Source organism: Trachypithecus francoisi, unplaced genomic scaffold, assembly GCF_009764315.1.
Source record: "Trachypithecus francoisi isolate TF-2019V2 unplaced genomic scaffold, Tfra_2.0 Lachesis_group20, whole genome shotgun sequence".
Taxonomy (NCBI): Eukaryota; Metazoa; Chordata; class Mammalia; order Primates; family Cercopithecidae; genus Trachypithecus; species Trachypithecus francoisi.
The window spans coordinates 23,330,599-23,614,139 of record NW_022681466.1 but is presented as its reverse complement, the minus strand read 5'-3'; the positions used below and the strand labels follow the sequence as shown (position 1 = coordinate 23,614,139).

Genomic DNA, 283,541 nt, shown 5'->3' with positions numbered 1-283,541 from the left:
CTTTCTGGAAGACATTAGCCACATTTCAAGAATCTTTTAAGAGAATGGGGAATGAACAAGACTTAATTTAAATTCTAACAGCTGGGAAAATGTCCGTTCTTCAAATGCCTTTGGTTTATACATTTATTCTAACAACCCCATCACCACCACCACTACCACCCCACACACAAAAATCAACAGATCTAACCACTAAATAACTCTTCACAAAACCTTTAAACTTCAACAAATAGCACTTGCTGTTCCCCACTTCTCACTCAACTAAACCAGACCTGAATTTTAAAATGTTTTAAAATTGTATACTCACTAGACTATCTCAATAGTATCTTTGTCAACTGGCTGCTACACATTAAAGTATAGTATAAATACACTCTTAAAAAGTAAGCCTTAAAAGTACCCACACACATAGATTAAAATGATACATATTAAGGTAATTTTAAAAGATTAGAAGCTCAGAACCTTTGAATCAAGGTTCCTCCAACTGCTAATGTCATGTATTTCATCTCTGAAACATAATTATAAGAATTTTTTTCCACCAAAAGCTGCGCCATTAAAACTTTTAAAAACTTTACCTTTTCAACAATTAACAATACTTTGAATAAATTAGTGATGGGAATTGCAGTTCTTCCCCTTTTTTACTAAAAAGTTCTCCATCTGAGGAGCCATTATGGTAAAATTTCATCTTTTTAATTTGGGTCAGAAAAATAAGGGGTTCTAGAAATCTACAATTCTTCTAAGGGACTTAGTTGCCACTGCCTTAGTTGCCACTGCCTTCTAAGGCACTTAGTTGCCACTGCCCTTAGTAAACTCTCATCTTGAAATACTGACCACCGAAATCAGAACAGTTAAGGACTTCTACCAGCAGTGAAGGCAACTAATTTATGAATTTGCAAAGTTTTTTAGGTGGAAATTAAAATAGGGAAAGAATGTACCCCAGTTTCCACCTTTCCTCCAAACAGTGCACAAAAACTTAACATTCAACCATTTTTTTCACTTATGTAAAGCAAAAAAAAAAAAAAAAATTCTAACCTAATATTAATAAGAAAACCTTTTTAAATGAGTAATCAATTGTTTCTACTTCAAACTTTCTTGTTGAATAGCAGTCACATGTATCTTTTACCTCGTATGAGTTAAAAACTTTTTCATTTGGATACTAATCCATAATTACAACCATTAAAGTAAAAGTGCCTGAAAACCCTGCTGCTCTAATAGTTTTCATTCCCTTGTTTTTTAACCCCTCTTCATTCATTTTCAGCCCCAAAGTACAAGGTGCGTTTGTTTTTGGTTTTTTTTTTCTTAAGTGCAAATCCATTTCTGAAGGCAATTTTTAGGTTGTTTTGAAAATGTTTAGTGATCCAGTGATTTCTTCAGAACCTCGAGAAACCACTGTTAAAATATATTTAAAATATTTTTTGCCATTTATAAGACATCCCCTCACAGATTTTTAAAGCTGTTAACTTCAGAAAATTAAACTGTAAAAATAGGAATCAAGTTTGGACACTTTCTTTTGAGAGTTCTCAATTTTATGAATGGTTTATAAAACTAATTTTGTTTAATAGGTGGAAATTTAAGGGAGTTAGCCCACCTCATTTTAAGTCAACACAGAGGAAAAGGAAAGGAGGACCATTAATCTGCCTAAAGAAATAACCAAACTTAGAATTCCTTATTGTGAACACATTTCACCTTTAAAAAAATGATTCAGTGCATCTCTTGCTTTTTTTTCTTAACAGTAACACCTTTTATTTTGATGACACCAGTTGACAGTGAATATGCTATCTTTAGGTCACATTCCTCTAGAAAAAGGCACACCACAGTGGCAAGCGTAACAAAGGTTTAATTCCCTTAAAAAGCAAATCATGTCTCAAAGTAATCAAGTCACATTAAAATGGTACCCCCTTTACCTCAACTACTCCTCAGTCTCCCAGAATAAAACATATACAAGCCCTTTCCACAACTGTTTTTAAATGCATTTGGTTTTTCTCTTTTGTCTCAATATCTGGCAGTGAACATAAACAAATTCTCAACAAAAAAGCACAAATTGTTAACCAAATTCCAACACTAAAAGGGGGTTTGAGATGGTGATCGCTGAGAAATTTAATATCACCTCATTTAAAAAATTCAAGTTAATTGCTGTTTTCAGTTGAAATGCATAGTGTTCGGTCTCTTGAGTTCTTAAAAAGGTACAAATTATATGTATCAAATAAATTCAAACTGAGAACAAAATACATTAAGAGATATTGTTACAGCGTATCTTTTGTTTGATTTCCCCCTCTTAAAAAAAAAACCACCAGGAACATTTTGTTGTTGGGTTTTTATGAATTATCTTAGAAATTGAAATCATAGTTCATTTGGAACTGAATGCCTCAAGAAGAGTTCCTAAGGAAAATACAAGAGTATACATATATACAAAATATTATTTGTGTAGTTCATTTTGCTTAGAATGTGTTAGTCATAATTAACTAGTTCCTGTTCTATACATCCATGAGATGATGGAAAAAGTCAGTAACAAACCTAACTGACGAAATACTTTTCAGACACAGACTAAAGACACATACCACAACATACTTCCTCAAAGACACAAAATGATAGAGCAAACTGACTTAATGAAAACAAACTCTTTCTTTTTTAAATCTTGAGACTTCAAAAATTGATTCATTCTAGAAAAATGAAGTGCCTTCTCACCACCAACCAAAATAAAAAGCAAAGAAAACACAATTGACTCAATGTTTGGGCCAAAAAAATTATTTCAGGAAGGGGGAGAACACACAAAAGATCTAATTTAATATGGGTGTGGACAGAGATTTTTTTTAACCCAGTCTTCTCACAAACCCCCTCTCCATTCCAACTCAAAAAAGAGCCCTGAGTAATGCATTTTGGAGGCAACAAGAAGGAGCCTAGAAATGGCTTACAAGCAAGCAAATGGCTTGGGGGAAAAGATCCATAAATACAGGGCACCATGAAAATTAAAATATAAATGTTTTGAGTTCCATTTCATCACATTTTGCTATTTCTCTTGCTTTTCACTTTATTCTCTAAAATTTAAACCATCCTCAAGAGCAAAAGAAAAAATTCATATATCTTAGAATTCCATTTGTTCTGGACATTTTTCATCAACACTCAGCTTTCAGTTAAAATATCCATATCCTTTTCAATAAACCTGCTGGTGTCAGTGTATGTTCCTTGGTCACGTCTCCAGAAAATGTTTCAAAATAGCAAATAAGACTTCTTTTCTTCCTTCCCATTTTATTACCTCTTTACACCTAACTCTAATTGCCTTTCCAATAACACTGTATTTCAAGCATTTGAAGTTAAATCGCAAGCTCTATAAATGTAATAACAAGCCATATTGATCTATAGACACAACAGTTCCAAGTTACTTAAATATCAAGATAAACCACTAAATAGATTTTTATCCCACATTATACTTTCTAGGCCCTCTTAATGGTCCCCCAAAAAAAGCAGTCACCACCCCCCATCTACCCACCCCGAAAAGGCCAGAGACTATTCTGAATTTTACCAAGTTTTCAGTTGAAATGGGGGTGAGGAGGATCAAAGATTTACTGGGGGCTGCTTTCCAACTTGGGACATGAGAGCAAACTCTACACTGTCAACATGTTTAAAGTCTGATTTGAGAAAAGTGGAAAGACTCTGCCCTTACACTTCCCAGCCAGAGTTCAAGGAAAGATTTCAGAGTTCAATGCAATATTTGAAATCCACCATGAATTCTCGGTAAGCATGATGGAGGTACCCCATTTTGCTGAAGAGAGAGAATAGAGGGTACTGGAACACACACACACACACACACACACACACACACACACACACCATTCATCCACGGAGTTCTAGACCCTCCAAAGAGCCCCAGCTCACAGCCTCAACACAAAGCTCTCACCCCAGATGGTCCCCTTGTAACAATGGGCTGAAGGAGTGGGGGTAGGGGGGCTCGAAAAGGATAGTACAGCCAAGGCATATTCTTTGGAAAATCCAGTTGGGGAGAGGGATGATGTGAGATATGAGGGATTGGGGGTGGGGGGTCCATGGAAAATAAGAAGTCTTTGCCTGTTGCAGAAATATAAATAAAATACAAGCTATAAGGGGATTCTTTGGGGCACGGGAAACTGATTCCACATCACTTAGGAGTAGAAGGGCAATCTACTTAAGAATTATGGTGTGGAAAGAGTGGGAAAAACAGAAAATGAGGCCTGTACGAAGTTGCAGAAATCGCTCTGAGTCTGAACTCTTCGAAGATTTTAAGGTTCCCCACAAAAAACGGCCCCACAAGTTGAACAAACTCCAAAAGGTTTCTCTCCTATTGATTTTCTTTCCCCTTTAATTCTGCAAGCAACATCTTTTAGCCCACCCCAGCCCCAACTTCTTTTTTTTTACAAGCTGTAAACCACCCATTACAAGATCTTGGCCAATCTTCCCTCCCTGCCCCCAACATCCGGAGTTGGGGGTGGGAAAGACCAGTAATGGGTTTCTTCCACTGGAGACGCTATGGACCCCTGAACACAGCTTCTCAGCACACCCCAGCAGCCCCCCCACCCCCCCCCAGAAAAGAGCTCTTTCCTACCTTTGTTTTTTGGGCACCGAATGTTCGATCTCTAGGCGTTTTCCTTGTAATTCTACTTTCCCTAAAGATTAAAAAAGAAAAAAAATTACCATGAGAGCGTGAACAGGGGTTGGGGTGGGAAGAGGAAGGGGAAAGACACTAGGCTAATTCAGGAGTTACTGGGATTCGAGATCTTCCTAGGAATCCAGGCAGTGGCTTCCGCAGCCAGATGGGAAAAAGGTTGCTCTAGGAATGGTGGAGTCTATAAATTCGTTATTATTCATTTTTTAATTTTTGCTTTATTTAATCATTAAGGCTTGTTGAGTGGATCGCTCTGGAATCCTGATTTGGGAAAGGTGCGAGGCCATTTGTGTGGCTGCGCTGCCTACATTGCTCCCAGATGTGGGGAGAAGGAGCCAGGAGAGAAAGGGCTCCCCGTTCCTCAGAAAGTGGGGCGCGGGCCGGGAGGCAGTGTGCAGAACGAAACTTTGTTTTTCTCTGTTGGCCAGGAAGAAGGGCTTCGAGCCGCGGAGCGGTCACCTGTCGGGACTGGTTTGGGAAGGGGTGGCCGTGGACCTGGGGGAGCAGAGCGGGGCCCGGCGGGGAGGGTGCCTCGCTGCCGCCGCGCGCGCCTCTCGGCCCAACCTCGGCGTCTCGGGAAGCAGCATGGCGACCCGGCGCCGCCGCCGCCGCGCCACCCCGCTCACGCCCCACTTTCAAATCAAAACGGCTCAAGCCCCAGGCCCTAGGCAGGAGGCAGGACCCCCTTCCTTGCAAGTCCTGCTAGAGGGCTGCATTCCCCACGCGAAACGGAGAGATCGCAAGCGGTCCGGGGGACCCCTTCCACGCCTGGAAAGGCCTAAGACTGAGGAAGGGGAGCCAGGGTTTTCTAGCTGGGGGGCCGTCCACCGGCGGACAGGGAGGGGCTGGAAGTGGAAATAACGCCCAGCCGGGGGTCATCTCCGTGTCCCTAAATCCACCCCCCCACTACTGCCAGTGGGGGCTCCCGCCCCGTCGGTGGGGAGGAGGAATGGGGGAAGCCAGAGCTGCTTATCTCCGGCTGGGAGGAAGGGATGAGGAAATCCCGAATGTTTCTGCGCGGGGGTGGGGGGCGCAGAGCGAGGGAGGGGGCATCGAAGAGGGTAGGTCGAGGGTGGGTACAGCGGCCAAGCCCCGCAGGCCCGGGAAGAGAGGAGTTGGCGGGAGAGGAACCGGAAGGTGCGGGTCTCCGTTGTTCGGGGCTTTCGTTGTGGCTTTTCCGGGAGGTGGCTGTGCTCTTACCGGAGAAAGTTTCGATGGCCTTCATCGCCCAGTGCTCGTCTGGGCAGTCCACGAAGGCGTAGCCGGATTTGACCAAGAACTGGCCGCTGTAGGAGATCTTGTGCTCCGCAAACACTTTCTCCAAGTCCGCGGGGGTCACGCTCTCGTTGAGGTTGCCGATGTAAAGCTTGTTCATGGTGGCGGTCTCGGAGCAGGACGCGGTCCCGGGCAAGGCCAAACGAGCGGACGCGGGCGGCAAGCCTCTTAGGCCGAGAGGCGGGGAGGCCGGCGGCAGGAGCCGCAAACTTTCTTTGCACCCCACCCCAGAAGTTGTCCCGAGCCCAAGGGGGGGAAGGCGGCCTGAGGGCGCGCAGAGGTCGCGGGAGAGTTCGGGGAGAGCCCGGGAGAAGTGCCCGCGGCGCGCAGGGAGACGGACGACGCGGCGCAGCTCCTTCCCTTCGGTCCGAAACCCCTCCGAGAGGGCTGGTGTGTCACGTTTCTCCGCGGCCGCCCTGGCGCCGCCTCTAAATAAAATCGACTTGAAAAAAAATGGAGCGGAAAAAAAAAAAAAAAAAAAGGAGAAGCCACGTGGTGACAGCCCCCACCCACCCTGCAGGGGAAGACCCCCGACGCCACAGGGCCCCTCGGCCCTCCGGCCAAACCCAGTAATCTCCCGCCTGAGGGTGGGGAACTCAACTCACCCCCGCGGTAAACTGGGGCGGTGGGGCAGCGTCCCTGAAGCTCTATGGCCCCTTCCCCCTTTGCAAGAACCTGGCCCCTAGGGAAGCGCCCCGCCCCCACCCATCCCCCTACCCCAGCCCGAACTGGGGGAGGATGGTCCAGCCCACATCTCCCAGGTCTTAAAGGGTAAAATGTACGGTTATTTTTTATTCGTTTTGGGGGGCGGGGTTGCTCACCCCACCCCGGTTAACTGCTAGCGACTGACAGGCGGGGGACGGCCGAGATAGACAAAGAGAAGCCGAAGACTCTGGGGTCTTCAGGAGAGGGTCGCACGAGCTGGTGATTTAAAAAGAAAGCCACCTTTTCCCTAGATGTTTAAATGGGGGGGGTCTCCGCCTTCACCACCCCAGCCCCACGAAACTCCCCCGCCTCCGGGGATGCAGGACCGGGGGACCCTGCGAGCGCGGGACTGGGAAGCTGGGAACACGGGGGATCCCAGTGGAGAACGAGGAAGCCGCAGGAAATCATGTTTTGAGATCCCCACGGGAGAAAGGGTGGTTCGCACCCGGGGTCCGGCTGTTAAATGATAACGTTTCGGGGTCCTGGGGGAACTCGCGGAACTGGCCGGAGATGACCCTAGGAGAGAGGAACGGTGGGAGAGAAGGAAGAGGGGTGATAGCTAGGGCTAACCCGAGCGAACCGAATGGGGAGGTCTCAGGGAGGGAGTGACCGGGTGGAGATTTGAATGGTCCCCTTTTCCCTCCGAGTCGGGGACAGACAGGTGGAGTTTCCGGCGCCCGCACCACCCGGGACACCGCTGGCAGCTCTCTAGGCCCTAGGTTCGGGTCTCGGAACTTTGTTTGGGGTGCAGGATTCCGATCCCGGCGGGAAGGCGGGAGAGGGACGGAGGGCGGGGGGCTAAGCGCGAAGCCCCGCCCACGTCCCCAGGTCAGACCCGCGGGGGGAGGGGGTAATTTCCGCTCCGCGCACTGGGAAGCGAGGGGCGGGAGCTTAGGGGAGGGGGCGGTGGCCCCTCCCCTCCCCCTCCCGCTGTTCCTGGGGAGGGGGAAGCGGATCCGCCCGGGTCCCTTCCCTCGGCTTTGACCAACTCATTCCGGATCCTCCGGCTCCGGGAGCCCGAGGGAAGGGACCCGACTGGGCAAGGGGCGACACGTGGGCGGTCGCACCCCCGTCTGGGCGGTGGGGGAGGGGGCTGCTCGCCGCGCGTTTCGGAGTCCCGGATACGCGGCGGAGAGCGGGACGCGCGGTCCACTCGCAAGCCCTGGCTCCACGGCGGAGCGGCAAGCGAGACCAACGAGTTTCTAGCGGCGGGGGCTGGGATGGCGCCAGGGGTGGCGGAGAGCGCGGCCCGGAGACCCTGGAACCCCCTCGCCCAGGGAACGGGGAAAAAGGAGGGGTCGACCCCCAGAAATTGTGGAGTCCCCTTAACAAGGCGGAAACTGGGGTGTTACTCCGGACTCTGCAGGAGGGAGAATAATTCTGTCGGGGGCACGCGTGCTGGAAGGGCAGGTGAGGAAGGGGGTCACTCCCCTTCCCCAGTCCCCGACCCCATTGTCTCAGTCGCCGGCGGCCCGGGCAGACTCCGCAACACGTGTTGACTACACCGATATGAATGCCTTGAATTTTTTTTATTGTTATTATTTTTCGTTTGCAGAGTCTGAGCTGACTCCGACTTCGGCTCACCGCTCTGCTGCCGGACGATTGTATGCCATTCAAAAAGTCGGGAGTTGAAAGACAGCGCGCAGCACCTTTGTCCCCCTCCCCGTTTTCCCGGCGCACTGAAAAGAAATGGGGCTGGGACTTGGGGGCGGGGGAGGGCTTCCAACTCGGTTTCTCTATGTCCTCCACCACCTTAGAGCCCACCCTCCCCAGTGAGCGTTTTGTTCTACCCAGCCACGTGTTTGTCGGATTTTTGTTTTTGTGGGGTTTTTTTCCCCATGGAACAACAAGAATTAAAGTACTAGAAGCTATTTGTTGTTGAGTAGAAAGAGAATATTTTCTGTCCAACAAGGTGGGAAGATATCTGTGTCCCACCCCCACACACACACCTCCGACCCTCCCCCCTTATCTGACTCTTAATACTTAGCTCTTGATCACAAGCATTATTTTTAAACAAACCAATGAGCTGACAACAGTGCCTGCCACATAGTAGGCACTCAATAAACATTTTTTAAATGAAAAGCAAGCTAGTACAAACAGCACTGCAAAGAGAATTCATGAAAATTAGAGTCCAGGGAGGGAAAAAATTATCTTGGCCAGAACGTGTGGCTCTGTTGCCCGGGAACTTTTCTTGGTGATGTGTGTAGACTTTTGAAAGGGCTAAAAGATGGTCTCAAAAAGGCTGTTGTATTTCTTGGCCTTTTCCTAAAGAGGAGCCCCAATCTTCTTAACTCTTTTATGTTATATAGGAGGAGGGCAACTAGGCAGAGCATCCCAGTTCTCAGAAACTTTAAGTGCTGTTGCCTTCATTTTATTTGAATCTTTAGGTGCTAATAAAAGCACTGCTCAGATTGTCTCCCTGGGGGACATATCCACTACTCTGCCTCTGTATGCCTAAAACAAAAGCAAGTTACACCCCACAAAAATCTCCATCCAGACCTCTAAACTCCTATAAAATGCAGTCCACTTTTTACTATCCCAGAGTCAATGGGAAACAAAATTTTTAAAAATAACCATTGAATTCAGTTCACTTTTAGGTTGATTTTTTTCCATTTAAAAATACACTAGCTAAATGTTAGCTGAAATCAGTTTTAATGTATTTAAGATAACGTTAGAAGAGAGCAGATAAATTCACTTGAACAATCTTTTAAAATCCTTTTAAATATTTAATTAAAAATTACCAATTATTGCTAAATTGAAACTGATTAGTTCTTTTTAAAAATCAGCTGTTTTACTGAATTCTAACCCTCTCCACCCCCCCCCAAAAAGGCTTATGTGAGTATAGTCAGAAGCTGCAAAGTCTGCAGGAATACAAGAGAGGAGACAACAGGAGTGAGATACAGATCTTTTTAACCCCCAAATCAGTTTTGCCTTAGTGACCTGGGTATCTTAGGCTGGGGTTGGGGGAACTAAATCACGTTGATTGGTGTTTTAGCTCTCCCTTCTGAAGGAGCCCAGCACTCACGTTAAGGGTTATTTCTTGTCTAGACTGACATTCCTAGGTTAGGGATAAAAGTGGGCAGACTTGAGGTACCATAACTTTTCATCTTTCTTTGTTTTTGTTAACATTAAAGACTACTATCAAACACTGTATTTATTTTCAAATTTTTTTCTACCTTGCTTCTTTGGGACAGATAAATCTTTAGTGCAGAGTTACACTTAACTTGGGTAAGAGTTAAAAATATAGCTACAGGATTAAATGTTCTTTTTTTCTTTAATAATTATTATCCTTTATAATACATATCCTATATAATATATAGTATGTTCTACACAGTAATGTTAATACTGTTACATTTCTTCCTCTTGTTCTCCTCTTCCTCCTCTTCCTTCTTTATTTTTCCTGGAGAACAGTTTGGTCTAGTTATGAAATTTAATTATCTGAATTCAGAAACACTGACATTTGACTCAATTTTAAAGATAGGATTCTAATCCATTTTCCTCCAATGTGAACACAGAAATACATGCAGAGAGAAAAAAAAAGTTTGAGAGAATAAAACAACTTTTTTAAAGATGAAAATAAAATAATATTTTTTTCTTGGAGAAATAAGCCAAGTTAAAAAAGGAAAAACAAAAAGGAAAGAAAAAAAAGTTTTAAAAAATGAAAAAAATAGAAAATCAATAATTTCACTGTCATAGAAAATTAATTTTACTTGTAAATATTTATTTTTCAGCATTTGTCCATTTATAATGATTTCAAATTTTTTCATTTTTATGTCTTCATTGTTCACTTGCATTTGTACATAAGTATTCCCCCAGGCTGCCTCCAAGTTTTCATAACTATCATTTTAATTCAGTCCAGTTATATATGTAAATTATTAATCATGATATTTAGATATACATTTCATCAAATTTTTTACTTTTGTAAACAATGCTGAACAGATATTTTGGTGAATATAAATTTTTCCTTTTTTGGGTTAGCTCCTTTGCATAAATCCCCAGAATATATATTGCATTTTAAATCTAACACTTATTGACTCTTCTATTTTTAAAGTTTAGCATGTTTTACAAAAATGAAGAACAAAACAAATGGAAAGCAGCTAGGAGGGAAACACATTAAAATACACTTTATTTTCTAATGAATACATCGATTTTGGAATAAAATTATGGTTGCTACAAAATACAGAAAAAGAAAAGCTCACGTTTCCTGATACATTGCTGCTTTAACCTCAAAGTTTTTAGAGGAATTTGTTTTTTGTTTGGTTGGTTTTTGTTTATTTACTTTTGTTGTTGCTTGCTTGTTTTTTTACTGTTACTACTTTGGGATGTTTTGTTTCTTCCTGCAACTTAAAGTCTTAGTGTGGTTCTTTTAAATGCCTATAAACTTTGAGAAAGTGTAAATTAGTTCCAGTTTAAAAGCACATGCAGCTTTTTCTCCTGTCAAATAAATAAGGATAAGTATGTGTTTAGGATATCTCATAAAATGTAAGCAAACTGTAAGCAGAAAAGGAAATTTTTCTCCTTCAAATTGTTGTTCATTCAAAAGTGTTCAGTGTTTAAGACCTGAGAAAGAAATGTATTTATTCCAGAGATAGAAGAGGCTCAAGGGGAAAAAAGAACTTTAAGTACAATCGTTTGTTTTTCTGTGGGTCACACAGTGTGTTTGACAAAACCTCTCAATTTTTTGTTTTGGTTCAGGTTTACAATGTAGAAACTTTTAGGTAAGGGGGGGATCATTTATTTTATTAACTTTAAAAATAGATGTTTTCAAATTCATTTTGTTAGTAAATTAAGCTACTCCACCCAACCCCTATTAATACATGTAGAAGAAATGGTCAGTAACATCCTTCACATTACATTCTTATTAACTTTTGCAATTTTTTGTACTCCAAAGTCATTGGATTAAAAGATAATGTACAATTTTGTTTGGTTCCTGCAGCACAAAATACAAAATAAGACTGATTCATTTGGGGGGAATTGTGTAATTCAAGAAAAGACAAGAAAGAAATGTTATTTTTCAAAATGAAACAACTTGTAAAAAGCAACAAAAGAGAAGGAATCCATATATAAATATTAAGGTGGAAACAGTAATGAGACAATTTTGTACTTGAAATCAACATGTCTTCTAAATATTTAAATTACTTTAATTTAAAATGAATCAGTTACATGTCAAACTGCATGAAGTTTCCATTTTAGCTACACAACATCTATACATTTTAAGACTAAAAGAAATTTTTAACTCAACACAAATTATTTTCGTTTGCTTTTTTAAAAATTTTACCCCTAATGATGAGATTAATTGACTTTACTCCTGTTCAGAATTTTTTTTTTTTTCAGGAGCTGCCACAAGTATTTCAGAGTTACCAGGGATAATGTTGCTATGTTGGGGTTTTTTGTTGTTGTTTTAAAATTTAAAAATTAAGACATATTATTTCACTAGTAATTTTATCACCAAAAAATTAATTTAAAACAGTTCAATCTGTCTTCATATACAAACCAGATTTACAAAGAAAAGAGACTCAGCCTAATAGTATGGCATTTTTGTTTAAAATGGTTGTTTGACTAAACTGAGATACAATTCTAAAAGTGACTCCTAATTTTCATGAGTTAACAATCTACAGAGAATTTTGGTTCACCCAGTTGTCCTATAAACACCCCCACCTTTTTTTTTTTAAAGAATTATTATCGACACAACTTAATTTCCGCTCTTAAACACAATCTAAAAATATTTCGTGAGCATTTATATAATAAATTGTTGAGTACATTGTTATAATTTTCTTTTCATTTCTAAAATGTGTTTATAAAGTGTCTAGGTAAAAAATTTAGAGTTATTTCTAAATTGCTTTAAAATGAGGTTCCTGATCCATCTTTTTTCCTACCTTCCTCTTCCTCCCTGCCCCTCCCCCTGCCCCTCCCCTCTCTCTTCCTCCCCCTCTCCTTTTGTTCCTCCATTTTTCTTCCCGCTCCGGACACTGTCAGTTCCTTTCCTCCTCCCCCTTTACCTTTACCCTCTTTTCAATTTTTCTTTTTCTTTGTTGATCTTTACTCTTTTATTCTTCTCCTGCTCCTCTGCCCCTCAACTCATTTCTTCCTTCTTTTAAATCAATATACCTATCCAAACTTTCTGTCCTTTTTCTTCTCCCTTTCCCACTATCACTAACTTGTTCTCATTCAAAGTTATTTCTAGTGAAAGGGAAGGATGCAGAGATGCTTGAATTATTTTATACACCAAAAGGGGAAACTTGTTACATTTTTTAGGAGAACCTCAGGGTGATTCAGGTCCCAGAACAACTCCGCCCCAATACTGCCAGTTTTTATTGGCTGAACATTCATCAGACACTTTTACTTCTTTGTGTCATTTTTCCATGTCCTGCTTTGCTTATAACTAAATTTGTAATTAGCATTTTATGTACCAAATCCTTGAGGGCAAAGACTCTGTATCACCCAGGGTGTCTAACAGTGCTGACAGATGTCCAATAAAAATCTATGGAATAAGTATATTTGATACTATCTGAGAAGATGTGATCGTTGTGATCAGGTAAGATGCTGTTTTCAGCCTGTGAGCACCTTTTTCTTTTAAATAAATACAACACAAACAGATGAAATACAGTTAAATGCAGTCATTTAAAAGAATAATTGGTCTGCATCAAAACTAGCAACCAAGAGTCATCTCTGAGCTTGAGCTTGTTGCTCCCTGGTTCTGTTCCCATGACAGTTTTGTACCCATGGCAGTTCTGTGCCCAATGTCAGCAACCGCTTTCCTCTGTGTCTGATCATATTGGCTCAGAATTTTCAACTGAGGGCTTCAGGCTGTCACAGCCACTATCAGAATTAGTTGCAGAGCCCTTTGCCATTCTGATATCCTCTAGTGCCACACAGCCAGGATGACAATCTCAAGAAGGTAACCCACATACACCTACTGGTGAGAGAGAGCACTCTCTTAGGTTCTTCCTTCTGGGAATGTAACTGGCACCCCACTAACTACATAAAGATTTCTTACTCCACTAACTACATACATAAAGATTTCTTACTTTGTATATCATCCAAAGCAAAAACGTCACCCCAAGACAGCCCTTCTCATTGGTCCCCAGGTCATCTGTTATAGCCCCTCAGCCAGAGCTTATGTCCTTAGTTCACCTTATGTCCTACCTGTCAGTACAGCTATGAACACCCAAGGAGAAAGCAAACCAATTTTTATAGCAGGCTAAATTAAAACAAAAACTAAGCAGTTCATGAAAATAGTAAAGTTGCATGTTTTTAAATATATTTATAATACTCATTACTAGCAAGAATACAGTGAAACATTCCATATGGCTGTGTGGGAGGACAATTTTAAAGCGACAAGAACCTTTAAAAATTAATTTCTCTTTCACTTAGAAATTGCACTATTGAGTAACCTCTCTACAAAAATATCCAGTATGTAAAAAAAAAAGAAAAAAGTATTCAGCCTTAAAGAGGAATGAAATTCGGCCGGGCGCGGTGGCTCAAGCCTGTAATCCCAGCACTTTGGGAGGCCGAGACGGGCGGATCCCGAGGTCAGGAGATCGAGACCATCCTGGCTAATACGGTGAAACCCCGTCTCTACTAAAAACTACAAAAAACTAGCCGGGCGACGAGGTGGGCGCCTGTAGTCCCAGCTACTCGGGAGGCTGAGGCAGGAGAATAGCGTAAACCCAGGAGGGGGAGCTTGCAGTGAGCTGAGGTCCGGCCACTGCACTCCAGCCTGGGCGACAGAGCCAGACTCCGTCTCAAAAAAAAAAAAAAACGAGGAATGAAATTCTGATACTTGCTACAATATAGAAGAACTTTGGAAACAATATGCTAAGTAAATAAGCCAAAGCAAAAGGATAAATGTATTCTTAGTTGGCACAGAATTTCAATTTTGGATGAAAAAATTCATGAGATGAGTAGTGTAATGGCTGCACAACAGTGTGAATGTACTTAAAGCCACTGAATTTTATGCTTCAAATGGTTAAAATTGTAAGTTTTATTATGTATATTTTGTCTTTTTTTTTTCTTTTTTTTTTTTTTTTTTGAGACGGAGTCTCGCTCTGCCGCCCAGGCTGGAGTGCAGTGGCCGGATCTCAGCTCACTGCAAGCCCCGCCTCCGGGTTTACGCCATTCTCCTGCCTCAGCCTCCCAAGTAGCTGGGACTACAGGAGCCCGCCACGTCGCCCGGCTAGTTTTTGTATTTTTTTTTTTTTTTTTTTTTTTTTTTTGAGACGGAGTCTCGCTCTGTCGCCCAGGCTGGAGTGCAGTGGCCGGATCTCAGCTCACTGCAAGCTCCGCCCCCCGGGTTCCCGCCATTCTCCTGCCTCAGCCTCCAGAGTAGCTGGGATTACAGGCGCCGCCACCTCGCCCGGCTAGTTTTTGTATTTTTAATAGAGACGGGGTTTCACCGTGTTAGCCAGGATGGTCTCGATCTCCTGACCTCGTGATCCGCCCGTCTCGGCCTCCCAAAGTGCTGGGATTACAGGCTTGAGCCACCGCGCCCGGCCGTTTTTTGTATTTTTTAGTAGAGACGGGGTTTCACCGGGTTAGCCAGGATGGTCTCGATCTCCTGACCTCGTGATCCGCCCGTCTCAGCCTCCCAAAGTGCTGGGATTACAGGCTTGAGCCACCGCGCCCGGCCTGTCTTTTTTTTTTCTTAAGAGACAGAATCTCACTGTCGCCCTGGCTAGAGTTCAGTGACACAATTAGAGCTGACTATAGCGTTGACCTCCTGAGCTCAAGTGATCCTCCCACCTCAGCCTCCTGAGTAGCTGGGACTACAGGCAAGTTCCACTATGCCCAGCTAATTTGTATTTATTTATTTATTTTTAATTTTTTTTGTAGAGACAGGATCTCACTATATTGCCCAGGCTGGTCATGAACTGCTGGCACCAACAGATTCTCCCACCTTGGCCTCCCAAATGGGATTGCAGGCATGATATCCTGATTTTTTTTTTAAAGGCAAAAAAAAAAAGGGGGTTTGTTTAAACAAACAGGGTCGGGTGCGGTGGCTCACACCTGTAATCCCAGCACTTTGGGAGGCCGAGGTCGGTGGATCACCTGAGGTCACGAGTTCGAGACCAGCCTAACCAACATGGCGAAACTCTGTCTACTAAAAATACAAAAATTAGCCGGGCATGGTGGTGCATGCCTGTAATCCCAGCTACTCGGGAGGCTGAGAGAGAAGAATCATTTGAACCGGGAGGCAGAGGTTACAGTGAGCCGAGATTGTGCCACTGCACTCCAGCCTGGGCAACAAGAGTGAAACTCTGACTCAAAAAAAAAAAAAAAGAATTAAGATGTGTTATTAATAACTGTCAAAAAAAAAAAAACCTTTCAGCTGGGCAAGGTGGCTCATGCCTGTAATCCCCCCACTTTGGGAGGCTGAGACCAGAGGAGCACTTGAGCTCATGAGTTCGAGACCAGCATGGGAAACACAATGAGACCTCATCTCTACGAAAAATTTTAAAAATTAGCCGTGCTTGAGGGCCAGGCGCGGTGGCTCACGTCTGTATTCCCAGCACTTTGGGAGGCTGAGGCGGGCGGATCACAAGGTCAGGAGATCGAGACCATCCTGGCTAACACGGTGAAACCCCGTCTCTACTAAATATACAAAAAATTAGCCGGGCGTGGTGGCGGGCGTCTGTAGTCCCAGCTACTCGGGAGGCTGAAGCAGGAGAATGGCGTGAACCCAGGAGGCAGAGCTTGCAGTGAGCCCAGATCACGCCACTGCATTCCAGCCGGGCGACAGAGCAAGACTCCGTCTCAATAAATAAATAAATAAATAAATAAATAAATAACAACAAAAAATTTGCTGGGCTTGGTGGCACATGCCTGTTGTCTCAGCTACTCGGGAGACTGAGGTGGAAGGATCACTTGAGCCCAGGAGATCAAGGCTACCGTGAGCCTAGATGGTGTCACTGCACTCCAGCTTGGGCAACAGAATGAGTTCCTGTCTAGAAAAAGAAAAAGAAAAAAGAAAAGAAAAAACTTTAACAATGTAAATATTGAAAGAGGAATATTCAAATAACTTCTAGCATAACCACTTGAAATATTATATTCCGGCCGGGCGCGGTGGCTCAAGCCTGTAATTCCAGCACTTTGGGAGGCCAAGACGGGCAGATCACGAGGTCAGGAGATAGAGACTATCCTGGCTAACATGGGGAAACCCCGTCTCTACTAAAAAATACAAAAAACTAGCCGGGCGTGGTGGTGGGCGCCTGTAGTCCCAGCTACTTGGGAGGCTGAGGCAGGAGAATGGCGTAAACCTGGGAGGTGGAGCCTGCAGTGAGCCGAGATCCGGCCACTGCACTCCAGCCTGGGCTACAGAGTGAGACTCCGTCTCAAAAAAAAAAAAAAGAAAGAAAGAAATATTATATTCCAAAGGGTTTAAAGAAATTTGAGGAAAAGGTTACAGAAAATGAACATAAAATTGAGTATTTATGTTCATACAGTTCATATGATTGGAGCCTTTTTTTTTTTTTTTTGAGACGGAGTCTCGCTCTGTCACCCAGGTTGGAGTGCAGTGGTGTGATCTCGGCTCACTACAAGCTCCGCCTCCTGGGTTCTCGCCATTCTCCTGCCTCAGCCTCCCAAGTAGCTGGGACTACAGGCGCCTGCCACCACATCCGGCTTTTTTTTTTTTTTTTTTTTTTTGGTATTTTTGGTAGAGACAGGATTTCACTGTGTTAGCCAGGATGGTCTCGATTTCCTGACCTCGTGATCCGCCCGCCTCGGCCTCCTAAAGTACTCGGATTACAGGCCTGAGCCACCGGGCCTGGCCTGATTGAGGCCTTTTTTAAAAAACTTTGCCGGGCGCGGTGGCTCAAGCCTGTAATCCCAGCACTTGGGGAGGCCGAGACGGGTGGATCACGAGGTCAGGAGATCGAGACCATCCTGGCTAACACGGTGAAACCCCGTCTCTACTAAAAAATACAAAAAACTAGCCGGGCGAGATGGCGGGCGCCTGTAGTCCCAGCTACTCGGGAGGCTGAGGCAGGAGAATGGCGTAAACCCGGGAGGCGGAGCTTGCAGTGAACCGAGATCACGCCACTGCACTCCAGCCTGGGCGACAGAGCTAGACTCCGTCTCAAAAAAAATAAATAAATAATAAATAAATAATACATAAAAATAAATAAATAAAAAACTTTAACTACATGTGCATAAAAGACTAGAAATCACCTGCAGAAATTCGTGCCCAGAGACATGTTGTACAAGAATATCCACAGCAGCATTGCTTATAATAACAAAACTAGAAACCATACAAATGTTCAATAGGAGAACAGATAATAAAGCCTGGTATAGTCATGCAGTAAAGTACTAATAAACGCTGTCAATGAATGAACTTCAGCAACACAAGCCAAGATGGATGAATCTCACAGTGTTGATCTAAAACCCTAGGAAGCAAAGGTGCGCACCAGTAGTTCCAATTGCTCAAAAGGCTGAGGAGGGAGGGTCTCTTGAGCCCAGGAATTTGAGTCCAGCCTGGGCAACATGAATCTCTCTCTCTTAAAAAAATTATTTAAGGAAAAAAGCAAAACAAACAAAACAAAACCTAGAACTGAAGAATAGACACATTATGGTTTTGTTTACATAAGTTCAAAAATATGGAAAACTAAACAATGTATTGTTTAGGTATACATTCACAAAAGGTAACACTTTAACAAAAGTAAAAAGAATGATGAACAGAATTCCAGAGTGTGGTTAATTCTGGGGAAGTAGCACAGTGCTGATTGCAGAGGGGCACAGAAGGCACTTTAAAGATACTGAGGATGTTCTAGTTCTTAATCCACGTAGCAACTACACAGCGCTTGTTTTATCATTCTTAAAACAGCACAGGCCAGACGCAGTGGCTCACGCCTATAATCCCAGCAGTTTGGGAGGCTGAGGCGACAGATCACTTAAGGTCAGGAGTTTGAGACCAGCCTGGCCAACAAAGTGAAACCCTGTCTCTACTAAAAATACAAAAATTAGCTGGGCATGGTGGCAGACGCCTGTAATCCCAGCTCTTCGGGAGGATGAGGCACAAGAATCACTTGAACCCAGGAGGCAGAGGCTGCAGTGAGCCAAGATCATGCCATTCCACTCCAGCCTGGGCTACAGAGCAAGACTCAGTCTCGAAAAGCAAAGTAAAACAAAAAAACTGCACATGTACATTTTATATTATGAATATTACATTTGTTAGGTGTAAATATGTCATAATAAATCTAATTGAAATAGCCGGGCGCGGTGTCTCATGCCTGTAATCCTAGCACTTTGGGAGGCAGAGGCAGGTGGATTGCCTGAGCTCAGGAGTTCAAGACCAGCTTGAGCAACATGGTGAAACCCTGTCTCTACTAAAATACAAAAACAAAAACAAAAAATTAGCCGGGCTTGGCAGCGTGCACCTATAATCCCAGCTACTTAGGGGGCTGAGGCAGGAGAATCGCTTGAGCCCAGGAGGAGGAGGTTGCAGTGAGCTGAGCTGAAGCCATTGCACTCCAGCCTAGGCAACAGAGCCAGACTCCATCTCAAAAAAAAAAAAAAAAAAAACTAATTGAAATAGCAAAAAGTCTAGGAAGGAATTGTTAACAGTCATTCTCTTTGGCTTTCGGACCATGAATGTTCTCTTTCTTTCCCCGCTGTGTGTTTCTCTTCCTCTTAACTCATATTTTTCAACATTTCTAGATCCTATTTTTATATAGCAAATTATTAAAAAGTCAAATGAATATTTGAATGAATCATCCCAGAATACCTGTGTAAACCAAATAGCAAATAGTTTTGGATGATCTCCTGCCCCAAGATTTGATGCCACGAGGAATTCTTCCATTAGCAACCAGTAAGCAATGAGGGTTAGCTGCAACACACCCTGATCAATCATGGATGTGGACTGACTTTAGCTAAAGGTCTGATTAATTATACATGTATTCATAATAAATTGAGAGGGCATGTGCTGAAACTTAGGACCACCATGGTAAACAGCAGTGAGCACGCACTCAGATTCACACCTGGCCCGTCTGTCCTGGATCTGGCAGACGCGTTGCTCCTTTCCACTGCCAAGCTAGAGCATTTCATTTGCATTCACTGGAAACCTCTAAGGATGAAGCCCACTTCTCCCTCATCAGTCTGAGAGTTTCTTGCTGTGGGATCATGTCTTAGAACACACTGGAAACCACAGAGCAAGATCCATATTGCTGCTTTTTGTTTTGTTTTGGTTTGTTTTTTAGACAGAGTCTTGCTCTGTCGCCCAGGCTGAAGTGCAGTGGCTCAATCTCGGCTCACTGCAACCTCCGCCTCCCAGGTTCAAGTGATTCTGGTGCTTCAGCCTCCCCAGTAGTTGCTGTTACAGGCGCATGCTACCATGCCTGGTTAATTTTTTGTATTTTTAGTAGAGACAGGGTTTTGCCAGGTTGCCCAGGCTGGTCTCAAGCTCCTGAGATCAGGCAATCTGCCCTCCTCAGCCTCCTAAAGTGCTAGGATTACAGGCATGAGCCACTGTGTCTGGCCATATTGCTTCATTTATCTAAGTGAGTCATTTCCATTATTTTCATCACTTCACATTTATTTTATTATTTCTCCATGAGCCCAATGTTTTGAAAAATGTTGCCTATCAAAAAATTCCATTGATCAAGTAATAACAAATTATGCCTGTTATAATTGTGTAGAGCAGTGCTTTTGCCCTGCATAAATGGCAAGAGTTTGTACAGCTGGGCATTATGGCTAATGTCTGTAATCCCAGTATTTCGAGAGGCCAAGGCAGGAGGATCGTTTGAGCCTAGGAGTTCGATTCGAGTCTGGGCAACATAGCAGAGATCTCATCACTACTAAAAGTCAAAAAAGCTGGGTGTGGTGGCCCGTGTCTATAGACCCAGCTACTAGGAAGGCTGAGGCAGGAAGATCTCTGGAGCCCGGGAAGTTGAGGCTGCAGCAAGCTATGATCACTCCACTGCACTCCAGCCTGGGCAACAAAGGGAGACCTCATCCCTAAAAAGAAAAAAAGGCCGGACGCTGTAGCTCACACCTGTAATCCCAGCACTTTGGGAGGCTGAGGTGGGCGGATCATGAGGTCAGGAGTTCAAGACCAGCCTGGCCAATATGGTGAAATGCCGTCTCTGCTAAAAATACAAAAATTAATTGGGCATGGTGGTGCGTGCCTGTAGTCCCAGCTATTTGGGAGGCTGAGGCAGAAGAATTGCTTGAACCCGGGAGGCAGAGGTTGCAGTGAGCCGAGATCGTGCCATTACACTCCAGCCTGGGCGACAGATGAGACTCTGTCTCACAAATAAATAAATAAATAAATAGCCAGGTGCAGTGGCTCACGCCTATAATCCCAGCACTTTGGGAGGCCGAGGCTCATGGATCACGAGGTCAGGAGTTCAAGACCAGACTGGCCAACATGGTGAAACCTCGTCTCTACTAAAGATACAAAAAAATTAGCTGGGCGTGGTGGCACGTGCCTGTAATCCCAGCTACTTGGGAGGCTGAGGCAGGAGAATCACTTGAACCTAGGAGGCGGAGGTAGCAGTGAGCTGAGATCACGCCATTGCACTCCAGCCTGGGCAATAGGGCGAGACTCTGTCTTAAATAAATAAATAAATAAATACATAAGAAAAAAAAGATTGTGCACAAATTCACTGAAAGCAAAGACACTTTGCATCGGGATCTGCCTGTATAGTCTTGCCCAGAGCAAATGGCTGATTTGTGTTGGATGTCCTATAGATACCACTGTACCCATTATCTGTACCTTCTTTCCTTCCTTTTTTTTTTTTTTTTTTTTGAGACGGAGTTTCACTCTTGTTGCCCAGGCTGCTGGAGTGCAATGGCACCATCTTGGCTCACTGCAACCTCCACCTCCCAGGTTCAAGTGATTCTGGTGCTTCGGCCTCCCCAGTAGTTGCTATTACAGGCACAAGCCACCATGCCCAGCTAATTTTTTGTATTTTTAGTAGAAACGGGGTTTTGCCAGGTTGCCCAGGCTGGTCTCAAGCTCCTGAGCTCAGGCAATCTGCCCTCCTCAGCCTCCTAAAGTGCTGGGATTACAGGCGTGAGCCACTACACCTGTTTCTTTTTTGTTTTGTTTTGTTTTTTGCTTTTTTTTCTTCTTTGCTTCCTAGAGCTCTGAATCTGGGGACCCTAGGGATTAAGAGATGTTATTCAGGACCAGGACCAGCTTTCCCAGTCCCCTACTTTACCTGGGAGGACAGCAGAAAAGGAAAGAAGAAATCCAGGAGAACATTGTAAAACATGGCAAACATCCGGAGGCGCCAGTACTATTGTTTCTACTTCATAGGTCAACTGTGCCTCATGTAGGTGGCAAGACCAGGAGTCTAACCCAGCTGTTGCCTACAGCCCAAGTCCTTGCTTTTGCCTTGATACCAGTGCTTCATGACCTTTGAAGCATTTAAAAATCCAATGCAGGTCAGGTACAGTGGCTCACGCCTGTAATCCCAGCACTCTGGGAGCCCGAGGCGGGTGGATCGCCTAAGGTCAGGAGTTCGAGACCAGCCTGACCAACATAGAGAAACCCCTGTCTCTACTAAAAATACAGAATTAGCCCTGCATGGTGGCACATGCCTGTAATCCCAGCTACTAGGGAGGCTGAGGCAGGAGAATCGCTAGAACCTAGGAGGTGGAGGTTGAGGTGAGCTGAGGTCGCACCATTGCCCTCCATCCTGGGCAGCAAGAGTGAAACTCCGTCTCAAAAAAAAAAAAAATCCAATACAACACACATGTATCACAACTTATTTTATACAAAGCCATAAAGACAACTCAATGGACAAAGCATCTGTTCAACAAATAGTGCTACAACAATTAAGCATCCATATGCAAAAAAAAAAAAAAAATCTTCTGTTCATACCTCACCTTGTGTATAAAAATTAACTCAATCACTGGGTGTGGTGGTTCACGCCTGTAATCCCAGCACTTTGGGAGGCCGAGGCAGGTGGATCACCTGAGGTCAGATCATCTGAGGCTGGGAGTTTGAGACCAGCCTGACAAACATGCAGAAACTTTGTCTCTACTAAAAATACAAAATTAGCCGGGCATGGTGGCTCATTCCTGTAATCCCAGCTACTTGGGAGGCTGAGGCAGGAGAATCGCTTGAACCCAGAGGCGGAGGTTGCAGTGAGCCAAGATGGTGCCATTGCACTCCAGCCTGGGCAACAAATGAAACTCTGTCTCAAAAAAAATAAAATTAACTCAATCATATGCTTAAATGCAATTATTTAAGTCACATACATAAATGTGAGACCAAAAACTATAAATCTTCTAGGAGAAAAATTGGTGATCTTGGGCTGGGTGCAGTGACTCATGCCTATAATCCCAGCACTTTGGGAGGCCAAGATGGGTGAATCATCTGATGTCAGTAGTTTGAGACCAGCCTGGCCAACATGGCAAAACCCCCTCTCTACTAAAAATACAAAAATTAGCCAGGTATGGTGGCACACACATGTATCCCCAGCTACTCAGGAGCTGAGGCAGGAGAATTGCTTGAACCTGGAAGGCAGAGGCTGCAGTGAGCTGAGATTTTGCCACTGCACTCCAGCTTGGGCGACAGAGTGAGACTCAGTCTTAAAAAAAAAAAAAAAAGATGGTGATTTTAAGTTAGCAAAGACATTCCAGATAGATATGATGCCAAAAGCACAATCCCTAAAAGGCTGAACTGAGCCAGGTGTGGTGGCTCATGCCTGTATACCAAGAACTTTGGGAGGCTGAGGCAGATGGGGAGGATTACTTGAGGTGAGGAGCTCCACACCAGCCTGGGCAGCATAGTGGATCCCATCTCTAAAAAAAATACAAAAAAAAAATAATAATAATTTAAAAAGATACTGTTAAGAGAATGGGGAGATGAGACACAGTGAGACTCTGACTCTATAGAAAAAAATGAAAGAAAGAAAGAAAGAGAGAGAGAGAGAGAGAGGGAGGGAGGGAGGGAGGAGGAAGGAAGGAAGGAAGGAAGGAAGGAAGGAAGGAGGAAGGAAGGAAGAAGGAAGGAAGGAAGGAAGGAAGGAAGGAAGGAAGGAAGGAAGAAGGAAGGGGAAAAAAAGCCAAATTGATAAATTGAACTTCATCAAAATTTAAAACTTCTGCTCTTGAAAAGATATTGTTGGCCAGGCGTGGTGGCTCATGCCAATAATCCCATCACAACACTTTGAGAGGCCAAGGCAGTAGGATCGCTTTAACCCAGGAGTTCAAGACCAGCCTGTGCAACATGATAAAACCCCATCTCTACCAAAAATACAAAAAATTAAGCCGGGCGCGGTGGCTCAAGCCTGTAATCCCAGCACTTTGGGAGGCTGAGACGGGCGGATCACGAGGTCAGGAGATCGAGACCATCCTGGCTAACATGGTGAAACCCCGTCTCTACTAAAAATACAAAAAACTAGCCGGGCGAGGTGGTGGGCGCCTGTAGTCCCAGCTACTCCGGAGGCTGAGGCAGGAGAATGGCGTAAACCCGGGAGGCGGAGCTTGCAGTGAGCTGAGATCCGGCCACTGCACTCCAGCCCGGGCGACAGAGCCAGACTCCGTCTCAAAAAAAAAAAAAAAAAAAAAAAAAAATTAGCCAGTGGAGTGCACCTGTAGTCTCAGCTACTTGGGAGGCTGAGGTGGGAGGATAGTTTGAGCACAGGAGGTGGAGGTTGCAGTGAGCCAAGATTGCACCACAGCTCTCCAGCCTGGGCGACAGAGCCAGACCCTGTCTCAGAGAACAAACAAAAAACTGAGTAACAAGGAAACAAACAACCCCGCTCCAACCAAAATGAGCACAAGATTTAAACAGATGCTTCACCAGAAAAGGTATACAGATGGCAAATAAGCCCATGAAAAGATACTCAACATCATTAGTCATTAGAAAAACACAAATTAAAATAACAAGGAGATAGCACTACATAACTATTAGAATGGCTTAAAGTTACAAAGACTGATCCTACTCAGTGTTAGCAAAACTTTGGAGGAACTAGAACTGTCACACAAGAGGTGGGAATAGAAAATGTTACAATGGGCCGGGCGTGGTGGCTCAAGCCTGTAATCCCAGCACTTTGGGAGGCCGAGACGGGCGGATCACGAGGTCAGGAGATCGAGACCATCCTGGCTAACACGGTGAAACCCCGTCTCTACTAAAAAATACAAAAAACTAGCCAGACGAGGTGGCGGGCGCCTGTAGTCCCAGCTGCTCGGGAAGCTGAGCCAGGAGAATGGCCTAAACCCGGGAGGCGGAGCTTGCAGTGAGCTGAGATCCGGCCACTGCATTCCAGCCTGGACGACAGAGCAAGACTCTGTCTCAAAAAAAAAAAAAAGAAAAAGAAAAAAAGAAAATGTTACAATGACTTCAAAAAACATTTTGGCAGTCTTAAAAAGTTAAACATACCTCATTCGTAAGTATTTTATTCAACAAAAATAAAAGGAGGAAGCCAAGGTGGACAGATCACCCAAGGTCAGGAGTTCGAGACCAGTCTGGCCAACATGACAAAAACCCCTCTCTACTAAAAATACAAAAATTAGCTTGGTGTGGTGGCAATCGCCTATAATCCCAGCTACTCAGGAGTCTGAGGCAGGAGACTCACTTGAGCCCAGGAGGTGGAGGTTTCAATGAGCTGAGATGGTGCCACTGCACTCCAGCCTAGGCAACAAAGGGAGACTGCTCAAAAAAAAAAAAAGAAAATGCAAACAAATCTACAGTGACAGACAGCAGATCAGTGGTAAGGAGGGGAGAGAATATTAGAACACAGCAAATGTAACAGGGCTTAAGGATACTTTTGGAGGTGGTAGATATGTTCACCATCTTTTTTTTTTTTTTTGAGACAAAATCTGTGTCACCCAAGCTGGAGTGCAGTGGCGCGATCTCGGCTCACTGCAAGCTCCGCCTCCCGGGTTCCCGCCATTCTCCTGCCTCAGCCTCCTGAGTAGGTGGGACTACAGGCGCCTGCCACTGCGCCCGGCTAATTTTTTGTATTTTTAGTAGAGACGGGGTTTCACTGTGGTCTCTATCTCCTGACCTCGTGATCTGCCCGCCTCGGCCTCCCAAAGTGCTAGGATTACAGGCCTGAGCCACCGCGCCCAGCTTATGTTCACCATCTTTTTAAAAACCTTTTTTGTTTATTTTGGGACAGGGTCTGGCTTCATCGCTCAGGCTGGAGTGGAGTGGCACTAAGCAGCTCACTACAGCCTCAACCTTCTGGGCTCAAGCAATCCTCCCACCTCAGTCTCCCAACTAGCTGAGACCACAGGTACTCAACAACATGTCCAGCTAATTATTCAAAAAATTGTTATTAGGCCGGGTGCGGTGGCTCATGCCTCTAATCCCAGCACTTTGGGAGGCCAAGGCAGGCAGATCACCTGAGGTCAGGAGTTCGAGACCAGCCTGGCCAACATGGTGAAACCCCATCTCTACAAAAAATACAAAAATTAGCCAGACATGGTGTCAGGCGCCCGTAGTCCAAGCTACTCAGGAGGCTAAGGAATGAGAATTGCTTGAACCCAGTAGGAGGAGGATACAGTGAGCTGAGATCATGCCACTGTTCCCCACCGTGGGTGGCAGGGCAAAACTGAGTCTAAAAAAAAAGTTTTAAAATAATATTAATTAATTAATATATTACTATATAAAGTACATATTTTATATGCAATATAATTAATATAATATTGCATTTTGTATAACATCATTATATTGCATATTGCACACATACAAATATATGCAATATAATGCATATATGGATTTAAGCAATATAATGATGTTACATAAAATATAATGTAAATAAATTAATTAAATATTTTGGGAGGCAGAGGCAGGAGAACCATTTGAAGTCAGGAATTGGAAAGCAGCCTGGGCAACATAGGGAGATTCAGTCTCTACAAAAAATAAAAAAGTTAACCAGGAGTGACGGCGAGTACCTGTGGACTCAGCTCCTTGGGAGGCTGAGGTGGGAGGATCGCTTGAGCCCGGGAGTTTGAGGCTGCAGTGAGCTACGATCATGGCACTGCACTCCAGCCTGGGTGAGAGAGGGAGAGACCCTGTCTCAATAAATAAATAAATAAATAAATATCCAAATACCATGGAGGGAATGGTGAGTTGGAAAATGACCATTTTCTTTCTTTCTTTTTTTTTTTTTTTGAGATGGAGTTTCGCTCTTGTTGTCCAGGCTGGAGTGCAATGACGTCATCTCAGCTCACCGCAAACTTCGCTTCCCAGGTTCAAGCGATTCTCCTGCCTTGACCCCTGAGTAGCTGAGATTACAGGCATGCGCCACCAAGCCTGGCTAATTTTGTGTTTTTAGTAGAGACGGGGTTTCTCCGTATTGGTCAGGCTGGTCTCGAACTCCCGACCTCAGGTGATCCGCCTGCCTCGGCCTTCCAAAGCGCCGGGATTACAGGCGTGAGACACCACACCTGACCCAAAAATGACCATTTTCAAGCATCGTAGTAAAAATTGATTCAAGGAACAGTCATCAATGGCTGCTAAATCTCGTGAGGAGGTCTAATGAGGGACAGGTAAATGTCTCCTTGTAAATTGCTTATTCTTTATAAGGTGAAAAATAGTAACTATACAGTGGGGTAATCAAGCAAAGCCTTGACTGGGTGAGCAAGATTATCATTGCTCAGGGGCAGATAGACATCTTATTCCTCCAGGTATGATATTCTGAAAAAAATACACTTTCATTTTTCTGGTATTCTGGCCCAAATGCCTAACTTGAATCTAATTGGAAGGAAACATTAGAAAGACCCAATTGAGAAACATTCCATAAAATAATGGGTATGCACTCTTAAAAATTACAGTATCATGAAAGACATTTCTCATTGCAGAAATGAGGAAATAGGAAGAAAGAAGAAGGAAGGGAGGGAGGGAGGGAGGGAGCCAGGCATGGTGGCTCACGCCTGTAATCCCAGCACTTTGGGAGGCCAAGGCAGGTGGATCATCTGAAGTCAGGAGTTCGCGACCAGCCTGGCCAACATGGTGAAACCCCGTCTTTACTAAAAACACAAAAATTAGCTGGGCGTGATGGCAGGCACCTGTAATCCCAGCTACTTGGGAAGCTGAGGCAGGAGAATTGCTTGAACCCAGGAGGCATAGGTTGCAGCCAAGCCAAGACTGCACCACTGCACTCCAGCCTGGGCGACAAGAGCAAGACTTCATCTCAATCAATCAATAAAACAAAATAAAGTGAAAGCAATTAAGAAAGTAAAAAAATAAAATAAAAGGCCAGTCGCAGTCACTCACGTCTGTAATCCCAGCACTTTGGGAGGCCAAGGCGGGTGGATAACTGGAGATCAGGAGTTCCAGACCAGCCTGGCCAACACAGTGAAATCCTTCTCTACTAAAAGTACAAAAACTAGCCGGGCATTGTGGCAGATGCCTGTAATCCCAGCTACTCAGGAGGGTGAGGCAGGAGAATCACTTCAGCCCAGGAGGTGGAGGTTGTAGTGAGCCAAGATCGTGCCACTGCTCTCCAGTTGGGCAACAGAGCGATACTCCGTCTTTTCTTTTTCTTTTCTTTTTTTTTTTTTTTTTTTTGAGATGGAGTCTTGCTCTGTCACCCAGGCTAGAGTTCAGTGGCATGATCTCAGCTCACTGCAACCTCTACCTGTGGGGTTCAAGTGATTCTCCTCCCTCAGGCTCCTCAGTAGCTGGGATTATAGGCGCCCACCATGGCGCCCAGCTAATTTTTTTTTTTTTTTGTAGTTTTAGTGGAGACGGGGTTTCACCATCTTGGCCAGGCTGATCTTGAACTCCTGACCTCGTGATCCACCCACCTCGGCCTCCCAAAGTGCTGGGATTGCAGGCATGAGCCACCACACCTGGCCAATTTTTGTTTTTTTCTTTTTTCTTTTTTTTTGAGGCGGAGTCTCGCTCTGTCGCCCAGGCTGGAGTGCAGTGGCCGGATCTCAGCTCACTGCAAGCTCCGCCTCCTGGGTTTACGCCATTCTCCTGCCTCAGCCTCCCCAGTAGCTGGGACTACAGGCGCCCACCATCTCGCCCGCTAGTTTTTGTATTTTTAGTAGAGACGGGGTTTCACCGTGTTAGCCAGGATGGTCTCGATCTCCTGACCTCGTGATCCGCCCTTCTCGGCCTCCCAAAGTGCTGGATTACAGGCTTGAGCCACCGCGCCCGGCCTTTTTTTTTTTTTTTTTTGAGACAGAGTCTCGCTCTGTCGCCCAGGCTGGAGTGCAGTGGCCGGATCTCAGCTCACTGCAAGCTCTGCCTCCTGGGTTTATGCCATTCTCCTGCCTCAGCCTCCCGAGTAGCTGGGACTACAGGCGCCCGCCACCTCGCCTGGCTAGTTTTTTTTTGTATTTTTTAGTAGAGATGGAGTTTCACTGTGTTAGCCAGGATGGTCTCTATCTCCTGACCTCGTGATCCGCCCGTCTCGGCCTCCCAAAGTGCTGGGATTACAGGCTTGAGCCACCGCGCCCGGCCCCTTTCTTTCTTTTCTTTCTTTCTTTCCTTTATTCTTTCTTTTTTATAGACAGAGTCTCTCTCTGTCACCCAGGCTGGAGTACAAAGGCGCAATCTCAGCACACTGCAACCTGCGCCTCCCAGGTTCAAGCAATTATCCTGCCTCAGCCTCCCGAGTAGCTGGGACTACAGGTGCACACCACCACACCCAGCTAATTTTTTGTATTTTTAGTAGAGACGGAGTTTCACCATGTTGGCCAGGATGGTCTCGATCTCCTGACCATGTGATCTGCCCACATTGGCCTCCCAAAGTGTTGGGATTACACGCGTGAGCCATCGCGCCAGGCCCAGCCTGGCTTTCTTAATTCATTGTATTTAATTTTCTCCATAGCCCAAGCACAGTGGCTCACACCTCTAATCTCAGCACTTTGGAAAGCCAAGGCATGGGGATTACTTGAGCCCAGGAGTTCAACCAGCCTGGGGCAACATAGCAAGACCTGTACTTAAATAAAATGGCTGGGCATGGTGGCTCACACCTGTAATTTCAGCACTTTAGGAGGCTGAGGCGGGTGGATCACGAGGTCAAGAGATTGAGACCATCCTGAACAACATGCTGAAACTCTGTCTCTACTAAAAATACAAAAATTACCTGGGCATGGTGGCACACACCTGTAGTCCAGCTGCTCAGGAGGCTGAGGCAGGAGAATCTCTTGAACCCAGGAGGCGGAGGTTGCAGTGAGCTGAGATTGCGCCACTGCACTCGAGCCTGGTGACAGAGGGAGACTCTGTCTCAAAAAAATAATAATAACAAAATAAAAAAAAACTAGCCAGGCATGGTGGTGTGCGCCTGTAATCCCAACTACTCAGGAGTTGGAGGAGGTCAGGCTAGAGTGAGCTGTGATTTTTTATTTTTTATTTTATTTTTTGAGATGGAGTTTTGCTCTTGTCCCCCAGGCTGGAGGGCAATGGCGCTATCTAGGCTCACTGCAACCTCCACCTCCGAGGTTCAAGTGATTCTCCTGTCTCAGCCTCCTGAGTAGCTGGGATTACAGGTGTGTGCCACACACCTGGTTAATTTTTGTAATTTTAGTAGAAATGGGGTTTCTCCATGTTGGACAGGCTGGTCTCGAACTCCTGACCTCAAGTGTTCCTCCCACCTCAGCCTCCCAAACTGCTAGAATTACAGGAGTGAGCCACCATGTCCGGCCAGTGAGCTGTGATTGTACCACTGCATTCCAGTCTGGGCGACAAAGTGAGACCCTATCTCAAAAATAAAAATCAATAATTTAAAAAATAATGATGATTTTCAGCACAGAGTGATGCAAGGGAGATCATTGCAGAGAATACTGCCAGCCAACACTAGCAGGATGCCTTCAAGTTAACAGTAAGGTAGGATGAGAAGGTTTTGTTGTCTTATGTCCAGTTTAGAAATGGGCAAGTGAGTTAAGCCTCAGAGTGGTTAAGAGCTTTGCCCAAAGCCAAACATAGCCTTGGTAGTGGGGACAGGTGGAGCTGGGGCTTGAACTCCAGTCTAATCCTCTCTCTCTGCCCCACCAAGCTGCTCCTTAATCTAATTAAGGAAGTATATGTTTTCCGAAGTTGCAGAAGCCCCACCCACCCACTCACCCATTGCAGGACTCAGATACCAGGGACAGGAGGGAGCGCAAGGGTCAGGGAGTATACACTGGGGACTCTGGAAACTGCTCCATCCTTCATGCCCCCACACAAGGAAAAGGAAGAGAAAACCCTCCCTTCTCACCACTGTCTTCCTTTCTCCAGGATGTGCCCCTACCAGGAAAACAGAGGAGCTCAGGAATTCTGCTCTTTCAGGGAGGCCCGGCTCTCTCTCTCTCTCTCTCTCTCTCTCTCTCTCTCTCTCTCTCTCTCTCTCTCTCTCTATTTCTCTCTTTTCTTTCTTGTCTCGTTCTGTTGCCCAGGCTGGAGTGAAGTGGCGTGATCTCAGCTCATCACAACCTCCACCTCCTGGGTTCAAGCAATTCTCCTGCCTCAGCCTCCCAAGTAGCTGGGACTACAGGCACGCACCACCATGCCCAACTAATTTTTTGAATTTTTACTAGAGACAAGGTTTCACTATGTTGGCCAGGCTGGTCTCAAACTCCTGACCTCATGATCTGGCCACCTCAGCCTCCCAAAGTGCTGGGATTACAGGCGTGAGCCACCATGCCTGGCCCCCTTTGGCCTTTATCATAAATGCACAACCAGTTTTTTCCCTCCAGGAGGACTCCCTGGAAGTGAGGACCTTGTGGCATCTTCTCCCATTCCAACTCTTCACTGCAGCCCTCCTCCCATGGATTAGGCAGCAACTACTAAGAGCTTGAGCTCTTTTCCCGACAAGCAAAAGCCTTTGAAAACAGCAAGAGGGATTGGGGTTAGAATTCAGAGAGGACTTCCAAACTGCTTCAAACTGCTTGTAGCAGATGGCCAGAAAAGGCTTTAGATAGTATATTCTTCCTTTTTCTTTTCTTTTCTTTTTTTTTTTTTTTTGAGACAGACTTCCACTCTGTCGTCCTGGCTGGAGGGCAGTGGCACGATCTCAGTTCACTGCAGCCTCCTCTGCCTCCTGGGTTCCAGTGATTCTCCTGTCTCAGCCTCCCAAGCAGCTGGGATTACAGGTACCTGCCACCACACCACACCTAGCTAATTTTTGTGTTTTTAGTGGGGATGGGATTTCACCATGTTGGCTGGGCTGGTCTCAAATTCATGACCTCAAGTGATCCGTTCACCCAGGCCTCCCAAACTGCTGGGATTACAGGTAGGAACCACTGTGCCTGGTCGTGTATTCTTCTTAAAGACCCCTCTGGAAAGTATCTATCATGACCTAAGAGAAATGCAGTCCACAAAAATGGGAGCATGACTGTGTGTGTGATTTGACTGTGGGGAAAAGCTGGAGATAGTCCCGCTAGGCATCAGGACAGACCAGAGGACTTGACAATGTTGCTGGGTATCAAGTCAACTCTTGTTTCCTCCTCTGCCTAAGAAGAAATCTGTTGACTGGTATGAGAGGAGTCAGGGAAGTTGGCTTTCTCAGTCAGATAGTGAGTTTGAAGACTTAGTGAACTTCAAAAGCAGGGTCCATGGCGGGGAGGCAGCAACCAGCCCTCTGAGTCACCCTGACCTGGCTTCAGAGCTGGGCCGGAATGTCTGCACCAGCGAGGGGAATGGGGATGGTGGTGGGGGTGGCGGTGAGTCACCAGTGGGGACTGGAAGAGCAAGCAAACCCCAGATGCTCTTCTGCTGTTACAGTTCTCATTCCTGACAGCCCAATCAGAACCCAGGAAGGGCTGGGAAATGGGACCTGGGGTTCTCTTGCGATGGTGCTGCCCATCACCCCTTCTCTGAATCTCACTCCGTTGATTACCTAACTCTTGTAACTCCTCAGAAACCCCCCAACCCAACCCAACACACTCTTTCTTTTTGTTGGCGGGGAATGGAGTCTCGCTCTGTCGCCCAGGTTGGAGTGCAGTGGAGCAATCTCGGCTCACTGAAACTTCTGCCTCCTGTGTTCAAGTGATTCTTCTGCCTCAGCCTCCCAAGTAGTTGGGACTATCAGCATGTGCTACCACACCCGGCTAATTTTCATATTATTAGTAGAGACGGGGTTTTACTATATTGGCCAGGCTGGTCTCGAACTCCTGACCTTGTGATCTGCCCTCCGTGGCCTACCAAAGTGCTGGGATTACAGGCGTGAGCCACTGTGCCCGGCCCCCACACACTCTTTCTACCTGTGTGGGTGTTGGACTAGTTGGGGTGTACTCCTGATCCCCATCCCCTGTGTCCTCTCTGACCCCTCACATGCTAGCAATTCTCCACAGTGAAATTGGAAGAGGGAGGCTCTGAAATTAGCCTCCCCATCCCCAACCGCAAACCTGCACAGAACTCTGCACACCAGGGCGCTTCTCCTTATGGTGTGGACAGGCTGGCTGAACTGCCAGCTGGATTTATTGAACGATTTTGATCAAGTCCAGCAGGCCCTTCCAATCCTCAGAAACTTTCTGGGGTCATCTTCGATTTCCTGCCTCCCAATATGCCTTTTGGGGGAGCTGTGGAACCCCCTAGGAGTTTGGCTTCATCTCTGATCTCCCCTGGCCCTCCCCACATGTTCTGTTGCTTCTGGGGAGTGTGGAACTTACAGACTTGAGCAGGAGCTCTGGGCTTGGGGGCCCTCCCCTTATTCCCTGTTCCTGTCTATCCTGCTCTTCCCTGCCTACAGGGTCCAGGCCATATTCTCTCTTGTCTGTCCACTGCAGAGCAGGAGGGCCAAAGATCAAAGAGAAATTGGGATGGGCTGCAGAGAAGGGGATGGGGTGGGGACTTAAAGTACACTGGCTTGTCCAGGCACGGTGGCTCATGCCTGTAATCTCAGCACTTTGGGAGGCCGAAGCGGGCAGATTACTTGAGGTCAGGAGCTCAAGACCAGCCTGGCCAACATGCTGAAACCCCATCTCTACTAAAAATACAAAAATTAGCCAGGCATGGTGGTTCTCGCTTGCAATCCCAGCTACTTGGGAGGCTGAGGCAGGAGAATTGCTTGAACCGGGAGGTGGAGGTTGCAGTGAGCCAAGATCGTGTCATTGCACTTCAGCCTGGGAGACAGAGTGAGACTCCGTCTCTAAATAAATAAATAAAATAAAGTACATTGGCCTTCAGAGCAGCCCACCCCAAAACAAATCCACAGAGTACAAGGCAGGGGCTCATGGCTGCTGGAGCCCATCAGAGTCTTCCTTGACTCCAATCTGGCCCCAGACTCAGGGTTCCCAGGGAATGCTGTCCACTTTTCTTGGATACCGCTGCCTCCAGGCAGGAGGTAGGTTTGGACACAAGCCCTTCTGAGCTCATTAACTTTGTTGCTCAGCAGAAAACAAGATCACAAGCAGCCCCCACATCTCCCTTGGAGGTCAAATCTGAATCGATGTCTAATCTCTGCCCATTGGTAGCTGGGAGATGGAATCTGGAGAGCTTGCTAAGGGAGGAGTTTTTCTAGATGGTGAAGAATGGGTGGGTATGCGGAGGAGGTTTCCAGGAGGCAGAGGTAAGTGACCCTCCTAGTCCAGGTACCTCTCATCCCACACACACACTTAATTTCATGCTGAATCTCCTCCTAGGCTAGGGTGTTCACCTGGAAAGGAAGGTGGCCTTCATTAGGACCTGGAGCTAATAGGCAGAGCACGAGCTTGGCTGTTTATGGTCCCAAGTACCCGTGGCGGCGGCAAAGGAGGAGCCTGGAAAGAAGGTCTTGGAGTTCTGCCAAAAATGCAATCTGTGCCCTAGCCCTTCTGGACTGAGAGCCCCTATGGACAGAGTCATGTGCTTAAATACTTGGAGAAAGGCAACGGGAGTATCCCAAGGAGTCTCCAGTCTGTGGGGGAGACATAGCCCTTAGCCTCAGAAAGCCTCAGTGTGCTGGGGGGCATCACCTCCAGCTCTCATCCTCTTCTCAGAGAGCCCCCAGGCAGATCAGGGACAGGAAGCCCCTGCCTTGTAGGGGTTCCTGTATAATAGAGAGGCACAGCATAACTCCAGGGTCCTCACTCTGATAGAAGAGACAGGATGACATACTTCTCTTGTACAGGACAGGAGGACATATGAGGAGAGGGGCTCCAAAATCTCTATGGATAGAGTTGTAGCTACCCCACCCTCCTCTGAGCCCGCGAGGTACAAACATGTCTCTTTCTCCCCCTATATCCTGCCCCTGAGCAGGAAGACAGCTTGAATGTACGTTCTCACTTTATCCAGCTGTCACTAGGAAACCCCCATCCTTCATGTTCCCTCAACGTTCTTGAGCCCTTGGGACACCTCTCTAGATAATGTGATGGGGGCATTGCCACATCACCAAAGCCATGTCCAGAGTTGGGGTTCAGATGACTGTGGACCTACTCTCTCCCACCCAGAAGTAGCCTATTGCCTTGTGGGAGTGTCCCCTGCCAGTTAGTGCCACCCTATCCCAAGTCTGTCCTCACTACAAGTACCCTTTTTTTCTTTTCTATTCTTTTTTTTTTTTTTTTTTTTTTGAGACGGAGTCTTGCTCTGTCACCCAGGCTGGAGTGCAGTGGTATGATCTTGGCTCACTGCAACCCCTGCTTCCCAGGTTCAAGTGATTCTCCTGCCTCAGCCTCCTGAGTAGCTGGACTACAGGCATGTGCCACCATGCCCGGCTAATTTTTTTTTTTTTTTTTTGAGATGGAGTCTCGCTTTGTTGCCCCAGCTGGAGTGCAGTGGCGCCATCTCGGCTCACTGCAACGTGCGCTTCCCGGGTTCACACCATTCTCCTGTCTCAGTCTCCTGAGTAGCTGGGACTACAGGCGCCCACCACCACACCTGGCTAATTTTTTGTATTTTTAGTAGAGACATGGTTTCACTGTGTTAGCAAGGATGGTCTTGATCTCCTGACCTCATGATCCACCCACCTCGGACTCCCAAAGTGCTGGGATTACAGGTGTGAGCCACTGCGCCCAGCCCCCTTTCTTTTTTCTTTTCTTTTTTTTTTTTTTGAGACAGAATCTCGCTTTGTTGCCCATGCTGGAGTGTAGTGAACTCGACTCACTGCAACTTCTGCCTCCCAGGTTCAAGTGATTCTCTTGCCTCAGCCTCCCGAGTAGCTGTGATTACAGCTGTGCACCACCATGCCCGACTAATTTTTGTATTTTTAGTAGAGACAGGGTTTCAGCATGTTGGCCAGGCTGGTCTCGAACACCCTGACCTCAGGTGATCCACCTGTCTCAGCCTCCCAAGTGCTGGGATTACAGGCGTGATTCATTGTGCCTGGCCTATAAGTACCCTTTCTAACTGAGGGCAACTGTAAAGGAAGTAGGGCATAGAAGAAGAGTAGTGGGCCCTTTGCCCAGAAGAGAGGAGGAGGAAGAAAAAAGGGGATACTTAGGGTACCCTACCCACAGGCAAGCCCCAGACAACAGCTGGAGATAGCCAAATGTTAATCACCAATTAGCACAGTTCAGGTGGAAAGGGCAACTCTATTATGTGTAAAATGGACTTAATGTGGCAGGAGCTGTGGGCTTAATTTCTTGAGATAAGATGCTTTTAGGCTAATCAGCAGGTCTATGCCTAATATAAAGGAGCTGGGGCCTGATTTCTTCAGCAGGCTCAGAAGGTCCAGAAGGCAGGGAAAGGAGACCCCTATCTGTCCTTCTTCTGGAAGAGCTGGAAAGGAAGTCTGGTAAGAGAAGTGGAGACAGGGATGGATGAGATGACCTGAGAGTGGGTGGATCTTGGCAACCCTGAGATGCTCAGCAGCCCTGGCATCTTACTTTTCTCTTCCTCTATATGAGACGTGAGAAGATAGCCAGGTGTGGTGCCTCATGCCTGTAATCCCAAAACTTTGGGAGCCGAGGTAGGAGGATCATTTGAGCACAGGAGTTCAAGACCAGCCTGGGCAATAGAGGGAAACTCGATCTCTATACAAAATTTAAAAAATTAGCTGGCCATGGTTGTACATGCCTGTGGTGCTAGGTACTTGGGAGGGTGAAGTGAGAGTTTTGCCTGAGCCAAGGAGGTTGAGGCTGCAGTGAGCCATGATTGTGTCACTGCACTCCAACCTGGGTGACAGAGCGAAACCCTTTCTCAAAAAAAGAGAAAGAGAAATGAGAAGCTAGCCCTGATGGTTTGTTTGTTTGTTTGTTTAGAGATGGAGTCTCGCTCTGTCACCCAGGCTGGAGTGCACTGGCCCGATCTTGGCTCACTGCAACCTCTTCCTCCCAGGTTCAAGCGATTCTTGTGCCTCAGCCTGCTGAATAGCTGGGATTACAGGCGCACACCACCACACCTGACTAATTTTTGTCTTATGTAGAGACAGGATTTCACCATGTCGGCCAGGCTGGTCTCAAACTCCTGATCTCAAGTGATCCACCCACCTGGGCTTCCCAAAGTGCTGGGATTACAGGCATGAACCACTACACTCAGCCTGGTCCATCTCTTGGTCAGGTTCCATGTCCCTTCTAGTCACTAACTCCAGCACACAGCACCCCTCACCTTCCCCCAAGGTGTTGCCCCAGGCTCTTAGAAAAAGTTCAAAGTGGCCCAATGCGATGGCGCACGCCTGTAATCCCAGCACTTTGGGAGGCCCAGGTGGGCGAATCACGAGGTCAGGAGTTCGAGACCAGCTTGGCCAATATGGTGAAACCCTGTCTCTACTAAAAATACAAAAATTAGCCAGGCGTGGCAGCACATACCTGTAGTCCAGGCTACTCGGGAGCCTGAGGCAGAAGAATGGCTTGAACCCAGGAGGTGGAGATTGCAGTGAGCCAAGATTGTACCACTGCACTCCTGTCTGGACAACAGAGCAAGACTCCGTCTCAAAAAAAAAGAAAAGGAAAAGAAAAGGTCCAAACCTCAAGGCTTTGCCCCTCCCCAGCTTTCAGAGCCCCTACTGGTTGCTCTCTCAGCATGTCCTGGCTTTTTTCTGTCTTAGCTCAGGAAATAACCTTGGAAGATGGTGGCCATGAAGACCTTCGCTCTGCTGCTGCTGTCCCTGTTCCTGGCAGTGGGACGAGGAGAGAAGAAGGAGGGTCACTCCAGGTAGGAGTGGTGAGAGGGAAGGGATGGGGAAGAGGAGGAGCTAGGATGACAGGTTCTGGATTTGTTTCAAGTGGGAGGTGAGAAAGGGACGGAATCCAGGCTAAGAAGTAGGAAGCTCCAGGGAAATACCTGCCGGCAATGTGAGTGCAAAGTGAGCACTGAGCCAGAGAGGATTTATTGTGTGCCACTGTTACAGTGGGAGAGACTATGGTTAGATCTCTGGAGGGACTTCCTGGTGGTTAATTGTCCGAAGACGAGTCTCCCTTCCCAATGAATGCTTTATTCATTTATGCCTGTTTGCTTCTTTCTTTTCTTCTTTTTTATTTTTTTGAGACAGAATCTTGCTCTGTCGCCCAGACTGGAGTGCAGTGGTGTTATCACAGCTCACTGCAGCCTCTGCCTGCCAGGCTCAAGTATCCTCCCACCTCAGCCTCCCGAGCAGCTAGGGCCACAGGCGTGAACCAACATGCTCGGCTACTTTTTGAATTTTTTGTAGAGATGAGGTTTCGCCATGTTACCCAGGCTTATGAACATTCTTTCTTTTTTTTTTTTTTTGAGATGGAATCTCGCTCTGTCACCCAGGCCGGAGTGTGGTGGCATAATCTCAGCTCACTGCAACCTCTCCCTCCTGAGTTCAAGCAATATTCTCTGCCTCAGCCTTCCCGAGTAGCTGGGATTACAGGTGCCTGGCAACACACTTGGCTAATTTTTGTATTTTTAGTAGAGATGGGGTTTCACTATGTGGGCCAGGCTGATCTTGAACTCCTGACCTCAGATGATCTCTCTGCCTGAGCCTCCCAAAGTGCTGGGATTGAAGGCATGTAATCCTGTGCCCGGGCTTTTTTTTTTTTTTTTTTTTTTTTGAGTCGGAGTCTCACTCTGTCGCCTAGGCTGGAGTGCAGTGGTGCAGTCTTGGCTCACTGTATCCTCTGCCTCTCCGGATCAAGCAATTCTCCTGCCTCAGCCTGGGATTACGGGCACCTACCACCATACCCAGCTAATTTTTTGTGTATTTTTAGTAGAGACGGGGTTTTGCCATGTTGGCCAGGCTGGTCTTGAACTCCTGTCCTCAAATCATCCACCCGCCTCAGCCTCCCAAAGTGCTGGGATTACAGGCGTGAGCCACAATGCCCGGCCACTATGCATGCTTTCAATCAAATTTTAGAGAGGGCCTCCTCTGTACCAGGCACAAGGGATGTATGTGAACATTGGTCCACAAATGCCTCCTGCCTTCATGAAGCACACAGACCCAAGGGGGAAATAAACCAAGAACCATATAGGCATGTTGCAAATCATCATGAGTACTGTGTGGAAAAGCGGAGAATATGACCAGCGAATATAGCAGGGGGCTCAGACTGTGTTTCCAGGACCAAGAAATAACTAGTTTGAGTAGAGTTGGGCTTTCTCAGGTGCAAGGACAAACCATATGCCCACATAAATTTGGCATATGTAATTTGTAAATTTGAGGCACAGATGTCAGAACACGTACAAGAAGAGAACAGTATCATGTAGATGTTTCTTTCTTTTTTTTTTTTTGAGATAGAGTCTCGCTCTGTTGCCCAGGCTGGGGTGCAGTGGCTCAATCTCGGCTCACTGCAACCTCCGCCTCTCGTGTTCAATCTATTCTCTGCCTTAGCCTCTCAAGCAGCTGGGATTACAGGCACCCACCACCACGCCCTGCTAATTTTTGTATTTTTAGTAGAGATGGGGGTTTCACCATCTTGGCCATGCTGGTCTTGAACTCCTGACCTTGTGATCCACCTGCCTGGGCCTCCGAAAGTGCTGGGATTACAGGCGTGAGCTACTGCGCCTGGCCCGTATCACATACATGTTAAGAACATAGATCTGAGCCCAGATGGCCTGGGGTAAATCCTGGATCTGTTACCTATACGGAGTGGCAGATAATAAGATAATAATAAGGTAATCTCTGCACCTTGGTTTCTCCACTCACAAAATGGGGATATAACTAGAACCCACCTCATAGGATGTTGTGAGGATGAAATTATTTTATGGATTCAAGGGCTTATAAAGTGCCAGAGTCACAGTCAGTGCTTTTGTATGAGTTGACTATTATTACGGAATGTGAACCAAGAAATTGAATCAGGAAGGGCCAGGGCAGGAGGAATAAAGGAGGGAATTGTGTGACTCAGTCCTTTCAGATCGAGGGGGGACCTCGATCCCTTTTTTTTTTTTGAGATGGAGTCTTGCTTTGTCACCTAGGCTGGAGTGTAGTGGTGTGATCTCAGCTCACTGCAAGCTGTGCCTCCTGGGTTCATGCCATTCTCCTGCCTCAGCCTCCCAAGTAGCTGGAACTACAGGCGCCCACCACCACGCCCGGCTAATTTTTTTGTCTTTTTAGTAGAGACGGGGTTTCACTGTGTTAGCCAGGATGGTCTTGATCTCCTTACTTCATGATCCGCCCGCCTTGGCCTCCCAAAGTGCTAGAATTACAGGTTGTGAGCCACTGCGCCCAGCTTTCTTTCTTTTTTTTTTTTTTTTTTGAGACAAAGTTTCACTCTTGCTCCCTAGGCTGGAGTGCAATGGCACAATTTCGGCTCACTGCAACCTCCACCTCCCGGTTTCAAGTGATTCTCCTGCCTCAGCCTCCTGAATAGCTGGGATTACAGGCATGTGCCACCACACCTGGCTAAATTTTGTATTTTTAGTAGAGACGGGATTTCTCCATGTTGGTCAGGCTGGTCTCGATCCCGACCTCAGGTGATCAGCCTGCCTTGGCCTCCCAAAGTGTAGGGATTACAGGCATGAGCCACCGCGCCTGGCCCCTGATCCCTTTTTGGCCAGAATCTAGAGCCACACACACTGAGGCTACAGGAAGTAGGCCCTGGAGCTGAGGATAAAGCCTGGGGTGGGGTGGGGTGGGGTGGGGGAGTGGATCTGCAGGGAGTCTCCATAAAAACGGACTCGTTTGTTTTCAAGCGTCTGCCTGCTGTTAGTGATAGTCATTTATCCTAGCATTGTGATTCTCCCCCCATCTCTGCCCCTTCTCTGCACCCTTATTTCCAGCCTTCTCCCCTCCCTGCCTGTCGGATCTCATGCTAAGGTGAGCAGCCCTCAACCTCGAGGCCCCAGGTACGCTGAAGGGACTTTCATCAGTGACTATAGTATTGCCATGGACAAGATTCACCAACAAGACTTCATAAACTGGCTGCTGGCCCAAAAGGGGAAGAAGAATGAGTGAGTTGTTGCTTATGCTCCTCCTGTTCCCTGTGCTGGGCTCTGGGCTCTGCCTTCCTACCTTCAGAGGAGGCCATCGGCTGTGGCCACACAGGCCACGTGATGCACAACCCCAGGCGGCATCTTTCTTTTTCTTCTTTCTTTTCTTTTCTTTTTTTTTTTGAGACAGAGTTTTGCTCTTGTTGCCCAGGCTGGAGTGCAATAGCACAATCTTGGCTCACCACAACCTCCACCTCCTGGATTCAAGCGATTCTCCTGCCTCAGCCTCCCGAGTAGCTAGGATTACAGGCATGCATCACCATGCCCAGCTAATTTTTATTTTTTTTTCTTTTGAGATGAAGTGTAGCTCTGTTGCCGAGGCTAGAGTGCAGTGGCTCGATTTTGGCTCACTGCAACCTCCGCCTCCTGGGTTCAAGCGATTCTTCTGCCTCAGCCTCCTGAGTAGCTGGGACTACAGGCGTGTGCCACCATGCCTGGCTAATTTTTTTTTTTTTTTTTTTTTTTTAGTAGAGACAGGGTTTCACCATGCTGACCAGTCTGGTTCTCGAACTCCTGACCTCATGATCCACCTGCCTCAGCCTCCCAAAGTGCTGGGATTATAGGCATGAGCCACCGTGCCTGGCCTAATTTTGTATTTTTAGTAGAGATGGGGTTTCTCCATGTTGGTCAGGCTGGTCTCGAACTCCTGACCTCAGGTGATCTACCTGCCTTGGCCTCCCAAAGTGCTGGGATTACACTCGTGAGCCACTGCACCCACCCTGGGTGGCACCTTTCACTAGGCAAGGATGGGGAGTTAGACATGGTAGCTCTGGCCAGGACCCTGACTTGGGCACTAGTCTAGGCTAGGGGTAGGGACCAGGGCTATTCCCTAATCCTTTACTTCTTTTATTTTTCCCTCTTTTTTTTTTTTTTTTTTTTTTTTGAGATGGAGTCTCGCTCTGTCGCCCAGGCTGGAGTGCGGTGGCACGATCTCGGCTCACTGCAAGCTCGGCCTCCCGGGTTCATGCCATTCTCCTGCCTCAGCCTCCCGAGTAGCTGGGACTACAGGCGCCCACCATGCACGGCTAATTTTTTTGTATTTTTTTAGTAGAGACGGGGTTTCACCATGTTAGCCAGGATGGTCTCGATCTCCTGACCCTGTGATCTGCCCGCCTTGGCCTCCCAAAGTGCTAGGATTACAGGCGTGAGCCACCGCGCCCAGCCTCCCTTCTTTTTTTGAGACAGGATCTCTCTCTGTCACCCAGACTGGAGTGCAGCGGCACCATCATGGCTCACTGTAGCCTTGACCTCCTGGGCTCAAGCAATCCTCCCACCTCAGCCTCCCAAGTAGTTGTGACTACAGCCTCACAACACCATGCCTGGCTAATTTTTAAAATTATTTGTAGAGACAGAGTCTTACTATGTTGCCCAGGCTATTCTCAAACTCCTGGGCTTAAGTGATCCCCACTCACATTGGCCTCCCAAAGTGCTGAGATTACAATTGTGAGCCACTGTGCTGGCCCTAATCCTTTACTTCTAAGGGAAGGAGTCAGAAGATGTATGGGAGCTCAGAGAGGAGCCCCAGGGGTCTGAGGATGAAGGGAGGGAGAGATGAGCTCCTAATGACTGCTTGCTTGGCGATGGCCACTTCAGACTTTGAAAACAGGATTGGCTAGGGCCGGGCCCAGTAGCTCACACCTGTAATCCCAGCACTTTGGGAGGCTGAGGCGGGCAGATCATGAGGTCAGGAGATTGAGGCCCTCCTGGCCAACATGGTGAAACCCCGTCTCTACTAAAAATACAAAGATTTAGCTGGGTGTGGTGGCACATGCCTGTAATTCCAGCTACTCAGGAGGCTGAGGCATGATAATTGCTTGAACCCTGGAGGCGGACGTTGCAGTGAGCTGAGATCGCACCACTGTACCCCAGCCTGGCAACAGAGTGAGACTCTGTCTCAAAAAAAAAAAAAAAGGAAAGAAAATAGGATTGGCTGTGCACCGTGGCTCACGCCTGTAATCCCAACACTTTGGGAGGCCCAGGTGGGTGGATTGTTTGAGCCCATGAGTTCATTCGAGACCAGCCTGGGCAACATGGCAAACAAAAAGTACAAAAATTAGCTGGGTGTGGTGTGGTAATGCCTGCCTGTAGTTTCAGCTACTCGGGAGGCTGAGATGGGAAGATGGCTTCAGCCTGGGAGGCAAAGGTTGCAGTGAGCCGAGATGGTGCCCCTGCACTCCAGTCTGGGCAATACAGCCAGACCCTATCTCTCTCTCTCTCACACACACACACACACACACACACACACACACACACACAAAAGTGAAGAGAAGATGAACTGTCCTTATCCTTCTCCCTGCTCTATGCCAAGTCTCTTTCCCCGCTTGGTAGATTTTGAAAAGCTGTTCACTGGTGGAGGCAGCTGAAGACCACCATTGGGTGGGCTTGAGTGGAGAAAGGTACCCTCTGCTTTTGGGGTTGAGGTACTAAAAGATTCAAGAGTCTCTAGACTGGAGTCTCCACAGCTTGCCCGCTCTCTAATCTTTATCTTCCCAGCTGGAAACACAACATCACCCAGAGGGAGGCTCGGGCACTCCAGCTGGCCAGTCAAGCTAATAGGAAGGAGGAGGAGGCAGTGGAGCCACAGAGGTGAGTCAAGGCGCAGAGGGAAGGGAGGCAGCCGAGCCTCCTGCCCCGCTCCCACCTCATTGTTCCCTCTCCCTGACCCCAGAGCAGAGCAAGGACCCGTGATAAGCATCCTCTTCCTCTCAAGAGTTCAAAGAGGGGTCTTCATTGAGCAAACTCCTGGAGGTCAGCCCAAGCTTAAGGAAGAAGCCTTGGAGGAACAGGGGAGGGGTGCCAGGAGGGGTTTCAGGGACAGGGTTTCTAAGATTGATGACTTCATACACAGCAGAGTCACTGAGTCAGGAGAAGGGCAGGAAAGAAGAGACCTCAGGTTCTGGCCTCACCACCTCTCCCTGCCAAACTTCGGGAAGGCTGTTTGTGAAAGAGTGGGGGATCTTCCCAGGCCCACTCCCCTGAAATCAATTATCCCCTCTCTGAATGGCACAGGTCATTTCAAAAAGTGAATGTGCCCAAAGTACTCTCTGCATTCTGGAACACTTGCAGAGGTGGATGGGCGGAATATCTCACACCAGAATTCTGTTTGACTCTCCCTGTAGGAAGAGTCCCTATTCCTCAGGCAGGCAGCGCTGGGTGGGGCTGGCAGAAAGGAGGCTCCAGATCTCAGAGCTGAGCCAACAGAGAGGCAGCTGTGTTGGCTCCCTCCCCCCATCCGTGGCTGCCCCTCAGTGGTGTCCCCAGTCCTGTGTTTACTCTCTTTGGGCGCGGCTCAGGCTAAAACAGTCAGCCAGAGGCTGTTACCTTGCAGCTCCCCACCCAAGAACCCCAGCGATGAAGATTTGCTGCGGGACTTGCTGATTCAAGAGCTGTTGGCCTGCTTGGTGGATCAGAAAAACCTCTGCAGGTGCAGGTAGGGGAACGTGGTGTTGCACAGCAGTTCTAACTTGAGCTTGGGCATCAGACATGGATTCAGATCTTTGCCCCTCCACATGCTGGCTGTTTACGTAGCCTTTCTGAACCTCAATGTTTTCATTAAAATCAGAGGTATAGAATCATTTAACGGGATGTTGTGAGCTTTAAGTAAGAGAATGCAAGTGGAAAAATACAAAGAAAAAAACTAAAGAAAAATAAAGACAATTCAAATGGAGACCTGAGGGCCACCTTTGAGGAATAATAAGAGCTCTGCAAGGTTAGCAGCTCTGATTACTATTTGTTCTTTCTCACTCCTCCAGGTGAGGTGCTGCTCTCCCCTGCCTATCCCTACCCACTGAGCTGAGCCCATCCTTTGCCCTGCCTGTCCCCAGTCCTACCCACCGAGCTGAGCCCCATCCTGTTCTCAGCTTTCCCTCTTGTACCCTTGGGCCATGGCACCTTCCTGGTGATGGGAAACTGCATAGTTGGAGGCATGTTTCCTTTCTCTGTGGCCATTGGTGGCTTCAATGGTCTCTTGAATCCACCTCATCAGCTAGAAAATTCTTCAGTCCATTCCTTATGTCTCAGAATTGAGGGACTAAATATTATGAAGAGACCTGTCCTCCTAAAGGGTGAGACAGGATCCTCATGATGCAGACAGGGGGGCACGGAAACCAAAACACTTCAGACACTGATACTGAGCAGCTAGGGAGGGATTGAGGGAGCAAATCTGGAACAGGAACCTCAGGAGGGGAAGAAGGGACAGGAGCGTGAGTAGATCCATGAAGAGGGTGTGAGAAAATCTCCGTAGGAAGGTGGGTAACGGTCTCTGTACTTTTGTGAATTATTCAGATTACTTATCATTAAAATGGTGATTTGATGGGGCAAAGGTGGGAGCACTGCTTGAGGCCAGGAGTTCAAGACTGCAGTGATCTATGATTACATCCGTAAATAGTCACCGCACTCCAGTTTGGGCACCACAGTGAGACTATCTCTTAAAAAATAAGTAAAATTGGCCGGGCGCGGTGGCTCAAGCCTGTAATCCCAGCACTTTGGGAGGCCGAGAAGGGCGGATCACGAGGTCAGGAGATCGAGACCATCCTGGCTAACCCGGTGAAACCCCGTCTCTACTAAAAAATACAAAAAACTAGCTGGGCAAGGTGGCGGGCGCCTGTAATCCCAGCTACTTGGGAGGCTGAGGCAGGAGAATGGCGTAAACCCGGGACGCGGAGCTTGCAGTGAGCTGAGATCCGGCCACTGCACTCCAGCCTGGGCGACAGAGCAAGACTCCGTCTCAAAAAAAAAAAAAAAAAAAAAGTAAAATGAGGCCGGGCACAGTGGCTCAAGCCTGTAATCCCAGCACTTTGGGAGGCCAAGGCGGGCAGATCACGAGGTCAGGACATCAAGACCATCCTGGCTAACACGGTGAAACCCCGTCTCTACTAAAAATACAAAAAATTAGCCGAGCATGGAGGCGGGAGCCTGTAGTCCCAGCTACTCGGGAGGCTGAGGCAGGAGAATGACATGAACCCGGGAGGTGAAGCTTGCAGTGAGCTGAGATTGCGCCACTGCACTCCAGCCTGGGTGACAGAGAGAGACTCCATCTCAAAAAAAATAAAAAAAAGTAAATTGATAAAAATTAAAATATTTAAAAAGGTGATTTGAAGGTAGGAGGGGTTCAACAATGGCTGGGTCCCAGGATAAACGTGCTTGGCCAACTCCAAGTCCATAACTTTCCTCTCCTTTCCCCACTCTCCCCAGGTCTCGGTGACTGACCACACCCAGCTCAGGACTGGATTCTGCCCTTCACTTAGCTCCTGCCTCAGCCCCACTCCAGAATAGCCAAGAGAAGCCAAACCAATAAAGTTTATGCTGAGATAAGTCGAGTGCATTGTGAAAATTTATTCAAATGACTACTGAGCACTAACAGGGCATGTTTGTCTTTGTGTATCTCTGTGTGTGTGGGCACCACCCAGTGGAAAGGAAATATGGTCTGGGCATGGTGGTATATGCCTGTAATCCCAATACTCTGGGAGGCTGAGTCTGGAGGATTGCTTAACCCCAGAAGTTCCAGTCCAGCCTGAGTAACAGAGTGAGACCCCATCTTTGTTTTGTTTTGTTTTTTTTCTTTTTTTTGAGATGGAGTCTCACTCTGTCGTCCAGGCTGGAGTGCAATGGTGCAATCTCAGCTCACTGCAACCTCCGTCTCCTGGGTTCAAGCGATTCTTCTGCCCCAGCCTCCTGAGTAGCTGGGATTACAGGCGCCCTCCACCATGCGTGGCTAATTTTTTTTTTTTTTTGAGATGGAGTCTCGCTCTTGTTACCCAGGCTGGATGGAGTGCAATGATGAGCTCTCTGCTCATTGCAACCTCTGCCTCCCAGGTTCAATTGATTCTCTTGCCTCAGCCTCCCGAATAGCTGGGATTACAGGCATGTGCCACCACACCGGGCTAATTTTGTATTTTCAGTAGGGTTTCTCCATGTTGGTCAGGCTGGTCTTGAACTCCTGACCTCAAGTGATCCACCCACCTCCACCTCCCAAAGTGCTGGGATTACAGGTGTAAGCCACCGTGCCCACCCTAATTTTTGTAGTTTTAGTAGAGATGAGGTTTCGCCATGTTGCCAGGCTGGTCTTGAACTCCTGACCTCAGGTGATCCGCCTGCCTCGGCCTCCCAAACTGCTGGGATTACAGACATGAGACATCGTACCTGCTGGAGACCCCATCTTTAAAATAAAAAAAGAAAAGAGGGCCTGGTGTGGCGCAAGCCCGTCATCCCACCACTTTTGGAGCTTGAAGTGGGCAGATCACCTGAGGTCAGGAGTTTGAGACCAGCCTGGGCAACATGGAGAAACCTCGTCTCTACTAAATATACAAAAATTAGCTGGGCATGATGACAGGCACCTGTAGTCCCAGCTATTCGTGAGGCTGAGGCACGAGAATCGCTTTGACCCAGGAGATGGAGGTTGCAGTGAGCTGAGATTGCACCACTGCACTCCAACCTGGGTAACAGAGCAAGACTCTGTCATGCACAAAAAAAAAAGAAAAGAAAAGAAAAGAAAAGGATCATTTGAGGTCAGGAATTCAAGACCAGCCTGGCCAACATGGTGAAACCCTGTTTCTACTAAAAATACAAAAAAAAAAAAAAAAAAAAAGAGCCAAGCATGGTGGTACATGCTTGTAATCCCAGCTAATTGAGAGGTTGAAGCACGAGAATCGCTTGAACCCAGAAAGTGGAGGTTGCATTGAGCCGAGATCACACCACTGCACTACATCCAGCCTGGGTAACAGAGTGAGACCCTGTGTCCAAAAAAAAAAAAAAAAAAGAAAGAAAGCAAGAAAAGGAAATAACAGTTTTTACTTGCATCTGTTAATTCATCTATTTATTCTACAAACACTTATTGGAAAGTTAATATTGGCAGGGCTGTGCTAAACACTGTATATACAGCAATGAAGCAAATGGACACAATCCTTGCCCCCGAAGAGCTTAAAGTCTGGTGACAAAGAAAGACCTCTAGTTTTTCTGTGGTTTTGTGTGTTTTTCTGGGAGAGTCTTGCTGTGTTACCCACGCTGGGGTACAGTGCTGTAATCATAGCTCACTGCAACCCCAAGCTCCTGGGCTCAAGCGATCTTGCCACTTCAGCCTCCCGAGTAGCTGGAAAAAGTTGGGACTACAGGCACACGTCCAGGTAACTAAAAAAAAAAAAAAAAAAAAAATGTATAGAGAAAAGTTCTGATCCTCTGATACTTTTGTAACGCATGAGTGTGATGATTGGGTGTTCACGGGCATGTGTGAGATGTGCCACCCTTGAACCTTGTTACAATGTTGGCACATTACCCTTCTGACATGAAGAAAAGAAAAAAAGAGAAAAAAGGAGTCTCAGCCAGGCATGGTGGCTCATGCCTGTAATCCCAGCACTTCGGGAGGCCAAGGCAGGTGGATCACCTGAGGTCAGGAGTTTGAGACCAGCCTGGACAACATGGCGAAACCCCATCTCTACAAAAATACAAAAAAAATTAGCCAGGCATGACAGTGGGTGCCTGAAATCCCAGCTACTCAGGAGGCTGAGGCGGGAGAATGGCGTGAACCTAGGAGGAGGAGCCTGCAGTGAGCCGAGATTGTACCACTGCACCCCAGCCTGGGTGACAGAGTGAGACTCCGTCTCAAAAAAAAAAAAAGAAAAAGAAAAAAGGAGTCTCCCCATCTGGTTCAGAATGGTCTTGAACATCTGGCCTCAAGTGATCCTCTCGCCCCGGTCTCCCAAAGTGTTAGGATTACGGGATGTGGGCTGCTGTGCCAGGCCCAGACTTTCATTTTTATATTTATATACTTATTTAAAAGATCCTTGAGTCATAAAGACCTTCCTCTTTTTTTTTTTTTTGAAACAGAGTCTCGCTCTTGTCGCCCAGGCTGGAGTGCAATGGCGTGATCTCGGCTCACTGCAACCTCCGCCTCCTGGGTTCAAGTAATTCTCCTGTCTCAGCCTCACAAGTAGCTAGGATTACAAGTGTGCACCACCACACCCAGCTAATTTTTGTATTTTTAGTAGAGACAGATTTCACCATTTGGCCAGGCTGGTCTTGAACTCCTGACCTCAAGAAATCTGCTTGCTTCAGCCTCCCAAAGTAGTGGGATTACAGGTGTGAGCCACTGTATTACAGCCTGGGTGAGAGAGCAAGACTCTGTCAAAAATAAATAAATACATAAATACATACATACATACATAAAATAAAATAAAATAAAATCAGGGAGTGAGTGGCCAGGCGTGGTGTCTCATGCCTGTAATCCCAGCACTTTGGGAAGCCAAGGCAGGTGGATCACTTGAGGCCAGGAGTTCGAGAGCAGCCTAGCCAACATGGCAAAACCCTATCCCTACTAAAAATACAGAAAATTAGCTGAGTGTGGTGGCATACACCAGTATTCCCAGCTACTTAGGAGGCTGAGGCAGGAGAATCACTTGAATCTGGGAGGCGGAGGTTGCAGTGAGCTGAGATTGCAGCACTGCACTACAGCCTGGATGACAGTGAGACTTGATCTCCAAAAAAAAAATATATATATATATATACACACACACACACACACACACATACACACATACATATACATATACACACACACACACACACACACACATATATATTTATCATGGAGTGGGTTTCTTGCTCCAATCAGAGCTCCATCCTGTCTTCACTGCTCCTTATCCTCTGCTCTGGGAGGTCCAGGTAACTGTGCTGCAGCTTCTGTCACCCTGTGACCTGTAGATGTTGGGAGATCCATAGCTAAGACACCAGGACACCCCAGAAGCCTGGAAAGCAACTGCCTAGTGTACTCTTTTCCAATCCAGAGGATGGGCCATCAACCCACAAAAGACACAAAGCCCAGGACCAGCTGTAAAGCTCCTAAAGTCACTTGGCCAGGTTTCATTGTTTGTATTGTTGGTGTGGCCTCTGCTAACAAGCATAAAACAAATTAATGCAACCTGTCCACCCATGCCATGGAAATGACTACATCACCCCCTTCTCTACAGGCTGAGGAACCATCTTGGAAGAGGTGGGTGCATGAGATTGTATGAGCCGGATTAGATGAGTGGAGTGGTCACGAGAGGGACTTTATTTTAAATCCTAATCTGACATGTAATTTCTGATTTACCCAGAAGTGCCTCCAAAATGTCTATTTGATGTATTACGCTTTCTGTAGGAACACTTATTCACTGTAAGTTTCCTCCAAAACAACCCTTGATGCTGTTGCAGAAATCATAGGCTGTGAAGTTTGTAAACATCTATACATTCCTACCAAAGCACTTATACTTTTCCCCAGGATATAAGCCCTGGGTCTGGGGGTTGTTGTGTGGAGCTGTACCCGTCTTGTGGCCACCCAAGACCACCCTTCTGTCTGTAAGTTAACCTAATAAATTACCTAAAACCAAAATTAATAAATAAAATCAAATCAGGGAGAGAGTGGCAACCAGATTGGCCCAAGGGCTGGCAGTGAGCAAAATGGGGAGAACACAAGACAATGGGAGGGGTAGGATTGTGCCTCAAGGTATTCTGCTAATCAAACAAAACTCCTTTTTTTTGAGACAGAGTCTTGCTGTGTCACCCAGCCTACTTTAAATTTTATTTTATTTTATTTTATTTATTTTTATTTTTATTTTTTTGAGACGGAGTCTCGCTCTGTCGCCCAGGCTGGAGTGCAGTGGCCAGATCTCAGCTCACTGCAAGCTCCGCCTCCCGGGTTTACGCCATTCTCCTGCCTCAGCCTCCCGAGTAGCTGGGACTACAGGCGCCCGCCACCTCGCCCAGCTAGTTTTTTGTATTTTTTTAGTAGAGACGGGATTTCACAGTGTTAGCCAGGATGGTCTTGATCTCCTGACCTCGTGATCCGCCCTTCTCGGCCTCCCAAAGTGCTGGGATTACAGGCTTGAGGCACTGCGCCCGGCCGATTTTCTTTTATTTTTATTTTTATTTTTTATTTTTTATATTTTTTGAGACAGTCTCGCTTTGTCTCCCAGGCTGGAGTGCAGTGGCAAGATCTCAGCTCACTGCAACCTTCACCTCCCGGGCTCAAGCAATTCTCCTGCCTCAGCCTCCCAAGTAGCTGGGATTACAGGCATGTGCCACCACACCCAGCTAATTGTACTTTTAGTAGACCATGTTAGCCAGGCTAGTCTCGAACTCTTGACCTCAGGTAATCTGCCCGCCTTGGCCTCCCAAAGTGCTGGGATTACAGGTGTGAGCCACCACGCCCAGCCCAATTTTCTTTTTGAAAAAAATTTTCAACTTTTATTTTAGATACAGATATTTATGTGCAGATTTGTTACATTGGAACATTGCATGATGTTGGGGTTTGTAGTACGGGTCCTGTCACCCTGGTAGTGAGCATAGAACCCGATAGGTAGTTTTGTAGGCTTTTTAAGGCTTTTAATTTTCTACCTCATGGAGGCAGTGCAGTGCATGGTTAATAACAATTATTATATTATATTTTTTAAAAGGGTTATGATAAGGCTTTAAATGAGACCACCATGATATATAAAGAAAAAGAAGACAATGTTTACAAAATGCTTAGCACAATGCTGAGCCCATAGTAAGAACGTTGTACAAATGGAAAAAAACTAACTTCTTTTTTAAGAGTTGGGGGTTTCCCTCCGTTGCCTAGGCTACAGTGCAGTGGTGTGATCATGGCTTACAGCAGCCTCAAACTCCTGGGCTGGAGATCTTCCCGCCTCAGTACTCCACCCACTTCTGCTTGTGGCTGGAATTGTATTAATAGGTGTGAGCCATCATGTCCAGCTCAAAACTAACTCTTTTTGATTCACCAACCTCCCCCGAAGACATCCAAGACCTCAGAAATGTAGATTCAAATTTCTCCCCTAGACAATCAGTTCTTTTTTTTTTTTTTTTTTTGAGGTGGAGTCTCGCTCTGTCGCCCGGACTGGAGTGCAGTGGCCGGATCTCAGCTCACTGCAAGCTCCGCCTCCCGGTTTACGCCATTCTCCTGCCTCAGCCTCCTGAGTAGCTGGGACTACAGGCGCCCGCCACCTCGCCCGGCTCGTTTTTGTATTTTTAGTAGAGATGGGGTTTCACCGTGTTAGCCAGGATGGTCTTGATCTCCTGACCTCGTGATCCGCCCATCTCGGCCTCCCAAAGTGCTGGGATTACAGGCTTGAGCCACCGCGCCCGGCGACAATCAGTTCTATCATGGAGAATCACTAAAATAAACCCTCTAAACAAAGACTTGCTCTAAATTGTGTGTATAGATTCCAGGAGCTCCAGGAATTTAAAGGAATAGAAACCAAGAATGTCAGAGCTGAAAGAAATCTTAGAGGTCAACTGGAGGCTGAGTGCACTGGCTCACACCTGTAATCCCAGTATTTAGGGAGGCCAAGGTGAGAGAATCGCTTGAGCCCAGGAGATCAAGACTAGCCTGGGAAACAAGGCCAGACCCTATCTCTATGACAATTTAAAAAAATTAAAAAGGCATGGTGGCATGCATCTGTAGTCCCAGCTGCCTGAAAGGCTGAGGTCACAGGATCCCTTAAGCCCAGGAGTTCAAGGTTACAATGAGCTATGATGGCACCACTGCATTCAAGCCTGTGTGACATAATGAGGCCCTGTCTCAAAAAAAAAAAAAAAAAAAAAATTAAAAGACCATGTTCTGGCTGGGCGCGGTGGCTCGCGCCTGTAATCCTAGCACTTTGGGAGGCCGAGGCAGGTGGATCACATGAGGTCAGGAGTTCAAGACCAGCCTGACCAACATGGAGAGACCCTATCCCTAGTAAAAATGCAAAGTTAGACGGGTGTGGGGGCACATGCTTGTGGTTCCAGTTACTCAGGAGGCTGAGGCAGGAGAATCGCTTGAACCCGGGAGGCAGAGGTTGTGGTGAGCCAAGGTTGCGCCAGTGCACTCCAGCCTGGGCAATAAGAGCGAAACTCTATCCCCCAACAAAAAGGACCATGTTCTTAGCCACCCTGCCACGAAGCCAATGAGTCAGTTAAAGCAAATGAGGGATTCCGTAATGGTCAGCATTCAGTGATGTGCTGGAAGCAGGCACAGTGGCAAGTGCCTTTGTCTCATCTACTTGAGAGACTGAGGCAGGAGGATCACTTAAGCCCAGTTGTTCAAAGCTGTAGTGCCCTGTGATGGCACCTGTGAATAGCCACCATACACCATCCTGGCAACATATCAAGCCCATGAACAGAGTATTTACACCATGGACATAGGCAAATGCTACAAATCAGGGTTCCCCTCTCCCAACGTGGCAAGGTAGTTGTTAAACCCTTACCAGGATATCACTGGTCAGCATATTTTCCCTAAAATTATAAAAGGGTACAAATGTATCTGCATAGTAGGATGAGCATGTCTGCTGGAGTGTGGCCACAAGTGTAGCTATTGAGGTCCACTTTGTGCATCTAAGGGACTAGGCACAACTGGGTGCAGTGGCAAGCCAGGCGTGGTGGCTCACGCCTATAATCCTGCACTTTGGGAAGCCGAGGCAGGCGGATCACCTGAGGTTAGGAGTTCAAGACCAGCCTGGCCAACGTGGTGAAACCTCGTCTCTACTAAAAAGCCAAAATTAGTCGGCCACAGTTGTGGGCACCTGTAATCCCAGCTACTTTGGGAGGTTGAGGCAGGAGAATCGCTTGAACCTGGGAGGCAGAGGTTGCAGTGAGCTGAGATCACACCACTGCACTCTAGCCTGGTCAAAAAGAATGAAATTCGGTCTCAAAAAAAAAAAAAAAAAAGTCAGGCGCACAGTGGCTCAAGCCTGTAATCCCAGCACTCTGGGAAGCCGAGGCGGGCCAATCACCTGAGGTTGGGAGTTCAAGACCAGCCTGACCACCACGGAGAAACCCCGTCTCTACTAAAAATACAAAAACTTGGTCAGGCTTGGTGGTGCATGCCTGTAATCCCAGCTACTCCGGAGGCTGAGGTAGGAGAATCGCTTGAACCTGGGAGGCAGAGGTTGCAGTGAGCCGAGATCGCGCTATTGCACTCTAGCCCAGGCAACAACAGTGAAACTCCATCTCAAAAAAAAGAAAAAAAAAAAAAAAGGAACTAGGCATGTGTGCATGCATTTGAAGGCATGAATTATTAAATCTAAGGTCTTCATTGTCAGTGAGCAGATCAGTGTGCATACCTTAGGGCATTGTATAACGAGTCAAAGAGTAAGGGAGGAAGCAGGTGTATCTAGATGGTGTCAGTGAGTACCTAAGGGACCAAGTTTTGTGTTTGGAGGTTATGTAGTTAAGACCTCTTATGATGGCTGGGGGTGGTGGCTCCTACATAGAATCTCAGCACTTTGGGAGGCCAAGGTGGGTGGATCACTTGAGGTTAGGAATTTGGAACCAGCCTGGCCAACATGGCGAAACCCTGTCTCTACTAAAAATACAAACATTAGCCAGGTGTGGTGATATGCGCCTGTAGTCCCAGCTACCGGGGAGGCTGAGGCAGGAGAATCGCTTGAACCCAGGAGGTGGAGATTGCAGTGAGCTGAGATCACGCCATTGCACTCCAGCATAGGCAACAAGAGTGAAACAACATCTCAAAAAAAAAAAAAAAAAAAAAAAAGAAAAAAGAAATAGATTTGGCTTCAAATAACAGGAAAATACAAAATAATAGTGGCTTTAGTAAGACAGAACATTATTTCTCTTTCTCATAAACACTCAATACTTTCCTGGCAGGGGAGATACCATTATCCTGAAGGTGGTTTTCTCAGGGCGAGGCTCATCCATTGCACTCCGAATGTGCCGACTCCTGCGATTTCCCCAAATGTGGGAAACTTGACTGTGTAATTTGTGGTAGTGGGGGACTGTGTTTGTGCTCTAGTAAAATAAAAAATAAAAATAAAAAATAGGCTGGGCATAGTAGCTCACGCCTGTAATCCTAGTACTTTGGGAGGCCAAGGTGGGCGGATTGCCTGAGCTCAGGAGTTCGAGACCAGCCTGGGAAACATGGTGAAACCCTGTCTCTACTATAAAAAAAAAAAAAGAAAAGAAAAAAGCTAGGTATGGTGGCGTGCGCCTGTAGTCCTAGCTACTCAGGAGGCTGAGGCAGAATTGCTTGAACCTAAGAGGCAGAGGTTGCAGTGAGCCAAGATCATGCCACTGCACTCCAGCCTGGCGACAGAGCGAGACTCTGTCTCAAAATAAATAAATAAATAAACACTCAGAGATTGGTGGCGTAGGGCTGGTATGACAGTCTGCTCCGTAAAATCCTTGGGGATTGAAGCTCATTGGACTCATGGTTCCACCATTCCTTTAGGTCCAAAATGGCAGCTACATTTTGAAGCTCATCGGAACCTCCATCTCCCGAGTTCAAGCAATTATCCTGCCTCAGCCTCCCGAGTAGCTAGGATTACAGGCATGCGCCATCATGCCTGGCTAATTTTTTGTATTTTTAGTAGAGACAGGGTTTTACCATGTCGGTCAGGCTGGTCTCAAATTCCTGACCTCAAGTGATCTGCCTGGCCTTATGCTTGGGCCCACTCCCACACTGTAGAGTTTTCTTTCTTTTTTCTTTTTCTTTCTTTCTTTTTTTTTGAGATGGAGTTTCCCTCTGTTGCCCAGGCTGGAGTGTAATGGTGCGGTCTTGGCTCACTGCAACCTCCGCCTTCCGGGTTCAAGTGATTCTCTTGCCTCAGCCTCCCAAGTAGCTGGGATTACAGGTGTGTGTCAACACACCTGGCTACTTTTGTATTTTTTTTAGTAGATCGAGGGTTTCATCATGTTGACCAGGCTGGTCTCGAACTCCTGACCTCAAGTGATTCACCCGGGTCAGCCTCCCAAAGTGCTGGGATTACAAGCCTGAGCCACCGTGCCCATGCTACTTTCATTTTCAATAAATCCCTTAATTCCTTCCTTGCTTTGTTTGTGTGTTTTGTCCAGTTGTTTTTTCAAGACCCCAAGAACCTGGACACCCTCCACCGTTAACATATTTTGGCGAGACAGCCAGGAGGAAAACGTAAGCCCAAAGTTTGGGATTTATTTTCCCCCTTTTTCCTTTTCCTTTCTGCTCCATAAAGGGGAATCTCTCTCTCTCGCTCGCTCTCTCTCCGTTTCTCTCTTTTTCTCTCTTCCTTTCCAACCCGGGACCCTTGGTGGTCAGCGCCTAAACATGGAAACAACTGCAGGTTTTTGGCCATGCCAGTGAAACTAAGGGGTTTCCATGTGGAGAAGCCTAACTACCACCTCCTGGTTCGCTTAAGGAACCTAGGTCTTTTTCATTGTTTTTCCGTTTTTTTTTTTTTTTGAGACGGAGTCCCGCTCTGTCGCCGAGGTTCGAGTGCATCGGCAGGATCTCTGCTCACTGCAACCTCTGCCTCCTGGGTTCAAGGAATTCTCTGCCTCAGCCTCCGGAGCAGCTAGGATTACAGGCACCAGCCACCACACCCGGCTAATTTTTTGTATTTTTAGTAGAGACAGGGTTTCAACATCTTGGCTGGGCTGGTCTTGAACTCCTGACCTCGTGATCTACCCACCTCGGCCTCCCAAAGTGCTGGGATTACAGGCGTGAGCTACCGCGCCCAGCCACAGATGACTGATTTTATCTCAAACAATGAATAACAATCATAACTGACATTTATTTGTGTGCCAGGCATTGCACTATATGATTTACTACATTTTTTTTCTTTTTTTTTGAGACAGAGTCACGCTCTTGTCGCCCAGGCTGGAGTGCAATGGCACAATCCTGGTTCATCACAACCTCTGCCTCCTGGGTTCAAGCGATTCTTCTGCTTCAGCCTCCCGAGTACCAGGGATTACAGATGCGCACCACCACGCCCTGCTAATTTTTTTTTTTTTTTTGAGACGGAGTCTCACTCTGTCGCCCAAGCTGGAGTGCCGTGGCCAGATCTCAGCTCACTGCAAGCTCCGCCTCGCGGGTTCACGCCATGCTCCTGCCTCAGCCTCCCGAGTAGCTGGGACTACAGGCACCCGCCACCTCGCCCGGCTAGTTTTTTGTATTTTTTAGTAGAGACGGGGTTTCACCGTGTTAGCCAGGATGGTCTCGATCTCCTGACCTCGTGATCCGCCCGTCTCGGCCTCCCAAAGTGCTGGGATTACAGGCTTGAGCCACCGCGCCCGGCCTATTTTTTTGCATTTTTAGTAGAGATGGGGTTTCGCCTTGTTGGCCAGGCTGGTCTCGAACTCCTAACCTCAGGTGATCCACCCGCCTCAGCCTCCCGAAATGCTGGGATTACAGGCTTGAGCCACCGCGCCCGGCCATGAGTAGATATTATTCTATTTCACTACTGTGGATAGTGAACCATAAAGACATTAAAATAATTTGCCTTAAGTTCCTGTACCGTATGTAGTGGAACTGAGCTTCGCAGCCAGGCAATCTGACTTCAGAGTTCAACTTAACTTAAAGGCCCTTCGTAGTCAGAATCCTTTGTATGTGATTCCAACAGGTTAACTCCGTTAGGGCAGAGGGCTATTTTATGCTCAATATGGAACCCTTGATGGCCAACACAGCGTTTGGCACATAAGAGGTGGTCCAAGGGCATTTGAAGACCTCCAGGCAGTGGAGGGGCAGTCGAGGAAGACCAGGGCCCCAGGCGCCTACGTGGGCGGAATGCACAAGCTTGGGCCTTGGCGGCCGGGGCTCCACGTCCCAGCACTAGCCAACAAAGGCCTCGGCCGCGCGCGAATATTCGTGCCTTCCTCGCCGCGAGGCTTTGAGAATCTTGGCCACTAGCTAAAGGCGGGGTCGCCTAACCGGTAGCAACCGGAGACACTCAGCCCCGCGGCAGGAAATGCGCCTCGTGGCTTCCGGCGCGTGCAGATGACGCGCGGCTCGGGCTTCCGCCTTGGGGAGCGGGCGGCGGAGCCCGGGACGCGGAGACCTGGGGTCGCTGCAGCTGGGCGGCCCGCGGGCCCAGGGTGGGAATGCACCGCCGTGGGGTGGGAGCTGGCGCCATCGCCAAGAAGAAACTTGCAGAGGTGAGCAGGAAGAAGGCCGACCCACAACCTGCCCCTGACCCGTGCGAGACTGAAATCTCCCGGAGCCGAGTCCTACCCGTTAATCACCTCCCAGCAGAATCTGATGGCTGCTTGGCCCCGGGATACAGAATGTCTCCAGCTTCCGGTGGATTGGCAGCGTTCCCAGATGCCCAGCCCTTTCTCCCACTTACCCAAGTTTTAACTACAAATGGGACTCTACTCACAAATCTACAGTCGTCGATTCTACTCCTTCACCCTATCCTTCTCCCTAAGAAAACCATTTAAGAAAAACCCTCCTCTTTTCATCCCAAAGCTGTGGCAGCACAAGTGGGGGACCCCAGCGCCTACTCTCTTGTTTTTCTTTTTCTTTTTTTGAAACGGAGTCTTGCTCTGTCTCCCAGACTGGAGTGCAGTGGCGCGATCTCGGCTCACTGCAAGCTCCGCCTCCCGGGTTCACGCCATCCTCCTGCCTCAGCCTCCCGAGTAGCTGGAACTACAGGCGCCCACTACCACGCTCGGCTAATTTTTTGTATTTTTAGTAGAGACGGTTTCACCGTGTTAGCCACAATGGTCTCAGTCTCCTGACCTCGTGATCCGCCCGCCTCGGCCTCCCAAAGTGCTGGGATTATAGGCATGAGCCACCGCGCCCGGCCCCCAGCGCCCACTCTCTTAACTCATGCTGGTCTCTTTGTCTGACAGGCCAAGTATAAGGAGCGAGGGACGGTCTTGGCTGAGGACCAACTAGCCCAGGTGAGTCGGCTGGGGGGCCCCAGGCGGGGAGGGAGACCTAACAGGGTTGGCCAAAACACCTTGGATACGAATTTGATTGTGTAGATTGAACTAGAAATAGGGTGTTTGGCAAATTTTGATTTCTGAGCCGCTGAGATCTTTTAGGTGACTTGCTAATAACAATAATGGCCAACATATTTGAGTGATTACATGCTTGTAATGTCCCAGGCATTTGTCTATTTTTTTTTTTTTTTTTTTTTTGAGACGGAGTCTTGCTCTGTCGCCCAGGCTGAGTGCAGTGGCCAGATCTCAGCTCACTGCAAGCTCCGCCTCCCGGGTTCACGCCATTCTCCTGCCTCAGCCTCCGGAGTAGCTGGGACTACAGGCGCCCGCCACCGCGCCCGGCTAGTTTTTTTTGTATTTTTAGCAGAGACGGGGTTTCACCGTATTAGCCAGGATGGTCTCGATCTCCTGACCTCGTGATCCGCCCGTCTCGGCCTCCCAAAGTGCTGGGATTACAGGCTTGAGCCACCGCGCCCGGCCAATATTTTCTTTACATATACTGTCTTGTTCAGTCCTCATTACAGCTCATTACAGTCCCATAAGGAGGGAACCCCTATTATTCTGAGGGTTTTTTTTTTTTTTTTTTTTTACGGAGTCTTGCTCTGTTGCCCAGACTGGAGTACAGTGGCATGATCGCAGCTCACTGCAGCCTCCGTTTCCCGGGTTCAAGTGATTCTCCAACCTCAGCCTCCCGAGTAGCTACAACTACAGGCATGCGCCACCATGCCCAGCTAATTTTTTTTTTGAGACGAAGTGTTGCTCTGTCTCCCTGGCTAGAGCGCAGTGGCGCGATCTCCGCTCACTGCAACCTGCGCCTCCCAGGTTCAAGCGATTCTCCTGCCTCAGCCTCCCGAGTAGCTGGAATTACAGGCACCTGCCACTGCACCCTGCTAATTTTTGTATTTTTAGTAGAGACGGGGTTTCACCATCTTGCCCAGGCTGGTCTCGAACTCCTGACCTCATGATCCACCTGCCTCGGCCTGTCAAAGTGCTGGGATTACAAGCGTGAGCCACCACGCCCAGCCAATTTTTGTGTTTTTAGTAGATACAAGGTTTCTCCACATTGGTCAGGCTGGTCTCAAATTCTTGACCTTGTGATCGACCCACCTTGGCTTCCCAAAGTGCTGGAATTACAGGTGTGAGCCACCGTGCTCGGCCCTAATTTTTGTATTTTTTGAGTCCGGGTTTCGCCATGTTGGCTGGGCTGGTCTTGAACTCCTGGCCTCAGGTGATCCGCCCGCCTCAGCCTCCCAAAGTGCTGGGACTACAGTCGTGAACCACCGTGCCTGGCCGTATTCTGAGTTTAAAATTGAGAGCTGGGCGCTGTGGCGTATGCCTGTAATCCCAGCACTTTGGGAAGCTGAGGAAGGCTGATCACCGGAGGTCAGGAGTTCGAGACCAGCCTGGCCAACATGGTGAAATCCTGTCTCTACTAAAAATACAAAAATTAGCCGGGTGTGGTGGCGGGCTCCTGTAGTCCCAGCTACTGGGGAGGCTGAGGTAGGAAGATTGCATGAACCCAGGAGGCAGAGGTTGTAGTGAGCCAGTATCTTGCCACTGCGTTCCACCTTGGGGGACAGAGCAAGACTCCGTCTCAAAAAAAAAAAAAAAAAAAAAGCCCGGCGTGGTGGCTCACGCCTGTAGTCTCAGCACTTTGGGAGGCCGAGGTGGGCGGATCACCTGAGGTCAGGAGTTCAAGACCAGCCTGACCAACATGGAGAAACCCCACCTCTACTAAAAATACAAAATTAGCCGGGCATAGTGGCGCATGCCTGTAATCCCAGCTACTCAGGAGGCTGAGGCAGGAGAATGTCTTGAACCCGGGAGGCAGAGGTTACAGTGAGCCGAGATTGTGCCACTGCTCTCCAGCCTGGGCGACGAGCAAAACTCTGTCTCAAAAAAAAAAAAAGAAAAGAAAAAGAAATTGGGACACTGGAGTGTTAAGTCATATATCCAAGGTTGTATGGGTAGTAAGTGGTAGAGCTGTTATTGATTTACGTCCTCTGGGGCTTTTCATTTTAAATACCTCAGAATAAAATGAAAATATTGCCTAACCTGTGGCACCCACACCACCATCATGACATCTAGGCACACACCAGGACAGTGTGTGAGTGATGGGGGTGCAGCTCCTGTGCAGTTTTCTTTTCCAGCCCTTCCCTGCTCTTTACATGCTCCAAGTTTACGCAGTGATTGTGATTGGGGAAGAAGAGGAGGAAGCTGTTAAGCAGGAAAACGGGGCTGTGAGCTGAAGAAAAATAGTAGGCCCAGGCTGTGCTCTTCAAAAGCTCCCACTCACAGGGGAGATGGCTGCAGGAATCAACTGAAAATTGTGATTAAAAGAATGTGGAGGTTTCTGACAGTTTTGTGTGAGAAATATTGGGCTAGGAGTGCTTATTCTTGGTGGGATAGAAGATGGTAGGAAAAGAGAAGGGGTAATACAGAGTCAGAAAATCCCCAAGTCTTTTGTATTTAACATGAAATGCAATTTGGCAAATTAAAGTCCCAGAGCAGTTCTTTAGCTGGAATTGATCCCCAGGGAGGTTCATGACTCAAAAGTTTTTTTTTTTTTGAGACGGAGTCTTGCTCTGTGGCCTGGACTGGAGTGCAGTGGCCGGATCTCAGCTCACTGCAAGCTCCGCCTCCTGGGTTTACGCCATTCTCCTGCCTCAGCCTCCCGAGTAGCTGGGACTACAAGTGCCCGCCACCTCACCCGGCTAGTTTTCTATTTTTTAGTAGAGACGGGGTTTCACCGGGTTAGCCAGGATGGTCTCGATCTCCTGACCTCGTGATCCGCCCGTCTCAGCCTCCCAAAGTGCTGGGATTACAGGCTTGAGCCACCGCGCCCGGCCAAAAGTTTTGTTTTAAATTTATATTGGTTGATTGATTGATTGGCCCTGCGCGGTGGCTCACATCTGTAATCCCAGCAGTTTGGGAGGCTGAGGCAGATGGATTGCTTGAGGTCAGGAATTCGAGATCAGCCTGGCCCACATAATGAAATCCTGTCTTCACTAAAAATACAAAAATCAGCCAGGTGTGGTGGTGTGTGCCTGTCATCCCAACTACTCAGGAGAGGCAAGAGAATCGCTTGAACTGGGAGGCTAAGGTTACAGTGAGCTGAGATTGTGCCAGTGCACTCCAGCCTGGGCGACAAAGCAAGACTCTGTCTCAAAAAAAAATTAGAAAAAATATATACATATGTTGACTGAGACAGAGTCTTGCTATGTTGCCCCAGCTAATCTCGAACTCCTGGGCTCAAGTGATCCATTGTGGGATTACAGGTGTGAGCCACCATTCCTGGCCAGACTCAAAGGTTAAACAGATTCATGCCACACTTCATTTTTTTTCCCGTCCACCCTTTCCAATCGGGGGGTAAAGATTTTCTAATGGGTGAACACTGCATTCCCTCATTTCTAAGATACAATGAATTATTAGGTACATCATCAAATTAATAAGTTTTTCTGGGTAAAAGAAAAGGAATACCACATTATATATAACACTTTGTTCTTTTTTTGTGCATGTATTTGGTTGTATATATGTGCACCTTGATTATTAGATGCATCCTGATTTTAGAATAGGAACGCACAAAAAATGGTCTATTTTGGAAGTGAGAAAACAGTACAGCATCCCATTTCTACTGACAATAGAACTGTGAAGGAGAGGCAGGGATAAAAAGAGAGATAGATGGTAAACAGCATAATGGTAGGCTGAGAGAGACTGGTTATTTCAGCCTTTGCCATGCCACAGGACTGGGCACCTATTTTTGGCATCTGATTATCATCTGGCTGGGCTGCCCTTCACCACTCCCTGTCCATCCAACAGATGTCAAAGCAGTTGGACATGTTCAAGACCAACCTGGAGGAATTTGCCAGCAAGCACAAGCAGGAGATCCGGAAGAATCCTGAGTTTCGTGTGCAGTTCCAGGACATGTGTGCAACCATTGGCGTGGATCCGCTGGCCTGTAAGAAGTTGTCTGTAGGGGTCCAGTGTTCTTATAGAGAACCTTAGGGACAGAAGCTCACATAGTTGTTGTTACCACTGTTGGGGCATCCACTAGAAAGGCCTACAAGAAGACCCAGAGGGTGTCGTCTTTAGGGTGTACCTAGCAGGATGGCCAGTTACTGTCTGATATGGAAGATAGACCAACTATAGGCTGAGTAGCCAGTGTCCATGATCATTCCTTGAATGATCTACAGTAGATTTTTTTTTTTTTTTTTTTTGAGACGGAGTCTTGCTCTGTCACCCAGGCTGGAGTGCAGTGGTGCGATCTCAGCTCACTGCAAGCTGTGCCACCTCCCGGGTTCACGCCATTCTCCTGCCTCAGCTTCCCTAGAAGCTGGGACTACAGGCGCCCGCCACCACGCCTGGCTAATTTTTTTGTATTTTTAGTAGAGACGGGGTTTCACTGTGTTCGCCAGGATGGTCTTGTTCCCCTGACCTCGTGATCCGCCCGCCTCGGCCTCCCAAAGTGCTGGGATTACAGGCGTGAGCCACCGCGCCCGGCTACAGTAGAATTTTTTATGACATTTTCCCTCTTTATTAAAAAATACTTAATTTTGGCCGGGTGCAGTGGCTCATGCCTGTAATCCCAGCACTTTGTAAGGCCAAGACAGGCGATCACTTGAATCCAGGAGTTCAAGATCAGCCTGGGCAACATGGCGAGACCCCATCTCTACAAAAACTATAAAAATTTGCCATGTGTGGTGGCATGTGTCTATAGTCCAGCTACTTGGGAGGCTGAGGTAGGAGGATTGCTTGAGCCTGGGAAGTTGAGGCTGCAGCAAGACCTTGTTTAAAAAAAAAAAGTTGTTTTTTTTTTTTGAGACAGAGTCTTGCTCTGTCACCCATACTGGAGTGCAGTGGTGCCATCTTGGCTCACTGCAACCTCTGCCTTCCAGGTTCAAGTAATTCTTGTGCTTCAACCTCCCAAGTAGCTGGGATTACAGGCCTGTACCACCAAACCTGGCTAATATTTGTATTTTTTGTAGAAAGGAGGTTTCACCATGTTGTCCAGTTTGGTTTTGAACTCTTGGGATCAAGTGATCAGCCTTTCTTGGACTCCCAAAGTGCTGGGATTACAGGCATAAGCCTCTGTACTGAGCCCTTCCTCATACTTATAAACTTTAAAAAAAATTATTGGCTGGGCATGGTGGCTTACGCCTGTAATCCTGGCACTTTGGGAGGCTGAGGCAGGCAGATCATGGGGTCAGGAGATCGAGACCATCCTGGCTAACACGGTGAAACCCTGTCTCTACTAAAAATACAAAAAATTAGCCAGGCGTGGTGGCACGTGACTGTAATCCCAGCTACTCAGGAGGCTGAGGCAGGAGAATTACTTGAACCCGGGAGGCGAAGGTTGCAGTGAGCCAAGATTGCGCCCCTGCACTCCAGCCTGGGCAACAGCGAGGCTCCATCTCAAAAAAAAAAAAAATTACTAATTTATTATTTTTTAGTGTTGAGGTTTCTGTCACCTAGGCTGGAGTGCATTGGTGCCATCAGCCCACTGCAGCCTTCAACTCCAGGGTTCAAGTTACTTTCCTGCCTCAACCTCCCGAGTGGCGCTGGGACTAGAGGCGTGAGCCACCGTGTCTGGCCCCACTGTTTTTTTTTTTTGAGACAAGAGTCTCGCTCTGTTGCCCATGCTGGAGTACAGTTGTGCTGCAGTCTTGGCTCACTGCAACCTTCTCCTGGGTTCAAGTGATTTCTCCCGCCTCAGCCTCCTGAGTAGCTGGGACCACAGGTGTGTGCCACCATGCCTGGCTAATTTTTTGTATGTTTAGTAGAGACAGGGTTTCAGCGTGTTAGCCAGGATGGTCTTGATCTCCTGACCTCGTGATCTACCTGTCTCAGCCTCCCAAAGTACTGGGATTACAGGCGTGAACCACCGCTCCTGGCCTGGCCCTGACTTTTTAAACATACATGGGATTATAATTCCTACTGCTCTACAACTTGCATTTTTCTTTTCTTTTCTTTTCTTTTTTTTTTTTTTGAGGTGGAGTTTTGCTCTTGATGCCCAGACTGGAGTGCAATGGCATGATCTTGGGTCACTGCAACCACCCAGGTTCAAGCGATTCTCCTGCCTCAGCCTCCCGAGTAGCTGGGATTACAGGTGCCTACCACCACGCCTGGCTAATTTTGTATTTTTAGTAGAGACAGGGTTTCTCCATGTTGGTTAGGCTGGTCTCAAACTCCTGACCTCAGGTGATCCGCCTGCCTCTGCCTCCCAGAGTGCTGGGATTACAGGCGTGAGCCACTGCGCCCAGCCCGCATTTTATTTTTTATTTCTACACTCCTGGTAACTCGCAGAACATTCAGTGGATTTTTGAATGCTGAGTCTGCATATTCTTTCTCTTAGTCTTGTCTAGACGATATTTCCCATTATATTTTACTGTATGTTGTGTGAATAGAAACTCGTTTTTTCAGTATCCTGAGCCAGAATTAGCCATAGAAATGACTTTTGTTTTATTTTTTTAATTTTAATTTTTTTTTTTGAGACAGTTGCGCTCTTGTTGCCCAGGCTGGTGTATGTTGGTGTGATCTTGGCTCACTGCAACCTCTGCCTCCTGGGTTCCAGCAATTCTCCTGCTTCAGCCTCCCAAGTAGCAGGGATTACAGGCGCACGCCACCACTCCTGGCTAATTTTTTTTTTATTTTTAGTAGAGATGGGGTTTTGCTGTGTTGGCCAGGCTGGTCTCGAACTCTTGGTCTCAAGCGATCCGCCCACCTCGGTGTCCCAAAGTACTAGAATTACAGGCATGAGCCACTGCGCCCAGCCAGAAATGACTTTTAGATTGCCTACCCTCTGGAACTGTCTGACCCTGTTCTTCAGCAGGAATTACTGTAATAAGTCTGATTGTTTCCTGAGTAGCAAATGGAGCAGAAGAACTTCATGCCATGCAGGGAAAACTTCCCATATGATAGATATTTTAATGCAGCTTTGAAAGAAAAGAAGGGATGTAAATTAATCAATAACCAAGACTTTGTTTTTCTGTCTTGTAGCTGGAAAAGGATTTTGGTCTGAGATGCTGGGCGTGGGGGACTTCTATTACGAACTAGGTGTCCAAATTATCGAAGTGTGCCTGGCGCTGAAGCATCGGAATGGAGGTGAGGGTGGCTAGGTCCTGTGAACTGGACTCTGGACTTCTCTGAGAGGGAGAAAACCGTAAAAGATTATCGTTTCCGTCCTGCAGTCTACAGGCCTCTAAGGACTTGAGAGACATCTTAGCTGTTTCATGCAGTTGAATCCATGGCAAGTCTCCATGGCCAAGGGTAAATAGAATTACCTGAACGATTGTCTCTGTTCTCCAAAGATCTTTGGCCAGGAAGGTCTAGTTCCTACTCAGTACAGAAAATAGTAGGGAGGTAGGAAATAGGCCTTTTCCCCTGATGTCTGACGTGTCTGGAGTGATTTTCTCATTAGTGACTATAGTCCTGCACTGTCTCTCTGACGTATGGGAATGCCAACTGAGTCTCTGTGTTCCCTCAAATTTGACCTTAAAATTTGTCATTTGGTGATGCTATCCTTCTTAGTAAGCACATTAAATGGTTTGGATTGAAGTTGCAGAAAGAAAACTTAAAACCATTTACAAATCATCATCGACTATAAATAGACACGGCCTTGATGTCAAGAGGACATTTATAGTTTTTCAAAGATGACATTGCTTTTGTTTTTAGATTTTCATGGCTCTCACTCTGTTGACAGGCCTAGCAAGGTCTCAGAATTCATTTCTCATATTATGGCCAGTTATTTCATAAGAAGAGTTTTTTTTTTTTTTTTGAGACGGAGTTTCCCTTTTGTTGCCCAGGCTGGAGTGCACTGGTGCGATCTTGGCTTACGGCAACCTCTGCCTCCCAGGTTCACGTGATTCTCCTGCCTCAGCCTCCCTAGTAGCTGGGATTACAGGCATGTGCTACCACGCCTGGCTAATTTTGTATTTTTAGTAGAGATGGGGTTTCTCCATGTTGGTCAGGTTGGTCTCAAACTCCCAACCTCAGGTGATGCGCCCACCTCGGCCTCCCAAAGTGCTGGGATTACAGGCGCGAGCCACTGTGCCCGGCCAAGGAGAGAGTTAAAAAAAATTAGGAACTAGAATGTTACTTGCTATTCATAGGCCACTGGAATGTAATGGCTGTGGACTTATTTTAAAGCGGGTAATCTCTTTTTCTGATTTCTGTTCCCTGTCTCCAATAGGTCTGATAACTTTGGAGGAACTACATCAACAGGTGTTGAAGGGAAGGGGCAAGTTCGCCCAGGATGTCAGTCAGTAGGTCTTGTCTTTCAATCCCTTGGAGTACAGAAAGAGGTCTTTAAAATTCAGATGGGGGCCGGGCGTGGTGGCTCACACCTGTAATCCCAGCACTTTGGGAGGCTGAGGTAGGTGGATCATGAGGTCAGGAGATCGAGACCATCCTGGCTAACACAGTAAAACCCCATCTCTACTAAAAATACAAAAAATTAGCCAGGCGTGCTGGTGGGCGCCTGTAGTCCCAGCTACTCAGGAGGCTGAGGCAGGAGAATGGCGTGAACCCAGGAGGCGGAGCTTGCAGTGAGCCGAGACCACGCCACTGCACTCCAGCCTGGGCAACAGAGCAAGACTCCATCTCAAAAGAAAAAAAAATAAAAAAATTCAGATAGAACTCTTTTCTCCCTATTCCTCATGTCTAGGCTAGCTTAGAAATCTGTATGATCTCCATATTGTACAGAAAAAAAAAAAAATGAAACAAAAAATAAGAGACAAGGTCTGACTGTTGCCCAGGCTGGAGTACAGTGGCACGATCGTAGCTTACTGCTACCAAGATCGTTGCTTGCCTGCAGCCTCAAGGAATCCTCCCACCTCAGCCTCCCAAGTAGTTGGGATTATAGGCGTGGGCCAGTACGCCTGGCTATTTTTAGAAAACAGAAAATAGGGAGATATAAAAAGGGAAACAAAAACCATTATTTCTCAACTAAGAGATTACAACTGCTATATATTTTAATGTAGTTCCTTCCAAGCATTTTTTCATGTATTATTTTTTGACAAACTTGGGGCTATATATAGTTTTTGTTTTTCTTTGAGAAAGAGTCTTGCTGTCACCCAGACTGGAGTGCAGTGGCCTGATCTTAGCTCACTGCAACCTCTGCCTTCTGGATTCAAGCAATTCTTGTGCCACAGCCTCCCCAGTAACTGGGATTACAAGGTGTGCACCACCATGCCTGGCTAATTTTTGTATTTTTAGTAGAGATGGGGTTTCACCATGTTGGCCAGGCTGGTTTTGAACTCCTGGCCTCAAGTGATCTGCCCGCCTCAGCTTCCCAAAGTGCTGGGATTGCAGGTGTTAGACTGTATCCAAGGGCTGTGTATAGTCTTGAGATTATTTGAGGCCAAGGAGACCAGAGTAGGTGCCTAGAAAGGCTGGGGAAGGAGGTGGTAGTGAGATGATGGAATATAAATTGATCTAGTTCACCAGCTTCTATGTGTGAGTCCAGTTTGAGAAAAGATAAAAGGCTGTTTTTGATGTAACTTCCAAGGAGTCAGCCTACTATGAGATCTTGAAGACCTAGAATATTCAAAGAAAAGTAGCGAGGCTGGGTGCAGTAGCTTACACCTGTAATCCTAGCCCTTTGGGAGGCTGAGGTGGGAGGATTGCTTGAGGACAGGAGTTTGAGACCAGCCTGGGCAGTGTAGTGACACCTTGTCTCTACAAAAAATAGTTGGGTGTTGAGGCATGCACCCATAGTTCTAGGCTGCAGTGAGCTATGATTGCAGCTGGGACACAGCAAGATGTCATCTCTACTTTTCTTTTTTTTTTTTGAAATGGAGTCTCACTCTGTTGCCCAGGCTGGAGCGCAGTGGCGCAATATCAGCTCACTGCAACCTCTGCCTCCCCGGTTCAAGTGATTCTCCTGCCTCAGCCTCCCGAGTAGCTGGGATTACAGGCACCTGCCACCACGCCCTGCTAGTTCTTGTATTTTTAGTGGAGATGGGGTTTTTACCATGTTGGCTAGGCTGGTCTCAAACTCTCAGCCTCCCAAAGTGCAGGAATTACAGGTGTAAGCCACCGCACCCGGCCAAGACCTCATCTCTTTTTTTTTAAAAAACGAAAATGATAACAAAAGATTACTAGCCATACTCATTGCAAATTCTCATGAAGAGAGGGTGAGCATTTGAAGCATTTCAGTTTGCTATTCTTGAGGGTTGGAGAATGCATTCCAATCTACCTAAAAGTGCCCTTTCCCTTGCTGTTTGGGTGATATATTTTTGAGCTTTGGCAGAGGTTTTAAACTCTGTGTGTGGGCTGGATATGTGATCTACACACTGTTTTGTAGGTTTTCTTCTTCTCTGATTTCAGTTAGAATCAGAAAACTTGGCAGTATTGGGCTTGAATTTCCACTTGGCAATAATCAGCTGGGTTGCCCCCTTTAAAATAGATAAGCATTCTCTAGTTTGCCACAGGTGACACTACCCCCTATTGCCTCTTCAGCTCATTCACGTTTCCTGATGGGCATCTGCAGGTGTATCTTTGACCTCTGTCTGGGTGTTGGAATGAGTGGTTTGCTGAGCAGAGAGCCTGACTCCTATGATTGTCAAAGCATCACTTACTGCTCCTTGACCCTGTCTTTTTACTGACATAGTTGAGTGTTGTGCAGCCTTTTATTATTTTAGAGGCAGGGTCTTGCTCTGTCACCCAGGTTGGAGTACAGTGGTGCACAATCACAGCTCACTGCAGCCTTGAACTCCTGGGCTCAAGTGATCCTCCCACCTCAGCCTCCCAAGGACTATAGGCAATTGCCACCATGCCCTGCTATTTATTTTTTTATTTTTTAGTAAAGACAAGGTCTTGCTGTGTTGCCCAGGCTGGTCTCTAACCGCTGGGCTCAAGCAGTCCTCTCATGTGGGCATCCCAAAAGTGTTGGGATTATGGGTATGAGCCACTGCGCCTGGGAGTTGTGCAGTCTTTTAAATTTTCTGTCAGTGTCCTGCCCAGGGCAGAGCTGAAACTGTGTTGTTAGGTCTGATCTGCCAAGGGTCGTTAAGCAACTCTTCCTCACCTCAGAGACGACCTGATCAGAGCCATCAAGAAACTAAAGGCACTTGGCACTGGCTTCGGCATCATCCCTGTGGGCGGCACTTACCTCATTCAGTCTGTTCCAGCTGAGCTCAATATGGATCACACCGTGGTGCTACAGCTGGCAGAGGTACTGGTGCACCTTCGAGTGTGTGTGTGTGTGCAAGGGACAGTCTGGGATGCAAGGCTGTCAGCAGTTCTGAGCTCCTGCTCCCCATTATGCAGGTCTTTTGCTGAGACTACCCAATGGATGAACTAGTCAGGCCTGTTCTTGTTCAGCAGACATTTATTGAGCAGCTACAGTGCAAAGCACTGGGCCAGGCTGTGGGGCATATAAAGATAGGAATAAAATTCCTGCTCTCAAGGAGCTTACAGTCTAGTTAGGTAGACAGACATGCAGACAACTAACTAGATTTCTTTGGGTAGCCAGACTCTTCTATGTCTTTTGAAACTACTTTATGGATTCTTCAAAAACAGATTTTGAAAAGTCTTGTTTGCCATGCCTCTGTCCCTCATCATGCCTTAAGCATATGCCATCTTCCCCCAAATCCCCATCAAGTATTTAGGGTAGATATGTTCAGTTTTCTTTATTATTTTTGAGATGGAGTTTCACTCGTTGCCCAGGTCGAAGTGCAATCGCGCAATATTGGCTCACTACGATCTCAGCCTCCTGGGCTCAAGTGATTCTCCTGCCTCAGCCTCCCAAGTAGCTGGGATTACAGGCGTGTGCCACCATGCCCAGCTAATTTTGTATTTTTAGTAGAGATGAGGTTTCTCCATGTTGGCCAGGCTGGTCTCGAACTCCCGACCTCAGGTGATGTGCCCGCCTTGGCCTCCCAAAGTTCTGGGATTATAGGCGTGAGCCACCTCGCCTGGCCCAGTTTTCTTTATAATGTAAAACAGAACTAAATAAGGGAGGGGCTTTTCTGTATTGGAGGATGAGTAGAATGAGGCAGGGCAAGGGCTGAATATTTAAATAATGGAGATTATTAGCAGTTTATGATTCTTCTTCCTATCAGTTAATTGTTCAGAATCTTCCCTTGTCATGCTCTAGAGTGCTTTGCAGAAGTCTAACTTAACATGTTAGTACAAGGGACTCACTTTTTTTTTTGGGGGTGGAGTCTCACTCTGTCACCCAGACTGGCATGCAGTGGCGCAATCTCTGGCTCACTGCAGCCTCCACCTCTCAGGTTCCAACTATTCTCCTGCTTCAGCCTCCCGAGTAGCTGGGACGACAGGCATGTGCCACCATGCCGGCTAATTTTTGTATTTTTAGTAGAGATGGAGTTTCACCATGTTGGCAAAGCTGGTCTCGAACTCCTGACTTCAGGTGATCCCCCCACCTCAGCCTCCCAAAGTGCTAGGATCACAAGCATGAGCCACCGTGCCCGGCCTGGACTCCACTTTTAAGATTGAACCCACCAACCTACCTCTGTCATGCTGAAAGTCACTTGTCTCTCTCCCCGCTGGAACCTTTAAACATTTTCTGTGTTCTCTCATGCTTGACAGCTTTTCCTCCTGTCTGGATAAGTCTGTTGTTCCTGGGCAGGTCCTGGGTTCTAAGGGAAGGTGCACTCTTTAACTGATTAAATCCCCATTCCTCCTTCCTTCAGAAGAATGGCTACGTGACTGTCAGTGAGATCAAAGCCAGTCTTAAATGGGAGACCGAGAGAGCGCGGCAAGTGCTGGTATGCAACTTTCGAACAGTCCAGAAAAGACAGGCCCCAGTTGGGAGGATGTGGGTTTCACAAAGGCAGGAGCTTCAGGATTGCTTTGCTGGCCTTCTGCCTTGAAGGCTATTGCTGCCATGCTAGAAGGAAGCCCAGCACTTCTCTTCATGCTACCAAGAAGGTAGAACTCAGGAAGGCAGGTTCCTAACTCTGGTGTGCACACAATACCAGGCTGCCCCTGCTACTTGGGGAACTGACACTCTCTCTCCTGAACATGCTGAGCCTGGACTGGTCAGGAGATGAATGTAGTTTCTACTGAAATTAACACTGTTAGCACAGTGATGGGAATTATTAACTATGTTAATTACATATCTGTAATTATCCACTAAGCATTATATTGCATAGTATATACTCTAGCTTTATACATACACATTTCGTGGTACTGATGAATGAATGATGATAAGAGGGAGCAATGTAAGAACTCTGGCTTCAGTACCTTTTTTCCTTATCCAAGCAATTCAACTGTCTAAACCTTCCATTTCATCTGTAAAATGGGGATAATGTATTTATCTACCTAATGATACCGTACAGAACCAATCCATTTTGAGCATATTTCCAGCTCTAGGAACTGAGTCTATTCTTGCGTAAGTATGGTCAATTATGTTTGTTACCTGGTGTAAGTTAACTCAAAGGTAGCTAAACAGTGATCTCTGTGTTGTTTCTGGGAAAATGGAGGCAGTGATTTGCTGAAGGCCATACTGCAAATATTTCTGTAGCCATGTATTCTTTCCACTATATCCCACTATGCTAGGCTTACCCCTCTTCCTCAGCAGCACAAGTTAAATGACTTCGTAGCATTTTTCACATTCAGGCAAAGGCCAAGGCCAAACAGCTCATTTAGTTGGTTGTGTCAATGTTTGAAGGCACTTAGTAGATTTAGTTTGAAAACCTCACTGAAGGCAAAATAGGTTTGGGGGTTGCTTACCTACCCTTTGTCTACGGAACCTCCCTGTTCTCAAACTGCTCTTCTTCCCTTTTCCCTCCAGGAACACCTGCTGAAGGAAGGGTTGGCGTGGCTGGACTTACAGGCCCCAGGGGAGGCCCACTACTGGCTGCCAGCTCTCTTCACTGACCTCTATTCCCAGGAGATTACAGCTGAAGAGGCCAGAGAAGCCCTCCCCTGACTGCGTGTGGAACGGCACACAGCAGCAGGCAGGGAGGAGGAGGAGGGCAAATAAACCTGGGTAGTTTTGTTTATAAAAAAAAAAATAGAAAAACGTTCCAAGTTTTTCTTTCTTCCCCCATTCTTTTATTTTTGAAAAGTGCCTTCACATTGCATCTTTATTGGAGAAAACCTTGCTCATTCAGTAAGGATAATCTGATTAACACAGAAAACGGCAAGCACATATAAAATGATTTGTGCAAGTCATCTGCAAGTTCATGGAAGAGCTGGGCCTGGAATGCAGGTTGTTTCCTGGCCTGTCTAGTCTTTGTAGCTATGAGACATAGGTTACAGCCTATGCTAATTCAAACGTTTTTAATAAAATGTTCCTTATCTCAAACTAGCTGGTCCTAATGGACCAGTAAATACTATTCACTCTTTCAGCTTCTTCTGGCTTCCTCTGTAGAGGCTCTAGGTTATGACAAAGTTAGCTGTGAATGTGAAGGAAATAGAAGTCAATGTCCAATCGTGGCTAAATTGAAGGAAAGAAAACAATGGACTCTGAGGGGACTCAAACAATAGTTAGGGAATGTTCTAGTTTCTCAAATTCCCTACTAGCTTTCTCACCCTCCTGTACTAGATTGCCAGGTCCCTCTAGCCTCAGTAGTGGGAAAGGGAGTCATTTACTGAACACCTACCCTGTCCCATTTTATATACAGCTCACTTAAATTTCACCAAGTAGGCAGCCTTCAGCGTCACAGGTGATTGAATCAAAGTAATTTGCCAGGGGCCGCCAGCTTCAGCTGAGCCAAAGCTGGAGCCTAGGCCCATTAACCCGAGCCCATGCCTTCATGTATCACTGCACAGTACAGAATGGCAGCACATACTGTGCGTAGACATTTTTCTACACACATGGTCAGCCAAGAGTAAAAGCTTCTGCAACAGAAAGCAAGAATCTCCTACAGCAAGTAGAAGTGATGAGGGAAGAGGCCAGAGTTGTTTAAGGCTCCCAAAGTCGTTACGATCTAAAGGCTAAGATCCTTAAAAAGTGCTACCGTACTGGAAATCTGAACTCAATGGTTTTTCCATACTGAGACCCTTTAGCAGGATATAGCCTGGGCCCATCTCTACCTCTGCCTGTCTTTGTAGGACATGCTCACTCCAAGTTCTGGAATAGGTCTTTGGAAGCCGCTGAAACTAAGATGTCACTGACTGCCAAAGCCTTAAAAAATGAACCCCATTTCCAATGAGAAAACTTGTCCTGCTCTCCTCACCCGGTCCCGCCCTTCCACCATGTTATGCAAGTCTTTGGCTTCCAGACAATTCACAGCACTTTCCTTCTCCCTAACAGTTCCAGGCCTCGGTGAGGTGTAGTTACCAAGATGATCCCATTCCTCCTTTACACAAGCCCTCCCATGCCCACAGGCACTTCTTCCTTCTGCCAAAACAAACTTTTATTGCACCAAAAAGGAAAAAAAAAAAAAAGAAAACTTCATTTATGTACAGTCAGATATAAAGACATCTCTTTGACTCCTGTGCATATATTTCCTCAAGATTAGGGCATAAAAGTCAGGCTGCTATGCCAGACATGCTCTGCCCTATGGCAGGGCCAAGGAGAGGATTGTCACTTGAAAGTGGGAACACTTAAATGGATGACAGACAACACTGGACCCACAGTCCAAGGGCATTTTTCTAAGCCCTGGAGTAGCTCGAGGAATGGAAGAGGGAAATTGGAAGCAGGGTCCCTTTTCAATCTTCATGTGAAGAGACCCAGCCTCTTCATGGGTATCCAAGATAAACTTCCGTTCCCCAAGCCCACCAATCCCTGTCCAGTTCCTTTGCTTCCTGCCCTCCCAGGTAGGACATTCTCCTTTGTGCCCAGCCCCCCTTTGCACAGATCCTCCAAGGGGAGTCCCATGATCCACAAGCCAGAGACCTTCATAGCAGCGGGCAGGGCAGGTACACACTATCCTCTCCCTTATGCATGGTTAGACACTGACTGAGGCCCTGCATCACAAGAATTGCCAATACCCACTGGGAGCCATAACAATAAATCTGGAAGTATTGGGAGAACATATCAAAAAGGGGAAGGATGGATTCCCTTGATGCCCAGGATTACAGGGCACCTAAAGCACATTTTTTTCTGAGCCAACCAGCTAAAGGATCACTGCAGCTAAATACAGAGAAGCAACACAGCCAGGCAAACACCCATCAGAGTCATGAGCATCTGGGGGCAGAGGGGAGGCGGAAGGAGAAAGAAGGGGAGGAGCCTCCAGAGCCCCAGCCCCAATTCCCTCTGCCATTGGCTACCCTTGCTCCCCACAAACCCCTGGGGCTGAAGTGAGGACTACAGGCTGGGGTGAAAATACACAAGGACAGCCCAACAAAATACAAGGACTAGCATCAGTCTCCCACTTACTCCACCCTCAAAAGAAATACCCTCATTGTGACTAGTATTTATGAAAATCTGTAAGACTATTCTATGTAGTGGCTCTAATCCCATATACACAGCAGCTGCCTGTGCCGGGAACTTTTCAAATCAGTGATTGTGGGAACGAACAGTATTTTCAGCTTCTTATGGTGCCTCTGCAGGCTTTACCAAGACCTTGGTTAAGTCCCAGTCACATTTACCTTCTGTCTTACATCTAGAAAAGGGTGAGGAAAGGGGGGAGGGGAGAAAGGTGCTCAGGTGCTAGGTAAAGCTTACTGATCAGCAGCCTAGACTCCACCACTGTTCCTTTTCTTTGGTCTGTCTAGAACAGTGACTATAAATTAGGAAAAACAAAATTATGCTGGCCTGTGGGAAATAATGGGGGAAGGCAGGCAGGGAGGAAAAGGGCATTGGGAAGCCCTGCTTCAAGACTGAAGACAGACAAATAGACAACCACCCAGACTGCTTAAGTGTCACAGACAGCCCCCACCCCAAGCTCCCTTCCAGGTATCCCCATAAATCATTTGGGCACACTCCCTCTTGGAATTGCAATTTCCATCTTCTACTTATCCCTAAGGAGCTGGCCCTGTGGAGAGGTGTGTTGGTTGTTTTGTTTTTGCCAGAGGCCCTCGCTCTAGGTGCTCCTGTAAAAGTACCTTGGCCCCTGATATGGGATGAACAGATGAACGTCGCCCCAGATGCTCCAGTGCCAAGAAGGTCAGACCGGGAACAGGCCCCCCACTCCCACACCCTGGGATCCGAGCTTGCTTGGTTCTCGCCATCTTGCAGGATGACTTCGAGTCTGGAGGGAGATACACAGTGCCTCTCCATCCCTGGGGTGGGGGGAAGGAATTCTGCTGGGACTCTTGAGTTGGGGGAAAGGGGAGATGGGAGCAGGGTCTAAACCCTCAGGCTCCCGTGAAGGTCTGTCTCTGTCCCAGATGAGCTGCTATCAGAGTCCATTTCTGCATTCTCATTATGGAGCCTCTCCAGCACTTTCTGACGAATCAGTCCCAGGCGCATCAAGAGGGACTGGTAGTCAAAGTGGCCCCGCTTCTCTCCAAAAGGGTCCTATGGGGGAAAGGAGACAAGGGGATAGAAGATTCAAGTCTGGGTGGCTGATCCTAGAGAAAGCAGCTTCGGGTTCATGTGAAATGCAAGCTCAACTTCTGAGCCACGGGAGCAGGAAGGCCTAACAGCATAGGCAGTCCCAAACAGCAGACAAAATAACCTTTGCTTAAAAATATTTTTGACACCTAGGCCAGGCGCGGTGGCTCATGCCTGTAATGCCAGCACTTTGGGAGGCCGAGGAGGGCAGATTCCCTGAGGTTGGCAGTTTCAGACCAGCCTGAACAACAAGGTGAAACTCCGTCTCTACTAAAAATACAAAATTAGCCGGGCATGGTGAAGCATGCCTGTAATCCCAGCTACTTGGGAGGCTGAGGCAGGAGGATCACTTGAACCTGGGAGGTGGAGGTTGCAGTGAGCTGAGATCGAGACCCCACCATTACACTCCAGCCTGGGCAACAAGAGTGAAACTGTCTCCAAAAAAAAAAAAAAAAAAAAGACACCCTTACTGCTCCAAATAGGTGTAGCTTGGGCTAGAGTGAATATGTATTGGTATTCCTCAAAAGCAAACCAATATCCGGAAGAAGGGACAGTAAGGGTGAGATAGATAGGGAAGAGAAATTCAAGACCAGAATTATAATTACTAAGTATACCTATGTTTTTAATTAACCTCATAAAAACCACAGAAAGTAAAAGTTGCCCTTTATTCTCTGTACTCAAAAAAGGCAATTTGCTTTTCTAAGGTCACAGGCAGGTCTAGAACTCAAGAGTTCTGACTTTCAGATAAGCACCTGTACTCCTCCCCAGGGACTCGTCACTCCATTCCTGTCCAGGTTTCTGGGCATTGCTCCAGGGCCACCTAGCCTTGATGTTAGTCCTTCTCATTCTAGATTAAAGATCCCTAAACATTTTACAGAAAGGTTTAATTGTCCCCAAAGTCTCAAAAACAACTAGTTGAGTGGATGGTATAAAAAAGAGTTTAAAATACTATATAGGGACTTAAGCAGCAAAGTAGTGCAACAGCCCCCAAAAGGTACACAACTTTCCCTCTCACATTGTTTGCCTCTCTCACAAAAACTCCTTCCACACTTCTGCCCACACATTACCCTCATCCTGAGTGCGATGACAGTGGGTGCTAGTCACAGTCACTGGGACTACAGCCTGCACTTCTCATTCATGAAAGTTAACTCCCTCATGACTGAGCTCCACATTTATCTATGCAGCTGTCAATTCTACAAATCTTCTTTCATCCGTGGCTCCAACTCCTCTAATTCTCCTTCTGCCCAGATGCTGTCCTCCTTCCCATCCCTCATCACCAGTTGTTTTTCCTTTACACACTGATATCGCTAATGCTGTTGGACACCAGCAATTAGAATTCCTGATGGGGAACAAACTAGGACATATGTCATTGAGATACTCTCAAAAAGGCTTTAGGAGACAACTTAGCCCTAAGCCAACCCTGCCCTTTGTGCTTAAATGAGACAGGTGGGTGGAAAGTCCTTGAAGGAAGGAAGGGAAAACTACCATTTATAAGTAGCACTGGAGAGAATAAGTCATCTCCTCCCACTGCTGTTGGTGCTGGGTGGGTGAATAGACGTAGTATGAAAGCTGGAGAGAGCCTTAAGAAATCTTAAGTCGGCCGGGCGCGGTGGCTCAAGCCTGTAATCCCAGCACTTTGGGAGGCCGAGACGGGCGGATCACGAGGTCAGGAGATCGAGACCATCCTGGCTAATACGGTGAAACCCTGTCTCTACTTAAAAAAATACAAAAAACTAGCCGGGCGAGGTGGCGGGTGCCTGTAGTCCCAGCTACTCAGGAGGCTGAGGCAGGAGAATGGCGTAAACCCGGGAGGCGGAGCTTGCAGTGAGCTGAGATCCGGCCACTGCACTCCAGCCTGGGTGGCAAAGCAAGACTCCGTCTCAAAAAAAAAAAAAAAAAAAGAAATCTTAAGTCAATTATCCAAGTCACCCATTTTTTTTTTTTTTTGAGGTGGAGTCTGGCTCTGTTGCCAAGGCTGGAGTGCAACGTGATCTTGGCTCACTGCAACCTCCGCCTCCTGCGTTCAAGCAATTCTTGTGCCTCAGCTTCCCAAGTAGCTGGGATTACAGGCATGAACCACCACATCTGGCTTATTCTATTTTTAGTAGAGGCAGGATTTCACCATGTTGGCCAGGCTGGTCTCAAACTCTTGACCTCAGGTGATCTGTCTGCCTCGGCCTACCAAAGTACTGGGATTACAGGTGTGAGCCACTGTGCCGGGCCCCACAAGTCTCCCGTTTCTAAGCAAGACCACCAGTAAGATGATCCAAACACACAGAACTGATTCTCCAGGACAGGAGAATTCTCATCTTCTTATCAACCAGGTGGTAAAGTTTACATTAGTCTATCAATAATGTTTTTTTGTTGTTGTTATTGTTTTTTCTGGAGACAGAAATCTTGTCCTGCTGCCCAGGCTAGAGTGCAGTAGTGCTATCTCAGTTTACTGCAACCTCTGCCTCCCAGGTTTAAGCATTTCTCATCCCTCAGCTTCCCAAGTAGCTGGCATTACAGGCATGAGCCATCAAGACTGGGTAATTTTTGTCTTTTTAGTAGAGATGGGGTTTCACCATGTTGGCCAGGCTGGTCTTGGATTACTGGCCTCGAGAGATCTGCCCACCTTTGCCTCCCAAAGTGCTGAGAGTACAGGCATGAGCCACTGCACCTGTCTATCTACAATTTGGTCAATGATAGCCTCCTTCCTTAAAACAAGCCCAAATTCTGAGTTCTTTTTTTTTTTTTTTTTTCGTTGTTGTTGTTGAGACGGAGTCTCGCTCTGTCGCCCAGGCTGGAGTGCAGTGGCCGGATCTCAGCTCACTGCAAGCTCCGCCTCCTGGGTTTACGCCATTCTCCTGCCTCAGCCTCCCGAGTAGCTGGGACTACAGGCGCCCGCCACCTCGCCCGGCTAGTTTTTTGTATTTTTTTAGTAGAGATGGGGTTTCACCGTGTTAGCCAGGATGGTCTCGATCTCCTGACCTCGTGATCCGCCCGTCTCGGCCTCCCAAAGTGCTGGGATTACAGGCTTGAGCCACCGCGCCCAGCCCTGAGTTCTTATTGGAAGCAAAAGCACACTTTTGCCAGTAGAGGCAAATGAACAATGGCCAGCTGTAGGGCTTCTACAATTAGCAGCAGGGGTTGTATTACCTGCATAGTTTGGCCTTGAAGGTGCAGGCGATCTTTGCAGGCCACCTCATAGAAGTCATAATACTCCAGAAAGGACTTTTCCATCACCCCTCTGGAAAACAAGCAGAAAAGTTAAGTCAGAAACCTAGGGGTACAGGTCACCCCTTCCTCACCTAACCTTTTTTTTTTTTTCCCCAGATGGAGTCTTGCTCTGTCACCCAGGCTGGAGTGCAGTGGCGCAATCTCAGCTCCCTATGACCTCTGCCTCTTGCGTTCATGCAATTCTCCTGCCTCAGCCTCCTGAGTAGCAGGGATTACAGACATGTGCCACCACGCCTGGCTAATTTTTGTTTTTAGTAGATATGGGGTTTCACCATGTTGGTCAGGCTGGTCAGGAACTCCTAACCTCAAGTGATCCGCCTGCGTTGCCTCCCAAAGTGCTGGGATTACAGGTGTGAACCACCACGCCTGGCCTCCTTACCTAACCTTAATGCCAAATTAAACACCTACCATTCCCAAGTCCAAATCTGTTTTCTACAAAGATCTTTTTATTTTATTTTTTATTTTTTAAGTTTTTTGAGACTGAGTCTCGCTCTTTTGCCCAGGCTGGAGTGCAGTGGCACAATCTTGGCTCACTGCAACCTCCACCTCCCGGGTTCAAGTGATTCTCACGCCTCAGCCTCCTGAGTAGCTGGGATTACAGGTGCGTGCCAACACACCCAGGTAATTTTTGTATTTTTAGTAAAGATGGGGTTTCAGCATGTTGGTCAGGCTGGTGTTGAACTTCTGACCTCGTGATCTGCCCTCCTTGGCCAGTCAAAGTGCTAGGATTACAGGCGTGAGTCACCATGCCCTGCCTCTACAAGGATCTTTAAATGGAAAATGGAAAAAGGAACATCTAATTGCCTGTGGTTGACTTCCCCGACACGTTGGGAATTATGAGAGTGACTGTAAATATTCACCATTTGTTTTCTTTTTGAGACAGGGTCTTGCTGTTACCCAGGCTGGGGTACAGTGGTGTGATCACAGCTCACTGCAGTCTCAACCTCCTAGGCTCAAGCAATCCTCCCACCTCAGCCTCCTGAGTGGCTGTGACTGCAGGAGCATGCCATCACACCTGGCTAATTTTTAAATTTTTGTAGAGATGGGGTCTCCCTATGTTGCCCAGGATGGTCTCAAACTCCTGGGCTCAAGTGATCCTGCCTCCTCAGCCTCCCAAAGCACTAGGATTATAGGTATGAGCCACCACCAGGCCAGTACTCACCATTTGAATCCCAACTTCAACTCATGACTTGCTTCAGCTCAATTGTTTTTCATCGGCCATCCCTAATCGCAAACCCTACTCAAAATTCTCCTAGAAGTTTATTTATCTAACCCTGACATTGCTCATCCAGTTTTGGCACTTAAAAATAAACTTCAGGCCAGGCACAGTGGCTCAAGCCTGTAATCCCAGCACTTTGGGAGGCCGAGACGGGCGGATCACGAGGTCAGAAGATCGAGACCATCCTGGCTAACACGGTGAAACCCCATCTCTACTAAAAAAACACAAAAAACCAGCAAGGTGAGGTGGCGGGCACCTGTAGTCCCAGGTACTCAGGAGACTAAGGCAGGAGAATGGCGTAAACCCGGGAGGCAGGGCTTGCAGTGAGCTGAGATCCGGCCACTGCACTCCAGCCTGGGCGACAGAGCGAGACTCCATCTCAAAAAAATAAAAAATAAAAAAATAGGCCGGGCGCGGTGGCTCAAGCCTGTAATCCCAGCACTTTGGGAGGCCGAGACGGGCGGATCACGAGGTCAGCAGATCGAGACCATCCTGGCTAACACGGTGAAACCCCGTCTCTACTAAAATATACAAAAAATTAGCCGGGCGAGATGGCGGGCGCCTGTAGTCCCAGCTACTCGGGAGGCTGAGGCGAGAGAATGGCGTAAACCCGGGAGGCGGAGCTTGCAGTGAGCTGAGATCCGGCCACTGCACTCCAGCCTGGGCGACAGAGTGAGACTCCGTCTCAAAAAAAAAAAAAAAAAAAAAAAAAAAAAAAAAAAAATAATAATAATAATAAAAATAAACTTTAGCACTAAGAAATGAGTTTATTATGAAGTGCTCTACACATTTGGCTGGAAGAAAAGTACATCCAAGCCTTCATCAAACTGGAAACTCCCTGAGGGTGTGGACTGCCTCTCCCAAAGGCTTGGCGTTCTCCAACAGAGTAGCTCTCTGAACTTCCTCTTGGGTAACCCTCAGCCACTTGTTCTTTAAAAGCAGGAACCACATCTTTCCTTCTTCTCTATCTCCCTCTGGTGCCCAACACTGTCTCTGCCCCAAAGTTCCTCAAAGGTGCCAACTACGCAAGTGCCCCAAAAGAATAATACCAAGCAAGCCCTCTTGACACATACCGTAGGGGTTCAGGACAGGGACACTTTCCTTCCATCATGTCACAGACTGCAACTCTGATGGTCTCGTGCCGGATACATTCATTATAGTTTTTGCTGTCTCCTGGATGTCTCTCCTGTAATGTAACAGATGCCAGAGTATCCCAAAATTTAAGCAGAAAGAAAGCCAATGGGAAGAGACTTCAAGATTAGTATGGGGTATGTAAGCCAGTCATACAAACTAAAAAGATACCTTTCCCACTGTATGGCAGATCCATGAAGAGCAACCACACCTTTATTTTTGACACCATTCACCCCCACCACCCTCCAAATATACCATCAGGTTGCAGGTCATTTGGCCTATAACCAGCAAACTAGATCCACATTATTTTCCTGAATGTGAAATGAAAGGCCTATCAAGTAAAGATTACAAGGGAAATAACCAAACATAAGAATGATGGTAGGGTTGCTAAGCCTTGTGGCATGCACCAGTAGTCCCAGCTACTCAGGAAGCCGAGGTGTGAGGATCACTTGAGCCCAGGAGTTTGGGTCCAGCCTAGACAACAAAGTAAGATCCTGTTTTTTCAGTTTTTCTTTTTGGAGACAGGGTCTTTGCAGTTGCCCAGGCTGCAATGCAGTGGCACAATCATAGCTAACTGCAGCCTTGACCGCCTGGGCTCTAGGGATCCTCGAACTCCTGGGCTCTAGCAATCCTCCCACTTCGGCCTCCTGAGTAGCTGGGACTAAAGACATTAGTCACCACAGCAGGTCCCAAGTTTTTATTTTTTATTATTTATTTGTTTTTTGAGTTTTGCTCGTCGCCCAGGTTAGAGTGCAATGGCACGATCTCAGCTCACTGCAATCTCCGCCTCCTGGGTTCCAGCAATTTTCCTGTCTCAGCCTTCCAAGTAGCTGGGATTGTAGGTGCCCGCTACCATGCCCAGCTAATTTTTGTATTTTTTAGTAGAGACAGGGTTTCACCATGTTGGCCAGGCTGGTCCTGAACGCCTGACCTCAGGTAATCCACCCGCCTCAGCCTCCCAAAGCGCTGGGATTACAGATATGAGCCACTGCACCCGGCTTATTTGTCTTCTATTTTAAAAATTTTTAAGAGGCGGGCTCTTGCTTTGTCGTCCAGGCTGGAAAGTGGTGGCATGATCAGAGGTTACTGCTGCCTTGAATTCCTGGGCTCAAGCGATGCTCCTCTCCTCAGCTTCCCAAGTAGCTGGGACTCAAGATGCATGTCATAATGCCCAGCTATTTTTTTTTTTTTCGGTAGAGACAAGGTCTCACTAGGTTGCCCAGGCTGGGAAACACTTGTCTTTTTAGGGGCAGAAAAAAAAAGAAAGAATGATGGTGGGACAAAAAGGTATAAATGAAGTAAAGAGTCTCAGTGTGGAAAACCTTTAGGCATCAACAAGTAAAGGATGCTTCCTGGTTAACCCCTTTACCTGTTATATGTCTCTAGGGTCCCACCATCATTGAACCAATTATTATAAATCAGAAGTAGGGCTGGGCCCGATGGCTCATGCCTGTACTTCCGACACTTTGGGAAGCCAATGCAGGCGGATTGCTTGAGTTCAGAAGTTCAGGATCAGCATCGGCAACATGGTGAGATCCCGTCTCTATAAAAAATACAAAAATTAGCTGGGCATTGGTGGTGTGCACCTGTCGTCCCAGCTACTCAGGAGGCTGAGGCAAGAGGATGGCTAGAGCCCAGGAGTTCCAGGCTTCAGTGAGCTATGACTGTGCCACTGTACTCCAGCCTGGGTGACAGAACAAGACTTTGTCTCAAAGAAATAGTAAAATTAGAAATAACTCTATCAGAAGCAGAACTTAAAACTTTTTTTTTTTTTGAGACGGAGTCTCGCTGTGTCGCCCAGGCTGGAGTGCAGTGGCGCGATCTCGGCTCACTGCAAGCTCCGCCTCCCGGGTTCCCGCCATTCTCCCGCCTCAGCCTCCTGCTGGGACTACAGGCGCCCGCCACCGCGCCCGGCTAGTGTTTTTGTATTTTTAGTAGAGACGGGGTTTCACCGTGTTAGCCAGGAGGGTCTTGATCTCCTGACCTCGTGATCCGCCCGCCTCGGCCTCCCAAAATGCTGGGATTACAGGCTTGAGCCACCGTGCCCAGCCAAGAACTTAAAACTTTCAAAAGATAAACTTCAACTTTGGTCTAGAAAGCCAATATAAACAGGGTCTCACTATGGTGTGAATGGAAGGGGAGTACAGTCTCCTCTTCTTTACTTTTTCCTGTGCTCTTCTCCTCTTACCACCAACCCCAGTCAATTAGAGCCGTGGCCTCTGATAAAAGCAGCTGATGGGCCAGGCGCGGTAGCTCACACCTATAATCCCAGCACTTTGGGAGGCCGAGACAGGTGGATCACGAGGTCAGGAGTTGGAGACCAGCCTGGCCAAAATAGTGAAACTCCGTCTCTACTAAAAATATAAAAATTAGCTGGGTGTGGTGGTGCGTGCTTGTAAATAAATAAATAAAATACAAAATAAAAACAACTGCAAGTCATTGTAGAAGTAAAAAATAAAAAACACAAGGCTGGGCAGGGTGGCTCACACCTGTAATCCCAGCACTTTGGGAGGCTGACGTGGGCAGACTGCTTGAGGCCAGGAGTTCAACACAAGCTTGGCCAACATGGCGAAACCCCATCTCTACTACAAATACAAAAATCAGCCAGGCGTTGTGGTGTGTGCCTGTAATCCCAGCTACTTTAGGAAGGCTGAGGCACTACAATCGCTTGAACCTGGGAGGCAGAGGTTGCACTGAGCTGAGATCACACCACTGCACTCCAGCCTGGGTGACAGAACGAGAGCCTGCCTCCAAAAAAAAAAAAAGACAAGACCTACAAATCAGCTCCTGCTAATGAGGTCTATTTCTTTTTTTTTTTTTTTTTTTGAGACAGAGTCTTGCTCTGTAGCCCAGGCTGGAGTGCGGTGGCCAGATCTCAGCTCACTGCAAGCTCCGCCTCCTGGGTTCACGCCATTCTCCTGCCTCAGCCACCCGAGTAGCTGAGACTACAGGCGCCCGCCACCTCGCCCGGCTAGTTTTTTTGTATTTTTAGTAGAGACGGGGTTTCACCGTGTTAGCCAGGATGGTCTCGATCTCCTGACCTCGTGATCCGCCCGTCTCGGCCTCCCAAAGTGCTGGGATTACAGGCTTGAGCCACCGCGCCCGGCATGAGGTCTATTTCAATTAGAATCTCCTCCTGAAATGACTGTTTGGAGAAAGGATGGATTAGGAAATAATTTTAGTTAACTTTTGAAGACAGACTCGGTGGTTCACGCCTGTGATCCCACCACTTTGTGACGCTGAGGCAGGCTGATCACCTAAGGTCAGGAGTTCGAGACTAGCCCGGCCAACATGGTGAAACGCCATTTCTACTAAAAATACAAAAATTAGCCAGGCGTGGTGGTGTGTGCTTGTAGTCCTAGCTACTCGGGAGGCTGTGGCAGAACTGCTTGACCCCGGGAAGTGGAGCCAAGATCAAGCCACTGCACTCCAGTCTGAGCGAGTGAGACTCTGTCTCAAAAAAAATTTTTTTTTTCATTTTTGAAAGGTATTTTGTTATCCTTTGTTCAGGTCTACAGAGAAATAATCAAAGTTGGTGTCATCTGTAGTAGTTTAAAAATAAATTAAGCTGGCCAGGCATGGTAGCTCACACCTGTAATCCCAGCACTTTTGGAGGCCGAGGCGAGTGGATCACCTGAGGTCAGGAATTCGAGACCAGCCTGGCCAACATGGTGAAACCCCTTCTCTACTACAAATACAAAAAATTAGTCAGGCATGGTGGTATGTGCCTGTAATCCCAGCTACTCGGGCGGCTGAGGCAGAAGAATCACTTGAACCTGGGAGGCAGAGGTTGCTATGAGCCAAGATTGCACCATTACACTCCAGCCTGGGTAACAAGAATAAAACTCTGTCTTAATAAATAAATTAATTAATTAATTAAGCTGTTCTAATCACCTATCTGGAATCATTTTCTTTTGGGACTATCACTGTAACTTTTTCCCGTGCTCATGAGTAATTCAGGAAGGCACATCGGAATAGTGGGAGAACTTGGGCTCCAATGTAAGTCTGGGGTCCTATCTTGAACTGTGTCCTTGTGAAAGTTAATTAACCTCTCTGAGGCAACATTATTTCACTTGAAAACGGGAATAACAATATTTAACCTCACATAGTATGAAGGTTAAACAAGAAATTACATAAAAAAACTCAGTAGTGTCCAGCACAGAGCATGCTCTTGGAAAAATGTGAGTTTTCTCCACCTTCTCATTGGCACCGTTAACTCAAAAAGTCTTGCCCAGGACTCCTAATGACTCCTTTGGCTCTGCAGGCAACAGTCCTTCATAACTCCAGAAGAACAGCTGGCTGAACAGTAGTCCCTATAGAGTAACTTCAGCGGATGCTGAGGATACAGGCACACAGAACCCACTAGATGCCACAACCCCCAAAGCAGGCTCAGAATTAATTTCCAATTGAGTCCACTGACTTCCCTGTTGTAAAGGAATCCAAGTCACATACTTATTGTAACTGTCACAAATAAAAAATTTCATTATTATTATTTTTTGGGGAGCAGGGAGGACGGAGTTTCGCTTGTCGCCCAGGCTGGAGTGCAATGGCGTGATCTCAGCTCACTGCAACCTCTGCCTCCAGGGTTCAAGCGACCACGCCCAGCTAATTTATTATTTTTAGTAGAGACAGGTTTTCACCATGTTCGCCAGGCTGGTCTCAAACTTCCGACCAGTTAATTTTTAGTAGAGTCGGGGTTTTACCAGGTTGGCCAGGCTGGTCTCAAACTGCTGACCTCAGGTGATCCACCTGCCTGCCTCAGCCTCCCAAAGTGCTGGGATTACAGGCATGAGCCACCATAGCCGGCAAAAAATTTCATTACTAAAAAACACGTCAATTGCCTTTTTTTCCTATAGCAACAACTGTAGTACATGGGGCTGTGCTAGGTCCAAAACAAAACAAAACAAAAAACCTCCCAAGCAGATCTCTTTTTTTTTTTTTTTTTTTTTGAGACGGAGTCTCGCTCTGTTGCCCAGGCTGGAGCGCGGTGGCCGGATCTCAGTTCACTGCAAGCTCCGCCTCCCGGGTTCACGCCATTCTCCTGCCTCAGCCTCCTGAGTAGCTGGGACTACAGGCGCCCGCCACCTCGCTCGGCTAGTTTTTTTGTATTTATTTTTAGTAGAGACGGGGTTTCACCATGTTAGCCAGGATGGTCTTGATCTCCTGACCTCGTGATCCGCCCGTCTCGGCCTCCCAAAGTGCTGGGATTACAGGCTTGAGCCACCGCGCCCGGCCGCAGATCTCTTAAAACACTATTCTGGCCGGACATGGTGGCTCACGTCTATAATCCCAGCACTTTGGGAGGCCGAGGCAGGCGGATCACCAGGATGGGAGTTTGAGACCAACCTGGCCAATATGGTGAAACCCCGTCTCTACTAAAAATACAAAAATTAGCCAGGTGTGGTGGTGCACACCTGTACTCCCAGCGATTTGGGAGGCTGAGACAGAATGGCTTGAACCTGGGAGGTGGAAGTTGCAGTGAGCCGAGATTGCACCACTGCACTCCAGCCTAGGTGACAGAGCAAGACTCTGTCTCAGAAAAAACAAACAAACAAACAAAAAACAAAACAAAACAAAATAACCAACCAACCAACCAACCAAAAACACTAGTCTACTCCCCAGAGCCAGGCTCATCTGGACTTACCTGTTCAAAGCCAGGCTCATTGTGATAGGGGTTCTCAGTCATCAGGGACTGGATAGAGATGAGCACGGAGGAGATGCTCTGGGCTGGGCTCCAGGCAGGTCCAGTCCATGTACTGTAAACACATCAGAAGGAAGGGAGGGTGAGGCAGAGAAAGAACAGGGAACAAGTACCCTGGGGCCCGGCAACACCACCATAAGTGACTCACCATAAATTTCTCTTTCACTATTAATATTCTGGAATTTCCCAGCCTCTGTCTCATGCTCATGTTCTGATTTCAGCAGAAATCAGTCAATTGCCTAATCCTCATATCAAGGGGGGCAAAAGAATAGGTAAAAGCAAGCTATGTAACTTTGAAGGGATTTTCTTTGTACTAGAAACAGTTATGACAATCAAAACAAAAGAAATTAGGTAAGCAATTAGCTCCAAAAGTTGTCTAAATGTTAATCTCTGTGGATCTCAAAGAGCTCATTTATGGGTGGTGATGGAGTTAGTGAGGGGGGAGAGAAGTTGAACACAGAGGCAAACAGGTGACTGAAGTCATCTGGTTAGAGGCCATGTGGTGGGGCTATTGGGGATCCAGTTTTGTATCAAACCCCCAAGGACTGTCAAATTCTCTTAAGACTACATAACTCTACCAAAGGACAGGAAGAGTGTGCTTCCAGACAGTGGAAGGTGTGAAAATAATATATGGAAAACATCAAATACCAAAATTGCTCCTCTCTTTCTTAAACCTATCCAAGTATTAGGGGGAGTGGGCAGCTTGGATGTTAATGACATTTATTTTTAGCTCAATTAATTGAAGAGATGGCACTGGAGCTGGAAGCCAAACACAACCTAAGCCAGGACTGGCTTGTTCAAGTTGATTGCCCACTTCCCTTTCCCTGCGGTACCTGAGGAAAGCCCAAGTGAGTAATGCCTAATGGTAACTTCACTGGGGGCTGCTCTTAAGTCCTCTCTCTTTTCAGCTTTGCTTCCCCAGAAACTCTAGACCTACCCCTCTCTGAAGCTTTACAACAGTGTCAACTCTCATTAAATTTATTTAGTCAGTGAGTCAGCCCAACATTGTTTTCTAGGTAGAGAGGGGAAAAAAGAAACAAGGCTGATGAAGCTACTACAATCAACTAGGAACACCTAAGAATTTTCTTTTCTTTCTTTTTTTGAGACAAAGTCTCCCTCTGTCACCCAGGCTGGAGTGCAGTGGCGTGATCTTGGCTCACTGCAACCTCTGCCTCCCAGGTTCAAGCAATTCTCATGCCTCAGTCTCCAGAGTAGCTGGGACTAGAGGCACGCGCCACCATGCCTGGCTAATTTTTGTATTTTTAGTAGAGACAGGGTTTCGCCAGGCCAGGCTGGTCTCAAACTCCTGACCTCAGGTGATCCACCCGCCTCAGCCTCCCAAAGTGCTAGGATTACAGGTGTGAGCCACCACACCTGGCTGAATTTTCTGCTCTGTGATTCTTTACAGCAAATTTTCAATTTCAGGACAGCTTTTCCTTGTCTACCTAACACACTTCTACTACTTTTACCCCACTGTCCTGTCGTTGGTATCTCAAAAGAGTTTTATATTGACCCAATGAGGGAGAGCCTACTCTGAGACATGCTTTCATGAACAAACTTCATACAGAAGCAATGACTAAATTTCTTTACCATCATGGGTTTTAGCCTACTAGCAAAGACAGTTAATTAGGTACCCTTTAAAGTACTTCTTTAAGGACAGCCTCCTTTAAAGGACTTCTTCACTGCCAAAATCACAGCAGAACATATCCCTGGATCTGAGCAAGTTCTACAAAAATGAATCATGTCTAAGTTTATTTCAAATGCTGCCCTTCCCTCACACAAACCTGGAAACATGTTGGATAGCAGGAAAACAGAATCATCAGTTTGGGGGTACTTTCTCAACTTCAACCTGCACGTGTTCTCTGCCCCAGAGAAGTTCAGACCACTATAAAAAGACCAATCCAAAATATGCTAGAAGACATGTCCACACTGAGTTTTCAGACCCCAAAGGCAACTAAAATGGGAACTCTATGAAGCAAAACCTCAGAAGCATCCAGAAAGAAGATGCACTAGAAACTCATTTCATATATAATATGATTTCCACTGGGAGGCCGAGGTAGGTGGATCACGAGGTCAGGAGATCGAGACCATCCTGGCTAACACAGTGAAACCCCATCTCTACTAAAAATACAAAAAATTAGCCGGGCACGGTGGCAGGCACCTGTAGTCCCAGCTACTGGGGAGGCTGAGGCAGGAGAATAGCAGGAACCCGGGAGGCGGAGCTTGCAGTGAGCCAAGATTGTGCCACTGCACTCCAGCCTGGGGGACAGAGCGAGACTCCGTCTCAAAAAAAAAAAAAAAACAGAAAGATTTCCAATCTCAGACATTTGTCATTGTTAAAATACTATAATCAGGTCAAGCATGGAGGCTCATGCCTATAACCCCAGTGCTTTGGGAGCTACAACAGGAGGACTGCTTGAGGACAAGAATTCAAGACCAGCCTGGGCAACATAGTGAGACACCCGCCTCTACCAAAAACAAAAAAAAAAAAACAAAGAAACAAAAGAAAACGAAATCGTAATGATCACCACCACCACCACCACCGCCGCCGCCGCCACTGTCTTCAAAGCAACTTATCGTGAGACTCAAATTAAGACACCCCAAATCTTGAATGGCACAGACCTGCAGCCTTTCTCAACCTGTTCAGGAGAGAAAATAAGGCCTTAATACCCCAGGAGAGTGGTTCTGAAACTGGAGTATGCAGCACAATCATCTGGAGAGCTTGTAAAAAACAGATTACTGGGCCGGGCGTGGTGGCTCACACCTGTAACCCCAGCACTTTGGGAGGCCAAAGTGAGTGGATGATGAGGTCAGGAGATCGAGACCATCCTGGCCAACATGGTGAAACCCCGTCTCTACTAAAAATACAAAAATTAGCTGGGTGTGGTGGCGCACACCTGCAGTCCCAGCTACTCGGGAGACCAAGGCAGGAGAATCGCTTGAATCTGGGAGGCAGAGGTTGCAGTGAGCCGAGATCGCACCACTTGCACCCCAGTCTGGCAACAGAGCAAGACTCTGCCTCAAAACAAACAAACAAAAAACAACCACCAAAAAAACCAGATTTTTGGCCCCAACCCCAGAATTTCTTTTGCAGGTCTAATGTAGGGTCCCAGAAAGTGCTCGGCTACAAGTTCCCAGATGCTCGGGGCCACTCTCTTGGAGAACCACTTCTCAAAGGTTTCCACTGTAATAAATTAACTTCTTCCCTCTGCATCTAGAATGATACTAGTCACATACCATCCTGAGGAGATTTGAGAAGAGTCACTCAATCATTTTCTGTATTCTGTAGTTCAGATGAGGGACTCTGGTTGGTAAAGGCTGACCTAGAGTAATTATCTGCTAACAACCAACTTGGCTACTTAAAAGTCTCCTCTTACCCTAGAATACTCAAGCAGACTTTCCCATTGCGGTAGAAGTTGGGGTTAAACCTCACTGTGTTATTGCCCGTTGTCATCAGTTTGACCCGAGGTGGGTGGATGGGATAGTCGGGCGGACACCGAAACACGAACAGGAAGAAACCCCCTTCATAAGGAGTGTCAAATGGGCCTGTGATCAATGCATGAATCTGCAAAATAAAACCCCATCTCAAAATTGTGAGGTGACGACCCACCCCAACCCCTCCTAGCTACCCTCCACCTACTACCCATACCAGAAGCAGAGCCCATAATCTGGTACACATGTTCTACATCCTCACCATGCAGAAGGAACATCTTGTATTCACTCATACTAATATGTAGGTTTGAAATTTTAAGAAATCTCATTACAGTGGAATGACATCTTACTCAGGGTTACTTCTAAAGTTAGAGCCCAAGGCAAAAACTGAACCTAGTCAAAATCACTCAAGTATCCCTTAAAACTCTCTTAAAGCATGTTTTTTGTGTGTGTGTGTGCAGACCTCCCTGATCAGTGTTACATATAATGGATAAAACACCACTGTGCAAAAATATAATATGCTTATCTATAAAATATAATCCTAGCATTTTTAATTTTAAGAAATCAACACAGATTTTGACTGAATATATGTTTGGATTTGCCCAGGGCAAACATACATATGATGCAACCCCAACCTACATTTATGTGGCACGAAGGGAAAGTACGATGAAAGGAGACGAGGAAAGGGATTGGAGGCCACAGCCCTATGCCACCAACAGAGCAGAGTTAGGGGGTGTGATGGATGCCTAGGATATCTGCTTGCTTCCTCTGCAGAGGATCAAATCTATTGTGGAGGATGTGGCTCAGGCAGCACAAGACTCAGGGTCCACTCAGAGCCATTAGACCGTCCCCAGAACTTTCCCCAATACTGTTGGTTTTAAAAAAACAACAAATCAGCTGCCCTGAAAATGACACAATTCTCTTCCCCCTCAAACCATAATTCTATAACAGGATTTCCCTCCCTGAAGGGAGGAAAACCTGAACTGATTCAGTCATATTTCTTCTTCTACAAAGGCTCCTAAGCATTCAGGTCTGCTAAGAATTTGAATAGCAAAAGGAAAAGGATGTGGCAATCCAATGCCTAAGTCTATAGTTCCCACCTTGCCCTCCTGGCAAGACCCTAGGTCATATTCTGGTTCTCAGTCACTTGGAATAGTAAACTCAACTGGTCTCAACATGGCATCAACTCTGGGACCCCAGGTACTAGGCTGTTAACACTGGTACTTGACTGAGGACAAGATGTCCCAGGAAAAACATTTCCAATCACATAAAAAGAAAAAAATAAGTATCAAGGGAAATCTACTTAAAACAACAAAAAAAGATACACCAACAATACAAAATCTGAATTTTTACTGTAAGAAATTTACCGTAAGAAAATTATGTGTTTTAGTTAAACGGCATTAGGTTTAGGAAATCTGGTTTCTTTCAACATCAGTTTAAGTGCAACTGCACTTCTGTGGGTAGAGCACTCAGTGACAGAAAAGCCTAGGTATCTATGCTAGAGAAATGTGACATTATGTACTAAGCTTTCTCTCTGTGTGGAGGACAAGAGAGGTATACTCTTTGGGGTGGAAGGGATATTCAAACGCAACCAGTAAGGACAGGATCCTGAACAAAGTCCTTTAACCACAAACACTTCAGTCAAGCTTGCCCTATCTCAACCTTCCTTACATCTGATTTATAGTACCATAGTTAATGTCAAGAGTAATGGGATGGGGGAAGAGCTGGGTAGTACAATGGATAGGGTGACCATGTAATTTATTATCCAAACAGGAGCACTTTTGAGAGTGAAAGAGAGCCCGATAGTCAAGCTGCGACAACAGACATGAACTGGGATTTTCCAAGCCAATCAGTACCTATGGGTACACTAATAACAGACACCTCTTCAAAGCGCTGCTCCACCTCACTATGTGACCTTGGACAAGCCATTTACTCTCCTGGGGTCTTGATTTCTTCATCTGTGTAATCAGAGAGGTGAGCTGAACAATCTCTTTTAGGCTTTTCCAACCTTATGGCCCCCGATTTCCCAAAAACCCCCAAACTCCCATCAAGTTACATACCTTAGTCATGTCAACAGTATCAGGTACAACGAACATTCCTGGAGGAGGCTCCTTATAAATGGACATGATATCCCTGTATAACACCAAGAGGAGGTGGGGGAAGGAGTGAGGAAGGTGGGGAAAGGGGGAATCCCTTGAGCGGGACAGTTGTTATCACCTCAATGAGGCCAGGGTTTGAGAAAGTGGTGCTTGGTACCGCAAGTGTTTGTACTGTCTTGTTGGCTGAGAAATCCCAGCTGAGTACTTCTCAGGCAGGCAGAGAGCAATTATCAAAAGGACATTGTTTCCTCAGGGGGAGGGGAGGGAGAGGGGAAAAAAAAAATCAGAGATCCCAATGGCATCAAATGTCAGCCTGGAAAAGCCACTTTCCACTTACTCTCACTTCCTCCCACATGGCAATTCATTCACTCCCCACCTCCATGATTCTCAGGTACTACAGCTGAATGCTAAATGAAGATTTTTTAGTAACTGGAAAGGCATCATCAACTCCACTAAAAAACTAATTCTATTAACTATACAGTGGACTCTTGTTGGTAAGGGGATTGTATGAAGCAAGCCAGCCAGCAGGGAGTAAGACTCTCATATATCATGGTGGTCTTCCTGCCCAGGGGACTAAGGGTAGAGATCTCTTCAGGCTGGGGAGGCACCCTCAGAAAGCACTGGGAATCTCCCATCTGGAAGGTGACATGTGGACTTCTATAGGAGATGAGAAGATTTCTGAGTCATATCTCACCAACTGGAATGACCCGTTGAGAGTAAGGGGCTAAAGAAAACATTCTAGGTGGGGAAAAGTCTAGGGACTTGCTAGGGTGGGTAGGGACATAAAAAGGGCAAACAGCCGACAGAGCAGAGCAAAGAAGTATTGGCCAAACTCAAAGGTATGTCAGCTAATTGGATGACTGAAATAGCTGAAGGAGGAAAAGAGTTGAGTGCTGAGTTTCAGTAAGAGGTGGCAACCCCTCCAGAGTTCACCTCCTGTGTCAGGCACTGTGCCAGGTACTTTATACACATTGTATTAATTTTTATTACAACCTTGAAAAAGTAGACACAGTGACATGTGAAAGGACGTGGAACATGGGGAATAACACCTAAATGAAGATGCCTACGATGGGGGCATGGGGAGAAGTCAAACATGTTTCAGGATTAATAGCAGCTAAAGAGTACTGCCCTTTTCTTATGCGATAAGTACTATTCTACGTGCTTTTGGAAAACATTATCCACTAAATGATAGGATCTAAAATCAGTCACCCAAGAAATAAGCACAGAAAGGACTTAGGCCTTTGTTCCTATATTTGAATTGAGTATATTTGCTTCATAAAAGTAAAACAGATGATCCAGAAAGGGTGGGGAGTGGGGGGAGGGAAAATACAAGGAAGAAGCTCCTGAGTGGGATATTACAATCCAGAGTGGCACTGGGGAAGTGGGGGGAGGTAGCCTGTGTTTCTGGAAGAGGCGTAAGAGGGGACAGCTTTGGGACAGTGGAAAAGGGGTTCAAGGAAAGATTCGGGTGAGGGAGGCGATCTAGACCTGGGGAAAGGACTGTGTGGAGGGAATCTGAGGAAAACAGAGGATAAAAACAAAGGCTGGCTCGAGTCAGAGGCAGGGCAAAGGAAGATAAGTTCGTCTGTGTTAGGAACGGGGCTCCAGAGAAGACAGGGGACCGATGGGTGGGGCCTGCGGGCAGCATCTAGCAAGGTTGGGGTGGGGAAGGGGAAATAGGGGCGGCGCCGAAGGCGGGAGGGGGTGTTACTGAAGCGCGAAAGGGTCGGGTTTCCACCCGGAGGTGGGAGGGGTGGGGGAAGGTGGCCGGAATGAAGACGGAGGGCTCACGGGAGGTTGTCGAGGGGCGGGGTCGGATCTGGGCACACGAGGCGGGGGTTGGTGCTTGTGGGGCTGGGGGGGGGGGGAGAAGGGACTTGGATCCCGACGCCCGGAGCTGGCAAGATTTGGGTCGTGGAGGTGTGCCGCCGCCAGGGCAGCGCAGCGGGTGGGGGGTGAGTTGTAGTGGGAAAGGGTGGGGGGCGGGGAAGGTCGAGCCCCGGAGCTCGGGGCTGGGGGAGGAAAAACCCCGGCTCACCGCTTGATCCGGAGTAGACACTGCGGCGCGGTGCGCTCGCCGTCCCAGTCGGAGCTGAGCGTGGGGTCCCAGTGGCTAAGCAGCGCGGCCCCGTGGGCAGCGGCCGAGGGCGGGAGCCCGGGCAGCGGAGCCAGGCCGCTCCCCGGGCTCCCGGCCCCGCCCGCTGCCGCTGCCGCCGCCCACACATCCGGCAGGAAAGGCGGCCCAAACCCGCCGCCGCTGCCGCTAACGCCAACAACACCAGCAACGCCGCTCGCCCCGGGGCCCGCCGCCCCGGCGCCCGCCGTCGCCGCCTCCTCAGTCGGACTCTCCGCCATCGCTGCTTCGCTTCCGGGACTACTCGGCAGCACGTCCGCCGACCAGAGCGGCCGCTGCTACCGCCAGCTCCCGCACCACCGAGAACCGGGCCAGAGTGTCCCCACCCTCCGCTTCCACAGCCCAGACGGTGCTGGCTCCGCCCACCCCCGCCCCAACCAGCGAGAGGCGCTCTGCAAGAGCGTCCACCTACGGTCCTCCAGGACGGGAGGGGTGGGAACTAGCAGGCCGCGAGGGTTTTGGGCTGGTGAGGGTCCTGCGCTGTGCGGAAGGAGCGGGAGAGCCCAATTCAAGTGTTGAAAGGGGAGAAGAGAGGGGGGAGTTGGGGAGGAAGGGCCATATCATTCCCGTTAACGGCGGCGACCGTCAGACGTGTCCATGGTTAGGATTGGGGATCCAGCATCCTCGTGGGAAGCTCAGTAGAGAGGTTGACTCGCTTTGGGCCCCTTCTCTGGGAAAGGCTCTGCGATTGATACCCCCTGCACCTTTGTGCACCCAGGGCAGGATACCATTGCCCTTACCTGCAACAGGACCAAGAAAGGACTCAACTTGGATTGAAAAGCTACCTCTTTTAGAATTTATTCAACATATATTTATGAAGGGCCTACTAAATGCCAGTCACTGTTGCTAGTCGTTGTCATAGGGATAATGAAACAGAACTAGAGAAGCTTGGTGAGAGGAAGAAAAATCAGGCCTCCTGACTCCAAGCTTGGTACTTTTTCTTCCCACAAATATTGGAATATACAGGAATCAAGGGACTGTGAGTGTAAACCCTGAGGATTCTTTGGGTCTTTCCTGAGATGTTGAAAGTGAAAAATAATCGGCCAGGCTCAGTGGCTCACGCCCGTAATCCCAGCATTTTGGGAGGCCAAGGTGGGCGAATCACGAGGTCAGGAGTTCGAGACCACCCTGACCAACATGGTGAAGTCCCGTCTCTATTAAAAATACAAAAATTAACCGGGCGTGGTGGTGCGCACCTGTAATCCCAGCTACTCAGGAGGCTTAGGCAGGAGAATCGCTTGAACCTGGGATGCGGAGGTTGCAGTGAGCCGAGATCGTGCCACTGCACTCCAGCCTGGGTGAAAGAGACTCGAAAAAAAAAAAAAAGTCTGGCTTTAGAGCCTTTTTTTTTTTTTTTTTTTTAGAGGGAATCTCGTTCATGTCACCCAGGCTGGAGTGCAATGGTGCAATCTTGGCTCACTGCAATCACCACCTCCTAGGTTCAAGCGATTCTCCTGCCTCAGCCTCCCCAGTAGCTGAGATTACAGGCATGCCTCTATGCCTGGCTGATTTTTTGTATTTTTTTTAGTAGAGGCGAGGCATGCCTCTACACCTGGCTAATTTTTTGTATTTTTTTTAGTAGAGGCAAGGTCTCACCGTGTTGGCCAGGAAGGTCTCCAACTCCTGTTGGAGTTGGATCATATGATCCACCCTCCTCGGCCTCCCAAAGTGCTGAGATTACAGAAGTCATCCACCCACCGGACCTTTCCTGGCTTTTAGAGTTTTATGAATTTACAATAATGGAATGCAGACCTGAAGGATAATGACTAACATTTATGGAGAGCTAGAAATTGATTTGTTTTGTTTTGAGACAGCGTCCCACTCTGTCACCCAGGATGGAGTGCAGTGGTGGGATCACAACTCACTGCAACCCCCGCCTCAGCCCTCCGAGTAGCTGGGATTACAGGCATGTGCCACCGTGCCCGGCTAATTTTTGTATTTTTCTGTAGAGGCAAGGTTTCACCATGTTGCCCAGGTTGGTCTCGATCGAACTTCTGGGGTCAAGCAATTCTCCTGCCTTGTCCTCCCAAAGTGCTGGGGATTACAGGCATGAGCCACCGTGCTTGGCCTAAAAATTATTTTTTTAGCAGGCATGTATTTATTTATTTTATTTTATTTTTTCGAGACAGAGCCTCACTCTGTCGCCCAGGCTGGAGTGCAGTGGCCTGATCTCAGCTCACTGCAACCTCTAGCAGACATTTATTGAGTGTTTAATATGTGGCAGGCACTTTGTATACTTTGGCTTTATTCCTCTCAACACTCAGTGAAGTAGTAGGTACTATTATTATTACTATTTTTTTTATTGAGTGGGAGTCTCTCTCCATCCCCCAGGCTGGAGTGCAGTGGCGCGATCTCGGCTGACTGCAAACTCCGCCTCCTGGGTTTATGCCATTCTCCTGCCCTTGCCTCCCAAGTAGCTGGGACGACAGGCTGCCCACCACCACACCCAGCTAGTTTTTTATATTTTTAGTAGAGGTGGGGTTTCACTGTGTTAGGATGGTCTCGATCTCCTGACCTTGTGATCCCCCCGCCTTGACCTCCCAAAGTGCTGGGATTACAGGCATGAGCCTCCACGCCTGGCTGTAGGTACTATTATTAATCTGGTCTGATAGATGGAAAAATAGGCTTACACAAGTTCAGTGAATTACATGGGGTCACACTGAGAGCAAGTTGCATAATTGGAACCGTAAACCAAATCTGACTTCTGAGAACAAGTACTAACCACTACGTGACACTCCCACACTTGTATTTTACCTTGTACTAATTACGGTCCCTTGGTACCTGCTGCCCCACCCTCTCTTCTCCCCCCCCCCCGCCCCGCTCCGTGAGAGGGAGGCTTGCTCTGTCACCCAGACTGGAGTGCAGTGGCCTGATCTCAGCTCACTGCAACCCTGCCTCCCAGGTTCAAAGAATTCTTGTGCCTCAGACTCCTGATACTACACCACGTCTGGCTAATTTTGTATTTTCAGTAATTCCTACCTCTCAAGGTTTCCCTAAGGATTAAGTGTGGTATTTCCAGAAGCTTTTGTAAAGTGTGGGCCACCATGCTGATTTTTGTATTTAATTTAATTTTATTTATTTATTTACTTTGAGATGAAGTTTCGCTCTTTTTTTACCCAGGCTGGAGTGCAATGGCACAATCTCGGGTCACCGCAACCTCTGCCTCCCGGGTTCAAGCGATTCTCCTGCCTCAGCCTCCCGAGTAGCTGGGATTACAGGCATGTGCCACCACCCCAGCTAATTTTTAGTAGAGGTGGGGTTTTTCCATGTTGGTCAGGCTGGTCTTGAATTCCCAACCTCAGGTGATCCACCTGCCTTGGCTTCCCAAAGTGCTGAGATTACAGGCGTGAGCCGCCGCACCCGGCCTGTTTTTTTTGTATTTTAAATAGAGACCGGGTTTCACCGTTAGTCATGCTGGTCTCGAAATCCTGATCTCAAGTGATCCACCCCCCTTAGCCTCCCAAAGTGCTGGGATTACAGGCATAAGCTACCCACACTCCCTCTTAACACATATACACACACAACGTGTACACCCTTGGGGCTCTAGACAATGTATTTTATGTAAATCCAGCACAGGGCATGGCACAACTTAGGCACAACATGAAGTGAAATAAATCAATATAGTATATTATGCAGATTTTGCGTTTTGTTGGTATAGTGTTTTATCAGCATAACAAAGATGGCAGAATATCTATAAAAGGATACACAAGGCCGGGAGCAGTGGCTCATGCCTGTACTCCCCGTACTTTGGGAGGCTGAGATGGGCGGATCACCTGAGGTCAGGAGTCCGAGACCAGCCTAGCCAACATGGTGAAACCTCGTCTAAACTAAAAATACAAAAATTAGCTGGTCATGGCGGCAAGCACCTGTAAGCCCAGCTACTCCTGCTGAGGCAGGAGAATTGCTTGAACCCAGAAGACAGAGGTTGCAGTGAGCCAAGATCGTGCCATTTCACTCCAGCCTGGGCGACAGAGTGAGACTCTGTCTCAAAAAAAAAAAAAAAAGGGATACACAAGAAAACATTAACAGTGGTTGCCAGCTGGGTGTGGTGGCTCATGCCTGTAATCCCAGCACTTTGGGAGGTCGAGGCGGGTGGATCATGAGGTCAAGAGATCGAGACCATCCTGGCCAACATAGTGAAACCCCGTCTCTACTAAAAATACAAACATTAGCTAGGTGTGGTGGCGTGCACCTGTAGTCCCAGCTACTTAGGAAGCTGAGGCAGGAGAATTGCTTGAACCTGGGAGGAGGAGGTTGCAGCGAGCCAAGATTGCACAGTGCATGCCTGTAATCCCAGCACTTTGGGAAGCTGAGGCACGCAGATCACTTGAGGTCAGGAGTTTGATACCAGCCTGGCCAACATGGTGAAACTCCATCTCTACTAAAAATACAAAAATTAGCTGGGTGTGGTGGCAGGTACCTGTAATCCCAGCTACTTGGGAGGCTGAGGCAGGAGAATCACTTGAGCCCGGGAGGCAACACGCCACTGCATTCCAGCCTGGGCAACAGAGGGAGACTGTCTCAAAAAAAGAAAAAAAAAAAAAGACTCCAGAATTTTGCTTGATTATTATTTATTCAGTAAGGTGGTCAAAGGTGAGTTTGCTTGGTAACCTCGTACAAAGAAAAACACTATTCCATAGCTCCTCCGTAGCTACAGAATGCAGAGGCCCAGAGGTGGCTCATGGGGTGAGGGGATTCCTCAGTGTGTCTCACCACTGGACCATTATTTTCCAGTACAAGGTCTGGTAGTGATGGGGCAATGAACAGAAAGCCCTTACTTTAGATTCAGATGGAGGTTCAGGTTTTTAATCTGCATCTCTTACCTTCTTTGAAGCCTATTTTTGCAGCCTATAATTTGCAATATAGAATAGTGAAAACTCCTACCTCTCAAAGTTTCCCTGAGGATTATGTATGACATTTCCAGAAGCTTTTGTAAAGTGGCAAGGACTGTACAAATAATTGGCACCTCACTTGCCAGTGTACCTTCTCCCCACTCCAAGCCTTTGCTCATTTTTCCTACTTGGAATACTCTTTTTTTTTTTTTTGAGACGGGACGGAGTTTCACTCTTGTTGCCTAGGATGGAGTGCAATGGTGTGATATCAGCTCACTGCAACCTCTGCCTCCCGGGTTCAAGTGATTCTCCTGCCTCAGCCTCCCAAGTAGCTGGGATTACAGATATACACCACCACACCTGGCTAATTTTGTATTTTCAGTAGAGATGGGGTGTCTCTGTGGTGGTCAGCCTGATCTCGAACTCCTGACCTCAGGTGATCCGCCCGCCTTGGCCTCCCAAAGTGCTGGCATTACAGGCATGAGCCACAACTCCCCGCCGGAATACTCTTTACCTCTACCATATCCTAGGTAGGGAAATCCTAGTTGTTTAACCTCTATGAACCTCTGCTCTTCATCAGCAAAATTGAGAAAATAATAGTAGCTACTAAGATCATGTGATAATGAATGTATAAAATGTCACTGGAAACGTTCAATAATTATTAACTTTTCTTTTCTTTTTTTTTTTTTTTTGAGACGGAGTCTCGCTCTGTCCCCTAGGCTGGAGTGCAGTGGCCGGATCTCAGCTCGCTGCAAGCTCCGCCTTCCAGGTTTAGGCCATTCTCCTGCCTCAGCCTCCCGAGTAGCTGGGACTACAGGCGCCCGCCACCTCGCCCGGCTAGTTTTTTGTATTTTTTAGTAGAGACGGGGTTTCACCGTGTTAGCCAGGATGGTCTCGATCTCCTGACCTCGTGATCCGCCCGTCTCGGCCTCCCGAAGTGCTGGGATTACAGGCCTGAGCCACCGCGCCCGGCAATAATTATTAACTCTTATTATTTATACTCATTCTTCAAGGCTAGCTGCAATATTACTTTTGCTGCTAAACACTGACACTTCCAGGCGTATTATTATTATTTTTTATTTTTATTTTTTTTGAGACGGAGTCTTGCTCTGTCACCCAGGCTGGAGTGCAGTGGCGGATCTCAGCTCACTGCAAGCTCCGCCTCCCGGGTTTATGCCATTCTCCTGCCTCAGCCTCCCGAGTAGCTGGGACTACAGGCGCCCGCCACCTCGCCTGGCTAGTTTTTTGTATTTTTTTTTAGTAGAGACGGGGTTTCACCATGTTAGCCAGGATGGTCTCGATCTCCTGACCTCGTGATCCGCCCGTCTTGGCCTCCCAAAGTGCTGGGATTACAGGCTTGAGCCACCGCGCCCGGCCATTATTATTATTTTTAATTACTCCCTCCTCTGGTTCTCATGGCTGATTGCTCATACCTTTATTATAGCATGCACTATTTTTTATTTTAATGGTTTTTTACTCATCCCTGTGGCCACTAGATATGACCTCCTTCTGAGCAAGAAGCATGGGGGGACCTATCTTTCTGTCACTTGGACCTGATATTCAGTGAGTGTTGCTTAACTGGTGATCAGAATGCAAATAAGAACATGGTAGCCAGCTGCCCTTCCCCTGGCCATAGATCTTATAGTTTTTATATAAAAATATGTTTAGAGGCCAGGTGCAATGGCTCATGTCTGTAATCCCGCACTTTGGGAGGCTGAGGTGGGTGGATCACTTGAGGTCAGGAGTTTGAGATCGGCCTGGCCAACATGGTGAAACCCCGTCTCTACCAAAAATACAAAAATTAGTCGGGCGTGGTGGTGTGTGCCTGTAATCCCAGCTACTTGGGAGGCTTAGGCAGGAGAAGAGCTTGAACCTGGGAGGCAGAGGTTGCAGTGAGCAGAGATCGTGCCATTGCACTCCAGCCTGGGTGACAGAGTGAAACTCAGTCTCTTTCTCTCTATATATACACGTATGTACATATGTGGAGACAAGGTTTCACTTTGTTGCCATATATATATGTGGAAACAAGGTCTTACTTTGTTGCCATATATATATATGGAGACAAGGTCTCACTTTGTTGCCCAGGCTGGTCTTGAACTCTGGCCTCAAATGACTGTCCTGCCTCAGCCTCCCAAAGTGTTGGTATTACAGGCATGAGCTACTATGCTTGGCAGCCATATATCTTAGCATTTACTTCCTCCTCCTCTGCTGTGCTTATTTTTCCTTCTTTTTTTTTCCCCAGTGCTCTCATTTTAACAGTACTATACCTATTACATTTCCAAAAAGGCTGAGCCAAGTTCGCACAGAGAACCTGCAAGTCAGGGCCTGAAGGGCTGCAGGGGATGGCAGCTGCTTAAAGGACCAGTTTACCTCTGGGAGGCCTCTAAGCTGGGGGAGAGGGGAAGGGCCAAACAGAGGCAGCAGAACATAAGCTTCTGCTTTTTAGTTCAGTGCTCACTTTTTCAAGGCCAACACTTCGCTGCTTTCCCCTGGCAGCTTGGGCAGAGGGCAAACATATGCGTCCTTGGAGCCACTCCTATGCCCTCAGAGGTAATTGACACAACTGAGTGGGCCTCCTTCAGGAACCTGGATCAAACCTCTATCTCCTTAGCACTGACTACCCTGCATTGGGCTGTCTCTTGGTGCAACAAGGTTTGGTAGCACCTTGCTCATGGCACCTAGGCAAGTGCCCTCCACCTGACAGGCGTTAGCAAGTGTCCTGGGGTTCAGGGTCACTGCTGTGCCTCAGTCGTCTGAGAAGATACACCATGAAGATCCTTCTCCTTCCCTTCCCTAAAATCCTGGGTCCCATGGCCCTCTGGGGTAGACCTCCAGGGCCCAGCCTTTTGTCTTGGTTAAATGCCAGGGATAAATGAAAAATAATTCCCACCAGGTCATAAACTTTACACTAAATAGAATAATCAGAACTTGGACTAGATGTTTTGAAGCTTCTGATTGTAACATCTTTTTTTTTGTTTGTTTGTTTTTTTGTTTTCTTTTTTGAGATGGCGTCTCACATTGTCACCCGGGCTGGAGTGCAGTGGTGTGATCTCGGCTCACTGCAACCTCTGCCTCCTGGGTTCCAGCCATTCTCCTGCCTCAGCCTCCTGAGTAGTTGGGATTACAGGCGGCGGCCACTACGCCCAGCTAATTTTTTGTATTTGTAGTAGAGACTCAGTTTCACCATGTTGACCAGGCTGGTATTGAACTCCTGACCTCATGAATCACCTACCTTGGCCTCCCAAAGTGCTGGGATTACAGACGTGAACCACCGCGCCAGCCATGACATCTGTTTTTAATAATTTAATAATATCTGTATTATGTTATCCCATTAATTCCCTCTTTGCCACCATTGCTGAACTCTTAAGGTAATGGTTGCTAATTGTTTTCTGCTCACTATTCCTCTGAGAATATAATGAATACAATGGGTCCTCTCCCAAGAACAATGCATTGCTGTATCCACTCAAAATAGTTTACACTAAACAAAATGTGTAAAATAAAAATGGTCTCATCTATGGACCAGTCCATAGACCTTAGATAAAGAACCTTAATGATAAAGTTCTTGGACTAACTAGCCTGGTAGGGGGTAAGGAAGCATTCTTCCCTGACTCTCCAGGACTCCATGGGCCCACCAAGCACATTTACAATCCTGCTGACTTGAGTTTATAAATGCAGCCATTCCAAGGCTGTTTGGAGCCCTTCATGAAGGGACATTCTTTTTAAATAATAATAATAATAATAATAATAATAATTATTATTATTATTTGAGATGGAATCTTGCTCTGTCACCCAGGCTGGAGTGCAGTGGTGCGAGCCTGGCTCACTGAAAGCTCCGCCTCCCAGGTTCATGCCATTCTCCTGCCTTAGCCTCCCGAGTAGCTGGGACTACAGGTGCCTGCCACCACGCCCGGCTAATCTTTTTGTATTTTTAGTAGAGACGGGGTTTCTCCGTGTTAGCCAAGCTGGTCTCAAACTCCTGACCTTGTGATCCGCCTGCCTCGGCCTTCCAAAGTGCTGGGATTATAGGCGTGGGCCACTGTGCCTGGCCAGTTTTTATTATTATTTTTAAAAACCAGAATATTTATTGCATGACTAATGGTAGAAATTTTTTTTTTTTTTTTGAGACGGAGTGTCGCTCTGTTGCCCAGACTGGAGTGCAGTGGCGTGATCTCGGCTCACTGCAGTCTCTGCCTCCCAGTTCAAGCAATTCTCCTGCCTCAGCCTCCCAAGTAGCTGAGACTACAGGCATGTGCCACCATGCCTGGCTAATTTTTTTTTTTTTTTTTTTTTTTTTTTTTTTGCATTTTTAATAGAGATGGGGTTTCACCATGTCAGCCAGGATGGTCTCGATCTCCTGACCTTGTGATCCAGCTGCCTCGGTTCCCAAAGTGCTGGGATTACAGGTGTGAGCCACTGTACCCGGCCTAACGGTTGAAATTGTTAAGATGACTCAGATGCTTCAACAGCTGCCCTTTTGGGTTTAGGTGTTGTTTCTTCACGAAATCCATGCCTGAATCTGGTATACAGCTTTAGGTGCCTCATTTGACCAGTCCCAGTGAGCATTTCATCTTTGAGCCTTGGCACTCCAGTTATACTTCCTCTTGTGCTTGGCAGGGTAACCACATTTGCCACAGGTCGACTTCTTTTTCTTTTCTTTTTTTTTTTTTTTGAGGCGGAGTCTCGCTCTGTCGCCCGGACTGGAGTGCAGTGGCCGGATCTCAGCTCACTGCAAGCTCCGCCTCCCGGGTTTACGCCATTCTCCTGCCTCAGCCTCCCAAGGAGCTGGGACTACGGGCGCCCGCCACCTCGCCCGGCTAGTTTTTGTATTTTTTTTAGTAGAGACGGGGTTTCACTGTGTTAGCCAGGATGGTCTCGATCTCCTGACCTCGTGATGCGCCCGTCTCGGCCTCCCAAAGTGCTGGGATTACAGGCTTGAGCCACCGCGCCCGGCCTTCTTTTTTTTTTTTTTTGAGACGGAGGCTTGCTCTGTTGTCCAGGCTGGAATGCAGTGGCACAATCTTGGCTCACTGCAACCTCCACCTCCCAGATTCAAGAAATTCTCTGCCTCAACCTCCCAAGTAGCTGAGATTACAGGCGTCTACCACCGCTCCCGGCTAATTTTTTGTGTTTTTAGTAGAGATGGGATTTCACCATGTTGGCCAGGTTGGTCTTGAACTCCTGACCTCATGATCCATCCGTCTCAGCCTCCCAAAGTGCTGGGATTATAGGCGTGAACCACCGTGCCTGGCCTGCCACAGGTCAACTTCTGAAGGTGGTAGGCCTTAGAGCCATAGGGGTGGCACGACTTGTGTGTCTTATTGCAATGCTTGCCAAGCGATGATATTCCCTTCATCTTGCTTCTGCAGCTGAGACCAAAGAGCACTAAATTCTTACCATCCTCTTGGCAAAAACTGGATTCCCAGAATTTCGCAGGAAAGATAGGGCAACCACCTTCCCTGGGGGCTGCTTCTTGATTGCCACTGGAGGTGGTAGGAAATGAGCTGGTAGGAAGCCAGCTGTGCCGTTCTGTTTGTGTAACAGCATTACCAGTTAATCCATTGCTCCCTTGGTGAAACATCGATCACCAGTTCAACCTCAGTTCCATTTCCTCTTTGGCCATGAGATTCCTGGGCTCTGCTTCAGATTGTCACTGGCTTGCTGTGGGCAACCTTGAGGGAGTTTCTTAAGGTGAAAAGGCTGAGGAGATGCAGCAGATTGTGGTAGACCAGTAGCTCTCAACTGGGCATGGTTTTGCCCTCCAGCCAGGGGGCATTTGTCAATATTCTGACATTTGGCAATTTGTCACAACTTGGGTGGGGATGTCAGTTGCTGCTGGCATTGAACAGGTAGAGGTTAGGGATGCTGCTAAACATACACTACACAAGGGAGTCCCCTCCACGACAATGAATTATCTGGCCCCAAATATGCCGAGGTTAAGAAGTCCTGGGGTGGAAAGGTCTTGATTGTATAAGTGTCAGACAGATTGGGATTCGAATCATTGGCATGCTGTATGACCTTGGGCAAGTCACCACACTTGCGCAAACCTCAGATGAGTCAGCATAAAGCTAAGAACACAGGTTCTGGAATTTGAATCCCAGCTTTAGTAACCAGCTCTGGTTTAGTAGAATTTAGGCAGAATGCCTTACCTCTCTGAGCCTCTTCATTTGCTTGCTTATCTGTAAACTGACTTATTCTGTAGGGATGCTGGAAGTTAATCATGGAAAGTGCTTAGCATTGTGCACGACACACAGGTGCTCAAATGTTAGCCCATGTTATTACAACTCACCAGCCTCCTTTTTCCTCTGGGAACTTCTATAGCACAGAGTTCATGTACCCACATATACAATGATGTAGGGCATGGTGTACTTATTTCTACTCTGTTGATGCCCCAAACTCCTTGAGGGCAAAGACGTTAGGATTAGATTTCTTTGCTTCCCCTAAGGTCCCTAGGAAGATGTTTAAATACCTACATGACTGTCTTTAAATTGCATGTAAATGGAATCCAAATTTTCTGTTTTTTTTTTTTTTTTGAGATGGAGTCTCGCTCTGTCACCCAGGCTGGAGTGCAGTGGCGCGATCTCGGCTCACTGCAAGCTCTGCCTCCAGGGTCCACGGCATTCTCCTGCCTCAGCCTCCCAAGTAGCTGGGACTACAGGCGCCCGCCACCACGCCCGGCTACTTTTTGCATTTTTAGTAGAGACGAGGTTTCACCATGTTAGCCAGGATGGTCTCGATCTCCTGACCTCATGATCCACCCGCCTCGGCCTCCCAAAGTGCTGGGAATACAGGCGTGAGCCACTGCGCCTGGCCTGTATGTTTTAACTCTTTGCTAGTTGCCTTTCAGTTAGAAAGTGTTCTTAACACCAATTAGATATTTTCTTGGTTTCACTATTTCACATTTTGCAGTTGAGGTATAAGGTTTTCATAGAATGGATCCCACTTTTAAGTTACTACTCCCTTTGAAGCCATCCAATTTGAGACAGACCACGTTCCCAGCTTCTTTGCATGAGTTCTCTGTCCATGGCTTTCTCCTGCAAGGACTTAGAGAAGCAGCAACTGTTGATATGTCAACTTAGCTAATTTTACATGGGTTATCAGTCCCACTTTAGCCAAGAGGGGCAAGACTGGTGGGCATAGACTTTAAGAACTCAAGGAAGATGCTGGACGAAGCTCTCAATGGAATTCATTCATTGGCATACACCCCCAAATCATCTTTTTTTTGAGACAGAGTTTTGCTCTTGTTGACCAGGCTGGAGCGCAATGGCGTGATCTCAGCCCACCACAACCTCCACCTCCTGGGTTCAAGTGATTCTCCTGCCTCAGCCTCCCAAGTAGCTGGGATTATAGGCATGCACCACCATGCCCGGCCAATTTTGTATTTTTAGTAGAGACGGGGTTTCTCCATGTTGTTCAGGCTGGTCTCGAACTCCTGACCTCAGGTGATCCGCCTGCCTCGGCCTCCCAAAGTGCTGGGATTACAGGCGTGAGCCACCGTGCCTGGCTCCAAATAGTCTTTTATCCCTAGCAAAACTAAGATGATAAATTCTCCAAAAACTAGGATTGTGTACTTTATCTGCTTTAAGAACATTTAGGGCCGGGCGCGGTGGCTCAAGCCTGTAATCCCAGCACTTTGGGAGGCTGAGACGGGCGGATCACAAGGTCAGGAGATCGAGACCATCCTGGCTAATATGGTGAAACCCCGTCTCTACTAAAGAATACAAAAAACTAGCCGGGTGAGGAGGCGGGCGCCTGTAGTCCCAGCTACTTGGGAGGCGGAGGCAGGAGAATGGCGTGAACCTGGGAGGCGGAGCTTGCAGTGAGCTGAGATCCGGCCACCGCACTCCAGCCTGGGCGACAGAGCCAGACTCCGTGTCAAAAAAAAAAAAAAAGAACATTTATAGTGAAAATGAAACCTACAAATGGGGCTAAACACAGGCAGATAGAAGCCTACCTCTACCTTTCACCTGCTATACAACTTCGTTGGGACCAAGTTTCCCTTTCTGCGCCACCTTAATTGTTGTGTGACTGGAATGAAAATAGATGGGACCAAAGGCCGGGCGCGGTGGCTCAAGCCTGTAATCCCAGCACTTTGGGAGGCCGAGACGGGCGGATCACGAGGTCAGGAGATCGAGACCATCCTGGCTAACAGGGTGAAACCCCGTCTCTACTAAAAACTACAAAAAACTAGCCGGGCGAGGTGGCGGCGCCTGTAGTCCCAGCTACCCGGGAGGCTGAGACAGGAGAATGGCGTGAACCCGGGAGGCGGAGCTTGCAGTGAGCTGAGATCTGGCCACAGCACTCCAGCCTGGGTGACAGAGCAAGACTCCGTCTCAAAAAAAAAAAAAAAAAAAAAGAAAATAGATGGGACCAAAAAAAAAAAAAAAGGAAATAGATAGAACAACACTGCAGTTAAGGTTTAAGCTGGCCTGAGGGGAGAAATCCCCAATCTGCCATTTACCACCTCTGTGATAATAGATAAGTTATTTTGCTTCCCCAAACCCTGGGTCTGTCATTTGCAAAACAGTTTTAAAGTTGTGCTTATAACTCTTAGGGTTGTGGAGATAATGAATGTAAAATGCTTGGTGCAAATTAAGCCCTTCAAATTATTAATTTTTAATATTTAACCTATTAATATAATTGCCTATTAATATACAGTTGTGTGTTAATATACAGTTGTGAATATATCTATTAACATACAGTTGTTACAGTTATCCTTTGGTATCTGTGGGAGATTGGCTCCAGGACCCCAGTGGATACCAAAATCCCCAGATGCTCAAGTGCCTTATATAAAATGGTGTAGTATTTGCATATAACCAATGCACATCCTCCCATCTACTTTAAATCATCTCTAGATTACTTATAATACCTAACACAAGGTAAATGCTATATAAATAATTGCTATACTGTATTGTTTAGGGAATAATGACAAGAAAAAAGTCTGTACATGTGCAGTACAGACACAACCATTCACTTTTTTTCCTGAAGATTTTCTGCCTACTGTTAGTTGAATCCACAAATATGGAACCCATGGATACAGAGGGCCAACTATACTAAATCTGAAGGGAAAAGGCAAGAATCTCATTACTCAGACAAACCCACATTCCTCATGAACACATGAGAACCCTCTGTGTTCTTACACTCAAGGCGGTGCTCCTTCTCAGCCCAGAGGAGTTCCCAGTCACCAATGGTTGACCAAATTCCCTCTCCTCACCCTCTACCAAGGCCCTCCTGAAGGTCAAAGGACAGAAGCACAGACAGGGGTTTAGAGAAACATTGTATTTAATGGTAAAGCTTAGTACACCCCAGCACCAGGAATGGCGTGGAGTCGCAGCGGCAACAGGCAGGTGACCCCCACGGAGCCTCACATGGCGAAGAGGATGAGGAAGGCGACCATCAAACAGAAGAGCCCCATGGCCTCAGACAGGGCAAAGCCCAGAATGGCATAGGAGAAGAGCTGCTGCTTGAGAGATGGGTTCCTGCCAGGGACACAGATAATTGCCAGTTGAGGGAGAAGAAGGGGGGAGGGGAGGACATAGGAGGGTGAGGTGAATGGGGAGTGGAGTGTTACTCCTGGGAGAGGGCCTAGCCTGCACAGATCCTGGGGATTTGGATGGACAAGCAGAGTAGACCAACCTGGTAAGTTTAAGTGAGCCAGGCTGGACACATGTTTTCTCTGGAGAAACTATGATGTAGATGAAATCAACCTGAAGGCTCCTTAAGGGAGCTTCTTCAGCTGAGGCTTCCCCAAACAGTGGAATTTACAGTGGGAGATGCTCCAGGCCACCCAAACTTACCTGGCATAGCCAATGATCAAGCTGCCAAACACTGTTCCAATGCCAGCCCCTGAACCAGCCACACCAACTGTGGCTGCCCCAGCACCAATAAATTTGGCTGCTGTGTCAATGTCCCGGGAGACAACACTGGTCTGGAACTCCCGTCTGGCCACCTGGAGTGGGAAGCTGCTGCAGGAAGGCTAGAAAGAGAAGCAAGGCAGGCAAGATAGCAGAGAGATAGTATGGCATAAGGACAGGTGGCTGACTCTACCTCCCTCACCCCATCCACCTGAGCTCTGAAACTGTTGGCAAGCTGCCTGGTAAATGCAGAATACTCTGATTGCAGAGTATGCTGGGAATTAGTCTTCGGGTCTGTTGTCAGACAGGACTAGGGAAATTTCATGGGTTAGGCAGACCTCACAGGGCTCACCCTGGGGGACTTAGAACTATTAAAGCACACAGATTCTCCAACTCTCCTCCCACTTTGGTCTAAAGACAACTTAACCTGAAGGACCCCTGTCTGGGGACATTCCTTGATTTTTAAAAAGTTAATGAATGAATGGGTTTTTTTGAGTCAGGGTCTTGCTCTGTCACCCAGTCTGGAGTGCAGTGGCACACTCACAGCAGTCTCAACCTCTGGGATTAAGCAGTCCTTTCATCTCAGCCCTGGAGTAGCTGGGACTACAGCCACATGCCACCACACGTGGCTAATTTTTATATTTTTTTGTAGAGATGGGGTCTCACTGTGTTGCCCAGGCTGGTCTCGAACTACTGGGCTCAAGTGATCCTCTCACCTCAGCCTCTCAAAGAGCTGGGATTACAGGTGGGAACATTCCTAAGAGGGCTATTCCTCCCTTACCTGTTTAGATGAATTCACTGGGCTATTCAGGAAGGAGGCAGACACAGGCCTGATTAGACCCCTGGTACAGCGGATCTGTAAAATCAGAAAGCCACATCCTACCAAATCAGTCAAGGAAAAAAAACCCTAATTGCTGAGCTGTCAAAAATGACTACAGATTTCATGAAAGGAATAAGTTCAATGTATTTCAAGGTCAATTTATTCCAGTTTCTATCAGGCCTGCCCCAGAGACAGCTGTCTTGATAGCTTGATGTAGTCAGCAGTGGCAACCTTCACCATTCAAAACCATCCCAAAGTTCACTCCTTTGGGCACAGCCTTAATCGGTTTTCCAGAATGGAACAAGAACCCACACTAATACCAAAGCAGGTACAGGAAAGGTTTATACCCAGATCACCAAGTAATCAGATGGGGGAAATTTTATTCTGCTAAAATACACTCACAGCTACATGCCCTAAATGGAGTGGGCCAGTCAGCCCTGGAAACCGACTGGAATAGCCATCCAGGAGAGCCATCTGTAACATGGCGTTTTTGAAATACTTTTTAGTGAAGTAGTTCTCAAACTTGGCTGCACATTGGAATCATCTGGAGAAGTCTAAAAGATACAGATGCCTGGGTTCCACCCCCATTCCCAAACTCTGATGCAAATGGTGTCCAAGGTGCAGCCTAGGCACCAGGATTTTTAAAAGCTCCCTGGATGATTCTAACATGCAGCCACTGTTGAAAACCACTGTTTTAGTGGGCTGTCTCTATGGCCAAGCCAGACTCGGGATAAAAATCAAATCCAGACTCTCTGACCACATTCCAAAGCCAAGACAGCTTGGTTCGCAGGCCCAGAAGTTACCTTCATCACATCCTACAGCCACCTCAAAGAGCCTACATCATCAGGACGCCAAGTTCCCCTGGGTTCATTCATTAAACACTGATGGCGCCCACACCATACACCTGGTACTACAGAACACCGCGGCGCGGCAGCTTACCAGAGCTGGAGAAATGAGTAATGCCCCGGTAGTCTGCATTTTTTCAGTCTGCAGAGGGGAAAAAAAAGTAATAATTATCCCATTGAGAGCCTGGTTGTTTGCTTATAGTGACGACCTTTGGTCGTCCCCTTCACCCCCGCCCGTCCTCCCTAGACCACTCTCTTCCTTGCACCGTGCCCCAGCTGAAGAGGGCATTAGAGGTCAGAGGGACAGAGCAGCGGGTCTTCAAGGGAAAGTCATGGAGATCGGAAGTCAAGGAAAGGGGCCCAAGCCCCAGGAGGGAAATGTTACGAAAGGGAATGGTCTCCCAGGAAGACTGGAGGCGGACACTGGGCAGGTGTTGCGCACGGTCCTGCCCATCTTACACAGCAGTCGTCGACCCGCCCCAGCCGAGGCAGTCAATCGTTCATTACCGTTGGTAACTAACATTCATTGATAAGGCCATATCTAGATTGCCATCGCCTCTCCCAGCTCTGGGGGGAAATACCCCTCCCCACTGCCCAGCCTACAACCCTGCCTATGCTGGCCCCCGGTCCCAAGTCACCTGCACTCCCACTGCCCTGCAACCCCTGCTCGGCCACTGCGCTCGCCCGGCTCAAGGTGACAGACTCACCTCCCAGCTTTAGCCCTTGGTCTCAGCTCTCAGCTTCCCCCACCCACGTGTCCTGGACCTCCTCCATTCTCATTGGCCGTAATATCCCCGCGTCCCCATTGGTTTGCATCATCGATTCCTCCACTCTTATTGGTTTTCCGCAGCTGCTTCCTCTCCCTCCACAGGAGCTTCGTGGCAATTCCCGCCTCCATGCGGATAGAGGCGGGGCTTTACTGCGAGATCTAGATTACGATTGGCTGATCCCTGAAACGCTCGACCATAGAGTTGGCGGGACTCAGAGGTTCCATAACCTCACGCACAAGATGGCGACCAAGGTGGACGCTGAAGAAAAAGGCGTGGAAGAGAGGACCGGACGGGTGACGCAGTCAGACACATGACTTTGGCCCCTAGCCTTCATTCGGGCGCTTGGGCCACGGGGCGCGTTGCATTTTGGGATTTGTAGTTGTGCTGGCGGGGGGCCGCCCCAAGGACAGCTGAGATCCCGCGAGACTTTTGAGGCCGGGAGAGTCGGAGCCTTTGCGGTAATTCCCACCGTAGAGGTTTGTGGAAAGTCCGCTTTCGCCATTCAGCGCAAAGGCCAGCTGGAAAGTCCCCAAGCGGTGAACGCAGTTTTGTGAGCTTCAGCCGGTGTTCAGCAGTCATGGACTAGCATCCAGATGGCTTTCTAAAAAATTTGTTGGGCCGGGCGCGGTGGTTCACGCCTGTAATCCCAGCACTTTGGGAGGCCGAGGCAGGCGGATCACCTGAGGTCAGGAGTTCGAGACCAGCCTGACCAACATGGTGAAACCCCTTCTCTACTAAGAATACAAAAGTTAGCCGGGCATGGTGGCGCGTGCCTGTAATCCCAGCTACTCGGGAGGCTGAGGCAGGAGGATCTCTTGAACCCCGGAGGCCGAGGTTTCAGTGAGCCGAGATCGCGTCACCGCACTCCAGCCTGGACGACAGAGCAAGATTCCGTCTCGGGGGGAAAAACAAACAAACAAAAAATTGTTTATTTTGTAAAAACAACACTGAAAGGATGAAATAATATCCCTATAGAAAAACGAGCAAAAGATAGGAACAGGCAATTCACTAAGGAAGAAATATGAATTTCAGGAACGAATGTCAGCCTTCCTAATCAAAGAAATATAAGTTTAAATGCACCACTTAGTACTGCTCGAAACAGCAGAGTTCTTTTTATTAATGTAAGCCACACTCTCTCCTATATTGCTGGTGAAAGGGTGAATTAGAAAACCTTCCTTGAAAGCAGTTTGGCAATATTTATTTTTATTCGAAGGCTATGAATGGGCCATCCTCTTTGACCCAGTAATTCTTGAGTAATTGAGAGCCTTGAAGCTCTCCATCCACTTTCATGTAGTAATATCACTTCTAGAAATTTATTTTGAAGAATCAGAAATGCAGATTCTTTTAAAAAGATGTGCATTTGCAGTTTGTCGAAATTGGAAACAAGTAAATGTTCCACTGACAGTAAAAGGTGAAATAAGTTATGATATTTTCACTTAATGAAATAAGCAGAAATAAAACAGGAAATAAAATCATATATATATATTTTGAGACGGAATCTCGCTCTGTCGTCAGGCTGGAGTGCAGCGGCACGATCTCGGCTCACTGCAAGCTCCGCCTCCCGGGTTCACGCCATTCTCCTGCTTCAGCCTCCCCAGTAGCTGGGACTACAGGCGCCCACCACCACGCCCAGCTAATTTTTTTTGTATTTTTAGTAGAGACGGGGGTTCACCGTGTTAGCCAGGATGGTCTCGATCTCCTGACTTCGTGATCCGCCCGCCTCGGCCTCCCAAAGTGTTGGGATTACAGGCGTGAGCCACCGTGCCTGGCCATGTTTTTGAAGAATATTTTATTATTATTTTTTGAGACGGAGTCTCACTCTTGCACAGACTGTAGCACAGTGGTGAGGTCTCTGCTCACTGCAACCTTTGCCTCCCGGGTTCAAGCAATTCTCCAAGTAGCTGGGATTACAGGCGCACACCACCATGCCCAGCTAATTTTTGTATTTTTAGTAGAGAAGGGGTTTCACCATGTTGGTCAGGCTGGTCTTGAATTCCTGACCTCAAGTGATCCGCTCGCCTTGGCCTCCCAAAGTGCTGGGATTACAGGCATGAGCCACTGCGCCTGACCTTGAAGAAGATTTTATATTGAGAAATATTTTATAATGCAAAACTATGCATAGAATTGTGAAAAAAATACACATGGAAAAAGAATGAAAAAATATTAAAAATTAATAGTTAATTCTGGAGGATGTAATACATTGATTTATGTTTTTGTGAGTCTGGATACTTTATAATAGAAAAATATTTTAAAATTACACTAATCTGGCAAGTTACAAATCTGGACTCTTAGGAAAACTTTTTTTTTTTTTAAATAATTTTTCTTTCTTCTTTTTTTTTAAGAGACAGGGTCTCACTCTGTTGCCCAGGCTGGAGTGCAGTGGTGCAGTCGTGCAGTCATCCCTCACTATTATAGCCTTCATCTCCTGGGCTCAAACAACCCTCCCTCCACACTCTCCCAAGTATCTAGGACTACAGGGGGGATCTTGCTATGTTGTCCAGGCTGGTCTCAAACTCCTGGCCTCAAGGATCCTCCCACTTCAGCCTCCCAAAGTGTTGGGATTACAGATGTGAGCTACGTGCACCTGGCCAGAAAAACATTTTCTTTTTCTTTTTTTTGAAACAGAGTCTTGCTCTGTTGCCCAGGCTGGAGTGCAGTGACATGATCTCAGCTCACTGCAACCTCAGCCTCCCGGGTTCAAGCGATTCTCCTGCCTCAGCCTCTGGAGTAGCTGGGATTACAGGTGCACGCCACTATGCCTGGCTAATTGTTTTGTATCTTTAGTAGAGACGGGGTTTCATCATGTTAGCCGGGCTGGTCTTGAACGCCTGACCTCGTGATCTGCCCACCTCAGCCTCCCAAAGTGCTGGGATTACAGGCATGAACCACCGTGCCCAGCACATTTTCTTTCTTTCTTTCTTTTTTTTTCTGTGAGACTTTTTCCCTCAGACTCCCTTTTTCCCCTCCCCCGTCCCCTCCCTTCCCCTCACCCCCTCCCCTTCCCCTCAGGCCCTCCCCTCCCCTCACCCCCTCCCCTCCCCTCCCCTCCCCTCCCCTCCCCCCTCCTCCCCCCTCCCCCCTCCCCTTCCCCTCCCTTCCCCTCCCCTCCCCCTTCCCCTCCCCCCTCCTCCCCTCCCCCCCCCCTCCCCTCCCCCCTCCCCCCTCCCCTTCCCCTCCCCTCCCCCCTCCCCCTTCCCCTCCCCTCCCCCCTCCCCCTTCCCCTCCCTTCCCCTCCCTTCCCCTCCCCCCTCCCCTCCCCTCCCCTCCCCTCTCCCCTCCCTTCCCTTCCCCTCCCTTCCCCTCCCTTCCCCTCCCCCCTCCCCTCCCCTCCCTTCCCCTCCCCCCCCTCCCCTCCCTTCCCCTCCCCTCCTCTCCCTTCCCCTCCCCCCTCCCCCTTCCCTTCCTCTTTCTTTATATTTATTTATTTATTTGAGATGGAATCTTACTCTGTTGCCCAGGATAGAGTGCAGTGGCACGATCTTGGCTCACTGCAACCTTCGCCTCCTGGGTTCACGCCATTCTCCTGCCTCGGCCTCCTGAATAGCTGGGACTACAGGCACCCGCCACCATGCCCAGCTAATTTTTTATATTTTAATAGAGACGGGGTTTCACTGTGTTAGCCAGGATGGTCTCGATCTCCTGACCTCGTGATCCACCCGCCTCGGCCTCTCAAAGTGCTGGGATTACAGGCGTGAGCCAACGTGCCCGGCCATTTCTTTGTTTTCTTAAGACGGCATCTCGCTCTGTTGCTCAGGCTGGAATGCAGTGGCGTGATCTTGGCTCACTGCAACCTCTACCTCCTGGATTCAAGTGACTCTCATGCCTCAGCCTCCCGAGTGGCTGGGATTACAGGCATACACCACACCCGGCTAATTTTTGCATTTTTAGTAGAGACAGGGTTTCAGCACGTTGGCCAGGCTGGTCCCGAATTCCTGACCTCAGACGATCTGCCTGCCTCAGCCTCCTAAAGTGCTAGGATTACAAGTGTGAGCCACCGTGCCCGGCCATAAAAAATAAACTTTCAAACTTGGAGTCCAAGCCAAGAGTTGTAGGGAAGTATCTTCAGAAGAAGGAGTGAAGTGAAGACTCATAGCCAGGGAGATACCCCAAAAAGTCTTTACCACATTCTAGGCCGTGTTGTCCAGTGCATGCCCACGTGCACACACACACACACATACACACATACACCCTTGTCCCAGTACAGCCTAAGATGACGTCACCAAGCATGACCCAAAAACTTCAAGGACAACCACAATTCATATTATTCCTAAAGGAAAAATTATTCAAAGTCATGTCCAGCTAGTATCCAAAGGCAACATTAAGTACATAATGTCTTAGGAATGTCTACTCTTCTAGTTCAGGTTCACTCCTACCTTGGCATGGATCTACATCATTCCACCATCTAATTTTTAAAAATTTTTTGAGATGGAATCTTACTCTCTCACCCAGGCTAGCGTACAGTGGCACAATCTTGGCTCACTGCAATCTCTGCCTCCTGGGTTCAAGTGATTCTCCAGTGTCAGCCTCCTGAGTAGCTGCGACTAGAGGTGTGCACCACCACACCCGGCTAATTTTTGTATTTTTAGTAGAGACAGGTTTCACGGTGTTGGCCAGACTGGTCTTGAACTCCTGACCTCAAGTGATCTGCCTACCTTGGCCTCCCACAGTACTGGGATTACAGGCATGAGCCACTGTATCTGGCCTCATTCCACTATCTAAGGAGTAAAAAATATAACTGCCAACTGCCTCCACCCCGTGCCCACTTGGGTTTCCTGCCATGCGTGAAAGCGCTCAGATTGTGCAAGGATCAGGACAAATCGATTGAAATGATGGACACTTAGTTCATTTATGCAGGTGCAGTGCCAATATTTTAAGCATTTATGTTCATTGCATTCCATTTTTTCTTTCTTTTTTTTTTTTTTTTGAGATAGAGTCTCGCTTTGTCGCCAGGCTGGAGTGTAGTAGCACGATCTCAGCTCACTGCAGCCTCTGCCTCCCGGGTTCAAGCAATTCTCCTGCCTCAGCCTCCTGAGTAGCTTGGACTACAGGCGTGCACTGCAACACCTGGCTAATTTTTGCATTTTTAGTAGAGGCAGGGTTTCACCATGTTGGTCAGGATGGTCTTGATCTCCTGACCTTGTGATTCACCCGCCTTGGTCTCCCAAAGTGCTGGGATTACAGGCATGAGCCACCACGCCCAGCCTGCATTCCATTTTTTCAACAACTTAGACATTCAGTCTGTGGTTCTCAGTCATTATCTTTGCATTAATTTCCAAGTTCCTTCTCCCTCTCCTGATTAAAAAATTAAAAAATGTGAGGCCGGCACAGTGGCTCACACCTGTAATCCCAGCACTTTGGGAGGCCTAGGTGGGAGAATTGCTTGAAATTAGGAGTTTGAGACCAGCCTGGATAACATAGTGAGACCCCATCTCTACAAAAATTTAGTGGGGCATGGTGGTACATGCCTGCAGTCCCAGCTACTTGGTAGGCTGAGGTGGGAGGATTGCTTGAGCCAGGGATTTGAGGGTGCAGTGAACTATGATCTTGCTATTGCACTGAAGCCTGGACAACATAGTGAGACCCTGTCTTTAAAAAAAAGTCAAATGGACTGGGCGTGGTGGCTCACGCCTGTAATCCCAGCAGTTTGGGAGGCCAGGGTGGGCGGATCATGAGGTTAGGAGTTTGAGACCAACCTTGCCAACATAGTGAAACCCCGTCTCTACTAAAAATACTAAAAAATTAGCCAGGCGTGGTGGCAGCCGCTTGTAATACTAGCTACTTGGGAGACTGAGGCAGGAGAATCGCTTGAACCCAGGAGGCAGAGGTTGCAGTGAGCCAAGACTGTGCCACTGCACACCAGCCCTGGCGACAGTGCAAGACTCTGTCTCAAAAAAAAAAAAAAAAAAAGTCAAATGGTATAGTATTTTTTTTTGAGACAGGATCTGCTCCTTCAACTAGGCAGGAGTGCGGTGGCACAATCATGGGTCACTGCAGCCTTGACCTCCCAGGCTCAGGCAATCCTCCCACCTCAGCCTCCTGAGTAACTGGGACCACAGGCACACACCATCATGCCCAGTTTTTAAATTTTTTGTTAGAGACTGAGTCTCGCTATCTTGCCCAGGCTAGTCTCACACTCCTGGGATCAAGCAGTTCTCCTGCCTCAGCCTCCCAAAGTGCTGAAATTATAGGTGTGAGCTACTGCACCCAACCCAATCTATTTATTTTCTTTTTTTCTTTTCTTTTCTTTTTTTTTTGAGATGGAGTCTCACTCTGTTGCCAGGCTGGAGTGCAGGGGCACGATCTCTGCTGACTGCAACCTCTGCCTCCTGGGTTCAAGCGATTCTCCTGCCTCAGCCTCCCGAATAGCTGGAACTACAGGCACATGCCACCATGCCCAGCTAATTTTTGGATTTTTAGTAGAGACAGAGTTTCACCATGTTGGCCAGGATGGTCTCGATCTCTTGACCTCGTCATCTGCCCGCCTCAGCCTACCAAAGTGCTGGGATTACAGGTGTGAGTCACTGCTCCTGGCCAGCCCAATCTCTCTCCTTCCTTCCTTCCTTCCTTCCTTCCTTCCTTCCTTCCTTCCTTCTTTCTTTTCTTTTTTTCTTTTCTTTTCTTTTTTTCTTTCTTTCTCTCTCTCTCTCTCCTCTCTCCTCTCTCTCTCTCTCTCTCTCTCCTTTCTTTTTTTTTTGAGATGGAGTCTCACTCTGTTGCCAGGCTGGAGTGCAGGGGCACGATCTCTGCTGACTGCAACCTCTGCCTCCTGGGTTCAAGCGATTCTCCTGCCTCAGCCTCCCGAATAGCTGGAACTACAGGCACATGCCACCATGCCCAGCTAATTTTTGGATTTTTAGTAGAGACAGAGTTTCACCATGTTGGCCAGGATGGTCTCGATCTCTTGACCTCGTCATCTGCCCGCCTCAGCCTACCAAGTGCTGGGATTACAGGTGTGAGTCACTGCTCCTGGCCAGCCCAATCTCTCTCCTTCCTTCCTTCCTTCCTTCCTTCCTTCCTTCCTTCCTTCCTTCTTTCTTTCTTTCTTCTTTCTTTCTTTTCTTTTTTTTCTTTCTTTCTTTCTTTCTCTCTCTCTCTCTCCTCTCTCTCTCTCTCTCTCTCTCTCCTTTCTTTTTTTTTTGAGATGGAGTCTTGCTCTGTCGCCCAGGCTGGAGTGCAATGGTGTGACCTCGGCTCACTGCAGCCTCTGCCTCACAGGTTCAAGCAATTCCAATTCTCCTGCCTCAGCCTCCTGAGTAGCTGGGATTACAGGCACCCACCACCATGCCTGGCTAATTTTTGTATTTTTAGTAGCGACGGGGTTTCACCATCTTGGCTAGACTGGTCTTGAACTCCTGACCTCGTGATCCACCTGCCTCAGCCTCCCAAAGTGCTGGGATTACAGGCATGAGCCACTGTGCCCAGCCTCCCAATCTATTTCTATAATCAGTTTTGCATCTGCCAGCATTTTAGTGACCAAGACATGTTAATCTAATTTTATTGGTTCATTGAATTTTTCCTAACACAAAATATTCCTAAATATACACACATATGTAGTATCAATTTTAAGGTATATTTCCTTATATATTACTGACCATTACAATTTCCCAATTTTAATTGATTGGCAATACCTACTGTTAATCACTACTCACGTGCAATAGTGGGAGAAAAAAAAAAGGGACATTCACAATAGCTACCATAAAGAAAAGGGACACCTCCAGGGAAGCACCATACTTGGTCATTGGTCCAGGAGCTGTGTTGTGTCTTGCTGGATAAGGCTGTACAGGTAAATGATAGAAGCAGCCAATGACAGAACCAACAAAGTTCACAAGCCTTGTTTTTGTGTAACTCACTTCCTGGACAGTGAGTTCCTTAGTCCCTGTGGTCTACCTGTTTGGAAGACTTCCCTTGTATAACAAGCGTCCTTCAGGAATGCTCCAAAGACGAGCAATGAGTAGGGTTTCCTGTTGGGAACTGTGTAATTTGAACCATCCACTTCCTATGATTGTGGAAATCTTTTGTATGTCTGTCTGGGGTTGAGTCTTCCTGCAACATTGGCTTAAAAAAATCTCAGGCCTCGGTTGGCCAGCACTATGTATTGTTTTTTCCTGGTGCTACAATTCCTAAAAAAACCTGGTAGCTTGAGCATTTCATTTAGGGGGAGTCACTGCTAAAAAACTCAACCCAGGAAGCTTGTCTTCTTTGAGAATTTCCAGGCCTGGTAAGGATTCAGAGCAAGGCTTGCTTAGGGGGGTTCCCTTCCCCTTCCCCTTCCCCTTCCCCTTCCCCTTCCCCTTCCCCTTCCCTCCCTCCCTTCCTGTGGGGCTTTGCCATGTTTGTCTCGAACTCCTGGCCTCAAGTGGCGATCCATGGGCCTTGGCCTCCCAAGGTGCTGGATTACAGGTGTTTGCCACTGCGCCTGGCCCATGGGGGTCCTTTCGTCCATTCCAACTCCTCTCCAGTTAAGGGCCTTAGCCCCAGGGTATGGATGGTGAATAATGGGGTTGGAGGTGTCTCATGGGAGCCTTTCTCCCCTAATCCACTTTTTTGTTTGTTTGTTTTGAGATGGGAGTGTCTCACTCTGTCACCCAGGCTGGAGTGCAATGACTCAATCTTGACTCACTGCAACCTCTGCCTCCTGGGTTCAAGTGATTCCCTTGCCTCAGCCTCTCGAGTAGCTGGGATTACAGGCGTGCACCACAATGCCTGGCTGATTTTAATATTTTTAGTAGAGATGGGGTTTCACCATGTTGGATAGGCTGGTCTCGAACTCCTCACCTCAAGTGATCCACCCGCCTCGGCTTCCCAAAGTACCGCAACCGGCTTCTAATCCATTTTGGAAGATTAGCCTTACATGATTGTTGCATTCCACAACTATCAGTAGATTATCTTTAGAGGGGGAAGCAATTTCACATTTGTCCAGCAGAGGGAGCTCAGTGGGAGATACTTTGGAGAGACCCGAGGTTTGGGTTTTTCTTTTCTTTTTTTTTTTTTTTGAGATGGAGTTTTGCTCTTGTTGCCCAGGCTGGAGGGCAGTGGGGCAGCCTTGACTCACCGCAACCGCTGCCTCCCGGGTTCAAGCGATTCTCCTGTCTCAGCCTCTGGAGTAGCTGGGATTACAGGTATGCACCACCACGCCCAGCTAATTTTGTATTTTTAGTTGAGATGGGGTTTCTCCATGTTGGTCAGGCTGGTCTCGAACTACCAACCTCAGGTGATCCACCTGCCTCGGTCTCCCAAAATGCTGGGATTACAGGCGTAAGCCACCGCACCTGGCGCCTAGTTTCTTTCATGTCCTGCTCAAATCTTGCCTTTTCAGTGAGACCTGCCTGACCTCCCTATTTAAGATTGCAATTGCCTCTTCCCTAGTCTCCATGAACTTCTTACCCTGCTCCATTATTTCCTCCAGAGTACTTAGCATTTCCTAACATACTATTCTATTGTAATGGTAACCAACAAATATCATTATTTGTTATGTTTACTATTTTTCATCTTTATTCTTTCTATAATTTAAGCTCCTTGAGGGCAGGGTCTTTGCCTGTTTTGTTCACTGTGCTTAGGATAGTACCTGGCATGGAGTAGGTGCTCGATTAGTAAATTATTGAATTAATGAATCAATACTCTTATTCCAACAGCTAAGATCTGGCCAGATGCGGTAGTTCATGCCTGTAATCCCACCACTTTGGTAGGCCAAAGCGTGAGGATCACTTGATCTCAGGATTTTGAGACCATACTGGGCAACATAGCAAGATGTCATCTCTACTTAAAAAAAAAGAAAAGAAAATAGCCAGGCCTCGGGAGGCTGAGATGGGAGGATCGCTTGAGCCCAGGAGATCAAGGCTGCAATGAGCTATTATCATGCCACTGCACTCCAGCCTGGGCAGCTGAGTGAGATCCTGTCTGAAAACAAAGAAAATATCTTACAGTTTTCTTTTTTTTTTTTTTTTGAGACAGTCTCACTGTCACCCAGGCTGGAATGCAGTGGCACGATCTCAGCTCACTGCAACCACCACCTACCTTCCCTGATGCAAGTGATTCTTCTGTCTCAGCCTCCCGAGTAGCTGGGATTGCAGGCACTCACCACCACGCCTAGCTAATTTTTGTATTTTTAGTACAGATAGGGTTTCACCATGTTGACTAGGCTGGTCTTGAACTTCTGACCTCAGGTGATCCACCCGCCTCGGCCTCCCAAAGTGCTGGGATTACAGGGGTGAGCCACCGCGCCTGGTCAAGAGTTACTTCTTTACTTCCCCCAGGAGTGTGACTTGCCAGAGCACCTCTGTTAGTTTGATCGCCTTACCAAAAACCATGTTTTCTTCTTACTTCTTAATCACTCACCAGTTTGAGCCTGGTGTTCCTCTTCTGCGATGTTCTGTGTGTCGGCAGCTCACACAGAGGCAGAGCCTGAAGCGAGAGCTGGCCATTCCATTTCCTTGCTATTGACTAGTTTAGTAAGGGTCATGTATCTTAGGTTGGGTTCACGAGAGCACAACCTGAGACAGGGATGCTTGTGCAAGTGATTGATGGACAGACTGTTCTCCGGAGCAGGACATAAGGGAAGCGAGGAAAAGGGAAGCAAGGATCTGATCTGATTTGGAGATTAGATGCAGCCTGAGCCCATGGGGAGCTCCAGAGCATGAAATACTCCCCTCATGGAGCAAGGGGACAAGCTTTTGCCCTCTTGGAGGAAGATAGTGCCAATTCTGATATATTTAGTTTCTTCTGTTTTTTTTATTTATTTATTTATTTTTATTTTTTAGAGTTGGGGTTTTGCTCTGTTGCCCAGGCTAGAGTGCAGTGGTGCAATCATAGCTCATGGCAGCCTGGAACTCCTGGCCTCAAGTGATGCTCCCACTTTGGCCTCCTAAATTGTTGGGACTACAGGTATAAATCTCCACTCCTGGTGCATTTTGCACTCCCACCAGCCAACTATGAGCATGTCTATTTCCCACACAGCCTCTGCCACAGGGTGTATGGTTGTGCCTTTGAATTTCTGCCAATGTGATTAATGAGAAATAGTCTCATAGTGCAGTTTTAATTTGCATTTCTCTTCTAAGTGAAGTTGAGCATATTTTCACATATGTAAAGGCCATTTGTAGCCCTTTTTTGTGTGAGTAAACCATCAGCTAATGCCTTTTCCCCACTTTTCTAACAGGAAAGGATTATTTAAAAAAAACCATGCTGCATTAATTAAAGGTACATGGTAATCTGCTATAACAAAGAGGCGCCAGAATCCAGTGGCTTAGGTAAGATAGATCCGAAAAAAGATAATTTATTTTTCATGTAGCAGTAGGAGGTAAGCAGCCCGGGGTTTTCAGAGTGACTCTGCCATCCTCAACATGTGGCTTCCATCTCTGTGGCTAAGGTGGCTACGCCAGGTGTTACCACTTCTCAATCAGCGGGAAGGAGAAAAGTGAAGAGCAAGCAACTTTATTCCTTCTAAGCATGGGATCTAGAAGTTGCATGACTCCCTACTGCTCGCCTCTCATTGGCCAGAACTTAGTTTCATGGCCACAGCTAGCTGCAAGGAGGGCTATTAAGTCCAGTCTCTGGCTGGGCCACCATGTATCCTACAAAAGCTTAAGGATGGGCTTTCCATTACTTTTTTTTTTTTGAAATGGAGTCTCACTCTGTCACCCAGGCTGGAGTACAATGGTGCAATCTCTGGTCACTGCAACCTCCACCTCCTGGGTTCAAGTGATTCTCCCGCCTCAGCCTCCCGAGTAGCTGGGATTACAGGCATGTGCCACGACACCCAGCTAATTTTTGTATTTTTAGTAGAGATGGGGGTTTCACCATGTTGGCCAGACTGGTCTCGAACTCCTGACCTCAGGTGATCCGCCTGCCTCGGCCTCCCAAAGAGCTTGGATTACAGGCATGAGCCACCACACCCAGCGTTTTTTTTTTTTTTTTTTTAAAGACAAGGTCTCTCTCTGTTGCCCAGGCTGGAGTGTAATGGCATGATCATAGTTTACTGCAGCCTCAAACTCCTGACCTCAAGTGATCCTCCTGCCTTGGCCTCCCAAGGTGTTGGGATTACAGGCGTGAGCCACCTCACCAGCCAGTGCATCATTAAGTGACTTTCTCAAAGTCTCACAGCCAGTTGATGGTGAAGACAGGATTCCTGCTCAGGAAAGAAACTCATGAATGAAGCAGGAGTTGTTAGGGAGGTAGGAGAGCCAGAGGTATTCTGGAAGCTCTCCTGGCTCCTTTCAGCATGCTGTGCTCTCTTGTCTCACCCCTGCTCCCACCTGAAAGTTCCCCACCCACCCTGGCCTCATCAACTCAGCACTAATGTCTTCAGCTGAGACTATGTGAGAGGCAGGTGCTGTGTCTCAGTGTCTGTGGTCCTGGTCCTCAATATGCCTGATTCTCCCTCCACGGAGACTCTGAATGGCTGGGTCAGGTCTCCCTCTGTTTGGCACAGAGTTCTGGCCAGAGCATCACATCCTGTTTTGTTTGGTTTGGTGTTCTTGAGGAGTTTATTTGGGCAGACCCAGGGTGAGAGGGCCCTGCACCTATAAGATGTCAGGCCTCTTGGTGGTGACACATGGCTTGTTGCTGGCCATAGAGGACTCAGTGGGGCAGCAGAAACTCAACCTTGGAGTCATGGAGCTGAGTGACTGCTGGCCAGTTGCACTTGCTGGCTCTGGTCTCCTCCACCTTCATAATCTGGATCAAGTGGGCCCAGGTGTGGTGCTGGGTGCCCATGTCTTGGTCTGCAGAAAACAGGAGAGGGCAGGGTGACTGTAATCACTGGGATCTGGGCATTTCGCAAACCTCCTATCAAGTACCTGGCACATTCTGTCAGGCACATCAATTGCCTGGGAGCCCCCACTTGGGATTAACTGGGGGACTGGGTGACCACGAGTGGTGTAGAACCTCCAAAGTCACTTTGAGGGGCACAACCACAACCCCTCAAAGGTGACAAGATCTTCCTGTTTGTTCCTCTGTTTAAACCACTGCTGCAAGAAAAAGAGTGTTGAGTTTAAGTGCGACATGTCCTACTTTTTTTGTTTGTTTGTTTTATATATTTTATTTTTTATTTTTTGAGACAGAGTCTCACTCTGTCGCCCAGGCTGGAGTGCAATGGCGCAATCTCAGCTCACTGCAACCTCCACCTCTCAGGTTCAAGCGTTCAGATTCTCAAGGTTCAGATTCTCCTGCTTCAGCATCCTGAGTAGCTGGTATTACAGGTGCCCATCACCACACCTGGCTATTTTTTGTATTTTTATTAGAAATGGGGTTTTATCTTGTTGGCCAGGCTGGTCTCAAACTCCTGACCTCAGGTGATCCGCCCACCTCAGCCTCCCAAAGTGCTGGCATAAGCCACTGTACCCAGCTTTGTTTTATTTTTGAGATGGGGTCTCTCTCTCTCTCACCCACGCTGGAGTGCAGTGGTGCAGTCATGGCTCACTGCAGCCTTAACATCCTGGGTTCAGGTGGTCTTCACACCTCAGCCTCCCAAGTAGCTGGGACTACAGGCTCATGCCACCATGCCCTGCTGCTAATGTTTGTTTGTTTGTTTTTTGGTAAAGAGGCAGTCTCGCTATGTTACCCAGGCTGGTCTTGAATTCCTGGCCTCAAGTCATCCTCCTGCCTTGGCCGCCTAAAGTGCTGGGATTACAGGCATGAGTCATTGGGCATGGCCCGTTTTCTGTTTTTTTTGTTTTTTTTTTTTTTTTGAGACGGAGTCTCGCTCTGTCGCCCAGGCTGGAGTGCAGTGGCACGATCTCGGCTCACTGCAAAGCTCCGCTTCCCGGGTTTATGCCATTCTCCTGCCTCAGCCTCCCGAGTAGCTGGGACTACAGGTGCCCGCCACCTCGCCCGGCTAGTTTTTTGTATTTTTTAGTAGAGACGGGGTTTCACCGTGTTAGCCAGGATGGTCTCGATCTCCTGACCTCGTGATCCGCCCGTCTCGGCCTCCCAAAGTGCTGGGATTACAGGCTTGAGCCACCGTGCCCGGCCTGTTTTCTGTTTTTTTTTTTAAGAGACAGAGTCTCACTATGTTGCCCAGGTTGGAGAGCAATGGCTATTCACAGATGTGATCATAGCTCACTGCAGTCTCAAACTCCTGGGCTCAAGCAGTCCTTCGATCTCAGCCTCTCGAGTAGCTGGGACTACAGGCGAGCACCACCACACCTGGCTCACTTCCTGTTTTTTGAGTGGGAGTTTCACTATCTGGCCCCACGTGCCTCTCTAGCTGGGTCTTGACTGTTCAGTGCTATGCATGCTCCAGCTTTGCCACACCTCACTGGCCCTCAACAAACCTGCATTTCTACACTGCCATTCCTTCTGCCCCGAATGCCTTTCCTCCCCAGCACTGTATGGCAAACTCCTACACATCCTTCAAGGCCCATCTTGAATGCCACCTTCCCTGTGATGACTTCCCCTATTGCCCCAGACTTATTTCCTTGTCTTTAGTGCTCCCATAGAACTTGGTGCACGTCTACTCCAGTAGTCATTGCACAGAACAGTAATCATTTGTTATACGTGGTGACCTCCTGGAGAATGGGGATGTGTGCTATTTCTCTTTGTATTTGTCTTTTGTTCCCAGAACAGGTAAGTATGTGGTGCCGGGTATAGGTAGGTACTCACACAGTAAGTGTGAATGAGTGAACGAGGGGTGGGGTTGATCTGAGCCTGAAAGAGGAAGCTCCCTAGCTGCACTTTCCTGGAGCAATCTCTAGAGGGCAGTCTCACACCATGCTTGTCTTCTCTAGCCTTTTCCCGAGTTGCTTTTTTTCTACCATAGGCAGCTCAGATATATATGGGTGGGTGGATGGATGGATGGATAGATGGACAGATGGACGAACGAACGGATGGATGGATGGGTGGATAAATAGATAGATAGGGTGGGCATGGTTCACATGGGCTCTGGAGTTGACAAGCTCTGGGACCAGGGAATCTAACCAAGTCAAGCTAGGCACTGGAGGCACTGCTGGCCCATCCCTTAGACACAGTGGCATAGAGGCTAGGCTTATTATTGAAACCTGGAAAAAAGTTATTGTTTTCAAAAAAAAAAGTTGCAAAATGGCATTGGATAAATATTGAAATAAATGGCTACAAAACAAAATCTCAACCAATTGCAACTCAACTCAGTTTGCATATATAGTTTATGTATAAACTACATTTCAGGCGGGGCGCGGTGGCTCACGCCTGTAATCCCAGCACTTTGGGAGGCCGAGGCAGGCAGATCACCAGAGGTCAGGAGTTCAAGACCAGACTGACCAACATGGAGAAACCCCATCTCTAATAAAAATACAAAAATTAGCCAGGTGTGGTGGTGCATGCCTATAATCCCAGCTACTTGGAAGCCTGAGGCAGGAGAATCACTTGAACCTGGGAGGCAGAGGTGAGCCAAGATTGCACCACTGCACTCCAGCCTGGGCGACAAGAGCGAAACTCCATCTCAAAAAAAAAAAAAAAAAAACCTTCTGTGGGATGTGAATGCATTTTAATATTTTTGACATGATGTGGGCACTCCTAAAAGTGTCAAGGGCCCTTGACTTCTTGAAAAGGCCCTGCAAGGACCAAGCGGAATGGAACCCAAGACTCCCCACCAGGGGGCTCAGGACTCTGTTCATTATAAGTCCCTGCTCTGAGTCTGAGGCTGCAGGTCCAGTCCCTCTTCCTACTGAGGGCTCTGGAGCCAAACCCGCGAAGATAACATCCAGTAACACAGGCTGCCCTCAACCACAGTCTTTCCTAATCTCAAGGTAAGATGGGAGAGGGTGGTGGTATTTCGTTTACTTAAGCTCCTACATGGGGGAGATATTGAATAGGAAGAGGTTGTGTCTCCTGGGACTGCTGGCTCGGGGGTGGAATGGACAGGAGACAAGAATAGAACCAAGTGTCGTGTATGCATGCCTGTGGTCCCGGCTACTCAGCAGACTGAGGTGGGAGGATCACTTAAGCCCGGGAGATTGAGGCTGCAGTGAGCCGAGATTGTACCACTGTACTCCAGCCTAGGTGACAGAATGAGACCCTGTCTCCAGGGAAAAAAAAAAAGTCAAGATTCAAGGACATCTGATGTTTAACCTAGTGCTCTTAATCACTACATCATAATCATACCCTCTTTCAGAGTGACCTGCCCAATTTCACAAAGCTGTTAATCAGGTGGCAGGGCAGAACACTTATTGAGTGCTTACAATCAGCATGTGTCAGGTGCTGTTCTAAATGCTCTACCCATTTTAACTCATCTAGCTGAAGCAGGGACTATAATTGTCAATGCCATTTTACAAATGGGGAAACCAAAGCCAAGAGCGGTTGAGTGACTTGTCTAAAGTTGCCACCAGTCTAGTTCCAGAGTCTGGGCTCTTCACCATGATGACCTACTAGCCTGTCTACTTTATGGAGGGACAAGGTTTGGGGCTGTCAAAACTCAGGGTCAAAAATGACAGGACAAATGGAATAGAGGATGGGCAGGAGGGATGCAGGGGTGTGTGAGGTATGTGAAAGAGGTGGAATATGAAGGAGAACCCAGTCACAGAGGTTCACAGATATTCTCTGCTGTTTCCTCAGTAGGAACTCAATGCTGAGTTCCTATCAAAACTACTGACAGCATATCTCCCCAAATACCATTTCCTTAAAAGGCATTTTGTCAGTGTCTTTTTTCTAAGAAATGGGGTCTCACTCTGTTGCCCGGGCTGGAATGCAGTGGTGTGATCTCAGCTCACTGCAACCTCAGCCTCCCAGGTTCAAGCGATTCTCCTGCCTCAGATTCCTGAGTAGCTGAGATTACAAGCACCTGCCACCATGTCCAGATGATTATTGTTTTTTGTTTTTTGTTTTTTGTTTTTGAGATGGAGTCGTGCTCTGTCACCCAGGCTGGAGCACAGTGGCGCCATCTCGGCTCACTGCAAGCTCCGCCTCCCGGGTTCACACCATTCTCCTGCCTCAGCCTCCCGAGTAGCTGGGACTACAGGCGCCCACCACAACGCCTGGCTAATTTTTTGTATTTTTAGTAGAGATGGGGTTTCACAATGCTAGCCAGGATGGTCTCCATCTCCTGACCTCGTGATCCACCCTCCTCAGCCTCCTAAAGTGTTGGGATTACAGGCGTGAGCCACCGTGCCCGGCCTAATTATTGTATTTTTAATAGAGCTGGGATTTCACCATGTTGGCCAGGCTGGCCTCGAACTCCTGACCTCAAGCGATCTGCCCACCTTGGCCTCCCGAAGTGCTGGGATTACAGGCCGTGCTCAGCCTGTCAAAGTGTCTTACTTAGCAAATATAGCTGCTTTGCAAACGGGTTCCTTTTTCCCTTGTGACTAGGACCACTGTTCTGCCAGAATGGCTAGCCAGTCCTCCAGATAGGGTTAGGAGCCACTTTGTTAAGAAGGATATGAGCAAGATGGCTGTGCAGGGGGAATGACTGGTGTGGACTTCATCAGAGATTGAATTAAGTGATGGAAAGGAAATGTTCCATGGCTTTGGTCCCTAATGTAAATCTATTCAGGGTTGTGGCATCAGCCCTAGGTTCGCTGACTCAACTGGAAATCATAAGGACAGGTTTACGGAGGTAGAATGATTCCATTTGGAGAAAGGAGACTGGAAAGAGACACAGAGCATCTGTAATTAAGTGCAAGAGCTCTGAAGTTGGACTGCCTGAATTCAAATCCCAACTCTGTAGGCAGGGCATGGTGGCTCACACCTGTAATCCCAGCACTTTGGGAGGCTGAGGCTGGCAGATCGCTTGAGCCCAGAAGTTCGAGACCAGCCTGGACAACATGGTGAAACCCTGTCTCTACAAAAAATACAAAAATTCTGGTGGAGCGTGGTAGCTCACGTCTGTAATCCCAGCACTTTGCGAGGCCAAGGTGGGTGAGACCAGCCTGGCCAACATGGTGAAACCCCGACTCTTGTCTCAAAAAAAAAAAAACAAAAAACCAAAAAACACAAAAATTTACTGGCCATGGTGGTGCACACCTGTAGGCTCAGCTACTCAGGAGGTTGAGGTGGGAAGATTGCTTTAGCCCAGAAAGTAGAGGCTGCAGTGAGTTGACATCATGCCACTGCACTCCAGCCTGGGCAACAAAGCAGGACTGTCTCAAAAAAAAAAAAAAGGTCCCAACTTTGTAACTATATGACCGTGAGTGATTTACTCAACCTCTCTCCGTGGCCCATCTGCAAAATGGGTTTATTAATACCTTTGTTAATTATCACATATTAATGATTAATGTTTTGTTGTGGGGGTTAAAATGATCAAATCCGAAGTGCTTAACACAGTGCTTACCATATAAGCACTCAATGCCTACTATTTTCTTTTTCTTTTTTTTTTTTTTTTTGAGACGGAGTCTGGCTCTGTCGCCCAGGCTGGAGTGCAGTGGTGCGATCTCGGCTCACTGCAACCTCCGCCTCCCGGGTTCACACCATTCTCCTGCCTCAGCCTCCTGAATAGCTGTGACTACAGGTGCCCACCATCATGCCCGGCTAATTTTTATATTTTTAGTAGAGACGGGGTTTCACCGTGTTAGCCAGGATGGTCTCGAGCTCCTGACTCCCAAAGTGCTGGGATTACAGGCGTGAGCCACCGCACCTGGCCTATTTTTTTTTTCTTTTTCTTTTTGAGATGGAGTTTTGCTCTTGTCACCCAGGCTGTAGTGCAGTGAGTGGTGCGATCTTGGCTCACTGCAACCTCCACCTCTAGGGTTCAAGCGATTCTCCTGCCTCAGCCTCCCAAGTAGCTGGGATTACAGGTGCGTGCCACCATGCCTGGCTAATTTTGTATTTTTAGTAGAGACAGGGTTTTACCAGGTTGGCCAGACTGGTCTCGAACTCTTGACCTCAGGTGATCCACCCGTCTCGGCCTCCCAAAGTGCTGGGATTACAGGCGTAAGCCACGGCGCCTGGCCCAATGCCTACTATTTTATCCAAATTAAGAGGAGATGTTACACTTAAAATTTTGTTAAGAAGGTAGATCTCATGTTGTGTTCTTACCACAATGAAAAAAAACTTAGAAAAGTAGGTAGTCAGCAGAAAAAAAAAAAAAAAAACAAAGTTAACTCAGAAAAAAATAAAAGATTATATACAGCAGATGCAGAACACAACAAAAATAATCCTGTTGTTCAGTATGTGTTAACAGGGACTGAAGCTGGCTACACGAAGAATTTCCCAGCAACAAAGAGTGGGAAGCCCTGAGCAAATTGTAAAAGCTCCTCCTCAGTTTCTTCCCAAGAGAAGTTTTCATCTCAGGGGTGGTCATTTCTGGAGGCAGGGGCCTGCAGGAGACACCCTGGTAACAGGCAGGTCTGTTTGGCTTCCTGAATCCATGACAGTTGATAAACAAGGCCCCTTCAGATGCTCTGTTGGGTATTGCCTGGGGTGTGTAACCAGGAGATGGAGTGCCTGCATTTCCAAGATCATTTATAGCTGTTTCCTGTACCCGAGTAAATTTTTCATTTTAAAGGTGCCTCCTGGCCCGACCCAAATTTCGGCTTAACATTAGCAGTTGCTTCTCTTTGTCTGAGCAGATGAACTGCAAAAACTCTCAGAGTGAAAGAGGGAAGGAGGGTGGGGCTGGGTGAGGCGGCAAGGATGGGTTCCAGGAAATGGGAGGTGGGACTGGTTCGTCACCAGGGTCTCTCTGGTAAACTGGAAGGCCAGGCTGGCTACTGGCAAAGAAAGAGTTACTGAGCATCAGCTGAAGGGATGGCAAGCAGTGAGGGAGGCTCTGGCCCAGCAATTCTTATCTTCAGGAAAGTTTAAGAGTCATTGTCACTTGGAGGGAATTTCCTGGACTATGAACTTTATTGTAGAGAGGACAGAATGGCTGGGTGGGAGGAAGTTAGCCTCAGGTTCCACACCCACCGCTCCCATTCCCCCACAGCTGGGTTTGCTGTTTCTCCAAACAATTTAGTGTTAACAACATAAACCCTGGTCCAGCCTGGCCTCCTGCAGCTGTGTGGCCTTCAAGTCTTTATCCTTGCTAAGCCTTGGCTCCCTCATCTACAAATGGGTTTAATAACAGCACTTGCTTATAGTAAATGCCGAATATATGTTGGGTTTGAATAATGAGGAGGAAGCTGGGGCCAGAGATTTGCACTGAGGAGAATGAACAGAAATCTGTCCCTATTCTTCTTCTTCTATTTATTTATTTATTTTTTTAGACAAGTCTTGCTCTATAGCCCAGGCTGGAGTGCAGTGGTGCAATCTCAGTTCACTGTAACCTCCACTTCCCGGGTTCAAGTGATTCTCATGCCTCAGCCTCCCAAGTAGCTGAGATTACAGTCACCCACGACCATGCCCAGCTAATTTTTGTATTTTTAGTAGAAATGGAATTTCACCGTGTTGGTCAGGCTTGTGTCAAACCCTTGACCTCAGGTGATCTGCCCGCCTCGGCCTCCCAAAGTGCTGAGATTACAGGCCTGAGCCCCCGTGCCTGGCCTGTCCCTGTTCTTAGATGCTGATTAGAGGAACAAGACAGGCATGCATCCAAATAAGTGCATTTGGTTGCCTCACCTAACCAATGGTGCAAAAGCACCAATCTTGAAAACAATTTCTAGTTACACCTTGTAGTATATTTTGAGTTCTTGTTTGTTTGTCTTGGAGATGGAGTCTTGCTCTGTCACCCAGGCTGGAGTGTACTGGTGTGATCTCAGCTCACTGCAAACTCTGCCTCCTGGTTCAAGCAATTCTCCTGCCTCAGCCTCCTGAGTAGCTGGGATTACAGGCGCCCGCCACCACACCCGGCTAGTTTTTTGTATTTTAGTAGAGATGGGGTTTCACCCTGTTGCCCAGGCTGGTCTCGAACTCCTGAGCTCAGGCAATCCGCCTGCCTCAGCCTCCCAAAGTGCTAGGATTATAGGCATGAGCCACTGCACCTGGCCCCTTGTAGTACATTTTGTCTTCCCAGTCTATTTTGAGATGTTGTTCAAGTAAATGTGTGTCCCCAGGGCTCCAGCAGGCTCACAGCAGGAAGCAGCAGTCAGGAAGTGCAAGGTGGCAAGCAGGACACTGGGTTGTCAAGCAGAACCGGAACGTGTTCTGGACCCACTGGCAGGTGAGGTTTGCTGAATTCTACACAACAGCAGCTACCACATCCTTCTGTGTTCTGGAGCCAGGGAAGGCTTCCAGACAGAGGGGGCTTCTCCCTGTAATTTGAGGGAGATTATTGGCTCAGGCAAAGGTGAGAGGGTTTAAAGAGGAGAAAAAGAGAAGCACTGAGCAGCCTCAAGCTGGAGAAAGCCCTGGGGACCTTGTAGAGCTCCTCTTCTGGGGACAAAGACCATGAGGGGTCATAGGTGGCACAGCAGAGCACAACATCCCAGGGAACAGATGTTGAAGATGGATTAGACCCTGACAACGGATGTGAAATATTGACCCAGCGAAAAGTGCCTGATGTTTGCACAGAGGCCAAATCGGTGCAGCAGCTTCCATGGGAGGAGGGGCCGGAAAGTGCCCAGGTCCGGAGGTCACTCTCCACACTCCCACACACTCTCCCAGGGGCCACAAGTCAGTCTCCAGCTCAGGGAGGATTTAAAGGAGGATGCCTGTGTTGGAAATCAAGGCAGGCATTCACGGGCATGCACCCACACATGCACACATAGTCTTTTTTCTTTACTTGAAGGCTCACCTAGTTCTGTTTGTGTTAAAAAAAAAAAAAAAAGAAAAAGAAAACAAAAAGATAAAGAACGCTCACCTAGGCCGGGCATGGTGGCTCACACCTATAATTCCAGCACTATGGGAAACTGAGGCAGGGATCACTTGAGGCCAGTTCAAGCCCAGCTTGGGCCACATAGCAAGACCCTGTCTCTACAAATTTTTTTTTTTTTTAAATTAGCCAGGTGTTGTGGCATGTGCCTGCAGTCCCAGCTACTCAGGAGGCTGACGGAGGAGGACTGCTTGAGCCCAGGAGGTTAAGGCTGCAGTGAGCCATGATCATACCACTCCTGCCTGGGTGAGACAGAGTGAGACACTGTCTCAAAACCCCCCAAAAAACCACAAGCTCACCTACACATAGAAACAACTAGATGTACTGGGTCATGGTGGCACACGCCTACAGTCCCAGCTACTCTGAGGCTGAGGTGGGAGGATCACTCGAGCCCAGGAGGTGAGGGTTGCAGTGAAGTATCGTGTCACTGCACTCTAGCCTGGATGACAGAGCAAGACCCTGACTCAAAACGATGTTTTAAAAAATGGATGGAGGCCGGGCGCGGTGGCTCAAGCCTGTAATCCCAGCACTTTGGGAGGCCGAGACGGGTGGATCACGAGGTCAGGAGATCGAGACCATCCTGGTCTACACGGTGAAACCCCGTCTCTACTAAAAAATACAAAAAAACTAGCCAGGCGAGATGGCGGGCGCCTGTAGTCCCAGCTACTCGGGAGGCTGAGGCAGGAGAATGGCGTAAACCCGGGAGGCGGAGCTTGCAGTGAGCTGAGATCCGGCCACTGCACTTCAGCCTGGGTGACAGTGAGACTCCGTCTCAAAAAAAAAAAAAAAAAAAAGGATGGAAATGCTAATAATTGTTTTGTTGATGTAACTATACTTAAGTTTTGTACTTTATGCATTTTAAATGTTCTCTAATGAGAATACATTTTTTTAAAGAGAGAAAAAAGCTTATCTGCCTGTCAACATTAAGTTCCTAAAATCAAAGGTTTCTTTCCAGTCCTATCCTACTAGTATTTGACACTATTGAACCCATTTTCTGAAACGATTTTCTTGCTTGGCTTTCAGGCTGCCCATTTTCTCCTGGTTTTTCTTCCCTTCATAGATGGCTTCTGGTACCCTGCCTGACTCCTAAAGTTAGCATTATTCAGGGTCTGTCCTCAGCCTGCCCTATCTTTTCTCTCCAGATTAGCTCGTCCACTCCCTTGGTTTCAGCTATGCCACTCATGTCAGCTCCAACCCAGTTCTTTGCTGAATTATCCCATTGCCTACTGAGTATCCCCACAAGACCCTCAAATTCAGTGAAAACTTGAAGTTCCCTCCCTGAAGGCTGCTGTTCCTTCTGTGTGTTCTATCTTGACTGGCTGGGTCAGAATCCTAGTAATCATTTATCTGCCCCTACCTTTCTGTAGTGGGTTGAATGGTGCCCTCCCACCCAAAAAGAGATGTCCACACATGCCACCAAGCATGGCTTTTTCTTTTTTTGTAGATAGGGGTCTTGCCATGTTGCATAGACTTATCATACCCTTTATATAGTGAACAAGTATTGCCTTATATGACAAAAGGTGATTAAGTTAAGGATCTTGAAAAGACTTATCCTGGATTAGCCAACTGGGCCCTAAATCCAATGACATATGTCCTTATAAAAGGGCACACACAGCGCACACACTGAGGAGAGGCGGCGGCACAGGGAGGAGGCACTGTGGCCGTGGAAGCAGGTGTTGGAGTGATGCCACAAGTCAAGGGACACCAACAACCACTGAAATAATGGACTGTCCCCTACAGCTTCGCGATGGAGCCTTGTCTCTCATTATGCCCCACTAGAACACTATACCCGCACCTCACACATGGTTGTAATTCCCTCATTTCAACATGCTCTTTGAAGCTCTTCCTTAAAAAAAAAAAAAAAATCAGCTTTTGAGATAATTGTAGATTCACATTTGGTTTAAGGCTGGGTGCAGTGCTGGGAGGTTTGCAACCTGGGATTCTGAGCCACTCCTACATCCTCGTAACACAATCCTTCCCCACCTTCACCCTACCCCTTGTTAGCACAAATAAGCTTGTTAATGTAGCTCAACCAGGTTGTGTTGTCTTTCAGGACAGAGACTGATTTCTTTTCATGTTCTAGTATTTTTGCTTAAAAGTCCTTTGCATTCTGGTACTGCTTCTCCTTCTGTCTTTGCAGAGAACCTCAGAATACATTCCCCGTGTCTGTCTGCCATCTCTGTCCCTCTGCCTCTTCCAAAGCACACTTCTCGAACATCCTTGAGCTTTCAAAACACCTTTAATTAACACTGAAGTCCCATGGCTGCCAAGTCCTTCATTTGCAGGATGACTTCCCTTATCTTTTAAGTATCCTTAGGGCTGCCGGTTAGCTCAGTTGATCAGAGTGTAGTGCTGTAAGTATCTTTACATTGCTTTTCTGGGTGGTTTTCTCCTTTCCCCATCTGACTGGGAGAGCCCTGAAACCGAAGACTTTCTCCCCTAGCAGTTTCCAAGCTCCCAGAGGCAGAGACTTGGTTAATCTTGTAGATCCCTCAGGGGAAGAACTTTTTACTTTATAAATTCTGGTCTGATACTAGCTCTGCACACTGTGGGTGCTCAATAAATGTTGATTGACTGAGTAAACAATGAATGTAGTCCCCTGGAGTGTCATATTCCTCCTTTCCACAGGGAGAAAGTAATAACATTAGGCAGAGCAGGCTGGATCTCTTAATGTGATTACCTGGGATTTGTGGGCCAGTGACTCTGTCCCCCAACTTTATTGGGCACATCCATCTCGACAGAATAGATATTACCAGAGACCACTAATGCTGTTGGCCAAATGATGGGCTATCACTAATTCCCTTGACCCTATTAATCTTGATTCTATCGCACTGAAGCTGTTGCGTCCAGTCCAAGATAGGGGGAGAACACAGCACAGTTGTGGTAGCGATTGTACTGACATCAGCGTAATCTATCCAAGTTCAACAGTGTTTAACTTGCTCTGGGTTTGTATTTGAGACATCCTTCATGTCTCAAATGATAATTTGAGATCTAATTCACAATGATAAATGTGAATGCATAAAATGCATCCATTTAAAGTATGTAACTCGGCTGGGTGCAGTGGCTCATGACTGTAATCCCAGCACTTTGGGAGGCTGAGGCAGGGGGATCACTTGAGGTCAGGAGCTCGAGACCAGCCTGGTCAACATGGTGAAATCCATCTCTACTATAATACACAAACTAGCTGGTTGTGGTGGCACACACCTGTAACCCCAGCTACTCAGGAAGCTGAGGCAGAAGAATCACTTGAACCCGGGAGGTGGAGGTTGCAGTGAGCCCAGATCATGCCACAGCACTCCAGTCTGGGTAACAGAGTGAGACTTCGTTAAAAAAAAAAAAAAGTATGTAACTTGATGGTTTTTAGTATATTTGGTGGTGCAACCATCTCCACAATCGAGTTTAGAACGTTTTCTTTACCCTCCCAAAAGAAACTCGATACCTATTAGCAGTCAGTCTCCATTTCCCCCAACCCCCAGCCCTAGGAAACCAACCTATTTTGTTACTACAAATTTGCCTATTCTGGACATTTCAAATAAATGGAATCATACAATAATGTGGCCTTTTGTGACTGGCTTTTTTCACTTGGCATAGTTTCAAGGCTCATCCATATTGCAACATATACGACTACTTCCTGTTTATTGACAAATAATATCCCATTGTATGGATATACCATATTTTATTTATCCATTCATCAGCTGATAGACATTTGGGTTGTTTCTACTTTTAGTAAGTTATTTCTGCATGTTTCAGCTTATTCATCCATAAAAATGAGTTAACAGCTGCCTTGTCTTGGAGGATTATGAGAGGCACACAGGGAATATGTGAAATACATTCTAAACTATAAAGTGGTACAAGAATGTAAAGATACTTTATTACTTTAATTTTTTCAGAGATAGGATATCAACTCTGTGGTCCAAGCTGGAGTGCAATGGTACAATCATGGCTCACTGCAGCCTCAACCTCCTGTGCTCAAGGGATCCTCTTGCCTCAGCCTCCCCTGTAGCTGAGGCTACAGGTACATGCCACCATACCTGGCTTTTTTTTTTTTTTGGAGAGACGAGGTCTTGCTATGTTGACCAGGCTGGTCTCCAACTGCTGGCCTCAAACAATACCAGCACGGGGTATTATAGGTGTGAGCCATCACACTGGCCTAAAGACTTTTTTTTTTGAGATGGAGTCTCACTTTATCATCCAGACTGGAGTACTGTGGCGCGATCTCAGCTCACTGCAACCTCAGCCTCCAAAGTAGCTGGGATTACAGGCGGGCATGCCCCACCACATCCAGCTTTTTTTTTTTTTTTTCTTGAGACAGTCTTGCTCTGTCGTCCAGGCTGGATTGCAGTGGCACGATCTCGGCTCAATGCAACCTCTGCCTCTCGGGTTCAAGTGATTCTCCTGCCTCGGCCTCCCTAGTAACTCGGACTACAGGCACCCACCACCACGCCCGGCTAATTTTTGTATTTTTTTTTCAGTGGAGACGGGGTTTCACCATATTGGCTAGGCTGGTCTCAAACTCCTGACCTTGTGACCTGCCTGCCTCGGCCTCCCAAAGTGTTGGGATTACAGACGTGAGCCACCACACCTGGCTAATTTTTTGTATTTTTGGTAGAGATGGGGTTTCACCATGTTGGCCAGGTTGGTCTTGAACTCCTGACTTCAGGTGATCTGCCCACCTCGGCCTCCCAAAGTGATGGGACTACAGATGTGAGCCACCACGCCTGGCCCTAAAGACTTTTTTTTTTTTTTTAAGGTGGAGTCTTGCTCTGTCACCCAGGCTGGAGTGCAGTGGTGTGATCTTGGCTCACTGTAACCTCTACCACCCGGGTTCAAGTGATTCTCCTGCCTCAGTCTCCCGAGTAGCTGGGATTACAGGAGCCTAGCACCACACCCAGCTAATTTTTGAATTTTTAGTAAAGATGGGGTTTCACCAGGTTGGCCAGGCTGGTCTTGAACTCCTGATCTCGTGATATGCCTGCCTCAGGCTCCCAAAGTGCTGGGATTAAGGGCATGAGCCACCGCAACCGGCCAAGACTTTTTTTTTTTTTTGAGATGGAGTCTCACTGTGTCTCCCAGGCTGGAGTGCAGTGGTATAATCTTGGCTCACTGCAAGCTCTGCCTCCCGGGTTCATGCCGTTCTCCTGCCTCAGCCTCCTGAGTAGCTGGGACTACAGGTGCCCGCCACCAAGCCCCACTAATTTTTTGTATTTTTAGTAGAGACAGGGTTTCACCATGTTAGTCAGGATAGTCTCAATCTCCTGACCTCGTGATCTGCCTGCCTGGGCCTCCCAAAGTGCTGGGATTACAGGCGTGAGCCACCGTGCCCGGCTAAGACTTTTTAATATTTATATGAGAGCAGCTCAGGAGAGCACTGGGGCCAGTGTAACTTCACTGAGCTTATGCCCTATTGTTGGTTAACTCAGGGCAATCAGTTGAATATCTCTTTGGGTCTCGTCTCTATGTAGAGTCCATTTTGCTTTTTTCCTAGGTAATGGACTGCATCCACATTTCATCCACATTTGTTCGTAGGAGACCAGGTTAGAGTATGCTTACTTCAGTGTAAGCTACTGCCACCATAGAAAATCAAATCACAGGAGAATGATATTTGAACATCAAGGCAGTCATATTTCATCCAAATTTTTAGCAAGACCAGGGAAAAGGGCTGAAGCTATAGGTGTTAAGGCCTAGGTTTCCCAAATATCTTGCCAACTCTCCTTTTCTTGATTTTTTTTTTTTTTTTGAGACAGAGTCTTGCTCTGCTGCTCAGGCTGGAGTGCAGTGGTGCGATCTTAGCTCACTGCAACCTCTGCTCCCGGATTCAAGCAATTCTCTGCCTCAGCCTCCCAAGTAGCTGGGATTACAGGTGCCCGCCACCACACCTGGCTAATTTTTTGTATTTTTAGTAGAGACAGGGTTTCACCATCTTGGCCAGACTCGTCTTGAACTCCTGACCTTGTGATCCACCTGCTTCAGCCTTACAGAGTGCTGGGATTACAGACGTGAGCCACTGTGCCCAGCCTCCTTTTTTAATTTTAGGTTAGCTTTCTTTCACACTCACATGTGCCAGGGTGACTTTCTTCTCCCTTCACTGCCCATCCAGTAAGCATGCTAAGGTAATGCAAAAACATTTTAATATTAGACCAAGAAAAAAGAAATTAGGAAGGAAAACCTGTTGCCATAACAAGTACAAAGATTCAAAAATTCAACTCAGATATATACCATTTGCTCCCATAACTTCCTATTTTTTGCAGGTATATAGCTGTAAGCTATATAATGTATGGGTGAGAGAGGGATGGAGGAAGGCCAGGGTGGGCAGTGGGTTATATAAGAACTACTGTTGGCTGGGTGCAGTAGCTCATGTCTGTAATCCCAGCACTTTGGGAGGCCGAGGCGGGTGGATCACGAGGTCAGCAGATCGAGACCATCCTGGCTAACGCGGTGAAACCCCATCTCTACTAAAAATACAAAAAATAAGCCGGGTGCGGTGGCAGGCACCTGTAGTCCCAGCTATTCAGGAGGCTGAGGCAGGAAAATGCTGTGAACCAGGGAGGTGGAGCTTGCAGTGAGCAGAGATTGAGCCACTGCACTCTAGCCTGGGAAACGGAGCGAAACTCTGTCTCAAAAAAAAATTAAAAAAAAAGAACTATCATTTACTACTAGTGGCTGCCTGGAGCATAATTTCCCCCTTCAAAGCCTTGGTAAGAGCAGCTGGGGATAATGAACAGTGGTTAAAAATGCTTTTACACCCAGCAAAAAGGGTCATTAATACCTCAACGTTTTTTTTTTTTTTTTAAACCAAGCCCTGTGGAAGGGCTCCTGCTGCTGTTGACAATCGGGGTAGCAGGGGCAAAGGGGTGGATAATTCACCACAAAATGGTATTCACTGATTTGGATTATGTGCACCACTGTTCCTCTCCATTCATGTGCTTAATTAAGAGCTGACTAGTACAAAATAAATGAAACTGTAATTCTTCACTAGAACTATCTGGGGAGCAACAGAAATTCTGCAGGGAGGGTATGTGCCAGAAAAACTCCTTTATTTCCATCTCCCTATTATATTTCTATTCTAGGGTTAGTGTTAATGTCAGGTCTCATTCTTCAGGCAGCAAAAGGGCTGGAGAAGTAGTATAAGTTTTATCTTCATTTTATCAAGGATGAAATCAAAGCAAGGAGCTGTGACTAGGACAATATAGTTAGTCTAGGGCATAACTCCCAACCACGTTGGGGAAAGCCCAGTAGGAACACAGGGCTATAGTTGGCTCAACCCTTATTCATGACAACGCGTTTCACATCATTCAAAAGTTTTTGTAGAAGTCTCTGTAGTAACCAGCTGATACTGCCTGGGAGTTATTTCCATTTGTTCAGTTCCTGAGGGGAGAGAAAATGGAATTATTGCTTTCTTATAGTTCAATTAGGCAAATGTGGATAGAGGGCATTGAACTTAGTTCACAAAGGGTGCCAAAATCCACACTGCTCCTCTAAAAAAAAAAATGCATGGAAAGTTACAGCAAGAAATCAGGGCCTCAGGCCGGGCATGGTGGCTCACGCTTGTAATCCCAGCACTTTGAAGGGCTGAAGTGGACGGACCACATGAGGCCAGGAGTTCGAGACCAGTCTGGCCAACATAGTGAAACCCTGTCTCCAGTAAAAATATAAAAATTAGCTGGGCATGGTGGCACACACCTGTAATCCCAGTTACTTGGGAGGCTAAGGCATGAGAATCGCTTGAACCTGGGAGGTGGAGGCTGTAGTGAGCTAACTGTGCCACTGCACTCCAGCCTGGGTAACAGAGCGAGACTCTGTTTCAAAAAAAAAAAAAGAAGCCAGGGCCTCAGATTTCACAAACTAATGTTTCATCACCTCCTTCCCCACCTCAAGATAACTGCCAGGACACTAGGACACTCTTTTTTAATACTTAAGACAGGTGAAGAGAAATCATTGGTGGGGTCTGTCCTTCCCATAGTCCTTTTGATCACAGTTTTCCCATGAGCTTCAAAATAAAAGACTATAAACTGAAGGTTTATTTTAAATTACCTAAGTCCCTGAAATAGAAGAGTAATTTATTTTTAGTATTAAAGAGATTAACAAGTTGTCTCATTATTCTGACTTATCCATATTCAAAACTCACCTACTCAGAAAACTGCAAACCCATAGTTGCTAACAATCCCTACTTAACCATTAAGAAAGGATTTACAACAATACAAGCTATGTACATAGGAAATATCAGAGAGTAGAAAGTGCTAACCAGAGGTACCCAGAAAAGCTTTCTGTGACTGAAATAATACTTCCTGTCTAAGATTCAGGAGTAAGATGCTTCTTTGGGGGCTGAGAAATTAACATGAGAAACCTTTGGTATCCAAACTGGACTTCTGAGCTCTTTGCCATGGCATTTTTGGCTAGTCTAACGCAATCATCTGGAGAAAGCAACACCGAGGATGAGGTGGAAGAATTCTCAATCTCGGACCAATCTCTGGCCCCAGGGTTAGGACTGAGAACAAATACACTCAAGGGCTGACTTTGAATGGCAGTGGGACAACCAGGAAAACCAATCACTTAGTATCAAGTCAGGCCTGTTGTGAATACCCAGGTTGGCTCCATCCCAGGGCCCTTGTACTGAGACCCTTAGAAGAATGATAGGTGAGAGGATGATATAGCTAGAGTTATGTGACTTAAAGGTAGCAACCCACAAGGATGGCAGCAAAAGTCCTTAACAGTGACCTTCAGATCAGTGACACAACTCCACTGTTAGTGGCAGCAGGGCTGAGTAAATCCCTAATAATTTCGGGTTAGGCAGGATCTTGACTCATATAACTCATGGCAGAAGCTACAGGTTCTACTCTATAAAATCTCTGTATACATCCAAGAGGTTGGGATACTCAGAGAGAGTGGCAGAACACGTGGTCTTCAAAGATCTGCTTCTCTGTAGCTGGGAAGATCTTGTCACAAATTGGACAATTCAAACAAAGGGCCTGCATCTGCTGTTGCTCCAAGGTGTGATCACAAATACCATCTGCTTTGCAGATAGGGCATTTCTTGATGGAGAGCTGGGAGGAAGAGTAAAGAGGTCAGTACAAATGTAAACTATATGTGGCACAGATGTGGCCATCCTGTCTTCCACTATATCCTCAGTGCCTAGCATAATGACTGGCACATAGTTAGGCGCTCAGGAAATAGTGAATGAATGAAGAGGATGCACATTTGGAGATACTTACCAGGCTTCATCTAACCCCAGAATTGAAAGGGCCTAATATTGCTGAAGTAGCCAAAGTAGCTTCTAGCCTAGAAGGGGCACTGGACAGAACTTGTTTGGCTAGAGCTGCCTGGTTCAGATCTCCTCCCTACTTATGCTACCAAACAACTTAAAGGTATAGATCCTAAGCAAAATGCTGATGGATGAACTGTGCTTTCTTCTCCCTTCCACAACAGGCTGGCTCAGCCTTGGGCCCAGAACAAGCTGATCCAGCTGACTTCTGGAGTTATCAAAATGAATCTGTCTCCCTATGGTTCTCCCATGAACTGGAAAAGGAAGGGAAATTTTCAAGGGCTTTGTGGGAATATTCTCATGAATCAAATACTTACCTGACTGGGGGAAGAACTTTCTTGGATACCTGAGAAGAATCAAAAAGATCTCATTCAATGAGAAAACACCACTCTAGCTTCTCCAACTGTGTTCTGGCAGATATTTCCTGTAACTTTCATTGTTCCCTTTCTTCTCACTGCCTCTGATTCTTTCTCTCTCATATGTATACCATTACTGCTGATAGAGGGGATCTAGGTTAATGATAAGGTGAAAAGAAAACATAAATAATGAAATCTTTTTTTTTTTTTTGAGATAGAGTCTCGCTCTGTCGCCTAGGCTGGAGTGCAGTGGCGTGATCTCGGCTCACTGCAGCCTCTGCCTCCTGGGTTCAAGCAATTCTCCTGCCTCAGCCTCCTGAGTAGCTGGGATTACAGGTGCCCACCACCATGCCTGGCTAATTTTTTGTATTTTTAGTAGAGACAGGGTTTCTCCATGTTGGCCAGGCTGGTCTCAAACTCCTGACTTCAAGTGATCTGCCTGCCTTGGCCTCCCAAAGTGCTGGGATTACAGGAGTGAGCTACCATGCCCAGCCTGAAATTGTATTTTTTTTTCTTTCTTTCTTTTTTTTTTTTTTTTGAGACGGAGTTTTGCTCTGTCATCCAGGCTGGAGTGCAGTGGCGTGATCTCAGCTCACTGCTAGCTTCGCCTTCCGAGTTCACACCATTCTCCCGTCTCAGCTTCCCAAGCAGCTGGGACTACAGGCGCCTGCCACCACGCCTGGCTAATTTTTTGTTTATCTATTTTTAGTAGAGACGGGGTTTCACAATGTTAGCCAGGATGGTCTTGATCTCCTGACCTCGTGATCTGCCTGTCTTGGCCGCCCAAAGTGCTGGGATTACAGGCGTGAACCACTGTGCCTGGCCAAAATTGTATTTTCATTAGCTGTGCGTGTGTATATTATATGTATATACACACACACACAGGCTTTATATATATATATATATATATATATATATATATATGTTATACAGTCAGAAAAACAATAAAGCTATTTTCAGAGTGGGGAAAATGAGATTTTAATAAAAACGGTAACAATTTAAGGCCAATCTGAGAATAGATTTTAAGACTGTATCCACAGACAGGTACAATGGCTCACACTTATAATCCCAGCACTTTGGGAGGCCGAGGTGGGTGGATTGCTTGAGCTTAGGAGTTCGAAATCGGCCTGGGCAACATGGCAAAACCCCAACTCTACACAAAATACAAAAATTAGCTGGGCGTGGTGGCTGGCGCCTGTAGTCTCTGCTACTTGGTAGGCTGAGGTGAGAGGATTGGTTGAGCCCGGGAGGTGGAGGTTGCAGTGAGCTGAGAGGATCTGTTGAGCCCAGGAGGCGGAGGTTGCAGTGAGCCAAGTTCACTACTACATCCAGCTAATTTTTGTATTTTTAGTACAGACGGGGTTTCATCACGTTAGCCATGCTTGTCCTGAACTCCTGACCTCAGGTGATCTGCCCGCCTCGGCCTCCCACAGTGCTGGGATTACAGGCATGAGCCACCGCGCATGGCCACAAACTTAATTTTAAAGAAAAAATAAACTTGTTACCTGTTATAAACACCTGGTTGTAACTCTAAAGATAATGTGGCTGCTTTAAAATGCCGCAAAAAGCAAATGAGATCTCATATTGCTTTTGGAGACAAATGAGAAAAGCTCCCTGTTTAGCAAGGACATGTTACCCTAAGTCCTTTTCACCCCCATTTCCTGTCCTACCACCGAGGAATCTCTGTGGAGCACGTTTCTGCTGCCGTTGGTCAGCCATCAGGGTGGCTGCTGTATCCACCAGTTCCTGGGCGGCATAACTTGCCTCTCTTACTACCATTTCAAAACCTTAATTAGCTTCCTCAGCTTTGTATGTGTATATCTTCTACATAAAGACATTTCTCTGATTTACACATTTGGAATATAGCCACGGGACTCAATTTGTGTCTGCTGCCTCTAGGCGAATGATCTGATCTGTCTTCTGGATTCAGATTTATTTCTCAATTAACACTTCTCGCCTGGCAATCTATCCATTGGGTCCTCAGCTTCTGCCCAGCAAGTCTTAACAATGAGACTGGTCTTAATGAGCACCTCAGAAACCAAAATTTAGTAGGGGAAAGGGATGCAGGCAGGGTCCTTCCAGTTGGAATGGGAAAGTTGTCTTACCAGAATATGGGTTTCCATAGACAAGTCCTGGATTTTGTCCTGCGCCTCCTTCATCTGAAGTAGGTACTTGATACGGCAAAGAATTAAAATCCAGACCCATGTAACTGAGCAATCTGCTGTTCTCCCTCTTCAAAAGCTAAGGATAGAGGATGTATAGACATGTTGAAAGGCAATACCAAGAATGGCCACCAGGAACTGGCTAGGAGATGTCCCTCCCAGGTAGTTCTCAATTAGCAATGTGGCACTGGAGAAACTCAATAATTGATCATCCATAATTCTTCAGAAGGGAAGGCGGCAGTTTCAATATTCCAAAGATCTAAGTTCTTTATACCTGAATTTATTTATTTATTTAGAGTCAGAGTCTCGCTCTGTCACCCAGGCCAGAGTGCAGAGGCACCATCTTGGCTCACTGCAACCTCTGTCTCCCAGGTTCAAGTTATTCTTGTGCCTCAGCCTCCCAAATAGGTGGGATTACAGGCACCCACCACCACGCCTAGCTAATTTCTGTATTTTTAGTAGAGACGGGGGTTTCACCATCTTCTCCAGGCTGGTCTCGAACTCCTGACCTCAAGTGATCCGCCTGCCTTGGCCTCCCAAAGTGTCAGGATTACAGGTGTGAGCCACTGTGCCCAGCCTATACCTGAATTTAAATATATTTACTACATTTTGTTTATATTAATACAAAAAAGAATTTTAAATCTCTAAATACATGCCAACTAAAGGGAGGAACAAATGTGTGAATATATGAAAGTGGCAGGAGCTATATTAATACTGCAACTATTCTGATAGATATATCAACATTGAAACTATTGTATATTATTATTATTATTGTTTAATTTTTTTTTTTAGAGACAGGGTCTTGCGCTGTCACCCAGGCTGGAGTGCGGGGTGCAATCATAGCTCACTGCAGCCTTGAACTCATAGGCTCAAGCAACCCTCGCACCTCAGCCTCCTTAGTAGCTGAGACTATAGGTGCACGACACCATGCCTGGCTGACTTTTTAATTTTTTGTAGAGATGATAGACTCTTGCTTTGTTGCCCAAGCTGGTTTCAAACTTCTGGCTTCAAGTGATCGTCCTGCCTTGGCCTCCCAGTGTTGTATATTATTGAGAGCAGCATATTTTTTCAATTTCCTTCCTAGAATAATTTCTTACATGATGTAAATATTCACCTGAAATAATTTTTCCTTCTTCATGTCTTATCCCATTCAAATGGATATACCAACACAGAGAACGAGTAAGAAGGCAGGGTGGGAGGGAGGTAAGGAAAAAGAAGAAAATTACTAAAAGTGGCACAGACAGAATTTAAAGTTCTTAGGAAAAGGGAAATAAGCAAATTTCCCTTATCATCTTAAGAGGGTTTTACTACAGCTCTTAACAAAGCTACCAAATACCAAATCTTTCCCTTCGTTTTGCAAACTGTGTGTGCACCTGCCCCCCAACAATCAAACTAACCTATAAAAAGGGATTTCAAACTCAAGGTATATATTAAGAGAATGGGAATAGGCCGAACACAGTGGCTTATGCCTGTAATCCCATCACTTTGGGAGGCTGAGGCGGGCGGATCGCTTGAGCCTAGGAGTTTGAGACCAGCCTGGGCAACATGGTGAAACCCCCTCTCTACTAAAAACACAAAAAATAGCTGGGCATGATAGTGCGCACCTGCAATCCTAGCTACTTGGGAGGCTGAAGCACAAGAATCGCTTGAATCTGAGAGGCGGAGGTTGCAGTGAGCCAAGATGGCACCACTGCACTCCAGCCTGGATGACAGAGCGAGACTCGGTCTAAAAAACAAACAAACAAACAAACAAAAAACAAAACCAAAAAATAAATAAATAAATAGAGAATGGAAATAACAAGACTAGAAAGAGAACCCAAAAAGCCTTCTGCAATTATGAAACACGTTGGCATAAATGATATAATCAAAAGTAGAAATTGAGGAAGAATTATTGTTTAGTAGGTATGAAGTTTCAATGTTGCAAGATGGAAAAGTTCTGGGGATCTGTTGCATAGCACTGTGATGCACTTAACTGTACTGAACTGTACACTTTTACATTATTAAGATGGTAAATTTTATGCTTTTTTTTTTTGAGACAGAGTCTCGCTCTGTCACCCAGGCTGGAGTGCAGTGGCACGATCTCAGCTCACTGCAAGCTCCGCCTCCCAGGTTCATGCCATTGTCCTGTCTCAGCCTCCTGAGTAGCTGGGACTACAAGCGCCCGCCACCACACCCGCTAATTTTTTTTTTTTGTATTTTTAGTAGAGATGGGGTTTCACTGTGTTAGCCATGATGGTCTCAATCTCCTGACCTCGTGATCTGCCCGCCTCGGCCTCCCAAAGTGCTGGGATTACAGGCGTGAGCCACTGCGCCCGGACAAATTTTATGTGTTTTAATCTCAATTTTAAAAAGAAAAAAATAGTAAAAATGATCACTAGGAGGCATAGGCCAGAAGGATTATAGAGGGTAAACATCAGGAGGCGGAGGTTGTAGTGAGTCATGATCACGCCACTGCACTCCAGCCTGGGCAACAGAGTGAGACTCCGTCTCAGAAAAAAAGATAAGTCTGGGTGCCATGGCTCATACCTGTAATCCCAGCACTCTGGGAGGCCAAGGTGGGTAGATCACCTGAGGTCGGGAGTTCGAGACCAGCCTGACCAAAATGGAAAAACCTCATCTCTACAAAAATACAAAACTAGCCAGGTGTGGTAGCACTTGCCTGTAATCCCAGCTACTCAGGAGGCTGAGGCAGGAGAATCATTTGAACCTGGGAGCGGGAGGTTGCAGTGGGCCAAGATTGTGCCATTGCACTCCAGTCTAGGCGTGGTGGCAGGCGCCTGTAGTCCCAGCTACTCAGGAGGCTGAAGCAGGAGAATTGCTTGAACCTGGGAGGCGGAGCTTGCAGTGAGCCAAGATCACATCACTGCACTTCAGCCTGGGTGACAGAGTGAGATTCCGTCTCAAAAAAAAAAAAAAGAGGGTAAAGATGAAGAACTGATGAAATGATGGAAGTACAGATACAGGAGTAGCAGTCAGAATGCATGGACACCTATTCTTTGATGCTGAGCAAGAACATGAGAATGGGCCGGGTGTGGTGGCTCATGTCTGTAATCCCAGCACTTTGGGAGGCCAAGGCAGGAGGACTGCTTGAGCCCAGGAGTTTAAGACCAGCTTGGGCAACATAGCAAGACCTCGTCTGTACTAAAAATAAAAAAAAATTGGCTGGGCATGGTGGCATATGCCTATAGTCGCAGCTACTTGGGAGGCTGTGGCAGGAGGATCACTTGAGCCCAGGAGATCAAGGCTGCAGTGAGCCAAGTTTGTGCCACTGCACCCCAAGCCTGGGTGACAGAGTGAGACCTTGTCTCAACAACAACAACAACAACAACAACAACAACAACAAACATGAGAATGACCTTGACTTCAAATACAACCACCTTATTTTCTGCCATATCATCTTCAATCAATAATAAATGTTGGTTGGATGAATGAATGAACCAATGAATCAATGAATGAATGAATGCACAGCATTTATTAGGGCCTACCATGGGTCCAGCACTGGTACAGACCACCACTTCTGCTCCTGGTTTGGCAGCAGAGAAAAAGGAAAAAGTTGTGCTGAAGGAAAGGAGTTCCCTGCTAGCATAAAGTTATGTAGGACGTTATTCCCATATCCCCCAAGGCAACACATATTAGCTGTAAAGTTAAAAGCAAAAATCAGTTAGGTCTTCATCAGCGTGGCTTCTTTCAAGGTGACTATTGCCATGCCAAATAAGTTTCAGTTGTAGAATAAAGACAGGGTTTTGTGGTAGATTAGGAAATTAGATTAAATTTACTCTTTGTTTAGGAACAACTGTTTCACCCACTGTCCCAGAAACGGCCCTTAACTTCTTGTTTTTATCACTGCATCTCTGGGCCACCCTGCTCCTTCCTTCCCCTTAAAACCTTGGGGTTTTCTACCCTCTTTCACACACTTACATCATTTTCTCCTTCCAATCTCTCTTTCTCTCTCTGCAGAGCATTACATATCATTTTCTTCTCACTCAGTCTTCTTGACAGGTCAAAGTTTTCATCCTGTCAACAATAAAAAAAATTAGGACTAGGATCACATATTGCAGTCTGGGTACAAGGCGGGAAATTGTAGAGGATCTGGCATTGCAAAGAGGGGAGACTGAGATGGAGGAGAAGGCAAATGGGAGGAAGCAATGGTACTATGGGCAGGGTGCTAAATTAAAGTGACTTAAAAAAAACACTTGAAGGCCTGAGCTGGCATCAAGATGCCAGTTTTTTTTTTTTTTTTTTTTGAACTGAGGGTATAAGTGACCAAGGAGGGAAAAAGCAACCTTGGGGAAAATCTCAAAACTGACTTATCAGAATTAGGGATAAATGAAACCTTGTTTAATCCCACCCAACCATGAAAACTATCATCTTTGTTTTGAATAAACATCTCACTCAGTGAGGCCTGAAGCACTTAGGTCTGGGTTGATGTGATTCCTTCCTACAGTGTGAGGATAGGTGTCTGGGCTCAGGTTACATGAAGGAAGAGGGAACACAGGAAGGCATTTGTCCAAGGACACAAGGAGCTCAGACCACAGTCTTGAGCATCCCAGTGTGATAGGTTGACCTAACTGGTTTCATGCTTCAGAGCTTCCCATCTTCTACCTGCATACATACACATGTGCATACCTCACACACACACTTAAGCTAAGCCTACTAGTTGTGGTTTTTGATCCAAGATTTTTTATTTGAATGCTGGTGCCCAAACTGCTGTGCGTGTCTAGCCGACCCTGAGGTAGTAATGTGAGAGGGGGCTACCCGGTGACAGTGCTGACTGCAGGCTCCTTGCTTCCCATACCCATTGGCTCCTGCTGGCTCTTCTGGTCCTGCTTCACTTCCTCAAAAGGCAGAAATAAGAAAGGGCTCTCTGAGTCTGCACAGAAACCTGCTTGATAGTTACAAAAACCTTCCCTTAGACCTGTGGCTAAGTTGGGGCCTGTATTTTCAGGGACCCCCATGCTAGTTTCTGGCCATACACTACATCCCTCTTTTTAGCAGAAAGATAGCTTTCTCACCTTAAGAAGGATGTACAATCTTCTGGGCTTGGTCTAAAAACCACTAACCTTCGCACCCCTTGCTTTCCTGGGCCCCCTTATCTCTGTCACCTACCAGTGCAGCCGCCCTGAGTTGCCTGATCTATTTGTGAAGTCGTTGACACTCTTTGTACTTCTCTAAGAAACAGGCTTTCCCGGCCTCTACTTTGCCTTAAGGCATTCCACCTCTCGTGCTAACTGCTGCTCCACAGTTAGTGCCGCTTTCTTGTTCCTAGGCTCCTGAAGCATAAGATACACAGTCCTCATATTTAGCGGCCTTTTAGGATGTATGAGGATTTGGGATTGCCATTAGCCAGGTGGGTAGCCCCTAGGTCTTGAAAAATATCCCATGAAAACTAAGAAAACTGGCCGGGTGCAGTGGCTCACACCTGTAATCCCAGCACTTTGGGAGGCCGAGGTGGGTGGATCACCAGAGGTCAGGAGTTCGAGACCAGCCTAGCCAACATGGTGAAACCCCATCTCTACTAAAAATACAAAAATTAGCTGGACATGGTGGCAGCCACCTGTAATCCCAGCTAATCCCTCAGGAGGCTGAGGCAGGAGAATAGCTTGAAACCGGGAGGCGGAGGTTGCAGTGAGCTGAGATCAGGTCAGTGTACTCCAACCTGGGTGACAAAGCAAGACTGTCTCAAAAAAAAAAAAAAAAAAAAAAATATATATATATATATATACACATATGTGTGTGTGTGTGTATGTATGTGTGTATATATATACGTGTATATATGTATATAAAAGAAAACCAAGGAAATCCATACCTATCACAAGATGGTTCAAATCTTTGAATAACTATAGTTTTTTTTTTTTTTTCTCGAGACAGAGTCTCGCTCTGTCGCCCAGGCTGGAGTGCAATGGCGCGATCTCAGCTCACTGCAACTCATGCCTCCCGGATTCAAGCGATTCTCCCGCCTCAGCCTCCTGAATAGTTGGGATTACAGACACCCATCACCATGCCCAGCTAATTTTTGTACTTTTAGTAGAGACGGGATTTCGCCATGTTGGTCAGGCTGGTCTCGAACTCCTGACCTCATGATCCGCCTGCCTCAGCCTCCCAAAGTGCTGGCATTACAGGCGTGAGCCACTGTGCCCGGCCGGGACTACAGATTATTTAAAACGGTAATTTCTTTGCTACATCAGAGGTCACAAACTGGAATGTGCCTATAGAGAGCAGGCAAGAAATGTAATGGAATGAAGGAGTTGAATGCAACACAGCAGTGCAGACTGCAGCTAGACGGAGAGCTCATGACCCACCTACAGGGGGCAGCAGCTACTCGGCTCTAGCTATTGCGACTGCACAGGAATGTGGGCTCAGCATTGCTAGGTCCTCTCATTTCTCAAAGGAAGCTAGAAACACAAATTTTTATGGGAAATATTCCTATTTTTAAATGTTGATAACTACTTTCTAAAGCATATCTGTCTGACCTTGACCTATGATCTGCTGATTTGCAAACTTTGTTCTAGTCTTTCCTATATCATGGTAAAGCATACAGTATCTTAGATATAGTAGGTACTCAGTGATTGACTAGATGATGCATATATGATGTGAATTATAATCCTAATGACTGGATATCCCTCTGACATCAGGATTTCTCATGTCCTTGGATCAACTAAGTAAATGGGGCTTCCAGGCACCTGTCAACACCAGGGGGCCTCTTCTTCAACAATATATTACAGGAAATTATTAGTCAATTAGGCTTTCATTCCTACATAACTGATAATGATGATAATGCTAATATATTAATTATAACAAGATTTGCTTTGGGTGGTATATTTTCCTGTTATAGAGCCCTTTATAACCATTCTTTTGTCTGCCCTCATTGTAACTCTATAAGAAGAGGGTAGGGGTTATTCTGTGTGAGCCCTAGTCCAAGGATCTAGTTAACTACATCTTGTCATGAAGTTTAACTTGCAATATTCCTTTATCACTTATTACACATTAGAAATGCCCACTTCTAAACATTTTGTAAATCTCTGTCCTTTTGGCTAGAAAGCAAAACATCTAGAGGTGAACACTTTTTTTTTTTTTTTTTTTTTTTGAGACGGAGTTTCGCTCTGTCACCCAGGCTGGAGTGCAGTGGCCGGATCTCAGCTCACTGCAAGCTCTGCCTCCCGGGTTCACGCCATTCTCCTGCCTCAGCCTCCCGAGTAGCTGGGACTACAGGCGCCCGCCACGTCACCCGGCTAGTTTTTTGTATTTTTAGTAGAGACAGGGTTTCACCATGTTAGCCAGGATGGTCTCGATCTCCTGACCTCGTGATCCGCCCGTCTCAGCCTCCCAAAGTGCTGGGATTACAGGCTTGAGCCACCGCACCCGGCTTTAGAGGTGAACACTTTCTTACTTATCCTGTCCATCACCTGAAAATAGGCCCATATCCCTTTCTTCTATATCCCTATAGGCTCCCTCCCACATAATCATCCAAAGACAGACGTGCCATTAATTCCTGTTGTTTCTTCATTGCCGTAGTTTCATTCTGCTTCATTTCCTCCACTGTCTGCTCGAGCTTCTTCTGGTCCTTCCTCTGCACAAAAACAGATTTCAGTACCATTGCTGGGAAAACGCACACATGCATACATACACCATGGAAGGGCCTGCTAAGCTAATGAGCAAGCAGGATGCAGAGGGAGAGGCAAGTCTTCTCTTGTCAGTTTCTAAAGAAAGCCATGAGCTATCTCATTTCAGACTGTTTCCTCTGAGCCCTTTCCTAGCCAGTGATATCCAGGTATATTAAAGAACATTAAAATGTTCTTTATACAAAGACCAATGTATATTTTCTTGCAAATGCCTAAAAGTGTTGTTTTCTCCCATGACTCTACCTGTTCAGTTAAACTGAGAAAGAGGTGGCCATTTTCCTTTTTCAGGTGCTCTAACTGCTCTGTCTTATCTTGATCTCCCTGAACAAGCTTCTCCATTTCTTTCTCTTGAGTTGACAACTGGGCCTAAAATAAAAATAGTGAACATAACCAAGATACAAAAGCAGGAAAATAAAACAGGAACAATGCTTTTTAATGTACAGTAACAAAGAGATGTGTTTCCCTAGCAACTCCCAACTGCCAAATATCCTGTAGAACTCCTTTACTTTTCAGCTCAACCTTATAGCCTAAGAATCTAAGGCTCAACTGAGTACAATTAGACAAACCACTCTTTAAAGCACCTCTTAAGGCATAGCTTCCTCAAAATGAGAGCAGTTCTGCTATCTGCTCTATATTCCAGACTTTCCAGTATGATTTTGCTTGAAAAGATTAAAGTTTGATTATTGATATAGATGATTGTCATCTATACTAAGAGCTCATGGTAAATTTTTTTTTTTTTTTTTGAGACGGAGTCTCGCTCTGTCGCCCGGGCTGGAGTGCAGTAGCCGGATCTCAGCTCACTGCAAGTTCCGCCTCCCGGGTTTACGCCATTCTCCTGCCTCAGCCTCCGGAGTAGCTGGGACTACAGGCGCCCACCACTTCGCCCGGCTAGTTTTTTTGTATTTTTAGTAGAGACGGGGTTTCACCATGTTAGCCAGGATGGTCTTGATCTCCTGACCTCGTGATCCGCCCGTCTCGGCCTCCCAAAGTGCTGGGATTACAGGCTTGAGCCACCGTGCCCGGCCGGTAAATTAACTTAGTAATACATGAACAAATCACTAAGTTCCTTGTGAATAATGATTTTTTTTTTTTTTTGAGACAGAGTCTTGCTCTGTCACCCAGGCTGGAGTGCAGTGGTGCGATCTCTGTTCACTTCAACCTCTGCCTCCGGGGTTCAAGTGATTCTTCTGCCTCAGCCTCCTGAGTAGCTGGGATTACAGGTGCACTGTAAATTAGCACGCCCAGCTAATTTTTGTATTTTTAGTAGAGATGGGGTTTCGCCATATTGGCCAGGCTGATCTCAAACTCCTGACCTCAGGTGATCCACCTGCCTCAGCCTCCCAAAGTGCTGGGATTACAGATGTGAGTCACTGCACCCGGCTGTGAATCATGATTTTTTTTTTTTTTTTAAAGCCGGGGGGGCATGAGTAGGGTGGAGGCTTACCTGGTTCAAGAATGGAAAATACATAACCTGAAACTTTAGTGTGACACTTTGAAAAGTATGCCATTAGGCACTCACTGAAATGAACTACATCTTTCTAGACCACCACATCGGAGCCATGGTGAGGCTAAGAAAACATCCTTTGACGAAGGTATGGCATTACCTACCTGAAGCTGATCCACCCTGATTCCCATCTTCTCATTTTCTGAGGACATCTTCTGGTTTTGTTCTTTCAGTCTGTGGAGGTGGAGATAACTACGTGAAAAATTCACTTATTGCAGGTCAGCTACCCCGGCCTTAAATGATTTAAGGCTGGCTTGGCCCTAAGCCTGCAGAGTTATTTAAAAATCTACTAGTCTCCATGGCAGTCCTATTTTGGCTTCCTGACTCCAAAAAACTGCAAGTATTCAATCCCTAAAGTTAATATTTGAAATCAGATCATTTTTCCTGACTATTCTGATACCAATTTTCTAATTCATGATTCAAAGGGCAGAGAATCACACCTTCAATGTCATAACAGTGTTTTCTCACAAATTTCAGAAATCTAATCTGACTGTATTTAAGGGTATCGATGGTATAGCAGCTCTTCCCCTCCCAGAATTATGGGACACACTCACTGAAGCAACTCTGTCTCCCAATAGTCCTTCTGTTCTTTCACTTTCAGTTCCAACTTCTTATTGATGCTCTGTAGGGTTTCTAGCTCCTCCTATAGATTGAAACACCATCAGAGGAACAGACTATTTCTATGACTTTTGAATGAGTATCTTAGGCAGGCAACACATATTTATTGAGCACTTACTATATGTCAGGCATAGCATGACACAGCAGTAAATGAAATACTCAAATAAAAGGAAGATGTTCTTGTTTTTTTTAAGACAGCAATTAAAAGGAGATATCACCCAGGCTGGAGTGCAGTGGCGTGATCTTGGCTCACTGCAACCTATGTTGCCCGGGTTCAAGCAATTCTCCTGCCTCGGCCTCCCAAAGTGCTGGGATTTCAGGCATGACCTACTGCGCCCGGCCACAAAATGCTCTTTCTATATTAAAAATGCATCACCTTAATTTCTCATTCTACTAGAGCTTATAATTTGTTCATTAAATAAATATTTACTCAGAGCCTATTCCACACTAGACACTGTTCTTGCACTGCAGACACAACAGTGGACAAAATAGATAAAACTGCCCTTTTCCTAAAACAGTGCTGTTCAATAAGTGAGAGCCACATATACTTTTTTTTTTTTTTTTTTTTTTGGAGACGGAGTCTCGCTCTGTCACCCAGGTCACGCCATTCTCCTGCCTCAGCCTCCCGAGTAGCTGGGACTACAGGCGCCGCCATGTCGCCCGGCTAGTTTTTTGTAGTTTTTAGTCGAGACGGGGTTTCACCGTGTTAGCCAGGATGGTCTCGATCTCCTGACCTCGTGATCCGCCCGTCTCGGCCTCCCAAAGTGCTGGGATTACAGGCTTGAGCCACCGCGCCCGGCCGAGCCACATATAATTTTAAAATCTTAGTAGGCACATTTTTAAAAAGGTAAAAAGAAACAGATTAATTTTAATAATAGTGTGTGTGTGTATATATATATTTAAAAATTTATTTTATTTTATTTTATTTATTTTATTGTTTTGAGATAAAGTCTTGCTCTGTTGCCCAGGCTGGAGTGCAGTGGTGTGATCTTGGCTCACTGCAACCTCTGCCTCCCAGGTTCAAGCAATTATCTTGCCTCAGCCTCCTGAGTAGCTGGGATTACAGGCGCATACCACTATGCCTGGCTAATTTTTTCTTGAGACGGAGTCTTGCTCTGTCGCCCAGGCCAGAGTGCAAGGGTGTGATCTTGGCTCACTGCAACTTCCACCTCCCAGGTTCGAGCAGTTCTCCTGCCTCAGCCTCCTGAGTAGCTTGGATTATAGGCACCTACCAGCATGCTTGGCTAATTTTTGTATTTTTAGTAGAGACAGGGTTTCACCATCTTGGCCAGGTTAGTCTCAACCTCCTGACCTTGTGATCCACCCGCCTCAGCCTCCCAAAGTGCTGGGATTACAGGTGTGAGCCACTGCACCTAGCCAAATGATAGTATATTTAACCCAATGAAACTAAAATACCATTTCAACATATAAACAATTAAAAGGAGATATTCAGCTGGGGAAGGTGGCTCATGCCTATAATCCCAGCACTTTGGGAGGCCGAGGTGGGTGGATCACCTGAGGCCAGGAGTTTGAGACCAGCCTGGCCAACATGGTAAAACCCTGTCTCTACAAAAATATAAAAATTGGCTGGGTGTGGTGGCGATTACCTGTAATCCCAGCTACTCGGGAGGCGGAGGCAGGAGAATCTCTTGAACCTGGGAAGCGGGGGTTGCAGTGAGCCAAGATCGCACCCTTGCACTCCAGCTTGGGTGACAGAGTGAGACTCCATTTCAGACAAACAAACAAAACTAATGCCTGTTTAAAGATACTGGTATAAGAGGGTGAGATCACAGGCAAAACAGAATATGGTGCTGGATAAGAGGCACCATCCAATTCTGATCTCCATGGTCCAAGGTCACCTATAACCAGCAGCCATACCTGCTTCTTTTGGAGCTCAGCCTGCATGTCTGAGTTCTGCTTCTGGAGGCTGACACAGCTGTCCTTCAGCTCCTGGTTTTCTTTGCAAAGCTCCTTGTTGTGCTGCTCAATCTCTTCTACCTCTCCCTACAAAAGAACATTCCATAAACTATATTCCAAGTCCCTCTAGCAGAAAATTCCCATAGGTTAGGATGGTGAGGGACTGGCTGATTGCCATTCACTGCAGTGACATCTATGTACCCCAAATGGGGGCTGCTCCTTAATACCTAGGTAAGGGTATAACAGAGGTATGTCTTTATAACTGCAGCAATACCAAAAAAAAACCATTAAAAGTTAAAAGGAAAATTGACACAAGAATGTAGCTTCTTCTTGCAGACCATATTGCTTGTCTCTCCCAATGGACTTAGCTCCTTGAGGCCAAGAACAGTGTTTCAACTGATTCTTCATTGTGTTCCCAGTGCCTACCGTAGTGCTGGATGAAGAGTAGGTGTCCTGTTAAATAATGAAGTAAGAAAATGAATCTAATACTCATGTATGACAGACAGGCTGTAGGCTAGAACTGAAAGAGATAAAAATATTTGGTGCTTCTCTCCTCAAAGGAGCTTTTACATTTACCATGGTGATAAGATGTGTAGATGACAAAAATTAAACAACTGGAAAAGTTAAAAGAATAACTGAATGCCAGCTGAGTTAAAGAAGTTTTAGAAAAGGAAGAAATCACTTATTATTATGATTCTTGCTAACATTCCTAAGTCGTTCCTGAGTGAGTCCGCAGGAGTACTATATGCATTTTTTCCAACGATACCGTTAGATATTCAATAAAGCCTTATTAACTCAAATTCCATCCTATCCTACGTTGCTACTCGTAACAGCAGTAAGGGATTGAGGTGAGAAGTTTTATAAACCTGAGTGGTAACAACCAGGATGTCTTCCTCATTTTCTGGACGGAACTGGAAAGGAATACTTGCTCCCCGGACCACGCCATCCTGATCCACATAGCAGAACTGGTAATACTCATCATCCTTGGGCAGGTAGTAAGCTGAAAACACAACATAAGTTTTAATCCAAAATAAGATCTATTCAGAAAAGTAAAATTCTGGAAGTCTTTTCATCTGCCCCAGAAAGCTCAAGCTGAAGGCAATTAATTAGTCTTGGCTACTGTCTTCAACACCTTTGGTCCAGTATTTTTCTCACCTTTGAATTGGACTTCCTGCTGTTTAGCTGATTTGTTGTTTAGGTCAATGGGCAAAGTAACCCACATGAAGGTGTAATACTCACGGACTGTCTTCCATCCCACCTGCAATGACAAGTAGTTCTTATTTAGTACCTGAAAGGGGCGTGGGGAAAATCCTAATTGGGCTACATCTTCTTAAAATCACTTTTTATTTGTATATATTGAAAATATAGGCCAGGTGTGGCGGCACTTTGGGAGGCCAAGGCAGGTGGATTGCCTGAACTCAATAGTTCAAGACTAGCCTGGGCAACATGGTGAAACCCCGTCTCCACTAAAATACAAAAAATAAGCCAGGCGTGGTGGTGTGCGCCTGTAATCCCAGCTATTCAGGAGGTTGAGGCAGGAGAATTGCTTCAACCGAGGAGGTGGAGGTTGCAGTGAGCCGAGATTGCACCACTGCACTCCAGCCTGGGTGACAGAGTGAGACTCCGTCTCCAAAAAAAGAAAAAATAAAATATAATAGAATGAGTTCATTATGACAAGAATCTCACACCAGGGCTCAAATCTTTTTTAATTTTTTGTTTTATTTTTCACTTATGACAACTACATATGGGAAAATGTCTGATACAACAAAAAATTGGGGTGCACATACACAGCTCAAAATACAAGTCTTGGAAAGATTTGAAAACTAGCTCCTCACCACCCAGGAGAAAAGCTCCAAAAATTCTATCTACAAGTCAGAGATAGAGCTGAGACTGATTTAAGGGGAAAGCTCTGGGAATAGGAACGCTGATCCTCTTACAATGGTGTTCTTTGGGCTTCTAAATCAGAAATCACTTCTGACCTGCCCTCTCTATTGGTGTGTCCTCTATTATGTCCAATTAAGCCCTGTCATATATCAACCTACTGCATTAAAAAAAAACTCCATTCTTCTTTATAATGTCTGTTTTGGGGGCAGAGGAAGAATAGGGTTCTTAGATTATGAGGCACCAGATAAGAGATTCCAGGTCTATACAATTTTTTTTCTTTACTCTTTTTCTTCATGCATGCTTAATGATGGCTTTTTGGCAATAAAGATATTAACAACAATCTGATAGTCATAAAGGCCTCTTCTAGGTATTGAATACAATAAATCATAAGACATAAGGATGCAGCAAAACATGCCTCAGAGCAGAAAGCTGGCTAAGTGCAAAATATTCTCACAAATGTGAAGAGGGGGTAAAAGATTGCTCAATCTTATCTAGAAAATAAAAGCACACCAGAGAATAGAAAGCAAGCTATTGTGTCTTCAAGGGGACAACACTCAGCAAATGAGAAGCAAAATTACATTTATTGCCATATTTTGACCCTGCCTGAGCTCAGTAAGAAGAGAACTAAAAATAAATCCCAGTTTTATATATTAAGGAATCAAAGTAGGGTGGAAAAGGCTATACCAAAAACTCATCAGAACATCCTAGGGCATGTTTTAGAGTCTCATTAATACACACCCCACTGCTGTAAGCATCTCAGAGCCACTGCAGCCTGTGGTGGTACAGGAAGCAGGAATTTTATGGAGTCCTCATTCACATCCTGGAGCTTCTTAACGCACTGTGACCGAAATATCATTGGGAAGACCTAAGAATTATTGCTGCCTTGGAACAGGGAAACACCTTTTAGCCACCTGCAATGTCTGTCCTTGGCTCCTCCATTTGAGTAGTCCTTGTTCCAGTTTGTCTTGGAAACATTTTTTTTTTTTTTTGAGACGGAGTCTCGCTCTGTCACCCAGGCTGGAGTGCAGTAGCCGGATCTCAGCTCACTGCAAGCTCTGCCTCCCGGGTTCACGCCATTCTCCTGCCTCAGCCTCCCCAGTAGCTGGGACTACAGGCGCCCGCCACCTCACCCAGCTAGTTTTTTGTATTTTTTAGTAGAGACGGGGTTTCACCGTGTTAGCCAGGATGGTCTCGATCTCCTGACCTCGTGATCCGCCCGTCTCGGCCTCCCAAAGTGCTGGGATTACAGGCTTGAGCCACCGCGCCCGGCCTTGTCTTGGAAACATTTAAATGCCCAAGTCAAGGAGAGTATGAAGCATAGGATTATACACTGAGGGAAGGAAAGCAGACTGCTTCCTGCTTTAGGCTCCATCATTGGTGGTGACTTTCACTACAGAGAAGATGTAATGTATTTGTATGTATTAAAAATATTTACTGGCCGGGCGCAGTGGTGCATGCCTGTAATCCCAGCTACTCAGTGGCTGACACATGAGAATCACTGGAACCCAGGAGGTAGAGGCTGCAGTGAGCCCAGATTGCACCTCTGCACTCCAGCCTGGGTGAAGAGAACAAGACTGTCTTAAAATAAATGTTAAAAAATAAATAAAAAATAAAAAGATTTACTGAGTACCTACCTGGTGCCAGATACTACCAGTGTCTGGGGTGATGAGGAGTTGAATAGTCCAATTAAGACTACACTGAAAGAACACTGGAGAGAGCGTTTGAGGTGAGATGTGAAGGACGAAACTTTACAGTCAACTCTTCGTTCCCTAATTTACTATCTGTTGCTCAAAGGAATTCAGCAGAGTAGAGGAGAAAAAGCAGAGGTTTGGGAGCCAAACCTGCTTCACGGCTTATTTACTGTGAGGCCTTGGGAAAGTCACCATCTCTCAAGGATATTCATTTTACTTACTTATGCCCAAGAGATACTACTCCCTACCTCAGGGGGCTACTGCACTGTGAGAATTTTTGTTTTTATATTTTAGACGGAGTCTTGCTCTGTTGCCCAGGCTGGAGTGCAATCACATGATCTCAGCTCACCACAACCTCCGCCTCCCAGGTTCAAGTGATTCTCCTGCCTCAGCCTCCCAAATAGCTGGGATTACAGGCATGTGCCACCACGCCTGGCTAATTTTGAATTTTTAGTAGAGACAGGGTTTCTCATGTTGGTCTGGCTGGTCTCGAACTCCCTAGCTCAGGTGATCCACCCACCTCGGCTTCCTAAAGTGCTGGGATTACAGGCATGAGCCACCGCACCCGGCCCACTGTGAGGATTTAATTAGGCAATACACACACACACACACACACAGAGTGAGGATTTAATTAGGCAACACACACACACACACATCCTCAACAAAGGCCTAGCAAAGCATGTCCTCAGGGTAGGCATTCAAATCAATACCTTTATGGACAATGGACATTAGAAGCCCTTCTTTAGATTAACAATTATTTATTTATTGGGGTATGGTAATACCTCTGAAATGTATGAAGTATTCCAAATATAGATACATTTAAAAAAAAACTTTTTTTTGATATGAAGTCTCTCTCGCTCTGTTGCCCAGGCTGGAGTGCAGTGGCACAATCTTGGCTCACTGCAACCTCTGCCTCCCAGGGTTAAGCAATTCTCCTGCCTCAGCCTCCTGAGTAGCTGGGACTATAGGTGGGTGCCACCACACCTGACTCATTTTTGTATTTTTAGTAGAGATGGGGTTTTACCATGTTGGCCAGGCTGGTCTTGAACTCCTGACCTCAAGTGATCCGTCTGCCTTGGCCTCCCTCCTGGGACTACAGGAGTGAGCCACCGCACCTGGTCAAAATATTTTTAAACATTTGTTTTTAAAAAGCCCAAGATTGGCCAGGTGCGGTAGCTCACGCCTGTAATCCCAGCACTTTGGGAGGCTGAGGTGGGTGGATCGCATGAGGTCAGGAGTTCGAGACCAGCCTGGCCAACGTGGTGAAACCCACCTCTACTAAAAATACAAAAATTAGCCAGGCATGGTGGTGGGGACCTGTAATCCCAGCTACTCAGGAGGCTGAGGCAGCAGAATTGCTTGAACCGGGGAGGCGGGGTGCCTGTAATCTCAGCTACTTGGGAGGCTGAGGTAGGAGAATTGCTTGAACCAGGGAGGCGGAGGTTGTAGTGAGCCAAGATCGCATCATTGCACTCCAGCCTGGGTGACAAGAGCAAAACTCCGTCTTAAAAAAAAAAAAAAACAAGATTTTCATATGGTATATGGTGAAGTCTTTACTGGTGGTTGCTAAGTCTAAGCAAAACAGAAATATAACGATGTTCCAAAAACAAAAACAAAAAAGATGTTATAAACTACATTTTAAAGTCTGGTAAGTAATTTTTGAATCATTCTCTTTTTCATGATCTGTACCTGCATTAACCAATGATAGCCACTAGCCACATGAAGCTATTTAAACTTTAATTAAGTAAAATTTAAAATCCAGTTGGGCCGGGCGCGGTGGCTCAAGGCTGTAATCCCAGCACTTTGGGAGGCCGAGACGGGCGGATCACGAGGTCAGGAGATCGAGACCATCCTGGCTAACACGGTGAAACCCCGTCTCTACTAAAAAAAATACAAAAATTAGCCGGGCGAGATGGCGGGCGCCTGTAGTCCCAGCTACTCGGGAGGCTGAGGCGAGAGAATGGCGTAAACCCAGGAGGCGGAGCTTGCAGTGAGCTGAGATCCGGCCACTGCACTCCAGCCTGGGCGACAGAGCGAGACTCCGTCTCAAAAAAAAAAAAAAAAAAAAAAAAAATCCAGTTACTTGGGCTTGGTGCGGTGGCTCACACCTGTAATCCCAGAACTTTGGGAGGTCGAGGCAGGCAGATCACCTGAGGTTGGGAGTTTGATACCAGCCTGACCAACATGGAGAAACCCTGTCTCTACGAAAAATACAAAATTAGGCAGGCGTGGTGGCACATGCCTGTAATTCCAGCTACTCAGGAGGCTGAGGCAGGAGAATCGCTTGAACCTGGGAGGCGGAGGTTGTGGTGAGCCATGATCGCGCCATTGCACTCCAGCCTGGGCAACAGAACAAAACTCTGTCTCTAAATAAATAAATAAATAAGGCCGGGCGCGGTGGCTCAAGCCTGTAATCCCAGCACTTTGGGAGGCCGAGACGGGCGGATCACGAGGTCAGGAGATCGAGACCATCCTGGCTAATACGGTGAAACCCCGTCTCTACTAAAAATACAAAAAAAAAACTAGCCGGGCGAGGTGGCGGGCGCCTGTAGTCCCAGCTACTCGGGAGGCTGAGGCAGGAGAATGGCGGAAACCCGGGAGGCGGAGCTTGCAGTGAGCTGAGATCTGGCCACTGCACTCCAGTCTGGGCGACAGAGCGAGACTCCGCCTCAAAAAAAAAAAAAAAAAAAAAAAAAAAAAAAATAAATAAATAAAATAAAATAAAATAAAATAAAATCCAGTTACTGGCCGGGCGCGGTGGCTCAAGCCTGTAATCCCAGCACTTTGGGAGGCCGAGACAGGCGGATCACGAGGTCAGGAGATCGAGACCATCCTGGCTAACATGGTGAAACCCCGTCTCTACTAAAAAATACAAAAAACTAGCTGGGCGAGGTGGTGGGCGCCTGTAGTCCCAGCTACTCGGGAGGCTGAGGCAGGAGAATGGCGTGAACCCGGGAGGCGGAGCTTGTAGTGAGCTGAGATCCGGCCACTGCACTCCAGCCTGGGCGACAGAGCGAGACTCCGTCTCAAAAAAAAAAATAAATAAATAAAATAAAATAAAATAAAATAAAATAAAATCCAGTTACTTAGCCACACTAACCACATTTCAAGTGCTTAACAGCCACACGTGGCTAGTAGCAGCAGTACTAGACAGTGAAGCTATAGCTCTATTGTGGAAAACTCTTACCAGGCAATGTGACCTATATGCTTTGCTACATATGAGGAAGAAGAAAAGCAACTACCATCTTCTTTCTAAGACAGAAAACACTCTGGTGTGTTGACGCACCTTTTAGTCAGATGACTCAATGCTCTGCAGTCTCAAGAGCTGTCACAACACTTGCCAGAGTCCTGCTGTTGGCCACTATCCCTATTTCCTTTTTTTTTTTTTTTTTTTTTTTTTTTTTGAGACGGAGTCTTGCTCTGCCACCCAGGCTGGAGTGCAGTGGCCGGATCTCAGCTCACTGCAAGCTCCGCCTCCCGGGTTTACGCCATTCTCCTGCCTCAGCCTCGCGAGTAGCTGGGACTACAGGCGCCCGCCTCGTCGCCCGGCTAGTTTTTTGTATTTTTAAGTAGAGACGGGGTTTCACCGTATTAGCCAGGATGGTATCGATCTCCTGACCTCGTGATCCGCCCGTCTCGGCCTCCCAAAGTGCTGGGATTACAGGCTTGAGCCACCACGCCCGGCCACACTATCCCTATTTCCAAACACCAGTCTTGCTACCTCCAGCTTAAATTGCTCATCAATAAGTTTGATGTTCCAAACAATAAAGGCAAAGGAATTCAATGAAGGATATAAATAAGCAACAGCTCCTTCTCAGTGCAGTTGAGAACGGTGTCTGATTTCAGGATGAACAGCACTGGCAAATAGGCACATGACATACTGACGTGTCAAACCAAAGGTCACTGACATTGGGAGTTGGCAGTATAAATTACTTAAAATTTGACCTTTATTTCCTGTCTCTGGAAATAGGAAGATTTGTCATTATGGTGTATGTGAGATGTATGAGAGAGAAAGACACGGATGGGAGAGCGAAGGGGACATAGAGAGTGAGCTAATTAAAACTTAAAAATACCATTCTGTACTTGAACTGATGGGGTGATCAGACACTGAAAGAGGTCACTAAGGGAGCTCATAAACTTTCAGTCCTTGGAAATCATCATAAAGTAGTCAGACGCACTTATTCAGGAATAAACTTTTTGAACACAGGATGTCAATATCCTCAATATCCTTTCCAGATTTATGGTATTTGTATCAAAACAAACTAAACACCATACCAAGTAAGGAAGTAATGTTTACTCTCAGAAGTGACATATGAGGTCAACCATCTCAGTCAAGTCATACATAAATATTTCAAAATAGGATCATTTAAAAAGCATTTAATTTGGGAGGCTGAGGCGGGCAGATCACAAGGTCAGCAGTTCGAGACCAGCCTGGCCAACATGGTGAAACCTGGTTTCTACTAAAAATACAAAAATTAGCAGGGTGTGGTGGCATTTGCCTATAATCCCAGCTACTCTGGAGGCTGAGGCAGGAGAATCGCTTGAACCCGGGAGGTTGGGTTGCAGTGAGCCGAGACTGCACCACTGTACTTCAGCCTGGGCAATAAGCGAGACTACGTCTCAAAAAAAAACAAAGAAAGAAATCAGTTAGGCATTGTTCTGCACACCTGTAGTCCCAGCTACTGAGAAGGCTGAGGTGGGAGGATCACTGAGCCTGGGAGGTTAAGGCTGCAGTGAACTACACTCCAGCCTGAGAGACAGAGCAAGACCCTATCTCAACAACAACAAGAAAGCATTTACATTTGGTCTTTGACAGCACAATAAGGATAGGCGTGGTGGCTCACACCTGTAATCCCAGCGCTTTGGAAGGCTGAGGCAGGCAGATCACCTGAGGTCAGGAGTTTGAGACCAGCCTGGCCAACATGGTGAAACCCCATCTCTACTAGAAATACAAAAATTAACCGGATGTGGTGGCAGATGCCTGTAATCTCAGCTACTCGGGATGCTGAGGCAGGAGAACTGCTTGAACCCAGGAGGCGGAGGTTGCAGTGAGCTGAGATCATGCCATTGCACTCCAGCCTAGGTGACAGAGCAAGACTCTATTTCAAAAAAAAAACAACAACAAAATTTGAGGATTACATGATTTGCCATCTTATTTTAGCTTGACACTGAAATGAAAACTTGAATCCCACAGCACACATTAGTGTGTGAAGAGAGAAGTGCTGTGGAGCTTGACTAGAATTTAAAAATTGCCCACACATATTATACAAAATGCTTATAATACATAGAGAGTCACACAGTCAGGTAACTAAGAATCACCTCTAGTTTCTGATCACTTGGTACTAAATTAATCACTTACTCTAAAGATGCCAATCCAATCCTTTTGACGAGGGATGAAATGCTGGGTGAAGGTATAACGGCATGTGACGTCCCCTCCAGGGATGTAGAACTTCTCCACACTGTTAAAGATGACCTGAGAGAAATGACAGTGATCCAGCAAGACAGCTGATGTGGGGGGATCTTCGATAGTCTTCTCCATGGTAGGGGTCCTGTTATGAAATGTGGAATAGAGTAAGGCTCAGAAAGCATTGTCTGAAATGTTGGCGATTTCTGGGCTTTCATCCAGAGAACATTCTGTGCAAAGCAAGCCAGGAAAAGCAAAATCCTGACAAATACTGAGATTACACAACTTGCTTTCTGTTTCACTTTGAGCCATCTCAGTCACAACTTCCTATGCTACGAGAATTTTCTGACAATATTTTTAACTTCTTCACCACAACTCTCACATGAACAGAGGCTTATAGCTGCTTAGGTTCCCCTTTCTCTAACTGACTTAAATAAACAAGGCAGCCTAGATAAAATAGCCTGAGCTGGGAACTGTGAAACTTAAATTCTAGATTTTTCATCCCAACAAGCCCTAAGACTTTAGGAAAGTCCATCTCTCTGGATTTCATCTTCTATATTCAATCCCATTTATCCTATAATTATCAGGACCTTCCATATGCAAGATCCTCTGCTAGGACCTGGGGATGGGAATGAGAAGAAAGGAATGAGAAAAAATTATCTGACATGCAGTAGTGACAAGCACAGGTTCTAAATTAGAATGGTGGCGTTCAAATTCCAGTTTCACCACCTATTAAATTTGTGGCATTGGGCAATTTATTTAATCTGCTGGGCTCTGTGCTTGTTTCCTCATCTGTAAAATGGGGCTAAAAATAACATCTATCCCATTTAGTTTTTTGTGAGGCATAAGTGAAATAATGTAAAATGTCCAGCCCTTAAATCAGTATCTGCCATTGTAGGCACTTCTCACAAAGTATATGCACGTTGAATGACAAAGTACTTAGCACAGAGTCTGCATAAAAGGTTTAAGAGACGTTAGTTATAGTTAGTTATATAGTTATTACTGTTGTAGTTGTGGGTTTTTTTTCCTGGTACAACCTTAAAAGGGGTCCCAATCCAATTGAGAGGATAGATGAGTATACAAATGACTGCCAAATGAATCGAATAAGAAGTGCAAAATGATCTGGGGTTCAAAAGAGGGAGAGATGCAATTGCTTAGGAAAATAAAGAAAACTTCAGGGAATGAGAAGAATCTTAGATTAGCCCTCAAAGAGGATTAAGATTTTGACAAGTGGGTTTTTGAGTGAGGGCATTCTAGGTGAAGGACACAGCATGAGTAACAACAAAGAAACAGAAAAATACAACCCACATTTGGAAGACAGCAAACAAGTTTGGATCCCTAGCTATAAATGGGGATAATACCCTGTGTTTCACCTTTCTAGGTTACAGTACACATAAAATGTGATCAAGAATAGGAAAGTTGTGGCTGGGCGCAGTGGCTCACACCTGTAATCCCAGCACTTTGGGAGGCAGAGGCAGGTGGATCTTTTGAGTCCAGGAGTTCATGACTACCCTGGGCAACATGGCAAAACCCCATCTCTACAAAAAACTACAAAAATTAGCTGGGCGTGGTGGTACACACCTGTAGTCCCAGCTACTTGGGAGGCTGAGATGGGAGAATCGTTTGAGCCTGGGAGGACTAGGCTGCAGCGAGCCAAGATTGTGCCACTGCACTCCAGCCTGGGCAAGAGAGCAAGCCCCTGCCTCAAAACAATAACAACAACAACAACAACAAAATAGGAAATTAGAGTGGTGCATGCCTGTAGTCCTAGCTGTCCAGGATGCTGAGGTGAGAGGATTGCTTGAGCCCAGGAGTTAAAGTCCAGCCTGGGCAATATAGTGGGACTGTCTCTATTAAAAAAAAAAAAAAAAAAAAAGGCCACGCATGGTGGCTCACACGTGTCCCAGCACTGTGAGAGGCTGAGGCAGGTGGATCACCTGAGGTCAGGAGTTCGAGACCAGCTTGACCAAGACAGAGAAACCCCGTCTCTACTAAAAATATAAAATTAGCCGGGCGTGGTTGCACATGCCTGCAATCCCAGCTACTTGGGAGGCTGAGGCAGGAGAATTGCTTGAACCTGGGAGCGGAGGTTTCAGTGAGCCAAGATCGCGTCACTGCACTCCAGCCTGGGCAAGAAGTGTGAAACTCTGTCTCACACACAAAAAAAAAAAAAAGAAAGAAAAAAGAAGAAAAGAAAAAAGGCCAAGCACGGTGGCTCACACCTGTAATCCCAACACTTTGGGAGGCCGAGGTGGGTGGATCACCTGAGGTCAGGAGTTCGAGACCAATCTGGCCAACATGGTGAAACCCTGTCTCTACCAAAAATACGAAAATTACCCCGGCATGATGGCAGGCGCCTGTAATCCCTGTTACTTGGGAGGCTGAGGCAGGAGAATCGCTTGAACCCAGCAGGCAGAGGTTGCAGCGGGCCAAATCATGCCAATGCACTCCAGCCTGGGGGACAGAGCGAGACTCTGCCAACAACAACAACAACAAACAAAAAAAAAAAAAAAAAAAAGAGAGAGAAACCATTTTGGAGGCAAAAAGAGTACATAAAATAAACAAAGTGGGCCAGCGCGGTGGCTTACGCCTATAATCCAAGCACTTTGGGAGGCCGAGGCGGGTGAATCATGAGGTCAGGAGATTGAGACCATCCTGGCTAATATGGTGAAACCCCATCTCTACTAAAAACACAAAATATTAGCTGGGTGTGATTGCGGGTGCCTGTAGTCCCAGCTACTCAGGAGGCTGAGGCAGGAGAATGGCATGAACCCCGGAGGTGGAGCTTGCAGTGAGCCGAGATTGTGCCACTGCACTCCAGCCTGGGCCACAGAGCAAGACTCTGTCTCAAAAAAAAAAAAAAGAAACAAAGTGTTTTTAATTGTTGACACCTAATACTTCCTGCCCCTTAAACAAATCACATGCACTGTTTTCTAAATGACTAGCTGGTCTAACATTTAATGAGTCCATAATTCTCAATTTAGGGTTTTACTAGGACATGAAAAAAATATTTCAGCTGTACACAGAAGATGAAGAAAGGGCTATACACATGCAAATACTATATAATATCTTACAAATTCAGCTATCGGTATATGCTGGAAGATTGTGTACACATACAGGCACACATGTAATTTTTTTTTCTTTTTTTTTTTTTTCTTTGAGACAGAGTCTCCCTCTGTCCCCCAGGCTGGAGTGCAGTGGTGCGATCTCGGCTCACTGCAACCTCCGCCTCCCGGATTCACGACATTCTTCTGCCTCAGACTCCTGAGTAGCTGGGACTACAGGCGCCCGCCACCACGCCGGGCTGATTTTTTGAATTTTTTAGTAAAGATGGGGTTTCATCGTGTTAGCCAGGATGGTCTTGATCTCCTGACCTCATGATGAGCCTGCCTCGGCCTCCCAAAGTGCTGGGATTACAGGCGTGAGCCGCCACACCTGGCTGGCACATATATAATTTTAAAAAATAAATAAGTACGGGCCGGGAGTGGTGGCTCATGCCTGCAATCCCAGCACTTTGGGAGGCCGAGGCAGGCGGATCATGAGGTCAGGAGATTGAGACCATCCTGGCTAACACGGTGAAACCCCGTCTCTACTAAAAATACAAAAAATTAGCCGGGCTTGGTGGCGGGGGCCTGTAGTCCCAGCTACTCAAGAGGCTGAGGCAGGAGAATGATGTGAATCTGGGAGGCAGAGCTTGCAGTGAGCCTAGCGGAGATGGCGCCACTGCACTCCAGTACGGGAGACACAGCAGACTCCGTCTCAAAAAAAATTAAAATAGAAATAAATAAATAAATAAATAAGTATGATAACCAAAAAACAAGATCTCCCCAAACAACCATAATACTTCTTCTAGCCCCATCCTATCTATTTACTGGTTTTACTTTGAAGTCTAAGCAACAGGCCTGCTCTTTCAACTCCCCAGTAGTCAGTTTTTTCATAAAGAAGGCAATGGGACTTTGGAGCACTAAACTGTCTATTCTTGAAATTGAGTTAAGGAACTAAAAAATGCATTGACTTTCAGGTTTGTGACACAGTTTAGCCACATCCTCAACCTCAAACCTCAAAAGAGTTTTTCTTTCCATTTTTTTTTTTTTTTTTAGATGGAGTTTCGCTCTGTTGCCCAGGCTGGGGTGCAGTGGCGCTATCTCAGCTCACTGCAACCTCCGCCTCTGGGGTTCAAGCAATTCTCCTGCTTCAGCCTCCTGAGTAGGTGGGATTACAGGTGCAAGCCACCATGCCCGGCTAATTTTTTGTATTTTTAGTATAGAGGGAGTTTCACCATGTTGGCCAGGTTGGTCTTGAACTCCTGACCTCAGGTGATCCACACACTTCAGCCTCCCAAAGTGCTGGGGTTACAGGCGTGAGCCACCACGCCCGGCTCAAAAGAGTTTTTCAAAGATGGGGGAGAGGTCACATTCCAATCTAGGTCAAGACTTTTCCCTATAATAAACTGTTACCTGTGTACAATGAGGGTTTCCCTTGGATGCTATGGGAGAGTGGGCAGGGAGGTTTCTCAGCTTGCAGATCCTTTATTTCCAAGTGATCTACTGTCATATGGAGGCCAGCATATCCCCTCTGTCCTAAGCCTGGAGGACCAATTTGTCTGTGCATGTAAAATTACTTAACCTGTCCTTTGCGGATCATGAAGAACACCCAGATAAGAGTGCTGGGTGCAGTAGCTCATGCCTGTAATCCCAGCACTTTGAGAGGCCAAGGCAGGCAGATCACCTGAGGTCAGGAGTTCAAGACCTGGCTGGCTAACATGGTGAAACCCCATTTCTACTAAAAATACAAAAAATTAGCTGGGAGTGGTGGCACGCATCTGTAATCCCAGCTACTTGGAAGGCTGAGGCAGAATAGCTTGAACCTGGGAGGCGGAGGTTGCAGTGAGCTGAGATCTCACCATTGCACTCCAGCTTGGGCAACAAGAGCAAAACTCTGTCTCAAAAAAAAAAAAAAAAAAAGAGTGACTTCAGGACCTGCCCCTCAATTAACCCAAGTACCTTACTCCCATTTCTTTTCCTTCACAACACTATCACCATTGTATACATAACACAATGCCTAAGGTGTAGTAATCAACGATTAAGTATTTGTTGGATAAATGAACTAACAAGATATGCACATCAGTCATCAAAAAGTAAAAAAGGAAGGGCTTTGTAGGTAAACAATGGTAAGGGTGACTCTGGGGCTAAGAGTGTGTGTGTTTTATTTTTTTAAGCCCTCTTAATTTGTTGGTTACCTTGGAAAAACTGCTGTTTCTCAGCTTTCTCTTTTCTAAAATAGGGTGAGGAGATGATAATCTTCAAGTGCTAAATCACTTCTTGGTATGGCTGGTTCGGCTGGCATGGCTGGTTCAAGTGGCATGGTGCCAAAAAAACCAAAAGGCACAGATTTGATTTCCTTAAGAACCCATCAAATTCACACTGCATTACCTACCTTACACACACTCAAACTGGCAAGCTGTTGTGAAAATAGATGCTACTCTGAAAGGCAAGACCAGCTAAGGGCATGGGGTAGCTTGGTACAGTCTCTCTTTCATTACTAGAAAAACAACCAATCCAGCCATGTGTGGTGGTTCACACCTGTAATCCACCTGAAAACCTAATAATGTGTCTGGAAAAGTCAACAGCTTTGGTTCCTTGCTTATCAAAAATGCAAAAGACGGCCGGGCGCGGTGGCTCAAGCCTGTAATCCCAGCACTTTGGGAGGCCGAGGCGGGCGGATCACGAGGTCAGGAGATCGAGACCATCCTGGCTAAATCACCTGAAATGGGAAACTCCGTGGGGTCTTTTGCTTTTTTTTTTGAGACAGAGTCTCGCTCTGTCGCCCAAACTGGAGTGCAGTGGCCGGATCTCAGCTCACTGCAAGCTCCGCCTCCCGGGTTTACGCCATTCTCCTGCCTCAGCCTCCCGAGTAGCTGGGACTACAGGAGCCCGCCACCTCGCCCGGCTAGTTTTTTGTATTTTTTAGTAGAGACGGGGTTTCACCGTGTTAGCCAGGATGGTCTCGATCTCCTGACCTTGTGATCCGCCCGTCTCGGCCTCCCAAAGTGCTGGGATTACAGGCTTGAGCCTCTGCGCCTGGCCTCTTTTCTCCTTTTTACCAAGTTGTGGACACAAGGGGCCATGAGTAAACTAGAACATAACCATGCCAACCCGAACTTGGTCAGTGAGGAAGTACTCCAGTTTTTCCTGGAGGGAGGGCATCTACTGAGTTTTAAGGTCAGTAATCTTCAGTCTTCCCTTTCTCCCAGTGATAAAATTCCTGGGAGAAATGGGTTCTAACAATGGCTTGGGAAATTACCTTTCTGACAAAGTAGTCTAGAAATGAGTATTTGTGGGCAGGGGAGGGAAGATATGTAAAGAGAATTATTATTATTTTTTTGGTGGGGGGGCAGGGTCTCACTCTGTCACCCAGGCTGGAGTACAGTGGCATAGCCATAGCTCACTGCAGCCTCAGCCTCCCAGGCTCGAGTGATCCTCCACCTCAGCCTCCCAAGTAGCTGGAACTATAGGTATGCGCCACCATGCCCAGCTAATTTTTGTATTTTTGTAGAGATGGGGTCTCCCTATGTTGCCCAGGCTGGTCTTGAATTCCTGGACTCAAGCAATCCTACCGCATTGGCCTCCCAAAGTGCTGCGATTATAGGCGTGAGTCACTATACCTGGCCATGAAAATTAAAATGACTTAAGCATCAACTTCCCCTCCTTTAACCACCTTTCCCACTATAGAACCTGTCTACCATTCATTTCTAATTTGGCAGCAATTCATAGAGTTAAAGAAAAGAGAAGAAATATAAGAAGAGCGAAAGTTAAATTTAGAAGCCCAGAGAACTACTGAGTTATGAAAAATTAGTGGGATGAACTAGGTCCCCTAGAAATTATAAAGTGGTATTCCACCTAATTCCTTACTCCTACCCTCAAATCAAAGGAGTGATTCACATAAGGAGTGAACAGAGAAAACAAGTAGGGATTTTCAAAAACAAAACTATCAAGCATGGGGAAAATAATACACAGAGTCCACAAACTGTCAGAGGCAACTTTATTTGGCCTCTGACATAGTCGTTACCTTTTTTCAGCTCAGTTTCCAAAAGGATTAGGGCCCCCAGAGGAGCAGGCAATAATGGGAAAGTATTTTTAAATGAGTCCCCTGAACTGTCTCCTAGCTTCCAAGGAAACCTGACACATTTTCATCTAATGAGCTTTTCAGGCTTAATATACTACTCCCAGGGCTGTTCCATGAGGACATAGATCCTCTTATGTCTTCCTGAAGAAAAGGAACAGCAGCCTGTTCTACTTCTGCTCTTGCTGTTTTTTTTTTTTTTTTTTGACACAGGGTCTTCCTTTGTCATCCAGGCTGGAGTACAATGGCATGAATGCGGCTCACTGCAGACTTGACATCCCTCGCTCAAGCGATCCTCTCACCTCAGTTGGAGTAGCTGGGACCCTAGGCACATGCCTGGCTAATTTTTGTATTTTTGTAGAGACAGGGTTTCACCATGTTGCCCAGGCTGGTCTTGAACTCCTGGACTCAGGCGATCCATCCGCCTCGGCCTCCCAAAGTGCTGGGATTACAGGCGTAAGCCACCATGCCCAGCCTACTTCTGCTCTTTCTAACTGCATCTGCAAAATACACTGATAGGCTTTGTAGCAGAACATTTTTTAAATGGCCAACATTTTTACATTAGCCTTTTATACCAGTGGGCATATGTTTCAAAAGAAATGAAGACTACAGATTACTTCACAGAAGGAAATCAAATGCTTCTACAACCAAAAAAGAAATGCAAATCAATTCTTCATTTGAGAACAGTAAAAATGAAGATAAAAGTCAAACCCAATTTAATTGGATTCCTTATCTTTCTGCTTACTTTTTTTTTTTTTTTTTGAAACAGAGTCTCTCTCTGTTGCCCAGGCTGGAGTGCAGTAGTGTGATCTCGGCTAACCATAACCTCTGCCTCTCGGGTTCAAGTGATTCTCCTGCCTCAGCCTCCCAGGACTACAAGCACGTGCCGCCATGTCCGACTAATTTTTGTATTTTTAGTAGAGATGGGGTTTCACTATGTTGGCCAGGTTGGTCTCGAACTCCTGACCTCATGATCTGCCCACGTTGGCCTCCCAAAGTGCTGGGATTACAGGCATGAGCCAGTGCGCCTGGCCTTCTGATTACTTTTCTTTCTAAACAATTAGCAATTAACAAAAATGGATGAATTGATTTGAATCCCATTTCTCCTTGGCCCTGGCAGAGATGCTTACACATAACCAGCCTTAAAGAATACCGGCAGTGGATACTATGGGTGTGTGTAGATGGCCCTGAAACAGGTAGCAAAAGCAAAGACACAATCACTGGTCTTCAAATTATCGAGCCATTTGCTCCAGCCCAAAATTTCCAAGTTAATTCTAGACCCTTACCTAAAATATGAAAATGTTTCAGAGTGTCTTATAAAAATTTTACACCCCAGGAGGCCTTTTATTACTACTCATTAACAATTGTTTGAATTTGCTGTAGAGCTTGTTCTAAACAGGCCCTCATCTCACATCCACACCACCATAGTGCTGGCACCAGTTCTAGGGGAAGATGGAAAAAATAGTTCTGGGACATCAGGTGTAGGCAACTGGAAACTCTGAAAGGCTCAAAGCTATGTACTAATCTCCATTTTATTGAGACCATCCACTTTTCCCTTGACAGGGGTGATTCTGACATGCCATGTCCCTGTGACACGGGCAGTGACAGTGTTTGAAGTGTGGTGGAAAGGGGTCTAGGCTAACAGCCAAGGAAGCTGGGTTCCTATCTTAGTTCTGCCACTCTGAGAGCTTGGCCAAGTCACACTATCCTTTTCTGGCCCGTTTCCTCATCAGTAAAATGCATGGCTCAGGCTAGAAAATCTTCAAGGACCTTGCCTGATATAATGATGATCCTAAATGAAGGAAAAAAGAAGTGAAAGAGTTCATTTAACTCTCTTTGCATCTAAAAAAAATTAAGGCTACATGACATTCTATCAATACATACCGCCAAATTAAATTTTTGTTTTTTGAGATGGAGTCTCACTCTGTTGCCCAGGTTGGAGTGCAGTGGCACATCTCGGCTCACTGCACCCTCCACCGTCGGGGTCCAAGCGATTCTCCTGCCTCAGCCTCTCAGGTAGCTAGGATTACAGGCGCCCGCCACCACGCCCCACGAATTTTTGTATTTTTAGTAAAGACAGGGTTTTGCTATGTTTGCCAAGCTGGTCTTGAACTCCTGACCTCAGGTGATTCGCCCGCCTGGGCCTCCCAAAGTGCTGAGATTACAGGCGTGAGCCACCGCACCTAGTCAGCCAAATTAAATTTTTAAAGAGCCACAGATGCACTATCTGACTCGAAAGACAATATGACCTGTTAGTGCCAGGTAACTCAGGATTATTGACTACCTTTTTCAAGGCCCTTTCCATTCCACAGCTGTCATGTCTGCCAAAGGATAGAGTTTCCAGGTCCCTTGAAAATACCTGGGAAACTGAGCCATCTGGATATTCCTTAATCATGTATTCTCCACAAGCTACAAAGACTTACCACATAAAGTCCTTTAGTTGCAATGGAGGTTTCCAATAATAGAATAAGTTATATTATCCATATTTTACTCAGCTCATGGCCACTTGTTGGCTTGCATCTGAAGCAAGAATCCAAGTGATAGAAAAGAGTTAACACGTCCAGTGGAGTTGAAATAATATACAAGTGGGAACATTAGCTCCCGAACTAAGCTGGGTCAGTGGTGGAGGGGCAATGGATTAACTGTAAAGAGGCAGATCACGATAACTTCTCTCCTCCTGCCTAGAACGCCTTCTCCGACAGTTGCAGCATGCAAAAGGCAAGGTGCTTCAGGGATCAAACCCTGGTGCTTCAGGGATCAAACCTACTCATAAAGGGGGACACTGAGGCCCAAAGAGAAAGTAACTTGCTCAGGGTGACGCAGCAAGGCCCCACCTCCGCCTCGATGCCAACGGCGATGACATCCAGGCGAGGGATTACGGAACCACCACAGTTTGGGCCCGCGGGAGGGGACGGGACGCCACGACCCGTGGGGCGGCAGCCGCCGCCAGGGGTGTCTCTTCTGCTCGAGGAGCCTCCCACCCAGCCACACAGCACTGCAGCGCTGCCCTCCGCAGGACAAAACTGCCCCGCAACCCTCCCGGACCGAGGGAGGGGCTCCAAGGCCTTCAGGACACCACTCCCACTATCAACTCAGAGGGTGAACTGCGGTGAGAACCGAAACCGGCCACATCTCTACCCCCCGTGGCCCCTTCTCAGGACTGCAAGTCTGAATGGGGGCACCCCGAGGGCCTAACTGCCCCTTTCCACTTGAGGCACTCACCAGGGACAGCAGCCAGCAGCGGCGCGACAGCAACAGGGCAGAGTGGGACGGGGGCGGGGCTAAGCACTCGAGGGAGAGCCCGTCCCCCCTGGCCCCGCCCATACGTCACAACGGTCACAAGCCCCGCCCCCGCGCGGCGCTTGCTGGGACTTGTAGTGCTCAGGCGACCGGGCCCCAGGAGTGGAACTCTGCCCTTGATAGCTCTCCTAAGTCCTGAGCAGCGATCTCACCCAAAGAAACCTACTTCATCCCCTGGAAGAAGCTGTTTACTTTTTTTTTTCTTTTATACCTTTATTTCTTTTTTCTTTTTCTGTCGTCCAGGCTGGAGTGCAGTGGTGCGAACACGGCTCACTGTAGCCCCGACCTCCCAGGCTCAGGTGATCCTCCCACTTCAGCCTCCTGAGTAGCTGGGACAACCATGGTGCCCATACAGCTCCGCCTGCACGCTAGGCTAATTTTTGTATTTTTAGTAGAGATTGAGTTTTGCCATGTTGCCTAGGCTGGTCTTGAACTCCTGGGCTCAAGAGATCCAACCGCCTCGGCCTCCCAAAGTGTTGGGATTACAGACCTGAGTCATCGCGCCCGGGCTACACCTTTATGTCTTTCATCCCTGAACGAGAAAGCTTTATACATTTGAAGGGCCATTAAGAGGTCATCTTCATTTTTCTCCTGGCTCCACTTAACACTACTTTACTAAGAGTCTTTATTTTTTTTTGAGACAGGGTCTCACTGTCGCCCAGGCTGGAGTGCAGCGGGGCGATCTCGGCTCAGTGCAACCTCTGCCTCCCCTGAGTTCAAGCTATCTCGTGCCTCAGCGTCCCCCGTAGCTGGGATTACAGGCGCCCTCCACCATGCCTGGCTCATTTTTTTGTATTTTTAGTAGAGAAGGGGTTTCACCGTGTTGGCCAGGCTGACCTTGAACTCTGTCTCAAAAAAAAAAAGAAAAAGAAAAAAAGAGAATAAACTCATGGCCAGGCACAGTAGCTCACGCCTGTAATCCCAACACTTGGGGTGGCTGAGGTGGGAGATCTCTTGAGCCCAGAAGTTTCAGATCAGCCTGGACAAGATAGGGAGAGCCTATCTCTATAAAAAATCAAAAAATTAGCCAGGCGTGGCGGTGCTCCCCTGTAGTCCCAGCTACTCAGGAGGCTGAGGTGGTAGGATCGCTTGAGCCCGGCAGGTGGAGGCTGCAGTAAGCAATGATCACATCACTGCACTCCAGTCTGGGAGACAGAGCGAGACCCTTCCCCCTCCCCGCCAAAAAAAAGAATAAACTCAGTAAGAAAAGAATTCTGCTAAGTCAATTTAAAGAGAATCCCCCATCCTTAATATCTAATCACCCTGACCTGCCTTCGACAAGAGTCCTGTTAAGTCGGTTTAACAAGAATCTCCTTTTAGTAATTTTCTATGCAGTGACCCCTCACTCTGCTAGTTGGCTATAAATCCCACTTGTCTTTATTGTATTCAGAGTGAAGCATAATCTCCCCTTTGGTACTGAATAAATTCTTCCTTGCCATTTTAACAAGTGTTAGAATAATATTTTCTTTAACATCCAGAAGATGTTAAACACTGTATATGCTGTCTATGAAAGATTAAATTCGGAAGTGCCCCTTCTTCCACTGTTTAAATGTGGAAAGAAATTTTTCTGTGCCATCTGACCAGAAAATTTATGCCTCTGAAGCAGCTTTAGATTTCAGGCAGGGGGAAATGAGCATTCCTTCCTTTTTTTTTTTTTTTTTTTTATGGACAGAGTCTCGCCCTGTTGCCCAGGCTGGAGTGCAGTGGCATGATCTGGGCTCACTGCAACCTCCACCTACCGGGTTCAAACGATTCTCCTGCCTTAGTCTCCTGAGTAGCTGGGACTACAGGTGCCCGCCACCATGCCCGGCTAATTTTTGTATTTTTAGTAGAGACAGGATTTCACCATATTGGCCAGGCTGGTCTTGAACTCCTGACCTTGTGATCCATCTGCCTCAGCCTCCCAAAGTGCTGGGATTTCAGGCGTGAGCCACCATGCCCGGCGGGAATGAGCATTCCTAATCTGCTTCCTCACAAGACTGGTGGCATTCAACTGAGATGAATGGATGGTGGGAAATGATGAGTAAGCCAGGAAGTGGGTCATCCATCTAAAGTTCAAATTACCTTCTGAGTTACCAAAATAATAACTTCCATTTTAAACTCAGTCTGCAGGGACAAGTGCCCTCAGTATCCTGGATACATTTCCCTTAATTTTACTTATTAGATTTTCTAAAAGCACTGAGAATGAACACCATCTGCACCCACACAGCTTATTGTCTACATTAACATTACTATTTCAGTAAATTAAAAATGAAGACTGGCCGGGCGCGGTGGCTCACGCCTGTAATCCCAGCACTTCGGGAGGTCGAGGCTGGCGGATCACGAGCTCAGGAGTTTGAGACCAGCCTGGCCAACATGGTGAAACCCCATCTCTACTAAAAATACAAAAGTTAGCCGGGCATGGTGGCAGGCGCCTGTAATCCCAGCTACTCGGGAGGCTGAGGCAAGAGAATCGCTTGAACCCAGGGGCGGAGGTTGCAGTGAACCAAGATTGTGTCTTTGCACTCCAGCCTGTAGTCCCATCTACTCAGGAGGATGAGGTAGGAGGATCACTTGAGCCCAGCAGTTTGAGGTTGGGCCTCAACCTCAAAAAGTTTGCGGTTGCACCGCTGCACTCGTGCCTGGGAAATACAGCGAGACTTTGTCTCAGAAAGAAAAAAATAAATAAAAATAGCCCTTCCCAAAACGAAACTTGCCTATATAAAACTAATAAAAGGCCACAGATTTAGAATTATGAGAGGGGCCTGAATTCTGCTAAAATGTTGACATAAATGATTACCAGCCATTATTCTGGAGGTCACAAGATTTACAACTTTCCCAGTTACTCCCATAAATAACATCACTGTTGTAGAACCTAAGATTGGCCTCTTGATAGATCCTTTCAGGCTTTGGCATTTCTGACAATCAGATGGCTCCACCAGAACCCAGGACTCTTAACCGGTCCTGTGACCCCCACCCAGAAACAAACTTAGCACACAAGACATATTTTCCATACCCCTGTGATTGCACCCCAACCAATTAGCAGCATCCATTCCCTAGCCCCCTGCCTGCCAAACTATCTTTAAAAAATCCAGCCTCCAAATTTTCAGAGAGACTGATTTGAATAATAATAAAATTCCGCTCTCTCATTTAGCTGGCTCTATGGGTATTAAACTCTTTCTCTATTACAATTCAGCTGTCTTGATAAATTGGCTGTCTCTAAGTAAGGAAGGAGACCACTACTACTCCTGCTGCCCTCCTCCCCCCACCTTGCCTAGTTCACAAGACAGGAGAAGAGAGAGAGAAACAAAAGTAAGATAAATAGCCAGACAACCTTGGCACCACCACCCGGCCCTAGGAGTTAAACAAAGTAATAATAATAACATCAACCCCTGGCCTAAACTATTTGTGTTATCTGTAAATTCCAGACACTAAGAAAAAAGCATTGTAAAACTTTCTGTTCTGTTAGCTGATGCATGTAGCCCCCAGTCACGTTTCCCACGCTTGCTCGATTTGTCATGACCCTTTCACGTGGACCCCTAAAAGTTGTAAGCCTTTAAAAAGGCCAAGTATTTCTTTCTCCAGGAGCTCGGTTCTTAAGACGCGAGTCTGCTGACGCTCCCGGCCGAATAAAAAACCTCTTCCTTCTTTAATCCGGTGTCTGAGGAGTTTTGTCTGCGGCTCGTCCTGCTACATAAGCAGTTGACAAGAACTCGTTGGGTGGTTGCACAACTGCTGACCTCAAAATACTCTTTGTTGTGTCTACCAATCCTAAATGATTGTGTCATGATCCTTACCCCATCCTAATCAACCCCCAACCCACATTGAAAAAGTCTACACTTAAACCAAGTTTCAAAGACTCAGTATATACCACTATGTGCTCCCCACTTTGAGCCTCCACAACTCTGTCAAAGTACTACTCTTCTCACTGCAGATAAATTAGACTTTGTTTTATTAATGGGTTGTTTTGTTGATATTTTAAGCACCTAAATTCAATAGCAAAAAATAAAACAATTAGTCTGATTTCCTTCCTTCCTTCCTTCCTTCCTTCTTTCCTTCCTTCCTTCCTTCCCTCCCTCCCTCCCTCCCTCCCTTCCTCCCTCCCTCCCTCCCTTCCTTCCTTTTTCTTTTTTTTGACGGAGTCTCGCTCTGTTGCCCAGGCTGGAGTGCAGTGGCATGATCGCAGCTCACTGCAACCTCTGCCTCCTGGGTTCAAGCAATTCTCCTGCCTCAGCTCCCAGGTAGCTGGGATTACAGGCGCCCACGACCATGCCAGGCTAATTTTTGCATTTTTAGTAGAGACGGGGTTTCACCATGTTGGCCAGGCTGAGGCTGGTCTTGAACTCCTGACCTCAGGTGATCTGCTCGCCTTGGCATCCCAAAGTGCTGGTATTACAGGTATGAGCCACCGCACCTGTCTTTTTTTTTTTTTTTTTTAAGTAGCGATGGGGTCTCACTGTGTTGCCCAGGGTGGTCTCGAACTCTTGGGCTCAAGTGATCCTCCTGCCTCAGCTCCCCAAAGTGCTGGGACTGTAGGCATAAACTGCCATGCCCAGGCTAGTCTGATTTATGTATTTACGTAGTTATTTATTTATTGAGATAGAATCTTGCTCTGTCACCCAGGCTGGAGTGCAGTGGTGTGATCTCAACTCACTGCAACCTCCACCTCCTGGGCTCAAGTGATTCTCCTGTCTCAGCCTCCCCAGTAGCTGGGATTACAGGTGCGTGCCACCCATGCCCAGATAATTTTTGTATTTTTAGTAGAGACGGGGTTTCACCATGTTGGCCAGGCTGGTCTCAAACTCCTGACTTTAAGTAATCTGCCCATCTTGGCCTCCCAAAGTGCTGGGATTATAGGCGTGAACAACTGAGCCAGGCCTTAATCTGATTTATTTCTAATAGAAATGTCAAGGGAGGGCTGCAGCTGCAACCCTTTATAGCTGGTTATTGAAGGAATAGGAATTTATATTCAGACCTACAGAGAAAATCTTTCACTTCTGTCTTCAACTGCTAAGTCTCAGGGCAAAAAAAAAAAAAAGATTGAGGGGGTATGTGGTTACTCTGTGCATGACACAGTAGATTATCTCATTTCATTCTTCTAAGGGAAGCATTTTTATTATTTGCATTTTATAGATGAGAAAAGTGAGGCTTAGAGACATAACATTACTTTCCCACATTCACATAGCTAATAAGTGCCGTCAGAAGAATTTGAGCAAAGCATTCTGACTCCAGTACTGTACTCTTCACTTTTTTTTTTTTTTTTAAAGAGACAGTGTCAGAGGTGTTTGAACTAGAGTGACTCCATCTTGAATAGGAGCTGGCTAAAATAAAGCTGAGACCTACTGGGCTGCATTCCCAGGAGGTTAGGTATTCTTAGTCGCAGGATGAGATAGGAGGTTGGAACAAGATACAGGTCGTAAAGACCTTGCTGATAAAACAGGTTGCAGTAAAGAAGCCAGCCAAAACCCACCAAAACCAAGATGGTGATGAAAGTGACCTCTGGTCATCCTCACAGATCATTATACTCTAATTATAATTAATTAGCATGCTAAAAGACATTCCTACCAGCGCTATGACAGTTTACAAATGCCATAGCAATGTCAGGATGTTACACTATGTGGTCTATAAAGGGGAAGAAGTCTCAGTTCCAGGAATTTCCCACCCCTTTCCCAGAAAACTCATGAATTATCCACCCCTTGTTTAGCATATGATCAAGAAACAACTGGCTGGCCGTGGTGGCTCACGCCTGTTATCCCAGCACTTTTGGAGGCCAAGGTGGGAGGATCACAAGGTCAGGAGAGCGAGACCATCCTGGCTAACATGGTGAAACCCTGTCTCTACTAAAAATACAAAAAATTAGCTGAGTGTGGTGGCACACGCCTGTAGTCGCAGTTACTCGGGAGGCTAAGGCACGAGAATCACTTGAACCCAGGAGGCAGAGGTTGCAGTGAGCCGAGATCATGCCACTGCACTCTAGCCTGGGTGACAGAGCGAGAATCCATCTCAAAAAAAAAAAAAAAAAAAAAGAGGCTGGGCTCGGTGGCTCACGCCTGTAATCCCAGCACTTTGGGAGACCGTGGCAGGGGGATCACCTGAGGTCAGGAGTTTGAGACCAGCCTGGCCAACATGGTGAAACTCTGTCTCCACTAAAAATACAAAAATGAGCTGGGTGTGGTGGCAGGCGCCTGTAATCCCTGCTACTTGAGAGGCTGAGGCAGGAGAATCACTTGAACCTGGCGGGTGGAGGTTGCGGTAAGATGAGCTTGTTCCACTTCACTCCAGCCTGGGCAAAAGAGTGAAACTCCATCTCAAAAAAAAAAGAAAGAACCATAAAAATATCTAACCAGCAGCCCACCGAGCTGCTCTACCTGTGGAATAGCCATTCTTTTATTCCTTTACTTCCCTTATAAACTTGTTCTCACTCTACGGATTCACCTCGAATTCTTTCTTGCTGGATATCTAAGAACCCTCCATTGGGGTCTGGATCAGGACTCCTTTCCAGTAACAACAGAATGTCACTCTGTCACCAGGCTAGAGTTCAGTGTCATAATCACTGCTCACTGAGCCTCAACCTCCGGGGCTCAGGCAATCCTCCTACCTCAGCCTCCTGAGTAGCTGGGACTATAGGCATGCACCATTGTAGCTGGCTACTTTTTTTTTTTTTTTTTTTTGGTTTTGAAACAGAGTCTCACTTTGTCTCGGCTGATCTGATCTGATCTCGGCTCCTGCAACCTCTGCCTTCCAGGTTCAAGCGATTCTCCTGTCTTCGCCTCCCGAGTAGCTGGGATTACAGGTGCACACCACTAGGCCCAGCTAATTTTTGTACTTTTAATAGAGATGGGGTTTCACCATGTTGGTCAGGCTGGTCTCAAACTCTTGACCTTGTGATCCATCCACCTCAGCCTCCCAAAGTGCTGGGATTACAGGCGTGAGCCACCATGCCCAGTGAAGCTGGCTAATTTTTTATTTTTTCTAGAGATGGGGTCTCACATTATGTTGGCCAGGCTGGTCTCGAACTCCTGGCCTCAGGTGATCCTTTTGCCTCAGCCTCCCAAAGTGCTAGGTTACAGGTGTGAGCCACCTTGCCTGGCCCCATTCTTTTTTTTTTTTTTGAGACGGAGTCTTGCTCTGTGGCCCGGGCTGGAGTGCAGTGGCCGGATCTCAGCTCACTGCAAGCTCCGCCTCCCGGGTTTACGCCATTCTCCTGCCTCAGCCTCCCGAGTAGCTGGGACTACCGGCGCCCGCCACCTCGCCCAGCTAGTTTTTATGTATTTTTAGTAGAGACGGGGTTTCACTGTGTTAGCCAGGATGGTCTCGATCTCCTGACCTCGTGATCCGCCCGTCTCGGCCTCCCAAAGTGCTGGGATTACAGGCTTGAGCCACTGCGCCCGGCGCCTGGCCCCATTCTTAATCACTATCTTCATTATGTTTTTAACGAAGAGTTCAGCAAGCCATAAGGGAAGACAAACACATAAATGACTGTAATACCACAAGATATTGGCTTTACTTATTTATTTTTTTGAGATGTAGTCTCACTCTGTTGCCCAGGCTGGAGTCCAGCAGTGTGATCTCGGCTCACTCACTGCAACCTCTGCCTCCCAGGTTCAAGCAACTCTCCCTGCCTCAGCCTCCTGAGTAGCTGGGATTACAGGTATGCATCATCACGCCCGGCTGATTTTTATATTTTTTAGTAGAGATGGAGTTTCGCCATGTTAGCTAGGTGGGTCTCGAACTCCTGGACTCAGGTGATCTGCCTGCCTTGGCCTCTCAAAGTGCTGGGATTACAGGCCTGAGCCACTGCGCCTGGCCAAGATATTGGCTTTAGAAAAGGAAGTTTTACACAGCGCTAAGAGAGCACAGAATCAATTTTTTTCTAGGGGCAAGAAGGAAGGCTTCATGGGAAAGATGTTAAAGAAAAAATCATTCTGAAGCCTGTTAAAATAGTAAGGAGGACTTCATTCAGGACTGTTGCATTAGGGACATTACAATAGGCGAAAGGCAGTGTGCTCAATTCCAAATTCAATAAGGACAAATGGGATGTACAGCCAACGAGCAGAATAAGGAAAATCCATGGATGGAAAATTATTAAGAGGAGACATCAAGAGTAGGGGGCAGGATTCTTGCTAAACCAACTTAACAGGATTCTTGCCAAAGGAAGGCTAGGGATTGATCACATATCAAGAGTGGAGGTGGCTGGGCGCAGTGGCTCACACCTGTAACCCCAGCACTTTGGGAGACGGAGGTGGGAGGATCACAAGGTCAGGAGTGTGAGACCAGCCTGGCCAATATAGTGAAACCTCATGTCTACTAAAAATGCAAAAAATTAGCTGGACTTGGTGGTGGGCGCCTGTAATCCCAGCCACTTGGGAGGCTGAGGCAGGAGAATCACTTCAACCCAGGAGGTGGAGGTTGCAGTGAGCCGAGATCACACCACTGCACTCCAGCCCCGGCGACAGTGAGAGATTCCATCTCAAAAAAAAGAGTGGGGGATGAGGAATTTGATCAGTTTTTGAGGGTGATCAGTTATCTAGGGTGGAGGGTTCTCTTTAAACTACCTTAAGAATGTTGCCAAAACTGCTGGGTGCAGTGGCTCACATCTGTAATCCCAGCTCTTAGGGAGGCAGAGGCAGGAGGATAGCTTGAGCTCAGGAGTTTAAGACCTGCCTGGGCAATACAGCCAGACTTGGTTCTCCACAAAAAGGAAAAAAAGAAAGCCAAAAAACAAAAAAAATTCTTGCTAAAATCAGACTCAGCAGGGACAGACATGGAAGCCCAAGGTCAAAGGGCTCAGAGGAGGCTACCTAAAGTTTGGTCAAAGAGCATCTGTGGCTGGGCACGGTGGCTCACGCCTGTAATCCCAGCACTTTGGGAGGCTGAGGTGGCCGGATCACCTGAGGTTGGAAGTTCAAGACCAGCCTGACCAACATGGAGAAACCCCATCTCTACTAAAAATTCAAAATTAGCTGGGCAAGGTGGTGCATGCCTGTAATCCCAGCTACTCTGGAGGCTGAGGCAGGAGAATGGTTTGAATCTGGGGAGTGGAGGTTGTAGTGAGCTGAGATCACACCACTGCACTCCAACCTGGGCGACAGAGTGAGGCTCCATCTCAAAAAACAAAAACAAAAAACTAAACAAACAAAAGTAGTACTGGGAGAGCTGGGTGCTGTGGTGCGCACTTTTAGTCCCAGCTACTTGGGAGGCTGAGGTGGGAGGATCGCTTAAACCCATGAGTTAGAGACTACCCTGGGCATCATAGTAAGACCTCATCTCAAAAACAAAAATAAAAAGCAAAACAAAATACAAAACAAACACACCAACAAAAAAAAAAAAACAACCCAAAACTTCTGGTTCACCAGGTCTGCCAAAAAAAGAAAAAAGTTATCTGCAGGTTTTCAACTGCATAGGGGGTTGATGCTCCTAACCCCTGCATGGTTCAAGGGTCAACTGTAAAATCCTTAACATGTGTTCATTTTTATATCTACATGAGAGTTTGGTTTTATCTTTATTAAGAAAATTCTCATTTTTTTCAGTTTTTTTAACATGTAGATACATGTTTGACATAGTCATAGCCTTTATATTTTTTAACACATATGAAGTTTCATTGCACCGAGAAAGTAAAAAACTTCATATGTGTTAGTTTCTTTTTTGCTATATAATAAGTGATTCTACCGTAATTTACTTCACCATTTTCTAACAATTGAATATTTAAGCTGTTTATTTAAAAAAAATTTTTTTTTGAGACGGAGTTTTGTTCTTGTTGCCTGTGCTGGAGTGCAATGGCACCGTCTTGGCTCATTGCAACCTCTATCTCCTGGGTTCAGGTAATTCTCTTGCCTCAGCCTCTCGAGTAGCTAGGATTACAGGTGCCCAACATCACACCCAGCTAATTTTTGTATATTTAGTAGAGATGGGTTTCAACATGTTGGCCAGCTGGTCTTAAACTCCTGACCTCAAGTGATCCGCCTGCCTCGGCTTCCCAAAGTGCTGGGATTATAGGTGTGAGCCACCGCACCGGGCCCAATTTTATTTTTTTGATCTGGGGTCTCACTCTGTCGCCCAGGCTGGAGTGCAGTGGCGTGATCTCGGCTCACTGCAGCCTCTACCTCCCAGACTCAAGCGATCCTCCTCCCTCAGCCTCCAAGTAGCTGGGGCTCCAGGTGTGCACCACCACACCCAGCTGATTTTTGTATTTTTAGCACAGATGGGGTTTCTCCATATTGTCCAGGCTGGTCATGAACTCCTGGACACAAGCAATCTGCTCGCCTTGACCTCCCAAAGTGCTGGGATTACAGGCATGAGCCACGGTGCCCAAACAAATTTTTTTTTTTTTTTTTTGAGATGGAGTCTCACTCTGTCATTCAGCCTGGAGTACAGTGGCAAGATCTCAGCTCACTGCCAACCTCTGCCTCCCAGGTTCAAGCGATTCTCCCGCCTCAGCCTCCTGAGTACCTGGGATTAACAGGTGCCTGCCACCATGCCAGGCTAAATTTTGTATTTTTAGTAGAGATGAGGTTTCACCATGTTGGCCAAGCTGGTCTCAAACTCCTGACTTCAAGTAATCCACCCCCCTCGGCCTCCCAGAGTGCTGGAATTACAGGCATAGCCACTGCGCCCAGCTAATCAGGGCACTTTCTATGGAACTTGTCTGAAGGCCATCTATACCAAGACAAGGATGCTTTAAAAACAGCCATGTTGTTTCCTTACAGGGCAAAAAGAAAAAAAAAAAAAAAAATCTATGAACAGGGAAGTTTGTTTTCCCAGAAGGTGGAGGAGGATGAAGAAGAAAGGCAAAATAAAAACAGAAACCTGCCTGTAATCCCAGCACTTTGACAGGCTGAGGCGGGCAGATCACCTGAGGTCAGGAGTTAGAGACCAGCCTGGCCTACATGGCGAAACCCCCATCTCTACTAAAAATACAAAAAAATTAGCTGGGTGCGGTGGCTCAGGCCTGTAACTCTAGCATTTGGGAGGCTGAGGCACCTACATGGCGAAACCTCGTCTCTACCAAAAATACAAAAATTAGCCAGGTGTGATGGCGGGTGCCTGTAGTTCCAGCTACTTGGGAGGCTCAGGAGGCTGAGGTAGGAGAATCGTTTGAACCCGGGAGGTGGAGGTTGCAGAGAGCCGAGATTGTGCCACTGCACTCCAGCCTGGGTGACAGGGCAAGACTCCATCTCAAAAAAACAAAAGCAAAAACAAAAAAACCCCAGAAACCTGGAAGCTCCATTGCTCATGGGTGGGCAGTCCCCTGTCCAGGGGCTCTTTCAGCCCTATCAGATACAGTTACAAATCAAAATGGAGAGGATTCAGAAGAGGTGCTTGGCAGCAGTTTCTATTACTATTTCTATTTCACTAATAATGGAGTGTGTGGAGGATGGGGTAGTGGACTCTATGACCCCACTGCAAGCCTTAAGCAAGCCATCTCACTTTCCTGGGCCTCAGCTTCCTCATCTGAAAACAGGACAAATGCCATGGAGGTCTCCAATAACTCTTCTGATTTAAAACAAGCCCGATTCTGTGATTATGCACACTTCTACAACATTCTCTCATGCACTGCAGACTTAAAGCAAAACAAATCTGGGGTATGCAAAATTTTACCTAAGCATCCTTGCCTCATTCCCACTCCTTATCTCATTCCTGATACACATATCAAGACTTTATTTTGGCTGGGCAAAGTTGGGATCACACCTGTGATCCCAACATTTTGAGAGGCAACAAAAGAAGATCCTGTCTCTGCAAAATTGTTTTTTAAAAAATTAGCCCGGCATGGTGGTAGGAGCCTGTAATCCCAGCTACTCAGGAGGATTGCTTGAGCCCAGGAGTTTGAGGCTTCCGTCAGTCATGACCATGCCACTGTACTCTAGCCTGGGCGACAGAGCAAGTTTTTTTCCATCTCAAAAAAAAAAAAAATAATAAACAAAATAAAATTATTTTGGCCGGGTGCAGTGGCTCACGCCTGTAATCCCACCACTTTGGGAGGCTGAGGAGGGCAGATCACAAGGTCAGGAGTTTGAGACCAGCCTGGCCAACATGGTGAAACCCCGTCTCTACTAAAAATACAAAAATTAGCCGGGCGTGGTGGCAGGTGTCTGTAATTCCAGCTACTCGGGAGGCTGAGGCAGGAGAATTGCTTGAACCCAGGATGCAGAGGTTGCAGTGAGCTGAGATTGCACCACTGAACTCCAGCCTGGGCGACAGAGCAAGACTCCATCTCCAAAATAATAATAATAATAATAATTTTGACTGGCATAGGAAGAAAGGGCTTCTAGGAGGGACCTTGGTTCAGTGAGCAGAAGCAGGATCTGTCTTTGTTTCATTAACGACTTGAAGGAAGAGCCCCAAACTGAGAAAAGGCTGTGTGTGAAGTGCAGAGCAAACAACCTTACGGGGGTTTTACTGTTGTTTTACTATTTATTTAGTCAGGTGGGTGCCTTAGGAACAAAACAACGGTGAAAACAACAGGGCTGCACCTGTATTTTTCCACACACTCTTGCCTCTGAGAGCTCCTAGGACATGGTCCAAATTTTTTGACAATTAACCTCCATCATTCTGGTTCAGTTTTTCATGCCTAGGCCCAGTAAGTCCCTCAGTATTTACCCTGTGGATTTGTCTGTTTAGGGTTTGCCAGGCACAAATCACTGATATTCTCTGCTTTCCTGGCTGTCACTGGGTTGAAGCTTGCTTTGCTGTACAGTGAGGGCAGCTCCACTGTTCACCCTGTGTTTGCTCCTATCATCAGCCACGAAAGGACAGTAGTGCCAGGCTCTGACCTATGAGCTCCCGTTGCATCCTCTCATAAATAACCGGTTGTCAGGGATTTTAATGGAAACCCTCTGAAAGCTGTAAATCTTTGCTGCTCTCTCCTGCATCCTCTCCCTCATTTCCATCACAATATCACTCCTGAGGGACCGGAGACCAAACAGAAGCTAGGCAGAAGAGATTGGTAGGACGCTGGGGAAAGAAAACAGTGGGATGGGGGAGGGGAACAGGGCTGGGACAGTTGGTCTTAGGGAAGCATCTGCTGGGTGACCAGTTGATGATGGTCACCTGGCCCCTTAGGGCTCGGGGGGGAGGGGCACCACCTGCGGAGGGAAAAGAGAAGAGGGCTGACTGAATGGCAGAGGGGTTTCTGAAAGAGCAGCAGATGGGCCACTGGTTCCACCTTGGGCCCTCTCTTCACTCCGGGGTGACTGTAAGCACCACGTAGTAGGCTTCCAGGGTCGGCTTGGGGCTAAGCTACACCCTTGCCTCTGGTGTTCTGCCTGTGCACATCAGCAGATGAAGGGGATCTGTGTTGGGAGGAATTTAGGTTACCACCTCAGGCCCAAATAAACAATGTTTACTTATTTATTTGAGACAGAGTTTCCCTCTGTTGCCCAGGCTGGAGTGCAGTGGCACGATCTCAGCTTAATGCAACCTCTGCCTTCCGTGTTCAAACTATTCTCCCGCCTCAGCCTCCCGATAGCTGGGACCACAGGCGCGCGCACCATGCCCGGTTAATTTTTGTATTTTCAGTAGAGAGGGATTTCGCTATGTCGCCTAGCTGGTCTTGAACTCCTGAGCTCAAGCGATCCACCAGTAGGCCTCCCAAAGTGCTGGGATTACAGGCGTGAGCCACCGCGCCCGGCCGTCTACAATGATTTGAATCCAGTCACTACTACAGATTCTCCACCTGAGGACCAAATGGTTGCTCTGAGAAGCCCAGACCCCTGACCCCTTAAGTCTCACTGACTCTTCAGTCGGTCTAGGCGGCCTTTTCCTACTGATCAGTTCACTGGAGGCCATGATCCCCCACACTCTGGAGGTGAGGTCAGGATTCAATACACCTGAGCGGTCATTACAGGTTTGCAATGCGCATTTTCCTGTTGAAGAAGCTAAGTCTCACAGAGGTAATGTGGCCTGCCCAAGGTCACACTGGCACTAACTTGTCTGAGATGCTGATTTAAGTCTCCAACCAATGTTTTCCCACAGTGCCTCCTGCTTCAGGTTTGCCCTCTCCTGAAGGCCTAAATTCAAGGTGCCCCCCTCCCTCAGCGCAGCCCAGCGCAGCAGGACCTCTGGAGCCAGACGTCCCGGCCGCGCCCGCGCAAGACGTCCGACAGCACTGGCGCGGGTGGGCTGGGGCTGCGGCTCCGCTCGCTGGGCACGGGTAGGACGGCGGGGGATAGCGGCTGTCCAGCCCCTGGCGCACGCGTGCGCTGTGCGCGCGTCCTGCGCGTCTCCCGGGACAACCGTCGGCGCGCCCCTCCCCTACCGCCTGGGCGGTTAATTGGATTCGGGAGGGAGGGGGCATGGCAGCTACTGCAGGGGCCAATCGAAGGCCTAGAAGGCCCCGTATGCAAATATGAGGGTCGGGTAGACCCAAAGTTAGGGCGAGCGCGGGTTGGGGTTGGGGCTGTCGGGCAGCCAATGGGAGCGTTACTCCTTCATCCTTCGAGGAGGGGTCCGGCAGGTGTGGTTGCAAGCTGGACAGCGGGGCGAGACGGGGGAGTAGGAATCGCTGGTAAGAGAGCCCCAAAGCCCGGTGCTGGCTCCAGACCGCAGCCTCCTGGTGCCTGTCCCCTGAAAACCTGGCTAGACACGTCTCCTTAAACCCACATGGGACCCAGGTCCCCAGGGTACCCCGCTGCCCTCCCTACGGCGCCAGGCACTCACCCTCACGGTTCCTCGGCTCCGGGGCTCCCTCCTTTTCAGTCCCTCTTACTAACGTTCATTTCCTGCCCTCCCCCAATTTCCTAAGCCACAGTGCACCAAGGAGCTGTCTCTTAGACACCAGCGATCCCTGGGACTCACACAACTCTCTTCACCCCCTTCATCCCCATCATTGGGTCATTTTCTTCATCACTGTTCTTCCTTTGTCTGGAGAAACCTTCCAGAAAGATACTTTCCATTTTTCATGGCTGGCATAGTCCTCTGCTGATGCCCCTACCCCCTTCCGGCCTGGTGTTCTTTCATTTCCAGTTGTTATTTCTCACCCCTCCTGAAAGAGCACTCTTCTGGTTTTGCAGAAGGTTCTCCTTTGGGATTTGAACTCTAGGAAAAATATCACATGGGGGATGAAGTGGGAAGGGAGCTAATGTTTTTAAAGCACCAGTATGTGTGAGGCACTCCAAAAAATATTTAATATTTATGCCAATCTTATTACTGTATTTTCTTTTTTGTTTATTTGTTTTAAGAGATTGGGGGGGGTCTCACTTTATTGCCCAGTCTGGTCTCGAACTCCTGAGCTCAAGTGATCCTCCCACTTTGGCTTCCCAAAGTGCTGGAATTACAGGCATGAGCCACCACGCCTGGCTTATATTTTCATTTTACAATACAGCCTTTATTTTGAACCAAGCACTGCTTTAAGGGTATTAGAAATATTAACTCATTTAATCTTTAAAACAACTCCATAAAATGAATATTATTATCGCTATTTTACTTATACAGAAGCTGAGGTACAGAGAGGCTAAGTTACTCACCCATGGTCACGCATTCTAGAAACTGGTAGAGCTGGGATTTGGATCCAGATCCGTCTGTCTTTGCTAGCAATGCCCTGAATATTGTGGAGAAAATTACTGGGCATGAGCCTGATCTGAATATTGCATCTTCCAATCTTGCAGAATTTCTCAGTTTCTAGCAGAATAAAAGATAGCATATAAATCAGCAAGATTCTTATTGTTCCCACTACATGTGACCTGTCATTCTCAACACTTCTTATTGGCAAAGCCCTTGAGCAACTGGGTGCCCCATCCCTCCCTTGTTAGTCCGTATTTTGCTGAGGACCCTTTCAGGCCCTGGCCTGAAATTCAAAGGGTGACTAAAATGAAAAGTCAAAAGACCACAAAAAACATCTTATTTTATCCTGTCTGAATCAAAGCCCAAAGCGCTTTTCTAGATGTGAAGCTTTTATCCTCCTAGTGGTCCTGTAATTATAGAGAAGATAGGGAATGGGAGAGGAAATAATTGCTTGGATTTTTATGACATACTGAATTGGAGGGGCAAAGCTGAAAGCAAGATCCAGAGGTCTTACCTCCACATCTTTTCTTCCCCCATCCACTTTGACATTTTCCAAGAGCTAGCCACTGGAGGCCTTCAGAGGGATGCTTCCAGTAGGGAAATGAGGACCAAAAGATGAAAAGGAGGTACGTGAAGGAAAACCTATTATCTGGGGAAAGAGAGGGACTTCACAGACAGACACAATAGGCGAACCCTGCAGTGCTCTGTATTTTCCTATAGACTAGAAAAAAAGTCCAGGTGGTGAAGGTCAGAGATGAAAACACTTGGCTACAACTTGAAATATGTTCTCCCATGGTTCTCTTAATCAACCACCAAATTATTGTTTTGTATCATTTATAGGATGCCCGTGTTCATTCAGTTTTGCAACAGAAAGCACTAAACTGCCGGGTGCGGTGGCTCAGGCTTGTAATCCCAGCACTTTGGGAGGCCGAGGAGGGCCAATCACCTGAGGTCAGGAGTTTGAGACCAGCCTGACCAACATGGAGAAACCCCGTTTCTACTAAAAATACAAAATTAGCTGGGTGTAGTGGCGCATGCCTGTAGTCCCAGCTACCTGGGAGGCTGAGGCAGGAGAATCACTTGAATCCGGGAGGCAGAAGTTGCCGTGAGCTGAGATTGCACCATTGCACTCCAGCCTAGGCAATAGTTTTTTGAAACTCCGCCTCAAAAAAAAAAAAAAAAAAAAGAAAGAAAGAAAAAAGATAGCACTAAACATTTTCCACCCTCTGCAACACCTCCAGGGGAAAGGAGAGTAGAGAACAAATATAGTCCTTCGGAAGTGGAAATAAGACAGGGACCCTCCTCTGAGTTTTTTCCAAGTAACCAGCAATGGACCCGTCCCAGTGAACCCATCCCACTGCTCATTTCCTCCCCCTGGTGGCCAATGTAGGACATTTTCATTATGTCTAACCAGGATCTGGTTGTCAGCCTCTGGCTTGGAAGATGTCAAGATCAAACTCTATACTAAAATGGAAGGAAACATGAGAATTTTTTCAGTGTCTTAACTATCCTACTTGGAAAGGTGAACTGATACCCTTCCTTAAGGACACAATGCCCTTTCTTGTGTCATTAAGAAAAACTGAAGATGGGCAGGGCGCGGTGGCTCACGCCTGTAATCCGTGTAATCCTTTGGGAGGCCGAGGCGGGCGAATCACGAGGTCAGGAGATCGAGACCATCCTGGCTAACACGGTGAAACCCCGTCTCTACTAAAAATACAAAAAAACTAGCTGGGCGAGGTGGCGGGCGCCTGTAGTCCCAGCTACTCGGGAGGCTGAGGCAGAATGGCGTGAACCCGGGAGGCGGAGCTTGCAGTGAGCAGAGATGGCGCCACAGCACTCCAGCCTGGGTGACAGAGTGAAAAGAAAAAAAAAAGAAAAAGAAAAAGAAAGAAAAACTGAAGATGCTATTTTGCTATTTACTGTGTTTGTTAGCATTGGTAGTACAGCGCTTAGTCTTTTTTTTCTTTTCTTTTTTTCTTTCTTTTTTTTTGAGACAGTGTCTCCCTCTGTCGCCCAGGCTGGAGTGCAGTGGTGCGATCTCGGCTCACTGCAACGTCCGCCTCCCAGGTTCAAGTGATTCTCCTGCCTCAGCCTACTGAATACCTGGGATTACAGGCGCCTGCCACCATGCCCAGCTAATTTTTGTATTGTTAGTAGAAACGGGGTTTCACCATGTTTGCCAGCTTGGTCTCCAACTCCTGACCTCAAGGGACCTCAGCCTCCCAAAGTGCTGGAATTACAGGTGTGAGCCACCGCACCCGGCCTTAGTCTTTTTTTTTTTTTTTTTTTTTAGGCGGAGTCTCGCTCTGTCGCCCGGGCTGGAGTGCAGTGGCCGGATCTCAGCTCACTGCAAGCTCCGCCTCCCGGGTTTACGCCATTCTCCTGCCTCAGCCTCCCGAGTAGCTGGGACTACAGGCGCCCGCCACCTCGCCCGGCTAGTTTTTTTTTTGTATTTTTAGTAGAGACGGGATTTCACCGTGTTAGCCAGGATGGTCTCGATCTCCTGACCTCGTGATCCGCCCGTCTCGGCCTCCCAAAGTGCTGGGATTACAGGCTTGAGCCACCGCGCCCGGCTTTCTTTATTAAACTCTCTAAGGCACTTAGTCCACTTTGCATGTCCACTAACCCGGCATAATGGGAAGGTGACTTTGGGACCAGGAGGCTGGGGTTTTGGTGGTGCTTCTGATTACTTGCTCTCTGGCTATGCACAAGTCCCCTCCCCTAGCACAGACTGGTAGAGGGCAGGGAGTTCAAAACCTCTTCTAAAAAGATTCCTTCCAGCTCTAACATTCAGGAATTCCATAGAAGTTTAGAAAATATTCTAATTACACCCTTAATAAGAGTCCTGGTACAATGTGGACATTGGTGAAAAGAAGGGAAAGAGAGTGAAAATAAATACAAGTAGAAACAATACAGCTGTTACCAGGTTATGGCAAATCTGGAGAGATCCAAGCCCTTGTTGGAGATGGGAATTTAGAAGCAGTTGGCTTTAAGGAAAATGATGTGGAACCAACTGAATTTTTTTTTTTTTTTTTTTTTGAGACAAGGTCTAGTTCTGTCTCCCAGGCTGGAGTGCAGTGGTGTGATCTGTACTCGCTGCAACCTCAGCCTTCTGGGCTGAAGTCATCCTCCCACTTCAGCCTCCTAAGTAGCTGAGACTACAGGCACACACCACCACACCTGGCTTATTTATTTATTTATTTATTGGTAGAGATTGGGTTTCATCCTGTTGTCCAGGCTGGTGTCAAACCCCTGGGCTCAAGTGCTCTGCCCACCTTGGCCTCCCAAAGTGCTGAGATTACAGGCATGAGCCACCATGCCTGTCCCTAACTAATTCTTAAGGGACTAAAGTCACTAAGATTGCTTTTGGGAGTTAAAAGATCAGTTACTTTACTTTATGGTCACACCATTTATGGATGGCCAGCAGAGAGGAAAAGGCAGTGAGGGGAGCATGGAGAGATAGGCTGTGGGGTCAGATGGACGTGTCTTCCAACCCCAGCTGTGCCTCTTACCTTAACCTCTCTGTCTCAGTCTTCTCATCTGTAATAGAGGAAAGAGTATCTGTGATAGGATATTATGAGGATGAGACATTATGTGTATAAATGCTTTAGTGTAATGCCTGCTACTTGGTAAGTGGGTTGTCAGTAGTCTATTGCAAGTGAATGAAACAAGCATTTTAAGTGCCAGCTATATGAGAAGGACCCAAAGTTGATGCTTTAACAATGTAAGTAACAAATGTTATTTACCTAATGCTCACAACAATACTTCTATTATATAGCTAAGGAAAATGAACCTTGGAGAAGCTTAATCAGTTCATGCATTTATTCATTCTTCCAGCCCATTAATTCAAGGAACATATGGACATCTCATTTTCAGTATCTTTTCTAGACACTGCTAGGAGCTGAGAATGCAGAGACACAGCCTCTTCCACCAGGAAGTTCACAGTCCAGGGTTACATAGCTGATAGTGGTAGAGAGCACTTTGTGAGTACCTACTATGTGCCAGGCACTGTTCTAAGAACTTTGTGTTGCATTAAGTCAAATGAGTAAACTCATTTGATCTGCATAACTGGGAGAAGCCACTTTACAGATGAGGAAACTAAGGCAGGAGGTTAAATAACTGCCTGAGATCAGACAACTAGGATGTGGCAGAGCTGGGATTTAAGTCCAGACAGACAGACTTTGAAATCTGAGTTCTTAGCCACTACACTGCAGCTGCCTCTTAATAAGTGACTTGGTCACCTATAGCTGACAGCAGAGGCCCTTACACCATGATGCATGTGTATTTCAGGATGCCGCCAGCAGCTCCTCTCACTCCTTCGTATTCTCCTTAGGCTGTGTCTTTCGCCTTTCCTCCTTTTATTCCTCAAGACTATAAGACTGCTTTTGGTGTTGGCACCAACAAAATTGGTAAGCAGGGCAGTAGGTGGGAACTACCAGGTGAGCAGGGAGTGGTTGCTAAGGCTGGTAAGATAAGTCCTGTAGAACCAAATAAAGTCCACACCTGAAAAGTCTGAGAGGAGTCCCAGTTTCCCCTGGGTCAGATTTAATTCTTGTTCTGAAAACCAGGGAATTAAAATGCTTTCTGGCTGGGCGTGGTGGCTCATGCCTGTAATCCCAACACTTTGGGAGGCCAAGGGGGGCGGATCACCTGAGTTCAGGAATTCGAGACCAGCCTGGCCAACACGGCAAAACCCCGTCTCTACTAAAAATGCAAAAATAGTTAGGCCGGCACGGTGACAGGTGCCTGTAATCCCAGCTATTTGGGAGGCTGAGGCAGGAGAATAACTGGAACTCGAGAGGTGGAGGTTGCGGTGAGCCAGGATCGTGCCACTGTACTCCAGCCTGGGTGACAGAGCAAGACTCTGTCTGAAAAAAAAAAAAAAAAAAAAAAAGCTTTCTGCTCAGCCCTGGTGGAAGTAGCTTTTGTTTTCACTTGAAACTGCTTGGAGGCCAGAGATACTAGAGCAGAACCGCTATAAATTCAGGTGTCTATAGGGTTAGGCATGTAGCTTAAATGAAAGAAGTGGGCTGGGTTTAAGAAATGTCACCTCTCTTGAGCTGGGTACAGTGGCTCATGGCTGTAATCCCAGCTGCTTCCAAGGCTGAGGCAGGAGGATCTTTTGAGGACAGGCGTTTGAGACCAGCCTGGGCAACATCGCAAGACCATGTCTCTAAAAAAGAGATGTCTCAATGCTGCTATAAGAAAAATAGGCTGGGCGTGGTGGCTCACACTTGTAATCCCAGCACTTTGGGTGGCCAAGGTGGGTGGATCACCTGAGGTGAAGAGTTCTAGACTAGCCTGACCAGTATGATAAAACTCCGTTCTCTACTAAAAATACAAAAGTTAGCCAGGCATGGTGGCAGGCACTTGTAATCCCAGCTACTCAGGAGGCTGAGGCAAGAGAATCACTTGAACCCAGGAGGCAGTGGTTGCAGTGAGCCAAGACCATGTCCCTGCACTCCAGCCTGGGTGATGGAGTGAGACTCTGTCTCAAAAAAAAAAAAAAAAAAAAAAAAGGAAAAATAATAGCACAAGGATAACTGTTGCTTGGCTCCTGTGTCAGGGAGACAAAAAGGAATGTTGGACATTGGGGCAGACTGGAAAATGTCTACAGGAGGCATTACTGAGCTCTGGTTGATTGCTGACATGAAGGAATAGAGACCTACTTCTCCAAAAGAAACGGAAATCTGCATTTTCTAGTAGTTGGCGACTATATATAGATATATACACACACACATAGATACACACTATATATATATGCACATACTATATATGTGTATATATGTACTCTCTCTCTATACGTATACATATACTATATATACACATAGGTTTTTGTATTTGTTTGATTGTTTTTTGAGACAGGGTCTCGCCATCACCCAGCTGGAGTTCAGTGGCATGATCACAGCTCACTGCAGCCTCAATCTCCTGGGCTCAGGTGATTCCCTTATCTCGGCCTTCTGACGTGTTAGGATTATAGGCATGAGCTACTGTGCCCCAGAAGTAGACATTTCTGCAAGCTAGATTCAGCATGCATGTCCCCAGTAGGCAAACTTTGAAGGAGATACTCCCTTTCAGGATCTTCGGAGAGACAGGATTCAGCCTTGGCGATTAAACAGGGAGAGAAGCTTGGGGGAAACGAAAGCAAGGAGACCAAAGACAAAGCAAAAATAGTCACATGGCAAGTACTGTTTGCCATCTTGCACCTGTCTCGGGTACCATCCAAGATGGCTCTTATGTCATAGGCAGCCTAGAATACAAGGGAATGCAGGCAAGAATTCCATGGTGACCCAGTTCATCTAAAAGTGCATGGGCTCAGTTTTTTACTCTACATGCTTGAGGCCCTCTCATGCAAGAGCAAACATAATTTGACCTTTTTAAATTTTCTTTTCCTTTTTCATTTTGAGACAGGGTTTTGCTCTTGTTGTCCAGGCTGGAGTACAATGGCACGATCTCAGCTCACCACAACTTCTGCCTCCCAGGTTCAAGCAATTCTCCTGCCTCAGCCTCCTGAGGAGCTGGGATTACAGGCCTGCGCCACCATGCCTGGTTAATTTTCTGTATTTTTAGTAGAGACGGGGTTTCTCCATGTTGGTCAGGCGGGTCTCGAACTCCTGACCTCAGTTGATCCACCCGCCTCGTCCTCCCAAGGTGTTGGGATTGCAGGCATGAGCCACCGCGCCCGGCCTTTCTTTTCTTTTTTTGAGACAGGGTCTCTGTCATCCAGGCTGGAGTGCAGTGGTGCAACTGTGGCTCACTGCTGCCTTAAACTCCTAGGCTCAAGCAATCCTCCTACCTCAGCCTCCTGAGTAGCTGGAACTACAGGCATGTGGCACTGTACCCAGCTAATTTTTTTTTTTTTTTAATAGAGATGGGGGCTCACTTTGTTGCCCAGGCTGGTTTTGAACTCCTGGGCTCAAGCAATCCTCTCACCTTGGCCTCCCAAAATGTTAGGATTACAGGCATGAGCCACTGCACCTGGCCTACTCTTTGAGGCAGACACATAAAAGGAGCCATGACTTGTTCTTATCACTCAGGCAAGGACTCAAAAATGGGCAAAGAGAATTCGCACCTCCAGAGGTCAAATTCTGGGTCAGTTTTCTCTCCCCAAGTTAACATTAACCTTTAGGTAAACAGAGCCACTCCTCCTTGAGGGCTTGGTACATAGGAGCCGTTGTGGAGGGCTAGGGGAGTGGAGCTGGCCGTTTACCTGCAAGGAAGGGAGCAGCCCAAGGTCAAGATTTCATGTACCTTAGTTCCCCTGAACTTTGCCAAGAATATGCCTGTTCACTGGGAACAATTGACTTACAAGACCCAGGGTTTATCTGTCCTGAGCACATCTCTTCTTCCTCCTGCTCTGGTGTCACCATAAAGGGTCTTGCCTGTAAGTGGCAGCCCTCTTCAGAAAGAGAAAGAAACAAGTGGCAATCCTTGGCTGACTTAACAATTCTGCCCTCCCTCTCATTGTAAGCATTCAATGGGAGCATGTATATGAAAATCTTTGAAAATCCCAGAGAACTATCCCCACATAAAAGCTTATTATTATATTATTTATAGGTATCTTCCATAGTTAAAGGGCTCCACACCACCACATTTGGTTTTAGAAAGGAATAGAGAGAGGTGGAAGGGTGCAGTCATATTAAAGACATTGGCCATAGGGTATAAAAGTTGTCTAGAATTAACAAGTTTGGGCTAGGTGCGGTGACTCACACCTGTAATCCCAGCACTTTGGGAGGCTGAGGCGGGCGGATCATTTGAGGTCAAGAGTTTGAGACCAGGCTGGCCAATATGGTGAAACCCTGTCTGTACTAAAAATACAAAAAAATTAGCCTGACATGGTGGCGGGTGCCTGTAATCCCAGCTACTCAGGAGGCTGAGGCAGGAGAATCACTTGAACTTGGGAGATGGAGGTTGCAGTGAGCTGAGATTGCACCACTGCACTCCAGCCTAGGTGACAGAACAAGACAGCATCTCAAAACAAAACAAAAAAAAACAAAAAAAAACCAAAACAAGAATAGCAAATTTGTATATAGAGGGGAGGTGATTCCCAAGACATTGTGGGGCTCTGGTGAGCCTATTCTTATTGCATATTGCTGGTAGTATTCCAAATTATTGCAATCCCTCTGGGAAGCAACATGGTTTTTATATATATACATATGAGAAGCTATGTAATTTGCATATTCATTAACCCTGTAATATCAGGATATTAAGAAAATAACCCTAAGTAAGTAAAAGGCCTTCTGCACATGCAAGAGTGCATTTTAGAGCTATTTATATAATATCAAAATTGGCAGCGACTTACATTTCCAACAATAGGACAATGATTGGTTACATTCAGGTGCATTCTTTCAATGGAATACATACAGCCATTAAAAACTAGAAATGGTCAGGCGTGGTGGCTCATGCTTGTAATCCCAACACTGTGAGAGGCAGAGGCAGGCAGATTGCTTGAGGTCAGGAGTTCAAGACCAGCTTGGCTAAATTGGTGCAACCCTGTCTCTACTAAAAATATAAAAGTTAGCTAGGTGTGGTGGTGCATGCCTGTAATCCCAGCTTTTTGGGGGACTGAAGTACAAGAATTGCTTGAACCCAGGAGGCAGAGGTTGCAGTGAGCCGAGATTGCACCCGCTATAGCCTGGGAGACAAAGCAAAACTCTGTCTCAAAACAAACAAACAAACAAACAAACCAAAAAACTCAGAAACATGTAAACTTTGCCACAGTGAAAAGGCTGTTTATGATCTACTAAGTGGGCAAAAAGCAAATACAAAATTGATTACAATTGTATTAGAATAAGTATGCTTAGAAATTATTATTTTGGCAGGGCGAGGTGGCTCACACCTGTAATCCCAGCACTTTGGGAGGCTGAGGCAGGCGGATCACCTGAGGTTGGGAGTTTGAGACCAGCCTGACCAACATGGAGAAACCCCATCTCTACTAAAAATACAAAATTAGCCGGGCATGGTGGTGCATGCCTATAATCCCAGCTCCTCAGGAGGCTGAGGCAGGAGAATCATTTGAACCTGGGAGGCAGAGGTTGTAGTGAGCCAAGATCGTACCATTGCACTCCGGCCTGGACAACAAGAGTGAAACTCCCTCTCAAAAAACAAAAAACTACAACAACAAAAAAGAAATTATTATTTTTAAAATTAATTAATTATTTTTTTGAGACGGAGTCTTGCTGTTGTCGCCCAGGCTGGAGTGCAATGGTGCAATCTTGGCTCACTACAACCTCCACCTCCTGGAGTCAAGCGATTCTCCTGCCTCAGCCTGCTGAGTAGCTGGGATTATGGGTGTGCACCACCATGCCTGGCTAATTTTGTATTTTTAGTAGAGATGGGGTTTTGCCATGTTGGCCAGGCTGGTCTCGAACTCCTGACCTCAAGTGATCTGCCTGCCTCAGTCTCCCAAAGTGCTCAGATTACAGACGTGAACCACCATGCCTGGCCTTATGCTTAGAAATTAAGAATAAAAGTGAATCCACAGGCAGTTTAAAGTGGCTATGATAGAGTAGGAAAGCTACAGGTGATTTCTCATCCTACCTCATTTTCTAAGCCTCCTTTAATTTTATATTATTTCAATGATAATACATTGTAATAAAGATATTATTATCTTTTTTTTAAATCCAAAGAATTTGTGAAGGAGGAACAGGTAGTAAGTAGCAAGGGGACTGTGGACATCGGAGGGGAAGGGTTGAAATGTGAGGAGGTTTGCAGGATTTTCGGAGGTGAGGAGAGGAAGGGAAAGCCCCAGAAAATTGGCTCTGTCGTCATAGGAACCTTGGATATGAGGGAATATGAATCCGCTAATTGGGCCTGGCTGTTCTGGGTTACCCAAAGGCAAACTAAGCATGTTCTTAAGGAGGAGTGAAGCAGGGGCATTCAAATCCATTAAAAATAGTTGACATTTGACATTTCTTGTTTTTTTTTTTTTTGAGATGGAGTCTCGCTCTATGGCCCAGGCTGGAGTGCAGTGGTGTGATCTCGGCTCACTGCAACCTCTGCCTTCCAGTTCAAGCGATTTTCCTGCCTCAGTCTCCTGTGTAACTGGGATTACAGGTACCCGCCGCCACGTATAGCTAATTTATTTTTCGTATTTTTTTTTTTTTGAGACGGAGTTTCTCTCTTGTTGCCCAGGCTGGAGTGCAACGATCTTGGCTCACCACAACCTCCGCCTCCCGGGTTCAAGTGATTCTCCTGCCTCATCCTCCTGAGTAGCTGGGATTACAGACATGCACCACCATGCCCGGCTAATTTTTGTATTTTTAGTAGAGATGGGGTTTCTCCATGTGGGTAAGGCTGGTCTCAATCTCCCGACCTCAGGTGATCTGCCTGCCTTGGCCTCTGAAAGTGCTGGGATTACAGGCGTGAGTCACCGTGCCTGGCCTTTTTTTTTTTTTTTTTAATAGAGACCGGGTTTCACCATGTTGGCCAGCCTGGTCTCAAACTCCTGACCTCAAATGATCTGCCCGCCTCGGCCTCCCAGAGTGTTGGGATTACAGGCGTGAGCCACTGTGCCCAGCAATATTTGCCATTTTGAGCAAACATGAAAGAAATCTCATGGGGCTAGGGAGGATGAGATTCTACTGAACTTCCTTATATGTATTTTATAATTTGATCTTGTTTTTATTTTGGAATGGCTGGTGGGGGAGACATAGCCTTCTCTGTGGTTGGTGTCTCTGAAGGTCTGCATCTGGCCCTGGGCTTGAATCTTATTGTTCAGTCAGCTACACATTAGTCCTGTACTCCACGAGCAGCAGTTGCATTCATTTTTAGGCCAGCATATTTTGTGGGAGGTTCACTGCAGTGCTGAAACAGTTAACAGACCTCCTCAGAGCACCTCTACTTGCACCCTCTGGGACTAACTCTCTCAGCTAGGAAGGCTTGGGGCTTCACTGTCTCCAGACACTCACTCACTTTAATATTGTTTACCAGGTGGTGCCATGCATAGCATCTCTGGCTTCTCCTGAAAATCCCAGGAGGGAAAAACCAAGGCTAGGGTTGGCTGAGTGCGTCTCCAAGGTCACAGCCAATGGCAAAAGGTGGAATCAGCTCCCTCCCAGAGTTTGCATCAAACCACGGAGGCCGAGTGGCGTTGTATAAACTGCAACCTGTTGCCTTGAATTAGAACCCTGGGTCACCACCCACATGAGTGAGGGAGGGGGTCCCCCTGGAGGTGGATCCCTGTAACTGCAGCTCCCTCTGCCCTCTCTCTAGGGGCCTGGTATTTCCCCAGAGCCTCCTCCCAGGCCAGGGAGATGTCACGGTGCCGGACTCTGGAAAGCCAGGAAGGGGCAAACTCCGAAGAGAAGGGGGACAGTTCCATAGAAGATCCAAAAGAAACCATCGCGCTGGCTTTTGTGAGAGTGAACCCAGGAGCACAAAACAGACTTCAGAATGCCCAGCAGCAAGGCAAGAAGAAGAGGAAGAAAAAGAGGTTAGGATTGAAAGCTGGGGAATGGGGAGCCATGTTGGTAAGAACAGGAAGGACCTGGAGGGAAGGGGGTCTTGGCTGATGATGAGAAGGCAAAGGAGAAGCTGTGTGCCGAGACTGCCAATATCTCACCACTTTTGGTTCATATAAAAAGAATCTACTTTTGATGATCTGTTTTATAGAATCAAATGATCGTGTGGGTAATCTAAAAAACCACACCTTGTCCTAATTTTCATTCTATTTGTGTTTAGGATGCCTTTAAAAAAATAGCAGGAAGAGAAGATTTCCTTGTTTTAAGAAGGCGCTTATTTGTCCTGGAAATTTAGTACACCTTCAATATGATAGCACCATACTGACTTATCAGGATCCAACTGCAGCTTGTGCATTCCGGTTCTTGTTTAATATTTCACCATGCCTTGCTCCATTCAGACTGATTGATGAAGAAAAGCTTGTCCACGTTCTTATTCATAGCTTCCCTTAATGGGGGAAAGAGGAAGGAGATAAGTATTTTGGCCAAAAAGATGTTCAATTCCTGTCCCTGATGAGCCAGTGGAGTAAAAGGCTTGAGGCAATATGTTAGTGAGAAGCTGCAAGCAAGATTAGCTGTAATGGCAACACAGAATTTCTACCTTCCGGGTAGAGTAATAGTACCCTGATGCCATGTTTTCCACCATGCTGTACCCCTTTGGACTCGTGTCTTCAGCAACAGGGATGGTCAAACCAGGCTTAGCATGGCAGGCTAGATTTTAGAGAGCTCCACCTGGGACAGGATGTTTCTGGGCACAGTCACTTGTTCTGGCAAATGTGTTTCTGTCTTGCTGCTTTCCTTTTTCTCTTTTCCAGATGATTGGTGATCAATCTATCCAGCTGCCGGTATGAGAGTGGTGAGCATCTACATTCAGGGGATCTATAATGGGGACCCACCGGATTCTCCCAAAGGATTGGGAAGAGTCACTTTTGTGTATTTGTGAGGATGGAAGGGTGTGTCTCCAAATCCTGTCCTTCAGTTCTCCTAGCTCAATGAACTACTTAATTAAGGAAGTTGGGAATCTTATTCCAAGAGTCATGGATTTTCACCAGAATGGTGTGTACTTCAACTATCTGTAATTCTTATATATAGTGATTTGGGGATCTAATTGTAAGAGACAGCTGTTGCTGCAGCCAGTGGCTTTGTTTTAGAGGACAAGTTACAAACTTGCAGTTCGTGAACTGAACCTGATCTACAGACCTATTTGGTACTTCAGAGCACAGTGTTGCTGTTGCTTTTTTTTTCTTTTTTTGAGACGGCATCTTGCTCTGGAGTGCAGTGGCATGATCTCAGCTCATTGCAACCTCCACCTCTCAGGTTCAGGTGATTCTCCTGCCTCAGCCTCCCAAGTAGCTGGGATTACAGGCAAGTGCCATGCCTGGCTAATTTTTTGTATTTTTAGTAGAGATGGGGTTTCACAATGTTGGCCATGCTGGTCTCAAACTCCTGACCTCAAGTGATCCATCCACCTCAGCCTCCCAAAGTGCTGGGATTATGAGTGTGAGCCACTGTGCCTGGCTGTTGCTGTATTGTATTTATTTATTCATTTTATTTTATTTTTTTTGAGACTGAGTTTCACTCTTATTGCCCAGGCTGGAGTGCAATGGCACGATCTCAGCTCACTGCAACCTCTGCCTCCTGGGTTCAAGCAATTCTCCTGCCTCAGCCCCCTGAGTAGCTGGGATTATAGGCATGCACCACCTTGCCCGGCTAATTTTGTAGTTTTAGTAGAGATGGGGGTTTCTCCATGTTGGTCAGGCGGGTCTCGAACTCCCGACCTCAGGTGATCTACCTGCCTCGGCCTCCCAGAGTGTTGGGATTACAGGCATGAGCCACTGCGCCCGGCCATTTATTTATTTTTTTTGAGATGGAGTCTTGTTCTGTCGCCTAGGCTGGAGTGCAGTGGCATGATCTTGGCTCACTGCAACCTTCGCCTCCCAGGTTCAAGTGATTCTCCTGCCTCAGCCTCTCAAGTAGCTGGGAGTACAGGTGCATGCCACCATGCCCAGATAAATTTCGTGTTTTTATTAGAGACAAGGTTTTGCCATGTTGACCAGGCTGGTCTCGAACTCCTGACCTCGGGTGATCTGCCCGCCTTGGCGTCCTAAAGTGCTGGGATTACAGGCATGAGCCACTGTGCCCAGACTGTCATTGTATTTTAAATTCAAATATGAATGCTTTAGGGTAGTCTTGTACTGTCCCGGTTACTGCAGGCACTTCTCCCATTCTAGGCCCTTGAAGGCATTTGAGTTGGTGTTGGAGTCAGCTCCTACTTATTAATCCTAACAGGGACAGAAAGGATATGACATCACAAATGAAGTTTTGAAATCCAGTGTGTACTTTAAAAAAAATGTATGCTTAATATACCATATACTAATTAAGATTGGCTCTGACTAATGTTAAGGATTAGTTTATATTCCCTGAACATTCAGAGCTTGGTGTTTGGAGGAAAGCCAGAAGCTTGCTTTCTGGCAAAGGGAAGCCAGAACAGGCAAATCATTCACCCTAGATAATCTTCTATGGGGATCATTGAGTACAGGCTGGATTTTTCAGTAGTTTTCAACTCTCTGTGTTCCTTTATTTATTCTCTTTCTCTCTTTCTCTTTCTTTCTTTCTTTCTTTCTTTCTTTCTTTCTTTCTTTCTTTCTTTTTTTTTTTTTTTTTTTTTTTTTTTTTTTTTCTCTCTCTCTCTCTTTCTTTCTTTTCCTTCCTTCTTTTCTTTCTCTCACAGGGTCTCCTGTTGCTCAGGCCGAAGTGCAGTGGCATGATCACGGCTCACTGCCGCCTTGATTTACAGGGCTCAGGTTATTCTCCCCCTCAGCCTCCTGAGTAGCTGGGATTACAGGCATGCGCCACCACACCCAGCTAATTTTTTGTATTTTTAGTAGAGATGGGGTTTTGCCATGTTGGCCAGGCTGGTCTTGAACTCCTGGGCTCAAGTGATGCAGTGGCAGTGTTTGACTCTCCATTCTTGCATTAATGGAGACAGGGCAAGATGGCTTCTAGTCTCAAGGAGCTGAGTTCTCTCACTTCAGTACTTGGTCTGGGAGCACCTAGTAATGGAACCTCCCCACCCCATGCTCCTCCCCCACTTCCCGGGCTAATAGGCCTTTCTTTCTTCAATAGTGCGCAGGGCCGCCCAACAGTACGGCCTTAGAGAGGGAGGGGAAAACGATGACTGGACTCTCTATTGGACAGATTACTCAGTATCACTGGAGCGGGTGATGGAAATGAAAAGTTACCAGGTATTTGGGTTAGTGATGGTCCTTGGTTTAAGTGCGGCATCTTACCCGGTGGGGCCCCATTTTTACACCTGTGTCCCAGGGAGATTTTGGGGTACTCCCATGTCCCTCGATTGCTCATGAATTCCGGCTTCCCTTGCAGAAGATCAATCACTTTCCCGGGATGAGTGAAATCTGCCGGAAGGACTTGCTGGCCAGGAATATGAGCCGCATGTTAAAGTTGTTCCCTAAAGATTTCCACTTTTTCCCTAGGACCTGGTGTCTTCCTGCTGAGTGAGTGCCCCCTGCCCTGTGCTTCCTTCTCCAGTCCTCTCCCCATTTATGTTTCCTGTTGCCCCTGATTCCCTGGTTGCCACTTTCCCTGCCCATATGATCTCCCATCTCTCTGGCTACTGTTCAGGAAGAGAAGGGATAAAGGGTGTGTCCAAGGTTGAGAAAACACAAGGCTCTGCCTGTGAAATTAGATGACATTTAGGGGCTGGGTGCCCTGGAACATGTACCTGCAGTTGAGGTTAGAGTTTGTCCTGACGCTGAAAGCTGTTGATTTTGAACTCATTCCAACCATGTAACTGTGCAGTTTCTGAATCTTTAAGGACCATGAGCACCTCTGGAGAGAGTGTGGTAGCGGTTAGCACCCAGGTTAGGAGCAGGGAGGGATGCCTGACCTCTGTCCCATGCAGTGCTATGGATAGCAGTCAGCACTTCCCCTTCTCTGCTCTCTTTATATCCATTTCAAAACGACAGCAGTTCCTGGTATGTAAAATGCTCTGGACCACACCACTGAGGAACAGGAGAAATGTGAGATGACATACGTGACCTGGGGTGCAATCTGGTGGCTGAGACAGGGCTGAGACAGTGAACAGTGCCACTATCAGATTATACTCACATGGCAAGAGCATCAGAGGAATTCCATCCTCCCCTCTCCACCCAGTGCTTTCCAAAACCAAGAGCTCCAGGGTTCTCAGACTTTCCTTCGCTTGTCTGGAACAAGTTTCAGGGCTTAGCAGCAAATTAGAAGGAAATGTATTTGCCATCAGGTCAACAGGAGCTCCAGATTTCATGGTTACTGAGAAACATTGCAGTTAGGTGATTTTTCCAATGGTTACAAGGTTCCTTTGAGTTAAAACACAGAAGTATAGCGAGACTGAGAGACAGAATCCACTCATTTAGTTTCTTTCTTTCTTCTGAATATACTTTCCTCAAAATATGTTCAAATATATGATTTGCTCTCCCATACTCTGACTAAAATGGAGGCGTCACAGATGAGACACTGAAGCCCAGCGCGGGGTGAGAGACTGATGGATCCAAAGTCACATCACTTGTCAGGGCTTGAACCAGGTCCAGAACTCCAAAGCTCCTACCTGCAAGCCCCGAAGGCCAAACTACCTGCGCCATGGTCACCTTGATGGGGCATGCAGCACTGTGCCCGCATTATGTCATGCAGCTAAGCACCACAGCAGATGGGTGTCATTATTATCTTTACTGTATAGATGATGAAGTTGAGGTTTAGAGAGGTCAAGTCCTTGCAAAGGGTTGCACCACTGGTAAGTGGTGTTGCTTGGGCTTCAACCCAGGCCTGAATTCCCTCTGAAGCCCATACTCCCTGCTGTGTGTGCTCTACTGCCTCCCATTGCTGGACCTCTGGGCATCTGTCAATGCTAGGGCTTTGTCACATTAGATAGCTTTTCTTTCTTTTCTTCATAAAGAGCTAGCCTTCCTTTTCATTGTTCCCCAGCTAAAGATGTATCTTGTTCCCTCCCTGCTCTGGTAGCTGGGGAGATTTGCAGACCTACAGCAGGTCAAGAAAAAATAAGACATACATTTGTAAGCCGGATTCGGGCTGCCAAGGGAAAGGTATATTCATCACCCGGACAGTGAAAGAAATCAAACCAGGGGAGGATATGATCTGTCAGCTCTATATTTCAAAGGTACTTCCTCATTGTGATTATTTATTTATCACCCACAGCAACCGCGGGCTTTAGCTCCACTGGACAGAATGCGAAATGAGGGAATGGAGGGTGAAGACGGAGGTGGAGCTGACCTGGCTTCTGCCTTGCACTTTGTCAGACCAAACGTTCTGACCAGGGGTGCTGGCACGTGCCTGGGCCAGAGTGTCTCTTATCCTTTTACCCTTGTCAATTGGTCTGGCCCTACCAGGCTGGCCCTTTTCCTCTAACACATTAGGGCTAGGGGAGCACCTTTGGTTTGGGACAGCCCTCATGTGGGAAAGGGGCATGGTGCTAGAGAGCAATCAGCTTTTCTCTTTGACTGGAGGTCGTAGGTCATAGCCCACTGTGGGGAGGGAGCCCTCTAGGAGTGTGGACAGAGTGGGACACACTGATCTCTCTGGGAAGAAATGGCCAGGAGATGACATTGCAGGGAGGACTCTTGTAGAACTGCCACTGTGCGTTGGCTGCATAAAGTGGTTCACGCCTGTAATCCCAGCATTTTGGGATGCCAAGGTGGGTGGATTGCTTTGAGCTTGGGAGTTTCAGACCAGCCTGGGAAACATGACAAAACCCTTTCTCAACAAAAATTAGCCAGGTGTGGTGGCACATGCCTGTAGTTCCAGCTACTCCAGAGGCTAAGGCTGGAGAATCGCTTGAGCCCGGGAAGCAGAGGTTGCAGTGAGCCAAGATTGTGCCACTGCACTCCAGCCTGGGCAACAGGGTGAGATGCTGGAGACCCTGTCTCAAAAAACAAAACAAAACAAAACAAAACAAAAAAACAGAAAAGAAAAAAAAAAAAAAGAACTGTAATTCTATGTAGCCCTGAATGGTGACAATATGTCCATGCATCAAAAGACTGTATTTTATTTTTATTTCTTTAGAGATAGGGTATTGCTCTGTCACTCTGACTGGAGTGCAGTGACACAATCATAGCTTATTGTAACCTCAAACTCCTGAGTTCATGCAATCCTCCCACCTCAGCCTCCCCAGTAGAGCTAGGATTACAGGCACACGCCACCACATCTGGTTAATTTGTAATTGTTATTTTTTTGAGACAGAGCCTCACTCTGCTGCTAGGCTGGAGTGCAGTGGTGCAGTCTCGGCTTGTTGCAATCTCTGCCTCTCAGGTTCAAGTGATTCTCTTGCCTTAGCCTTCCAAGTAGCTGGCACCCACCAGCACAGCCAGCTAATTTTTGTATTTTTAGTTGAGACGGGGTTTCACCATGTTGACCAAGCTGGTCTCAAACTCCTGACCTCAAGTAATCTGCCTGACTTAGCCTCCCAAAGTGCTGGGATTACAGGTGTGAACCACTGTGCCCAGACTAATTTTTTAATAAAAAAAATTTATTTGTAGAGATAGGGTCTCTATGTTGCTGAGGCTGGTCTTAAACTCCTAGGCTCAAGAGATCCTCCTGCCTTGGCCTCACAATGTGCTGGGCTTCCCAGTGTGAGTCACTGTGCCTGGCTTATCAGAGAATTTTTATTTATTTATTTATTTATTTTGAGACAGGGTCTCACTCTGTTACCCAGGCTAGAGTGCAGTGGTGTGATCAGGGCTCACTGCAGCCTCGACCTCCTAGGCTGGAGCAATCCTTCCACCTCAGCCTTCTGAGTAGCTAAGACTACAGGCTTGCACCACCACACTTGGCTAATTTTTTTTGAATTTTAGTAGAGACAAGGTCTCACTTTGTTGCCCAGCCTGTTCTTGAACCCTGAGCTCAAGCAATCCTCCCTCCTCGGCCTCCCAAAGTGTTGGGATTATAGACATAAACCACTGCACCTGGCCCATCAGAGGACCTTTTTTTTTTTTTTTTGAGATGGAGTTTCGCTCTTTCGCCCATGCTGGAGTGAAGTGGCGTGATCTTGGCTCACTGCAATCTCTGACCCCTGGGGTTCAAGCGATTCTCCTGCCTCAGCCTCCTGAGTAGCTGGGATTATAGGTGCCCACCAACATGCCTGGTGAATTTTTGTATTTTTAGTAGAGACGGGGTTTTACCATGTTGGCCAGGCTGGTCTCGAACTCCTGACCTCAGATGATCCATCTGCCTCAGCCTCCTAAAGTGCTAGGATTATAGCCCGGCCTCAGAGGACTGTTTAATGTTTCTCTGTTTAATTGCCAAGATACCTCTTAGAGGTGGTTACTCGTGTCACTTGACAGATGAGGAAACCAAGGCACAGTGTGGTTTAGTGACCTCCACAGGGTCACATGTTGGGACCCAGAGCCCAAGTCTCCTTGTTCTTCTCTCTGACCCTAGACAAGCCTTCCCTCCACAACACTAGGCAATGTTGGAGCCAACTCCATGGAAACAAGGCAGGAGCTAGTGATTTTCAAGTGTAAATTTCTCCCCTAATGCATGTCTGACTTCTGTTCTCGCCTTCCAGCCCTTTATCATTGATGGGTTTAAGTTTGACCTACGGATTTATGTACTGGTGACATCCTGTGACCCTCTCAGGATTTTTGTGTACAATGAAGGACTGGCCCGCTTTGCGACGACCTCTTACTCCCGCCCTTGCACAGACAACCTGGTGAGCTAAGGGGACACACTACCTCACCCTATCCCCATAGCATAATTAAAAAAAAAATCCTAGTTAAATCCACGTTCTCAAGACATTGTGAGGGTCATTTGTTGAGCGCTTGCTATGTGCCAGGTTTCATTAGGCCTTCCAGGAGCGCTCAGAGAGAGGGATGGTTATCTCCATTTTACAAATGACGAGATTAAAACCCAGAGCATAAGGGACTTGTCCAAAGTCACATAGATAGGAAGAGGTGAGTCTGGGGCTTGTGACCAGGTCTGCCTGACTCCAAAGCCAGAACCACAGTTCAGGGGTACTCAAGGAGAAAAGGCCATGGGTGAGCAACCCTGCCATCCCCACCTTTCCTGGATCCCCAGGACTCCTGAAGTTTTTCTCAGGCTGCGCACAACCCAATCTCATAAAGAATTGGAGTTTTCTTGTTTTTTTTTTTGTTTTTTTTTTTTTTTGAGATGGCGTCTCATTCTGTCGCCTAGGCTGGAGTGCAGTGGTGCAAGCTCAGCTCACTGCAGGCTCTGCCTCCCGGGTTCACGCCATTCTCCTGCCTCAGCCTCCTGAGTAGCTGGGATTACAGGTGCGTACCACCAGGTCCAGCTAATTATTGTATTTTTAGTAGAGATGGGGTTTCATTGTGTTAATCAGGCTGGTCTTGAACTCTTGACCTTGTGATCTGCCCACCTCAGTCTCCCAAAGTGCTGGGATTACAAGCATGAGCCACCGCGCCCAGCAGAATTGGAGTTTCTTAGGCTTGAGGCTGCAGGACACCCCTTCTTACTTCCTCTATTTTGCCACACAAAATAAGCCCTAAAACTTCCTTTTCTTTCCATCCCTTCAAGCTCCAGGGGCCATGGGAGGGCAGAGAGAGGAAGCAGGGGGCCTGCCCTTCTGAGCTGACCCCACAGATATGTGTCTCTTTCCCCAGGATGATTTCTGCATGCACCTGACTAATTATTCCATTAATAAGCACAGTTCAAATTTCATTCGAGACGCTCACTCTGGCAGTAAGAGGTAAGGAAGAGGCTTCATTTTTCTTTCCTTTCCCTACCAACCTCAGAACTGCTTTCTGGGATTCTACCCAAACCCTGTCAGTCCCCATCAGTGTTTCCATCTTGGGTCACATGGTCTGAGAAAGTACTTCTTTGCTTCGCAACCCAGAACAAATTCCTTCGTCTCTGCCGTCTTGGCTGTTAATCATTAAAAGAAGGCCCCATCGTAAACCCTGGGAGGCTGGGAGGAGGAGAGATAAACATGAGCTGTTTCCCCAGCAGAATCTATACACACACCAAAACATACCCTTATTACAGTTGGCCCTTCTGCTATTTCCAAAGCAACAGATATTTACTGATCTGCCACGTGAGAAGGACTTGCCAGGCAGTCATTGCTTGGCCCGTGTCCCCCCGGGTGTTGCTCCAATTGAGATTCCCAAATGATGTGTCACGGTGCCCTCACATGTGGCTAGCTGACTTGAAGATTCCTCAGAAGGGGGGAAATTGAGAGCGGTTCACGACAGTATCTTCACGACAGGCTTTTCCATTCCTGTTATTGTCTAATCAGGTCTCATTTGAGTTTTAAGAAAACGGGAGACTGAAGAATGTGAACTTGACCAGGTGAAGGGGGAAAGGGAAAAGGAGCAAGTATTTCTGAGGCTTCGTGTGTGTTGGGTGGGGTCTGTGTTTGATGCTTTCTGTGCATTTTTTATTGCTGAATTTTTCTTTTCTTTCCTTTCCTTTTCTTTTTTTTTTTTTTAGACGGAGTCTCGGTCTGTCACCCAGGCTGGAATGCAGTGGCGCAATCTTGGCTCACTGCAACCTGCACCTCCCGGGTTCAAGTGATTCTCCTGCCTCAGCCTCCCAAGTAGCTGAGACTATAGGCATGTGCCACCACACCCAGCTAAGTTTTGTATTTTTAGTAGAGATGGGGTTTCAACATGTTGGCCAGGATTGTCTTGAGCTCTTGACCTCGTGATCTGCCCTCCTCGGCCTCCCAAAGTGCTGGGATTACAGGCATGAGCCACCACGCCTGGCCTGTTTTTGAATTTTTTACAGCAACACTATGGTAAAGGCATTGCTATCTGCTCTCTGTAGGTGGAGAACTGTGAGTTAGGTGCCATCTCCATCTTACAGATGAGGAAACTGAGTCTTAGAGGTTGCGTGAGTTACCCCAGGTCCCACAGCTGTGACTGCTAGACTGGGTGGAGAAGCGAGGTCTGTTAGACCCCAGAGCTCATTCTCTTTTCTAATGCACCAAGCTTCAAAGGACCACTGAACAGGCTATCAGTTTGGCTTCAGACCATCAGAGAGGCATGTGACATTTCATGACCCCTTCAGTGGCAGCATTCCAAAAAGCACACGGAAAATCACTAAGTTAAGGCTGCTTAAAGGGGATGTGGAAGACTGATGGGAGGCAGTCTCCCCCTTTTCCAGAAGATGTCAGCCACCTGTGCTGCCTGAAGCTCTGCCACTTCCTCCTCTCCTCCCCACCTGAGCTGTGGGCACCAGCTGGGCCTCTTGCATTGCTGCGTTCTGAGCGTCGGCACTTTGGGAGGTCTAGCTTGTAGTCCCGGCTCTGACACTTGCCAGCTAAGCTTGGACAAGTTACTTCATCTCTCTGAGCCTGCACTTCTTGGTCTGGAGGATGAATGTGATGAGACTCCCTGCCATGCCCTGACACCTCACAGGGTCTCTGTGAGGTTCAAATGACTTGTGATGGCAACATAGACAGTGTGCATGGTTACTGTCATTTTTCATTAGCCTAAGGGCACGGAATGGAAAGGTTCTCATTTCCCTCCTCCAGTGAGAACTGGCACCCCAACAGCAGGCTCTGGGCCCTCGGCTGTGATGGAGGAGTGTCTTGGGGTAGCAGAACTAAGGTGAGGTTGCAAAGGCTTCAAGTGTTGTTCTGCCTCTTCCATTTCCTTCTTCCTCTTCCTCTGTTCATCTCCCTCTCACCCCACGGTGCTTCTCCATCCACTCTCTCCTGGAGCAGCCGCCTGCCCCCGTGGCCTCCACCTGCCCTTGCTGGGCTCAGCCTGTCTCCCTTGGGCTCCAGGTCCATCTCTCCTCAGTTCCACCTGGACGTCTTCAACTCAGCATTTCCCAGTGTGGGTGTGTTCTCTCTCCTTGCCTCCACCCCAGCGCTACAAATTGGTCTCGCTGCCCAACTTCCCCATCTCTACCTTCTCATCTCCAGGGCTGGAGAGCTTAGACATTTCTTTTCCTAGTGATAATTTGCATACTTGAAACCACTTAATCCTCCTCAAAACAACACTATGAAGTCGGCATTATTATCGTCCCTATTCTGCATATTAGGAAACTGAGATGTGAAAAAGTTAAGTAACTTACCCTGGGTGGCACAGCTAGGAAGCTGGGATTGAAACCAGGGCTGCCTAACCCCCGAGTTGGTGCCCTTACCCACTAAGCCATGCTGCCCGTACCATCCACTCCATGGGCAGGGCACTGTCTTTTTTTTTTTTTTCTTGAGACGGAGTCTTGCTCTTGTCACCCAGACTGGAGTGCAGTGGTGCGATCCCGGCTCACTGCAACCTTTGACTCCTAGATTCAAGTGATTCTCTTGCCTCAGCCTCCTGAGTCGCTGGGATTACAGGCTCCTGCCACCACGCCTGGCTAATTTTTTTTTTTTTTTTTGTATTTTTACAACCCTAACGGTCAATATCAGCCATTGCCCATAGCTGTTCTTTACCCAGGGCACGTTTGTCTTTTGTCCCTAGTTGCACTTTGCTCCTTGAGGGTTACAATGGTGCCCTGGCCTTTGGGGTTCTTCCCATAGTGCTGGGCAGAGTTCTTATTTCCTCCTTTCCCTCCCATTTTGTTTCTCCTTTCCTCTTCCTCCTCTCCATCTTTTGAGACAATCTGCTTCTCATACTGACTGTCTCATCTGTCCCAAAGTTGGCAGTTGAGGTCAACTGCTCTCCCTGTCAATACCCCACTGGGGCACAAACTCAGGAGTAGTGCTGCAGTCACAGTGAATGAGAAGACAGGAAACCTGAGAACCTGGCAGGATTCTCTGGCAGACACCAAGCCATCTTCATCTTTCAGTGTGCTCAGCACATGGCTGGTATTAAATTGAATTGACTCACCACTGGGCATTATGAAATTATACAATAAAGTATATTCATTGTGATGAGTCCTGAGTCATCAAGAAAATGTTATGTTATATGTTGTTGGGGAATTATATAATCTATTTCAGGAAAATTTATTTCCCAATTAGGCAAATTAAATACATTTTTTACACTTGAAAAAAATTGGCTTAAAGCGATCTGGAAAATCCATTTATGTGCAACACTGTTTTCTGACAATGGCAGGTGGAGGAGGTGGCCTCTATATTGAGTAGTCTTGGCTTATCTGTCTTTATATAAATGCATCCTTGGTTGTTTCACATGTGTGTTGACTCCCTGAATGGTCCTGAGGCTTCCCATGACAGAGGTGACAGTTTCTAGTGTCCTTTCCTTGCATGAGGCTTTGCATGCACCAAAGGCCCTTATCAAATGCACATTGTCTGGCCGACCCTGCTTCCTCCTTCTTGACCCCTTGGGCTGGGGTCTAGTGAGCTTTTGAAACTGCTTGGATGAGCCGTGTCTCTTGTCTTTTTCATTATTTCTGCTGTTCACTCCCCTGCACCTCCTCCGTCCACATTGCCACTTCCACTTTGGCTCTCTGTGCACATGTATGTGCATGTGAGGGGGCAAATGTGTATCCCCACCACTGCCTCTTGGATTTGTGAGATCCGTCCTCTCTCGGTAATGCCCAGCTCAGAGCTGGCTGAGCACCCACTCAGGTATTTCTTCATGAAATGTTCCACGTGAGGTAGACATCTCTGAGTTCCTCTGTGATCAGGTGACCCCCAGCTGTCTCTGTTTGCCCGTGACTGAGGGGTTTCCTGGAATTCAGAACTTGCAGTTCTAAAACTGGGACAGTCCAGTTTGCCTGGCACAGTTGGTAACCTTATCTGTGGACATGCCCTGGGGTGCCTTTTCCTTGTGGGCAGCCCTAAAACAAGACTTCTGTGCCATTAATATTCCCAGAATCCCCTCAGATGGCTGAGGTGGGACCCAGGCATCAGCATTCTTAAAAGGCTGCCCACATGCTTCTAATAAACACCAGAGGCTGAGGAATCATTGCTGCCAAAGTAAAACCATGGTGTCGGGGGGCGGGGGGTTTCTTGACTCATCCCTTCCCCTGCTGATAGATGTTTTGTGGGTCACAGTGAGAGTGTCCTGACCATGTCTTATGTGACTGCATCCGCACCCACCCCAGGACTCTGAAGACTTGGAGGGAGTAGTCCTGGGATTCCTGGGACCTCCTCTGGCTCTGACACAGCCCAGGTGTCACCCTGGCTCCTGGGTGTTCGTCCCTGCTGGCTCTGGAGCTTGTCTCCACCAGGAGTTTCTGGTTTCCAGCATGCCATGGCCTCGGGTGACCAGAGGTCAGCTACACTGCCTCCTGGCCTGTGGTTCCCTTCCAGGAAGCTCTCCTCCTTCAATGCATACATGGAGGACCACAGCTACAATGTGGAGCAGATATGGAGGGATATTGAGGACGTCATCATCAAGACCCTCATCTCGGCGCACCCCATTGTCAGGCATAACTACCACACCTGCTTCCCCAGCCACACACTCAGCAGCGCCTGCTTTGAGGTCCTGGGCTTCGACGTTTTGTTGGACCGCAGACTCAAACCCTGGCTGCTGGAGGTAGGGAAGTTTGGGCGAGGGGCGAAAACGGACTCTTGTTATTGGGGCCAGCCCGCTTCAAGGATTCCGCCCTCCTGGCTTACCTGAATTGTTTCAACTTCCCAGGCCACTCCCTCCCATGGTGCCTGCTGCCTGGGGCTTTTCGCTTAGCTGAGAAGTGGCCACCAGAGGGGGGTAGACAGCTGGGAATTAGATAATTCCTTTGCCTTCTTGAGGTCCTCTCAGACAAGGAAGTGCTGATCTCAGGCACAGAGTGATTCTAAAGACAGCTCGACCTTTTGTAACAGAGTTGTCTCCCAGAAAGGGGCGTTCTTCGTCAAAGCTGGGTTGGCAACGTTCAGTATCAGACAGGAGCGACTGTGCCCCATTCTTAGGGGCCTGGACTACTCAGCTCACACACACCAGCAGAGAGTGTCCTGGGGCCTACTGCTGCTGAAACGGGTAGGGGGCCATGTAGTGAGTTTCCTGCCTCCATGGGTGGTGAGAGGAGGAGGAGAAGCTTTCCTGGCAGCTGCCTCTCTTCCTGAAAGAATTGTCCCCAGGAGCCCTCTCACGTGGCCCTTCAGGGAGCATCGTGAGGAGCAAAGGGTGCTAGTGCCAGGTTCAGTGACACAGGTCAGACTTTGGGGTGGAGAACCCGAGACTACAGGTCAGATTCCTGCAGCTTTGCCCTTCTTCCATTCCCAGTCCTTATTTCCAGGTGTGGTGGGAGGAAGAGGGATGTGCCTGTTTGCAGCCCTTACCCAAAGAGCAGAATGAGCCACCAGGAGCAAGCCCTTCAGAAACTTCTAGAAATCTGCAAATGTCACATGGTGCCTCCAAACAATACAGACTTTTCAGTGTGCAGGAATAAGTCCTTCCCTCCTCCTATCTGTCTCCCCTCCACCCTGGCCAGGCTCCTGAATGCCACTCCTCTCTACCTCCTGTATGCCACTCCTCTCTACCTCCTGTGTCCGAGCCTGTCCCTTTGGATAGTACCACTTCCATTCTGCTCTCTGGATGCCCAGTGCACATGAGGCAACACATGCACCCCAGATGGAGTGGAACACACACACCAAAGATAGGGTAGCCCTGATGCTCCCAAAGAAGAAAGGCCTGAGATAAAAACTGGTTTAACTAGAGGGAGTTATGCTTCCTCCTTTTTTCACCGCGACTCCAGTCCAGATGCTCTCCCCTCCCTTCTTCTCATCTTGGTAGTCAGGCCCTGAGGTGGGCTTTGGTAGCACCCTGGAGGTGGCATCTCGGCCTCTCTGCTTTCACTTTGGATGGCTTTGTCACCAGTTGCCCATCTTGCCCTCACAGGTCAACCACTCTCCAAGCTTCTCCACTGACTCTCGGTTGGATAAAGAGGTGAAAGATGGTCTCCTGTATGACACTTTGGTCCTGATCAACCTGGAAAGTTGTGACAAGAAGAAAGTCTTGGAGGAGGAGAGACAACGGGGGCAGTTCCTGCAGCAGTGTTGTTCTCGGGAGATGAGGTACAGTAGCACTCCCCAGCCTTAGGGGGCTCTCTCTCTCTGACTCCCCTGCTCCCAGTAAGAATGGTCTGTCCTGGGCCGGGTACAGTGTTCATGCCTGTAATCCCAGCACTTTGGGAGGCTGAGGCAGGAGGATCACCTGAGGTCAGGAGTTCGAGGCCAGCCTGGCCTGGTGAAACTCTGTCTCTACTAAAAATACAAAAAAATTAGCTGGGTGTGGTGGCACACACCTGTAATCCCAGCTACTCAGGAGGCTGAGGCAGGAGAATTGCTTGAACCTGGGAGACAGAGGTTGCAGTGAGCCGAAATCACACCACTGCACTCCAGCCTGGGCGACAGAGCGAAACTCTGTCTCAGATAAATAAATAAATACATAAATAAATAAAATAACGGTCTGCTTTGATCCAAATTATGACTCGACAGCCTACTAGTTATGTGGCCTTTCTGTCACTTCTCCAAGCCTCAGTGATCTTTCTATGAAATGGAGCTATGATACATAAGGTAGTTGGGTGAATGAAATGAGATAATGCATATAAAAGGCTTAGCAAAGCACTTGGCACTATAATACATATCGAAGGCTACTATAATCTTGCCTGGAGTTGGGGGGGGTCATTTTAACAAATGATAATCCCATTTGGAAAATGAGTTTATACTGGCAGAATGTAGCAGTTTGAATAGTTTTACTTGGAATATTCCTTTGTTCCTAGAAATAGGAGATTAAGTTACAGATATATAGCTATATATAATGGATAGAAATTAATTAATATTATGTGAAGCTTTAGGAATTACCAGCATAAAAATAAGACCATTCGTTTATTTCTACCGTTAAGAAAGATGTGTCTGTCCTTCTCCATGTTCCCATGTTGCCAGGAGCTAACATCCCCTGCTTCCTGCTGGGCAGCACTTGCCTTGTGACTGGGGCTTCCATTCTGTAGAGAGATTGTAGTGTCAGGAGACTCTGAGCCTAGTCAAGGGGATCCTTTGTTGCTTTTCAGACCCCACTACAGCCCCCTGCACTCCTCATGGGCAGAGCCAGTCTAATCCTTTGGGGCTGAGTTTCTGGAACTGATGCCGTAAATAGCATTCATGTTTGGATGGCACCATGTTTCTCAGGCACTTGCACTGTCTTCCCTGTAAGGAGTGGGCAGCTAGGTAGGGTGGAGTGCTGTGTGGCCTTGTTCTGGAAGCCAAGGAAATCAAGACTCTAGAAAGGGAACTGACTTTACAAGGTCACCCTGCTGGTAAATGACAGCTCTGGACCCAGAGCCTAGTGGGTCTGCTACCTGGGATTCCAGGATGCCTTTCACCATGTCCTGCCATCGCTAAACTCCCCGAGAAGGAGGCAGTGTCCTGTTGAGGAGCAGCTGTCAGGTTAAAGGCCTTCTCTGAATCAGTCTCCTCATTATTTGGCCCTGGATATTTCTGTGGCTCTGGGTTTCCCTGCTGTAAAAGGGGGCTTATCATTTCTCCCTACCTGACCCCCACTTCCCCAGGGGGCTGTGAGGAAGAATGAGATCATTGCAGCTCATAAACGGTCATCAAGGTCATCCAGGAAGCCCTCAAATTCAGCAAAAGTACAGCAGCTATTCTGTAGAGAAGGGTAATCAGGACTGTGAATGGGAAGGTGGTGACAGTCTGCCTAGTCAGAGCTAAGCCGAGTGGAAAATGGGTTTTACTTGGAACAGGACAGAATTTGGTGAGTTGTCAAAAAGACTGTGCTAACCAGCTCTTAGTGTATTATGACGTGGGCTGTCCCAGGAGGGCTAGAATCTCCTTTCAGGGAAACAGTCATGCATTTATTTAGCAAACCCTGATTGGCCACCATGATGTGCAAGGCCTCCATCGGGCCCTAGACGATCTCCAGCTTGGGCATGTCCCTTGCAGGCTTTGTCCCAAGAAAACTTGACAGCAGCCCCATGTTCTGCTTCCCAACAGGATTGAGGAAGTCAGGGGTTTCCGAGCCATGCAGTTAAAGAAAACTGAAACATATGAGAAGGAAAACTGTGGAGGGTTCCGACTGATTTATCCCAGTCTGAATTCGGAGAAGTATGAGAAGTTTTTCCAGGACAACAACTCCCTCTTCCAAAATACTGTTGCTTCCAGGGCTCGGGAGGAGTATGCCCGGTAGGAAGACATCCGGGATGGCGTTGGTATGGGGTTCTGGGGATTGTCTGTGATCTATTGGCTGACTGGCCTGGAGTGGCAGGGAGAGTCCCCAACCATGAAAGTTGCCAGAGCAGCCAGGCACCGTGGCTCATGCCTTGTAGTCCTAGCACTTTAGGAGGCCAAAGCAGGTGGATGGCATGAACCCAGGAGTTTAAGACCAGCCTGGACAACATGGCAAAACCCCATCTCTACAAAAAAACAAAAAGGAAAATAGCCAGGCGTGGTTGCCTGTGCCTATACTCCCAGCTACTCAGGAGGCTGAGGTAGGAGAATCACCTGAGCTCAGGGCGGAGGGGTGGAGGTTGCAGTGAGTTGTGACTGCACCCCTGCACTCCAGCCTGGGTGTCAGAGTCAGACCTTGTCTCAAAGAAAAGCAAAAACAGAAAGTTGCCTGATGAACATCTGCCCTGGTCTCACAAGGACAAGGAATTGGAAGATTCCCTGTGTGAAGTGGAGAGAGGTAACTCTTTCTAGAAACTGACTCCGGAGGATAGCTACCCCCTCAAAGCTGCCTCATGGATTCACACAGGCATAAACTCCAGGAGCTGGAGGGACTCATCCACTGAGCCCAGTCCTCTCCTACCAGCTCATTTTATGGAAAGAGAGGGCAGAGCAGAGGAGCGATCACATATAAAGATGATGACAGAAGAGGGACCAGAACTCCCCTGTGTCCTGACTCATGAGACTGAGTTATTTCTGCTATATTATGTCACCTTTTGTCCACTCTCAGCATCCATTGGCTACAGAGGCCCAGCACATGAAATGGCCCAATATGAGATCCTTTGGCTTTATCCTCCTACCCAGACCCTCTTCCCGGCACCTGCCATGGATGGGAACTGGCCTGCTGGGAAGTGGGGAATAGATAGGGGTGTGGTGGACTAGGGAATAGCCCCCTTACTGTGCATCTCTCCTTGCGTGCTGTTCCCACACAGGGGATGGTATGCTTGGCAGAATGATGCTTTCCTCCACACCCTGCTCCTTAACCTTCAATCACTTGTGCAGACTGGATATGTTGGAGAAGGGAACGTGGAACTCGCTACCTCTTCGCCCAGTCATGTCCATCCCTCAAGGAGAATGCTTGCCTGCACAGCGCATCCCTAACCCCGTGACATTCACTTGTTCTTCATGGGCAGGCAGCTGATCCAGGAGCTGAGACTAAAACAGGAGAAAAAGCCCTTCCAAATGAAGAAGAAGGTAGAGATGCAGGGGGAATCGGCAAGCGAGCAAGTGAGAAAGAAGGGCGTGAAGGGCTGGCAACAAAAACAGCAGCAGAAAGACAAGGCTGCCACCCAAGCCTCCAAACAGGTAAACCCGGATCATAGGGAACACATGTAGCCAGCACCCTTCCCCACCTGGGCCTGGTCCGTGGGGGGTTGCTGAGGAGACCACTGCTCAGAGCCCAGACACACTGAAGGGCTGCACAGAGGGCTGGGCAACGACAGGGTAGTGCGGGGAGCCCTGAAGGCACACAGGAGCTGGCATCTTTTAGAGAATCCCTCCATCCAGGCAACAGAGGACTCTCACTGGTCTGTCCTGCTTGCCTCCTCCAGTAGGAGTAAGAGCAGCCAGGCCATGCTGGGAGGCTAAGAACGAACCTTATTTAGGGAACCTTATTTAGGGCTTCAGGAGTGCATATATTCCTGGTCCTCAACTGCAGCTTGGGTTGGAATGCTCCCCTCTAGTAGGCCAGGGCACAGTGGAGAGAGCAGGCTACTGGGAAGAACTTCTGGGAGGAGGACTCTCAGAACATTACATGGGATGCTGATCATGGCTAGATCTATCCTCCTCTGTGCAAAGCGTGGACCAGTCCTGGCTGTGGGTCAGCTGTCCAGTTGGCCTGTGGTCTGTCTTCGCCTTCTCTGCTTACCACTCTCTTCTAGCTCGGTGGGAAGATTCAGCTGAGTTTTCAATCCATCTCCTTTGTCTCAAAGACTCACCTGGATTGGAGCAGAGATTTTTGTTTCATATTATTTAACTTTGTTAGGGTCACAAACCCTTTAAGAATTTGATAAAAGCTATGGAATCTCTTGCCAGAAAGTACAAAATGCACAGTTTTTAAACTGCAATTTCAAGTGGCTCAGACCCTGTGAAGCTATCCACGAGTCCTGTAAGGGTCCCAGAATTCCAGGTTGAGAGCCCCATGTTAGAGAAATTTTGCTGTCTACTGCTTTCCTTCTCCTCATCTCCTTTGTACCTACCCCTGGGTGCAGATGAATCTGGAAGTGGATAGAGCTGGGTTCCCATGGGCTGTGTGTTGTGGTTTCCTCCTCCCCAGTACATCCAGCCATTGACATTAGTGTCCTACACACCTGACTTGCTCCTGAGTGTCCAAGATGAAAGGAAAAATGAAACAGACAGCAGCTTCCACGAGGAAGCCCCCATGAAGGAGGCCGGCCCTGTTTCCCCAAGCCGACATCTGCGAGGCCCTCCAGTTCTGTACCAGACCTGAGGAATATCAGTCTCAGCAGCTCCGAGCTGGATCCCAGTAAACCAAACTTCAGCATAAAGGAGGCCAAGTCTGCCTCTGCAGTGAACGTTTTCGCTGGCACCGTGGTAAGTAGTGAGCCGAGCTCTGGGAGGGAGTGGTGGGAGTCTTGCTTACTGGTCCTTTTTCTACCCCCAACTTGCTGTGACCCTTTGAGTAGGCCACTGAGCCTCCCTGGGCCTTGGTGTCTCCCCTTGAGAAGCCCACGCTATGGAATGGCATAGCTGCTGGGAGGACCAGCATTTAGGAAGGCGCTTTTGTGAGTCCCCTCTTGGGAAGCAGGTTATCCCCGGGAGTGGATCCTAGAGCTGCTGTGGCAAATTGCCTCCAACTTGGTGGAGGCAACACCGTTTATTCTCTCATGGTTCTTGAGGCTGGAAGTCTGAAACCAAGGTGTTGGCAGGACCATGCTCCATCTCAGGGCTCTAGGGGGAAGATCCTTCCTTCCTTCTTTGCTTCTTGCTGGATTCTGTCTGGTGGCTGCTGAGTGCTTGGCAGTCCTTGGTTTGTGGCAGCATAACTCCAATCTCTACCTCTGGTGTCACGTGACTTTCTTCTCTGTGCTTCTCCTCTGTGTATCTTTGCTTTTTTCTTTTTTTTTTGAGACAAGGTCTGGCTCTGTTACCCAGGCTGGAGTGCAATGGTGCAATCTCTGCTCACTGCAACCTCTGCCTCCCACGCTCAAGCCATCCTCCCACCTCAGCCTCCCAAGTAGCTGGGACTACAGGCACACACCACCACGCCCGGCTAATTTTTGTATTTTTTGTGGAGAAGGTTTCACCGTGTTGCCCATGCTGGTCTTGAACTCATGAGCTCAAGCCTCCCAAAGTGTTGAGATTACAGACGTGAGCCACGACGCCTGGCCTTCCTCTGTGTATCTTTACATGGCCTTCTTATAAGGACACCAGTCATTGGATTTAGGGCCTACCCTAATCCAGTATGATCTCATCTTAACTTGACTAATCATACCTGCGAAGACCCTCTCTCCAAATAAGGTTTTGGTAGTACACCTTTGAACTCAGCACAGGCTTAACAGTATTTCTCAAACTCTGTTGATATATGGACACCTTGTTTTGAAGGAAAGAAAACTCTCTCAGACCCCCATGGTAGACTTAAATTATTTTTATGAATATATACAAGCATAAAACCAGATATAAAATATTTATACTTAGAGCACTTAGACAACCATAGAACCAAACCAAAACAAATAGCACCAATAAAATTCAAATAAAAGCTGGGCGCAGTAGCTCATGCCTGTTATCCCAGCACTTTGGGAGGCTGAAGCAGGTGGATCACTGGAGGTCAGGAGTTCGAGACCAGCTTGGCCAACATGGTGAAACCCCGTCTCTACTAAATTACAAAAATTAGCCAGGTGTGGTGGTGCATGCCTGTAATTTCAGCTACTTGGGAGCCTGAGACAAGAGAATTGCTTGCCCGGGAGGCAGAGGTTGCAGTGAGCCCAGATCATGCCATTGCACTCCAGCCCGGGCAACAGAGTGAGACTCTATCTCAAAAGAAAAAAAAAAAAAAAAGATCAAATAAAAATATTCCCTTAAGGTGACAGTTAACTTTCTATTTTTGCAGAAACGAAGTTGCCACATGAATATGGTACTAAGTGCCCTAGCACGGATCTCTTTGTGTTCCTCCCACTGAAGCCCACCAAGGGCTGACTCTGCTGTAATTACTGGAAAATCTTCAGCATTGTTGGGCCTTCATTTGGACCAAGTGCAGTAGAGAGTAGGGCAATGTTTTTCAAAATTTTAGCCATAGCCCACAGTAAGAAATCCACTTTATTTCACAATCCATCACCCTGCCCCATCTCCCACACACACACCTGGAAAAAAGTTTCTAAAACAGTGCTTAGGCATACTACATATGATACCTCAATTAACATTTTATATCCTGTGCTATTCTGTCTGTTCTATTCTTTGAAAAAGTACCAGTTAAGGCTGGGCACAGTGACTCACTCCTGTAATCTCAGCACTTTAGGAGGCCGAGGTGGGTGGATCACCTGAGGTCAGGAGTTCAAGACCAGCTTTGGCAACATGGTGAAACCTCATCTCTACAAAAATACAAAAATTAGCCGGGCATGATGGTGGGTGCCTACAATCCCATCTACTTGGGAGGCTGAGGTGGAAGAATCACTTGAACCCAGGAGATGGAGGTTGCAGTGAGCCAAGATCATGCCATTGCACTTCGGCCTGGGCAACAGAGTGAGACTCTTTCTCAAAAAAACAAAACAAAACAAAACAAAAACAAAAACAAACAAACAAAAATATCAGTTACAACCTACCAGATTAATTCATGATTTCATAGGTTTACAACCCCATGGTTTGAAAAGCACCTTTAAGAGAGTAAGCTTTGCAATTTCATAATTTCTTGGGCATATGACACCAAAAGCACAGTGAACAGAAGCGAAAATAGGCAAATGGGACCATGTCAAACTGAAAACTTTTGCACAGTAAAGGCAACAACCAACCGAGTGAAAAGGCAACTTGGGCAATGGGAGAAAATATTTGCAAACCGGGGCCAGGTGCAGTGACTCATGCCTGTAATCCCAGCACTTTGGGAGGCCGAGGCAGGAGGATCACCTCAGGTCAGGAGTTCAAGACCAGCCTGGTCAACATGGTGAAACCCCATTTCTATAAAAATGCAAAACCTAGCCAGCAATGGTGGTGCGTGTCTGTAATCCTAGCTACTCGGGGGGCTGAGGCAGGAGAATTGCTTGAACCTGGGAGGCAGAGGTTGCAGTGAGCCGAGATCGAGCCTGGGTGATAGAGTGAGACTTTGTCTCAAAAACAAACAAACAAACAAACAAAACAAACAAGAAAGAAAGAAAGAAAGAAAGAAAAAGTATATATATTTACAAACCATGTGTCTGATAAGGGATTTACCTTAGTCTATTCAGGCTGCTATAACAAAATGCCTTAGACTGGGTAACTTATAAACAACAGAAATTTATTTCTTACAGTTCTGGAGGCTGGGAAGTCCAAGATCAAGGCGCCGGCAAGTTTGTTGTCTGGTGAGGGCCTATCCCTCATAGATGGCAGTTTCTTGCTGTGTCCTCACATGGTGGAAGGAGCTAGCTAACTCTCTGAGGCCTGTTTTATAAGGGTACCAATTCCATTCATGAGGGTTCTGCCCTTATCACCTAGTCATCTCCCAAAGGCCACACCTTTTACTACCATCCCCTTGGGGGTTAGGACTTCAACATGAATTTTGGGGGAATATCAACATTCACACCATAGCAGGCTTAATATCCAGCATTATGAAGAATTCCTACATCTCAACAGCAACAAAAATACAATTTAAAAATAGACAAAGGACTTGAACAAACATTTTTCTAAAGAAGATAAACAAATGGCCAATAGCATGAAAAGATGCTCAACATCACTAGTCATCAGGGAAATGCACATCAAAACCATGAAATATCACCTCATAGCTATTAGGATAGTCATTACTTTTAAAAAAATGAAAAACAGAGGGGCTGGGCGCGGTGCCTCACGCCTGTAATCCCAGCACTTTGGGAGGCTGAGATGGGTGAATCACGAGGTCAGGAGATCGAGACCATCCTGGCTAACACGGTGAAACCCCATCTCTACTAAAAATACAAAAAATTAGCTGGGCATGGTGGTGGGTGCCTGTAGTCCCAGCTACTCGGGAGGCTAAGGCAGGAGAATGGCGTGAACCCGGGAAGTGGAGCTTGCAGTGAGCCAAGGTCGCGCCACTGCATTCTAGCCTGGGCAACAGAGCGAGATTCTGCCTCAAAAACAACAACAACAACAACAACAACAACAACAACAACAACAAAAGACCAGAAAATAAGCCTTGGTAAGGATGTGGAGAAATTGGAATCTTTCTGCACTGTTGATGGGAATGTAAAATGCTGCAGCCTCTAAGAAAACAATGCGGAGCTTCCTCAAAAAATTAAAAATAGGGCCAGGTGTGGTGGCTTATGCCTGGAATCCCAGCACTTTGGGAAGCTGAGGCAGGCAGATCACTTAAGGCCAAGAGTTCAAGACCAGCCTGGCCAACATCATGAAACCCCATCTCTACTAAAAATACAAAAGTTAGCCGGGTGTGGTGGCACACACATGTAATGCCAGCTCCTCAGGAGGCTGAGGCAGGAGAATTGCTTGAACCCGGGAGGCGGGTTTACAGTGAGCCAAGATCACGCCACTGCACTCCAGCCTGGGCAACACAGTGAGACTCTTGTCTAAAAAAAAAAAAAATTAAAAATAGAATTACCATCCCACTAACCATCCCACTCCTGTGTATATATCCAAAATAATGGAAAACAGGATCTCAAAAAGATATTTGCACACCCATGTTCATTGCAGCATTTTTCATAATAGCCAAGAGGTAGAAGCAACCTAAAATGTCCATCAACCGCAGATAAATGAATAAAGAAAATGTGGTATATACATATAATGAAATATTATTCAGCCTTAAAAAAGAGAGTAATCCTGTCAAATGCTGCAACAGGACTTAACCTTGAGGATGTTTATGCTAAGTGAAAGAAGCTAGTCACAGAAAGAGAAATACTGTTATGATTCCATTTCTGTGAAGTATCTAGAGTAGCCACTCTTACAAAGTGGAATCATGGTTGCCAGGGACTGGGTGGAGGGAGAGAAAGGGGAATTGTCTAATAAATAGAGAAGTTAAGTTTCACAAGGTGCAGAAGTTCTAGAGATCTCTTGCACAACAAATGTGCATATAGTTAACACTACTACATATAGAACACTTTAAAATGACTAAGATGGTAGATTTTATGTTTTTTATTTATTTATTTATTTTAACCACAATTTGAAATAGAGTTTTTGCTTTGGAGATCTGGCTACCTTTGATTGGATCCTGGAGTCTCCTTTTAGTAGATATAGAACTTCCTTTTAGTCACTTTAAATTCCCTAAGCCTCGGTTTTCCCATTTAAAGACTGGATTTTTAAAAATAGAGTCTGGGCGCAGTGGCTCACATCTGTAATGCCAGCATTTTGGGAGGCTGAGGTGGGCAGATAATTTGAGGTCAGGAGTTCGCTGAGGCAGGAGAATCACTTGGACCCAGGAGGCAGAGAATGCAGTGAGCTGAGATTGCGCCATCGCACTCCAGCCTGGGTGACAAGAACCAAACTCCATCTCAAAATAAATAAATAAAATGTATTTAAATATAATTTGATTATACATCTCATTGTATGTCCTCTTTTTTTTTTTTTTCTGAGCCCTGTTTTTTTCCTAAGATTAAATTTACTCAAATCTTAACTGTACAATTTTGGCAAATAAATATACCCTATAACCTACACGCTATCATGATATATCATGATACAGAACATTTTGATATCTCTAGAAAGTTTTCTCCTGTTTCTTCCCAAGCAATCTCCCTCCCCTCATCCCTCCTCAAGGCATCTGCTACCCTGACTCCGACTTCTTTGACTTTTTCACCTTAGTTTTGCCTGTTCTCGAATTTTACGTACATGGAGTAATATAGTATATATTCTTTTGTGTATGGCTTCTTTGGCTCAGTACATATCTCTGAGATAAATCCATGTTGTTGAGCTAATCAGTAATTTGCTAAGTTGTATTTCCCTGTACAGACATGCTACAGTTTGTTTATCCATTCACCTATTGACAGACTTTTGGATTGTTCCCAGTTTTTTGTTTGTTTGGTTGTTTATTTTATGGTCGTTAAAGCTCCTGTGAACATTTTTGTAAACAGCTGTTTGTGGACAAGTGCTTTCATTTCCTTGTATAACTACCTAGGAGAAAGATCATTGGATCAAAAGGTAAATCTATATGTAACTTTATAAGAAACTCCAAAGTGACTGTATTATTGTACATTTTAACTAGCAATTTATGAGAGTTCCAGTTGCTCCATAGCTCCATATCTTTGTTAACGTTTTGGTGTTATCTGTCTTTTTTTTTTTTTTTTTTTGAGATAGAGTCTCGCTCTGTTGCCCAGGCTAGAGTGCAGTGGCACAGTCTTGGCTCACTGCAACTGCAGCCTCCAGGGTTCAAGCAATTCTCATGCCTCAGCTTTTAAATTTGAACCACTCTAATGGCTATGTTTTGATATCTCATTGTAGTTTTACTTTGTATTTCCCTGCTGTTTACTGGTTATTTATCTTTCTTTGTCAAGTATGTTCAAGTTTTCATCCCTTCTCTTTTTTCCCCCACCTCTGAGACAGAGCCTCATTCTGTCACCCAGGTTGGAATGCAGTGGCACCACCATAGCTCATTGCAACCTCAAATTCCTGAGCTCAAGGGATCCTCCCTTTCACCTCAGCCTCCTGAGTAGCTGAGACTATAGGCCCTCACCACTGTTCCTGGCTAGTCTTTTTATTGTTGTTGTTGTTGAGATGGAGTCTCACTCTGTTACCCAGGCTGGAGTGCAATGGTGTGGTCTCAGCTCACTGCAACCTCCACCTCCCAGGTTCAAGCGATTCTCCTGCCTCAGCCTCCTGAGTAGACAGGATTACAGATGAACACCACCATGCCCAGCTAATTTTTGTATTTTTAGTAGAGACGGGGTTTCACTATGTTGGTCAGGCTGGTCTCAAACTCCTGACTTTGTGATCAGCCCGCCTCAGCCTCCCAAAGTGCTGGGATTACAGGTGTGAGCCACTATGTCTGGCAATTTTTTTTTTTTTGTTTTAAGAGACCGAGTCTTGCTTTGTTGCCCAGGCTGGTTTCAAATTCCTGGGCTTAAGCAGTCCTCCCACCTCAGCCTCCCAATGTGCTGGGATTACAGGCACGAGCCACTGTGCCTGGCCCCCTTTTTGGGTAGGATTGTTTGTCTTTTGACTATTCCATTATGGGAATTACTTAATTTATATATTCTGGAAATTTGCCTGTTTTTTTCCTAGTAGTGTTTTTTGATTAGTGAAAAATTTTAATTTTGATAAAGTTTATCAATTTTTCTTGTATACGTCTTCCTTCCTTCCTTCCTTCCTTCCTTCCTTCCTTCCTTCTTTCCTTCCTCCTTCCCTCCCTCCCTCTTTCTTTATTTCTTTCTTGTCTTTTTTTTTTTTTTGAGATGGAGTCTCGCTCTGTAGCCCAGGCTGGAGTGCAGTGGCATGATCTTGGCTCACTGCAACCTCTGCCTCCCGGGTTCAAGTGATTTTCCTGCCTCAGCCTCCCAAGTAGCTGGGACTACAGGTACACACAACCACACCCGGCTACTTTTTGTATTTTTAGTAGAGACGTAGTTTTGTCATGTTGATCAGGCTGGTCTTGAACCCCTGACCTCGAGTGACCCGCCCGCCTGGGCCTCCCAAAGTGTTGGGATTAAAGACGTGAGCCACCGCGCCCAGCGTGGCTGTTGCTTTCTATATCCTATCTAAGAGATTTTTATGTACCTCAGGTCACAAATATATTCTCCTATGTTTTTTCTTTTTTGAGACAGTCTCACTCTGTTTCCAGGCTGGTGTGCGGTAGCACAGTCTCGGCTCACTGCAACCTCTGCCTCCCAGGTTCAAGCAATTCTCCTGTCTCAGCCTCCTGAGTAGCTGGGACTACAGGCGCCCACCACCATGCCTGGCTAATTTTTGTATTTTTAGTAGAGATGAGGTTTCACCATACTGGTCAGGCTGGTCTCGAACTCCTGACCTCAGGTGATCCTCCTGCCTCGGCCTCCCAAAGTGCTGGGATTACAGGCCTGAACCACTGCACTCGGCCACTCCTATGTTTTTTCTAGAAGTTTTATAACTTTAGCTTTGTGTTTCAGGTTTATGATTCACATCAAATTAATTTTTAAGTATGTTAGATGACGAGATCCAAGGTTTGTTTTTGCCATATATATGTTCAGTTGTACCAAAACTATTTATTGTAAAGACTTTCCTTTATCATTGAATTGCTTTGGTAACTTGACTGAAAAGTGATTGACTATGTAGATGTAGATCTATTTTTGTACTCTAATCTGTTCCTTTGATTTTTTAGGGGTGTGTGTGTGTGTGTGTGTGTGTGTCTATCCTTATGCCAATACCACATTGTCTTGATTACTGAACCCTATATAGAAAATCTTGGAATCAGATAATATAAGTCCTCCACTTTTGCTGTTTTTTTTCAAGACTGTTTTGGGTCTTCTAGGTCCTTTGCATTTCCACTTAAATTTTAGAATAAATTCATCAATTTTTGCAAAGAAGCACGCTGGGATTCTGATTGGCATTGTGCTGAATCTGCAGAAAATTTTGAGGAGAAACAATTTCTTTAACAATAGTGAATCTTTGGTATTATGCAGCAAGAAATCAAAATAAAACAAAGCAAAATAGTGAATCTTCCAATCTTCCAACATGATTTATCTTTCCATTTATTTAGATATTCTCTCATTTCCTCAACAGAGTTTTGTAGTTTTTAATGTAGACATTCTGCACATCTTTTGTTAAATTTATTCCTATTTGTTTTTTGACAATATTGTAAATGGAATTATTTATTTAGATTTTAATTTCCAGCTGTTTGTTCTTAGCATATAGAAATAATGATTAATGTATACTATCCTGAATTTTGAGACTTAAATTTCTTATGAATTCTAGTTAGTTTTTTTGTTGATTCTTTAGGATTTTCATCATATGTCATTTTCAAATAAAGACAGAGCAAAACTCCGTCTCAAAAAAAAAAAAAAAGATGGAGTTTCACTCTGTCACCCAGGCTAGCGTGCAGTAGCACAATCTTTGCTCAGTCTCCTGGGTTCAATCAATTCTCTTGCCCCAGCCTCCTGAGTAGCTGGGATTCATAGGTGCCCGCCACTATGCCCACCTACTTTTTGTATTTTTAGTAGAGACAGGGTTTCACCATATTGGCCAGGCTGGTCTCGAACTCCTGACCTCAAGTCATCCACCCGCCTCAGCCTCCCAAAGTGCTGGGATTACAGGCGTGAGCCATGGTGCCTGGTGATTTGTCATTATTTCTTATCTAAATATTTGGATAGAATTCTCCAGAGAAACTATCTGGGCCTGGACATTTATTTTAAACTAAAAATTCAATTTAAAAAAGTAGATATAAGACTATCCAAATCACTTATTTTATTTTATTTTATTTTATTTTTATTTTTTGAGGCGGAATCTCGCTCTGTCACCCAGGCTGGAGTGCAGTGGCGCCATCTCGGCTCACTACAAGCTCCGCCTCCCGGGTTCACGCCATTCTCCTGTCTCAGCCTCCGGAGTAGCTGGGACTACAGGCGCCCGCCACCATGCCGAGCACTTTGGGAGGCTGAGGTGGGCTGATCACTTGAACCCAGGAGTTTGAGACCAGCCTGAGCAACATTGCAAAACCCCATCTCTACAAAAAATACAAAAGCTGGACGTGATGGTGCATGCCTGTGGTCCCAACTACTGGGAGACAGAGGTGGGAGGATTGCTTGAGCCCAGGAGGTGGAGGTTAGAGTGAGCCAAGATTGCACCACTGCGCTCCAGCCAGGGTGACAGGGCGAGATCCTGTCTCAAATAATAACAACAACAATAACAATAATAATACCTATTGTTCTGATGGCCAATCTTTGTTGTTTATAATCTCTCTCATGTGTAGAGACTTTTAGAGGAGGCTGTAGAGTCTTCTACCGTCTTCTGCCCTACTGTTTAACCAACTCATGGTGAGGAAACTCTTCTAACCTAATCTTTCTTGCTGCTAATGAATCAGCTCTTAATCTATTTATTTTAATCAAGAGTAGCATGGGAGCTGGGCATGGTGGCACTCACATGTAGTCCCAGCTACTCAGGAGGCTGAGGCGGGACGATCACTTGAGCCCAATTTGAGACCAGCCTGGGCAGCATAGCAAGATCTTGTCTCAAAAAGTAAAAATAAAAAAAGAATAGCATAGGAAGGAACCCTTAGCTTTCCACAGTCTCATTTTGAACTGTCTTTTCTTCCAGCGCTTAACCTCAGTAGAAACCACCCCAGAATCCACCACCCAAGTCTCAATCTCCCCAAAGTCTCCACCAACCCTGGCCATGACCACCAGCTCTGAGTACAGTGGCCCAGAGATGGATAGGGTGGTATCCTTTAAATGCAAGAAGCAGCAGACCCCTCCACAGTTAATCCAGAAGGAAATGTTAAAACCTTTTCTGCCCACAAAATCCAAGAGCTTCTGGGGGAGTCCGAACACAAACTGGAGTTTGCTGAAGAGTGACATGAAGAAGCCACATTTGCTATCCGAGCTACTGACCAAGCTTCAACAGAGGGGAAAGCTCTCCTTCTTCCCAGCTCACTACAACCCCAAGCTGGGAATGAATAGCCTGTCACGTGAGTGCCAGTGTGTTCAGGGATGTGCCAGGAGATTAAAGGGGAGACGGACCGATAGAAACAGTCCTAATCTGTGGGGAGCTCCCAGTCTTTGGAAGGGGACAGCCCTTGTCCTCAGGGAAACCCCAGTTTGATGGTGGAGACACAGTCCATACCATTAGGAGGCCTCTAGTCTGATTGGGAAGACAAAGAAGATAAAAACAGAATGCTGTCCAAGTCCCTTCTTCAACATTTCCTAGTTCTCATTCACATGAGGCTCATTCAGCTGAGGCTGCACCAGTTATTGATGTTAACTATGAAAAAATGGGGAAGAAAAACTATTTGGAGAAAAGGAGCAATGGCTGATTCTGGCTCAAAGAGCTTCAGCCAGTTATAGGCCATGGAACCCTACTGGGAGGTAGTCTTCACCAGGAATTTGTGCTGAATCCAGCAGCACAAATCGCTGATGCTTATGACTTTGCCTTTCCAGAAAACCCCTCCCTGCCTGAGGAGTGCCACTCCTGCAGTGACAGCTCTGGCGAGAAGAGGCAGCTGGATGTGCCCTCCCTCCTCTTGCAGGGTCCTCAGAGCTATAATGTTACTCTGAGGGACCTGCTGGTGATTGCCACTCCAGCCCGACTGGATCCAAGGCCTTGCAAAAGCCACACAAATGCTCTGAGGGACCCGTGTATGCAGGATCAAGAAGCATACAGCCATTGCCTGATCTCTGGCCAAAAAGGATGTTAGAGGAGCTAGGTAGGCCCACACATATTCCCTTAATGCATTTGGTGCGTTGGCAAATGCTCTGTGTTTTTCTGGAATGTTGGATAGGTAGAAGGATGGATGGATTGATAAAGACATACAGGTAAGTAGACAATGAAGACTTAGTCAAAATGTGACCCTGGCTGGCCACAATGGCTCATGCCTATAATCCCAGTACTTTGGGAGGCCAAGGCAGGAGGATCCCTTGAGCCAATGAGTTTGAGACCAGCCTGGGCAACATAAGGGAGACTGAATCTCTACAAAAAATTTAAAAATTAGCTGGATGTGGTGGCATATGCCTGTGGTCCCAGCTACTTGAGAAGCTGAGGTGAGAAGACCTCTTGAGGCAAGGGGTTCAAGACCAGCCTGGGCAACATAGCAAGACCCTGTCTCTACAAAAAATTTAAAAATTAGGCTGGGTGCAGTGGCTCACGCCTGTAATCCCAGACTTTGGGAGGCGGAGGTGGGCGGATCATACAGTCAGGAAATTGAGACCATTCTGGCTAACACAGTGGAACCCTGTCTCTACTAAAAATACAAAAAATTAGCTGGGCGTGGTATCACGGGCCGTAGTCCCAGCCACTCAGGAGGCTGAGGCTTGCCTCCTGAGGGAGGGAGAGAGAGGGAGGGGTTGGGAAGGAGAGGTTGCAGTGAGCTGAGATCGCGCCACTGCACTCCAGCCTGGGTGACAGAGTGACTCCGTCTCAAATAATAGTAATAATAATAATTTTAAAATTAGCTGAGTGTGGTGGAGCATGCCTGTGGTCCCAGCTGCTTGGGAGGCCAAGGTAGGCGGATTCATTGAACCCAGAGCTCAAGGTTGCAGTGAGCAGGGATTGTACCACTGCACTCCAGCCTGGGTGACAGAGCAACGCTCTGTCTCCAAAAAACAAACAAACAAACAAAAAGTGACCCCTTTGCTATGTATTAATATATTTCTGATAGAACTGATCTGCCCCTACTAGGCACTTTGCCTTGTCTTCCACTTATGGCTAAAATTGAGATAGTCATATATGGAGATCCCAGAAGTAGAAGCATGTCAACCATGATGGGTGGATTTTCATACCCTTCAAGCTATGCTGCCTGGTCTAGGCCTAGATCACTTGCCCCAAAGGCTGGCCCTGTAATGGAGTGTGCTGAGGGGACAGAGCAACAGGGCAGCAGAGACTGAGATGTGGAACCAAAGGCCTTTGAGAAGCTTTGGTTCCATGGTGCAAAAGGCCCCAGGAGATGGTAGGATGCCCTCCATCTGAACTTCAGTGCTTCTGAGGGAAGGTCATATATAAAAACTTGGGAGAACCCTACAACATAGAGCTGTGGAATTAAGGGATCTGTGCTGCTTGACTGTCTAAAGAAGGAGGCTAGAGATTTGAATCATCTCACTCCACCCTGCCACCCAAAGCTTTACTGTGAGCAGATACTCTGACCTGGCCCCTTGTGACCAGTAGCTCACACTGCAGGAGGGCCTGCAAGGAAACATCCAACCCATAGAGATCAACTTGGGTGCCTGTAAAAATGCATATTCCAGGGCCTCCTCCCAGAAATTTTGATTCAGTAGCTCCTGGGTGGAGAGCCCAGGAATCTGCATTTTATGAAGCTCCTCTGGGTGATTCTGATAGACCTGTCACCATGCTCAGAGAAGAGCTGGGCCTGATGTTTCCCCATTTCCCTGATGATAGGAATCATATGAGGGCCTTGTTTAAGCCTATAGTTTCTCAGGGCAAACCCTCTGGGAATTCTGGCATAAGAGGGCTGAGAAGGGGCCCTGGGAGTTTGTCTTTTGAACAAGTCTTTTAAATATGGGTAATAGGCCAGGCGCGGTGGCTCGTGCCTGTAATCCCAGCACTTTGGGAGGCCGAGGCGGGCACATCACTAGGTCAGGAGTTCGAGACCAGCCTAGCCAATATGGTGAAACCCCATCTCTACTAAAAATACAAAAAGTAGGCTGGGTGCGGTGGCTCATGCCTGTAATCTCAGCACTTTGGGAGGCTGAGGCGGGTGGGTCACAAGGTCAGGAGTTCAAGACCAGCCTGGCCAAGATGGTGAAATCCCGTCTCTACTAAAAATACAAAAATTAGCCGGGTGAGGTGGCGGGCGCCTGTAGTCCCAGCTACTTGAGAGGTTGAGGCAGGAGAATGGCATGAACCCAGGAGGCGAAGCTTGCAGTGAACCAAGATCGCGCCACTGCACTCCAGCCTGGGTGACAGAGCGAGACTCCGTCTCAAAAAAACAAACACAAAAACAAAAACAAAAAAACCCCAAAAAACCGGGCATGATGGCACGTGCCTGTAGTCCCAGCTACAGTTGCAGTGAGCTGAGATTGCGCCACTGCGCTCCAACCTGGGCGACACAGTGAGACTCCATCTCCAAAAAACAAAACAAAACAACAACCACAACAACAACAGAAACATATGGGTAATAAGTACTTGTCTTACATGTGGACCCAGGCCTAGGCAGAGGAGCCTGTTATAGCCAGCCCTGACCTGTGGGCCTGTTATTGGAGCAAAACTCTCTGATCCTTGAGGAGCTCCAACCCACTACCACTATCTTCAATTCTTGTGCCTCAGCCTCTTTAGTAGCTGGGGCTACAGGCATGTGCCTTCATGCCCAGCCAATTTCTGTATTTCTAGTAGATATGGGGTTTTGCCATGTTGGACAGGTTGGTCTCAAACTCCTGGCCTCAAGCGATTCACCCACCTCAGCCTCCCAAAGTGCTGGGATTACAGATATGAGCCACCGCACACACCCTGTTTCTACTATTTAAAAAAGAGAGGATGATGTACAGATTACAATGAAAACTTGTATTCAATAAGACTGTTAAATGAAATAATAATGATCAGAAGCCACACAAAGAAAGGGAAGAGATCATTATACGAAGAGGGTGTGATAAGGTGCTTCCTGCGTTGACCGTTGAATTTGGCTCTGAACCTCTTAGCAGAAAAGGCCAGACATAACATCCTGTTTTGGTCCTTTTTGTCTGTCCAATCATACTAGAGAGTCCCTAGTGGCATGGACTATGTCTCTGCCATCAGATGGGGGTCTCCCTGAGGACAGGAACTTTATTCCTCCCCCTCAAGATTGGGGGCTTCTCAAAGATTGGGACTGGTTCTGTTGGTTTCTCTCCCCACGCGCAAGCTCCACGTACATCCCTGTATACACTGGCCCTCACCTGCTTGGAGTTGTAGTGAGCTGAGAAACAGCGAACCTTGGTGAATGCCTCTGACATCAGATGCTGATTCTTCATGTCACTTTTTAGCAACGTGAGCTGAGATTCCCTAAGAAGCTCTGGTATATTGTAGGCAGAGATGGTTTCAATATTTTCTCTTAGGTGAGTAAAAATAAGTTGAGTAGTTCTTTAGGGAAGACTTCTTTCCCTGAACAGCAGTTTATCATGTGGAGTCTCATAGGTCTTTACTGCCATGATAAACAATGGCTGAGGGCACTGTCATGTGTTAGTATTAGTCATGGTGCTGGGCATGGTGGCAAGTGCCTGTGGTCCCAGCTACTCAGGAGGCTGAGGCAGAAGGATTGCTTGAGTCCAGGAGTTCCGGGCTGTAATGCGCTATCCTGATTGGGTATCCGCACTAAGTTTGGCATCAGTATGGTGACCTCCCAGGAGCTGGGGACCACCAGGTTGCCTAAGGAAGGGTAAACCAAGATGGAAATGGAGCAGGTCAAAACTCCCATGCTCATCAGTAGTGGGATCACGCTGCTGAATATCCACTGCACTCCGGCCTAGGCAACATAGCGAGACCCCGTCTCTAAAAAAAGAAAAAATCGGGGTGATAGATGGTGATAGTTGCCCTTTTTTGCTAGGTGACTATAAAAGCGCCAGCACTCTTCTAGATAAATATTTTATCTAATTGAATTTCAATCACAGTTGTACACTTTATTTTTATTTTCTTTGGAGACAGTCTTATTCTGTTGTCCAGGCTGGAGTGCAGTGGTAGGATCATGGATCACCATAATCTCAAACTCCAGGGCTCAAGCCATCCTCCTGCCTCAGCCTCCCATGTAGCTAGGCCTACAGGTGCACATCATGATGTCCAGCTAGTTTAAAAATTATTTTTGTAGCACAGGGTCTCCCATGTTGCCCAGGCTGGTCTTGAACTCCTGGCCTCAAACAATCCTCTTGCTTTGGCTTCCCAAAACTCTGGGATTACAGGTGTGAGCCATTGCACTTAGCCTTGAACTTTAGAAAGGAAAAAAACCAAAAAAACAAAAAACAAAAAACAAAACAAAACAAAAAAAACAACTGATACTCAAAGAGCATAAGGCTTAACATTCAGCAGGTCTCCCAGTTTTTAATTGGCACAGCAATGATTTGAGTCAGATGCTTCTGATTCTCAAGTCCCAAGCTCTTGAAGCCATATTATCTGTCTGTTAAATTATACTTTTCATATTAGTCTTTAGTTTGAGCTGAGGTGACAATAAGTGGCTCTTCAGTGGAGGCATTTCTGCAGGTAGCAGATATGACAAAGACCAAGCAGAGCCTCCTAGAATAACATATGGGGTCATCAGATCTCAGAGCTGGCCCCCTGCTTTTAGGCCAAATAATGGCTTCTAAAACTTCTCTCCAAACTAATCAGACCATAAAGGACTTACATATAAAAAAGCAAACTCACAAAAGACTAATTATATATAGCAGAATGTCCATTGGAGTGCATGATATTAATGCACTGATTTACAGATGGAGCAGAATGTGGTGTGAAAAGAGGTCTTCTGCACAAGAAATAATGGTTGAAGGAAAGAAGGAAGAGCAAGCAGAGGCCCCAGTTGAGGATCAAGGGTTTCTTTGGAAAGCGTAATAGTAATAACACCTTCCACACATCAGGTTTACAGACCATATCTCATGGAATCCTCATATCGACAATGTGAAGTTGGCAAGGCAGACGTTATTACCTTATGCCCAGTTTGCAAGTGAAGAAACTCAAGGTTGAGGGTGTTAAATGACTTGCTCAAGCTCACACAAGTGATGGACTGGAGAAACAGCTCTATATTTCTTCCTCTATACCACCTGGTCACGAACTTGGCACCCATCCTGACCCATGTGAGGAATGGAGCCCTGACAAACTCCTCCATTTTTCTGCTTTAGTGGCTAGAATCTCATTCTTCTTCCTCTGGATCCACTTTCACAGGGGGTTGGTCACTGAGTCCAGGGTGCAGATCTGTATAACAGTTGAATTCTAGGGGATAAACAACCTATTTTGTAGGTCTTTCTTTCTTTCTTTCTTTCTTTCTTTCTTTCTTTCTTTCTTTCTTTCTTTCTTTCTTTCTTTCCCTCCCTCCCTCCCTCCCTTCCTTCCTTCCTTTCTTTCTTTCCCTCCCTCCCTCCCTTTCTTCCTTTCTCTCTTTCTCTCTCTCTTTCTCTCTCTCTCTCTCTTTCTCCTTCTTTCCTTCTTTCCTTCTTTCCCTCTCTCTTTCTTTCTTTCTTTCTTTCTTTCTTTCTTTTTTTTTGAGACAGGGTCTTACTGTGTCATCCAGGCTGGAGTGCAGTGGCACTATCACGGCTCACTTCAACCTCGACTTCCCAGGCTCAGCTGATTCTCCCACTTCTGCCTCCCGAGTAGCTGGGGTGACAGGTGCTTGTCACCATGCCTGGCTAACTTTTTCTTTCCTTTCTTTCTTTCTTTCTTTTTTTTTTTTTTTGAGATGGAGTCTCCCTCTGTTGCCCAGGCTGGAGTTCAGTGGTGTGATCTCGATCTCAGCTCACTGCAGCCTCTGCTTCCCAGGTGATTCTCCTGCTCCCGCTGGCTAACTTTTTCTTTCTGTTTTTGTTGTTGTTGTTGCTGTTGTTTGTTTGTTTTTTTGTTTTTTGTGTGTTTGTTTGTTTTTTGAGACAGAGTCTTGCTCTGTCACTCAGGCTGGAATACAGTGGTGTGATCTTGGCTCACTGCAACTTTCACCTCCCAGGTTCAGGTGATTTTCCTGCCTCAGCCGCCTGAGTAGCTAAGACTGCAGATGTGCCACCATTCCTGGCTAAGTTTTGGATGTAGCTTTAGTAGAAATGGAATTTCTCCATGTTGGCCAGGCTGGTCTCAAATTCTTGACCACAAGTGATCCACCTGCCTCAGCCTCCCAAAGAACTGGGATTACAGGCATGAGCCACTGTGCCTGGCCTCATTTTGTAGGATTTTAAGGATGACTCATGGCTTGGTAAAGTGGGATGCCTGGCATCTTCCTGAATCAATGGTACCTGCAGTGATGGTGATGCTGTTGCTGATGAGGATGATATTGTGCTGATGGTGATGAGCCTAGCGTGAACTGGCCCAAGACACACTTCCCATTGGTGTACTAAAAGCTTTGCATATATTGTCTCAGCCCTCAAGGCATTGTTGTTGTCTTTTTCCAAATGGGGAAACCAAGGCTGAGAGAGGTTAAGTAACTTGTCCAAGGGCATACAGCTCTTTAACCATTGTAACATTCTCTCCAGCCAGCCATCTTGGCTGCTCTTAAATGATCCATATCCAATGTTTCAGGCAAGAAGGCTGCAGGAAGATGAATGTTGTGTAGGTGGAATGAGTTTCTGGTGATGACGGATATGAGTCACCTAAGCATCTCTTGATCTAGATACGAATGGTGATGATGAATTAATTGACTTTAATATTCTGGAGGCCATTTTAAAGGAAAATCTAAATATATATATATATATATAAATTTTTTTTTTCCAGAATCCGACTGGATCTCTGCCACTTTTCTCTTCCTACCTCTCAACTTGCAGGAAATGGTTTGTCTCTTCCGACAGTGTCTCCAATATTCACAGACTCAACTGAAGTTTTGTTTCCTCATCTAGATATCCTTGTCTTCCATTAGCTCCTATTAGCAGCACTGTGGCCAACAGCCCTGCCTTTGTGCCCTCCCAGTTAGCTTACAGTGCTACAGGACCACGATTTCTGGGGTTGGATTGGTGCTGCCCCAGGACACACCCCAGTTGCCCTACCAGTGGCACTTCTCTGGGTTCCTCACATGGCACCATCATCCAGAATACTCCCCCAGATAAAGCAACTTGGGGTGTAGTGTTTCAGAGAAGGACTCATGATTTCCAGGAGTCAAAAGCCCTCAGTCCACCAACAGAACTATGCCAGTTGATCTTCATCTCCAGGATAAAAGATGAGGTCAGGGATGGGCATGGTGCATAACTCTGAGCCCTGAGTGAGAGAACTGAGGCAGCTGCAACTTCACAAGGTCAAGGCCCGACCTCCGCCCATCCCCACCAGCCCAAAGACTTGCCACCTCAGTGCCTGAACATCTTCTGGCGACCTCCCTCAGCAGCCCCACTTAATCTCACCAGTGAAAACAGAGGTGAGGCGAGAGTACCCAGCCTGAAGATGCTTCTTCTATCAACCTGCAGAAATGTTACACTTTCCCTTTAGGCATCCATTAATAAAAGAAATTGCCATGCTTACTGCCAGGAGGAGGAGTCTGATCTGGAGGGAGAATGGGAAGGGAAGGTGGTGGGGAGACAGTTATCCTGAGTACCCCTCACTAAGAAAGCTCCAGGCCAGGCATGGTGGCTCATGCCTGTAATCCCAGCACTTTGGGAGGTTGAGGCAGGCAGATCACCTGAGGTCAGGAGTTCAAGACCAGCTTGGCACACATGGCGAAACCCCATCTCTACTAAAAATATAAAAATTAGCCAGGTGTAGTGGCAGGCACCTGTAGTCCCAGCTACTCAGGAAGCTGAGGCAGGAGAATCGCTTGAACCTGGAAGGCAGAGGTTGCAGTGAGCCGAGATCACGCCATTGCACTCCAGCCTGGGCAACAGAGTGAGACTCCGTTTAAAAAAAAAAAAGCTCCGAATACATTGAAAATATGTCAGGAACCTTTGAAGACTTTCTTGGGACAAATGGTCTATAGTAAGCCCTGCCTTCTTTACTAGGAGCCCAGGGCCTGCTGTTGCCCTCTCTGGGGCACTGACTCCTCCAACTGTGCCCAACAGGGCCTGGCTAGACCCCAGGCATAACATCTTATCTGCCAGCTCACTCTCTGCCCTTTCCAGGAATGTGATCCATTTTGCTTCACTTGCTCTTCCTGAGTCCGTTCCCTGGTGAGACCTTTGGGGTGTGTGGGGCAGAGGTGGAAGAAGTAACTTCTGAACACAAGCACCTGCTTCACAGTGTTGACCCGGCTTTGCCTTAAGGATTTCCAATAGAATGAATTTCTGGCCTCAAGAATGTCAGGGAAACCTGGGATGCTTGAAAGCCACAGTACCCTTCAGGCAAATGACCTTAATTATCCAAGATATTGAATGGAGACGTTAGACTCAAGTCATTTGTGTCCAGCTCTGAAACACACATGTGTACATGTCATCCCCATGTGGGCCTGGTTTTCAAGGATTCCGGGATAGTGTTCTTTTTAGTAAATAGTCAAGGCCCACCTGGATGGCAAAAGAAGCCAAGGCCTGGTTATCCCAGCAGACAAGTAAAAACTTAATTGCCATCCCAGCCTCCACAAGCCCATTCCTGACGCCATTCAGAAGGCTCAAAACAGACTGATGTGAGGCCACTTTTCCCATTGTTCTCATCAGGTTGTCAGAGATCATAGCCTGGCCCAAGCAAAAGATGTAAGACTTGCTGAAAAGGGGCTTCCTGGAATCTCTACATCTCTCCCCTTTTCTCCCTGGTCACCAGTTCCAGCCAGTCAAGGTTCCTGAGCTGATAAAAAGGAAGTCTCTTAATAAGATGATGCCAGAATTATTTGGCTTTCTTGGGACACTGTGGTGCCAGCACCTTTGCTCCTAAAGACAGGGCATGCAATCTGTGCAGTCGCACAGGGTCCTGCACTTAGAAGAGCCCTGTGTTTGGCTTAATGCGTTATTGCCACCATCTTGAAATTCTGAATCATTTTTGAACACGGAACTCCGTGTTTTCATTTTGCAGTAGGCCTGCCAAATTGTGTAGCACATCTTATCTAGAGGCTTTAACAGCTCAGGGTTATCTAATGAGAAGGCACAATGTCAGGCTGCCTTCCCAGCCCCACCCACCTCCTGCCTGTTCACTTATAGGGCTGTGGAGAGCAACTGTCTACTGAGTGCTTCTGCCAGACAGAAAAATGCTGTGGCAGTTCCTGCTCCCAAAGAGTGTGCAGTGGAGGAAGGTGGGTGCACAGATAACTAGCCTGAGTTAAGTGCCACTAAAAAAGAGTGTCAGTAGATGAGAAGGAAACATCCTCACACCTAGTTGGGAGGACTAAGTCCACTTCATTGGAGGAGGCGATATTTGAGGTGGCAGAAAAAAATAAAGAGGACTTTATTTTATTTTTTGAGATGGAGTCTCGCTCTGTCGCCAGGCTGGAGTGCAGTGGTGTGATTTCAGCTCACTGCAGCCTCCCCCTCCCGGGTTCAAGTTATTCTCCTGCCTCAGCCTCCCGAGTAGCTGGGATTACAGGCGTGCACCACCACACCCGACTAATTTTTGTATTTTTAGTAGAGACGGGGTTTCACTATGTTGGCCAGGATGGTCTCGATTTTTTGACCTCATGATCCGCCCGCCTCAGCCTCCCGAAGTGCTGGGATTACAGGCGTGAGCCACCGTATCTGGCTGATAAATAGGATTTTAAAAGGTGGAAGTAAGATATGGACTGAGGTATAGAGGCCTGGAAGAAACTAAAAACCTTGCACACGATCAAGAGGTAATGTCTAGGCTGGACATGGTGGCTCACGCTTGTAATCCCAGCACTTTGGGAGGCCGAGGCATGTGAATCACCTGAGGTCAGGAGTTTGAGAGCAGCTTGGCCAACATGGCAAAACCTCGTCTCTACTAAAAATACAAAAATTAGCCAAGTGTGGTGGCGGGTGCCTGTAATCCCAGCTACTCGGGAGGCTGAGGCAGGAGAATTGCTTGAACCTGGGAGACGGAGGTTGCAGTGATCTGAGATCACGCCACTGCACTCTAGCCAGGGCAACAAGAGCAAAACTCCGTCTCAAAACAAACAAACAAACAAAAAAGTAAGGTCTAGTCCATTTTGGCTGGATCAGAAAGGAAACTGGGAGATGAAGGTGGAAAGATAGATTAAGAGACCATATTGGAAACCCAGGGACCCTTTTTTGTATTACAGTTATTGGACTCCTCATGATAATGAATTTGTGCAACTGTCTGTCCACTGGAATGTACCATGTCTCTACATCTTTATATTCTCTACTTTTAGTTTAGTACCTAGGACATAATAGGAATTCAGTAAATATTTACTGAATGAATAAATATTGCAGAGGACATAACTGTTATCCTGGGTAGTGTTTACCTTATTCAGCAGGCAGTGAGAAACTGCTGAAGGTTTTTGAGTGGGAAATTTTATTTAGTGTTAGGAAGATGAATCTGGTAGTAGATGGTAGAATGGCTTGGCAAGGGGAGGGACCCAAAGGTGGGAAAGGGCTTGGGAGTCTCATACAGTGGTCCAGGATTCAAGCCCTTGCAGCCTCTATCAGGATGGCTGGCTGGGGGAAAGAAAAGGAGGCAGATATACCTCGATAGGCTGGAAGAAAAAAAAAGAGGTAAGTGAGAAAAATATCATAGAGCTGGGACTTAGCAGCTGACTGTGTGGCAGAGGATAAAGGAAAAATAAATAAGGTTTCAGAGGAACTGAGTCCCCTGAAAGAAATTGGGAACATTAGGAGAAGGAGCTTTGGGAGGATAGAGATCAAGGTATCTGTTCATAAAGCAGTTGGATGAACTCCTGTCCCCAGACAGATTTACGAAAGCAACACTGAAGGAAAAGTTTCCAAGTGCAAAAGTGACGTTCCTGAAGACCAAGTTGTTAAAAATAGCCATCTTGGATGGGGCAAGTTCTCTGATCTCCAAGCTCAGAGATATCTGGGCAGTTGTAAGGACCTGTGGTTCTCCCTAGACTTTATTAGTCACTTTGGAGCAAGGGTGAGGTCAACTTGGATTTAAAAAACTCTGCCTGGCTGAGCACGGTGGCTCACACCTGTAATCCCAGCACTTTGGGAGGTCGAGGCAGGCAGATCACCTGAGGTTGGGAGTTTGAGACCAGCCTGACCAACATGGAGAAACCCCGTCTCTACTAAAAATACAAAATTAGCCGGGCGGAGTGGCAGGCACCTGTAATCCCAGCTATTCAGGAGGCTGATGCAGGAGAATCACTTGAATCTGGGAGGTGGAGGTTGTGGTGAGCCAAGATCATGCCATTGCACTCTAGCCTGGGCAAGAGCGAAACTCTGTCTCTAAATAAATAAATAAATTAAATAAATAAAATTAAAAAAAAAGAAAAGGTCTGCCAGGGAGTTCTGATGCTTAGCCAGGTTTGGGAACCACTTGTCTGGCTTACCCCACACTGGGTTAAGCTGCCTTAGACAGCATGGGTAACTCTTACTAGCCTTAAAAGGGTGCCTTCAGGCTGGGTGTGTGGCTCACACCTGTAATTCTAGCACTTTGGGAGGCTGAGGTGGGAGGATCACTTGAGCCTAGGAGTTTGAGACCAGCTTAGGCAATATAGCAACCCCGTCTCTACTAAACAACAACAGCAACAAAATTTGCCAGGCATGGTGAGGCACACCTGTAATCCCAGCTACTTGGGAGACTGAGGTGGGAGGATTGCTTGAACTCAGGAGGTCGAGGCTACAGTGAGCTATGATCGTGCCACTATACTCCAGCCTGGGTGACAGAGGGCGACCCTGTTTTAAAAAAAGTGATTTTAGATTCCAGCTTTCGTTCCATCCTGGCAGAGAGTGTAAGCAAGGCAGACTGGCAGCTGTTGCAGGCTCCCTCCCCACACTCATCCTGGATGATTACATGAACTGAATGAATCATTCATAACCCTTGCCTTTACAGCTGGCATGTCACTTAGCTTAATTACAGCATGCAGTGGTATTTCAACTCGAGGAATCTAAAAAAGCAATAAAAAGAGTTTTGCAAATTGTTAGGAAGGCAATGAAGACCTTGAAACTGCAATTTACTAAGCATTGCTTTCAATTATTTTGCATTCTCCAGCCATGACTAAGTTATTCACTAGCAGCCTAAAGCCAAGCAGGTAGTGTGTCATATGGAGGGTATTTCATGTCTCCTGAATGCCCACTGTATGCTGGGGAGGTGGCTGGAGGCTCTGGGAGTTGCTTTGGGTATGGGAGGGGACGTGATTATTCTGAGCACATGCTCTTCCCATCAGGTACATGATAATCATGCTTCCTCCAAGACTCTCCAACCGTGGGCTCTGGCTGGTCTGGGGTGACCTTCAGCAAGGGGCTCCCTTTTCCTTTACTCCCCACTATCTACTATTGTCCCCAGAAAGCAAGAGGAAAGAAGTGTGGAAAGCAAAGCAAGTGCTTTAAAGATCTAGGGTTTGTGCCTGTTTTTTTTTCTGGCTGGCTGTCTCATTTCTTTTCCTGGCATACTTCCTGGTTCATCTTAGTCCTTGAGTATGTACTTCTTGGGGAGCCATTTGAAAGGGAAAGTCTGTGGCCTCTTTTTACCACCCTGCTTTCTCAAGCATAGGAGTCTTGTGACAATGATAACAAAATAGGACCCCATCCATCTGAGAAAGGGGAAACAGGAGCAGCAGGAAGTCTCAGCCAGCATGATAAATAGTAGCAGAATTCCAGCTGCCTTAGCAGCCATGCCAGGCGGGAGAGCAAACACCTAAATCCTGTTGGCAAAGCCAGCAAGACACCATCACACTGCAGCCAAAACAAACAGGAGCTGAGACAGGCCCACTGTAATGGATTCTCACTTCCCCCTGGATCTGGCAGAGGGTGAGACTAAGCCAGCTGAGCCCACGTGACAGGGCATCAAGTAACCATGGGGATGCTCACACCCATCCCCGAGCTGGGGCCCAAGCTGGACCCTTGCCTTCTTTGCCATGGACTCTTTCTTTTCTTTTTTTCTCTTTTCCTTTCTTCCTTTCTTCCTCATTCTCTTTCTCTCTTTCTTTTCTTTTTTCAGTGTCTTGCTTTGTCACTCAGGCTGGAGAGCAGTGTCTAGACCATGGTTCACTACAGCATTGACCTCCTGGGCTCAGTGATCCTCCCAGCTCTCCTTGCTGAGGAGCTGGGACTGCAGGCATGCACCACCATGCCTGGCTATTCATTTATTTGTTTATTAAGATATAGAGTCTCACTATGTTGCTGAGGCTGGTCTCAAACTCCTGGGCTCAAGGGATATTCCTGCCTCGGCCTCCTAAATTGCTAGGATTACAGGCTTGATCCAAGCCACCTCGCCTGGCCCACAGTCTCCTTTCAATTTGATCCAGGCCAAGGAAAGGCTGATAATGAAAAAGTATTGTCACATATATTATGTTGTTGATTCTTCACAGCAGTTCTGTGAGATCAATATTATCCTCATCTTATAGATGTGAACACTGAGGCTTGGAGATATCAAGGACACAGAGCCAGGCCTTAGTCTCAGGCCTCTGACTCAGTGTCTGCTACCCATCTCATTTCCTCCACCCTTCCACCTCTCCACCCCAAACTCTCCATGTCAATTCCCACAGTCCCTTCACGGGCTGAGCTCCCACAGTCTAAATGGGACTTGAGTTCTTTTTTTCCATTTCGTAGTTGAGAAGCAGACTCCAGAGTGGGGGTGGGGCTGGGGGTATTTTTTGTTTCTAAACCAGGAAACAGCTAGTTGACATACTTGATTCTGTCTACCACACCCACCAACATGAATGGAGGTCCAGTGAGAAGTATATGTTTACAAATATTTTCAATCATTTTGCTTTATCAGCAGCATCCCCCTCCCTTATTAAAACGTGAAAGATCTGAATCAAGACCTCTTGTTTCTGATGCCATAATTTGGTTGTCCTTGGACATAGTCTGAATAGACCCCCTTATGACCTGAAGCTCCTTGGTGTCTCTAGGGCCCAATGTACCTATGAAAATTCATATCCCTCACCACCTAGTTGAGAAACTTATATTTAGTAATGGAGAAATGCACAGTAGGTGTATTCATATCTAAAGGAAAGACTGGGCTTCTATTGAGAGAAGAAAAGCCAACTGTTGGATAGGACATTCCCTTCTGGTTCTCTATATCCCAGCAGATTTGCTGATCATTGAAACGTTTCTCAGTCGCTCTGTTGGAAGGGAAAGGACCGGAGAAGGAAAGAGGAATCGTTTATTGGACTCAGAGCCAGTTCACCGGTTCTTTTTTTTTTTTTCTTAGCCTTTTCATTTGTTCTGCTTTTAGGGACCCTAAAGGAAAATACCGTTCAATAGAAGGGGCCGTGGAAACTGTAGGTGGAGGGCACGATTGGAATATCTCCTCCATTCCCCCATACCTGAAGTGGGTAGTTATTCGGCAGGTGGGGATTCCGCAGGAGAGAGCGAGGCCTGCGTGCGTGAGGCTGGCTTGGAGGTCCTGTTGGAGAAGGCGCGCTAGGGAAGGTCCTTCCTAGCGAATTTGCCTGGAATTGGAGTAGGACGGACAGAGAGGAAAACCTTGCCCCCCACAGCCCAGTCCCGAGTCCTTGAGCCCCGTGCTCCTTGGCGGAAAAAGACCCCGGGTCGACGAGAAAAGTGCTTCCCAGACGCTGAGCCTCGCAGGCGGGGCGCATGCATCCAGGCTCCAGCGCAGAGCCCGAACCCGCACCGCGGCTACGTGCAACGCAGGGCCAAAAGGCCTTTGCCTCAGCTGGGTCGGAGAGAAATCCACCAGAGGCTGGAAGAAGCAGGACCGGGGATCTCAGTAGAAATGCTCAGGGCAGGGCCGGATAAGCCCGTTCCTTCTCGCTCTTCTGCTCGCTTCGCCCAAGCGGCTCCAGCTCTGAAGCCCCAAAGCCTCAGAGGTGAATTCGGTTCCAGAATTAGCGTGGAATCGGATTCCTCCGGTTCCTGCGTGTACACGATATTGTTAATGTAGCGCATGTGATGTGCCAAGCACTGAGGCAAAGCGCTTTTACAATCTTTATTATCCCCAAAACGGCTTTCCGAGGGGGATACAAGCCCCATTTACAGATGAGGAAATTGGACCCGAGAGATAGTGTAAACCCAGTATGTGTCCCGAGCAAGACTGGATGGGGCCGGTGGCTCCACGGCCACGTGGGACCTCTGTAGCCCTTCCCCAACCACAGTAGTTGAACTTGAACTGCAGAAACGGAATTCTAGTGTGGAGATCAGTGTGAAGCCACGGAGGGGAAGAGCGCTTCGGGTTCCAGCGTGGTCACCTTCATTCCGTCACTATTCCCATTAGGACTCCAGAAGAAGACTGGGAGGTTACGCCAATTTTACAGTGTAGGAAACAGGTTTACTATGTCCAGGTCATAGCTACCCCAGAGACAAGATCCCATCCCGGGAAGGTCTTCTGATGTCCCAAATCCAGGAAGAGCTTTCAGCCAGGGCGTTCATCCTGAATTTTTCATGTGCCACGTAAGTGGGGTGCTGAAACAGGCCCTGAGGAGTGTTGCTGCCACCGCGCCTGTCCCTCCTCAGAGCCCTTAGGTCTCCTGGTGTGGAGGACCACCACATGAACAACGAAAGGGAACTGAGCTCTCCCTTCTTCCCTTCCTCCCTTTCTTCTTTCCTTCCTTCCTTCTGCTCACCGGCTGTGGAGAAGAGTGGGCTTGGGTGATTTTCCTTTGATTCAATTCCCAGTCATCCTGGTCACTCGGCTGAGACGGGGCGGAGGTCAAGTGTCCAAAGGTTTTTCTCTGGGACAGGCGCTGTTTGGCCTTGGCAAAAATCCGAGAGGAAGATGAGGCAGGCGGGACATTATTTTGGTCACTAAGCACGGGGCTCTGCAGCGCTGGGCTCGCCACTGCATTGATTTAATTCCAGCATCAACTCTGCAGTTATTTTACCTATAAGGAGACTGTGCTCAGGGAGATGGAGACCGTTCCCCGGGACTGAAGCTGCTGGGGAATGGAACTGGGGTCTAAGCTGGGTCTATGTAACCTCATAGCTTTGCCCTGTCCTGCTGTGCCTTGCCAGTGGCCCAAGAATGGGAATAGGAGTCAAAACAGCCTCCCTCCACACCATCAACATTAAAAATGACAGCCACGAGATTCTTTCTTCTCTTCTTTTTGACGAGAGTCTCGCTATATTGCCTAGGCTAGAACTCCTGGCCTCAATCGATGCTCCCACTTCCATCTACCAAAACGTCAGGATCACAGGCATAAGTAACCGAGCTCAGCCCTGTAACCATTTTCTTAAAGTTCAGTGACAAAGTCCCTCTCCAAAGAGTATGATTTCCACTCTTGTGCTAGGGAAAGTTGACAGCATGTGCCCCTAACCCTTCACAGATGCCCGCTCTCCCTTCAGAGAAACGTCCTTCAGGTGATTCTTAACAAACGGGATTCTGGAAGCTGTGCCCTCCAGCTTCCCCTTCCAGCTTCCTCATCATTTCCTTAGTCGCATTCCCTAGGCCCGCGTGAGCCGTTCTTTAGCCGGAGAGAAACCACGCCCCATGTGATTGATGCTCCTGCTTTGGTCTCAAGCAGGCAGCCTAGCTGCTGGCTCCGAAGGCCGCCCTTCTGGCAGGAGAGAGGATTTCAGAACGTCTCCTCCACTCAGAATCCCTCCCTTCCCCGTCCGTCTCCCTGCCGCCCCCTCCCTCTCCCTGCCGCCCCCTCTTTTCTAGTCCCACCAGTTTCCAAAGCGCAGAGGATGTTTACCCTGCGGAGCGAGGCCTGGAGGGCCTGAAGTCACAAGCCTGATTCACCGCAGGGAGGCCCCCTAGCCTGCCCCCACTTGGTGCCCCCGGCTCTGCCAGGGCGAGGAGATCACGCTTGGAAACCCCACCCTGCCGGGCCAAGAAACGCCCCCGCCACTCTCCAGCCTCCCAGGCATCCCTATGGCGCACAGGCCCTTCCTCCCAAAGGCGCTCGCCAGGCCCAGATGCGCGAAACCGTGGGAGAACCCGGAGGGGGCCCTGGGCGCTCTTCCACCCCACCCCATCACGGCCTCTAGCTGCCAAAGATTGAGGGTCGGGGCGGAAGAGAGGGTAATGCGCTCCGTTTCACCTCCGAGTCATTTTAAGACTCGCGTGAACCAGGCTGGGGCATTCCTTGAGGAATGACTAGAGGTTTCCGGTTTACCCCCAAACCGGGCTGAGAGGATCTCCTTCAGGCTTGGGGACGGCTGCCGGAGGCAGAGACAACTTGCTCTGTTTCACCAGCCAGGAAATAGGAGTTTAGGGGATTTCCAAGGGAATCTGAGGATGAAGGGACGTTTGTCTTCTCACTGTGTCCTCTAAGGATGTTCCCCTTCCCTTCAGAACCCTGAGGGGGTTAATGTTTCACCAGTCACTCCCTTCCTCCCTTTCCTCTCACCTAGGGGCTCCAAGATGCACCCCCAGTCCCTAATCCAGCCACTACCTTGTCCCAGGTTGGGTCAGTGGAGTGGGCTGTCCCCCAAGCAGCCCCTCTTCATCTGCACCGTCCCAGCCCCCGCTGGCGTCTGCCTGAGCTTGTCGCCTCGGCCCCCACCTGACCCCGACGCACTGATAAGACCTCAGACGGCCAAACATCGTTAACTTCTTTGCCTTTCTAGACTTCTCAGCCTGTCCTTTTCCCGACCCCAGGCTGGAGGGTCGCCTGGAGGTGCGTCTGTGCTTTCCTAGGCAGTGGACTCCACCACACCACCGTTGTCTTTCGCCATACACTCCTCCACCCCAGCCCCCACCCCTCCTTCAGGCTTCTCGACTGCAGCAAACTTTCTGTGACACCCAGGTGGTCTAACAGTGTCCTCTCACCCTCTACTCCGACACGACTCGCTTGCCTGCCTAGACAGTGACTGACTCAGAAGAGTTCCAGGAAACAGTAAAACTAAAGAGAAAGAAAGGGGAAAGTGACTTCAGGTGCAGTGGCACCCACCAGGGAGGGCAGAAGGTCAGCATGGTTTCAGACATTGAAGCTTAAAATCCTTCCCCCCTCTACCCTGAATATGAGGGGCAGAGGGAAGAATTGAGTTGTCCACTCAGACTGTCAATATTAAAACATATTCTCAGCTTCTTATTTCCCTTTGCTTTTAAAGATCTTGCCCACAAATGGGATCAGACTGATAGGAGACAGCATCTTCACTGAAACAACCAGTTGATGTGAAGCATCAGGATGATTTTGGCTTCACCCTGGTATCATGGAGTGTGGACAAAGCCTGTGTGAGTTAAGGTCCTAAGTTCGCAGACTATCTGTCCAGGGTGGAGGGAGCTGCCATTATAAATCCGGTCTTGCCGGGCGCGGTGGCTCAAGCCTGTAATCCCAGCACTTTGGGAGGCCGAGACGGGCGGATCACGAGGTCAGGAGATCGAGACCATCCTGGTCTACACGGTGAAACCCCGTCTCTACTAAAAAATACAAAAAACTAGCCGGGCGAGATGGCGGACGCCTGTAGTCCCAGCTACTGGGGAGGCTGAGGCAGGAGAATGGCCTAAACCCGGGAGGCGGAGCTTGCAGTGAGCGGAGATCGCGCCACTGCACTCCAGCCTGGGCAACAGAGCTAGACTCCGTCTCAAAAAAAATTAAAAATAAATAAATAAATAAATCCGGTCTTTCTTGCTGCAGCTGCTTGCTTCGGGCACCCCCACTGCCACCACCGTGCAACACTAGCTCCACCCTTAGATTCTTCCCCAGCTCTTTCCCCGACACTCTGGAAGACAAGCTGTGGACAGAGGCAGAGTGGAAGCATGGGGAATGGCATCCATGCACACCTGAGGGCACTGGCACCTGCAAGGGAGGGCGGAAATGTCTGTGTTGTAGGGATGGGAGCTTTGACCACCTCCCTTTCTAGACAGGAGGAGACATCTTAAGCACAAGTGTTCAGTTTACACTAACTCGTGCAATTGTTTGGACAAACCTTTTTTTCACCTGAAATAACCTGATAATGGGACCAAAAAGTTAAATGTTGTTTGGTCAGAAATCAGATAAGAAAGCCCCTCAGGCCACACCTGGCAGAGGACTTTTGGCAAAATAATTATAATAAATCATTACCTGAATAATTGTTTGTTTGTTTGTTTGTTTTTGAGACAGTCTCCCTGTGTCATACAGCCTGGAGTGCAGTGGCTATTCACAAGTGTGATCATAGCTCTCTGCAGCCTCCACCTCCTGGGTTTAAGCAATCCTCACACCTCAGCCTCCCAAGTAGCCAGGACTACAGGCATGTGCCACCACCCCAGCTAATAATTTTTGCTTTGTTGGCCAGGTTGGTCTCTAACTCCTGGCTTCAAGTGATCCTTCAGTCTCAGCCCCCCAAAGTGCTAGGATTACAGGCGTGAGCCACCGCACCAGGCCAAAAATGATTTTTAAATAAAAACCTAAAAATTTAATTTACCAAATCCTGTACTCCGCGTCCAATAATTCTGAGGGGGTAAAACTTATTAACAAACCCTTGGGGGAAAGTCTATCTCTATTTCAAACTTTAAACGCTGCGGTGAGGCGTTTGAGGCTGACTGAAGTCCCTTCCACCTTGGAAGCTGCTGGCAAGTTCCTAACACACAGAGCATACTCAGGAAATGTGAGTGATTTCCTCTCCTGGATTAGGTAGACCAGGCTCAGAGCCATGGAACTCTGTAAGGCCGACTTCTCTCTTTGCCTTTACTCTAAAGATCTGCCTTCGTTTTTTGGCCGTTTCTTGTCTGTGGTCCAGGTAGGGTACATGGGCACAAACCATTCTGTCTTCCAAATAATTCATGGAAGTGACTGGAATGCGTGGTTGAGGCATAAACCCCGGCAAAATGCTGGTGATGGCGGCTTTTCACACCAGGGGAAATTCAGTGCGGTTGAAAGGGCTGCTTTTGCGACCAAGACGGGGAATGCCGAGCCCCCGCCTGGAGACTTTGGGGCGATTGGCTGAGCGCGGGGGTCCGGAGAAAGATGTGGTGCCTCTCAAAAGAGCGAGAGTGGCCTCTGAGGTCCCTAGGATCGATCCTTTCGACCCCTGGCTTTCCTACCTGGCCCCCAACTCCTACCCCGCCAGCCCACCCGACCCAGCTTAGTCCTTACTGTCCCACGCCTAAGCAGCCGCCTGTCCTCCAGGGAACATACAGAAGCTCATGGCGATCACCAGGTCCCAGGAGCTGGGAGTGGGGACCGGCTACTTTCTCTCAGTTCACTGGGAACTGGAGGCCAAGGCTATCGACACCCTTCTGCCTGACCGACACCCCTCTGCCTGGGAAGAAGGGGTAATGTCAACAAGCCAGCTGCCTGGAGGGGCTACAACTTTAGACCCTAACCTACTTTCCTTCTAGTGGTTTTCCGTGAGGCTCTGGCGTGGGAGGCTGATGACCTGCGGAGGGGAGTTTGCTCTAGGCTGAGGCTTAGAGCGAAAGAGGCTGCCCGGGCGGGGATGGGGACGCCAGGACTGAGATCTGGGTTCTGCAGTGATCCAGCCTTTCCCATCCCGGTCCAACGTGGAACTTTTCCGTGTCTTCTAACCTTAAAGAGAGTCAGAGATGGCGAAAAAATGATTAAGAAACAAAGCAAACCTCTCCCCATCTTTTTCAATAAGGTCGGAATTCCATGAGAGAAAAAAATCTAAGCTGACAATGTCCACATTCGGCATCCCCTCTATTTTGTCCTCCATCTCCGGGAAAAATTGTCGGGAAAATTCCAATAAGAATAGACGGAGAGACTTTGCATTAGTCACGAGCATAACTTTTATTGACAAAACCAAACCGAAACACAATCTCACATTTTAGCAAAATACCATAAAAACAAATTATGAGAACAATGAAAAACAACAGAAAATGGGAAAAATGAACAAAGTTTTCTGGAAAAGAACATACAAATTACTTGTAATTCTGAAAATATGTTCAACGACTTCAAAACTTAAAAATGCACAAGTCCTTTGAGATCACCCATTTCTAAGACTATATCATATAGTTGTACTTCCATATACACAGAATAGTGTATACTGTGTGCACCACCTGAAAAAAGAAGCAAATAAAATTGGAAACAATCTAAATATTTCTCAATTGTCATCTAGTTACATAAATTAAGATATATTCAGAATACAAAATGGAACCATTATAAAGGAAGAGACCGTAGTAAAGGTATAAAATCATCATTAAGATGCACTAAGTTTTCAAAATACAAGGCAAAAGATAAAGCTCGATATATGGAATGTTGTTATTTGTGTTAAAAAATTTTATTTATACACATTTCTGTAAGGATACTATGGGAATAGTAGTTGCTTTTCAGAAGGGAAGCTGGGATAAGAGGTGAAAGGAAGACTTATTTTACTTTTTAATGTGTGTCCTCAATGTAACTTATGATGCTTTCCTTTAGCGTACATTATCTATTTTTTCTTTTTCTCTATTTTATTTAAAAAAATAGAGACGGCAGTTCTCACTCTAATGCCCAGGCTGGTTTCGAACTCCTGGGCTCAAGAGATCCTCCCGTCTCAGCCTCCCAAAGTGCTGGGATTACAGATGTGAGCCACTACACTGGCCCCTATTTTTTTAAGATAGATCAAAATCGGGAAATTATTTTAGTAGTGCTTGTTTTTATATATGTAGGTAATAAAACTACTATGGACAATTTTGAAAATATGAAAAATTTTAAATTAATTACATTTCTGCTTATTAAGGTCTAGTCTACATAATCTTTATCACAACTAAAAGGCCGAGTTTTCTCAGATAATTAAAACCAATGAAAATCAGACTGCTGACCTAGTAATTCATTTTTTAAAATAAAAACTTTTTTCTGAGGCAAACTTTCAGAGCTTAATTCAACAAGAACGATATCTAAGCAGTTGCTTAAGCTGGTAGCCCGGGTTAAAAAAAAATTGTTGGTGGGGTTGGGGGGGAATAGATATTAATTTCCTTTTAGCTCGCAGAGCAGCTCTATGCAGCTGAGATCAACTGAAGAGTGAAGAGGAGAAATTATTTGCACCATTCGCACCAAAAACTAAGCTAAATTGAAACCTATTTGTCGTTGCTGGGCTTCCCGAGTTCTCCAGTTCTTTCTGGCAGCGTAGATCTTCGGACCTTTTCGCCCTGGGACCCAGTGGAGCCCGCTCTAGGAGATCCTGTTTCAGCGGGACTTGGCCGGCGGGAGTCAACGCGCAGCACTGGGGCTGCTGCTTCTGGGTGGACGCCTTTGGAGGAACCGAGGGGGCCCTGGGAGTAGAGCGTGGGCCGAGATGGCATTCACCATACCCCGATGGGAATAGATACTCCTGGAGGACACTGCCCCCTTCTGCGCCCCTCTGCGCCCCGCTTCTGCTCAGGTAGGCGATGGGTGACCGAGCAGCCGGAGGAAGGAAACGGGGAGACCCTCTTTCTCTAGACCTACACCCCCGACCGCTGGGCCCCGCTTCGGGCCATCTAGTTGGTTTGGCCTGTCTTCGGTGCGCTACACAACCGGCCCTCTGTGCCTGCGTCAGTTCTCGGGGATTTGGTGAGGAAGCTCGCAGGCCGAGAACTCTCACGCTCTCTCCACGGAGCTGTAGGCCCAGGAAAAACATGGGGCGGGAGCGGGGAGGCGGCTGGAGGCCCCTGTGGGTCCGCTGCTTCCCGCTGGACGGCGGCGCGGGCTCTCGGCGGTGCGGGCTCTCGATGTCCCTGGAGCGACCTGAGACAGACTCCAACCCACGCAGGAGAAACACGGGTCTTGGGTCTGGGCCCCTACCCACAGATTTGCCCGAATTCTCCCTTTTCCTCCCTGGACAATAGCCTCAGCTGTCTTCTGAGTCCTCCGCAATAAAAATATACGGAAACCGAGGCATGGAAATATAAAGAGATATGCCTGAACCGGGTCAAGAAGGAAATCCTGGGGATGCTTTTGTAGTCAGCAGGAGCCTTGGCTACCTTGGAGGATCAATCGTGATGGAGAACAGACAGATAAGGATGGCCCCAGGTGGGGGTGCGGGGCATCTATGCCAGGAGAGTAGCTGCAGGACGGACAGAGAGACCCCCCTTCCCCGGAGTCCCCAGAAGGAGCCCCGGGAAGGGGGACTCTGACTTGAGAACCAGCAAGCGAACTTCCCAGGCTTCTGGTGTCTCCTCAAAACGCAGCCTCTGAGAAGCCAAAAGGATGCAAACATCGTGGAATTATAAAGGGACTGATTTACCCCCAACCAGCAACCCCCTCTTTACTTCTTTCTCCATTTCACTGATGGCAGCATTCCACCTCCTCCACTCCCTTCCTGGGGATTCTGCTCTCCCTCATCAGTCCCTCCAAAGAAACTACTAAAGGAAGGAAAGACCACTGTCAGCCAAGCGAATCTTGTTCCTCAATCCCCTATTCCACTCCCATTCCCCTCCAGGGCCCTCTGACTGATGGGGCTAAATGGAGGCGGGGGGGGGGGGGGGGGGGGGGGGGGGGATTGGGGAGTAGACTGGAATCTGAGTATTTGCCCAAATGTTTCAGCTTTCTTTCTTGTGAATATAGCTGTGACTCTGTCACATCAAACAAGTAGAGATAACCAAGAATAAGACTAATGATGAAAATGAAAATAAAAATAAAAACTTCCCGATACAGGCTACCAAACACACACACACACACACACACACCACACACACACACACACACACACACGTGTAGGCTTTCTGGGGCTTTAAAAATGTGGGTGGGTGTCTAGTACTGTTTTTGGGCCTATAACTTGATGAAAGAGATTAGAGCTGATAAAACTTTGTTTACAAGCAACAAACCAAAACACTTTCCTCTCAATATTCAGTCAGTAGAGGTGAGTGATTGAGAGATTTTCCCCCACTGACAGGTCGATCAGCTCTTGGCTGGGAGAGAAGGCGCTGGGGTCTACTCTTAGCTAAGCGCAGGGACCTTGACTAGCTCCTGGCAGGAGCTAACAACTCAGGGAAAGTGAAAATTCCAGCCAATCAACTATTGTTTGGTCAAAGAAAAGCCAAACAATGGCACTGGCTGATTTCTCCCAGAATTGGCAGGGCTGGCTGGTTATTTTGTCATCCTAGAAAGCCAACCTAGCGGGTGCTGAGCTGAGCGAGGTCTACCTGTGTCAAAACAAGTTCTGGATAATCCCAGCCTCCACTACTGTCCTATCCAGCTCTCTGGAACTTCCCATCGGCTCTGATCTGCATGCCCTGAAAGTCCCTGATTTCTTTAACTCCAATTTTCATGCTTCTTCTTTTCCCTGTGTGAGCTCCCATCTGTCCCTCTGTCCCTCTGCCTGTCTGTCACAGACTGCTTCCATTTCTCTGGAGTGAGGATTCTCTGCATTCAATACCTCGGGTCTGGCGAAGGAATTAACCCATCTCTGGTTAATTGGCTCCTTCAAAGGCTGGATCAGCTCATCTGTGTGTGAGGACGCAGCTGCTGTTGTTCCAGCACTGTATCTTTTTGCAGGTGGGTGCTTGTGGGCACGGTTTTGGATGGCACTGTTTCAGATGCCTTTTGGGGCAGACAAAGCTGTCTTCATGGGGAGAGTGACCCTCCACGGCCTGCATTTATTAAATTCCCACATACTTTGAAACTACATCACATTTATTTCTTTCCTCCTGGAACTGAAAGTTCAAGAAGGTCAGAGAGAGGAAGAAAATTTTATTTTTTTCAAAAGTTTAGAGTCCCTAGGCCTGCCCATGCATGAAAAAGAAATTCCAGGCTGAGACTCTAGCTGAAACACAGACTTTATCCACTGTTTGGAAGGCCCAGAGGAGCTTCAGAGACCAGTCAGGACAGAGTTCTAGGGTCCGCAGGGAGCTGAGGGGGTATTTGCAATCTAGCCTCTCTTTTACTTGGGGGAAAAAAAAATGTCTGGCTTCCAGATCAAGAACGGGAATTAAAGGAGGCAAAAGGGAAAAGAAAGCCAGGAAGAAGCAAAGCTGAAGGAGGCTTCCTCTACTTAGAACTGGCTGAGTGCAGGGCCCCTAGCAGAGCCTTCTGCTTCTAACTCAGGGGTCAGACAAAAACTGAGAGAAAATAAGCCATCCCATTCTTCCTTCAGTTTCTCCTTCCTTCCTTCCCCGAAAAAAATCAGATCTTACCTTCTTTTCTGGGGCAGGAACCCAGGTGCAATGCCAGAGTCTCCCCTTTCTTCTCTGGCTGAAATCTGGGTAGGGGGCTCACAGTCTCCCTTGGATCCCTTCCCCTCCCCCACCCAACCCCCTCCTCTGCATTGCCCAGGTCTGGAGAGGGCACCTGGCAAACAGGTGGAGCTACACAGAGTAGCCAGATGCACTCCCTCCCCATTTCCAGATTCTGTTCACATGAACAGACTCAGCCCCCCAACCCTACCATCCCAAAAAGGTTTCAAAAACGTAGACTCCCTAATGCTGTAAACCAAGAGGCTCTGCAGTGTTAATGGTTCTATGGGAGAGGCTCACACCCACTCTGAACAGAAGCCTGTTTTGTAGATGTGGGGCCTGGAGTTTTTAAAGTTACACAGAAAGGAGTATAAATCCCAGACAAGAGCAATTCCACACTGCACAGGAGAGACCTTGAGATGTGAGGTGAACATGGATCATGGGTGATAAAGACCAAATTTCAGAGGCCCTGGCAGTAGGAGGAGCTTCGGCTGCCAGGTTAGCTATAGAAAAACTCAGCATCAATTTCTATTCTGCAAGAGATGGCTTCACATATCCTTTGCAGATATTGCAAAACAAATGATTAAAATATATAAATGTATATGTGTGTATACATGTATACATATGTTATATATATACTATACATATAAAAATACCAGATGTTCTAAGAAATAAACCTCATCAAATCAGCAGTTGAGAAAACAAGACCCAGTCTCTTAGTACTCCTAGCCAGCCAAGCGAGCTCTCTTTAAACTGAAGTCACCCTTACATTTTGCCCCAATACCCTCAAAGGATAAATATAAGTTTCGTGTAAGTCTCTGGAGAGGATAGCTCGCAGCCAGTTACTTAGAATGGATTATGTGAGATTCAGTTTATGAGTGCAAATCGTGTTTCACACGAGTCACCTTGAATAACCCAACAATTAATTAAAACCATGTCCTGCAGGGGAGAATTTATTACATGCCCTGGCTTTTTATGAGCTAGGTTTGTTTGGAAATGAAAAATGTGAGGCGTCTTCAGTAATGTCTGTGCTGCATTCTGCACTCACGGAGTCACCCTCTTACCCGGTCCCAGTGAACAAAGATTTGGACAAGAGAGACTTCAGCTTAGAAGGGTAAAGCAGGTTTATTGCAGCCTGGTTGGGGCCTCTTCAACTTCTGGAACCAGATTGGTCAGTGTTTCTTGAAATTCCTCTTGGAGAGAAGTTGGGGCTTTGAGTAGTTGGCGCACCAAAGCTAGGAGCCCTAGAAAGAAGGAAGCGGGGAGGCCGGGCGTGGTGGCTCACACCTGTAATCCCAGCACTTTGGGAGGTAGAGGTGGGCAGATCACCTAAGATCAAGAGTTCCAGACCACTCTGGTCAACTTGGTGAAACCCTACCTCTACTAAAAATACAAAAATTAGCCAGGCGTGATGTCATGTGCCTGTAATCCCAGCTACTCGGGAGGCTAAGGCAGGAGAATCACTTGAACCTGGGAGGCGGAGGTTGCAGTGAGCTGAGATTGAGCCATTGCACTCTAGCCTGGGTGACAGAGCAAGATTCCATCTAAAAAAAAAAAAAGTTAGGAGTGTGCATGCCGGGAGAGGGGGACTCAGGGCTGAGATAAGGCCAGGCTCCAGACTCCTTGGTGGTTCCTGGGGAAGGGGAGTGGGCATCCTGGTACTCTTCTCCATGCTAGGACGTCACAGCTTCTCCAGTGGGTCAACATCCAGCCCAGGTATCTTCCTAGCTTGAGGGATGTGGGGCGTGTTATGGCTTCTTTTTATACAAAAGAGAGCAAGTTTGTCTGCTGGTTCCTCTTTCAACCAAAATCTTCACCTTCTCCTCAAATACCACCAGCTATGAGAAAAACAATACTTTGTTATATAGGCATAACACTCTTTGTAGAATCTCAATTTGCCTCATCATGATTGATTGTCTCGAAGCACCCCTGTAAGGAAGGATGGGCAGACAGGATCACTTCCATTTTATAAATGAGAAGACCAAGGGCTGCAGAGAGGAGATGGCCAGCCCAAGGACACACAGCTTGAGCACAAGCCAGAGCAGAGACAGCAGTTCAGGCTTTCCACCTCAGTGGTACCCTAAGGGCAGGAAGGAGTGAGAGATGGCAGAGCTAGACTGGCCACTCCACCTCTGAAACAGACCATGTTCTTTCTTTGGTTCCCTTGGGGAGCATTCAGGCCTCTGGGTGCATCCCCAAGGCAGGAAATGAACAGTCCTGCCCCTACAGCAGCAATCATGGCTTTAGATCTGGAGCTATGTATCCAGTGTTTGAAACTTACATAATCCAAAGACCCACCAGAGAATCCCATTCTTGGCTGCCTCCAGTGAGAGAAGGAGTGAGGTCTCTCACTCCAAGAGCAATGAGGGGACCAACAGGAGTCAGAAAGTGACCTAGTGGGTGGGCAGGGGAGGGCACTGCCTGTTCCAGCTCTCCTTTCTTTGGCAGGGTGCGGAGGGGAAGATGCAGCTCTCCTGTCCACACCTGGCTGCCACAGCCAGAGGACAAGTAAGAAAGAAACCTGTAAGAATCAGTTGTTTGGTTCAACATAGAGCAGTCATGTTTTCTGAGATGTCCAATACCTTTTGAGAACTGGGTTGGTCCAGGTTTTTAAATAAAGTAACGGCATGAAAAAGAGGATTGGGAGCAATTGTTACAGGTTATAAGACAGTTAAGAGACATCAAGCAAATGTAATGTGTGAATTTTGTTTAGATCCTGACTTAAACTAATTGTAAAAAGACATTTTTGAGACAACTGAGGAAATTCAAACATGGATAGTATTAAGGAATTATTCTTAATTTTGTCTTGTGTGATAATCACATAAAGGTTATACATAAAAAAAGAAAAAGAACAGTGGCTTACGCCCATAATCCCAACACTTGGAGAGGCCAAGATCGGAGGATCCCTTGAGGCCAGGAGTTTAGAGACCAGCCTGGGCAACAAGGGAGACCTTGTCTCTACAAAAAATAAAATAAAAATAGGCCGGGCTCAGTGGCTCTTGTCTATAATCCCACCACTTTGGGAAGCCAAAGCGGCAGATCGCTTGAGCAAGGGAGTTTGAGACCAACCTGGGAACCCCTGTCTCTACCAAAAAAAAAAAAAAAAAAAGTACCCAGGCATGGTAGCACATGCATGTAGTCCTATAGTCCTAGGCATGGGATCACTTGAGCCCAGGAGCTCAAGGCTTCAGTGATGCTGCACTCCAGCCTGGGTGACAGAGCAAGATCCGTCTCTAAAAACAAACAAAAAAATTTTTTAATCTGTTAAAGATTCAAACTGAAGTATTCTGGAGAAAAAAAAAAAAAGTCTGGGATTTGCTTTAAAATACTCCAGAAAGAAGGCTGAGCGCGGTGCTCTTAACTTTGGGAGGCCGAGGTGGGCGGATCACGAGGTCAGGAGATTGAGACCATCTTGGCTAACACAGTGAAACCCCGTCTAAAAATGCAAAACATTAGCCAGGCGTGGTGGCAGGCGCCTGTAGTCCCAGCTACTCAGGAGGCTGAATGGCGTGAACCCGGGAGGCGAGCGGGGGTTGCATTGAGCTGAGATCTCGCCACTGCGCTCCAGCCTGGGCCACAGAGTGAGACTCCGTCTAAAAAAAAAAAACACCTCCAGAAAGAAATGCAATACAATGGGCTATGAGTTGATTATTGTTGAAGCTGGGTGATAAGTATAAGCAGTTGAATTACACTTTTTTTGTTTACTTTTCTGTATCTGTAGAATTTGCCATTAGAAAACAAATCACTAAGCTGGGTGTGGTGGCTCACACCTGTAATCCCAGCACTTTGGGAGGCTGTGGGGGGGGCAGATCACAAGGTCAGGGGTTCGAGACCAGCCTGACCAACATGGTGAAACCCCGTCTCTACTAAAAATACAAAAATTAGCCAGGCATGGTGGTGGGTGCCTGTAATCCCAGCTACTCAGGAGACTGAGGCAGGAGAATCGCTTGAACCCAGGAGGCGAAGGATGCAGTGAGCCGAGATCATGCCACCACACTCCAGCCTGGACAACAGAGTGAGACTCCCTCTTCAAGGAAAAGAAAAGAACAGAAAGGAAGGGAAAGGGAAAGAAAAGAAAAGAAAAGAAAAATCAATAAAGCAGTGGGCTCATGTCCTTAAAAACCACACATGTACACCAATGTTTACCCTCAATTTTAAAGGGTGAGACTTTGAGAGCCACCTATAAAATCAAATTCAGAATCCTCAGTGCCCACCAATACCCATTTTTTTCCCCCATGGAAAGGACAGGCTTGGAAGGTGTTTTGGCACCAGGTTGACCCAACCATGCTTCCCTTTCTGCTGTCAGTGTGGGTAACAGAGCCATTAGAGGAGTTTAAGCCTCCCACAATTCAACTCTAGGTGAACATTTGCCAGGTATAGCTCCTTTGTTACTCATGTGGACTCAGCCTCCAAAGTGAAACCAGGTGACAGGAATGGAGTGGGAGGAAGAGGACAGAAATTGGTCTCCACTTTTGTAGTTTTAGAAGTCATGGGGGGCACTGATAAAAAAGATGACAGTGTATTAAAGGGTTTTTTAAATTTTATTTTTATTTTTATTTTATTTTATTTTTTGAGACAGAGTCTCACTCTGTTACTCAGGCTGGAGTGCAGTGGCTCCATCTTGGCTCACTGCAACCTCTGCCACCTGGGTTCAAGTGATTCTCCTGCCTCAGCCTTCCGAGTGGCTGGGACTACAGGAACATGCCACCACGCACGGCTACTTTTTGTACTTTTTTTTTTTTAGTAGATACAGGATTTTACCATGTTGGCCAAGCTGGTCTTGAACTCCTGACCTCAAGTAATCAACCGCTTTGGCCTCCCAAAATGCTGAGATTATAGGCATGAGCCACCACTCCGGGCCGGGTTTCTTTCCTTTAGAGTTCATGTTTTGATTTTTCCAAATCCCTTAATTTTTCCCTTTTCCCTTTAATAATTTCCCAAATATCTTAGGTCTGTTTTTAATATTAGTTTGAGATACTAATGAGATTTAATGAAATTTATTTCCATTTTAAAATTTGTCATGGCTGGGTGCAGTGGCTCATGCCTGTCATCCCAGCACTTTGGGGGGCTGAGGTGGAAGGGTCGCTTGGGCTCAGGAGTTTGAGACCAGCCTGGGCAACATGGTGAGACCTCGTCTCTATAAAAAATTTTAAAATTAGCTGGGGTGGTGGTAAGTACCTGTGGTCCCAGCTACTCAGGGGACTGAAGTGGGAGATTTGCTCGAGCCCGGGAGGTCGAGGCTGCAGTGAGTCGTGATCGCGCCAATGCACTCTAAGCTAGGTGAGGGAATGAGACCCTGTGTCAAAATAAAATAAAATAAAATGTGTCAACTATTTGTGTTTGGAGAGGGAAGAGAAGTAAAAATATCGGAATCAGGATTTGGTGCCATAAAGACTCGACTTGCCTCTAGAAGTTGGACAAATTAGTCTCCTAAACCTCAGCTTTCTGTTTCTTTTTCTTTTTTGAGACTGGTTCTCGCTCTGTCTCCCTGACTGGAGTGCAGCAGCGTAATCACGGCTCACTGTACCCTCCAGCTTCGGATTCAAGCCAGAAGTTCAGGGTTCAAGCCAGGCTGGTCTGGAACTCCTGGTCTCAAGCGATCTGCCGGCCTTGGCCTCCCAAAGTGTTGGGACTGCAGGCGTGAGCCACCGCGCCCGGCTCAGTTCTCTTATCTGCAAAACGGAAGTAACAGTTTCCCCCTACTCCTGCCCCGTTCTTTTGTTGTGCGGATTAAATAAAAGGCACCTACAGGGTACTTAAAGTACCCGGCACCTCGCAGACTTTCCAAAGGGACCGCCCCAAGGAGTCCTAGAGGGCTATGGGATTAGAGATGTAGGGGTCTGCGCGGCCCAGGGTGCTGGCCATAGTGGAGTCAGGGAGTGCAGCTTCTCAGTCCCGGATCAAGCAGGCGGCAACTCGCCACCCGCCAACGCACTAAGCGGGTTTTCGCCTTGAGGTACGACCTCCGCTCAGGGTGGGGATCGGTGGAGGGCAGGTGCACCTACCAGCATAGAGGAGATCTTTGCGTGCGTGAGTAGAAGGTAGGGACTGCAAGAAGACTCCCCAGCTCTCTAGCTGCGCTGGCTGGACTGTTAAAGACCTCACCCGCGGGCCGCAGGGCGCTTTACCATCGAGGAGCTGGGCAGTAAACCCCGGCCGGTGAGATGACTCAGTCCCATTACTGAAAAATCTGCCCGACCAGGTGTTTACACACGCAGAAGGAAGGAAAGAATGTCTCTGGGACAAAAAGGGGAAAAATTCTTTAGGCTGGCCTCTAGCCTTGATGAAGAGTTGGCGGGTTCCCCTTAGTTCCTATGAATTCTCCCACCTGAGAGCGATCCACCTTGCCGGCTTGACCAGCACGGATCTTGGGCCATGCAAGGCCAGGGAGGATGGACTGGTCGGCGTCAGTCTGTGCCTTCCCGTGTCCAAAGCTTGGCCTGCACTTCCGAGGCAGGTGATTCCACAGGCTAGAAAAACCATGCAGATGGGGGTGGAGGACAAGCAGGCAAAGGAGGCAGAATCTACCGGTAGACTGGTGTAGGGGATTCCAATTCAAGGGCAGAGAGCACTCCTGCCCCCACAATCCCTATCTGCATCCCCTACCAAAGGCAGCTGGAGATCCGGGCTGGGCCTGGGCCAGACAGGTTATTGAGAGGATGGAGGGATTGGAGAGACCAGGGTTTGCTTCCCACGGTTCTTCCCCAACTCCTCCGCCTAAGTCTCTGGGGCTGAGCACCATTTCTAGGGGAAGTTTCCAGGTTCATCTCGAAATTAAGAAACTGGGAGCCCTAGCCTTGCCTCATAGAGCTAGACCAGCAGTTTTTCAACCTGGGAGGGACTACCCTTGTGACCAAGCTTTGGGTTCTTAGGACTTGGTGGGCATTGAGCTGGAACCAGAACACCATCCTGAAAGTATGAGCTTCTATATACAAAAGTCCCAGCCTGCCTGACTTTTTGGACTCCCGTGGGGCAGGCATGGAGAACAGTCAGGGCGTCACCAGAAACTCTAAAACTGCATCCAGCGGCCATAGCTGTCTGCCTTTTGTATTCTTTATTTCTTCTGCTCCCACTTCAGTAGCTCAGAGCTCCCTGGTACCACAGAACTGGCCATGGGTTGCCTGAGGTCAGTTCTCTCTGAATTGGGCAAGACATCAACCTTGCCTAGGCGTCTGCCCCCAGCTACCCAAGCACAATGCTGGTTAGCACTGAATGATCTCTAAGGAGTCTCCTGACCCCAAACACCAACTGACCCGTTTGGGGAGGCAGGGAATGCAGAGCTCTCTGCTCATTAAGAGAAGGGAAAGGCAGGGAGCTCTACATGTCCCCTAAGCTGAGAGCCCTAATTAAGGACTTCATAGGGGAAAGTTCATTCCTTCCTCTCTCTCTTCTTTCTTTCCTTCCTTCTTTTCTTTCTTTCTTTCTTTCTTTCTTTCTTTCTTTCTTTCTTTCTTTCTTTCTTTCTTTCTTCTTTCTTTCTTTCTTTCTTTCTCTCTCTCTCTCTCTCTCCTTCTCTTTCTTTCTTTCTTTCTCTTATTTCTTCTCTCTCTCTCTCTTTTGAAGAAATCCCTCTTAGTTACCCAGGCTGGAGTGCAGTGGCACCATCTCAGATCACTGCAACTTCCACCTCCTGGGTTCAAGCGATTCTTGTGCCTCAGCCTCCCGAGTTGCTGAGATTACAGGCACCCACCACCACGCCCAGCTAATTTTTAATATTTTTTAGTAGAGATGGAGTTTCACCAAGTTGGCCAGACTGGTCTTGAACTCCTGACCTTGGGTTATCCACCCGCTTTGGCTTCCCAAAGTGCTGGGATTACACGCTTGAGCCACTGTGCCTGGCCAGGAGGAAGTTTTCTAAGCTTCTAAGCTTCCCCTGGTGTCAGTTGCAACACAGTAGCCTCCAACATTGGAATCTCCTCTCAAATCCAAGCCCTAGCTATGAGCAACATGAGGGGAGAGCAAAGATCTTCACTGTCTCTTCAGTAGTGGCTAGAGTCCCTTCCAATTATGAACAAAACTATAGACGTTACAGGGACCAAATAGAAAACAAACAAACAAACAAACCTGTGAGTAATTTTCCTCTTTTTTTTTTTTTTTTTTGAGACATGTTCTCTATCTGTCACCAAGGCTGGAGAGCAGTGACACAGCCTCGGCTCACTGTAGCCTCAACCTCCCAGGCTCAAGTGATCCTCTCACCTCAGTCTCCCAAGTAGCTGGGACTACAGACGTGTGCCACCACACTGGGCTATTTTTTGTAGAGATGGGGTTTTGCCATGTTGCCCAGGCTGGTCTCAAAATCCTGAGCTCAAGTGATCCTCCCACCTCGGCCTTCCTAAGTGCATGATTTTACAATTTAAAGTGAAAAGCATTTTACTTTCCCTCTCAGAACTCTTAGAAAACCTCTGAAGGAGTAGAAGGGAAGAATGATCAGTTTAAGCTCAAGTGATTCACAGCCAAGGCAGATTAAAAGCCCAGAGCTCTGTTCCAATCCCAAATCCCACTTTGATGAGGAGTCCTATGTGTATGGTCCGATATCACCTCTGGATTAGTAGGGTCAATGCAGACAGGCTGCAGACAATCAGCCAGACTTCTCCAGTCTCAGAAGGTGTCAGGATTTGGAGTAAATGGCTGACCCAGAACCTTGAGGGCCTGGCTAACATGGACTTTCCCCAGGTTAGAGTCCTCAGGGCAGTAACTAGGAACTGCCCAATGCTCATTTCAAGCTGGGGCTGAGATTCAGAAAGGCAGATACTCTTGGAGCAGTGTTATTTTCAAGCCTTCATTGAGTCCCAAGAGGGGTAGTCTTTTGTGGCACTCAAGAGCAGGAACCCATGAGCACCATGAACTGGATAGTACTTGGTAGGGATGAATTATGGACCATTTTTTCGCTCCACCTTGTGTATCTGTGTGTGTGCGAAATGCCTGCCTTCTTCCTCTCCCAACTTTGTTTCTTGGAACAGAGATCTTAGTGGGAAGAGAAGGGAAAGGCTTTTGCTATAGGGATTGGGGTTGGGGGGACAGTGAGAAGGGAGGTAGGTCACAAGATGGTCACGTTCTGGGTTTTTGGAAGGATCCCAGGACTTTCATTAAGGTAAATGGGGGAATCAAAGTAAGAAATCAAATCTTTCAAACTGTACTTTCCCCTAGGCCTTAACTCTACAGCTCCACTTCAGGCCAAATAGGTGGGTTTGGGACTTGAGGGGCCAGGGCCCTGGTGCTGACGTTCTTCTTGATTTAAGGAATGAAGACTCAATCTTTATCTCTGGCAGAGTCTATACTAGCAGTCCTGAGAGCAGCCAGCATTTTCCTAATAGTCGTATCATCAACACACATTTCCTGAAAGGAAAAACAAAGTGGAGGTGGTGGGAGAGTTGGAAGTGACTCAAATTGCTTTCTTCAATTTGCACATAGGTTTTTTGATACATTCCTTATTCCTGAGTCCTATCCAGGATCCCAGGGATTGGAAAGAAGAAAGCCCAGTCGCCCATGACCCTGGAAGTCGCTGAAACCCCTAAAGACACTAACTGTGGGTCCCCATTTGAGTATCCCATTCCTATTCCTTTACTTCCAAGTGTCTCTGTGCTGGGTGACTGGAGGGATTTATAGGGAAAGTATGGAGGAGGTGATCTCCCAGGCAATTTGGTCCCCTTTAATGAGCCACTGCAGAATTTAAACTGTGAGGCTGGCTGCCTGCCCCAACTGAGTCAGAACATGATAGTTGCCTCCACAGTGGCTGGGCTCCCTCAAAGCACTAATAACTGTGCCTGCACTAGACACACATGGAAAAATGCATGGCAGCTTCCTGGACTCTTCATTGTTCCTTCTACTGTTTTCTTCCCTCTCCTTCCGGTAAAGCTCCCTTCCCTCCTGCTGCCCGCCATCACTCTTCTGTTCAAGGTGAACACTTGCAGGGATTCAAAGGTCTGCTGATCAAGTCCTTCTCTCCTTACACAGTGCAGATAGGAAAACTGAGGCACAGAGAGAGCGACTGACTTGGTCCAGCACACTGAGCTAGAACAGAACATTACATTACATGAGACTCTGGATTGCTCTGCAGTGCGGCCACGTAGGACCAGACTTCCTAATGGTTGGGGTCTGATCTGGGCTGAGTTTCTCCGAATTGGGTAACTCCCCATTAAAGCCCAGGGTTGGAGAAGGGGGCTGGGGACCCTGGGACCAACCAGTCTCCCTATTCAGCACGTGTGATGCATGATAGGCAAGAAACAGCTGGCTTGTTCACCTAGACCTGCCGAACTAGAGGAAGGGAGACTCTTGGTCTCTGTTCAGTGACCCTCATATTTGACCCCCTTCCTCCCTCTCTCCTCCCTCCCTCCTCTTTGGACCCCACTCACAGTTCTCTGGGCTTGGCTAGGCCCTCCTCTGGTTTCCAGGCGGCCTCAGGGCACGCAGCAGCTGCCGTGGCCGCCCTGAGGCTGGAGCAAGCCTCTCCCTTCAGCTGTCCATCCTTTGATTCCTCCTCAGATCCATTTGTCCCATGGGTTTGAGGCCATGATGGGCTCTAATTTCATAGCTGGCTCCCTCAGCCCTGGCCTCAGAGGCACTTAGGCTTGTCCTGAGAGGGTTCTAATTCCTGAGGATGTCGCAGGGCTGACTGGGTTGGGGAAGGAAGGAGGAGGTGACAGTGGCCTCCTCCCCAGCAGCCATGCCTCCATCCTCTGAGCTCTTAAGTCTCGGATCCCGTTGTCAAGTTGTCCAAAAGATTTTCCTCTAAGGCCAGGAGAGACCACGCTTGACTTCATTTCAGGGAGAAAGGCCCAAGTCACCCTTCATCTCCAGCCGGTGCTATTCTAGCCTTAGGCAGAGCTCCAGGGCAGGGCTCCGGGGTCCCAACAGCCACACTAGGCCGTCCTCCAGGCCGTCGTCCCCTGCCAAGCGCAGGCTCCGGCCCCTGAGAGCTGTAGCCTCTGGCCCCTGAGAGCTGTAGCCTTGCAAGCCCTTTCCAGACTTCAGAGAAGAACAATGGAAAAACTGGGTGAGAGCGCTGCAAAGGAAAAACGGGTATGGTGGGATGAGGAAGTGAAGTAAAACGGAGATGAGAGAAAGAAAAAAGAAATAGGAGAGAGAACAAAAGGAAGGAGGAAGGAAAAACGAGAAAAGAGAAGAAGGAAAAATAAGGAAGAAAAAGCAAACAAAGAGAAAAACAGTGTAAGTGCGAAGAGAGACAGGGAGAAAAGTACTAAAGGGAAAATGAAGACAGAGCAACCGGTGGGTGGCGGAACCAGAGTGAACAATAACAAGAAAAGAAAAGAAAGAAATCAAGAAAGAGCACACAAAAAGCAAGATAACTGAAATGGAAGGAAGCAAAGGCGGTGGGAAAAACACAAATATAAAAAGAAAAGAAGATATCAAGACTAAAGACAGGAGATAAAATGCAGACGGAAGGAAAAGATGAAAAGAGGAAGGAAAGAAAAGAGCACACCTTAATTAGGCCATTTTCATAAAACCAAGAGGAGCTGGGAGACCACAAGCAGTTCAGCCAGACCCGCGCCGCCGGCGGACCGCGGAGCCCACCTTTCCGGAGAGGGGAGCGTCGCGCTGCAGAGAAATCCTCTCTATTCATCACTACCAACCTGACAGCCGCCATCGTCCCCGCCACAGAGGTTGCTCCAGTTGGGAGAACGCAGGCAGCGGGCACTCACTTTACAAAAAATAAAACATAGTTTAGCAGATGCCCTCAAGAGCGGCAGGTGGGCGCCTCCCGCCCCCACCCCTCGTTGGCGGGTCCCTAGCCCGGGCGGGGGCGGGAGCTGACACGGAGGTGCCAAGTCCCCGTTGCCGGAACCCCCGGGGGCGCGGCGGCTGCGCTCAAAGGCCGGGCTGTAAAGGTCACAGGCGGTCTGTGGGGCCGAGCTGAATGGGCTCCCGGAGGTAAACAGACTCTTAACTTTCAACTTGGCCTTGACCTTCCTGGAGGTGTCTGGCCGGTATGTAAAGGAGCACGCTGAGGCTTTCAGCGCTTTTGGTGGGGTCAGTAAAGAAAGCTGGGGGAGGCTCCGGGCTCCCGAAGGGTCTGCCAGGAGGCTCCCAGCAGGATACAAAGGCATCTGTGGGGCTGGGGGAAGGGCAGTCTCAGTCCAGTCAGTCTGGAAGATCAGGACGCCTGGGTTGTGTACGGACTTCCTCGCTGAACTCAGGTAGAGACCCAGGGAGGACTTGGAGGCTCTGAGCCTCAGTTTCCCGATGCAAGAACTATGAAGCTTATGCAGGGCTGAGGGAGCAAGTGAGAAGTGACTGGCACTCTTTAGGGCAACTCTCCTTTTCAAGTAAAAACAGGTTGCTTGTAATTCATTAGAAGCAGATACACAGGGAGTCATAAAAATAGAGCTCATATTTATTCAGATTGTGAAAGGCTTTTATGTGCAAAATCTCGTATCACCACAGTATTTATGTGAGGAAAGAATTATTATCCGTATTTTACAGATAAGGAGACTTAATCTTACTTTAACTGATGCCAGTTGAGGTCCATGACAGCTCATGGGCAGATGCACACACATACCTATGTACAGGAAATAGGGGCACATACCCAAGCGTTAATAAATATGAGATCCAAGACTGGGTGTGGTGGTTCATGCCTGTAATCCCGCACACTGGGAGGCCAAGGCAGGGGGATCACTTGAGGCCAGGAGTTCGAAACCAGTCTGGCTAACACAGCAAAATCCCGTCTCTACTAAAAATATAAAAAATTAGCTGGGCCGTAGTGGCACTCACCTGTAATCCCAGCTACTCAGGAGGCTGAGGCATGAGAATCACTTGAACCCAGGAGGTGGAGGTTACAGTGAGCTGAGATCGTGCCACTGCACTCCAGCCTGGGTGACAGAGTGAAACTCTGTCTCAAAATGAATGAAACAAAATGAAATAAAATAAAATAAAAATGAGATCCAGAACTGTTCCCTGGGATCTAGCAGATGCTAAATAAATTGTAAAGCAAATAAAACAAGCACTATAGAATTTATTTGTATTGAAACGTATCCTTTTACAGGAGGGTCTCCAGCACAGCTGGTGACCTTCTCCCCACTCCCTCCACGTTTAAGTTAACCATCTCTGCATTCCACCACACTGAAGTTACATGCACTTAGCTACTTATTTCAATGAATATGGATAAGAACGCTATATATCCAAAAGCACAATTTCAGGAAGTGTTGAAATGAATTAAAAAAATTTTTGTTTTTAATTATTTTTCCTTAGTATTTGAGATACAACTGATATGCAGTAAAGTGCAGAAATCCCAAGTGTACAGCTTGATGAATTTTCATGTCAACAAAGTCTTGTAACTAGCATACAGATTGAGATGGAGAGTATTTCCAGCACCCCAGAAGGCTTCTTTATGTCCTTTTCCAGTCAGGAGACGTCTCCCCATGGCAATCTCTATCACTATACCATAATTTTGCTTGTCCTTGAACTGCATAGAAATGTAGAAATTGAATCATACAAAAGCTATTCTTTTGTATCTGGCTTCTTTCATCCACATATCTGTGATTCATCAATGTTGTGTATAGTAGTGGTTTATTCTTTTTCAAAACGCTGTGTAGTACTTCATTGTTTAATTATACCATGCTTTCTTTACTCATGCTACTGTTGATAGACATTTGGGTTGTTTCTAATTCTGAGCTACTATATTTTGGTTTCATTTGGAGATGGGGTATCCCTATTATCCCTATTACCCCTGTTGCCCAGGATTTTTTTTTTTTTTTTTTGAGATGGAGTCTCACTCTGTCACCCAGGCTGGAGCACAGTGGCATGATCTTGGCTCACTGCCTTCCAAATTCAAGTGATTCTCCTGCCTCAGCCTCCTGAATAGCTCCACCACCACACTTGGCTCTTTTTTTTTTTTTTTTTGTATTTTTAGTAGAGACAGGGTTTCACCATGTTAGCCAGCCTGGTCTCAAACTCCTGACGTCAAATGATCCACCTGCCTTGGCCTCCCAAAGTGCTGGGATTACAGACCTGAGCCGCCACGCCTGGCCCCAGGCTAGTCTTGAACACCAGGGCTCAAGCGATCCTCTCACCTCCGCTAGGATTAGTTGCTAGGATTACAGGCGTGCACTGCCGTGGGTGGGTTTGAGCAACTATGGATAAAGCTGCTGTGGACCTACTAGTACATGCCTTTCGATGGATATAAATATTCGTTTCTGTTAGGTTTATGCCTAGGAATGGAATTGCTGGGTCATAGGGCATGACTCTGACTATTATTATTTTTTAAATTTAGGGATCTATTAATGCCTCTACTGTACAAGGATGAATAAATGTGCTTGTGTGTGTGTTTGCCTAAAACTGTGGACATGCCCCATGTATCTATCATCTACCAAGAAAAAATTGGTGAAAAATTCTTAGTCTTTAGGTAAAAATCTGGATATTTCTGCAGTTCATAATTAGACAAGCAAGAAACTCTGGTGAGAAACTGGAAAGCACTGGAGAGATGACGTCTCCCTTTTCTTCCATATTGTTTTCAAATGCAATAAAATCTAGTGAAGATTTCGTGCTTGGTGTCTTCAGTTACAGCAATGCTCATTAAGAGTGATGTGCACTACAGCCTGTGGGCCCTTTCCCACAAAGTGGCTTAAGTTCAAGGTCAGGTTGGTGAGAGGCTATGATTGAGTCCGCCCAGAGTTTAGGGTAATCTATTCCATATAATTGCCAAGACCCTCGTGTAGAATGGAAACATTCCTGTCTTCTCCAGAAAAACTGGGAGTTCTAGAAAAAGCAGACAGAAGAATTTGATTTGGGAGGGGTAGTAAAGGAAGTGGAAAACCTCTAAAGACAGATTTATGAAACAAACCGTTTGATTCTTCTGAATTGCACTGCACAATAGGCCCCAATAGAGGGGCCTCAAGCAATTCTGCCAATGGTTGGGGCTTCCCCTCCCATTCCCTTTTCCTTCTAAGGAAGTTTAAAACTTGGAGGAGGCAGATAGGGGTCTTGGACTTTCTGGGCACTCAACTTGGGTGGGAGTGTGCCAGCATCAGGACAGTTTCCTAGGCTCCTTGCAGACCATAGGGAGAGGGCTGCAGGGCAGGGAGACTGGCATCTCCACACAGGCGTCAGTATTCTTGGGGTCCAGAACTCCGACAGCTGGTTTCTGGCAGTCAGCCAGGCCTGGCTTCCTCAGACTTCCTTAGATCCCAAAAAAGGGGGAAAGCGACTCTCTTTTCTTTCTCTTTTCTGACTGGCACTTTAGGATTTTACAAGATTGTGTCCCATCCCCTCTGTCAACTTCTCTCTTTCCCTCTTTGTGTTGCTGTTCTGGGTCTCATCTCTCCCTCTCCCAGTCCCTCCCTCAAGTCCTGTGGATCTCCGTTCCTCTGTACGTCTTTCCCCACACTTAAAGGGAAATCCAGACCCTTCCACAGGCCACTCTAGAGGCTCCATTTCCCCTTCAGGTCCGGACGTGGAGAGTCCTGGGCTCCGTCTAGATCGCGCGTCTTCTACGTCTGAGTTCGTGTCTCCCGCCTCTTCCCTCAGCCTCACCCGAATCAGGGCCTCCAGAGCATTCCGGGCAGTAGTGAGTCCCTGGGCAAGGGGCGTCCAGGGCACCTCCCTGGGGCCCGGAGCAGCTCATTCCAGGACATTTGGGACAGGAAGGGTACCAGGAATGAACCAGAGTGCTAGTACCCAGGACCCAAAGCCAGGGGCTGCCGGAAATACCCATTAACCCCCATTTCCCAGCCTCCTCTTACACAGGCGCATTCCCGGGTTCTCCTTTGAGGCCGGGAGCGGCCTCCCAGCCCCACCCCCGACTCCCCTTCCCCCCCAGGAGATGGACACTTTATAGGGAGAGCTTTTTATTCTCTCGTTAAACCTGCCAAAGCGCAGGAGACAGAGAGCCAGTGAGGGAGGGGAGGAGAAAGAGGTGGGGCCCGGCCCCTCATCCCCTCTCCCTCCGCCCACCACGCCTCCCCTCCCCCCGGACGTGGAACTGGGACTCTGCAAATTGGAAAGCTGCGAAAGGACACCTCCTTCCTTTACTCTCGTGTTGTTTTTAAGTGCAATGAGAGACAGAAGAGTGGAGAGGGAAAAGAAGAGAGAGAGGGAAATAGAGAGAGAGGAGAGAGAGCTGAGAGAAAGAGCGAGAGAGAAAGAGCGAGAGAGAAAAAAAAAAGCTGGGGTAAAGTATTTTCGCAGTTTCTGCCTTTAGGATTTTATTAGCTTCTCTCCCCCAGGCCGCAGCCAATCAGCGCGTGTGCCCAGGCCCCTGCGTCTCTTGCGTCAAGACGGCCGTGCTGAGCGAATGCAGGCGCCTTGCGAGCTGGGAGCGATTTAAAACGCTTTGGATTCCCCGGGCCTGGGTGGGGAGAGCGAGCTGGGTGCCCCCTAGATTCCCCGCCCCCGCACCTCATGAGCCGACCCTCGGCTCCATGGAGCCCGGCAATTATGCCACCTTGGATGGAGCCAAGGATATCGAAGGCTTGCTGGGAGCGGGAGGTGGGCGGAATCTGGTCGCCCACTCCCCTCTGACCAGCCACCCAGCGGCGCCTACGCTGATGCCTGCTGTCAACTATGCCCCCTTGGATCTGCCAGGCTCGGCGGAGCCGCCAAAGCAATGCCACCCATGCCCCGGGGTGCCCCAGGGGACGTCCCCAGCTCCAGTGCCTTATGGCTACTTTGGAGGCGGGTACTACTCCTGCCGAGTTTCCCGGAGCTCACTGAAACCCTGTGCCCAGGCAGCCACCCTGGCTGCCTATCCCACGGAGACTCCCACGGCCGGGGAAGAATACCCCAGCCGCCCTACTGAGTTTGCCTTCTATCCGGGATATCCGGGAACCTACCAGCCTATGGCCAGTTACCTGGACGTGTCTGTGGTGCAGACTCTGGGTGCTCCCGGGGAACCGCGACATGACTCCCTGTTGCCTGTGGACAGTTACCAGTCCTGGGCTCTCGCTGGTGGCTGGAACAGTCAGATGTGTTGCCAGGGAGAACAGAACCCACCAGGTCCCTTCTGGAAGGCAGCATTTGCAGGTAACCTCTATTACCCTGGGTCCCCCTGTCTCTGAGCCTGGGGTTGTGGGTCCCACTGGCATTTCCCTGGGAGGAGGAGGAGGGAGACTTGGGCTGGTGAGGATGAGCTTGGTGCTCCTCCCTTGGTAATTAGGACTCTGAAGGAGGGTCCAGGCAGCTGGAGGGCCTAGATGGAGGTCTGTGTGAGGGTCCTGAGCTGGGTGCTATTCGAAGCCTGAGGGCCACCTCCCTTCTCCAGGAGGCCCTGGGACCAGCCTTTTAACACGTCTGAGAGGTTTGGATCTCTTTGCTGTTGAGTGGGGATCACGGTGTCCCTACCCAGCACAATTCCAGACTAATTCTACACAAAGGCTAAATAACTCTCAATTCGGTGAGTGGGGAGTAGGTGTGGGAGATAGGATGTACTGTAGAGAATACAACCCCTCACTTTCTTTTAGATGAGTTTTCCAATTTCCAAAGAAAAATTTAGGTTTCCTGCAGTCATGATATAGGTGTGTGCATTGGGATGGGTGAATGTGTGTGTGTGTGTGCGCATGTGTATACACATGTATATGCATGTAGTGGGAGTGGAAGGAGAAACGTGTTTCCAGAATTTGCCCGTAGAATCTAAAAGAGTGGTCAAGAGTCTGGAAATGCATGAAGAGTATGTGATGGTGGGCAAAGGCCTGACTGTGTGTGGTGCGGGGATATGTTTGCAGATTCGCGGGTGTGAGAGCAGTGATGGGTGAGGATGGCCTTCAGGAACCAAGGCTGAGCGGCGGGGAGAGAACAAGCCGGAAGCCAGGGTGGTGTCCCCATATGCTTTGGAGGAACAGGATTGCACGTGTGCCTGCAGGGTGACCTGTGTGCACCTGTGGGATGACTTAGCTTGGGGCTTGCAGGGTCTGGGTCTGCATGGGTGGGGATCTGACTATGCCTTTTCCTCCCTCGCTTTCCTGCCGTGCAGACTCCAGCGGGCAGCACCCTCCTGACGCCTGCGCCTTTCGTCGCGGCCGCAAGAAACGCATTCCATACAGCAAGGGGCAGTTGCGGGAGCTGGAGCGGGAGTATGCGGCTAACAAGTTCATCACCAAGGACAAGAGGCGCAAGATCTCGGCAGCCACCAGCCTCTCGGAGCGCCAGATTACCATCTGGTTTCAAAACCGCCGGGTCAAAGAGAAGAAGGTTCTTGCCAAGGTGAAGAACAGCGCTACTCCTTAAAGAGATGTCCTTGCCTGGGTGGGAGGAGGGAAAATGGGGGGTGTCCTGGGGAGACCAGGAACCTGCCAAGCCCAGGCTGGAGCCAAGGACTCTGCTGAGAGGCCCCTAGGGACAACATCCTTCCCAGGCCACTGGCTCCTGGACTGTTCCTCAGGAGTGGCCTGGGTACCCAGTATGTGCAGGGAGAGGGAAGCCCCTTGTGACAGCCCACTCCACCAGGGTACCCAGAGAACCTGTCCCAGTCATCATCATTCATCCTGACAGTGGCGATAATCACGATAACCAGTACTAGCTGCCATGATCATTAGCCTCATATTTTCTATCTAGAGCTCTGTAGAGCACTTTAGAAACTGCTTTCATGAATTGAGCTGATTATGAATAAACTTGGAAGGCGATCCCCTTGCAGGGAAGCTTTCTCTCAGACCCCCTTCCATTACACCTCCCATCCTGGTAACAGCAGCAAGACTGAGGACAGGGGAAAGGGCAGATTTGCTTATGTGGCTGTGATGTCCGTTTAGCATTTTTCTCAGCTGACAGCTGGGCAGGTAGAGGTTGTCTCTTCCTCCCTCCTTGTCCACCCCATAGGTTGTACCCACTGGTCTTGGAAGCCCCCATTCTTAACACGATGATTTTGCGTCGTGTGAAAATGAAGCCAGCAGGCTACCCCTAGTCAGTCCTTCCTTCCAGAGAAAAAGGTTTGAGAAAGTGCCTGGGATTTCCTCCCACAAACTCTCTAAGTCTTCCTTTAATATTTCTGGTGGTTCTGACCAAAGCAGGTCATGGTTTGTTGGGCATTTGGGAGCCCAGTGAAGTAGATGTTTGTGGCCTTGCATACTCAGCCCTTCCCAGGCACAAACAGCGGCAGAGTGGTGCCAACCCTGTTTTCCCAGTTCACGTAGACAGATCCACAGTGCGGAATTCTGGAAGCGGCAGACAGACGGGCTCTTTGCAGAACCTGGACTCTGAGAGGGACATGGGGACCTCTGCCTCTGTGTTCATTCTCTGATGTCCTGTACCTGGGCTCAGGGCCCTGTGGGACTCATCGCCTGGCCACGCAGCAAAGCCAACCGGTTCGTGCTGGGCCTTCCTGCATCTTAGGCTGGGGGTGGGGGGTGGAGGGTGGGAGTGAGGGGGCCTGCAGGCCATTCTCCACAATTGAGCGCACAGGCCTGAAGTCTGGAGAACCCGCAGAACCGAAGTTCCGAGCAGCGGGTTGGTGGCGAGTAGTGGGTCGGTGGCAAGCAGTCGGTAGGGGGCCGCGTCCACCACTACCTCGAGGACCTTTCCCTCCTGGAGCCAGCTCTCCAAGAAACCCCGCGGCAGCCGCCACAGCCAAGGGATTCGAGTGTTTATGGCCTGCGGTCGGGTGGGATCCTAGCCCTGGCTCCTCTCCCGGGAAGGGGTGAGGGTGGGATGTGACTTAGACTCCTACAAATCTGTTTACCAAAGAGGAGCACGGGGCTGAGGGAAAAGGCCAAAGAGTGTGAGTTCATGGGAACTGCGGGTTCGGGGGAAGAGGACCAGGAGGAGGAAGAGGAGGTCGATTTCCTGATTTAAAAAATCGTCCAAGCTCCGTGGTCCAGCTTAAGGTCCTAGGTTACATACACTGCTCAGAGGAGGTCACTTTCTGCCTTCCACGTCCTCCTTCAAGGAAGCCCCGTGTGGGTAGCGTTTAATATCTCAGGTTCTTACTCCTCTGTCTGTATATGCTCAAACCCGACCAGCGATCGGGCAAGTAAACCCCTCCCTCGCCGACTTCAGAACTGGCCAGAGTTCAGCGCAGATGGGCCTGTGGGGAGGGGGCGAGGTAGATGAGGGGGAGCGACTTGGTGCGGAGTGACCCCTTGGAGAGAGGAAAAAGGCCACAAGAGGGGCTGCCACCGCCACTAACGGAGATGGCCCTGGTAGAGGCCTTTGGGGGTCTGGGACCTCTGGACTCCTCGTGCTCTAACTCCCACACTCTGCTATCAGGAACTGAAACTTAAGGGTCTTCTCTGTTTTTCACTCGCAATAAATTCAAAGCAAACAAAAGATGTGGAATCTTAGAGATTTATTCCACTAGTGTGTTAGTACCATTAAAAAGACAAGGGCGCCCCCTCCCGGCAGAGGCTCACCACTCCAGGAGAACTTGTGGGCAGTCTTTCATCCCCCGCGGAGCTACCGGCTCCCTGCAGCCTGGGGCCTCCTGGGTACTTACTGGGCTGCGTGCAGCGGCTCCAGGACCCGATGTCGCCTGCCATTCGGCCAGGGCATCGGCAGATGTATTGGTCCAGCCCCCGAGAGACCCAGGAAGAAGGCAAGGAGGTTCGGTACGAGCGATCTCGAATGGAAGAAGGCGGTCGGGCTCCGGGAGCCAGGCCGCAGCGCCATCCGCCTTCTGTCCATGTCTTCGTTAGTAATATATTTATCTTCCTTGCCATAACAATTCGCGGTGGACCCCCTACTTTTTTTTCGGATTTACTTGTATGGAATCTGTGCAAAAGATACTTAATTTCGTTTTGTATTAAGTCCTTTTATTGGAAATCCCTTCCCAAACAGTTTTAGTCTCCCACCTATCCCCGGCCGACCACATTGAAATCTCTCACTTATTTGTGTTTAAATCACAACAAAATCTACAAACCTACACTCGCCTGCAGCTATTTACTTTTAAATAAGGGCTATGTTAAGTTACAGGAGGAAATGTTTTGCTTACCATTCGGACAAACATGTGAACACAATGTCACAATAGGTGAATCCAGACAACGCTCTCACAGATGAATAAACGCAGAGGCATACACATATACTTCGAAAAATAAGCAAGGGTGCCTTTTCACCAACAAGGCGCAATTGTACTCTGAGCTGCCCTCCAGACCTTTCCCCTCCCTCAGAGCCAAACGCCGCCCCCCGCAGCGAGTCTTTCAGCAAGCTACCAAACGGGATCGGAGGGTCGCGTCTACGCGGACTCTAGACCCGAAATAATTTCTAACTCCAAAGCAGGTGGATGTTATTAGGCCTCCAGAAGCCGAGTAAGGGACAAGTGGCGCAATGCGTAGAAACTACCTCCGGAAGCTCTTTTGGAATCGCGGTTCCGGCACCCGCAACGCAGAGCGCGAACCTGAGGCTCCATCTTTTGGGTTTTACTCCGGCTGGCGAGAGCTTCGGGGACCCTGCGAGGCAGCCGCCAGCCGAGAATCCGCCCCGCCTTCCCTGCACGCGGTCCCTACTCCAAGTAGTAGTTCCGGGGCCAGAAGGTGGAAAGCCCCCGAAGCAGGAAAAAGCCTCATCCAGACCCCGCAGTTATCGGGAGCAGCTCCAGCTTTCCTTCCCCAACCCAGAGCAAACTTCTCTTCCCTGCAGCTCCTCTCCTCCCCTTCATTAAACTTGTATTCAAGGTTCTAAGTGCTGCACTCTAATTAGATTTCCTTCAGGGGAGACCCTGTGCCCCCCAGCCCCACCCTGTCCTGTCTAATAGAAACCCCCGAGCTACAACCGCGAATTAAATAAATGAACTCGTTACCGTAAAGTTGCAATAAAGCCCGGAGGCGAATGCTGCGGAGGGGGCAAAAGAAGGTTTCGTTGTTTTTGAAATTTATACCATTCTCACCCTCCCGAACAGTCGCTTTCCAGGAAAGAGGGGAGAAAGCTCAGGAGCGGCCCTGGGCCTCTCACCCAAGAGCAGGACACCCCGCCCCTCCCCCCAGGCGCTGGCCAGGGCCGGAGACAGATTTAAAACATCCAATGGGGAACCAATGCCAGGCTTTCTTCCTCTCTCCCTACCAGTTAGTTCTGTGTAGAGGGGATGAGGGGGAGGGGACGAAGTGGTCGGGGGAGAGTGAAGGAAAGAATTCCACCATTACCCCCTCTCCTCCCCTAAACTGCCCCCCGAACTGGGAGGGGCACAGGGGGTAGCAAAAGAGTTTAATCGCTCCTAGAATAACGCTGGCGCCAGCCTCGGGGGGAGGGTCAGGGACTTTGCCATTGGACTTGAAGTTCCAGGCTGGTGGTCTCCACCCCCATTTTCCTAAACGTTTTTTTGGGAAGAGGGAGGAAGGTGAGGGGAAGAGAGGACACCTCTGGCCTTGGGAAAGAGGGAAGCCAGTCAAGGGAGGAAGGGCCACAGCAACCAGGAGTTTCCAGGGAGATTCGGAGATTTGCCGGGAGGCGAGGAGGCTGCTGGGAGGAGACACTCCAGCTTTCGCCCCGACTTGCAGCTATAAGGTGGGGAGCCACCAACCGCAGGCCTTCTCACTGAGCCCCGCCCCAGACTCTACAGGGAGGGGGGCACCCAGTGCTGTGCTCCCGTCCTTCCTCTCCTAGCCTAAGGTGTGCGAACAGAGCGCCACTGGGAGGCCGAAACCTTCAGGTCGATGCCTGCTTGCGAGCTCAGGCAAGCTGGATTCTGGTCCCCACCTTTGCAGAGAGAACAGCGATGTTGTGCGCCCATTTCTCAGATCAAGGACCGGCCCATCTTACTACCTCCAAGAGTGCTTTTCTCTCTAATAAGGTAAACTAGCTGATCGGTGGGCCAAGGGCGTTACCGATGAATCTCTCAGTATGGTAGCTGCTTCAGGAGGCCCTAGGAGGCGGTCTCCCAGGAATGTGGGAGCCTTCACTGGTTTTGGGAAACAAGGGAAGGGTGAGCAGCAGGCTCTCACAGATACCACCTGGCGGGAACACCCACTCGCTGGTTCCTGGAGAGACCGGCAGCTGCCCTGGGCAGAAAGGGACAAAGAAAATGTTTCGCAGCACGCGGGACCTGCAGGGCCTGGGCGGTGGAGAGGCTTAGGAGTGGGAACTAGCACCCGCTGTAAGGTCCGCCATAAGACTTAATATTTGTCTCCAATCGGATGGAGTCCTGGCACAAGCAAAATTAATATTGTTAATGTTATTATTATTTAAAACTGTAATACTTTACAAAACATCTACTTTGAAAACTGGGTGAGGCCGGGCATGGTGGCTCAACCTGTAATTCCAGAATTTTGGGAGGCCGAGGCAGGCGGATTCATTGAGCACAGGAGTTCGAGACTAGCCTGGGCAATGTAGCAAGACCCCGTCTCTATTTATATAATAAAATTTAAAAAAAAAAGGAAACTGGGTGAAAGTTAACTGTGATTATAACAATTATTATTATTCTTTTTTACTAACTCATCCTTAAGGCAAAAGCTCCGGCCCTTAAAAAAATAAAAACGGGCTAGGCATACTGGCTCATGGCTGTAATCCCAGCACTTTGGGAGGCTGAAGTGGGCAGATAACTTGAGGCCAAGAGTTTGAGATCAGCCTGGCCAACATAGTGAAACCTGTCTCTACTAAAAATACAAAAATTAGCTGGGCATCGTGGCTCACACCTGTAATTCCAGCTGCTCAAGAGGCTGAGGCACAAGAATTGCTCACACCTGGGAGGTGGAGGTTGCAGTGAGCTGAGATTATGCCATTGCACTCCAGCCTGGGTCACAGAGCGAGCCTCTATCTCAAATAATAATAATAATAATTGCACCTTTTTCTCTAGGCCCCTGGCTTCCTTCTTCCCTTTCCTGCACCCTCTCAGAAGCTCTGCCTTGGTAAGTGTGGGATCAGTGCCACAGCAGGCATGTGTGTGTACCTGCTCTGGGCCCAGCACAGAAGCAGGCTGGGGGCCACATGCTCACATCTTCAGCCAGCCACTGACACTGCCAAGTCATTGGTCTTGGGGTGGGCACAGTAATCCACAAAAACACTGAGGACTCACCTAACTCTCTTCTCCTCACAGCTGGCTCCTTCCCTGCCAGTTCCCCCTCCAATAATGACAAAATCCACAATTGAATGAGCACTTTATAACCTAAAGAAATTGAAACTAAGAGGGTAAGTTACTTGATCTGGGTCCCAAAGTAGGAGGGCTTAACCTCTACTACCAACTGATAAAATAGAAAGCCCAGTGGCTCCTCCATTGTTAACATACCTCTCCCCACAAGGCCCTTCAGATACTAACAAGCACCTGCTTTCATCTGAAGTCACCCAGCTGAGATCACACAGGTGAACCCAAATGCCCTAGACCCAGTCCCTCCTCAGGCACTGGACAGATCTGCATATATACAAGCACAGGGGATTAAACACATGTGGACATTTATGTCAACCAACTACTCATTTATCGAGTAAGCAAAATCTTCCACTAGGGGTGGAAGACAGGAGGAAAGAGATGGAAATATGCTCTCCCTTCCCACCAGGCCTGACTCCTATGCTGGTAGATCTTGGGTCTGCAGCTTCCCCATATGTGACCTGAGGCCAGAGGATTATATTCCATGACCAAATGACCACAATCAGAACAAATGGGGAACAGGGTGGGGAACAGGGAATGAGAAGGACACACATGCACACACACACACACACGCACACACATATACACACACGGCTTTTGGGAGGCTTCCCTGGAGAAGATGCTTGGAATATCAAATCCGGGAGGCAAGATGTGAGCAAAACTCGGAGGAGGAGGCCAGAAAATGCAGGTCGCGGTGGGTAGAAGGACGGTGTGGATCCTCGCTCCAGGTGAGCTAGAGCTGGACGGGCAGAGAGCAGGGGCATCTCACAGGGTCCTGGACCCCCGGGCGAAGCCTGGGCAGTAATCAGATGTCCCCTTGCCCACTCAGACGCTGATCGCCTTACCCCCACCCAGGCGGGCACGCATCCGCACTACCCGCCAAACTCCGCAGA

General features: G+C 47.3%; 8 protein-coding genes, 2 long non-coding RNA genes and 3 other non-coding genes across 17 annotated transcripts; 6 read left to right on the top strand and 7 right to left on the bottom strand.

Annotated features, from left to right (window-relative positions):
- The first annotated feature begins 36,073 nt into the window (after positions 1 to 36,073).
- GIP (gastric inhibitory polypeptide) lies at positions 36,074 to 46,104 on the top strand. The gene is made up of 6 exons (XM_033183370.1): positions 36,074 to 36,153; positions 37,405 to 37,511; positions 40,536 to 40,706; positions 43,239 to 43,331; positions 44,074 to 44,175; positions 45,939 to 46,104. Exons 2-6 carry the CDS (start codon positions 37,426 to 37,428, stop codon positions 45,946 to 45,948), a joined length of 462 nt encoding a protein of 153 aa, XP_033039261.1. The 5' UTR covers positions 36,074 to 36,153; positions 37,405 to 37,425; the 3' UTR covers positions 45,949 to 46,104.
- Positions 46,105 to 47,921: 1,817 nt separating this feature from the next.
- LOC117068117 lies at positions 47,922 to 48,025 on the top strand. Its single transcript, XR_004430979.1, has one exon. It is a non-coding gene; the product is annotated as a small nucleolar RNA U13 (small nucleolar RNA).
- Positions 48,026 to 54,344: 6,319 nt separating this feature from the next.
- On the top strand, positions 54,345 to 54,504 carry LOC117068067. Its single transcript, XR_004430936.1, has one exon. It is a non-coding gene; the product is annotated as a U1 spliceosomal RNA (small nuclear RNA).
- A 2,675-nt stretch (positions 54,505 to 57,179) lies between these two features.
- SNF8 (SNF8 subunit of ESCRT-II) lies at positions 57,180 to 73,769 on the top strand. 3 transcript variants are annotated; one of them, XM_033183368.1, is made up of 8 exons: positions 57,180 to 57,617; positions 58,317 to 58,367; positions 62,229 to 62,367; positions 65,406 to 65,510; positions 66,598 to 66,670; positions 69,441 to 69,582; positions 71,069 to 71,140; positions 72,169 to 73,769. In XM_033183368.1, exons 1-8 carry the CDS (start codon positions 57,564 to 57,566, stop codon positions 72,304 to 72,306), a joined length of 774 nt encoding a protein of 257 aa, XP_033039259.1. In that variant the 5' UTR covers positions 57,180 to 57,563; the 3' UTR covers positions 72,307 to 73,769. The 3 variants fall into 3 exon arrangements, with proteins under 3 accessions (XP_033039259.1, XP_033039258.1, XP_033039260.1); XM_033183367.1 differs by having other exon boundaries at positions 71,066 to 71,140; positions 72,169 to 72,684; XM_033183369.1 differs by lacking the exon at positions 71,069 to 71,140.
- On the bottom strand, positions 73,721 to 95,078 carry UBE2Z (ubiquitin conjugating enzyme E2 Z). Its single transcript, XM_033183366.1, has 7 exons — positions 94,665 to 95,078; positions 92,588 to 92,660; positions 90,473 to 90,660; positions 87,039 to 87,150; positions 81,337 to 81,449; positions 78,964 to 79,054; positions 73,721 to 75,786 (listed from the first exon to the last, which is right to left on the bottom strand). The coding sequence occupies exons 1-7, from the start codon at positions 94,979 to 94,981 to the stop codon at positions 75,616 to 75,618; spliced, it is 1,065 nt and encodes a 354-aa protein (XP_033039257.1). The 5' UTR covers positions 94,982 to 95,078; the 3' UTR covers positions 73,721 to 75,615.
- A 13,775-nt stretch (positions 95,079 to 108,853) lies between these two features.
- ATP5MC1 (ATP synthase membrane subunit c locus 1) lies at positions 108,854 to 111,927 on the bottom strand. Of its 2 annotated transcripts, none has more exons than XM_033183364.1 (5): positions 111,816 to 111,927; positions 111,203 to 111,250; positions 110,225 to 110,299; positions 109,387 to 109,565; positions 108,854 to 109,068 (listed from the first exon to the last, which is right to left on the bottom strand). In XM_033183364.1, exons 2-5 carry the CDS (start codon positions 111,239 to 111,241, stop codon positions 108,954 to 108,956), a joined length of 408 nt encoding a protein of 135 aa, XP_033039255.1. In that variant the 5' UTR covers positions 111,242 to 111,250; positions 111,816 to 111,927; the 3' UTR covers positions 108,854 to 108,953. The 2 variants fall into 2 exon arrangements, with proteins under 2 accessions (XP_033039255.1, XP_033039256.1); XM_033183365.1 differs by having other exon boundaries at positions 111,747 to 111,864.
- An 11,935-nt stretch (positions 111,928 to 123,862) lies between these two features.
- Positions 123,863 to 139,986, bottom strand: LOC117067176. 2 transcript variants are annotated; one of them, XR_004430645.1, is made up of 3 exons: positions 139,586 to 139,986; positions 135,326 to 135,376; positions 123,863 to 124,594 (listed from the first exon to the last, which is right to left on the bottom strand). It is a non-coding gene; the product is annotated as an uncharacterized LOC117067176 (long non-coding RNA). The 2 variants fall into 2 exon arrangements; XR_004430646.1 differs by lacking the exon at positions 123,863 to 124,594 and adding an exon at positions 132,634 to 132,970.
- Positions 124,747 to 124,874, bottom strand: LOC117068083. The gene has a single exon (XR_004430950.1). It is a non-coding gene; the product is annotated as a small nucleolar RNA SNORA68 (small nucleolar RNA).
- A 334-nt stretch (positions 139,987 to 140,320) lies between the features above and the next one.
- Positions 140,321 to 176,398, bottom strand: CALCOCO2 (calcium binding and coiled-coil domain 2). Its single transcript, XM_033183362.1, has 13 exons — positions 176,289 to 176,398; positions 165,900 to 166,089; positions 158,121 to 158,223; positions 157,832 to 157,965; positions 156,927 to 157,052; positions 154,985 to 155,073; positions 154,535 to 154,604; positions 153,170 to 153,292; positions 152,788 to 152,874; positions 149,226 to 149,321; positions 145,251 to 145,386; positions 143,107 to 143,135; positions 140,321 to 142,571 (listed from the first exon to the last, which is right to left on the bottom strand). Exons 2-13 carry the CDS (start codon positions 166,077 to 166,079, stop codon positions 142,404 to 142,406), a joined length of 1,341 nt encoding a protein of 446 aa, XP_033039253.1. The 5' UTR covers positions 166,080 to 166,089; positions 176,289 to 176,398; the 3' UTR covers positions 140,321 to 142,403.
- Positions 176,399 to 190,592: 14,194 nt separating this feature from the next.
- On the top strand, positions 190,593 to 233,823 carry TTLL6 (tubulin tyrosine ligase like 6). Its single transcript, XM_033183361.1, is given in 17 exon segments — positions 190,593 to 190,848; positions 192,401 to 192,469; positions 203,059 to 203,277; positions 204,121 to 204,158; positions 206,429 to 206,547; positions 206,687 to 206,817; positions 208,316 to 208,472; positions 210,876 to 211,019; positions 211,948 to 212,033; positions 216,507 to 216,732; positions 218,035 to 218,210; positions 220,146 to 220,334; positions 221,510 to 221,681; positions 222,652 to 222,769; positions 222,772 to 222,929; positions 232,719 to 233,088; positions 233,558 to 233,823. Coding segments are annotated over 16 exon segments (2,580 nt in total). The 5' UTR covers positions 190,593 to 190,848; positions 192,401 to 192,458.
- Positions 233,824 to 260,201: 26,378 nt separating this feature from the next.
- Positions 260,202 to 270,490, bottom strand: LOC117067173. Its single transcript, XR_004430644.1, has 3 exons — positions 269,057 to 270,490; positions 264,710 to 265,174; positions 260,202 to 260,542 (listed from the first exon to the last, which is right to left on the bottom strand). It is a non-coding gene; the product is annotated as an uncharacterized LOC117067173 (long non-coding RNA).
- Positions 270,491 to 274,646: 4,156 nt separating this feature from the next.
- Positions 274,647 to 278,911, top strand: HOXB13 (homeobox B13). The gene is made up of 2 exons (XM_033183359.1): positions 274,647 to 275,678; positions 276,625 to 278,911. Exons 1-2 carry the CDS (start codon positions 275,078 to 275,080, stop codon positions 276,876 to 276,878), a joined length of 855 nt encoding a protein of 284 aa, XP_033039250.1. The 5' UTR covers positions 274,647 to 275,077; the 3' UTR covers positions 276,879 to 278,911.
- A 59-nt stretch (positions 278,912 to 278,970) lies between these two features.
- Positions 278,971 to 280,440, bottom strand: PRAC2 (PRAC2 small nuclear protein). The gene is given in 2 exon segments (XM_033183360.1): positions 278,971 to 279,087; positions 279,090 to 280,440. Coding segments are annotated over 2 exon segments (273 nt in total). The 5' UTR covers positions 279,264 to 280,440; the 3' UTR covers positions 278,971 to 278,988.
- Between the last annotated feature and the right edge of the window lie 3,101 nt (positions 280,441 to 283,541).

Coding starts and splice junctions, on each gene's coding strand:
- GIP (XM_033183370.1), top strand. CDS start 37,426: ATGGTGGCCATGAAGACCTTCGCTCTGCTGCTGCTGTCCCTGTTCCTG. Junction 37,512..40,535: donor AAGAAGGAGGGTCACTCCAG/GTAGGAGTGGTG, acceptor CCTTATTTCCAG/CCTTCTCCCCTCCCTGCCTG. Junction 40,707..43,238: donor CAAAAGGGGAAGAAGAATGA/GTGAGTTGTTGC, acceptor TTATCTTCCCAG/CTGGAAACACAACATCACCC.
- SNF8 (XM_033183367.1), top strand. CDS start 57,564: ATGCACCGCCGTGGGGTGGGAGCTGGCGCCATCGCCAAGAAGAAACTT. Junction 58,368..62,228: donor CTGAGGACCAACTAGCCCAG/GTGAGTCGGCTG, acceptor TCCATCCAACAG/ATGTCAAAGCAGTTGGACAT. Junction 62,368..65,405: donor TGGCGTGGATCCGCTGGCCT/GTAAGAAGTTGT, acceptor TCTGTCTTGTAG/CTGGAAAAGGATTTTGGTCT.
- UBE2Z (XM_033183366.1), bottom strand. CDS start 94,981: ATGGCGGAGAGTCCGACTGAGGAGGCGGCGACGGCGGGCGCCGGGGCG. Junction 92,661..94,664: donor TGTCTACTCCGGATCAAGCG/GTGAGCCGGGGT, acceptor GGTGTTATACAG/GGATATCATGTCCATTTATA. Junction 81,450..87,038: donor ATGAGCCTGGCTTTGAACAG/GTAAGTCCAGAT, acceptor GTTACATTACAG/GAGAGACATCCAGGAGACAG.
- ATP5MC1 (XM_033183364.1), bottom strand. CDS start 111,241: ATGCAGACTACCGGGGCATTACTCATTTCTCCAGCTCTG. Junction 109,566..110,224: donor CAGTGAATTCATCTAAACAG/GTAAGGGAGGAA, acceptor TTCTCTTTCTAG/CCTTCCTGCAGCAGCTTCCC. Junction 109,069..109,386: donor TTGATCATTGGCTATGCCAG/GTAAGTTTGGGT, acceptor TGTCCCTGGCAG/GAACCCATCTCTCAAGCAGC.
- CALCOCO2 (XM_033183362.1), bottom strand. CDS start 166,079: ATGGAGAAGACTATCGAAGATCCCCCCACATCAGCTGTCTTGCTGGAT. Junction 157,053..157,831: donor TCCTGGTTGTTACCACTCAG/GTTTATAAAACT, acceptor GTTCTTTTGTAG/GGAGAGGTAGAAGAGATTGA. Junction 153,293..154,534: donor TCAGGGTGGATCAGCTTCAG/GTAGGTAATGCC, acceptor TTTTTATTTTAG/GCCCAGTTGTCAACTCAAGA.
- HOXB13 (XM_033183359.1), top strand. CDS start 275,078: ATGGAGCCCGGCAATTATGCCACCTTGGATGGAGCCAAGGATATCGAA. Junction 275,679..276,624: donor CTGGAAGGCAGCATTTGCAG/GTAACCTCTATT, acceptor CCTGCCGTGCAG/ACTCCAGCGGGCAGCACCCT.